Raw genomic sequence first — 203,528 nt, 5'->3', positions numbered from 1 at the left:
GTTATTACATGGGGCGACAGTGAATTTTTTTTGTTTTACTTACTGTGTCAACCTGCATTTGGATATAAAACTTCCATACACAAGTATTTACAGATTTAAGTACCCTTAAGTGGATTAATATACTGCTGACCCACTAGGTTTAGAAAATCACTATAAGGGAAGCATGTTTTGACGTTAGCAGATTGAATTGATTCCTTGTCATTAGAACTGCAGAGCTGGTAGGTCTAATCTCCAATTTGTATTTGTGTTGAGAAAGAAGTTCAACACCCCCTCCTCCCACTATCTTTCCAAGAATTTCTCTCCAGTAATTTGATTCCAAGTCTTCAGCAGCTCTTTTACCACTTAAGCGAAGCTATTTTTATTAAAGCTTTACTGTAGGCAATTTGACCTCAGATTCTCTTAAGCCAATCCATTTGCTGTGACGTCCACCAGAAACTATTGATGTGCATTAGGAAGTTAAGTGCGCTGGAAAGAATTACATTCCTCTGTTAATCCTGGAACTGTTCCTGGTTGAGCATACCTGAACAGTCCCAAGACTCAAATCTGTACCTACAGTAGGCAAACTCTGAACTAACACAAAGGCACAAAGTACCAAGCCAGCCTTATTTTCTACCTGATGCATTTTTTTAGTCTAATGTGTCCTCCAATCCAAACTTTTTCAGTACCGCAAAATTACCCCTCTGCTCTATCCCAGAGCAGACATGCTTATCTGAATATAAATGCCTTGTAGAAAGATCAAGTTAGGTATGCAAGAGGGTTGCTGTGTTTCCCAAAGATCCCCAGGAAAGACAGCAGTCAGGACTTGGCAGGCCAGAATTTGAGCCATTCTGTAACACAGTAAACACCTGTTCCCTCAGTCCACATAACCTTTTGAGCCCGGTTTCCTGGCAAACAGGCAAGAAAAATTTTTATTTGTTGTTTGGCAAAAACCACAAAATTCAGCACTCATTTAACTAAAGGGTAGTTTTTTATTCCCCATTCAGACCGCCTCAAGGACATAACTAAATGTTGGAAACCCCACAGAAGGGCACATACAGTGAATGTGGCGAAATACAATGTGAACAGCCCCAGGGGTTCAAATAAGGTAGGACCGTTAGCTAACCAGAGGAAAAAAACAAATTAAAACTCTGCTGAAGATGTTTTAACACTTTCTTCTCCATTTACACTGAAAAAACAAGTCAATTCCACCAAAATCCTTGCATCTCTAACAATACATTCAGTCTTGGCTAAAGAGTTTAACAAGATGGCAACAGGATGACTATAATACAAAACGTTCACTACTACACTCTGTACACACCTGTTGTCCAAGCCCTCCCCCTGACCCATGTAATGATGGTGCCCCCCTTATTTGCTTGCTTGCTGGGCCTGCCTGCGGAGGAGGACGTAGATCTTCTCCTTTATCCAGTCTTTATTGTATGGTTGGTATGTCTGAGTATCAGCACGGTAACTAGAGGAAAAAAAAATAAATTAATGTACTACCAGTCTGCCCTGGAGTATGTTTATCAGAAGAGCTTCGCAGTTAAGCATCCTCAAGTGTATAAGGCAGAAGGCTGGGTACAGAACACAATATCAGAAGTAGATGGGAATTGCCACTTATCAAACAGTTTTATCCTGTTCCCTAAAAACAAGTTATGCAGCAGATCAGTAAGAACTTGAACTAAAACTAGATGCTCTGAGGAGTACTGAATGCCTGGATCACAGTGTGTTCACATTTTACTTCATGAATATAATTACTTATGGGAGACAACAAATGGAGCATCTTAATATTCCAGAGCTCGGAACAGAGAATAATTCCACCAGGAAACAATCTAATTTGTCTTAATGAGCCAAATGCTTCTTCAACACTACTTCAAGCAAGTATTCATGTAAATTTTCAAGTGTTCTACTTCTGTTTGGAATTTTTAGAAAATTAATAAAAGCACAATTTTTCAGGAGCAAAGTAGACTCATGCTCTCCTTTCCCCCTTAGCCACTGAAGTTGAGTGTTTTTTTGATGAAGATGGTACTTTCAGCAAATGCTTCAAGAACTACTGAAGTCCCGGTCAGTTTTTAAATCTTAGTACACATATTTCTGAACAGATAAGAAGGGTGAGATGGTCATTGGTAAGAAAGTAAGTAAAAATCCAGAGTTAACTCAATCCAGAACAGTTCTTATCTAAGGAAAAAACCCTAAGCATACTCCTAAGAAAGCCTTGTCGTTTAACATGACTGGTTCAAGGCCACAGAAAGAGCTTCAGTACATGTTGATACAGTAGTAGTTAGTAGTAGTTGCAGTCCAGCATAAGAAATGTTAGTTTCTGGAAAAGTTACTGATTTCTACCCCTGCTTCAATCCATTCACAATGCTACACTGCAAAACCAGCAAGTAGTCTAGGAATCTCCACGAACACAAGACATGTCTGGTACGCTGTGTGTGCCATCTGGTGGAAAACTATAAGCTGAAGTAGAATTTGGCACAACACGGAGCTGTACAAGCCTAATTAAGAACGGCACAAGACCGTACTAGCAAACGGTTGCTACTTCCTAAGGCAGTAGCTAGCTTCAGTCTGTTAGACAAACTAAAACAAAGCATGTCTTTCAAAATGCAGAAACTGTTTCACTTACTCTACTGAAAACTTTACTAAGTGGCATTTGTAATAAGTCACTATCAGTAACACAGATCCTGTATGTACATCAGAATGCAAAGGAAAGCAATCTGATGCTCAGGTTTTTTTAAACAGCTTTTTATTTTAAACTGGAATTAACTGGCAAAGGCTGATCACTGTGCAGCCACACAAGTACTTGTGCTGGGATTTCAAACAGAACTGCAGGAATGTCCACACCAGATACTCACTGCCTTAAAAAGAGTATCTGGAATTCTGAGATTCAAAAGCCAGACACTATGTCTTTTGTTATTTGAAAATGACATTTGTATGTCCTACAGAATTTCTGCAAAGTTGATACCACTGTCACACTAAACCACTACCTGAAATTTACGGTATAGAAAGTACTCATGATCTGGACTGAGTGATTTAGTTACAATGTGAATAGTCAAATTTCACAGTGCAGTCAGAATGGAAGTACACCAGGCCACCTGTGCATGTCCGCAACTTTAATACGCAGATGAGAACTGGAGATAATGTATTCACAAGAACACTTAAAACAATTAGCTAGGGCTCCCTGGAGGATCGATCTGTTCCTCAGTGACTTCATCAGGATTTACAGAAACTTCCATATTGCTGTACTTTGATCAAAATAAACAGTTGGCTGCAATGCACTTCTGTAGACCTCTACCATACCACTAGCACAGGCCTCAGGAGAATAAAATTCTGTAATTTTTCTGCCTCCATAAGAATTGGACCAACTGCCCAAAGGTAGATACAGCCCCAGCTTAAACAGATTCTATCATTAATAAAATACACAGCTGTATTAAACTACTGGACTTTAGTATTTGAAATGCTGGAAGCTTCAAGGTGACTAAATTCCTAGTGGAACTGTCAGTTTCTAAGCCTTCTTTAGAGATGCTTTATTTCAATGCAGTTAATTGGACTGGGCAACACGGCGTGCCAGCTGCAATACTGCTGCCTTACAGTTATTGCAAAACCTACCCAGAACCTTACCAGATTTCACATAAAACATGTAAGAGTTTAGATGGAAGACTTCTCACTTCTCTAAGTCACTGAAATGGACTTGTACAACTGAACTTACACAAGACAGCTGAGGTCTGCCAAGTCATCGATGAAGTCAAACAACTGGCTGATATCATATGTAATGGATGGACTGTTGGGATTCATTCTCTTCAGATGCTCTTCATACATTTTACAGACTCCTACAGAGAAACAAGATTAACAACACGATATTAAAAAACCAACTGTATTTGCTGAAACTTCTTCGGCTATTGAACCACAGATATCAGCAAAGTTTAGAGATGACTACCATGAAAACAGAGACTTAAACTTCTCACTCAGATTTTGCAGAGTTGAAATGCTTTTGTTCTAGCTATGTGCATTGAAACATAATACTATAAAATCGGGTAAGACGCAAGAAAAGAAGCATTATCATCATCTAGAGGAAGAAGTTTTAGTTCTGTTGAAGATGTAGCTTTCCATGCAATAAACTCCAATGGAAACCTGAAATTCTCCAAATAATTTTAAGACAGCAATTGTAACATATATTCCTACTCTACAAACACCTGAGAAAGAGAACTAATGTCAAAACTACTCAAATCTAGTAAGAAAGATCATTCCTGATGAAAGAATCAGCTACTGAGGTAAGAGTTGACAGCACAAGCCTGCATTACGAATTTAAATCAGTTTTATTTAAGCTAGCCCATAAATAATTCAGATACATTTCAGAAGAATATAATATTAAAGTCAGCACAGAGGCTTTACATGGTCTTTAATATGCTTTTGTTTGCCTTGCAAAACTTCCTGAAATTAGAATTTTTAATGTTAAGTGAGCTTCCACATTTAAATCATACAGCTGTGGTATTTCAATCTTCTTTCCAAGCTCACTATGTGCTTCTTAAAGTCATGCAGGATTTTTTCTCTGGCACACATGCCATGAGGCTGCCAATTAAGTACCAGTTGCACCCATACTTTTATGTATTATTTCCACTAGCAATCTTTCCTTTACACGGCTTACACAAAAAATAGCGAGAGATAGGCAATATTGCCTACTCTCACGAATGGAATGTTGTTCAATCTAGTTAAATCAAAAAGAGACATTTAATATAAAAAGTTTTAGAAACAAAGAGTAACTATTTTTTAGTTTGCTAAAACATTAGTAAACTAAAAGCATGAGAAACTCTTGCATTTTTTTGTGAATTACCTTGGCAAAACATGAACAGCAACTTATTTTCTTACTGGGTAAGTTTGGGAATATGTCAAAAATGGGGTTTTGGTAAGTTTTTGACTACCATGTCTGCACCCACCTTCCATGCACTCATTCACCGATTCATAATCAGCGTATGTTCTGCCTTCTGGCCTCTTGGTCGGCTGGACAAGTAGAATTGTGTGAGACTGAAAAACAAAATAAATACCAAGAAAACAGGTTACCTGCAAAATCTGAATGTTTTGTTTGAATAATTTATCTGAATAAAGCACTAAAAAGAAGCATAATATTAAACCAATGAACTAGCAATCAAGGATACATTTTCCAAATAGTATTTATTGTTCATATAAGCTGTGTTAATGTTTTTTATTTTCAATCAGTCCTATCAATCCTTATGCAACTTTAAAATGTGTAAAGTCACCAGTAAAGCAGCTACCGTGTTGAAAAAAAAATACCACGGAAATAGTTTCTTTTTAAAGACAATAGCAAAGCAATAGAGTCAGTGTATGAGAGCTATGCCATTAGTGCATTTACTTATTTTATTCCAAGTCAAAGCTGTTAGTAAGATTTTAAATCCCCCAGTTAAAGAGCAAGGAGGGAGTCCAATTTAACTTCATTGTCAGTCTCACTGTAAAGATTGTTAACAGAAATAGATATTTTGAGTTACTCGCTTAACTTCAAAGGAACACAAATTATACAACAAATCCACAGTTAGTATTCAAGATTATTTCCTGCAAAACAGATGCACTGATTTTTCATACATCAGTGAGTCTACTGAAACACTAATTATGGCAGAGATAACTGTTCCAAATGTCAGAGCCCGTAAGCTTGTTCTTCTGCAGGGGGGACTTAGATGATTGTACGGTCTGTGGCTTGCATTATTTCTGCAATATTTTTCACTTGGCTACAGCAAGTAATTTGAACAAACAAGCAAGATTTTTGAAGTGTACACAATCTGTGATCTAATTAACAGGTTACGCAGCACAGGAAGTTTGCAAGCATGCTACAAAACACCATTTCCAGTGCTGCTAATTGGATCCAACATTTTCAATGCTAATATATGAGGTGAGCACACAACATGTAATATTCATGAAGGCAACTGCAGAGTAAGACACACTGGAAACAAATACCAAAGCATATTACTTGGGTTAAATTAACCAGCTGCTGATAGAAAAATCCTGACCCACACTTTGGACATATGAGTGAAGATATCAGTTCAGTGTTCATCAAATGCAGTGACAGAAAAGAAAAATGGCAAATATTAGGATTTATAAGGAACATGTAAGCAAACAGGACAATTTTTTATACCATAACTGATAGCGTTCCCATGCCTGGAATACAGTTTTTGTCTCAAATAACATGGTAGGAGATTCAGAGAAGCCCAGGAAAAGGTTACACAGAGCAACAGAAGCAGCAAGGCTTTTCCCAATCAGAAATGGAAAAAGAAGGGAATTCAGTGCTACACACTGTAACAAAAATCATACAAAGGAGACTAGACCATTTAAGTCCACTTCCGTGTATGCCAGAGGACACTATATTTGAAAGCAAATTCCCCAAGGGGGGCTGGTAACTGGCTATTCCTACGTGCGTTGTACTTACACAGGCGTGTCTTACCAGGGAGTCTGAACGACTGCCAAACTTTATTATAAAATACTTTTTCCAGCACTATCATTTTTATTTGCTGGTCACTGATGACAAGGCTTGGTTCCAGGACTTGCAACTCTGACTTCCTGGGAGCATTTGACTAGGGATCTCTTAATAACAACAATGGACGACATGTATCAGCCAGTTCAGCCAGCTTGTTCTAAAAAAGGCTGTGTTATTTCAGCATCAGAATGTCTTGCAAACTCTACTTGTGGTGTCTGATTACACATGCGTATTTATCTCTTTCAACTAAATTCAGTATTAAAAAAAAGATGTGTTTGACAAAACCTAAGAGAGCATAGATAAAACTGAAGAGACCAGGAGTTACAGAACTGTATCATAATTGAGTGAATTCTTTATTTGGTCTCTCAGTATCTTGCTGGGGAATCATGTTAGGCTTTCTGGCTATTCCTCCCATTCTTTGCATGTTAAATGAATGTATATATTCTGAAATTATCTCAATAATCAGATCATAGAAAAAAAAATAAAAATCAGTGAGCCAGACATGTAAGACAGTTCTTTCACAACTTTACAGTAGAAATTCTTTGGGCTTCTGACTTTAAACCATTTATCACTTCAGATACTTTACAATATCCATATCAGATACTGATCTGGCACTGGGACCATCCATATTGTAGAACTAACGTACTACATTTCAGACTTTGGGATTCTTCCCATTACTTTACCTTAAAGGAAAAAAGAAATAAAATTGCTCCTCCTCTCCTACCATGTAAGTACAAAAAACTGACAAGTTCAGAACCAGGAGAAAAGTTTCCTCTAACTATTACCTGCCCTACTGAGTATGTACCTTGGCAAGAGGGCAAAAATCAGTGTGATTAATAACTATTATGCTTTTCTATAGGTATAAATCTTGTTGTTAGAAAAAAGAAAATCAACACAAGGGAAGACCCATAAACCTTCATGCATTAGGACCAGGTCATCTGGAAGAGCCAACATGGACTCATTATTCTGATGTGCATGTTGGGTTTTCTTGCATTTTGTTTAAAAGCACAGTTGCACTGCCTGCTGTTAAGCAGGACACTGAAAGAGATACCACATAGTTTGTATTACACCAGTTCTTAATTTCTAGAGAGCACTTTCAAAAGCACTCCATTTACTGAAGACACAACCCCATAAAAATGGTTGAGGCAGTGCCGACAGCCAAACTAGCAGGACTTAAGAGCCAGGCTGCATCTGCCCAAAGAGGCTTCCACCAATTGTCTATTCAGCAACAAAATGGTAAAAAAAAAAAAAAAGTATTGTAAGAATAAAATGTGCAGTGATGCAAATACAAGTAGTATACTGCACACACCTAAATACCTTTCAGTTACTTCTGCTTGGCAGAAAAAGTGGTTTAAGTGTCACCTTTCATTTTGGAGAACAGGGACAGGGCTTGTAGCTGCTCATCCTCGCAGAGGCTAACTGGTTTTGAGCAAGTGCCAGACATATGTAGAACTTTGCTTCAAAAACAGAAGCAGTTGTCCTTCCACCGCAGGACAACAAGTTGCTTCAGCATATTCATATTTTTTAGATAAACGCAACAAGCTACTGTGACTGGTAGGCCTTTGTCCTTAGCATGCCGTTGGAACAGCCTACCAGCGCAAGCAGCCGCCTTTTCTCCCTCCAAGCCCTGGGGAGGAGCAGGGAAAGCAGCATAGGCAGAAACAGCTTCGATTAACTCGCATCAGCCGTTTACGGTCGGCACACTCGACGGATCCGCGAAGCCAGCGCTCGCAAGGAAGAGCGGCGCTTCCACAGGCGCCCGGGCAAGCCCGCTCTACGACACGGCCGGAAACCTCCCCCCACCTCCCTCCTCGAGCGCAACCGGCCTTTGTGCCGGGGAGGCTCTGGCGGGGCGGCCTTTTAGGAGGCCGCTACCCCACCAGCACGTGCTGCCGCCTCCCCGCCCGGAGCGGCGGCCGCGGCCTTCCCCCACTATCCGCCGCGCCTTCCCGCCCACGGCACCGGCGACCGCCCCTTGGCCCGGGGGAGTGAGAGGAGGGCAGCATGGGCGGCCTGCTGGCGCAGAGTGCGCGGGAGATCCGCCAGACCCGTCCCGCCGCCCGCCCCGCTCACCATCACGGCTCCCGCTCCTCAGCACCGCCGCGGATAAGAGGCGCGCGACTATCCCCCACAACCCCCCGCGCCCGCCGGAAACGCCGCGCTAACGGCCGACCATAGAGCTGGCAGCGCCAGAGCGCCCCTCGCGCACGCGCACGCCAGCCCAGGCCGGCGGGCGGGCGCGCGCGCGCCACACGGCGGGGCGCTGAGGATGCCGGGAGCGGCCGACGGCGCCAGGAGGGGCGGGGCGCGCGCGGAAGCGCTGGGCGGCCGCGCGGCCATCTTTGATGAGGGAGGCTCTCCTTCCCGCCGCGGGGCGCCGGGCGGCCGCGGCCTCGCCCGCCATCTTGAGGCCGGGAAGCGCGTGGGGGCGAGGCGTGGGGGGCGAGGCGTGGTGCGGTGCCCCGGAAGGGGAAGCGCTCTGTCGCGGAGGTGCCACTTGGCCTCCGGGGCGGCAGTGGGGGCGGGTTGTGCGAAGGGGGGTGCGTACAGGTGCTCAGGGGTTCCCCGCGCCTTCCTCCCGCGGACGCGGCCCGCTCAGGCCCTCAGACCGCCTCGGCGTCCGCTGTTTCCCCCTCGCCTCCCGCTGGGGGCAGTGGGGTACAGGGGGAGGTCCTGCCGCCTCAGGTGAGGGCCGGGCCTGCCTGCCCCGGGGCCGCGCCGCCCCCTCCCGCCAGCCGTGCCGGTGTCTCCCTGCCTGTCCCTCCCCAGGTGTTCTGGGCTCCCTGCCCGCCCCTGCGGCGGTGTCGGGCGGCCCCAGCGGGATAGCGGCTGCCGCACGCCGGGCCCGGAGGGGTCGCCGCTGGGGGCCGAGCCGGCCGGAGCTGCCGGGCAAGAGAGACATGGCTGAAAGCCTTTCCTGGGAGCTCGGTGTCTGCACGGGTTAAGGCGTGCGGGGCGAGGTGGAAAAGTTGCTGTTGAATTTCACTTTAAGGGACTGGACAGAAAGCAGCGAAATGGATGACTTCCACTCTATCTGCCTGCTGTCTCTGGCCATGCTGGTCGCCTGCTATGTGGCAGGAATTATCCCTTTGGCAGTTAATTTTTCCGAGGTAAGACAGCTTCGCCAAACTGTTCGTTGGTTGCTGTGGGAGAAACTAGACGGAGGAGTTCATGCTGTCCCCTTGCCAGTACGGCGGTGCTGTTAGGGGTGGTGTAGCAACTTTAAAAGTTTTTTGAGGAAGTTGTGAATGCGATATTAATTTTAATTCAAAATCACAGTGTAAAGTTATGCTTGTTCTACAGCGTGTATAAAAGTCAACTTTGAGCCAAGCGTCTTCGCTACAGATGAGGCGAAGTCTTAGCATGTAGTGGAAGGACATGATAGGAGCTGGACGTGGTTATTCTTAGAAGCTTATGTCAAAAACTACTGAAGTCAGATTAACTGTTAGTACGTGTCTGTGGGCTATCAAATTAGGGCTTTTAAAAGCAATTCCGAGAATGTTCTCAGAAAACTGGTTTGGTTCCCAATTTTGTTCACAGCCTGTGGTGCTGATAAGTTAAGCTTTAGCTCTTTGATTACAATTCAACTTCAAGCTACGTTACTGTCCCATATAACTCAAGGCGTTATTTTAGAAAAATATCTTGTATACATACTATATTGTTAAAGGAGAGAGAGGCTTTCACAGATTGAATTAATTTCCAAGCAGTACAGGAGTTTAGAAGTAAATGTATGTAGGTGCTTCTATGAAACGATTGTTGAGGTGAGGATGATAGTCACAGTCTCTGGAAGTCTCCTAATAACCTCTGATGCCCGACGGGTTTTTCTCTTTCCAAATGATTGTTGTATAGAGGTGTGGTGCGGTGAGACTTTAGTTGCTCTAACATAGTAAGAACTCTCTTATGAGGGGTTTCCCATTTCTGCTGGGAGCAGTGCTGCTTTTGGAAAGCAGAGTGCTGGAGGAGGTGTGACCTGTTCCTGCATCAGATCATAGAGCTGATTGCACCTGTCCTTTGGTCCTGTTGTTATCAGGAGGCTTTGGGATTAGTAGACCCTGAGCAACATGGAAGAAAAGACTGTTCTTGTTGGTAATAGTACAATTCAGTAAATGGATCGAAACATGGCAATGTATTCTGAAATCTTTACATAAACATTAGCATAGTCCTGTTTTGCCATGCTTTGTCTGATGCTTTGATGGACCTTCCTTTGTATGTCTTCAGTGCTGTCGCTTCCACTGTCTTGCCTTTCAAAACTCACTTTTGCTCTTAAGCTTATGAAGTATTTTATTGCAAATTTGCTGAGAACACTGCCTAGCACTCTAATATTGTATCTTTTTTTAAAATATAATCTTGCATTTCCTAATGTAGGTACGGATATTCACCTGTTGTCTCTGACTTTATATTCAGTGTTGTTTGAAGGTAGAGTTCTTGATCTGCGTTGATGTGGATTGTTTATATACAGTTGAATCAATGGGCTCCTAAAAGCTATGGGAATACAGATCTGTTGTAGATCCAAACCCAGCACTCTGCATAAGCAGTATTCACATACTTATTAGCCTTTTGTGTTCACAGTATTTTACCAACAGTACACACATGCAAAATCAAGTTTACTGTGGTATCTTAAACTCTCAAAAGTTCTTGACTCAGTTTTACAATTGATGTAAATTAGATATTTTAAGGATCCACATGCTATGCTGGTTTAAAAGAGGAGCAGAATCTCTCTGCAAATTATGTGCAAATACTAACTACTGGAATTGTTCTAGTTTGGAGTTAGAATTGGTTTGTTTTAAATGATTGCTTAGAGCTCTGCAACAGGGACAATTTCAAACTGAAATGACTGTTTGGACTGTGCATTCTAGTTTGCCAAAAGTTTTGCAGATGGCCTTAGTGAGGAAACATTTCTCCTCCCACTTAACCACTTATAATGGTTAAGACAAAAATGAATGCTGTACGTAATACACCCCAGATGCTGGAGAACAATAAAATTATTCATTAGTGTTAACACGTTCCTTCAGATGAGATTTCTGCCATGGAGCCTATCAGTTGTGTTCTGTTTTCATGCTAGTTTATATTTTTTTAAATTAGATTTGGATATTCTTGATAGTATAAAACTCCAGCGAAGCCAGACATGATTAAACATTGGTGGTAAAAAGGTACAGACTGAACAGAGCTTCACTTTATTTCTCTGTGCAGATGTACCCTCTTGGCTTAATCCTAATTTACAGTACTCCGTTGGGCTAACTTTGGGTTGGAAACAACACTATACCCGTTCTTGAAGCTATCTCTTAAGTTGTAGTCTAAATGTAAAAAATAAATTGAGTTCTAGCAGTTTGAGTGTTGTGCTGGTATGACAGGCAGTATTGACTGGAATGAGACTGCATGCTGCTGAAAGTGAGTTTTTGATAGGTCCGGGTAAGAGTGTCAGTGCCATGCGGATTTAAACCAAATACTGAGCAGTGGAACACCTTGCTAATTTGAGGAATTTAAGATTTTTTCCCGTGTGTTTTTTAGCACTATTTATTGTATTGCTTTTGTTTTTAACAAGAGAGATGCAAGTGTTTTTGAAACTGAAATGGTTTGATTTCTTGGATAAAACTAGATTGCTTTTGCTTCTCTGAGTAGGCTGCAGGTATTAGATTGCAGTGGTTTGTACTGAAAAGGAGATGTAGACTTCTCTTGAAATAGTAACTTGTTAGCATATATTATTTTCATGGATCTTTAAAATTCACAGACGCCCAAATGAAAGCATGCAGTACTCTGTGTTTGCAGTTGTAATAAAACAGTGTTACTTCTGAAGCTTTTTCTCTCTCTCTGTGTGTATGTATGTAAAAGAGATGATAGTGCTGCAGTGTAAGAATAAATCTTGTTTTTCCTTGTAAGATACTCTATTTTTGCAAAACAACTTCATGAACAGTGGGTGTTGAAGACTATCTGTTCGTTTAGATTGCCACTGTATAAAAAATTTACCAAGTAGAATTATTATATATGCCAGTATGCAGTGCATGTTTGTGGAAACTTTACAGGTGTTTTCATCTCTTCCATATTACTGTTTGAATTTCCCCCAGTAATGCTGTAATTGTTTCCTTATGGTCACATTTGGCTTGCTTTCATAAAAGTAGTTTTGCATCTCTCTAGGGCCTTCTATTTCTTCTATGCAAGTGTTGCCAATTTCAGTGGTTAAACGACTTGTCATTACAGGGCCTGAAGGAGAATGGATGGCATAATAAGGATAGGCAACAAGTGGTTACCTTTAGTCAAACACTGACCTCTGTTTCCAGGTCCTCAGTAGTTAATGTTAGTATTTTGGTAGCACCCAGACATCTCATTGTGCACAGAGGATGATGATGGTTCTGCCACAAAATGTATGCTACGTAGTTGTTACAAGGATCTAAACTCCCGTGGTTGCTACATGTGATAGAAGGCTCTTATGGAAACGATGAGAAGCAGCCTCTCTCTGCAAGTTGTCGTATTTTTAGAGTCTATTAGATGTTTATATAATAGTATTTTTATTACATGGCTTTGACTTTAGCCTGTCAATGTTGTAGTCACAAGGAAGCAAAAAGTAATAGGTAAGATGTTCTTATATTGGGAAAACAGAATTTAGTCAGTTTGTGAGGGGTGAGGGAGGAGCAATAAATATCCCTCTAAGCTTTTTGCCTAAAATGAGAATATAACTAGGAAGATAACTCTTACTAATAGTAGCAAGTACCTATAAACTCTTTATATCTGTGGGTTTTATCTTGTAGGAATTTTTCCTGAAAAATGAATGAAATTATTTTTCTTTAATACACTATAAAAAGCATAAGCTTTATGTATTTTTTGTTAAGGTTTAATTGCAGTTTTGCAATACTTAAATAACAAATTATTTTACAACCTGTTTTTGCAGAGGGGAAAGGAGATTGCCATGGTCTGTAATTACATGGAAAGTGGCATATTATTTTTATATTGCCCTAAATGCCTTTACAGTCTTTAACTCATTTTAAAATGCTACTACTGGAAGGCTTGGAAATGGTTGTAAAAACAGATAGCACTGTTCTGCATTTATGTGTCTCCTAATCAGATTAAAAAGAAAAAAAGATTGTAATGAAATATATATTAGCACCATTACAGTTTGGTGCAGTTGCCTCATTTAAACTCTCATTTGAGTAAGCCCTCTTAAATTATTTTTTATAATTTCGGTTTTGGACCTATTTTGGGGATTCAGTCCATTCTGCCATATTTTATAGCTACCTGACACTCTGGAAGTGCTGTGATACTGTAGTTCTAAAACTCTTTTTAAAATTTTGTTTTTTTAAAACATGGAACACATTATCAGATCTTTCAAGTACAAAAAAAGTATCTTTCTCTTAAAATTACTTTTTTATCCACAGTTTTATCTTTTTAAAGAAAGTCTGTTCTTCAGTGGTACCCTATTGAATAGAAGGCCATGAAAGCATGGCAGTATTAAGGACGAGCTTCTTCACAAGAGTGGCTGTTAGGTTTAAAGACTGTTTCGCTATCATATAACAGTTTAACTTCATTTCTGCTGTGTCTCTGAACCTGTAGGTGAAAGTAGAGCTCCTGCTGATTTTTCTCTGAGATCTTCCTTTTTTCTTTCTGTAGTCCTAAAATTTTTCTTAGACCTTTTCTGTTATATAAATATGGGTGACTTAGTCGTTTTCTCTATTGGTATCTGTAGATGCACTATCTGTAGATGCATTTATGTTATCGGTTCGCTCATCTTTCTGGTTTTGCTTTGGTAATTTAGTTTTTCTTTTGTTGTTTAGGTTGACTTTTGGGGGGAACAGGCAATTCATCCTGAGCTCTGTCATATCTAGCAGAGATTTTAGGGAACTTGCATGTTTAAGTATGATTTCTAGTGGGAAAGATATATTTGAAAACAAACCCAGAATTGAGGTAAAACATAGAGTTGCAAACATGCTTCAAAATTTAGGCATTTTCAATCTATCTTTGTCTTTGCAGGCTTTACAGTTTGAAGCCCTAGAGTATGAATTAGACCCCAATAATCATTAGTGCCAAATGTAGCGATTCTTGCTCTTTTCAAGTATGCTACATTTCATTTCTTGTCTGATGTTAGCAGTCAAATGGGTCATCCTTAACTTTCATTTCCTACTTCAGTTGATTGCATTGGACACTGGATATGTTCACTTTTCAAAAAGTTAATAATTTGAAATACAGGGCTTTTCAACTGGGGCTGTTGAATAGAAATCAGAAATAGGTTTTGTGGATCATTCTCTTCCCCACCCCTTCCCTCTACCCCAACCTCTGTTAATGAGGGAGAGTAAAGAAAGTGTTTTCATTCTTAAAGATGATACTTGTTTTGTATTTGCTTGCAGGAGAGGCTAAAGCTGGTGACTGTTCTGGGTGCTGGGCTGCTGTGTGGAACTGCCTTGGCTGTCATTGTGCCAGAAGGAGTACATGCACTTTATGAAGATATTTTGGAGGGTAAGAACCAAACCCAGATGGCATTGTTCAAGATAACTTAGGTCATGGTGATAAGATATACTGGGGCTTGTTTCTAGGGCTTTTAACATGAGACTGGTGGAAGGGTTTCACAGCAGCATGACCCAAAACTGGCATAGAACCACAAAACTGCCATAGGCATGTTGTTGCATGTTTATGGTGATTTGACAGAGGGATGTGATCATGCTGTGGATCGATGGCTCTTGTAGAGTGATCCAGGTACTGTAATGTTCATGGAACCACAGACTTTTATGCCAGTTAATGTGTAGTGTTCCTTATTCTGGGGAGAGTTAAAGTTTAACTTTCAAAGGAGGTGTAAGGATGCCTTTGGCAGAGAATGGAATTGTGGACTACTTGCAGTTGCTTTTTGCAGTTTAGATTGCTTCTTATTAAAGCAATGGCAGGAAGTGTTTTATAGGTTATACATACTTGCCCTTGTAAGAATTTCCTCCTTTGAAGCTGAAGCGTGTCTTGGAATTAAGTTACCTTAATATATTTGGCTGAAAATTGTGGCTCTATAGGGCTAATTCACAGGGTAGGAGGCATTTTTTTCTTGGGTGATGGCATCTGTTACATGCAGATATCTGCACGCAGTTCCAAGTTCAAGCATCCAGTTGTAGCCTGCTGTTGCTGGTGTTAAAAACCTCATAGCCTCTAATGAACAGCTCTAAGCTGACAGCAATTATGTGTCTTGTAGGCATGTGAGTGTGGAGCACATTTTATACCCAAAAGTCTTAGTAAACCTCAGTTTGAGGTTATGACATTACTTCAGTCAGGGCTCATTACCTCTGTTTGGAGCACACTTTAAATCTTGCTTTAGCTTGGGGTCTTGTGCTATTACATTACCATTGCATGTATGAGATTTTTCCCGTATGCTCAGAATCAGAAATTTGCCTGTAGGTAAATGGCAACAACTTAGTGGTCACAGGAGAAAGGACTATAAAGTTGAGCCTGTAGAGAACTTTGCAAGCGTCTGATGTACCGTTGTTGCTAATCTGGGATTGAGAGATAATTGTAATGCTCTGCTTTTCTTGTACTACTGTTTTTTTGTTGTTCCTACACCGTTTTAATTTCTCTTTAGTAACATGCTTTAATGTATCTTGTTTTAGTTTCTACTAAAATTATGTCGTTCTGTTTAAAGTAAACAGAAGATAATGTATAAAATGAAGGAACCTCTGATTATGCTTTTATACTGTACTGTAATTTGTGCACTGTAATGTAGGATATCTCTAATGAGCTGTAGTTCTGGATTTGCTCTCCATTCAATTTTCATTCCAAGTAGACTACATTTTTCTTGTAATGATATGGGTGGCAGTAAATACAATTGCTGTGAACGTTTGGAGTTTTTTTCCCACTAAATGGAGCATACTGTTCATGTATGAAATCTATAGCCTGCTGTTTAGAGCTGTATGCTCTATAACTTAAAGTACAGTATGTGGAGAAGAAAGGCACTTCTCATTATTGCAGTAGTAATACCAGAAGTCTTCACCCAGGGAAAAATAACTTGTTCTGTGAATTAATTCAGACTCAATACAGTATCATGTCTAAAGCCAGTCTGTCTGTAAAGACATTTTTTGTATTGCAAAGAGGCAAAATTCATGGGTATTATAGATATAACTACAAAAAAATTTTCTATATTTCTAAAACAAATTTCTATATTTTTATTACAAAGGTAGGATATTCAAAGCTAAGCTTAAGATTGTGAGAACTTAAAAGCTTTCAGGGCTTTTTTTAGTTTTTTGCAAATTCATCTATTTACATAATTAAACCTAGAAAGGTGCCTAAGGGAACATTGAGGTAAATTCATGTAACTGGGAGGAAAAAAAAAAAAGGAGGTCTTTGTTTTCCTAGTTCCAAGTGTAATTTAACTCTGAGACTGGTTGCTTGTTATCAAAACAGGTGGTTGTCATTGATACAGAAGTTATTTACTTCTGTATTTTCCCACAGGCCACAGAATAAATAACTAATTTTTGACCTTATAGGCTGAGGGCAAATAGTGTATGATGATTCAGATTATTATGTGATCATAAATTTATGCATGTGTGTAGTGAAATTTTGGCTTGACTATTACCAGCAAATAAAATTCCTTTGGTGACTTCAGTCCTTTGTTTTAACTGGTGAAACTGGATAATCACCGTCAGAAAGATTGCCCTGACCTACCCACTATGTTTTATGGCTTGAAATGATCTGAAGCAAAGTTAACTTTTTAATACAGATTGCAATAATCTTGTGTGGTCTAAAGTTATTTTCTTGATCAATCTTGTTCAGCAAAGATATGTTTGTGAAATCTTTCAAGGGCTCCCAAGCCTATTCTGATGTGCTTTGTCTGTAGTAGTGGCATTGTGCCAATGTTTTGTACAGTGAGATGGATGTACAATTGTGTTTCATCCAATATGATGTATGAATACTCCAGCAAGAAGATGACTTGCTAGAGTAAGTCAAGCTTTTGCTGTTAATGTCTAAAACTTCTGAAGAGGAGTTGCCAACCAAAAGACCTCCCCAAAATGACAGGAGTTTTACTTTTGTCACTTAAGACACAGATGTTGGGAAAGCCCTAATGTATGCTGTGCTTCGTGGCCTCCTCTGGACCTCCTCCAGCAGGTCCATGTCCTTTGTATGTTGGGGGCCCCAGAGCTGGACACAGCACTACAGGGGGGGTCTCAGGAGAGCAGAATAGAGGGGGAGAATCCCCTCCCTCAACCTGCTGGCCACACTTCTCTTGATGCAGCCCAGGACATGGTTGGCTTTCTGGTTTGTGAGCACACATTGCTGGCTCAGAGTTAGTTTTCCATCTGTTAATACCCCCAAGTCCTTCTCTTCAGGGCTGCTCTCAATCCACTCATCACCCAGCCGTATCTGTGCTTGGCATTGCCCCAACCCATGTGCAGGACCTTACACTTGGTCTGGCTGAACTTTATGAGGTTTGCATGGGCCCACCTCTCCAGCCTGTCCAGGTCCCTCTGGATGGCACAGCCCTTCCCTTATGTGTTGACCACACCACACAGCTTGGTGTTGTCAGCAAACCTGCTGAGGGTGCACTTGATCCCACCGTCCAGTGACACAAAGATGTTAAACAGCACTGTTCCCAGTACTGACCCCTGAGGAACACCACTTGTTGCTGCTCTCCACTCGGACATTGGGCTGTTGACTACAACTCTTGGAGTACGACCATCCAGCCAATTCCTTATCCACCAAGTGGTCCATTCATCAAACCTATGTCTATCCAATTTAGAGACAAGGATGTTGTGTAGGACAGTGTTGGAAGCTTTGCACAGGTCCAGGTAGATGATGTCAGTTGCTCTTCTCTTATCCACCAGTGTTGTAACCTGTTGTAGAAGGCCACCGAATTTGTCAGACACAGTTTACAGTTAGTGCAGCCACGTTACCAATTGCCTCCTTATTTTCCATCTCTGCTTTCTGAAAGTCATTGTAGTTAGACAATGTCACTGTTAGTAACCTATGAAATACTTGAAAATATTTTTAAATCATGAACTGTGCACCAAATAAAGCATTTTATACCATGTAAGCCTAATTTAAAAACTGTCCAGCCATCTTCTTTCCCCTTCTTAGGTTTTAGGAGTCATTTGGAGCTCACCTAATTTCAGTGTAGCTCAGTGAGACAAAGTAAATGTCTTTGGCAGGGCATGGAATTAAAGCTTTTGTAGGGAAAGGAAATAAACCACACAACATTCTACCCCAGAGCTTGGACTTTGGGTTTGTAGAATGGTACTGACATTTGTAGGACAGTGTGCTGACTTAACTGTTGTTCTAGTCCATATCAATGGAGTGTATCAATGCTAACTTGTTTAACTAGAGACTGATGTTACTTTGAGATATAAAGTTAATCATCTTAAAGATTATGTTAGATCTCTTAGTGGATGCAACCTATTTTATCTCCTCATCCTGTATTTTCTCACTTAAGATTATGACAACTGCTTGACAGTATCTCTGAATACTGACAGAACTGGCAACTTCATTTAAAAAAGGGATTTTCTGGCAGTTCTTATCAACAAATTTGTATTTAAAATTCAGCATTTGCAGTAGCCTGTCTTATCAAGGATTAATGCTATCTTTGCTTTTCCACACTGAAGTTGTATGAGGGGAGGCCAACCAGGCAAATGTGTGTTTTCCTAAGAAAATGGTTTAAAAAGTATGTTAAATGAGGACTTCTGTGTATTGTCCAAGAAAGCATGAGGAATACTTTTGGCAAAGGAGGAGAAAAGGGACCATGCCATGTTTAGTCCCGTCTCCTAATCCATTTGCTTGCCTCCCACAGGGAAGCATCACCCAGCGAGCGAGATGCAGCATGTGATTGAGTCTGAGAAAGTAGCGGAAATCCCGGTTGTACATGAATATGGCCATGACCATTCCAGGTTGCATGCCTACATTGGTGTATCCCTTGTCCTTGGCTTTGTCTTCATGCTGTTGGTGGATCAGATAGGCAGCTCTCATGTGCACTCTACAGATGGTAAGTAAAGATTCACTTCAATTGCACTCACTTGCAATTTTTTTGAATGCTATTGGGATTTAATTTGAGCACTCATGTCCAGAGTTTCAGTAGGCACTTTAGAAACATAAAGCAAGGTCTGTGTGCAATGTTTGTGCTGGAAATCTATCCTGGAATTCAGCATAACTTGAGAGCTTGCTTTGCTAACGTGAAATAACTGTGCAAGAATGAACAGTGTGGAGTGGAGGGTTACTTGACACTTGAGTTATTGTCTGTTTTACAGTATCACCCATAGGGGATTTCTTTGGCTTTCCAAAAAACTTCAGGTTAGTCTTATCTTCGTTTGTTTTTCCTACTTAATTGTCATACATGTAAGTAAAATTTGCAACGAACAAGAAGTTATCTTAAAGTACTAAATGAAAGCTCAGTTCCTTTACTGTAACTGCACAGCTGGGCTCACACACTAGTCTGGAGCCTCACTAGTGTGAGCTTCGTTCAAAGATTTCTCAACTTTATTGCAAGAGTCTAAAATGACTACAGCTACCTTTGTTTCCTGCCTGTGGCTTCATGCTCAGACTGTAGCTTGAAATACACTAAAGCTGTTTTGTCATCTGACAAGGTATTTTATTGCCTTTGGCTGCTCATTTTCTCTCACATAATCTCCCCTGATGGTGGAATTTGGTCCTCAGAAATTAAGGAATTGATCTTGAAGGAAAAGTAAAACACACACATACAAAGGAGAGGGGATATGTTTTGGTTGGATCCTTGGCAGGTCACAGTGCACCTGTGCAAGTGCTTGTATGGGGTTAGTGTGGTGGGACAGATGGGAGGCCAGTGCAGGGGCTGTGTCACCTTTGTGCTCCTGGAGAAGCATAAATGGAGCCACAGCCATGGCTAGCTGTTTTACAGAACTTTTCAAAGGAAACAATGGCAGTGAGGATGACAAGGGGAATGCAGGTGAGCAACTGCTAGGCGAATCCTTGGTTTGTACAGGTTATGACCCTTTCCTATGTCTGATCAGAGCAAGTACCAGGAGAAAATGGACTATGATCTGTGTTAGAGATATACACTATAAAAAAGAATACTAAGTAAAGTTTCATCTAATCTGTACCTCTGTCACAGGAAATGTAGTAGTATTTTTGTAATGTTTTTTGAAGCTACCAAAGAAAAACACTTTTTTCTCATTTGAACCAATGTCTGGTAGCTTTATTATCTCCCAAGTAGCTAGATTTTAGTTTGTCTAAACTAGACAGATTCTGTAGGCCAGAATGGAGGTATGAAATCAAATGTGACTCTCTCTTTGAGTATGTTTAGTTCTGGTCAATCCAAAACAAATTTAAAGGAGAAGTTCTTTGTTAATATCTCCTCCTATCTGACATGCAACTTATGCAATTAATTGCTAAATAAGGTCCCCTTGATTCAGAAGATCAGCCTGACTGAACAGAATACACTAGTTTTTGGCCAGCTCACTTCCCCGATCTGACTCACTGGGCAACTACATGGGTGCCTGGGCATGAAGAGAGAGACTGCAGGGTGGGAGGACAGGCAGGAGGAAAGGAACAGAACTGGACTTTCCATTTTGGTGCCTTTGCAGACTTATTAAAATAGTTGTGTAAGTGTGCTTGCAGTCAGTTTACTGACCACTAACGTATTAAAGTAAGGGTTGTTCAACTGTTTGGAGTTAAGCAGTTGAATAAGATGTTTTTATACTTGTGTAGGATTTATCTGCCCTGTTCGTTGCAGTCATTCTTTGTAACAGTTTTGTAGTGGTGGATATTGTCCTTTGTGCTGTGTAATGAGGTGACCTGCAAATGTCCTCAGAGTAGTTGTCAAACAGTTGCACTCAAAACACCTGATAGCAAGCAGCACTGGCTGCATTTCACCTCTGGTGTATAAGGTTGGAGGAAACTCTTTGCAACTGCTGACATGACAAGTAGAATTTATTACTTACTAGGAATTGCCAGAGAATCAGTGCAACAGAGACTGCTTCAGACTGTCACCGGAATGAAAATGCCAACATTGAGCCATGTGGGGAAAAATCATCCTGACTCTTGGAGCAGCTCTGGTTTCCGGGGATGCAAAACTAGCTTTCCTTCCCCTTAGTAGCATAGAACTTTTGGCTTCAGGATGTTAAAAACAACTACTTCTGCCTGTATCAGTGATCCTGTAAATTGCAAAGAATTGTCTGTGATTCTGTGCCTTGTTTGTTGGCAGAACTTCAGGTGATCTGAAGGTATCAGACTATTTTACAGCAAATCTAATGCAGAAATACAAAAATTGGTAGTTTTGAATATAACTGCTTAAGCAGCTGGCAGATACGTGTGCAGTGATACTTAAAATTTTTCTTCCAGCATAATATATGTATTTGCTCTTGTTATCCTAACTTTTCCTCGTGACTGTTTCAGATCCAGAAGCTGCAAGATCGGGCAACTCCAAAATCACCACAACACTGGGACTAGTAGTCCATGCTGCAGGTAATGTGGGACCGATTGTTAGCACTTGACAGGGGCTTCTTTTGCTCTGTGGCTCTTAGGTTTTGTTTTTGAAGGTGGCTTTTTATACAAAAAAACCCCAACAAACCAACAAAACCAAAAACCCAAGGTGGGGAGAACTAAGGATCTTCCCCAAAACTTACTGGGAAAACATACTTCAGTGCTCAGAATGTTCCATGGGGTTTTATTTGGAAAGAGTATTTCCACTTGTTTATTTTTCTTGTCTGAAAAGTTGTGGTATGTTCACTCTCGGCCTCTTCAATTCCTTTGCTGGCTGCTTTAGCTGCTAAATTTCAGTACATGCTAACATGTTTGATAAGTAGTTTGAAACACCTTTGGGTTTGCTTGTCAGTTGACCTGTGTTTTTAAAAATAATATTGTTTAAAAAAATATTGTGGAAAAAAGCACCTTTATAGGGTGGAGTGAAAAGATCTGACTGAAGCACATTTGGGCTGGATTTCAAGGACTGAGGAAGTTATGCATGTGTGGCAGTCATCCTGTGTTCATGGTGTAATTCTTCGCTATATACGTGTAGTATAAATATGATGCTTTTTAATCTCTCCTGCTGAAGGTTATTGTCTAGGTAGGTCATAAGATGTTGATCAAAAGATATTTTTTCACTAACTAAAATGTCTGTATCTTAAATATAGTATCCGTTTCCTATTTCATTTAGACATTATATGTTAAATGGTAAAAAAAATAGTATTTACAGTAGTATTTATATCTGAAAATTCATTTAAAGGGTAGCAATTAAAATTCTTGTAATGCTTAGAATCTGAAGCAGATTTTTAATATTTTGATAGGAAGCCATTTCTACTACAGAAGACTAAAATAACTAAACTTGTTACCTGGTTTTAATTTGTCACAATGTGTCAATGCTGAATAGATTCTCAGTATGGTTTTTGTAGTCTTGGGAAATACAAGACAGCTCCTGTTGAGGGTTGATTATCCTGAAATTGTGGCTTTACAAACAAAAGGAAGTGAATCATGTGTGGGGTTGGTGTTGTTAATGGCATTTTGAGTAACAGGACTTCTAAAATCAACATGTCAGCCATTGAGGGGTTGGGAAAGCTGAAACTGATGTGGAGCAATAATCTGTGAATTTGCACTCCTGTTTCAGCTGATGGTGTTGCATTGGGTGCAGCAGCTTCTACTTCTCAGACTAGTGTCCAGTTGATAGTGTTTGTTGCGATTATGTTGCACAAGGTAAGTCATCATCCAAAGAACCCCTTATTTAAAGTTCTTTAAAAGACTATTAAAGCATACAGAAATTACTAAAGTCCTTAAGTTTCTTTAGTGGTGTAATACAGAAATGTGTAATGCCGTTGAAATGACAGGTTAGTAGTACAGCTTCAAGGATGCTTAATTTATGGCTATTGCTAAGCAAAACTTGCTTTTATTATCTGTAATGTTCAAATTAACTGACTTGTGAAATGGTACAATTTTAGAAGAGGAGAATTTCTCCTATGAAAAATTATCAAGAAATATTTGGTATGGAAAGAGAAATGTTATTTCTACTCTGGTGTCTTTTTTTATTTTTCTAGGCTTCTGATCCTGATTGATGCTTTTGTCTTTCTCATCTTTTTTTCTTCACCCGTGGTTTCCTTCCAGGCTTAAAAAAAAATCTGTGTATAAAAATTGCTCAATATATTTTAGTTTGTCATGTCTCAAAAATGTCAGGGTGGACTGCTATTGTCTGTGAGCAAAAATATAGTAAATTCCATGAGTAGTAGGACAGCTATGCCTTGTGGATAAGAAATTGAATGCCAGCAGAGGGAGAAGGAAGTATTTGTTTACTTCCCAGTGGGAACAGAAATGAAACTGAATGATGAACTACTCAAAAGAGCTCTTAAGTCTTTGTTCATGTGAAAGCTGACAGTTATCTATCTTTGGGAATTTTTCCCCCTCTACATTAACTGTAGAATTTTTCTGCTGTAGATAAACTGTCCATCTAAAGATACGTAGTTATATCAGGATAGAAAAAGAAAGTACATGAATTAATGGAGACTTAGGGGTTATAGCAATGACTCAAGTCAGATTGAACGTCTTAATATTTATAGTGACTACAGAAATATGTGTACTCTGATAGCCAGAACAGGAGTTTTCATTAGGTACTGTTAATAAGGTAGGGAAGTTGACAGAATTCTATTGATTCGGATTAACTGCAACATGCTTGTGCTCTCCCTGAATTTCTTCCAATTCGGTGCATTTCAATGTACTAAGTTGTATTTCAACTTTATCTGAGATTTCAGGGGATTTTAGAAGGTATTGTATTACCAATGAATATTGGTTTTGCAGGCACCAGCTGCCTTTGGCCTGGTTTCCTTCCTGATGCACGCTGGGCTGGAACGGAATCGAATTAGAAAACACTTGCTGGTCTTTGCGTTAGCAGCACCTGTTATGTCAATGGTGACATACTTAGGGCTAAGCAAGGTAGGTCTGTGATTTGTTCTCCCCAAAATGTAGTTTAGTGGTGGAGTTTGGGGAAATGAATATTATATAAGTTTCATAGAACATAATTCCAAACTGCTTAAAATTTAGCAGAATGGAGAGAAAAAGATAGCAATGTGAAAGTGTGAAACAAAAAATAACCCATGCTTTCCATCAGAGCCAGTGATACTACTCCTCTATAGACTTTTGTATGTCTTTTTTTAGAAGTCTGATTTCTGTCTTCTCCTTTCTGCCGCTCCCTGCTGAGAACAATTTACTCATATACCAGGTTTTATCTGATGACTATAGAACTGAGTAATTTTCAGTGTTGCTGCATGTATTCTTATTTTAATATGCAGGTAGAAAATAATCTTTGCTGGTTTCTCCTGCCATTCCAGAATTGGCCCTGTATTTTCAGAGTCTTTTTCATTTTGTGTCAGAAGTTGAATCCTCAGCTAAAACAGCCTTGTTGCTTCTCATACTCCTTAAAGCATAGTCTTGTCTTGGCTCTGTATTACAAATGGCCCGTGAAATGGGCCACTGCACATGAGTGTATCATCTCTGTCCAAATTAAATGTTTCTGCTTCTCATAGCATTTCCTGCGGCACTCCTGTGTTTCCAACTGCCTTGGGCCATGCTGGCGACACACTATGGTGGTGTGTTGTAAAGAATCTGACACATGATCTCATGAAACTCAAGGCATGAGAGGAAAGATTAAGTAAATCATCAGGATTAATCCCTTTACTTGCTGGAAAAGAGTTATATTTGATATTGCAGTACAGGAGGTGGCAGAAAGGGTTGGGTTTGTAAATAGAAATAAGAATGCTGTCTGAGCATTCTTTTGGTGTAGGCTCACTGAGAGTTGGTTTTGCATTTTGCACTTCAGGACGAACAGAGAATTGATAAGGCATAAGGGCTGTCACAGTGGTTGCATAGTTCTAGAGCAGAAGGTGTATCCTCCACTCTTGGGACAAATAACCAGAGAACTAACATCACACTTGAGTTGGAAATTATTCAAGAAGCATTTTGAAACTGATACGTGTGGGTTTGCGTTTCATGACATTTAATGATGTGTAGATCTTGATCCTAGTGTGAATGTGAAGAGATGCTCAGTTTTGATCCAGAAGATACATTTCTTTATGAAGTTTGCATGAAGTTTTGGGTGTTTGCTCATTACATACAAATGTGATATTAAAGGAATGATGATTTGGGACTTAAATCTATCAGATCTTGCACTGACCAGCAGGGGACCAGATATTTAAAGCTAACTTGAACAATTTGTGTAGAAAAAGGAGGTCAATCTTGAGTGTCCTTCCTAAAAATTTGTGGCTTTTCACTCTGAACTTTTTCCAAAGCACACTCTGTCATTTTGACATTTTATATGTTGCTGTGAGATGTGCTTCTGCACAGGCAGTGACTTTCTTCTTCTGTAAAGCTTCCTAGAAGGCTGAAGTAAACTAACTACAATGAGAGGCGTCTTTTTGCCCCCCACATCAACTTTAGAATGCCAGTTGCTACACATAAGGTGCAAGACACAAACCAACACATTAAACCATTGTCATTGTGAGAGAACAAGAGTTGATAGAAGTTCTCCTGTGTCTGGAACTTAGAGAATTTTTTTTATTATTGATTGAAGAACTTCTGCTTATCCTTATTTTTTCTATTCTTTCTGTTTTTCCATTTCAGAGCAGCAAAGAAGCCCTTTCAGAAGTCAATGCCACCGGAGTTGCTATGCTGTTTTCTGCTGGGACTTTTCTTTATGTTGCTACAGTTCACGTTCTCCCGGAAGTAGGAGGAATTGCTCATAGCCACAAACCTGAATCAACTGGAGGAAAAGGACTCAGTCGTCTGGAGGTGGCAGCCCTCGTATTAGGATGCCTTATTCCTCTAGTTTTGTCCATTGGACACCATCACTAAACGCTCGAATTTCACCAGTCTCCTCCTCGATCTGACATGAGCAGTAAATGTTGGCTGCTCCCTTTATCATTGTCTCTTACCATCATCCATCCCATTCACTTTATGGAGTTCAGAGGGAACCTTGATTGCAAAATGAGGAATACTGGCAAAGTTTTTAGTGTAGCAAAATGTACTTTGGCAGCCGGACATAAATTCTATGTAACTTTCTTTTCTGAAGACATTTGCTATTTTAATTGTTACTTCTGGCCCTATTCTCAGGGAAGATGGAATTTGGAGTTTAAGAAAGGTGAGCAGGGAAGAACATAGCGACTCATCACAAAATTGCAATCACCAAAGTATCCTGCAATTCAGTTTTCACAGCTGAGAATAAAAACAAAGGATGGCTGCCTTCTGAGAGGTTGAAGTCTTACTAATGAAGAAGGGGGCTCTCCCCATTGGTTCTCTGTTGTCCTGACAACGTGACTGGTCCTTGTGATGTTTGTCACTAATTGTATTGCAGAAATGGGCTGCATTTGGAACTCTGGATAACACTGCTATTGTCACAGAAGTGTCACTGATAGGAAAGAAATTATGCAGACAGCATAGGATTAGAGTACAAAATGAGCCGGTTAAGAAAGCGCAGATGAATTTTGCAGTGTATTCCATTATTTACGACAAGGGATGGAAGCAAGGAGAATAGTGTTTTGATTATTCATGCAATTGTGAATAAATTTTTAAAAGGCAGTATTTCTTGGGAGATGGTCTTCTGCAAAGTCAGTAAAGTATAGGCAACAAAACTGTTACCAGGAATTAGGTATTGGGTACTGTGATTACACTACTGCTACTGTCGAGAGAGATACCCATAGTGTCCTTCGAAATTGAGCTGTTCTGGGCTCTGAGGAGTAGAAATCTAATGGAAACAGCTGTTGAGGGACTAGAAAACTTCACTAGCTCATTTTCAGAAGTCTGAACTGCTGAAATCTAGGGGTGTGTGGCTTTTTAAAAATTAAATAAAAGGTATTAAGGCTAATAAGACAAGAGGTTTAGTTAAATATTTATACTGCAGATAGACTTCAAAGTGTTTCTAAAGCAGTTCTGAACACAATAATCCAACAAACAAAAACCCAAACTGGTGGGTTCCCAGTGGACCTGTTGGACATTTTTGCTTTTCTCTTGGGAATTGTGCATTCACCTCTTACTGATAAACATTAGTTTTGGTGAATCTACTGGAGGATTTATTGTCAACTGCTGATACCTCTCACTGCAGAAGAGTGATAAAAGATCTCTCCCTTTCCAAGGCACAGCCTTCTCTTGTCAGGAACCATTTCTCTTATGCAAAATATATTATACTCTAATAACTGTAGTGCATTTGAAAAGTAATAAATGCTTGACATGCACAGACTCAACATAAAATTACTTCTTTAGGGGAGAACTTTTTAATACCATACCCTTTTTAAGCTATACTCCATCTGCACTTTTTAAAGATAACATTGCCAAATACATTTTTCCTTTGATTTTTTTTTTTTGTTCAAAATGTATTTTCAAGGCTTGAAATATCTTCTTAGCTGAAGTGCTTCTTGTTTCCATTTGAATGAGTGTGTCTGTTTTTCATGTGATTTATTACTTATACTACCCAGGCCATTGTGCTGCAATTCTTTACATTTTTGTCATTGTCCTATTTGTCTACTAGCTCAACAATGGGTATGGTCTGGTTCTTGGACTAGTGATTGCTTTGTCTGTTGGCTTGGCAACAATACAGGGGTATCACGGGATTTAACCTAGTAGTGATCCCCAGGAATGCTTGTTTATTTGTGTGTTTTACTATATAAAATCAATGCAAACTTGTTAGAAATCCTATATTTCCGCAAGACAGTATTTCCAGATAGCATTAATGTATCAGGCCTGAACAAGCATTTCTGACACTTGACCTTCAAAAGTGAATTCTATTCTGAAAAGCCACTGCAAAATTAGTGATGTGGATGAGATCATCTCCTGTACATTTTTAAACTTTTTTTTAAAACATGCATATGCAAACTAATAAGTTACCTGCTTAAAATGTTTGATGGTACAGGTTACTGACACGTGCAAATGATACACAGGGATGTTTACACCAGAGCTCCCAGTGTTCTTCCTGATTTCTACCTAATTATCTTCTTCTTTGATAATGCCACTATTTTACCTTGCTTAATCTTTCCACATAACTCTTTCCAAAAGCTGGAGAGTTTGCAAGATCTTCAGTGGAAGCAGGAGATAGCTTAATGCAGCACCAGATGCTTACATTTTGTAAAACAGTAAGGTTTTTTAAACTGTCATCTGGCACTTGCACGGCACCTCACCCGTTAAACTGACGTCCTGACTGTGTTCCACTTCAGCCTCATTTTGTGTGTAACAATAGCAAGGGTTTAGGGAGATACTGAGGTAAGGTCCCATTTCCAGCCTTTTGTTCCAGTGTTGGAGCGTGTGGGCAGTACCTTCTTACATGGATTGATGTGTACTGATGGGGATGTGGCAGCCAGCCTTTGCACTGCTGACATAACTTCTGGCATATTAGTCATAGGAGGTGCCACTGCTCAGAGGTCTTGTTGTCTTTCTTTTCTCCTGTCCGTCATACCAGGCTTCCAGTTTCTAGGGCAGCCACCAGAAATGTTAATACTTGGTTTAATGATTCATGAACTGTAGAAGCCAAGTTACAGCAGCAGGTGAGGGATTTTAAATGGAAACATTGGCAACTTAAAATTGGCACAAAATTTCTGTTAACACGTACTTTTCACTTTGGCACTTGGTTAAGTGATAGAAGACTTCTGTGGTTTTTTTGGTATTTTTTTTCCTACCCATTTCGAAGCAGCAACAGCATTTTCTTTTGTCTGTCTCTGTTATCTCTGTGTTGAACTATTATTTTTAATTCTGTAGCTGAATCTACAGTAACTAAGGAAGCTTTTGGTTATGTGATAAGGAGAATGTAAAATTTCAAGCGATCAAACCTTTCCAAATTGTTAGTTCCATGGGGAGGATTATTTTCTTGAAGCAGAGTATTTTAATGAGTTAAATAAAATGGACCATTTTATCATAGCCCTTTTTTTACCTATCTCCCCATCTGTCACAGTAAATCCAAGCACTGCATGTAGTCAGGGCCATCTGGCATCATTTTCTACTCCTCAGGGGACCGTGGTGCAAACAAATTCCTCTTATTCTCCCTGTAATAGCCATCTCTGCCTGTGTTTTCTACTGTGAGGTAGGTGGCATCAGGTCTAGCAGGTAACGCCAGTCATATCTCCCCTTTCCTTCTGTAAATCCCTCTAGGAAATCTATAATCTTTTTATCAGATGTTTTTTTGAGTTAATGATTTCTTAATTGGTGATAGGAATTGGACTAAAGCTATTTCCATTGATCCCAGTGTGTTCAGGTGCTTTACCTACCGTTCTCATTCTTTTGTTGTTCCTTATATAAAGAAGGGAAATATTTCTTTTTCAGCAGCTGATGACAGATGCAGAAGCTGCACTGACATTTAACTTAAGTGAGGATGGCAGAGCTGTCACACCAAGATGGGAATTTTTGATAGTTGTGGCATGTCAGATGGCCAGGTGTTAAACACAGAAACCTGCTGTTGACTTTCAAAGAACCATTTCCAGGTGAATTGTTTAAAAGGCTAATGTTACCCATGAGACCCAGGAAAACTACTATGTTTGTTCAGGAACTCTTTTTAGTTCAGAGCCTTTCAGGAGCTTTTGACAGTAGCAGATGTGTCCATGTGGTATCAGCTCTATGCAGAATAAGAGAGAGATGCTATGGAATAAATGTTGCTGCTGCTCCCTTCCCGTTCTGTGCTGGGACTTGGGAAGAAGAGGAGGGAAGTGTATTTGTATTATTCTGGGGGTGGAAGGAGGAGTAGTAGTTGCATTACGGTGAAAAAGTTTATGATGAATTTCAGACTCTTTGTGATTAATTTCAGATTCCTGTTCACCTCAAACTTATTTTAAAAATAAATCTTTTTTTTTTTTTTTCTTCTTACTGTCCTTTTATTACATCTCTTAGCAGCCTTGGCTTTCCAGGGAAAAACATTGCGTGGTCATTGCTGTTTACCTGACTCCATGTACGGAACTGTAATTTTAATGTCTCTTTTTCCAGACCATTTGTACACAAAAATCATTCCATGAATGGCTGCCTTATAATTTTTCCACTTTAATTGTGAATGGTTAAAATAATGTTGCTGTTTTCAATTTGTTTTATTATATTAAATTTTTACTAGGTGCAGTGCTTCAGAGTTGGCTTGTCATTTACTGCATGGGGTTTTGTGACAGCTCCGACAAAGATAAATGACAGTCTTAAAAATGGGATGCAAGCTGTGCAGACAGTACATTTTATTTTTGTATAAGTGTTTTTGCTGCTTTTCTTCATAATGTCTGAGCACCTCATGCAAACGTGAAGTGTGAAACTGCTTGTTGGGAGGCAGTCTAGCAGGTTGGTTTGGACATGCGTATGATTGGGTTTAGAGGTATAAATACAGAAATGATTTGACGTCTCTGCTTGAGAGGCATTTGACAACTGTCTCCCACTGTGTTTAGGAGTTGGCATTGCCCTGAAGCTATCTCTTCCCCCACCCCCAGGGGAATCTCTGAAGCTTACAAGGCAGAGACCTTTGGGGGCCATAAGGAGGTGATTGGCTCAAGATGGCTCCAGGCCACACTTAAAAGGCTGGAGGGCATGTTGGGGCTAAAGAAAACGGCACAGGATGGAATGAAAGCAATCTTGTCAGCCCCAAACCCAAAATGCAAACACTGAGTCCCTCCGTTCTTTTTGGAGACTTTGTGATAAAGTAGCCCTTCCCATATATATGTGCTTCTGTGTGATTTAGAATAAAAGTCAATTTTAAATATGCATGCAAATATGTGAAGAAAACTCTATCCTGTTTTTGTTCCTGTGTTAAGGGGAAAGCTGGTGGTGAAATCTTTCTTCTCTGTGTTCTGGGGGTTGTTTTTTTTTCCTCCCATCTTCTTGCTGTTTTCAGGCACTGAGTCACAGCTCAGCTTTCCTTGTGACTGCCCATGATACTACTGCTTACCTGTTCATAGCTCTTCAGTTTAGCTCTCGGGATTCACTATCAACAGGTTTCCTGGAAGGCAGTTTACCTTCTTCCTGCAGGGTACAATTAAATGAAAGCCTACATTAAGCCATAACTACACAAGGTTTTAATGCTAGTCATGGCAGTCCTTGTAACTGAGAATGGATTGTGTTCTTGCTGTGAAGAAAAATTATCTTTACAGGCTTCTGAACTTCTCTGGAAGGGTTTTATTTGCCTCTGACATGAGTTGCAAACAATAGTTGGAAATTAAATTTTAGCAGTGGTCTCTAAGAGATGCCCAGGCAGGGGATATGAGGAGAGCTTTGAAAATTAATTTTGTGTTGTTATCTGAACAAAACCTTCCAGGACAGTCTTTTAAAATATTTTCTTCCTATAGGAAACTTTATGCCATATTTTTAGGGTTTAAAGGTTTTATTAAAAGACTGTAAAAAAAATCCAATCAGTTGCTCATTGTATACTGTGATTGTAGAAGGGGCAAACTTTCCATGTAAAATATCAATTCTTTTTAAAGTTGCATCTTTAAAAAAAAAAAAAACAACAACCAAACAGCCACAATTAAACAACTCTGAAAACGTTACTTTACCAAATTTGGTTGGGACTGGATTTAACATTTTAAAACACGTGTAGGGCACAAGTAAATTGATAAATTGAAGGGGCAAATGTTGTGAAAAAACAGAAGGGTGCTTGTCTCTTGTGAAAGCATGTCCTGTTGTGTGTCTGCTGTTAGGGGTGTGTAAAAGGAAGTTAGTACCACCGCAGCATCTTATACCTACTGCCAGGATTTAGGGAAAGGATGAGAATGGGAGTTTGGATCCTTGAAAGAACTAGGAAGTTGACTGCCTATCACAAGGCAGTCCCTAAGGAAAGGCCTGTGTAGGCTTGTCAGATCTGTAGGTAGATCTGTGGCATTTGCAAGTAAGTGGTCTGAAACTGTCGACCTTACCTGATAAATCTATCAGCTGGAGCCATTCAGGAAATATTACTGGTTTAAAGAATTCTTGCAGAGGGGTGATTAAGAACTCACCTTCACCTCCCTGGTACAGGGATGGTACCTGGCAGTGTGCCAGTTTATTCAGCACACGGTGGGAAGGCACCAACAGCGTGCAGCCCAGAGCTCCAATTGTAGAGTGGTGGAGGCTGGGAGGGGACCTCTGGAACCATCTGATCCAACAACCCCCCTGCTCAGACTGCCTGGACACAGGCAGCTTTTGCAGATCTTTAGGGAGGGTGACTCCACAACTTCCCTGGGCAACCTGTGTCAGTGCTCAGTAACACAGTAAGAAAGTGCTCAGAGGGAATCTCTTGTGTTTGTGTGTGCCCATTGCCTCTTGTCCTGTCAGTGGGAGGCACTAAACAGAGCCTGCTCCAGCCTCTTTGCACCCTCTTTTCAGGTATTTGTATATATTGATGAGATCCCTCCTATAGCTGCCAACTTGACAGATTTCATATTCTTGCTCTTCATACTCTCCAGCTGCCCTGTAAACAGGATTGGGTTTCAGACATACATTTTCAGAAAAGAGAAAGGGGAATGATGCTGTTATAGGATGGGTGATGTGTGCATTTCCAAACCATGCATCCGTTTAAGAGGTACCGTTGATGGGCATTATAAGCAGTTCTTTTAAAAAAGGATTTATGTTTTTCTTCTGCAGTAGCTATCTGCAGACTTATCTAAGATCCTGTCATTTTAACAGTGAGTTTTTTAGCTATTTCACTTAAGCCATAAGCAGTCTTCTCAGGTATTTGCTTAATTTTGATTTTTCTGGTAGTTCATAGGACTTGTGTGGTTAGGGAAAAGTGTAATCTCTTTATAATGGCTTAATCAGGAGAATATGATTCATATAAAGTCAGTAGGAGAACTGAAACAAATGACATTGTTGCTATTATAGCTAGTACAGGCAGATGCAAGGCAGTAAGGAGTGGAAGCCAGATAGGCTCTTGTTTTTTCAGCAAGTAAAATTCAGTTTTATTAATGAAGCATTATGCATTACGAAAGATCTCAAACAAATGAATTCATGACAATCCTTGATTAGGACTAAACTGTGATATATGAAAGCTTTGCTTGTGTTTTGCTTCATTTCTATCTTTGTTCCCCAAGAATCCCTAACTGTTTCCTTAGGCCTCTTTGTTTAGGTAAGATTAAGACACTCATTAGGCTTCCTACGTAAATCACTGATAACTGAGACTCAAGACCTTCAATGGACACTTGGACAGTTCCTGGAATGTGCAAACTAAGATAGGAGGGACTCAAACAAAAGGATACAGAGACCCTGTAATGAGGAGGATGCTTTTTGCTGATTGAGGAGGAAGACACCTGGACTTTACTTCACAGCGCATGCTCTGGAAAGGTCAACTAGCAAACACTGTGAGGAAGACTGCTTACTTCTTCCCTCGACCACGGAAGACCCCCAACAGAACTTAGGACACATGCTCAAAGGGGTGTCAACTTACGTAAATAGATTCAGAGAACTCCTTATCATAAGACATCCCTTCCCAGGAAATCTATCGAATATGTGTGATTTTTATGGATGTAAACCGATGTCCCTTACTAACTCGGGGGAGCCCTTATGGTGGAGAATCCCCAGGGACCCCAGTGCTGCTAATAAAGAATACCTGCTTAACAGTAACAAACTTTACTGTTGAGTCAATTTCTTTGTTTCAGTTGGTGACCCAGATGGGACCCTCTCTGCCTGGCTACAGGACCCATTGAGATTGGACTCTCTTGGGGCTTTCTCCAGAGAGACTTCTCTCCTCAATTGGATTGCTGAGGGGACAGACAAGGGCCATGAATCAAAAGGTATTCTTTAAAATTTCTTTTGGAAAAGTAGCAGTTCGGAGGTATTGGTTGTACAGAAGCTTAACAGTTACTGAAATTTGGTTTTGGTTTTGGAAGTGGTTCCTTTGATAGCTGCCCATAAGTTGTTACTGTTTTAGTGTCTGAATACAGATAACATTTGGTAACTTTGTAATGTGAGTGCCTCTGTCTCCTCAGAATTTGTAGAGTGAATAGAAGTTTGGTAAAATACTTGTTTGCATTTGGTAACTTTATAAGCTATAAGATCACCTGAACAGTGAACAGATGCTTGTGAAAGAAACAGTTTAAGATTTCAAAGTTTAACAGCTATTGACTTGCTCTATATCTTGAATTTGCATGATTGTGTGTATGAGCGAGACGTACAAATAAGTACGAAGCAAGTGTGGAGTCTGGATCTGTGGTTCTGTTATCCCACGAGGGACACAGCCAGAGAAGGACAAAGTGATTGATAAAAAACTGTTGTGATCTTAATACGTAATTTGGAATGAATGTGGGAACCCGAGGAGTGTCTGTTACACCCAGAAAATGACTGTAAACCCTTGTATATTTTAGAATGTTAGTGGTGTACAAAAGCTGTGGGTCGAGTTTGAGCAGGATATTGACTGCCCCAAGTGTCAGCTCTGGACTCCCTGGGGAAACCGACAATGCTCTTCATATGTGGTAAAAGTGGTTTGTGGTTGGAGGAATAGAAATTAGACATAGGAGGTAAACAAAGTGGACTTTTTCTTTAAAATTCCTCCACTAGAATGCATTTTGAAACACTGGAAGGATATAGGAGGGTCCCCAGATTGTGTAACTAATAGAAAGATTCTAGTGAAGTATTGTAATCAATGGTGGCCATTGTATAAGTTAGAAGATGGTGAAAAATGGCCCAGAAATGGTACTTTAAAATATGATACTTTGCTGCAATTGATATTGTTCCTACGATGAGAGGAAAAGTGGGATGAGGTGATGTATGCAGATGGGTTTTTCACTTTCAGAAACCATCCTGAGCAGCAGGAGTGTGGCATTAACTTAGCCCCTCAGGATCCTCTTGTATTGACACTAGAGAAAGAACAGAAAAAGAAGCAGGGCAAGCTGAAGTGGTGATTTTCAGCATGTAGTATTGGAGAGAAGTGCTAAAAGTAAAAGACTGAGAGGAAAAGGCAGAAGAGAGAATAGAGGATTGTGTGTCCCCACCCCTTCTTAGAAGGATTCCCTGGAGAGGGGGAAGAACACAGGAGAGGGGTGGTGGGAGGTAGCACTCCAATCACTGCCTGGACTCGTAGTAAAACAGGTCCAGGTCCAGCTGTACAGGCACCAGTCAGACAAGTGATGGCACCAGGAGGAACCACCCGAATTACAGTCCCCTTTAATGTGAGTGGCTCGGACGCTTGGAAAGAGGTGGTGAGAACCTACCGGGATGACCCACCAGGGGTCGCAAAAAGATTTGAACTAATAGTTAAAAATCAGGACCCTGATTGGAAAGATAAAGACTTAATGCTAGATGCTATGACAGAAACAGAGAAACAATTGGTTTTGAGAACAGCTCGTACTCATATACAGGCACAAATTACTGCTAATGTCTTGACTGGGGTAGTTGATCAATATGTTCCCCTAGCTGACCCAAATTGGCATCCAAACGGTAACACCAACTATTGAATGCTAAAACAATACCAGTGTTGGGTAAAATTTGGATTTGAAAATGCAGTCCCCAAAGTCATAAATTGGTCAGAGTTATATGCTGTGAAATAAGGTCAAACTGAAACCCCTGCAGAGTTTTTAGATCAGCTGAGAGCTGCAATGCACAAATATACCACTTTAGACCCCTCGTCTGATGTGGGGCAGCAGCAATTGGTATTGTTTCTGGGACAATCGTCTGAGGATATTAGAAGCTTCAAAAATGTAAAGAACCAGAAATACAAGACTTAGGAAAGCTGACTGAGGAGGCTTGGACAGCATATAGAAATTGGGATAATAACGACAGGAAGAAATTGGGAAGGACAATAGCCACTGCCACTGTTGCCGCTCTAAATCAACAGTATAAAGGTGGATCCACAGGGAGGGGAAACCAAGGTGGAATGTGAGGTCGTGAAAGAGGGAGTTTTGGTTAGGGGACTAGAATAGAGTTGAAAAGCAATCAGTGTGCTTATTGTAGAGAGAATGGACACTGGAAGAATTAATGTCCCAAGTTGGAACAAGATTCTCCAGGGTTTGGAACAATAACAGACCTGGAATTATGGGGACCTGGGGAATCTACCCTAGTGAATCCACTGGTTAAAATAAAGCTAGGGAACAGGGATAAGGAAGTAGAATTTTTAGTAGATGCTGGAGCCTCTTAACGCTGTTTTGAACCAACATTTAATACCTATGGACAGAGATTTTCTAACTGCGGTTGGAGCAACTGCCCAAACTGAAAAGGCTTTCTTTATGCAACCTATAAAGTATGAATTAGGAAAACAAATAGGGGTACATAACTAACTTTATTTTCCTGGAGCCCCTAAACTGTTATTAGGGAGAGACCTGTAAGAACGGTTAGGAATGAAGATTGGGTTTGGTACTGAAGGAATTGAATTTAGAATGAAGGAAGACCAATTAATTGAAATATTAAGTTCATCTTTGTTACAGACTGAAAAGGAGAGCACAATACTGACAGAAATTTTGTACCAGGTATATCCAGGTGTGGGGGCTTCTGGAATGCCAGGTAAGGCTAAGAATGCCAAATTAAGAGAAATCAAGTTAAAATCAGGAGCTGCTCTGGTAAGGATTCAACAGCATCCTTTGCATATAGAAGACCAGATAGGGGTAAAAGAAATTAGTGATAAATTTTTGCAGTTCAGACTGTTAATTGAATGAGAATCAGAATATAATACTCCTGTCTTACCTGGGAAGAAACCTGATGGAAATAGCTATAGATTAGTTCAAGATTTAAGGGCAATAAACAAAATTGTAGAAGACCTGTATCCTATGGTGGCAAATCCTTATACTTGTTAAATAAATTAAAAGGAGATCAAGTATGGTTTACTGTATTGGCTCTAAAGGATTCCTTTTTCTGCCTTGTCTTAGCAAAAGAAAACCAGAAGCTATTTGCTTTTGAATGGGAAAACCCTGATACAGGGAGAAAAACCCAGTTAACCTGGACAGTGTTACCACAAGGTTTTAAAAATAGCCCCACTATTTTTGGGAATCAGTTGGCCTGGGAACTTGAGACCTGGACCCCTCACTCACCAGAACGAACTTTACTACAGCATGTAGATGACCTTTTAATAGCTACGAGGACAAAAGAATCATGTACAATGAACTGTCAGTTTGCTTAATTTTCTGGGGCTTAATGGATATCACGTCTCTCAACAAGAAGTTCAATTGGTCCAGCAGCAAGTGGCCTGTTTGGGATTCAAAATTTCAGGAGGACAACAAGAACTGGGATCAGGAAGGAAAGAAGCCATCTGTCACACACCCGAACCTAAGATGGTAAAAGAACTCCGAACTTTCCTCGGGATGAAGGTTGGTGACAACTGTGGGTATATAATTATGGACTTTTGGTAAAGCTGTTGTATACCTTGCTAAAGGAAAATTAATCAAGATTAATATGGACCAGAGAGACTACAAAGGCATTTGAACAATTAAAGAAAAAATTGATGAAAACTCTTGCCTTGGGTCTCCCTGATGTCTCCAAACCCTTTTGGTTGTTTTCACTGGGAGTGCTAGCCCAGCAGTTGGGACCCTATAAGCAGGCAGTTGCTTACTTTTCTAAACAATTGGATGAAGTGAACAGAGGATGGCCCGGATGTTTGAGAACAGTTGCAGCAGTTGTTCTCAACATTCAAGAAGCCTGAAAATTTACTATGGCCAAAAGATGATGCTATTGGTGTCCCATACTGTCTCGGCTGTCCTGGAACAAAAGGGAGGCTATTGGCTTTCTTCTTCTAAATTTCTGAAATACCAAGCCATTGTGGTGGAACAGGGTGATGTGACAACATTGTGTCAACTAACATTGTGAATCCAACATCTTTTCTCTGTGGAACCATATCAGAGCCTGTAACCCATGACTGAAGACCATAGAAGCTGTTTATTCTAGTAGACCTGACTTAAAAGAAGAGCTGCTTGAGGATGCTGAGGACCTGATTCGTGGATGGAAGCAGCTTCATAAAACAAGGAAGCTGTAAGGCAGGATACGCAAGGCTGTGACCACCACTTCTGAAGTAATTGAGGCTAAATGATTGCCAGTAGGAACTTCTGCTCAGAAGGCTGAAATAATTGCCTTGACTAGGGTCTTAGAGCTGATAAAAGGGAAAAAGATCAACATTTGGACAGGCTCAAAATAGGATTTTGGAGTTGTACATGCTCACGGTGCCATATGGAAAGAACAAGGGTTACTTGCAACTCAAAGAAAACAAAACATGCAGATGAAATTTTAAGGTTGCTGGAAGCCATTATGCATTGCCAGGGACACCAAAAAGGTAACACCGAACAGGAAACTGGAAATAATTTGACAGATTGGGAAGCCAAACAAGTGGCAGAAATGACTGAAACAATAGCATTAGTTTGGTCCCAGATGTTAAACTTTAAATTTTAAACTCAGATTTGAAACCTGACTATTCAAAGGAAGATGAAAGGTTAATTAATGATTTGAAGGATAATAAAGAAAAAGATAGATGGTTTTATGTTCTGGAAGGGCAAATAATAGTGCCTTCTAACATACTATGGAAATTAGTCTTAGACAAACATAAGAAAAACACCCTGGGGCACAGATGTTTTATACAAGCAGCTAAATCAAAAAATAGTAAGCCAAAATTTATACACTAGTATGAAACAACCCAGAGATATGAAATCTGTTTGAAAAACAACTCAAATATGACAAATAAAATTCAAGTTGAAGTTATAGGGAAAGGTAATAGTCCGGGACAGCACTGGCAAGTAGATTTTTCTGAACTCCCCGGAAAAGGGGGGGTCTTGATACTTATTGGTATGAACAGATACCTTCCTCTGACCAACCTGAGCATTCCCATGCAGAACTAGTAAGGCAAGAGAGGTTACCAAAGTGTTATTGAATTAAATCATGCCCCTATTTGGAGTACTGACAGTGATTTCATCAGACAGGGTACTCATTTTTGTTCACAAGTGATATAGCAAATCAGTAAAATATTGGGTATAGATTGGCAATTGCATACGCCGTATTGGCCTCAAGCCAGTGGACAGGTTGAGAAGATTAAACAACAAATAGCAAAATTTGTCAAGGAACCAATCTATATTAGTATCAAGCTCTTCTCCTAGCTCTATTAAGAATAAGAGCTAAGCCCAGATCTAAAGAAAATATCAGTCCTTTTGAAATTTTATATGGCAGACCTTATCAATTTAAATTTAAAGGGGAAGACTTGAGCCAGTTAGGAGAAAACCATTTATAGCAGTATGTGGTATCATCGAGGAGACAATTGAATAAAATTACTAAGGTAGTTTTGGGGACTCGAGTCCAGGGTCTAGATCAGTTGATTCATCCTTTTAGTCCTGGAGACTGGGTATATGTTAAGACTTTTTCAGTCAGCTACTACAAACCTCTCAGTGATTGGCCTTCCAGTTCTCTTCAATACCGCATAGAATGATCTCTGGAATAACCCTAAAATTCAGTTTAAAGAATGGAATGTAGATCCACAAGTTCTTTATGGGACATAAAGGCTCCTAAATTAAAAGAAAAAATTAAATGCCTAACAGATCAGAAAACTACCATTCTGGGTAACTTTTCAGTGGGAAATTATTCCCAGTGTGGCTGATACTTTCAACTTCAACTATGAAAGGAGTGTGAAAACTATAAGGGAAAATATTAGGAAGTTCTTAAAGGAAGGGGATGGTATTGGTTGTACAGAAATACTGCCAGAAAATTATTACCCTCTTGGTGAACTGGATCACGTACATTTGGGGTAGTTCTTCCGCAAATTAAAATAATGTCTCAATTACATGGAGCAGATTGGGTGAGACTGCCCATAGGGAGACAAAAGAGAAATATACCAAACTCGCTGGTAATACAGCCTACAGCCTTTCATTCCTTCGCAAGATGGTTCATTCCTTGGCTAGGAGTCAGTGAACTAGAAAAAGCTATAATAAATATCCCTAGTATGATGGAAAAAAATTGGAGGCGCTAATCAGATGCGATAGCCATGTTACAGAGGGAAATCACCAAAATTTCTAAAGTCACCCTTCAAAATAAAATTACTCTAGATATGATGTTGGCTTCACATGGGGGAGTGTGTGCAGTTATAAATTCTAGTTGTTATACCTACATAGATGAAACAGGAAAAATAAATGTAGATTTAGAAATAATAAAACAACAGTTAGGTATTTTACAAGAGATTAAAAAGGGTGATGCTTCCTTAGGCTTTGAAGAAATATGGAACAAACTTACTTCATGGTTGCTGAACTTCAGATGGTTAAAACAATTATTTGTATTGATTATAGGAATAACTGTGATGAGTGTAGTAACCTGTCTAATAATTCAATGTTGTAACTGCTATTCACAAAGGAAATACAACAAATTCATTTGAATGATGGATAGAGCTATAAGCACTATACTCTCAACAGAAAAGGGGGAAATGAAAGATCTCAAACAAATGAATTCATGACAATCCTTGATTAGGACTAAACTGTGATATATGAAAGCTTTGCTTGTGTTTTGCTTCATTTCTATCTTTGTTCCCCAAGACTCCTTAACTGTTTCCTTAGGCCTCTTTGTCTGTTTAGGTAAGACTAAGATGCTCGTTAGGCTTCCTACGTAAATCACTGATAACTGAGACTCAAGACCTTCAGTGGACACTTGGACAGTTCCTGGAATGTGCAAACTAAGATAGGAGGGACTCAAACAAAAGGATACAGAGACCCTGTAATGAGGAGGATGCTTTTTGCTGATTGAGGAGGAAGACACCTGGACTTTACTTCACAGCGCATGCTCTGGAAAGGTCAACTAGCAAACGCCATGAGGAAGACTGCTTACTTCTTCCCTCGACCACGGAAGACCCCCAACAGAACTTAGGACACATGCTCAAAGGGGTGTCAACTTATGTAAATGGATTCTGAGAACTCCTTATCATAAGACATCCCTTCCCAGGAAATCTATCGAATATGTGTGATTTTTATGGATGTAAACCGATGTCCCTTACTAACTCGGGGGAGCCCTTATGGTGGAGAATCCCCAGGGACCCCAGTGCTGCTAATAAAGAATACCTGCTTAACAGTAACAAACTTTACTGTTGAGTCTATCTCTTTGTTTCAAGTATATTAGCATTCTTTAGTGTGTTTTATAAAAATGTCGCCTTGGTAACTGGAGACTTAACCACTGCAGTCTGTTGTAAATTCTTCTGGAGATGTAAGGAAGTGCTTTGGGTGCATTTATGTTACAAGAGTTACCATTAAAAACTTAAATATTGAGGAGCTGTGGTGTTGCAGACTTCCTGATGATGGCTGTAGAGTGTTCCTTCATTTTTGGAGGAAAAACATTTTTCATCAGCATTTTTATCAGAGGCTCATTAGGGATGAGCACAGCAGCAGGAAGATGATGAGCTGTCATCTATTGTTCCAGCTTACAAATTAAGCCATTCTTCTACTGATACGTGCAAGCCTTATCCAAATATCCCTGCAGGAAGAATTACACAACATTCCACCCTCCTTATCACAGCACTTCTCTCTCTTGTCTGAGATGTCTAGAGAGTAACAAACCCTTACAATGGATGGGGGGGTTAAGAAAAATGCCTCATTCAGAAAACTTAGTGCTGATTAAAAATAAACTGTATCATGCTGACTGACACCAAAGCAATATAGTATTTAGAAAATTCTAAAAGCAGAGGTGAAATGGTTAGAAAGGGGAAAATGCTTGTTCTGTATCTGTATGCCCATCCAGTGTCTGAAGTGGTGATTACTTTATGATATATGATCGTAGTTATGTTGGGAGTCTGTGGAAATTAATGGGCTTCTGCTGTTTGAAGAAACACTTTAAATGAGATACTTGTGGTTATACTGGTCTGAAGAGGGCTGGTAAAAACCCTGCTTACAAGCCTTAGTCCTAATCTGAATGACTCTTACTGTAACACCTCTTTCTCAAGCTTTTCCTGCTTTCTTCCAGAGGGTGAAGCTGTAAAAAGAATGAGTCGTGTTTTAGGACTGCAATGGATTCCCCATGTTCTGTTTTCTCTTTTTGACAGACAAACTGAGGGACGACTGAACTTGCACAGAACTTTGTACTGGTGTCCACTTTGTGCAGGTACCTCACATGACCATGATTTGGTGCTTGTGAAGGGCTAAGCAATGGGTGTCTGTCTGGGAGTTTTATTGTCCTTTATCCCTGCAACCTGGGCGTCAGCAGTATGAAAGAGGCCTCATCTACAAAGGCTGTGCGGCAGCATGGCTCACAGGAGGGTAGCTGGAGATGGGGGAGGGAGGAGATGGCCCTCTTAGCCCCCTGTATTTTGTGGAGAGCGATGTTTTCTGCGTCATTCCTTGACAGGCAGATTATTTTTCGTCTGGCTGATGGCTCTCTTCAACGTACAGCGTTTGCAGTAGAGCTGTTATGATCTCCTGCTGTGATAGATGGCAACAGTAGGTCTTTGTGCCTCTCTATTTAGAAAACCACTTGAGAATGCGGCTAGAAAGGAGGCAAGAAGTATGTCTTGTTCCTGTGCTGTGTACCTGCACAGCCGGAGCCCTCACCTTGCAGTGACTGGCTGTGAGCAGGACCAGGAAAAAGGGAAACTTGGAGTGGAGGCTGCTGCAGATTAGAGCTGAGGGGTATAACAGAACGGGTAGGTGAAGGGTGTGAAGAACATCAGTGTTGTGGTCCCTGCGGTTTCCACTCCTGAATTAAGTCCTAACTGTAGTGTCATTAGCTTTTTAAGGCCTTGCCTTCAATGATCATGATAATGGTAAGGGTAAAGGGAACAACGAATGTGTATGCAAGAGCAATCATAGGCTCTGTGTGCATGTGCTGGACACTTTATGGACTTCAGATTAAATAAAACCATGGTTTAGCCAATCCTGTTTTCTGGATATGTATGTATTGTTTAAAAGTTGAGCCTATGACTTCTTGGCCTCTTGTGATGAGAGGGAACAAAGTGAGTAGAAATTAGTGGACTGCAATCAGTATCTAAACTTTTGCAGTTGAGAAGCAGCTTGTAAATGTTAGTCCTGCATCTAGCCCTGTTTTAGAAACTTGGAGTGAGAGTTCAGGTCTACTGACTGGTGACGCCTTAGGAGTGTGCTTCTCCAGAGTGGGCAGCCATCAGCCCTGGATCTCATTTACTTCTTGCTGGACTGTTTAGTCAAATCTTAAGTGTTCATGGTGCTCCAATTGTTTGCATTAATATGTAGAGGTATTACATTTTTCCCATGAGTTATTCTGGCAAGGAAATTCAAACAAATCATTCTCTTTTGCAACGTTTTTTTTGGCTGGCCATTGTACCCAAACTACTGCACGGGTATATACTCTTGTGATGTTCTGGATTTAGTACCAGTGTCATAGGTGAGGAACTTTGGCTGAGAGAAATCAAGTTATATGCTTAAATCAGGTTGGGACATTGTTAGTGCTGGAAACTAAGCCCCAGTGTATTGAACTCTGCTTCTATGCCATTGTTACAAAGGTAACACTTTTTCTGTCCTCAAAATTAACAGGACTGAGTAAGCAATTGCACCATGAAACTCTGTGCTGCCCCCCAGAATAACTGCTCTAAACCTTGTCTCTGATCTGTTTGCTAGATCTCTGACTGTCCTAGCACCACAGGGTGCAAAGGGAAAGAAAGTCTTCAAAAGTTGCTGAGCTGGCCTTTACATAGCCTGTGCTACTCACATGGCACGTGTATGTGTGTCACAGGTAGTCCTCGACTTGACTTTGATGTTTTCTGTGCAGAAAACTTCTAGCAGAGCTGGCTAAGCTGTTGCTGCTGAGCTGTGTCACCTGGTAAAGCCATGTCCTTGGTTACTCTCTACCGTTGCTGCTGTCACACTTGGGCTCAGGTTGGATGATGTTGATCACAAGCAGGTAAGAAGTAGGTAAAATGAAATGCTCTAGGAAAGGTTAATAGAAATGCAGGTGGTGTGCATGCTAAGCAGCAAGTTTGCCAGCTCTGAACACTGTTATAAAACCTTCTTGGGGAAAGGTTTTTTCTTCCCTGTCCCTGTGCGTGGAGGTTCAGCCGCCCTGGGTGAGGAGCAGCACTCCCATGGCCGCTGCACCCTCCCACAGCCTCTGAGGTGGGACTGGGATTTGGCTGGGGCCACCCCAGCAGTGCGGCCGGGTAGGCAGCAGCCCCCGCGGACACGCACACCGGCCTTCCCCAGCGAGGAAGGCAAGGGACCGTCTGCTGCTGGGTCCATCATCTCAGGAAAGCAAGGAAGTAGCGCTGTATTTACTGTACGATACAGCTGTACTGTACTGTGTTGTTGAACAAGCTGCTGGTTGGAAGCAGCATATTTAACTATTCCAGCACCAAGCAGTTTCTGTTCATGTAAGCCATGTGATTGCTTTGTGGTGTTTAGGCTTGATGGGGGAAAAACTAGTGTGTTGCAGGAAGCCTGTAGGCTGTCTTCTGGAGGAAGCTTCTTCAAATGTAGCTGACCATTCTGATGTATTCTAAAGTCCCTAGAAAATGCCTGTTTAGCAGAAACCTCTTTTATTAAAAAAAACCCAAACAAAACACCAGAGTAAATGAGTCTTCTTCCAGATGAGATCTAGTAGGATTTAAAAAAGATTTTTGTCCTTTTTTTTTTTAAAAAAATCTCAGTTATCTCCTTTAGATGCTGAGGGAAATAGGTCATTGACCGTGGGGTCAGTCTCTGAGCAAGCCAGCCCTCCAAAAGCCAGGCTGTGAGTGCTTACTGTCTACAGTGCTACTGGGCTGGCTGCTTGAAATCAAATCCCTTTGCTTCAGTGAACTGGCATCTTATTTTCTGTCTTCCTGGAAGTTTCCTGAAGTGGTGCTATATTCATAGTTAGTAGTTTGATTAATATGATTCACAGGCCATCCAACATGGATGCGGGTGGGTTTGAAAGGCTGACACTGGTGGAGGGCTTTGTCTGGAACAGGGCACTGAGACCATGTGATTCTCACTAAGGAATGATGTCAGATGGGGTTATAAATCTACAAAGACTTTTAACTTTAATGCCCAGTCGCTGAATAACTCTTTTCTTTGCGCTCCGCAGGAGAGTTCTGACTTCCCATCTGACACTAAAAATTTCATCACATGCGAAAGAAGCAATCTGTCAATGTACCGCGCTAGAGATGGATTGATGGCAGTTGCTTTTGTTCTATTTAAAATAGCTTCTGCACACATCTGGGAAGATTAAGCATCGTTTTGATAGGTACATGTGACATTTTATCTTTGCAAGAATGATATATCATAAATGAAACCTGAGCTGGACTTTCTTTTTATTTCTCCACATTGTTCTGGGTACCTGCTAATAGCTCCCATGATTGCTAATGGTTCTCTGGGTAGAAAATGGCTACAGAGCCTATCAGAAGCTGTAAGAGGAAAGGGAATCCATACTGGAAGGCAAGATCTGAATCTTTCCAACTCTACAGCAGCTCTGATCCAAATCTTGATTTCTTGGCCCCAGCCCAAGGAATCGTTTGTTCTTTTCTGAATAAAGTACTATTGTAAGGCTGCCTAGAACATAAAGGTATAACTTTTCATTAAAAAAAAAAATAAAAATACAAGCCTCCTCGTCGGCTGCAGTTTGCCAGTATGTGTATCCTTAAACTGAAAGGGAGCATCTTCCAACTGGAGGGTGGCCTGTGATGACAGAGTGTTAATTCTGTACTAGCTTGCACTACTGTCTGCTTCAAAGGGTTTTTTCTGAGCAAAATTTTATTGGTTTGATGTGTAGGAAAAACAGGGACAACATCTTAGCAAAATAATTCCTTTATCAGTACAATCTGTCCCTCTGCAAGAAGGTTTTCCACCTAAAGCTCCAGTGTTTTCCCTCCAGGATGTATAGCTGTGTTTCCCCCATGAGCCATTAAGAGTGAAACATCCATTTAAAAATCTTCAAATTATTATTCTGGAACAAAAATGTTTCAGGGAAAGCAGATGAGCCTAATCCGTATCCCTGGAAGGTATGGCCATCTCAGATTGCTGTGCACAGAATGTACCCAGCCAAGTAATGGCTTTTTGCCTCTGCTGCTGTCGTTGTGAGGCAATTCCACCACCCCCTTCCTTTGACGGTTACACACCTTCTCATTTATTTAGGTCATTTGGTTTCATTGCAAGCATCAACTTTTACCAATACATTAAGAGGGGAAAGAATGCCTGAAACTAAACAGCAATCAGATTTTCCCCTTCGTGCTCATTTGAAGAGATGAAGTCCTTTTAATGTCCTGTTATACTATAGGTTAGCTATACCTGTCATCATCCCTGAAGTCTTTTTCTGCATCTCTTCAAGGCAGGGGAATGTGGCCAGAATTGTCCAGAAGGTATCACATGTGGGTCTGATACAAGGGCTTATGTCTTCCTTCAGTTCTCATGCAGACCACAACTGCCTTTTTCTTTTTGCACTGGTGTCACATGATTATCCTGCTAAGGTCTTGTATACTTGGGTCTCCCTCCTCTCCTGTTATTAAATTATGATTTAATATAACAGATAAAATACACAATAATTATTTCTGTATAAATGTCTGTGTGCTTTTGGGCTGTTAGGTTTCACCAAGAGCTTACAGCAAAACCAAGTCTGCTTGTGCTTTCCTGAGGTTTTCTGTCCCCTGGCATTTGGAGAAGGCACTTCTGCAGGACCCAACTCTCTCTGCTCACCCTGTGATGGACCCTTTTCTCCTGGCTGGGTTTTATGACACTGTTCTCTTGATCCCAATGTTCCTGGCCAGTTGAAGTAAGTTTTGCATCTGTCAGAAGTAACACTGAAGAACATCTAAGCTGGTCTTTACAGCATTACCTTCTGTTTGCGAGAGGCAGGTTGTTTATACTTGTTGTGTTGCTCTCCCGCTCCTTCCTTTAGGCAGGGCCCCAATTTATTTAGATTAGTACACACATAAAGGAAATGTTAACATAACCAGTGTTATTACAAATTACTTTGTCCAGACACCAGCAGTTACAAAATCCACTCTGCTGCAATTTACTGCCCTAGTATTACTGGCTCCTGCCCATGTTTAACTCTTGGTCACTTGACAAAAGCAAGTCGTTCTTTCCCTCCCCTGGAGCTGCCCAATCTAAAGAATTTTCTGTGTCTACTCAGTCTTTCGCTTGTCCTAGAGGTCTCCAGAGGAAACAACAGCTTAGTATTTTGGTGTTCGAAGCTAGAGACCTCTTTTCTCTCTTGGTCTGTGCAAGTTAAAAATAAGTAAAGAAGCAAAGGATGAAAATCTGCTTTTCTTCACTGCAGGTCACTGCTATCAGATCTTTGCATCGCTGGTGTGGTACAATGGTAGGTACACTGGATCATCCTTATACAGAAGCTCTGTGGCTTTTCACTGCACATTTATAAATGAAGATGATGCTGTTTGGACCAGAATCCTTTTTACCCTTTGTGCAACATAATTCCAGGGAAACTTTTCCCTCTCCTAGTTATGAGTAGTATTTTCTTCTTAGTGCAGTGTGTGGAATGGTCACTACAGAATTAATACTTTTCTGCATTGCAGTGTTGTATTCAAGAGCAGGGGCTCAGGTGAGATGGAGGCAGTATCTTCTGCTCTCTCTTGTTCTCCACTCTCTCCCTTAATGTCACTCTGAGATGGGCTTTGATGCTGCTCAGGACACGTCCTGCCTGGGACTGAATTGCCAGTCAAAGCCAGGGTGAGAGAAAGTAATAAATGCTGAGTTTGACTCTCTCATCTAGCAATCAATAGCGACTTTTATCAGGGACCTGCATCTATAATTCCTCTACTACCAAATGCAGACTGTGAGCTTGAGGCAGACTGTCTGCATTTCCTCTGTTTAAGATGCTTTGCAAGTGCTCGTGACCGTATAAAGCTGAGTGAGCCTGTGTCCTGTGTTGTGATCTAGCCTATGGCAAGTCCCAGGTTTCTAATCTCCAGGAATGAGAAAGCACTGTGTGTCTGCAGTGGGTCACTTCTGAATAGCTGCAGTGGGAAGGGCTGACATTTAGCAATTGTAGCCTCAAAATTGATACACATAAGATGGCACAGGTTAAAACAGGAGCAGATGCCTCACAGCATGTATGTGTCTGCATTGGTTATACGATACCCCAGAACTTCAGATGCTTTACCAGGCACAATGCAGGCAGTTCTTCCCCAAATCCTAGTCCTGCAGGGAAGGCAGGATGCAGGAAGGAAAAATGTGATGCTGATGTGCTTTCCTGTGGGCATTACAGGGAACAGGTTATTTTGCAGGACTGTGTGTGTATTTCTGCAGGGAGAGAGGATTTCAAGAAAGGAACAAGGACTTAGGAAACCAGAATAAAAAACCTTGTTGTGGGAGTACTAAATAGGAGATGAATGTAGACTCACCTGAGCTGTGACACATTCCTATGTCTCTGTGCTGTGACAAGAAGGAGTTAGTACCTAAGAGGCAGGGCAGAGGCTGTGCTTGCCACATCTCCAAGATGCCACAAGGCATGGAGGCAGGCAGAATTTTGTGCTCTAACTTTGATCAGCAATGGCCCTTTAAGGCTGAGCAAGGCATGCAGCACAGACACTGCCCAGTCCAAACCCAGCAGCCACGTGAAGTGTACCCGGGTGGGCAGTGCCAGGCTGGCACAGCAAAAGCCTCCCCATGGCAGAGGGAATCTGATTGTACTTGATGGCACCCACCCACTCTGCTCCCCTTTTCCTTGGGTCAAGTGAGAAGAACCTGTCTCCAAGCACAAGATTTTGGAGGTATGTGTCAGAGTAAGAGATGCTTGACAGTAAAATGTCTGTCTTGCCCTAATTTCTGCCTGGAGTGCTGCAATGTCAAGTGAAATAACCTTCTAAGCTGTCTCTGGTGCAGAGGTATTTTGGCTTATGTTATTGCTGGGAGCTTTCTCTCTGATGAGCTCTCTCTGCCTCTCTGTGTTCCTGATCTCTGGCTCTCTTCACTCTTTTTTTTCCTTGGGCTGGGATGTGTACTGTCCATAATGCATCAGGAAGGAATACGCAATGAGGAAACTCTCATCGTCTCTGCATCAGGGAGAGTATTATTGACTGAGTGCTGAGCAGTCAAGTTATTGATTCAAACCATTGCCCAGTCTCTCCGTCTGCCGCTTGGAGTGGCCGGGTACATCCTTCTGGTTCGCTGCATTTAATCGGATTCCCTGAGCTGCTGCACAGAGGGAGAGAGTCAGAACCAGATCCATCTATAATGTTCGCTTCAAAATCTAGTTCTGTATCCCCTTCTCCGTCCATGGAGCCGGCAGATTCAGATGCTCTGGACATCAGCACCAAAGTGCAGCTGTACGGCGTGCTCTGGAAGAGACCCTTTGGAAGGCAGTCGGCCAAGTGGTCCAGGAGGTAAGCCACAGTCTCTGAGGGATGCTCAGGTGAAATACAGAGCCTAAAGGGGTTGGGGAAAGTTGAGAGCCCGAGTACTTGGCTCTTCAAGTGCAGCTAGCCAGGCAGAGACTAGGGGTGAAACTTTGGGCATGGCTTCCCTGATGTTCCAAGTCTGCTTTACACAATGGCACCCCATTGTGCTTTCTTCTTTATCTGCCCAGACCCTGTGCTACATGCACTTCAGGCTGGGAATAGGGACTAGCTGCCTCCTCTGGATAGTTATGTTATGATCGCTGCACGAAAGAGGAAGAATCGGCCCATATATTTTGCCCCCAAAGTGCTTGGCTTTGTTCATTGGCACTTGTTAAAGCTCTTTGAGTCCTTCAGGTGTGAGATGGCTCAACTGAACTAACTGTGCGTGTGGGACTGTATGCGTGTGTGCAGTCTGCGGGGGTTTGTGGACCAGCACCAGTACTGCTGTGCTGCACGACGGTGATGGCATGTTTGGGACAGCAAATGCAGACTCTTCCCTGGAGGGAAGGTGTCTCTGAATTCTCTCCCATCTGGTGCTAGGGAGTTGTAAGGTGTTGTGTGTTGCATATCAGCAATCAGGAAGTTAGGAGCTGGAAAGCATTTGCTATAACCTTCCACCAGGGACGGAAGCATATTCTATAATATTGAAGTGATGGGTCAGTCTGTGGTTTAAAGTTGGTGCAGTTTCTTTATGCAAATCACTGAATCTCACAGGAGAGTCTTCTGCTAGTTGTCAAATGATGAGGCATGACTCTTTATGGGTGGGTACTTGTATAGAAACATGGTACAGCTCCTTCTCATTGCTCATTGAGGGTACATCATCCAGTGGATCAAGTCTTCCAGCATCCTGGATGGCAGATTAATGTCACTGCTTATAGATGTCATTGGCAAATGATTTAGTTAGAAGACTAGCAGCTGAGAAATATTTTCATCCAACCACTGCCAAAGATATGTTTTGTGACCCAGGGTTTGGTGTTGTGATCTATTAAAGAAGAATAGTAGTACTTATCCGCCTTTAGTAGTTTGATATCTGCAGATGAAAAAGCCTGCTAGAAAAGCAAAGTTATGTTGTTTTCTTCCTCCCCTCCCCTTTCCACTGGGGAAAGGCACAAACGAGTCATTAACAAAAGGCAGCACAGGGAGCCTGAGCTACCTCTGGAGCTGAAAGGCAGTTTTGTAGCTTTTGTAGCATAGTGTGTCTCAAGGCTTTTTGGAAGAGTAAATTAACCTGTACGTGAACAATGACTGTCAACTACCTCTGGTACTTACCTGGGTACCTGTTTGCTGGAGTCTGCAATGTAGACACAGCACATCAAATCCACCTCTAAACCCAGCTTTCCAGTTTTACTCTGTGTAGTAACCACAGTTCTGTCCAGTTTAAGCCTGTGAGGATGGCATGGCCTGAAAAATAGTTAAATATTGCTTGGGATGCATTTTGTGTTTGTAGCTGTCTTTGACCTGCATGCAGGTTTTATTCTGTGTATCTCCCCCCCCCCCAATGGCTTTTTTTTATCCAGGAGAGAATTTGTGCTGATGCTCCCTACTCAGCTCCCAAACATGGATATTTGAATGAATTGTATCTGGAAACTAATGTGACTGTGTTACAGAAAAGAAGTGATCAGAATAGCGGTGGGGAAGGTAGTTTGCTATGGAGGAGGCTTTCTTAAAAGTCTTTCTTCTTCCTAATCAAAATTTCTTGGAGGCAAATGGCCTATCTCTGCTCTCTGTCATTATTTATTTAGTTCTGTTCTATTCCTAGAAGTCACTCCCATCTTCAGCAAGTGGTAAATATTTTAGTGATGGCAGGTGGGAAGAGATGGAGAGGTGAGCGTGGGGCAGGGATGATGTGGAAGGTTAGCTGCAAGCTACAAGCTGCAAGCTACAAGCAAGCTGCAAGCTGCAAGCAGCTGAGGGTCCTGAGAGACCAGACACAGGTCAGTGGGACAGGGAGTCTGTAGGGTTTGGAAGGAAGGGGTTTCCAGAGTAAAAAGACTGTAATAGGAGGAATAATAACATTTTTTATCACAGGAGAGATTTGCTTTAAAGAAAAAAATCTTACATGTTACTATAACTCAGTCATGGGGGGATAAGGATCAATTCATCCATTCCCCCCACTTACCCCCCATGCCCAGCAAGACACACAGCTGGTCAAGTACATTATTTTATGAAAAGGAGAAGAGATGTTTCCCACTCCAGCTAAATTAAGAAAACAATATTAACTACTGCTAGATACAGTTGAGCAATGTAGAATTTGCCCTGAAATCTTGGATTACTACTTTTTGTCTGCTTGGTATTTACAGGTAGTACCTTTGCTGTGAAGTAATTTTGCACTGGACAATAGTACTACTCCCTGTCCCAAGGAAAGTCTTTTCAAGCTATGGGAGATAAACCAGCATGTAACAGGAAAATCGATCACATCAGGGCATCTGGGTCTGTGTGGCTGTTAAGAAATGCATGATACTTATTGGCTTGACCCCTATGATTTGGCTGTAGCAAGTGCTGCTGGAGACACTGAGAACAAGTGTTTAAGGGAAGGATGGAGGCTGACTGCATAATGGATCAAGGAAAAAAGTCCAGTCACGGTGTCCAGTGCTTTGGAAATTGAAATCATGGGTTTGGGGATTTTGCAGCAGTAGAGGTTGAGCAGGGAGGGACAGCAGAGCCTTGTTCTAGTCAGGGCTGGCATCTGTGAGGACAGCAAGGCTTGAAATGAGGCAGTTGTTTGGAGTGCTTTCAGTGCTTTCCCTTGCCCACACAATGGTCTGTCCTGCAGCCTAAGCATTTGTGTGCTGCCTCCACTACTGACAGAGTGGGCTGGGTGCTTCTGGCACTGGACCAACGTGGCTGTGTTTATCTGCCAGGGCTGACGTCTGAGCATGCTGCCTTTCAGAGCTTTATTTTGAAATGCCATTAGCAGCATCCTAGCTCCTATCTCCCCAAGAGAAGTCCTATTCGTAATGTGAATTTTCTTTCCTTGTAAAGTAATAACCTTCCAAGAGAGTTGCAACCATCTTCTGAGTTTACTGGTGCTTTTGACCACTGAGTCATTGGAGTGGCTTTGGAAAGTCGTATTCTCAGCCCTTGATTTATGGTCTTCCTTTGCCCTCCAAATTGCACCCCGTTCTTCCTTCCAAATAACAACAAGCAATTTAGTCCCTTTACTACAAAAGTTACACTGGTAACAGCATCAGGCTGGCATGGAGTCTGGAATGAAATGCACAAGGTACGTACCTGCCCTGGACGTGGCATGAATGGGGCACTGTAGCTTTGCAGGTGGGAAGTGACACGATGTTCTCTACTGTGAATAATCCCAGCACTGTACAGAAATGTCAGGCTCTAAACTGACTGTCACCATTCAGGTGTGAGGTTCTGGGGCTAAGGACAACCATTCCAGATGGGCATCTGCTCAGTGGTCAACCAGAGTCAGAAAAGCAAGGTGGAACATGAGGAATTGCAAAGAGTAGAGAATAAAACACAAAATATGCTTATACCTCTGAGTAAATGCATTGGACGTGCCAGGCTGCTGCTGGAAGGAGAGGAACGCAGCACAGTTAAGAAAGAAATTTTATCTTCTCTTGGACCAATCCTGGCTGTGGCACTGCAAAGCATGCATGTAACCTTGTTTTCTAACACAGTGGCTGCCAACAGTCACTGGATGTGGTCACAGGACAGATGGAAGGGATAATTGTTTAGGACTCTCTGCTCTCTGAAAAATCTAGAAAGCACGCAGCTGCAGAGCGGCATGTACGTGTGTGGCACAGGGGCAGCCGGACTGCCGAGGCAGCGGGGCTGTGAGTCAAGCAGACTGTGTGCTTCCCTCTCATCCTTATAAACTTCCCCCTTGGCTGGTTGCTGTCAGGAAGCATCTGCCTCTTCCCGCTCCCTGCCTGGCTGGGCCCCACTCCAGCTGCCAGGCGCCGGGGCAGGAGGCAGGCAGGGAAGCCTGGAGCTCTCAGGAGAGGAAGAGTGAGGGACAAGTACTGCTGTCTCTGAGCTGACATGCTGATAAAGATCATTTGCCCATCGTTTTCTTGAGCTGTCCCCAGGGAGGGAGGACTTGTAACTGGGATTTGCTGCCTGTACTCCTGGACTGGTGCCCAGAAAACCACCATTGGAAGGAAGGAAGGACCAGTGAGAATGCTGCAGTTTTATATTATAAATATTTAACATGGGATATCGTCACTTTAAAAACTTTTACAGAGATTAGCTAATTAATCTCGTTAGCCCTCTGTGACACAATGAAAGCGCTTTATCCCCAGAGATCAGGTATCTTTACTTGTTCAGTGTATAGCTGTTGTCTCTAATCCTGGCAGATCATGTCTCTGGCTTTACATCCGAGTCACTCAGATTGTTACAGTTCCAGTTCCTTTGCTATTCCAGTTTAATTATGCTGCGGTTTCAGTGGTTTCTTAGTGCAGGATCTAGCAACAGGGGATGGGTGACCTAAGAGTTGACCATGTGTGAATGGCTCTTGTATTGTGCTGCACACGGAGTGTGCGTGGTTGTACCAGGTCTTCTCGCCTTCACTGCTGCTCTCCAGGCTTTCTGAATGCTGCTCTGTTTTATAAATCTCTTCTTTATTTGGTTTCCTGTTTGTACTCAGAATCTTCCCCTGTCTTTCCAGCACTCCCTTTCTTCTGCTGGCACATGTGTGCCTAATTCAGATATGTGTTCAGTCAGTCCCCCAGTCCTAAATGAGGGTCTCTCCCCATTCTCCCTTGACCATCTTTTTCCCTTTCTGCTCTTACTCACCTGGCTGCTGCTTCAGTCTTCAACTTGCTCTTGAGTCTTGTAACTCTTTCTCCTCTATTCATTCACTTCATCCCTCTTTTCATTGTGCTCCATCGATTATCCTTCTACTGTTTGGAGACTTTGTCCTGAAAGTCAAAATTAAAATGGTGATCTTGGTTGCTTAGGGTGTTGGCTTCTAGGTAAGGATAAAAGAGAGCATATGATCTGAGCACTAGATAAGATAATTATGTTCATCAGTTAACCAGATTTTAAATGTTTTTCCTTCTTTTTTTTTTTTTTCTTCTCTTCCTTTTTCCATTCATTTGGTTTGCTGTGGTTTTTTGTTGTTGTTGTTTTTTAAACTCTTGTTTTGTACATTTACATTCCAAATCCCACAGATTCTCTCCACATCTGTGAGGTCAGGGATCTAAAAGTTCATTAATCTGCCAGAGACACATCAATCCTTACAGGTCTGTGCTATGCTTTGTTCTTGTTTTTGTTTTGTTTTTCACTGGAGCATAATCTATAATATGGGGATTATCAGGAGCACTGAGCAGACAAAATGTGTGTAACAAACTAAAGCCTGGCTTTAACTGGGGGTAAAGCTTTATATTAAAAATCACACGTAGTTAAAGATCAGTATCCACCTATCTTGCAAATGTTTTCTTGAGGTTGTTCAGACTGAAAAGACTGTTGAAAGCAAAGAATAGACTTCCTCCTTTTCATGTGGTGTGTTGGTTTTTTTATTCCTCAGTTTTGTATTCGTGCCTGTGGTATCTGGTTCACTCTAACCCACTGGACCAAGCACAGGCCATTTTTCAGGCAGGATTATTCTTTAAAGATGTTATTTCTGTATTTGTTGTGCAGATGAGACAACATGTTCCTCTAAAAAATCAAGTCCTTGTTGAACTAAGCATTAGAGACATAAGTGAAGATGCAGCTACTCATAAGAAAACTTTTTTTAAAAGTTAATGGGAAGAGGTGGGTGGAAAAATGAAACAAAGGCACAAGACTGCTGCTTACAGAAGTGATGTGGACAGGAGGAACCAAACTCGAGCCCTGTCTGCTCTGTGGAAGTTTCTCTGATATGTGCCTTGGCCAGGGTCAGCTCCAAGCCTGCTGCAGGGTTTGTGGCTGCCTTTGCCATTAATGCAAATATATCTGAAAATACCAATCCTTGTTTCACTCAGAGGTGAGACCACAATAATGTGTCCCACAGAGATGTGCCTAATGCATCTGCTATAAATGGGCTGGTGTCTCAAAGCTGTGTGAGCAGTTCAGCCCCCCTGCTTCTCTGGGATGCTCCTTCCCATCCCTGCCTACTGTCATGAGGAAACCATCCTGGTCCCTGATCTGTGACACTGGCAAGAGATTTAGAGTGGAGATTTCCACAACAGGGAAAGCGAGTTGTGCCCCATGGGCAGTCCACCTCCCTGTGCATCTTAGGCATCTCTTACAGCCATACAGAGGGAATATGGACAGCCACCACAGTTTGGTCAGGCATTACTTTCCCAGCTGAGGGGACGTTAGATGCAGCTCCTCTGAGAGGTGCACTGGAACACGAGCTCAGGCTGGAAGTGAGGTGGTCCCCTGGGTGGAAGGTGAATAGTAATCGCTCCTACTCAGATGACTTGCTGGACAGGCTGCACTGTGAATGAGCATCTTTTTGGTCTTCTGTCAATCAAATGAACTCAGTGCAGGAGAGTGATTTTTGCACTGAGTTGTACTGTTCTGCCTAGAGAGATTTTGCCAGGCTGTGGTCAGGAACAAGAGGTGAGGTTAGGCAGTCAGCCACCATGTTCATGGAGTATCAAATGAGAAGGCAATAACCTGTTGAGGAAGCAAGCTGGCTTCTTCTCCCCACCTCTGATGTCAACACCAACAGGTATAGATGAGTGGGCAAGGAGAAGAAAAGATTTGGGGCTCAATAACTGCTGCTGGTGTTTGTACATTATGACGAGTTCTGGATGTAAATATGCACGTGTTTAATGACAGTCACTTTTAAATATTTTGGAGCCGGTGCACAGTAGCTCCAGAGCTTGAGCTTGCTGTGGGCAGTCAGAAGTTTAGCTTTGTTCTGCATTTTTCAGTCCCTCTGTGAACCCATCGTTTGTGTTTCCATGGCATGTGGCAATTTCATCTGTTTTGTCAGAGCCACGGCAGAAGAGCAAGAGATAGGAGCTGGTGGAAGTGATAAAGCTTCCCCCCAAGTATAATAACAATAAAAAAAGATATATATTATTTTATTATAATGATAATTATCTGCCAGCTTTGATTTCTTTCTTTAGCTTTAGGAACTAAGCTGGTATCAGATTGCTGTTACTGGAGACAGCACTCGGCTGCATCTGACGGGCCCTCTGCTTCAGGAGAGGACTGGGGTAGCTTGGGCACATGGAGGTATTACAGTTGCTCTTGTGGATCAGACCTCTTGGGCAGTAGCCCATCGCTAACAGCGGCTTCAGAGGAAGGTGCAGGAATCCCCAGGCTGCACAACTGGAGAGCGCTGCCTGGAGAAGTCTCTTCCTGATCCCTCTCAGTGAAGGCTTTCTGCCCAGAGGCAGGAGGGTTTTCTGGGGATGTTCTCGCTATTCACAGGAATGCCTTATCTTTTCCAGATTCCTCATGAGCTCTTGTCCTTGGGACCACATTAAAGTGATTTACACAGCAGTGTTTTGTGCAGTGTAAAAAGGCTTGCTTTATTTATTTTCAGCTATTGCCTTTCACTTTCTTCCCAAATCCCTCTTTTCTCCTACCAGAAAATATGTACAGAACAGTGCAACACATTTTCTTTGTCATTTATTCTTCTGAAACATCCCTATTAAACTTGTCCCCATTTTTTCAGCTGCTCTTCAGAATTTTTGAGTGCTGCAGAGATTTGGACTGAATTTAAGCTAAGTCAGATACCTCTCCTCTGTACCACTGCCTTCAGGGTAAATGCAACCTCAATTTTTGAAGAGGAGAGGGACTCTCCCAGGGGCATTTTGAACATCCAAATAAGCTAAAAGTGGCACTCCTTTAATCACAATTTTGAGGACACGCTCCAGTAAATTAGAGGCTTGGTTTACAGAAGCTGTGATATTTTGTGGCTACTATATAGTGTTCATCAGAGCATACCTAAGGCTAACTGAGAAGAAAAGGCACATTTTAATGTGACACATATGAGAAAAAATTTCCTTTGTATTTACAAAGGTCAATGACAGGAGATTTTGCCAGGAGCTCAACTTAAAAATATCTCTAAAATTAATTTTTGCTCCCGAGTAGTTTCATGGCCAATCTTTTGCCTCAAGAGTCACTTGGGGATGCTAGCCTGTGACTCTCCCTGCCATGTGACTCAGTGTTACAGTGGAAACACTTCCTTTTGGCTTATGCTGAGATGGAAAGAAAGAGGGTTGCAGGGAGTAGATTGAAAAAAAAAAAAAAAGCTTTTAGTTGCTCTTAGCTCATGTGAGAGAGACCCTTAGAAAAAGGAGCAGCTGTCTTCCAAGAGGTTGAATCCCATGCATGGACTAGATAGTGTGCACAGGTCAAGACGCCAAAGCGCTTTGGCTATTCTCCTGTCTTGGACACAGACTGCTGTCCAGTTCCCCTGTGAGTAAATGGTGCTACGGTTTGCCTTCAACACTCGTGTGTGGATGCTGTGATAAACTGAAAGCACTTGAACTTGGAACTTAGTGTTGAGCATTAGGTCTTGACTATGAGCAGAAGTGAGGCACCTGACCTTAGGCTTAGATGGGAATAGTAAACTCTTCTGCTCGGAAAGAAGCTTTAGGTGGAGATTTTCTTGTGCTGTGAACCATGACCTCTGTTCTAGCAGAATTTATTTCCTTTCTCTGTCTTAAAGGTTCTTCATAATTAAGGAAAGTTTCCTGCTCTACTATGCTGAGAGCGAGAAGAAGAGTTTTGAAAGCAATAAATACTTCAATATCCACCCCAAGGTGAGCAGTGTTTGCATGGGAGAGGGGATTATTCTGTGTCTAGCTTCTCTCTCCCTCCACAGGCCCCACAAGTGAAGAAGAGGTAAGTTAAACTTCTCACAGATCGAGGGAATACTCAAAAAAACCAAGAATCATGTCAGTACCTCTTCAGGCTCCTTAATGATTCAGCAGGTACATGACTAATATTTTTTTTAACCTGATAGTAGAAGTATTCCCTTGTTTTCATCATCTCCGAATCGACTAATCTTGTGGCTATGAGCATGCTGCTGGCAAAGGTGAGGCTAACAGCTTTGGTTACTGCTTGTTCCTAACCTGCAGCCGCAGCCAGCCCCTGCTAACCCACATACTCTGGGCCCCGAGAAGCAGCCTCCGTGGCTTTGCAGCCTGGAGCTCTCACAGGGGTATTCTGTGCTCTGAGTCTGCTTTGATCCTCTGTAGTCGCTTGAGGCTGATGAAGCACATGTGCTTCTAGAGGTGCTGACTTCACTCGGCCGGATTAGGGGCAGCAGGCCACTCATCCGTCCCCTCGCCGCACATGTGGGACGGTGACTGTAATGGATGCACCACCTCTCTCACGGTACCGCACTGTGAATTTGCAACATCTGCCTCTTTTAGGAAATCACCTCCTCCTTGATAAGAGTTCCTATTTCTGTATTCTAGCTAGCAGCTCTACCCTCCGAGCTGAATGCAGGAGAGCCATCTTTATCCCCTTTCAAATACCACTTGGAGGTCTCCTGGTTGCAGTGGGAGTCCCTCTGCTTTTCAGGAACTGTGTATTGCCCCTTCTGGGATAGCCAAGGCAGGGCAGTGGCCCATGGGTGACCAAGGATAAAAGTTTAGCTCTTGATTAGTTAATAGTTATACTTGATTTTGATGACTGATTGGAGCACTCTGGTTTATCCCCAGGGTGTCATACCCCTGGGAGGCTGCATCGTGGAGCCCAAAGAGGAGCCCAATATGCCTTATGCCATAAAGATCTCTCATGAAGACTTCCATGTAAGTAGACTTCTTTTCTTCTCAGAAAAATCCAAACACCACAAAACATTTTATTGCTGATGAGCAGAGCTGCATGGGCAGTTTTTCCCACCCCACCAAGGTGTGGCCACCCTCTCTGGGCAGATCATCCTGCGAGAGAGGGTGTTTTAGCATCCCAAGTCCCCTCAAGGCTTTGCTGCTGCTCCTGCTTTGACAACCAGGAAGGAAACTTGCTCTTTCTGACAGCAGGTCTTATAATACTAGCAGACCAGTGGACAGATATTCAGGAGCCCTAGAGCTCATGTTGCCCTATCACTTTATTTCCTACCACGACTGCTTGCTGTGTGCATCTCCTTCCAATGTGTGGTAGGCCTGGGTCATTTTTGCTCCCACATGATGCCTCCCGTGGAGGTGAAAGCTTGTGGTGGGCTCTCCTCTCACAGCTGTGCTAGCTGTGTCCAGTTCATGCCCTGAGTGCACAGAGGTGTAAAGCACCAGCCTCTCTAATCTGGGTTTTTTTCCCCTCCCCTCCCCTCTTCCAGGGTAACATTGTTCTAGCAGCTGAATCAGAGTTTGATCAGGCTCAGTGGCTGGAGATGCTACAGGAGTCTGGAAAAGTGTAAGCTTCTTTCTATTCCTTATTTTCTTTGATCCACTCTGTAGATGTATACAGGATAAAGAGGAAGAAGCCTGGCTAGAAGGACTATGGGGAGGCAGACAAGCTCCCCAAGACTAGTGAGACCTTCGCTTGTCTCCTGGATCCATCTTTTCTATAATATAAATGAGAATGCTCTAAAGCTGACACAAAGCTTCCCACCTTGGCGTGCAGTGTGGTATGCAGTATGACTCTGCTAACAACCCCAGGCTGTCATCTGTCAAATGCTGATACACCGAGGGGCATCTTTTGTCTTAGAGAAGTGGGACCTGGGACTGAACGGGAGTTCTCCTGGTCCGTTTTGCGTGGGAAGCAAAGGCCCATAGGCTTGACAAAGGTGCAGGTCAGAAAACCTCCCAGCACTGCCGATGTATGAATTTGGGGTAAGATAAGAGCAGAACAGGCAAGGCACAAAGTTAGTGAGCAGCCACCCATGTGGCTCCACAGCCTGCTGGTGAGAGGATCCTGAGCAGTTCTGGTGATGCCAAGATGTCAGCAGCAGCCCTGAGACAATTGTGTGACCGTGGGGTGTGCATCCCTTCTGCCCAGACCCTAGGGTGCTCAGGCCACACAGCAGCAGGATTTGGCCTCTGAAGACAGTTTAATTCGGAAATGAGGAGGCAGGCTAAATCCCAGGGGAGGAGGTGTTAGCAAAACTCTTCCTGCCCACCTGCAAGGGTGAGTGGGTTTGACTGCTGTATGCATACAATATCGAGTTCATAGTCTGCTGAGAATGCTGGAGCGACTTGCAGTCCGTTGGCCGTGAGCTCTGCAGTCCCTCAGCACCCAGGAGCCTGACAGTACAATGAGCAGCTGTCCTGCAAAGCCAGAGCGGGCTCTTTCTAAAGCTCCGTAGATGCAAGAAGAGGTAACACTTAAACAGGGATTTGACTCTCCTGAGCCAGGTAGAAACTTCCAGAGTGTGTAGAGCAGAGCCTACTATTCAGCTATGAAGCTTGAAGCACTTCACTCTGCTCTTTGTGGCTGCATTACATGTGTATGTGATCTTCTGTGACTGTACGGACAAAAGCTGCTCTTTCAGGCAAATTTAACGTGTAACACCAGCGTGTGCATGGCAACTCAGTATCTGAGTTAATTCCAATGATATGAGGCTGCAAATCTTCATTTGTAATTAATGGGAAACACAGAATTACAGTGGATCAGTATGAGCTGAACTCTGCTCTGCGGCGGTGAGCCTGGCTTTGGTGCTAGAGCAAGCTGCTACCTCCATGGTACTGCACAAACTGCAACACAAAGCTGCTGGTTAAAGCTTCAAGGGAGCATGAGCCCCATGGGACACAAGACCTGAGGCAGAGGTCTGTCACCCACTCAGTACAAGCAGGCTTGGTCACTGCAGAGGAAAAGAGACCTAGATTTAGCCTTGACTAATTCAGAGGTTTTTCTTCAGTAACACAGGTCTGCACTTGGTGCTACACCAGTGTTAAACTTAACTATTGCCAAGGGCAGTAATTCAGGGGCCAAATTAATCTTTCAGGTGTGTATGGGAGGGAAGGAGTGTGGCTGTGCACAGCTCAGGAGGGGTTCTCACAAGTAAGCCATGTGTGACTGCTTGTTTCAAAGAGTCAGCATTTTCTCTAGTCCTTGCTTCAGTATTCCAGCACTAGTTTTAAAACAGCAGCTAGACAGTGGCTGTTATCATACAGCAGACTACCTGCACCTAGCTGAAAATCTGCCTGAGACGCCCCCTTCCCTCCCCTCTGCTTCTGTTCTTGCATCAGAGGAGGAGAGCAATGCGGCTCCAGTGCTGATCTAATCAGTGGTGATGGTAGCCTGCATGTGAGGAAAAGCAGAGATTATGTGATTTATGTTAGCAGGGTCAGGTTGGAAGTTAAGCAGCAGCCAGAAAGGCACAGCATGGGCCAGTAAATTGATCTGCAATGAATAGGAAAGCTAAAAGGACACAGCTGAAATCTTCTAGTCAACCTGCCTTAGTGCCCCATTGTTCCTGGATGGAGATTGTACTCCAATGGCACTGCAGCATTTAGTTTATTGTGATCATCCTACAGTCTTCTTATTATTTAAAACCAACCAAAGGAAAAAACCCAAACCACACCACCCTCAAAACCCCCCAGCTCCATAGACTGAGATTTTGTTACGTAGGGGAAAGAGAAAAAAATGAACCCAGGATGGGAAGTGTCCTCTATCCTCTCTCCTTTGTTTCAAATTTATCTGCTGTCTCTTTACATCTGGGGCTGGGGGGTGTGTGTGTGTGTGTGTGTGCCTGCACGACTGCTTAAAACCTCCACCATCCCAATCTGCCCAGTGATGCCTTCAGGTCTCCACTCCTTTCCAAGCCTCCTGGTTCGATGGGAAAACAACTTATTCAATGCAGAGGGGAGCTGATGGTCTCTCCAGCCTTCTAATGTGTTGTGGCTTGGTCCTACCACACTTACTAGATCTTGAAAGCATTTTGGAAATGCACAAAGCCCTGACTCCCAGCTGGCCAGGCTCTCCTCCCACACAGAGAGGCTTTTGCTGCTGCTAGTAGGGTAGAGGGGCACAGGTACACTCTCTATATCCATAGCAGCATTCCCTACACTGGTTAAAAGTAGACTTGGTGGACAATGGGGTGAAAAACAGCTAATATAGTACTTATGTCCTGTGTCCAGTGTCTCCAAAAATTGGTTGTGGATGCTCCAAGAAAGGTGAAATGCTAGAGATGTTTCCAGTGCTGCAAAATGACTGGAATAAATGATGTATGGGCTGTATAGCAAATGGAGATACTGCACAGTTTGAGGGCTTTTTTTTTTTTTTTTCAGAAGTATATTACAAGGGTGCTTTCTACTTGCCCCAAGAGCTTTTCCTGACCCTGCACTTTAAGCAATGTGTTTTTTCTGATGAAAACTCACTTGGTAAGAAATACAAAATTTAAAAAGCATTTCCTTGCCCCTCAGCTGAAGTCATAGCCTGTACCTCCCCAATGCTGCAGTGGCACACCGGCACTGGTTCCAGCAGGTAAAAGGAATAAAAGCTTAAATGCTACACAGTGATATGGGTGCGTCTTCTAAGTTATACAGCAGTGGGTGTAGTACTCTTTGAGTTACAGATAGGTAAACATCTTTGTAGGCTAGGGAAGGGAGGGAGCACTGAAAAAGTGAATCTAATAAACACACACCTTAAAGGCTACAGCCATTTTGAAACTCTCCAAGTAATCATATGATAAACTCTGTCATCCTCCCAATGCCCCACCTTGAGATGTTTGCTCTTGGTTTCTTCGGGGTCAGATTCATCCTGTATCTGAGATTAGCGGAAAAGCACATTCACACCCACATGTTCTCACTCAAGATGAAGATGTCTACCTGTGGGAAAAACATCACCTTTTTAATTAGTGTTCTAATTTCCTCTGCACTTTAGAAATATCCTAGATGTTCATTAGCTGAAAAGAAACCCAGCTGTCTGCAAAGGGCACAGGCAGTGCTTGGGCTGTTGGAGCTGTCCCTGGGGCGATGTGTGTTTAATGTATTTGGATTTTGTAAGAGATGAAGTACAGGTTGCCTTGAAATTGTTTTGTAAGACATTGCCAGCTTATTGTAAAACATTGCCAGGTTTCCAAAAAGCTACGATTGCAAATGGCTCACAAAGAGGCCTGGTACGGGAAGGCTTACAGGTATTTAATATTAATAAGGTCCCTTAGGATTTAACAAAGATGGCAGAATTTCTGGGCAGCAATTGTTGTTCCTGTATGTGCCATCTATATAAATAGACTGGGATGAATTTTGCATATACATTTTTATGTATTTTATGTGTGTAGATTTTTTTTTTTTAATGGAACACAAATAGAAGTGAGCAACAAACTCCATTTCTGGTTCTGTTTTCGATTTGTGTGTCCTTGTCCTTGGTATTTAATATCTGTATTAAAGTCTGCCCTGTCCACCAACTCAATCAGTAATGGGCATCTGCTCCACAGGCCTTTTTTGCAGCTTAGTTTCATAATGTGCTCAAGTAGACCTTGAGATTCTCTGGCCAATGGTCCTACAATAACACAAGGTACTCTTTGAATATGCCTGCTTCCTTTAACTCTCCCTGCTTGCTAGCATCTTGTCTGGCCTTTACCTCTGGCTCTTCATTGTTTATACAGGGAGAGGCTACTCACAGTGTAGGGCCAGACACCAAATCCTAGTGGCTTACAAGTTTAACAGAAGAGGGATTGATTAGTTCCAGGATGGGTGATGGATACCCAAAAGGATGAAGATAGAAAGCTGTGGGAAGGAGTCAATAAACAGTTAATGTTTGAAGGGGAAGAGTGGCTATAGCAGCAAAATATTGGAAAAGCTGTAGAAGACAGTATCACTGACAGATGGGAAGTTAGTCGAAAGCTAAAATCTGGTTCTGAACCCATTTAATGGGTTCTAGGTACATCCTGTTGCAGTTGGAGGCCGTGTTGGTCTGGAGAGCCCTTAAGACTAAGCTCAGTGTAGAAATCTCCAGGATACTGGAAAAAAACATCTGAATAGCTGTGTGGTGTTGATGTACACCTCCTGTATTAAAACAAAAAATAAATTACTGAATGTCAGGGAAATGTCTCCAATTCATTTGTGGATTAAAATTTAGAGAATCACTGTCCCAGCTGATAAGAGTCTGTGTATTTGACAGCTAGGCTGAGTCCCCTGACTTGCTCTGTGGGACCCTCAGCTGTCTTACACTGTCAGGTTTGTGTCTGCTCTTCCTAGAACATGGAAGAATGCCCAGCTGGGAGAAGCCATGATCGAGAGCCTGGAAGCCCAAGGTCTGCAGCTGGCCAAGGAGAAACAGGAGTATTTAGGTAGGAAACTTTTACTTCCAAAAGCCATAAACCCCAAAATAGCCATTCTGCTTTTCTGGAGTTGTTGGTGTGGTCAGGCCAAGCAGCTTTTACTGTTGACTTTTGCTGGATGAAGCTTTTGAGTAGTTAGCAGCTGAAATTCAGGTTCTGAAGACAGTCAAAATGTGAAAATATTAAGGTAGGATCTGGACAGCTGTATGAAGTGTGAAAGAAAGAATGTACTTCGGCCAGCATGCTGCAGTCCTGCAGCTCCTGATGGCTGGACTGTACAAATGTTTGCTGCCCCTGAGAAGTTTGGATGTGCTGATTTCAGCTGCTCATCAGGCAAACAGCCAGGGCGTTTCTCTCCCTGAATCACAGAGGACTGGTATTTCTGAGGCTGATCACAGCTTTTCATGCATGAGTTTTCCAGCTGGTTTTTTTGGTCTTACTCTACTCGGTCTTTGTCTGCATTTGCTCACACTGTTCATACTGGAAGTGGGGAGCATTTACATGGGCTTGAGGTGTCTAATGGCAGTGGCTAATTTGTCATTGCTCTCTCTGTGGGCAATGGAGAGAGAGCAGTTGCTTCAGATGAACATAGAAGAATTTAGGTTGGAAGAGACTTCTGGAGGTTATCTAGTTCAATACCCTACTCAGAAACCAGCCTCTGGATGGCAGTCCCTTGGGTGCTCTGACTGTCGTGGGAGGTCCAGTGTTTCTTCTCCGTGTTGCCTATAGCAAGAGCCAAGGGAGCCTTTTTAACCCAAATGTCTCCTAAGTTAGAGCATTCCACAAGCCCTTCTGACCTGGGGGCTGCTGATCACATGTGACTTGTCAGGACAGTCATCTGCTTTAAATGAGATAGCAGCAACTTTGGGTGCTTCAGGGGCTTGTGGTATCTACTCCTAATCACCAAACCACTGGAGGAATCTTGAAGAGCCTTTTGCATTTCTGCATCCATGCTGATACGGGGTAATCTCAATATATGGTCTCACATGTAACAGGGATCGTAACTGAAGTATCAAGGCATGTTCATTCTGGCTATCTAAGCACCATTCGTACAAGTGAGCTGATGGATGGGCTCGTACGTGAGGCAGGCAGGGAGGAGTGGTTCCACACCTGACAAAGGGATAACAAGGAGTGCTGAGAGGAGGACCTGGAGAGACATGACAAAAATGAGAAACAGGAAAGTTTTGCAACCACCAAAGCAGACTAAAGAGCCTAAGAAACTAAAGAGGAACAGAGTACAATAAAAGACAAGGTGATAGAGGAATAGAGGAATACGTCTTCTGTGGCAAAAAGGTATTTGGAATATAAAATATATATTTCACTGGGTTCTTTGGTCCATGACAAGAACATTCAGAGCTGGTCAATTGTCACAGTTGGTTACTTTTTGACAGATTTTGTCTATTTATTCCTGTATAACTGCTGAGGATTCTGCCTCATTAGCCTCACCTTCAGTGATCTGTGTCCATCCTGTAGTTAAGCTCTGAAGTTAGGCACTGCTCCCGGCAGCAAGTCAAGGCTCTCTGGAGGAAGGAAACACTGTTCTGGAGATTTCCCTGAATACCCTCAGAGTTACCTTCCACCTGCCCCCCATCCAGACGGGGTTTCTCTCTCAGGCAGGGACTTTGCAGAAGCCCATCAAGCCCTGGGTCTGCCCCCTCCCAGGAGAGGGAGAGCTCTGTCCAGCATTACAGTGCAGTTGTGCTGGGTCCTGGCAAAGAGGAAGAGGAACAAGAGTGGGAAGGAAAGAGTAGTGGTGGTCAGCAGAGCTTTAGTGATGTAACACTAATGCTGTGGCACCAGCAGCCCTGCTGTGGGTGGGAGGTAGAGGTCTACATTCTTCCTAGCAGTAGTAAACCTGCCAGCAGTAGTAATCTCTTCAGGTCCCCAGTACAATGGAAACTGGTAGCATCTTCCTTGCCTGGTAAGGGGAAGACTTAAATCATAGAGTGCTACAGCGAATCTGCCCCTGCTCACACGGCAGCCAGGTGGCAGAGCTGAGAGCTAAACCCTAGCTTATTTAACTATGGGGAATGTGTTTCTGTCTAGTCTACTGTAAGCACGACTAAGAGCTGCCTAAAGCAGAGTCTCTGTTCAAGATCAGAGCGTAGCATTATGTAGGTACATCAGGTCACAGTGTAAGGATCAGAACAGAGTCTCTGGCGGGCATGTGTCCTTTTCAGTAGACAAAAGCAACTGATGTTGAGGGTAACAATTCTTAACAGCTAGAAGTTTTATGGCTCAGTTAGGGGTTCAGTTTCTGGGCTTGGCTGGGACATACCGAGATGACAACAGGGTGTTGGCAGTGATGCCCAGGCTGTTGGAGAGGGTGATGTACTAGGTGGGTAGGGATGGGGCACTGAGCTGCGGGAAGAAAACCGACTGCTGCTATGTGGTGTGTGACCCTGTGCACCCACTTAACCTGTCTGTGCCTTTGCTTCTTCATGTATGAACCAGGGATAAGAGTATTTTCTCAGCTCAGCTAGAGGATTGTGAAGGTTAGTTTGTTAATGATCTTTAAGAACATTGAGAGGAAACGTCAGAAGGAGTACACAGCAATATGGTTGTTTAGTTTATTAAGTTGTTTGGCAGGAGGGAAATTACAGAACATCCTGTTAGTGCCATCTCAGCTTTTGGAGCCTCCCAGACAGATACACACAGAGCAATAGAGAAAGCTGCATTTTCAAGCTTCAAACAGTGTTTCATGCTCATAAATATCCCCAGGATATAAACTTTTCTCTACATTTGGCCTCTGTGTGTGTGTGTCTGCAGATAAGCTAATGGAAGAAACAGAAGAGCTGTGTCTGCAGAGGGAGCAGAAAGAGGTGAGTGTTCATCACAACCCAATTTCCTTCAACTTCCCTATGGCAGGACTGGGAGGCTGGCAATTGTTGGTTTGAAGGTGTGTTAGGGTTCAGGGTGGGAGGCTGCAGAGCCAAAAGCATCTCCAGGCAGCCTCTGAGCCCTGTGGATGAGAGAGGAATAAGAGCTGTGCCAATAAACAGACCTGACATCGTTCTAGTGTAGAGATATCATTGTGAGAAACAAGGAGCAGCAAAAAATAATGTGGCTTGTTCTTTGAACACACCAGAAATGGGGAGAATAATAAACATTGCACTAGGGAAAACTCAAGAGAGCGCTCCCTTAGATATGACTATTATACCTTAATTTATCGAGTTTATTATTGTTTTCCAAATGAATCCTAACTTATATTTGCTTAATATAATAAAAGTAGCTTGTTCTTATATTTACAAACCTATTATTTGCAAATCTATACTGTTTTTTATAGCACCATCATAAAGTTACTGCAAGATAGCTTTGCAGACGGGTTGTCCTGTCAAGCATTAGGAAAGTCTATATGGATGTAGACCACCACATTGCAATCTTGCAAACAACTGTATAATCTCCTCTTCAGTTAATCCAAAATGACTGTTGCCTCTCTTTGGTAAAAATGGCAATGCTGTTCTAGACTTCTCTGGCCTAGCTTTTTCCTGTGTACATTTCTGGAGAGCTAAAGTCCAAACAAAGGTGGCTTGGACACTCCGTTAGGTCTAAGCTACTTCTGCCTTTGCAGTGAGAGGCCAGCTTCTGGTGAGGTAGCCTGCTGCACAACCCACAGCCACAGGGAGGGAAATGCCCTTGTCTAAACACCATGGAACAAATCTCTGCTTTTACAAAGCCAAGCGTGGTATCTCCGTTGTCCACAAAGAGCAGGAGGGGTCAGGTTAGTTTGAAGGAGTTTGGAACTGATGAAGAAATGAACATATAGCTCACTGAGCTGTGGCGGTCTGACCTGCTGTGAGCCTGAAGGCTTCAGAGCAATATGCTGGGAAAGCAGCTTGAACCATGTGTCTGCACCATGAGCAAGAGTCTTTTATCTGGTGTCAGTGCTGTTTTGTGACCTGCCTGGGCCTGCAGCAGGACTCCTGCCTAACAGCTAAGGCTGCAAGGGGACCTGACCAGGAGCGGGACCCTTGCTGTTCTTAATCCCTGTCTCCCTCCATCTGCACTAGGTCTCAATACAACTGATTCCTCTAGACTAAGGGAAGAGTCTTTCACTGCTTGAAGATAGGTAGTGGCATTCAGGGCTCTTTAAGCACGGTTTTATTAGCACAAAAATAGTGACGGGCTGATTAAACTGTGCAAAGCTGTAGCTATGCAGTTTGTGTTTGCCTGTGCCGGTGGGGATGGGAAGCAAGGCTGAGCTAGAGGAAATATTGCTCTTCAGGCACTGCAGTGCTGTGGCTGTCACATTCCTGTCTGGGCTTTCTGTACCTGCACATGGAAATATTAGGTGCATGTTGAGTCCAGCTTTCCCAGAGACTTTGCACCCTTCTGTATATGTGCAGCAGAGCTGATCTGTGCAGGGAGCATGTCTGGGATTTCCAGGTGCCTGGTAACCTGGCTGGGACTTCTGGATCTCTGGAAATCCTTAACCAACGTTCAGTCCCTTCTATTTGCCTGCTAGATGAAACTCTGGTGGAATCAGACACTATGTGGCTCTACATAGCTCGGGTTAAAAATCCCAGGCATTGTTAAGAGGAAAGCCTTGCCTAACTGTGAGTGTGTCAGCAGAGTACATTCCTGTCTTCTCTTTCCGTCCAGGAACTCGAGCGTCTGAACCAGGTCCTGGAAGCAGAGAAGCACCGTTTTGAAGAGGTTGTACGGGAGCTGCGGGTGGAGCAGGAGCAGATCAGACGGTAAGGCAGCAAACTACGTGGGGCAGGAAAAGGACACAAACACCCATGCTGGGCAGAAGTGCTGCTGCGGTGGTGAATCAAAACAGTTGGTAAAATACACATATTTTGTGCATGCAGGAAAGGAGATAAATTCTATATTGACAAAAACAGGAACAATTGAGATCTGTTTAACTGCATTTGCTGTCACTTCTGTGACCAATAGAATACAGCATAGTTTCAGGGCTCAGGCAACTTCATTTTCAAAGGGCTGGGACATGAGCAAACCCCAGATTAGTCGGGGTAGCATGGTAACAGTCAGGTGCTAGAGGACTTCAGAGAGGCAGTTAGTTTGAATGAGTGACCAGCCATGTAGGCTCTAGACATCTGAATCTGGTTTTTCATCATCAGCAGAATGACACTGGGTGGATGATGAAGTTGCCTCACCAAGGATAATTTTGTCATTTTAAGAGTCCCACTGTGCAAAATATGAATAGCAAATGAATTTAGAAAGGGAAGGATCCAAGAAGTGCTTTGCCCTGAGTGTTGAAGGGGCATGTTTTACCATTGCCCTCTTCTTTTTTTCCTTTTCTTTCCCCAAATAACATCTCAGAAAAGCCAGTGTGATTTTTGCAAATGATTTTTGTTTTCATAGACCTACATCTGCTTAGATATGACTGCCCTGTCTGAGCTTTTCCAGTTGCAGCTGTGGCCCTGCCCTTGCCAGAAGCACACTGTAACAGTTGGTTTTGGTTTGATGGTCAGGAGGCACAGTAAAGTTCTTGGATGCTCGTAGTGTGTTCAAGGTGTTATGTTTCCTGGCAATCTCCTGTCTCTCCAGGGCTGCCCACACCAGCTACCAGTCGCAGGTCCTGCACTGAGTTCCACAGCCTGCGCAGTCTGAGCGCAGTCTGTGGGGCTAGTGTTCCCCTGCAATAGCTATCACCCTTTTTGCTTCTTTAGGGAGCTAGAGCTCACAGCCCGCTCCCTTAAAGGAGTGGAGGAAGAAAAGAAAGAGTTGCGAAGCCTGACACAGTCCTTACAGAAAACCCTAGAGGTGAGTGACAACTTCTCTCCTCTGAATGACAGCATTTTGGGAACGATCTATGAGAACTGACCAGGGCTGAAAGCGATGCTGTCCTGTGGAATGAATCTAACATCCGCTACTGCCGGAGTTAAGTCCTGTGTGGGTGAACAGGTTCATTCGGTAGCTGATATGAAGGCCAAAACCCCGTGCAGAAAAGGACTAGAAGTGATACGGAGTCTGGGAGAACCAAGCTTTTCCCAGCAGTACCAGGTGATGTGATGTAGGACAATAACCATAAGTTGCAGTTTGGGAAGCTCAGGTCGAACACTAGGGAGAAACTTTTCACCAGACAGGTAGGTAGGCAGTGGGAGAGGCTGAGGAACTTCCATCTTGGGAAGTTTTCACAAACTGACTGTAGAAAGCCACAGCTGACTGTATCTTGCTGTGTTGACAGACCAGTTCTGAACAACAGGCTGGACTAGAGCCTACCAGAGGATCCCTTCCAGCCAACATGTTCATAAATCTGTGATAACTTTCTGGTTTGTTTGGTTTTTGTGTTGTTTTTTTTTTGTTTGTTTGTTTTTTTTTTTGTTTGTGTGTGTTTTGTTTTTTTTTTTTTTTTTTTTTAAACTGCAATTCCCTAAGTGCTGGTAGAAATTGGAGCAGTAGAGAGGCATCAGTTAGTAACAGAAGGGAGCATGGTTCCCAGGGAATCCTGTACCACATTGGAATTTAGGAAACAGAGTGTGGATGTATTAAACCCTTTACTTACTTGGTATCACTCTGGTGGATTAGTGGAAAGTGGCTTTTCTAAATGTATACTCTTTGTGAAACTTCCATACAGCTGGCCTTCTTGAAGCCTCAACATTGTCCTTAATGTTTGTGTCAGATCCTGCAAGTTTGTCCAAAAATCTGTTGCTGATGTTCCTTTAAGCTCTCCTCCTTGCCTGCAGTTATGGGTATGAAAAAAGAACTGGAAAGCTACGGAAGGACTATTCATGCCCTAGTTGCACACTGGACTGAGCACTTCAAAGGAAAACACTGTGATATGTCCTGTTGCCCTGCAGTTAGAAGTACCAGAGGGGATGCCTCTAGTTCATGCTGAGGAGCGAGGTGAGGAGGGAAGGCAGGAAAGCTGCTGGCACTGGTGATGCACTAGGGAAGCACAGGGCTCCAGTCCCTGAGCTGGGTCCTTACTAGCATATGATGTCAAAGGAGCCTGCAGGTTCTCACCCCCTTGCATAGCAAAGGCTATGGTGGAGGCTTGCTCCTCACAAAGGCAGGTATGAAATAAAAAACAGATTTTGTTATTCTTGGTTTTAATCTGAATGAGGCATGTGGATGTAAGGATGGAGGGATTCAGGAGGGAGGAGCCAGGCAGGAACAGGAGCAGCAATGTTAGACTTAGCTGGTACTCACAATCTCTGCCCTTCTTCAAGGAGCTCTCCCTGGAAAAGCAGCAAATGTTGGAGATGCTGGAAGAAAATGAGAGCCAGCTCCCACCTCCAGCCAGCCCCAGCAAGGAGCAGAGCCCCATCTGGGGACTGCACTGCAGCCTGCAACAGATTGAAGAGAAGATGCAGAAACTTTTGGAGGAGAAACTCCTGGCAGAGAAGAGGTAAAGTGGAGCAGGATAAAAAGAGGTAAAAAGGAGCAGGGGCTCTTATGGTGGTGCCAGAGACAGGGATGTGGGACAAGGTGTGATCCAGTGTGAAAAGGGTGGTGGGAAAAGAGATGGTTTTCCCCCTTGCAGGTGGGGGGCAATCAGAAAGGATATGGCTAAATATTTCAGGCTGAAAAATTAGGATCCCTTCAAAACTGTTCTCCTGTTTATTCTGAGACCTGCAGAGAGGCAAGATCCTTTATCGTTTCTGATCTTGGGTGTGGTAAAGGGAAGAGGACACTTCTGCTGTGCTCAGCCTTAGTGGTGCCAAATGATGTTGACTATCTGCTGACTTGCTTTTTGGTTGCCAACACAAGACAAGCCTGGAAGCTTGTCTGGTTCCCATGGCAAGAGTTCAGGTTATAAATGCTTCAGAGGGGTCAGAGTGAGGCAGGGCACCTGAACTTGCTGCTGCTTGGACCTGTTCCTTTCAAGTAAGGATTTAGGCATGTGAATCCATTTGGTGTTCATGGACTTGTCCGTAACAAGTGTTTGGTGGTCCTGGACCTTGTCTGGGGGTTGAGAATGTTCTATTCGGGAACTGTCCACCTGGATTTCTCCAGCAATGCCTGTGGTGTTGAAGTGAAACACAGAGAGCACTCCTGTTAGCGTCTCTGCTCAGGGCAGCCAGGTAGTTAAGCATGCGCCGTTGTGATACTAAGCCCCTTCTTCCTGTGTGTGTGGTGGGAATGGTTGTGTTCCTTTGCTGTGCCATGCACCAGGATGAAAGAGAATGAGGAGCGGTCCCGAGCACTGGAGGAGGAGCGGGAGTTTTACTCTTCCCAGTCACAAGCGCTGCAGAACTCACTCTTGGAGCTGACTGCGGAGAAGCAGCAGACGGAGAGAGACCTCAAGGTATCCCCTGTGTGTGTTGCATATTGCTGTCCCTGGCCCCAGAGTTATCTTGTTTTCCTTTTCAGTTCATCGCCTATCAAGTGGGAGACTTGGTTTTGTTTTGGTTTTGTTTTGTGGTCACAAATCTTCATTTGCTGTGCTTCATATCATGGTAACACATGAAGTTGCCATGTTGTGTCTATGTAGCACTGCTATTTACTTTCTCATACTGAGACCTGATTAACTCATTCAGTAAAAGTCTTTTTATTGTTACTGTGAATGCATCATCGAAAGATGGAAGGAGGAAAAAAATAAAAAAGAGGAAAATAGACAAAATCCAGAATAAAGATTATTTTAAAGAGATACTAATATGACATTGCAGAACTAAGGAGAAATCTTGCCTCCTCACTTGTGCTTGGAGAATTAATCTTAAGGTTTGTAAATCTTCAGGAACCTCTGCATGAAGTTGGGTTCAAAAACAGAGGAATGCAAGTGAGGTATCAGCTCTCCTTTGTTATCCTAGTAATGGAAGCTACCTTAATCTTTACACAGGTAATTGGAAAAATTACCTTTTTTCATCTAAATAATGTAAAGGTTATGCTTTATTGACTGTTTGACACTCAACTGCCTTCTACAAATATTGTCAAAAACCCCCCAATCCTTCTTTTTCCTGCAACTCCAAGATTTTCTTATCCTGTAACCTTTCACTTGGCCAGACTAAAGCTAAGTTGACCCAAGCTGTATTAGTTATTCTCATTTGCTAAGAAACTACTGATATTATCCTTTGTTTCTACCTTTTCTTCTGTTTTGTTTCTGAAACTAAGTACTGTAAACCCCTTTGTGGGAATTGATGGCCTTTATCTCAAGTACATCTCAGCTGAAAAGATGCAGCTGCAAGCACAAATTCATGTGTTGAAACACCATCTCTGAATCCACATGGTTCATACAATGAGAGGGAAGCTATGAAGATGAAAGTCAGAGTAAAGAATTACTAAAATAATATGGACTTCAATTTCAGATTCTGTCTAAAGATATGAGAAACAACTCTATGTTATCTTACAATATTTCTATTCGTTTTCCTTACTGTCACCTTTTCATTTTCATCTGCTTAGTGGGTCCCTCACAAATGCTGTGAGCTAGCAGAATAGTTATTGAGATGCAAGCTGGTTTTCAGCAATGTTTATTCTCTTCCTCAGGCTGAGGTGAAAGTGCGCATGGATCTGGAGAAGAAGCTGAGAGAAGCTGAGGAAGCATTGCAGAGCTTGGAGCAAGGCTTAAATTCTCTGGATTGCAACAAGGAGAAAGAGGAGAAGATGAAAGCAGATGTCAGTAACTTGAGAAGTAAGTCAGTCATCCATCCTCTCTACTGATGAGCAAGCTGTGAGTGAGAAAATGTTTCTACCCATCTTCCAAGACACAAAAAGAAGTTCCCAAATTAGCAAAGCTGCACATAATGTGCTCTCCTAACTCCTTGTACCTCAACCACACTTCCTTTTTGAGGAGCCAGAACATGCTATGCAGGCACTTAGTGTTTTGCCCTCAAAAGAGGACAAAATCCCAGACTTCCCTGTTGGCTGGAAGACAAACCTAGGGACAGAGATGCGTGAATGCTTTCTAAACCGTCAAACAGGGAAGCTTTGGCAGAGCTGTAAAGACTGACTAGGTCCGAGTATAAAGAGTCCTCTGATGCTCCTCAAGACAATCTTCTCACAGCCTTGGTTACAAGATCATCAGCAGTTTAAGGAGGGCCGTTGTTGCTGTAGCAGTGGGCTGGTAGGTGACCCAGCAGGTGAAGTTTGGATCCCTGCTCAGAGCCGAATCACTGCCTAAGTGCAGGACTGCTGTGCAGAGATGACTGGAGTTCACAGGTCAGGTGTAATACTCAGCTTTCACAGCTTATTCCTGTTTCTTTGCCTTTTTTTTTTCTTTTTCTTTTGGTAAGATAGGGCATTACCCTAGCATCTGGCTTGAGTCAGGTTTGGGAATTGACATTAGCAGCTTCAGTTGGGTGAAGTCTTGCTTGTTTTCCACCCTCAGGTATACGAGATATCATATATATCCTCCCCTCAGCAAGGGGAATCTGTTATGCAGATGCTGTATCTGTGCAGTTATGGCTTAATTTCAGTGAAAGGTGGATGTATTGGACAAATACAGAAAAGTCAAAAAGTCCTGTGGCATTCTGAACACTGTTAAGTATATCTATTTATGTAAGTATAAATACATGTATAAATAGTTTTATATACACACACATTTATAATTCATATATATAAATATATGTAAATAAAATAAGTATTATTCAGTAGATTCTGCATCAAATTTCTAAGCTGAGACAAAAGGGGATGATTCTGAACTTCATCCCACTGGCTCAGAACCATGGTAAGAAAACAGAGCTAAAGTGGATGTGTTGAGCTCAGCATTCAGCTAGAGCGGAGCTCCTCCACAGGCCATAAGTGAGTAGCCTCTGGCATTGAATGTCTCCTGACACTCATTTCCAGTCTTAGATTTTGGAGGATGTTTTCTTCAAAAGAGTGAAAATGTACTGATGAGCAAAACATTGTCAGAGTTTGGACATGGGGCTTTGCATGGAGGCTGTAACATATGTATGTGCTAGTAATAGCTATGCTGTTAGAAATCGCCAGCCATGTATGACCTGGGTGTGTATGCCTGTGCCAGCGTTGCCAACACTTCCCTTTCTGCTGTTAGACTGGACTGGTTTTAGAAGTCCTTCAAAGAAAGTGCAATGAGCAAAGCTTCGGACCCCTCCGTTGCAAGAGAGTTGAGAAGTTTTTATCATAATATCAGATGCTTTTGGCGCTGAAACATGAAGAGTTGTGGGAATGATTGATGGGGAATGGATGGTTGCAGCTTTTTCTGTAATTTGAGTATGCGTTTGTTGGGGACTGGAGGTTTTTGTCACTTTGAACTTGTTCCTTCTGATGATATTCTGGAGCTTCATGGATTGTTGTTTGTGAAGGTCTAGGGAGATGTAGAACATCATTACCTGGCTTAGCCCATTAGCGAGTGCAGCCCCTTGTGGCTAGTTCATTGCTTAAAGTGTATCTCCTGTCACTGCTCAGAGTGGTGTCTTCTTCTCAGAGTTCTTTGAAGAGTGCATCCGCAATGCTGAGCTGGAGGCCAAGATGCCCGTGATCATGAAGAACTCTGTGTACATCCACAAGGCTGCCACTCGTCGCATAAAGAGCTGCCGCTTCCACCGCCAGAGAGCCAGTGCTTCGTGGAATGACTGTAGGTATTGTGCAGCTGCTTCTTCTATAGCCTGCAGGAGCAGATAGGTACAGCTGAGGCTGACAGAGCAGTAAGGTCTGCAAATCTGGTTCATATTTCCTATTCCCCAGTAGTAGAATAGAGCTACAGAGAAGCTTGGAGCTTCCTTACCCAGAGAGCAGGCACCAGGTGTGCATACTGGTTGCCTGTCTCTTCGTCTATGTTGAAAAGTAACTGCTGTGATGGTCCTGGGCCCCTAAAAAAACATGCTCAAAGCTGAATTCATCTGAATTCTTAATCATAGACTGAGCTAGTTTGGGAAGGGACACCTGAACATTATCTAATACAAACCAGTGCTCAGAGTGGCTACCTGCAAGGTTAGAGTACATTCTATGTAGAATCAGACGCAGCTGTAAATAAGAAAAGTATGTCTCCATGCTGTCAGCATTTTTCTTCTGAGAACAGTAAGGTGAAGCTGTTAGAGTGCAATGGTTAGCTTTTACCCCTTGCCAGGCTCTCAGTCCTGTTGATCCATGGTTCATGTGCTCTAGTGAAGCTTTGTCTTCAGTTTGTGTCCCTGATGGATAGCACTGATCCTTCTGTGCTGCTCTCGTTTCAGTGAAGCAGTCCCAGTCCTTCATCTTCTCGCACGCAGAAGCTGAAAACATTGAAGAGCTGAAAGAAGCAGCCAAAAGACTGAGCCGGGACCAGCGCTTCAGGAAAACTCTCTATCAAATCATGAGGTCGCAAAAGGATTCTGCTTCAGGGGATGAAAAGTGACTCTTGTTGGGAGGGTGCTTCTGATAGCAACTTGCCATTCAGCTCCACAAAAGTTACGCCATTGGGCGCTAGGCAGATTTGCCTTTTGGTGGGGAAAGTGGGGGAAAGTTGTGTGTAAGCAATTCCCTCAGTTAGTGGCTTTGCTTTAGTTTGAATGCTCCCTGTAGCCTGGCAGACCTTCTCTGCTGATCACTCCAAATCTGCTTGCTTCAGCTGCTTACGTTAAGCCACATTTTGCTGAGATACCATGGTCAGTGTTAAAGTGAACCACAGACTGTAGCTTAGGAAGTGCCTCTTCTTTCCTTTCCTGTCTAGTCTGTCTGCCAAACACAAGTGCTTCTGAGAAAGCCTTTGATCAGGCTATGCTCCAGCTAGTGTAACCTCCCCAGCTGGACACAGCTTACCCTGTTCTGCCTGATCCCCTCGAGGAAATGGCTCGCTGCACGCCCCCGGCCAGTCAGCACTTCAGTGGGGCACGTTTCCTGAAGACTGCAGCAGTCCCAGCCTCCCAAGCACAGGCAGGAATATCAAACACAGGGCAACCTCTTGGTGTTACATCATTTCAAGCAAATGGTAGCAACACAAGGTGAAGACAACCCAAGGATGCTATGGATTTGACTCCAAGGAGGATCATGTGCAGAGAAGAGCTTATAGGTAACACAGTGGCATTGATGCAAGTTGGAGGGAGGGTTGCTTTGTGCTGACTGTGGGCAGAATATCCTGGGGCCACCTTTGCATTTGTTTTTGCATTGGGACATCTGGCTGTGTCATCGTCAGAAGGAGGAGCAAAGCTATATGCTGCAGAAGGTGTTATCTATAGGCTGATTCAGAGCCTTTGACTCTGCTCTGGTGGCTTCCTCATCACCTCTGTAAACAAGCCAGAGGACAGGTGGGTGAGGAGTGTCCAGCAACAAAACCCACTCCCACCTGGAGAATTAAACATTGTCAGCAGCAAGCCGTTGGGGCTGAGAAGGTGCGGAAAGTAATCTCTGTATGTGCTGCAGTGAATAGCCTGTGTTTAAGGCTTTGTACTGCTCTTTACCAGTTCTCTTAATTGCAGTCCAGGCTGTCTTGGTTAAACTGACACCTCTGGCAAGTCAAGGCTGGATTGGGAGAGGTGCTGTGGACAGCCTATTCAGAGGTGGGTTGGCCTCTGTCCCCTGCCAAGCACTCACCATGTGGTTACTGCAGGGAAGGATTTGCCCTGCATATGATCATCTTGTACATTATAGGAGAAGAAACACTTTGTTGTGGGAACCTTGCAGCTTCTCCCACTGTTTTTAAGCAGGCAACTGGCAAATAATTACCCATGTTATAGTAATAGCGCTGCCTGGTGCTTGCAGAGCTTGTCAGGCACACTGAGTGACGCTGTTATCCCTGTGGTATAAATTGGGAAATAAAGGAATAAACAATACAAAGGTGAATGAAGTTAGCAGCAGAGGTACAGTTAGGGCTCAGGGGGTCAAGTGCAGATTTATTGGGGCTTTCAGGGCTGTACCTCTCATGAGTACCCCTGGGTATTGCACATGTCCAGTGACACTGGGGAGCTGCTTCTCTGTCCCCTGTAGACTGTGACACTGTCCAGTCCCAGGCTTTGGCTTCTGACCACCTCAGTCATTCCCTACCAATTCAGTGCTTTTCTAGGGCGAAGCCAGGGATCAGGGTGGGAACGGAGCCCTGGCTTGCCAGCCACAGGAGAGGCGTTGATGCTGGGTGGAGGAGCATAGTGGGAGGGCGTGATGATCCTAGAGGGGAGTCACTCTGCTGTGACCAGAGGAAAAGCATTGAAGGCATAGCCTATACTTTCCATTTCAGGCAGTTACTCTCCAGTGTCCTTCTGCCAGGCAATGGGAGGTTTTATACAATCCAAGGGTCCAGCACTGAAGGCTGACATTTTTGTGATGACAGGTGATGCAATAGGAAAAGAGAATTTGCATCCCTCCTTAGCATACTTGATCCTTCTGTGTTTTTTCCACTTGTGCTTGCATGCTAGAAAGCCACAAATGAATTCTTGCTCCTACAAGGCTGTGAAGGGCTGTGAGAAAGCAATACAAGCTAGTTTTCCCCTTTACAATGTCCTCACATCACCTCTGGTTATTTTCCAGTTACAAGGTCTATATTGTGTGATGCTGGAAGGGACAGAAAAAAGGACAGCCAGAGAGCGTATCTGTAATTCAGGCAGTTAGGAAAATCACCCTGTGGCTTGTGAATGCAGCACCTTTGATCTAGTACCATCAAAAGCCACAATATCAGACTTTACAGAAGTATTGTGCTCAGGGGGTAGCCTTTACTGTGCATATTGACAGCAATAAATAAAGTTACGCTGACACTAGAGTGAATTCCTGTGTGTTCTTGAGATGCTGTCACTGAAATGATGTTAAATTGCCTCTGCACGAGTTGAGACAAATCATTGTGACATGCTCATTTACTGCCAGTGCGCTTCCTCTGCTTCTCTGACTTGTGTTACGTGCTTACCATCACCTCTCAAAAGGACTGGCTGGATGTAAAATGCTTTCACCTTTGCTACCCACTTCCACTTTTAAAATGTGTATGAAAAAGCTAGGATGTATCAAATCTAAAGAAGAAACCTCCCACTTGCCTACCTGAAGCCAGTGAGCACCTTTGTGTAAGCAGCAAGGCATGTCCTAAGCCACCTGTGGGAAGGTGCCTGCCACCAGTCGTTCCTTGCTGCAGATACTAGTTCTGGGGAGGAATCTACTACCCTGTAAGCTCCCTGGCCGAGTCAGCACAGAGCTGGGTCTATGCACCATAGCATCTTATCTAAGTGACTGTCTCCTTATTCTGTCTGAAAGGACACAGAATTACTAATTTCAATGTTACCTATGTATTTTTAATGCAACTCAGTAACAGGCAGATAGCTTAGGGAGCAACTCACCTCTGTTCAAATAACCTCCACTAGTAATCCTGGATCAGATCCCTTTCTCCTACTGGGAAACCTGGGAGTGAGATGAGAACTCCCTCCACTGAGGAGAGTTCCCTAAATTGTTCACTGATGTCTGAGGATAGGAGAAGATATGGGATGGTTTGCACCTCTAAGGTTTCTCTTCAGAATTTGCCGGACAGCAATAGTGGCTCTGAAAAGCCTGTGGCAATTCTTCCACCACCTCCACCTTCTGGCTATCATCTGAAAACTTCTCTTCCCTCTGAAGACTTTCCCTTTTGTGCCCTTCAGAGACATTTAAAAATACGGTTTCATTTGCAGACACTGCCAAACATGAAGCCTGCTGATTCTCCTCTGCAGTGTCTTGCCTACTTTTTGCAGCGTGAACAGTGGCTCCTGCTAAGGTCAATGATTAATTTCATCCCCCACATAAAATGCACGAAGCCTCCAGGCTGTTTCGGTCCCTGGTGCAGAAGAGTGGCTCCTGCTGAAGAAGAGGGCTCTGGCAGCTCCCCTGGTGCTCACTGCCCCAAGGCTTTGCTCTTGCACAGAAGTAAATGGCAGGGAAAGGCAGGCAGTGCCAGCCCCGCTGCCTCCAGTACGTGTTGCTTCTAAAGCAGAGAAAGTGGACAAGAAATGGAAACTGCCCTAGGGGTCAGAAGTCAATAATAAAGGATAAATGGTTGCTGGTGCGTGTTAGTATTGCTGTGCAGGGCACACAAGTGACACAGGCTGGGAGCAATTTTTAGCTACAAAGTATGGCTTTGTTTTCGCTCAAGATGGTAGGCAGGCTTTCCACTTAGGACATTAGTGTAACTTTGGTGTATCTCTTAGGAAATAAGATGATAGTTTTTCACAGAAATAATCTGTTTTGAATGCTTTTCAATGCAGTCACATTTTTGTGGTTGCTAGAGGGACAGAAGATGGCTGTGTCTAGTCAGGAGAAGTTTGCTCCCAGGAAGTTGGCCATGCTCTAAATGTTTTGTCTGAGGCTTACTTTCAGGCAGGTCCTGAGGCTTGCATGCTCCTTTGTGCTGGTGTGACTGTGAAGGATGCTATTATCATTAGCATCTTTCACCTGATACACTTGTCACAAGGACAATTATGCAGTTTTTCACCTAGTTCATGCACAATTTCTTATCCACCTAGTTTGACTGTGGCTATGAATGGGAGAAATGACCAAGCCAGAGGAATTGGCTGTAGTCAGTCACCTGAGAGCTGGGTCTGAGGTGGCTTGTCAGAGTGACAGTCACCATCAGCGGGGCCAGCTGGGACCATGACCTTGGCAACTATACATGGTTTGTTGAACAACCTGCAGTGCCCTTCTGCCCACTGAGATAACAGCCCTTCTTCTATATTAAGTAACGTTTACTTCTTACTGCAGGGTTAATTCTAAAGTCAAAATGGAGAAAGATCTAACTGACTACTTAATCAGGTCTGTGAGTCCTTTCTGCTCCTTTTTGCCACTGCTAGTAAGTGCTGGATATGCTGTAGTGCTGGAACCAACAGCACTTTTTTTTTTTTCCCCACGTTGGCAGATCTGGCACTTCACAGGAAGAAAAATTATAAAGGCCATTTTGTGGGGGTAGCAAAGGCACCTTTTGCTAACTCAGAGGTGTTGCAATAAATAACTTGGCAGAGTCATGTGTTCTTATTTTGCTCTATTATAAAAAGTGTAAACTTTGCATTGCTTAAAATAAGTAGTGAACTCTGCTTACCCTTGAGGAGTTCTTGACTGCACCCCTGCCTCAAACCTTTCTGTGGAAACCATCCAAGAACAGAGGAACCAGTCCTTTCCTAGAGCTGCTGCCCCCACCAGTTTCTTCATTAATTCTGGGGGCAGGAGAGAGCCTCTGTTTTCCTTCATACGTCAGCAGCTGCCTCCAGGAGATACCAGCCCCTGCTCCTGTGGCATGAGAAAAACAGGTTCCATATTTTGTTGCGTTTTTGTTGTTGTTCCAAGCTCTCCAAAGTAGGAGTAAATAGTTCTAACATCTCCATTTTAATAAGGGGGCCTTGAGGTGTTTATGAAGGGTGTGAGAAAACTGACTCACTGCAGTGGGATTAGGCCCTGCTCAAAAAAAGTGCTGATGCTCTCAGCCTTGATGGAAGTATGGCTGGAGGCTTGTGTTAGAGTCACTGCTGAAAGCACAGCCGCAAACAGGGCAGCAGCATGTATGGCAGAGCTCCGTCTTTGGGACGGTTCACAAGCACTCAAGGACCCTGGGTGACAGAGGTAGGCTATGCTCTTAGGTGCACTCAACTCAGCAGCATGCGAGGCTGTGAGAAGAATTAAAACGACATGGCAAGAAGGTGGGAATGCTGTGGCTTTTGTAGCAAGATAGAGGACTGGATTTACTGCAAAGACTGCCAGAGAGAATGGATTGTAACTCACTTGAGAATAGCCACTGTTTTAATTTCTCCTTTCCTTTCCTGTTTCTACTGGAGGCACAACACTTGTGCTCACTGTAGGTGAGAAGGTGAGGAAGCTTCACTGGGAGTGAGATTGAAAGGTAGGAGTGCAGCACATGTGACTAAAAACTAGAGCACTGCTGATAGTATGTTGGTGCGTTTAAAAAACAAATTGTGTGCTATGGCAAGTGCTTCTTAGTAAGAGAAAGATAGCTGTCCTATTTCTCATTAAGCAAGAACCACCTCAGGTCCCAGCTGGAGTCCAGTCCCAGGTGCTCAGAGGAAAGGGGTCTGCAGCTAAGGCCCTCTTTTCCTCTCCCCAGCTTACTGCTGCTGAGCAAGACACAGTGAGAAAACACAGCCGAGCTTGCACTGCTATGGCCCAGCTGAGTGATGTGGGGACGTGGCTTTTGGCTGTTCTCCTTTGTGGGTAGCTGTGTGCATGCAGTGGCTGCTCAGGGGGTCAGAAGTCAGTCTTGGTGCTGGAAGGGTTTTGGGTATCTAAATGTTGACTGGAAGAGGCTGGAAATTCCTGCAACTCTTGGTGGGTTTGGATGTTCAGAAACTTCTCTAGCCTGGAACAGCAGCCCTCCAGATCCCTCTGTGATCATGTGTGTGGTACTTCAGATAGATGCTCTGAGCAGTGAAGCCAGGCACTCTTTCTGCTCCTGCTTTTAAATTTCTCTTGTAGTTTCTCCCTGCACACAAATACAGAACAGGTATGGTTTAATGTGGAACTTGTATTTAGATTAAGAGAAACAACACGCAGGCAGAGTTAGCTTTCCTCCCTATGTAGGGGGAACATGGGCTCCAAAACAAGGACAGAATATTCCCAGGCTTTCAAAGATACCATAGGTGGGTAAAATAAGTGTGCTTATCACATGTGCCAAGCTTGGATGAGGAGGAATAGGAGGACACATTGTATTTGAAATCTGAAGCCAGCCTGAAGTAAGGGAGTTGTTTGGAGAAGATGTTTTAGCCCCTTGCTTTGGCTGATGCTGAAGGAGCTAGAAGAGAACATGTCTGCTAAGTTCATGCTCTCCTTTTGGCGGCTGCTCACTACACAGGAAATCCCTCCAGCTGTGACCAACTGCGGCTGAGTAAGAACCTTGCTCAGAAGCAGTGGTGGTGGCTGTGACTCCAAGGAACACCCTCAGACCTGTATGCAGCAAAGGACATGCATGGCACCACTCCCAGCTAAACTCACAGGGGCTCAGTGTCATGGGAGCCTTTGGCTTCCCCTTGCAAGTGGGCTCAGTTGGCATCTCTGTGCTGGCACCCAGGAGTGGAGAGCCCCATGCCCACTGCCTGAGCTGCTCCTGCATCCCAGCCTCCCCACTGCCAGCACACCAGGGCAGGCCTCTGCCAGCGAGCTTCCATCCTGCAGCATGGAAGGAGGGGATTTAATGAGCCAGCCTTAGGAAAGGCCATCGGGAGCAGGTGTGGGAGCTATCCCATCCACTTCCTGAAGGGAGAAGAGCATCTCCCTGTCCCTGCCCCTCTAGCGCTCTGCTATATGCACCCTGTTTTGCTCTGATGTGCAGTGCAGGGAGGATCCAGAGGCTGGCTCTCAGGAGCCCTGCATGTGGGCTCTGCTTCATTCCCAGACCAGGACAGGACAGGTAAGGGGGAACAGTTGTTTTCCAGGAGAATTGGAAGGAAAGAGCAGACCTAGCAGGGAAGCAAAGAACAACTATTGTGGGTAGCACCCTGCAAAGGACTAAAGCATCCTGATAATCTTCTTTTCCTTGTCCAGAGAGAAGGAAGCAGACTTGAAAGATGTTTCTGGGCCTTGGTTCTGCTGCATTCCCTGTCCAGGAGTTTTGGTCCTGTCTGTGCTTGAAGAGGATCACAAAGTTAGCAAACAAATACAGTTTTACATGAGGAACATCCTCTCCCTTTCCCTCCCTGCCCATCCAGTTTCCCTCAGCAACAAGGAGGTATGCAAAGGGCAAGCTGGCTTCTCCCCACCTTCCCCTCCAGCCTGCTCCCTCAGCTTTCTGTTTGTTCTTTTTTGGCTAATTGTGGCTGTCTTCCCGAGGTGGAAATTAGCATCACCCCAGCAGGCTCCACGGCCCAGGAGCGGTGGGAGGATGGTGCTGCCCCCGGCAGAGCGAAGTCCACCCTGCCGTGGTGGAGCTGGGGAGCCACTCCCCTTGGAGAGGGCAAAGGAGGTGAGACCTGGCTTGCAGGCGATTGTAGCTGCTCATGCCTTTTTCATAACACTGGCTTTCTGTCTAGAAAATATTATTCATGTGACTCACAAAGTCGTTCAGACTTGAGCGTTTCATGCAGAAAATGCACAGAGATGGGCAGTGAACACCGGGGGCTGTTAGCAGGCACCTCCCTTCCCTGCTCCACAGCCCACCCCACATTGGGCTTTGGGCCGAGCCCTGAGGGGGGCAAAGGTGGACAGGGAGGTGCCTGCGCCCCCCTTGCCTCCCACCCTCCAGCATGGGTTCGTTTAGGGTCTGAGCACCAGGTCCTGTCCAAGTGTGTTCTGCAGGGGCAAGGGGCAGGCTGAGGAACCAGTGCCTCCACCAAACCAGTCTGAGCCTTCACTGGTGTCATGGATCCCTTGCAAGCTGCTAACGAGCACTGAATCCGACTCACCTCTCCCCCACCATATATTCACACACGTATATATATATATGTATACACACACATAAAAAGATGATGTGTATTAAATGCATATCTCAAATATATGTCATCTATCAAAAGAAATATTTCATAATGAGATCTTTTAAAAAATTTTCTTGTTTTACCTGAAAATAATTTCTGATTTTCCCCCGGATTTTCTTTCCTCATAGGCAGAGAGCACACTGAAAAGTTTTACCTTTAGGGGGAAATGTGGTATGCATTATAACTGAAGGTCTCCTTGGAGGTTTGTGTCTGCTGTAGCTGCCATTCCCAGACCCACAGAGAAAGCTGCATGTGGGCAAACAGCCCTGGCAAGGACAACAGCCTGTCGGGACTTTCTGTTCCTCCACCCTGCAGCAACCAGGTCAACCGTGGCTTCAGTTTTTCTGAGTCTTTCAGTGACCAGCTCAAGACATGCAGCTGAGCACCTTTCCAGCTCCCCTGGATGAGGGTCAGTGGTGGCAGCTCCTGTGGGCAGAGCGGTGCCAGTGCAGAGGGCAAGTAGCCTGTCCCAGGCCTGGGGCTGGGCCATGAGGCTTGGGGCTAGCATGAGTTTTCCTTGCTGCTGCCTTTCTCTGGATAAATATTCTCAAATCGTGAGGGCTATAAAACTAACACATTTCCTAGTGCTAGTATCATGTCAATAAGCCAGGTCAGACAGCTGGTGTGCCAGAAATTTCCTCAATGTTTTCCTAGCCATGTGATTTAACAAAATACAACTATATCCTAAGAGCCCTGGAAACACATCCCTCTTAGATGCGTTGGTGATGTTTTAAGTGCCTCTGAATGTCACAGAAAAGAAAACAAGTAACTATTTCCTTGGAGGAGGTGGTGTGGTGTCCTAAACAGTAGGCTCGTGGGGGAGATGAAGGGAGGGAGGGAGCTGCTGAGTTCCTGTAGCTGCAGTGCATCAAGGAAGAGGTGATGTTATAAGGAAAGATTTCCTGCTTTAAGGCACTGAATAAATTTGAATTATTTACCAAATAATTGGCCTGCACTTATTACTGCTGTAATGGGATAGCCAGAGAAGCAGAAGCTGTGGCTGCTTCTGCAGCAGGAGACATCAATTATGGAAGAAGGAGGACATGTTGTATAAGGTCAGGAGACAGGATGGCAGACAGGACTATATTCTGCCTTTTCTCTGCCCGACCAGGTGATGTTTGCCATGATAGGGTGTGAGTTCCCAAGGCAACACAAAATGAATCTGGCCTTCCTTCTAAGGAGAAATGGGTCAGTATTTGCCATCCCTACAGACCCAATACCACAGCCTGCCACATTATGGATGCTAATTATAGTAGTAAGGTCATGACTTCAGCTCACTTTCTGGAGGTTGTGTGTGGAGAAATGTGAATTATACAGAAGCAGGATGCGGGTACTCATCTTTAGATGGACAGATGCACCAAAGACAAATCAGATTTTATGGAATCTCCTCTCTCCTTAATCTTCAGAGATTTATTGAAAAGCTTAAAGTTAGGAAAGACTGCTACAGCCTCTAATGTCTTATCCTGTCTGCCACAGATGAGTACACTTCACCTACTTACCACTGGGTGAATTCTGATGTTGTTCTAATCTATGGTGAGAAAGGCTTGGGAATAGGATCTGCAGCATGTCATCTCTGGCACTTACTGGGGATTTCCCCACCTGTGTTAAGGCTGCCTGGACTGACACACACCTAAACACACCCCAGCATGGACCCTCCAGGAGGTGTTCAGGAGCAGCAGCCAGCTGCAAAGCACATGGGCGGGCAGGTCTCTGCAGCTTGGCTGTGCATGGAGAGCTGGAAGGCAGAGGGGTCCCCAAGGGAAACCCGGCAAACCCAGCTGGCAGTGCTGGAGCAATGGGAAGGAGAGAAACTAAGGTGCTTGGTGAGGCAGACTGTCTCACACAGCAAGAAAGATCTTCAGGCCACACCATTTTTCATGGAGCTGGGACCACTAGTAACAAAAAGCAGGAAAACAGTGACTGGCCCAGGCTCCTCACACTCACTGCTGGAGGGGTTCTATTTAATTATGTACATTTGCCAAGGGTTGTTTGTATCTAAACATATATGGACCATTTTTTTCTGGAAGATGTACAGTTATCCAGCCTAGTTGCTGTAGCCTTTAGATGCTGGGGGCCAGTCAATCCTCTGGAAGAGATGATCCTGTTCTTGGTGACCATGCTGTCAGCTGGAGCATGGTGGAGATGCATAGAAGTCACGAGTAAAGTCTACCTGTAGGGAAGAGGTGAAGCTCAGTGAACTGGGAAAAATAGTCCAAGCAGAGGTGCCCGGCTGGAGTTTTGTGAGAGGAGAAGGCAGCTCATGCCATCTCCCAGCTGACCTGCTGAACTTACATAGCCACTGCCCTTCCTGGGGAGCAGCTTGTAACCTGGCCAGAACAAGCTCTGAGGTACATATCCAGCCACAGCCTGCAGCAGCATCCCTGTGGACAGAAGCACACAAAGGACAGGTAGAGCAGTGCTTGATTGCCATGTGGTTAAAAGGGTCCCTTGCACATCTGTGCTCTAGAATTGAGATGTGGTTTCAGGAAGGGGTTGTCCAGCTTTCTGCTATGGCCAAAGTGGCTTTGAGACTTGGGTTGTGGTAGCTCAGATCCTGGGGCTGCAGGACAGCGGCTATAGTAGGGATGCTGAGGAGACAGGGCCTCTGGCAGGCTGCAAGCCAGTCAACTCTCAAAACGCAAGATACCCCATCTCTGCTCTTGAGAGACACTTAGTGGATTGAGGGATATTTTTCCTAATTAAGAAAAATATAGAAATATATGTAATGTCAGATTTCCCCAAAAGTACAGTGAAATGCAGGTGGGAAAGGGAGATGAGATGAGGAGCAGCAGCCGAGTGGGAAACCCAAAGCTTTATTAGTGCTCCATTTTCCACATGAAGCTCTGTGGCGTTCTGTTGTCTTCTCCTGAGATGAGAGATGAGAAAAAGGACCATTATTTGCAGCTAGCTCATCCAGGCCCCTTGCAGGGCAGGCAGGTTACTTATTCCACCTGCCAGTCCTGCTTGTAGTTTGTTTAAATAGCTCTGTGTCTCTGCTGTGCTGTTGGAGCTGAGTGTGTGGAAAGGGCACTGACATCTGTGCCCTGCCCCAGGAGGATGAACAGCACACATGTAACCTCAGTGAGCCCCTCTGGGGAGGGCATGTGCTCTTTGGACACAATGCATTAAGCTCAGAAAGCTTCAGCTTATCAACCTGCCCATCTATCTTGCTTTCCTAAGAAAATGAAGTGTTGGCAGTTGCTCAGTCTCTCCCACCTCCCCACAGTCATGACCTCTGTTCACCAAGCTTAACAGAGATCTCAAAGATAATCTGGCCCTTCATGTTTCCGAGCTGAAAGTAATAAAAACATTTTTATTTTGATTTATAGCTGAAGAACGGTGGAATTTGCCAAGCAGGCTCTGGGCTAATCTTGTACCTTGAGGTGGGAGCTGCTTCTCTTGCATCCCACACCAGTGCTGCAGGAAGCATCTCTTTGTGGGAAGACGGAGGAGAGCAGTGCCTCTGGCTGCAGAGTGGCCCTAGCTGTTCACAGGTAAGGCACATGGATTTGGCAGGATGTGGGTATGTCACAGACAAATCATAATACCCATGGTCTTTAAGGAGCAACTGGACTGCAAAAGGCGAGTGTACTGAGGGAGGTGGGGAAAATGTTGCTTCTGAAAGGCACGACAAAGAAGATCTAGTGCATTTGTAATTTCAACCAGAGTCTTAGGGACCTGGCCTCTTGGCTAAAGTGGAGAGATGAGGGTTCCTCCTGTGCAATTACTGTCATATACATGACCTTGAAGGAGTCACCTGGGGAGCTGGGAGCTATTTGTATCACCCAGCTTTGCGTAAAGAGCCTCATCTTCTCAGCCTTTCTCTGTAATCTCAGTTTACGCCTTCCCCATCCATGAGAGGGGGCTGATCTTGGGCAGCCACCAGGGGACCGTGGCTCATCCTGCCTGGATGTGCACAGAAGGTCCCAAGGCATTCACATCAAAGCCGCATGAGCTGACTGCCGGTGTCAGTCTCTAGTCAGAACCCAGTTTTGTAGCTCTCTGTGTCAGGAGTTCTCCTCACCCTTTTACAGTGGCAGCAGACCTGGACTCCTTATATTTAAATCCTGAATGAAGAGTTTTTTCACTGATGCCTTCAGTTGTGCTCTCACAACCCAGAGGGGCTGCCCTTGTATGTGGTGAGCTGTGGGACTGGTAGGCCCTGCAGCTCTACCCCAGCAGGCTACCTTGCATGGGAATAGGACTTCCCACCTTCTGCTGAAACTATTGCATAGGACCTATGCCCTCTGAAACCATATTTCTAGATATATGTGTTTCCCCTGAGGTCAGTTCTTTCCTAGCCCAGACTTAGTGCTCAGTTAGTTCTTCACGGTCTATTAAAAGCTTTTCCTGCGTAAGGTTCTCTCTTTAGTACATGGTGCCAAATATATCCAACCATCAAAACCTTCTGCTCTCAGAGGGATAGGTTTGGCATAGGGGGTATTTATGGGAGGGAGACATGTGTGCACAAAGCTGAATAACATTTTTCCTGTGTTCATCTTCCCCTGCCACCAAGAGGCATCTTAGGGCAAGTGGGAAAAGTCACACTGCACTTTCATAGCATAGTAGTGTTACTCTCACACAAACAGCAATAAAGCTATGGCCTGTGGGCTTGCAATGACAGTTCAGCTCCTCATTTTCATGCCAATCTCTGGCTGTGTTATCTGTCAGGAAAATAATTCCTTGACCTTGTGGTCAGGGGCCGAGTGCTTTGCTTAGTGATTAAGCCACTGCAGTAGATAACACGCCATGTTTAATCCCTTTGGTAGCTGGTCCTGTGGAGAGGGGGTGGGCAGGAGGGGCTGCAAAAATACAGCAGCTGATGATAGGTCTAGAGACCTCCAGAAACGGTGGCAACAGTGCATAAACTGTGGGTGTATATGCCCATCCTCCTGAGTTAATTTGGTGGCAGACTGGAAATAAACCAGCATATTTAGGGCACTATTTTATCAAGTGATAGAGCCATATGGTGCAAAAACCCACAGTCGTCTGAGGGCTTAGGCATGTTAGAAATCAGGGAGTCCCTTTGCGTATTGATCCTGTCTGCTAGCTGGCATATATAAAAAGGTTTATGATTATTTTCCTCCATTCTGTTGATGGGGGAAGGGACTCCTGAATAACCAGCTAATCCTGCTGACTTGAGCTAGGGAAGGATGAGATACAACCTTTCCTGCTGCTTTAAAGTTGTGGCTGGGATATGGCTGTGAAGCATCCAGCTGGCATGCTGGAAAGCCCCACAAGTCTACCTTAACGTCCAACAAGTGCAGCAAATGCATCAGAGTGTGGATGCACGATCAGGTTTTGAGGCTGTACAAGTCATCAAGGGTTGAAGCCCAGTCCCCCTGGTGATATTTAGGGTCATCTCTGCAAGTGAAATTGGAGTGAGAGCTTTGACCGACAAGGTCTGACCTAGGAGGTGTCATCCTCCCAGCCAGCCTGCTATCCCCTCCTTTCTGCCAAGAGTCTGCTTCTTGCCCCTGCCAGAGTAGGAGAAGGATATCAGCCCAGATCCAGCCTGCCAGCAGTGAAACACTATTTTTCTTGAGGCAGAACCCATTTCTTTTTCAGCAACCCTCTCTTCCCATGCTGTCACTGCATAGCTGAGGATTATGATTCCCCTTTCATCTGTCTTTTCCCTTTCAGAAGGTCCCTGCCCTCCTTGGAAACAGTCCCAGCCTCAGGTTTCCTTTGGCTGTGGTGTCACCTCTGTTCGGACACAGGAATGTGCTAGTTGTCACCATGGGCTTGTCCTTGGGCAATTGACCTTACCAGGCATGAATCCAGCCCCAGCCCCGCAGTCTGGTGACTAAATCAAAACAGTTGCTCACAAATAAAGCTGTGCATCGATCTAGCCTTTCTGTGATATTGCCAGCCAGCTCTCTGGTTCCCTAACGAGAAATGGCCTATGGGCATGTCATGGGTCTCTACCAATCCCTGGCAGTTTGACATTAAATTCGGTCTTTAAGGAAAAAAAAAATCAAAAGCAGAATTAAAACAGTCATTAGCAGTGATGCACTTCCTCATCCTGTGCTCTTGAGATAGGCACCTCTTTTGCAGCTCATCCTCCTGATCCTAGCACTGACACACATTAAAATGCTTCTAGTGCCAGCTCCCATTCAAACATAGAAGAAATGCTCCTCATTACCCTCTCCTTCGCAGGAGCCCCCTGGGGCACATTTGGGTGCTGCTCCAGAGCCCAAAGGGTGGTGAGTTAGCTCCATCTCCCTCCTAACATCATGGGGTGCTGCCTGTCATTCCCCCAGAGCAGCACCCATGCAGGCCTGGGGTGGAGGAAACCACCAGGCTGGGGTGTTCCAGAAGGCATTCCTCTGCTACTGTAAGGGAGGAGCCTTCAACAGGAAGAAGACCTTAAAAAATTCAAAATTCATCATGACTCTCATGTAGGGTTCCAGTCCTATTTTCATTATGTTGTCTGTTCATTTAAGTCTTTCATACACTTATATTGAGCTCCATGGAGCTGGCTTCTCCAAGACATGTTTCTTTGCTGTAGTGGTGTGAGAGCCATCATTGCTGGAGATGGCTAGAACAGCTTTTCCATGTTTCTCCACTCAGCTTTCCAGGCAACTCTGTTGGAAAACATTGCTCCTTTCTTACCTGTGGTCCTAGGAGTACCTTCCACCATTCTTCATTCCCTGAGGGTATCCAAGACGTTGTGTGAAAGGAGCTGTTTGGCCATGCTCATCTGTTGCATGAGAGCTATAAACTGTGTCTCCTATGATTTGAAGGTTATTTAAATCTCCCATTTTGCCATTTCTTTCTTCTCTCTCATGTTCAACTATGCTTTCCTTTCCTCTGGGAAGACATTTTGTCCCTTTGCATTTGTGTCTCCAACTTCTCCATAGAAAAGACTTATCCTAAAATTATACGTCTGATACATTGACACTCTGGCCAGTCTTGCCCGCTTGCAGGATGCCTCCCTGTATGTGAGGACATTGCAGTGTGTTGTCATGGAGAAGATTCAGACAGTATTGCTAGGTCAGTGGATACTGTACAGCAGGGGAGTTTATACAGTGCTGGCATCAGGATGGACAGAAAGGACCTCTGTGGATGTCAGGAGACTCTGCAGAAATTCCCCTGGTAGCTTACAGTAAATTTTCTGTGCATCTGGGGACCTGCAGGCTGTGACTGCATCATGTGGCATCTGCATTATAGTACAGTGTCTTTGCAGGGAGGGATCTGCATGTTCCCAGAGACTTCAGGAGCTGCATGAAATCTACAGAGTAGCACAGTGTAGTCTGATCAGGGACACTTAGAGAGGCCAGTAGCTCTGGGTGTGAACATCACTGCCTTCAAGAATCCTGGCTTCTACATTTTTTTGATGGAACCATAAAAAAAATGCATTAAAATACCTGACTGTGCAAAGAGGTGTGTGAAGATTCTTTGAAATGTTGTAGGAATCACAGAAAGACAGAGTGCCTTCTGCCTGGAAAATATTAGGACTCATAGCACCAGAGATGTGAGTTGGAGTGACAGCTACCATGCAAAGCGGTATGGAATGTATCTACAACAAACCTAAGATGTCAGGTGCTTTAGTGTTGCATAAAGCCCTAAGGATCCCTTGGCTTGCCTACCTGCCTAGCATTTTCTGAGAGCTGGCAGGTCAGCTCTGGTTTACTGAAACAATCCTCCCTGGCCTTACTTTCTCCTGCACAGCAGTAGGTGAAACTGCTAGCAGAAAAAGCAGCGTCATGACTCAGAGCTGTTAAGGTATGTCTAAATTCCTGTTGTGACAGGTCATGCAGGCCTGTATAAGCTAATTATTAATTTACCAGTAGAACTCAGGATGGGTTGAAAAGCCCATAAGGAGAAACTGGAAAATACTGGACCCGTTAGCCCATCCTAGGCTCTGCACAGCTACAGTTAAACTGTTAGTGGGACTGAGCTGGTGTGTTTAACACTGGTCTGGTTGTATTCACACCTCACTGGCAGTCATCATGGTGGTGACATGGTGGATGTATCTTAAACAGGGTGCCAGCCTGTCCCCCAAGCACAGGCAATGCTGAGTGCGGAAAGGAAAGCTTCACCCTCATGCAAGGAGGGGCACCACTTCCCATGCCAAGCACGGGTCTGAGCATGGAGGGCAAACACCTAGTCACATCTTCTGGGCTGCTAGTGCTCGCCCAATTTGTGGTACGCTGTCTGGGAAAACAATGCCAAGGAAGCAAATTAGCAGTGGTGCTGCTATTTAAAAACCAAACAGTAACACCCCTTTGCTACGTGGCAACGTCCTAGTTCTTCTATAGGTTTTCAATCTACATCACCCAAAGCCCAGATTCAGACAGTTCCTGTAGTTGCTCGCGCACAGGCACACCTCAATTTAAGGAAAAGCAGGGCAAATTAGTTGGCTCGAAGCCTCTACCGACAAGTGGAGACTGGACTGCACCCTGTGGAGTCAAGGGGAGCAGGAGCCACAGGCCTAAACTGGCCAAGAAACAAGGACAGCTTGAATTTGGTGGGAGCTGAAAACGGTGCAGAGGCTCCTAGACAGCATCCAGGTGAGGGCTGCAGAAATCCCCTGATGAGAGCAAAGTGTCAATTCTCCATTGGGCTGCAATGTCAGATGTGGGCTGAATCTGCCCAGGAAGGCTGTGTAGTGGTCCCTCTACAGTGAAAATACTACCTTTCTTTTCATGGATCTCACCTTTTCCTTCATGTCTGAAGAAACAGCTGTTACTGGGAGGTAAACGTCAAGCCTGACTCATTCAGCATGCACATGAGACAGGTGTACAGGTAGCAAAGCTTGTGAACAGAGCGGCCTCCCCTCCTAGGGTCTGACAAAACGCATGCAACTTGGCAGTTAAAACTCTCAGCTGCTGGCATAATGGTCAGGACTTTTTCCAGGAGAGAAAGGAAAACTGTTTTACCTACACATCTGTGAGTGCTCTCTTTCTCATTTATTTTCCCACTTCTTATAAATCATTAAAAAATTGTCAAAAATAGCACAGTTTACTTTGGAGGTGATTAAAAAAGAGAAGAAATTTTCCCATCACTCTTTACAAAACAAAACATTCCCAGTAGCATCTGACAGCCACAGAGCCAAATCTCTTACTCCCCACTGTTTAGCTTGCTGTCTGACAGGGTGCCCCTGTGCCAGCCACTCCTCCTGTCAGTTTAAGCAGACGTTGCTTTGCAAACACCCAGGAACACGGTGTGCAGCATGGGGTATTGACAAATTCGTCATCCAGACTAAAAATAACAACGGATCTGTGACCCTCCCACCCCATTGCCCAGATGCAGTGCAGGGAGGAGGAAATTTTCAGCAAGCCCTTGGAAGCATAACCTATCCCAAGCCACTGTGATTTACATAAATAGTAAAAAGTTTAATATATGTAGGCTGTATTAATTCCTGCAGTAACTCTGCTGCTCTGCTGGCTGTAGGGAGGTAACTAATGGAATGAACTGGGTCCTCTAACTTTAATGTGCAGGAAGAAAGTGTTATTGTATGCTGTTGTACATAGAGATATAAGCGATACTAGCTAGCAAGAATGGTCTAAGGTTTCTCAGTCCATGCGTGCTCTTTCATTTAACGTTTCCCTCTGTAGCTCCTGCCCATTTCTGCTAATGCACCTTCCTGCCACCCTGCCTCTGTCCCAGGCTGGCAGCACAGCCTTATCTGTGTCACTCGTCTTCACACCACCCCCCACCCCCCCACACACCTGAAAGTGCTTCAAGGTTTGGGGCCTGGCAGCTTCAAACCTTCCTCCTCCATGAAGCACCAGCTGCTGAGCGAGAGCCAGAGGAGCTGCCACAGCAGAGGCAACAGAGATACCCTCCCCTTGCAATCAGGAGCGGTTAATTAGCAGGCTGCTTGGGGAACAGAGAGGACATGAGTGAGAGCTCCAGCTGGATCACAGAGGCCAGCATGGCCTGAGGCAAGTCACATTAGTTCTTTCTGCTTCAGTTTTCCGTACTGTACTTAGGCCGGGGGCAATAACTAGTTTACCTCACAGCCAGGTCCTGAGATTAGATGCGGGGAGCTGTGCAAAGCACAGAAGAACAAAATAGCACTGGCACTTTGGTTTTGTAACACAGGGTCTTTCTTACTGCCAGAGTGGTTTTGTAATGTGGGAGATTTCTTGCTGAAAGGTAGCGATGTAGGAGATGAGTGTAAAGTTGCCTGAGAATGGTTTGGGTCCTTTCAGACTACAATCTTACAATAACAAGGTCATGTTTCACAGCGCAGAGCTGTGCTCAAAGAATGGGCTAAGGACAAAGAAGTCAGACCTAGAGCTGAATTTTTATGCCCCAGTGTTAAGAGGCATGCGGGATGTGGGGCATTTCCCATTATGAAGGCTCTGAACACTGGCATTCCCCAGGGTGCTGGTTGCTCTGCATAAATGGAGAATGTGTTTCCAGGTATCTTGTATGGAAGAGTTTTGCATTTTTTTCTTTTCCTGGTGTTTTCTCTTCAAAACATCATCTAGTAACATCTCAGCAAAAAGAAGGGCAGAGCTGCCTCCTGCCTAGATGCAGAAGTATTATGATTTTCTTACCATGCCTCAGTACTGGCTCTTTACAGTGGATGCTACTTGCGTGTCAAGGGTTTGTGGGGCTGCACTCCCACAAGTTGTTAGGTGCTTCATTGACTCACATTAGAACATGCCTGTACTGCACTGCAAAGTAAATGTCATGAGGCTCATTTCCAGAGACACTGGGCTAAGCTGGTGTTTTCCTTTTTGCCTATGACAGACAGCTTTCTTCTACAACTATGACTGCTAAGTCAAATTCCAACAAACTTTATTCCCTGAGATCTTGACTCAGCAAAGCATTGAGTTTAAACTTGCACGCTTTGAAGGGAGCCTCTGTGATTTGAGAACAGGCAGATCCTTCCCAGAGCACCTCTGCTCTCCTTCAGGTGGCAGCTTCTCTACTAAACAACAGCACAGTCACAGGTCTGCAAAGAGAGCCACAGTCATCACCTACAGTGTGCTGCATCAGACCCGTTTTGTGCCTCGTCCTTATACCTCCCTGCATCTGCTTTAAGAAGAAAAACAACAGAAAAGAAAAAACCAAACCCAAACCCAAAACAACCCCAAGTCACAACCTTTCAAAATGGCATTCTAACTATTACATTTTTGTCTCTGTCACCAGAGGAAGAACACCCACAGCTGAAAGCAAATCTCTTTGTTTTGGTGTAACAACTGGTGGTGATGAAAAGCCGTCCTCAGGTAGTATGTGATCAGCCTGCCTCTCTCTGAGGTCAGTAAGGGAGCAGAAAATGTCACCTCCCTGAAGAAGTTGCTTTCCTGATGACAGCAGAGGTGGCTCTGGGGCTGGAACTTCTGGAACTCTAGTGGTTGATGGGCTTTGTATGCAAATGCTGTGTTTCTCACATCTCCATGTCCAGGTTTGGCTTAGTAAACACATGCACAAAAGTCCGCTCTCAGACCTGTGTGGACTGCATATTCAGCATTTGTTTAGTGAACAGAATTCCCCTGGCATCAGGAGAAATTTCAGCGCAGAATGAGCCTGGAGCTCTACAGGCATTAGAAGAGAAACACAGTATGTAACCAAGGTGAGAAATCTAATCCTCCCATCTCTCTTATCCATGTGGTGAAAGAATTTATTATAAACTGGTTTAAAAAATACCTTGTAAAATATTAACTAGTGGTGGTGCAGCTGCTCCTTTTAATAGCTTTTGAATGTGTCTGCCAAATTCAACCTTGACAGAGAGAGATCATGTTTTAGTGATGAATTCTGTGTGAAGAGGCAGCATGCAGAAGAGATTGCTGGCACCCTCACTGGCACTGAAGGGCTCCAGCTTTAGGCCAGATGCTGTTAAAAACTAGACAATCCACATAAACAGGATAGTCTGCAAACACTCAAAACATGCAGAAGATTCATTCAGAGCTCAGGCATAAGAAACTGCTCTTTAGTCAATGTTTCTTCCCCATGTGTGAGTTCTCTGATGTCTAATACAAGATGAACTCATCCTGCAGCCTTGGTTTGACTGAAGTGAGAATCACAGGGCAACCGCCCAAGGAAACCAGACTGCATGGTTCTGGGGCCTCTGAAATTACTTGTCTTACTCTGCCATAGCCAGCAGCGTGACAAACCCTTTCTGATATGGTCGGCTTTTTCATGTTGTCTCACTATGCAAAACATGAGTATATCATGATGGGAGTTTTACCTGAAAACGAATGCCAGGATTTGGTCCTGTAATTCTTTTTAGAACATTTAAATGATATTGGAGTCCTTCTCCCTAATGTTTCAATATTTCAACTTTGGAAACCCTGTAAACATTCAGAGTAGTTTCTAGCTGGTCAAATTCTAGCAGTAGTGCTAGTCAATGGGCAGTAGCAAGCAGTGCAGTGATTTTCAAGTTTGGTTAGAGGTGCATCCACACGTCAGTGCTTGGCTTTAGATTTGAATGTTTAGTGGCATTGGATCCAGATTTTTGGTTGCCCTGTTAAATCTACAGGATCCAACATAAAACCTGGAGCTAGACACCAAATATTTTGGAATTGAAACCTGGGAATTTGATGGTGGCTGGATCTAAGATGTGTTAACAGTCACAGAAGTTTCCTGGTAATTGTGCTTTTGTTTCTGTGGCTTTTGAAGTGCAGGTATTTCAAGGTCTAGTGGTCATTTTGCGGCATGCACGCAAATGGCCTAGAAGCAAAGTCTTTATTATAACCTTATGATTATAATACAGCAATAGCCTAAAATGTGTTTTCTAATCCCAGAGAGGACCAACCAAAGTTATCTTTCTGCAGGACCTAACCAAATCTCATCAGCTTCTCCTCTGCTCTAAATGAGCCGAGATCTATTTCTGAGGTGTGAGGTAGCATGTTGCTTGCTTTGATTTTTAGTTCTCCCTGGTCTGCAGCTCAGTATCAAAAACATCAAATAAGCCTCATCTAGAAGGGCCATACTTTTTACATATGTCCCAAGGTTTAATTTCTGTTCCCACAGAAATCCAGCAGTAAAACTCCTTCTCAAACAGATGCATAAGCAGACCCAAGAAATGTCTCCACCCAACTTGCTGACTCAATTTTCCATGCTGCAATTTTAAACAACTTAGAAACTCCACTGACTTTCAGACTGGAACCCCCACAGAAATAAAAAATCTCCATACACAGATTAATGTCTTTTGAAAAAAAATATTTTTTTCTTAGATTGCACATTCAAAATTTCAGCTGCACACTGCATGGTATAGGAACAGTAGTTTGCCAATCCAATTACAACGTAGGTGTGTTTTGATAAGTTCAGCTGTAGCCCCAAGGTGTCAAACTCAGTCAGCAGCAGGAGATGGACTCCAGGTATAATTACAATCAGTGGCCAAGACATGTCTCCTGGGCTGTAAAGTGTTCTCAGTCTACACCAGAAATGCCCTGTCAGAGAAAGTTTGGACAAAGCCTTCAGGTAGATTGCAGTAGACCTTTAGGGAAAAACTGCTGTTCCAGAGACAGCAGACTGTGTCTGCTCTTTTGCCCACCACATTTTTATTTCTTTTTGCTGTTTTCCAGCTCTCCCCATTTGCCCTCTGCTAAAGAGACCAAGCAGTGAACTTCAACCACAGTGCGATGATGCAGAGAGCAAGAACACTCACATTACATGCTGGCAGGCTTTTTCTGCAGCCCTGAAGGCTACAAACAAGATGAAATGCTGGCTGGGCTGGAGTGACTGCAAGTTTTATCCCAACTCTAAGTACTGCCAGGGAGCAACAGAAGTTTTGTGCAGGCTGGATTTAGGCCACTGGGCATCTCTTTTCCAGGTCTTTGCAGCTGCAAGGGCACATATGGACCACTGTGGTACAAACAACATGTGAAGAAAGCTGGTTTTTATCAAGGACCTTGTCCAGTGTTGCAGCAGGATTGGATTCACTGTTCAAACTGATTGTTGTTTTGAGGATGAGGGGGCAGACTCCTAGCTGGAAACAGTAATGCAGCTGTTCTTCCCACAGCTACCGGTATTTTTAGATTTTGGTGTTAATTAGTGCTTTTCACCAATGGATATGTCTCACTTTAATAACCACTCAAATAAATAAATAAATAAATAGTATTTTGTGCTTTGTTAGCATCATTTGTCCAAAGTCTTTGAAGCATTTTGCCCAGCCAAGTGATGCTATTTCCTGCAAGTCTCAGCAATCCCAAGAGTCTGACTCTGCTTCTGTTTATACCACTAGGAGCAAGCCCAGCCCCTGAGGACTTGCGTGGCGTTACACAGCGAGCCAATGACTGACAGAGCAAACATCGCTCAAGGTGCCCTAATTCCTACTTTCATGCTGCCTGCCCTCAGCAGCACCAATTGTACCGTGATTCAAAAAAGAGAAGTTCCATCAAAATTAAAAAATATCCCTGCTTGCTTCATTTTCAACACTGTTCAGATGATGTCTCCAGCCTTGCAGGGCACCAGGGTGTGCTTGGTCTACTGTTGTTGCTGTTCATTTAACACCTTCCTTAAAGCTTTCGAAGAGATTTTTGACCTGCTGTCACCTCCTGGGAAATACTGGTAAGCAATCTATGCATGCAGGACTGCATGTCTGTGCCATATGTCAACCTTCTTCTGGTTTTCCATTCTCTGTGTTGTATGTCAGAGACGTCCACAAGGAAATAAGATCGTGGCTGTTCTTACTGCTTCTCCCCCATGCTCCAGGTCCAATGCCTTCAGCACAGCAACCCAGCACGGTGACATGGATGATGGAGGAGAGAGCTGGCGCTGCCCAAAGCCAGAAAAAAACAGCAGAAAGTGCCTGTCTATGATGTGTGCTTGTAACTCCAACCCAACAGAGAGTAAACGTAGAAACCTGGAGCAGAACACTGTCTCACTTGAATGCTGTGCATGGGGCATAGGTAGGCTTTTCAGAGTTCCAGTGCATTAATGGCAAAAGGACTCAGTTCCCACCAAACGGTATTGAGTTAGAGTTATAAAAAAGCCATGATCCTCATCTAAGAGAATCTGTAATGTACCATATTGTGTGCATCTGCTCTTTCTTGTGCCCTATATAACAATACTGTTAGCACCAGTGGACAGATAAATGCTGCCCTGCTCAGTAGATGATGGTAAGAGCTGGGTGAACATTTCATTGTACGCAGCTCACAGAACTATGGAAAGGACCTCTGGAGGACACCTGGTCCAACCTCCTGCTCAAGGCGGGCCAAGTTGGATAAGGTTGCTGAGGGTCTCCTCGAGTTTTGAGAATTCCCGAGGATGACAATTTCTCTAAAGAAATCTGTTTGCAGATTTCCATTTACATGATCCACATGTGTCACAAAGGCCAGATTCTGCAGGTTCATTCATTTTTGTACCTTTAGGAACAAGTGGGTTGCATGGGTGCCTGTCATTTGTGGATTGCCCACAAATTTCTCTCCTTCTCCCCCTTCCTCCAAAAGAAAAGAAGAAATTGTACAGACGTTTGTAAGAGAAACTTTGAAAGAAGGAGGAGAGCTGAGGGTGCCTGGGAGGGGCAACAGCTGCAAAAAGCAAAAGTGAAATTGTGAGCGCTTCTAAGAGCTTCTGCCCAGTTCTGATCATAACGTCTACTTACATGGTGTTACGAAGCCTTGATCTGTGCCTTCTCTAGCTCAGTAGCAGCAGCTGGCGAGGGACGTATGGCATTCTGTACTCCAGCCCTCCTCACCTTCAGCATGGGAGTGCAGCAGCCTTGCAAATGCAGTCCCGTAACTTAAACCAAGCTGCCTGTCACTCAAGCCAGAATCAGCTGGGGTGGTTTTGGTTCTTAGTCAGTAGGCTCTAGTAGTCAGTAGTCTCTGTTGTCTACACTTCCAATCAAAAAGAGTGCAGCTGTGGTCAGCTCCGGTGTAGACAACTGACAAGTAATTCACAGGCTTCAAGCAGACTTCTGCAGCCCTCTCTGAGCAAATGCACGTGCTTGTGGGGTGGAGGACACAAAAACTCGCTTCCCCTCTGTAAAGATGACTGAAGTCAGTCCTTAAAACATGCCCAGAACAAAAACATATTTTAAACAGTATGTGAAATAGCTGCCACATTTTTGTGCGGTACCCTGCTCCCTCAAAATAAGAAATTAGGGTGGTTGTTGGTTGTTGCTGTTTTTCAAATATTAATGTGGAGGAGCTTTCTGATGCACTATGATGGACAACTGGTGATGTTTCCCCACTCATCCATGACGCGATCTTTCACTTCTTATTCAGGTGGGCATGCAGTTCTGCTTCCAAGGCCATTTTGTCAAAGGTGCGCGTGTTCGTCTCCTCCCGTACCTTTTCCCGGACGTGGAAGGATGCACGAGCAACAGATCTGGCATTTTCTAAGACTGTCTTTTTCTCCTTGAAGATTTGCTCACTCCTCTCCAGCTTCCTCTCTATAGAAAGGAGGATCTCCCTGCGCCGTAAGTCCTCGTACTGTTCCACCTTTTGCTTGTTCATCTTCTGCACTTTCTCCTTCTCCAGACGGCTCAAGACCACCTTGCGGGCTTTTTCTTGGACGACCTCTTCGGCCACCTGGGCAGCGTGCTGGAGCTTTCTCTCTGTCTCTCTAGCTAGGGCCTCCAAGTGCTCCTTCTGCTCTCTTTCCTTCTTTTCTGCTGCCAGTTTGGCTCTCTGGATCTGCATGTCTTCCCGCCTGGCCTTCTCCCGCAGCTCCTGGTTCCTTTTCTCCACTAGCTGCTCATAGTTCTCCTGAGCCTTTGTCAAACTCATCTCCAGGGAGGCCTTCAACATTTCCTTCTCTTCTGCCTCTTGCTTGGCCAGTTCCTTGAGCAAGGCTTCGTGCTTCAGCTTCTCTGCTTGGTTGAGCAGTTTCTTCTCCTTCTGCAGCTGCACCTCCTTCTTCAGCCTCTTCTGTGCGGCCGTGGTCAGCTTCTCTTGCAGGAGCTGCTCCTCTCGCTCCCGGTGCTCCTTCTTGCCCTCCTCCTTCACCTTCAGGTTGTGCTCTTGATGGAGCTTCTTCTGCTTGTCCTCCTGGACTGCCCTCTCCAGCCTCTCCCTCCGCAGCCGCTCCTGCTTCTCCGCTTGCTCCCGCCACCTCTCCTCGCACACCAGGCGCTGCCTCTGCTTCAGCAGGGCGGCTTCCTCCTGCTCCTGGCTCAGCCTCCCGCGACGCTTCTCCACCTGGCTCTCCCACATCCGCTGGCCCTGCAGAAGGGCCTTCTGCTTCTCCTTCTCCTCCTGCTCCTTCCGCCGCTCTGCCAGGCGCCGCTGGCTGTCCCACCGCAGGTGTGCCGCCTGCCGCTGCTCCCGCAGGAGGTTGGCCTCCTGGTGCTTGGCGATCATCAGCGCCGCGATCTTCTTGTCCCTCTCGGGCACCTCCGAGAGGCCCTTCTTCTTCTTCACCTCCCTGACGATCCTCTCCACCCTCTGGGCCGTCTGCGGCGAGTGGCTGAGGTCGCCCAGGCTGAAGCTGCGCCCCAGCAGGGCGCCGTTGGTGGCGGCGGCTGCCCCCCGGCCCCGGCCGCCCGCCTTGCCCCCGCGCTCCCGCAGGCTCTCCCCGCTGTAGGAGGACGAGGCCCCCGACTCGGAGGAGGTCTTGCCCCAGCTGCCCTCCCGGCGCTTCTGCAGCGAGTCCAGGGAGTGGCTCTTGGCCTTGGCACCGGCCGAGGCCGCGGCCTTGCCCCCGCCATAGCCGCGGGGCACGGCGGTGGCGGCGGCGGCAGCCCGGGGTGCGACGCGGGCGGCGGGCGAGGGCGGCAGGCTGCCGAGGGGGGCGAGGATCCGCCTCTTCTCCTCCCGGATGATCCTCTCCCGCTCCTCCCGGCACTGCTGCAGCTTGCGGCGGCGCTCCCGCTCGTAGGCCTCGTAGAGGCCGGCGGCCACCCGCATGGAGCGGCCGGGGGCCTCCCGCAGCAGCTCCCCCAGCGCCCGCGGCAGCAGCTCCACCGGCCGCACGGCGCAGCGGGCACAGGCCTCCAGCGACCGCGGGCTGGTCAGCACGTACCGGCTGCCCTCCGCCGCCGCGCAGTCGAAGTTGTAGAGGTCCAGGTGCAGCAGCGGCGACTGCTCCCCCGGGCGGGCCGGCTCTGCCCCTGCCCCTGCCCCTGCCCCCGCCGCCGCCGCCCCCCCGGGCGCCGGGCAGGGCTGCGGGGGAGGCTCAGCCGGCGGCTCCACCATGGCTCGGCCTGCAAGGGAGAGAGCGGCGGCAGGTGAGCTGGGCCGGGGGGCAACGGACACGACACCCCTTTTGTCTTCCCGGGAAGGCGCCAGGGCAGGGCGGGCAGGAGGAGACGGAGAGGGGTGGTGGGTCTGCACCGGGGTTGCAGCCGGGGCGTGTTTGTGGAGGGGGGGGGGGGGGGGGGGGGGGGCAGGTCGCGTGGGGTGTTTGGGGGGGGGGCAGGATCTGGTGGAGGGAGTGCCTGGGGCGGGGTTGTTTTGGGGCGGGGGGATTTGTTTGGGCGGTCGGGCGGGTGGGTGTGCCCGGGCAAGGGGCGGGGGTGCGATGGGGGAGTCGTCAGGGTGCGTGGGGACGTCTGGGGTGACGGGGGCGTTTGGGGTGACGGGGGGCGCCTTTGGGCAGCGGGCGCAGGCTCGTTTGGCAACGGACGGGGGTGCTGGGGGTGCACGGCATGTGTCTGGGGCAGCGGCGGGGGAGTTCGGGGGGCGGGGGGGGTGGTCGGGCTCCGATCGAGGATGCCGGCGGTGTACCGGGCTTGGCGGAGCGGCGGACGGGGGTGTCTGGGCTGGGAACGAGGATGGGGGTGTACGGGGGTGTCAGGCAGGGCTGGATGCGGGACGGGGAGCTCCCCCCCAGCCCCCCGCGGCACTCACCGGGCGGGCGCGGCGGGCAGCCCCGCGCTTTGTCTCAGTGCCGGCAGCCTCGGGGATCAGGCGGGCGGCGGCGGCGGCTCCTCCATGGCACCCCGGGCCCCGCGCGGCGCCCCCACCTCCGGGCCGGCGGCGGGCACGGCGGCCGCCCGCAGGCTGCGCTGCCCCGCGCGGGGGGCGGGCGGAGGCGGGCGCGGGGGGAACCCGCCCCGCAGCCCCGCGGCGGGGCCGGGCCGGGCCGGGGGCAGCGCTGCCAACTGGCGGGGGGACCCGCCCCCCGCCCCCCCCACCGAGAGGGGCCGGGCCGGGCGCTGCTGCGGCGGGAGCGGCGCCGGGGCGGGCTCGGGCGGTGGGCACCCGGCAGCCCTGTGCGCGCATCCCTGTGTCTGCAGCCCTGCAGCCCTGTATCCGCATCCCTGCATCCCTGTGTGCACGTCCCTGCATCCCTGTGTGCGCATCCCGCAATCCCTGTGTGCGCATCCCTGCAATTCCTGTGTGCACGTCCCTGTATCCACATCTCTCAGTCCCTGCGTGCCCATCCCCGTGTGCTCATCCTGAGTCTGCATCCCTGTGTGCTCAACCCCACATCCCTGTATCTGCACCCCTCCATCCCTGTGTGTGCATCCCTGTGTGTGCCTGTGTCTGCATCCCTCCATCCCTGTGTGCTGATCCCTCCATCCCTGTGTCCGCATCCCTCTATCACTGTGGGTGCATCCCTGCACTCCCGCGTGCCCATCCCTCCATACCTGTGTGCCCATCCCTTCACCCTTTTGTCTGCATCCCTGCGTGCCCATCCCTGCATCCCTGTGCCCTTCCATGCACTTGCCTCTCCGTGCACACATCCTTCCCTGCAGACTTTACCCACATGAGCAGCACTGCCAGGGTTGTGCCCCTTATTTTGCACTGTGCCTGCACACAAACAAGCCCGTCTGTATTTACAATTAATATAAGCAAGGATAAAAGGGGTATAAGAAGGAGGAGGGGATGCTAACCCAGTTTTACAGATGGCAAACTGAGCCACAGGGAGATGAAGGTGCCTGCCTTGGGCCACCTAGGGAATTCGTGCCAGAGCCGGAAAGGAAAGGCACAGCTCTCAAATTTCAGTTCAAAGCAGTTTCCATCTGTGAAACCCTATTCCCTTTACTGCTAATGCAAGCTATTGCTGCTGCAGGGATATGTCAGGGCTGACAAGTGGGGATCTAGAGGGATGTTGTAGGTACTACAGTACACCTTTTCAGGTACCCACTTTGAACATGCTGGTTGCAGTTCCCTTGATAGATCCCCCATTTCTACAGGGATCCTGGGCTCAGCAGCCTCAGTGGGGTTGAGGAATGCTCTGCTCTAGAAATACCGTTCAGCAAAAAGGGGATCATTGCTGGTTGTGGAGCTGCAGAGCATCTGTGCCACACAGTGGAGCAAATGATTTTGTCAGGCAGAGGACAGTAGTAGCAAATGCACCTTTAGCCACTGTGTTACAACTTCAGGGCTTTTCAGCAATTTCTCGTTTAACTTCTACAGGTTCAGCTTTATCTGCTTTTCTTTAATAAAGAAGGATATGGCACTCTTCAAAGGACTTCCAGGATGGCCCAGGACAAGGATACAGAGCAGCATAAGGACCCAGGAAAGGCCTAGCGAGTCCTTGGGGGAAAGCTGAAGAGCTGCAGGTTGGTTGTGGTTTCATCTTGTACAGACAGAGATTGAATCGTGCTCATGCCTGCACTGATGAATGCACACAGTAGTGATGCATCCACAGTGAGTGGGCAGACTCCACCAATAAACCATATTGACTAATCTGATCTCATTCATTCATCATCATCATAGTCTGCAGGGGACGGTTATAAAGCTTGGTAATTAGTTATGTGAAAAATCCTCAGGCCAGGGAACAGCGCCCTGCTCTCTGAAGAGCCCAGCTTACTGGCTGATGGGGCTAACCGTTAATACTAGCTGTAGCACCATAGCTGTCAAGCCATGGCTGTGTTCCCTCCTCATGATAAATATTAAGCTGGTAAGTGTATATGCCAGATAAGGTGTGGGCTTGTCAGGGCTTTTGGCAGGTTGCTGTTTCAGCCTCCAGTGGGGCTGTATTTGGGCCTTGATCTTTCAGGTTTCCTTGTGGATCTGTATGAGTCCCATAAGTGGTCTCTCAAATACTATTGGAAGGGAATTTATTGGGAGACTTTAGAAGCAGCTGGATATGAGTTTAGGAGACATTAACACACACTATCCAAACATGGAATCATAGCCCTACCTCATCAAGACAAAAGGAGATTTGGGATGGGGCAGGAGGAGATCTCTGGAGGAGTTGAAGAGTATCACTGCTAGTGAGTCATTTTTCCCGCACGCAATTATAAAACCTAATTCTCCGTTGGCTAGAAATATCTAGAAATCTATGCACTCAGGCAGAGCAGTACTATAAGGTTACGCTCCTGCTTTAATAAACATTTCCCTTCTTTGCATTGCAAGAGATGCAGGGTAGTGGAAAATTTGGACTACAGATTGTGGGGATGGAAATATTTGTATCACTTCAACAAGTTCTTCTGTATGCTCTTCATTGCGTATGTATTAATTGCTTTCTTCCCATCCAGCTTTAAAACTGCTCGTACCTGGCTTCTTCCCTGCTCTCCTCATGAGAGCTATTTCACAACCCGCTAGAGCTCATTGGTAAAATGTTATTAGTTACTTTCAGCTTCGTTTTTTCCGCTTTTTGTTTTATCTTCTGTAGTAATTAATCTGCCCTCCCTCCTGCTCTGGTTTATGCCTTACAAATGTTTGTAAACTGTTTCCATATCTCCTCAGAGCCAAGGAAAACATACTGTCATTGCAAATCAATCCCCTGTAGTTGCACAATGAGCTATCTCCTTTCTTCTGACCTCCCATTGTGTCAGGCTTTCCCAGTAGCTGCTGCCCTCAACTGAGCAGTGGGCTCCTGCCCAGCACTTACCTTTGTGCTGCCTGGCCCAGGGTAGCTGTGTGCACAGTCCTGGTGCCTGTGCATTGCCTTCCTCCTCTCTAATATCTCCTCATGGCCCTTTCTCTAATTTGCCAGCTCTCCTAAGGTTTGCTCAACACAGTTTGACTTTTCAGAACTTTTTCCATCTCTGCCCTGGGGAATGTTAGTTGGTGAATTATTTTCTCCTTGCTAAGTAGCTTTTGTTTTCCACGTTGAATGCTGTCTCCATCTAATTTGTGATTTCTACTCTCGTGCTGTGTTTACACTGTTGTTGGGAGGACCCTGACCTGGCTACTGTGTAGCTGCTCCAGCTGTCAGGCTACTCACTCCTGTTTAGACTCCTGGTTTTGTACCAGAATATTCCTGCTCCTTCCCGAGCCCTGGGGATAGGGAGAAGGTGACAGCCTTGGGGAGAGGAGAAAAAGGTGTCCTGTGACAGAGAATCACAGAATCACAGAATCAGTTAGGGTAGAAAAGACCTTGAAGATCACCTAGTCCAACCATTAACCTAACATTGACAGTTCCCAACTGCACGGTATCCCTAAGCGCTATGTCAACAGTTTTTAGGCTACAGGCTGCTGATATCTCCCAGACACAGCGTCCTCTTTCCGGCTGCAGATGGAGCACAGGCACCCAGTGCCTTCTCGAGGAGCAGGAGGATGAGCGTGTCCCTTCTTTTCCTGGAGGCAGCTCTTGCACCCCTCCCAGCCACAGCAGAGCCTCTCCAGCACAGTCTTCTGTCAGCTGGATGGTTTAAGTACTATTTTAAAACTTTAATGAGGCACTCAGTCTAAAGCCTTGCTGATCCCATCCCCATGATACCCTTGGTCCCTTCCCTCTAAAAAGCCCCTTGACAGATGCCACAGTCCTTTGTTTACAGTTAAGTAAGTTTGCAGCCCCTCCACCTGAGTTACTTCAGAGCCCACTCTGAGCTAATGCTGAACATAAAGTCCCATGAGACTTTACATGCTGAGCTTGCCTGGTAGCCAAGGACTGAAACACAGCATGCCATGACATCGGAATAACAACCTGATGAAAAACAAAGTCCTCCTCCTGCATTGGCTCCTTTTACACACTCCTGTGCTTTGCCTTTGACTTTTGTCATGCTCTGCTTCTGCTCTGCCTGCAGCCCTGGCACAGCCTGCCTTACCCTTCTTCTGTGGGCAGCAGGATGGGTGTTTGTTTTCCTTCTGCTGCTGCTACAAACTCCCTGCCTGGGAGATTCAGGAAGAGCCTCCCTCCTCCCCTGGATCACAGGCGCTTTTCTGCATCCCCTTGCCAGGCTGCTCCAGTGAGCACAAAGCGGCCTGAGAGACTTCAAAGTAATTGCCCAAAGCTAAGGCACTGTCCCCACTGTTCACAGCCCAGAGACTCTGCTTAATGTTGGGCATGGAAGTGGGCCTCAGCCACTTCACATGAGTCTTTAGAGAAATGGAGCTTATGGCTGGGGCAGATGCACAGAGCAGGGAAGCAGAGAAGAAGCACTGGGGTGTGAGGAGGTAGCTGGAGATGGCAACATATGGCAAGGGGCAATGCAGAGGGCTACTGCCAGAAGGAAAACATTTGGCAGTCACTGGAGACAGACTTGTACTACATCCTTCAGTCTAATTTAAAGTCGGAGTCTAAGGCCAGCATATGAACTGTGCTGACAGTGAGTTGTTATTAGTGTTCACCTTGCTGGGTGACACTATGGTGTGTACTGTTTGGTGTCTCACCAAAAACACCTGGTCCTCAGTAACAAAAGGGTTTCTTTGGTCCCTGGCTGACAGTATCTCCAGACAGTTGGTGCTCTCTGTATCAAGGACTGGCAGCAGTGTTGCTGCATGGATGTTTTCTTGGGGTCATGCTGAACAGCTTTGTGCAATTTTGGCACATCTGCAGTAGTCTTTGTATTTGGGTAAACCTATGCAGTTACCAGGTCTGTCTGAAAAGAATATGGTGGGCTGGCAGAGAAAATTTTGAAAGTGAAGGAGAAAACCTTGTCAGTGCATATTTCCATGGAAACAAGTATAGATGTGAGAGTAGGTTTTATTTCCTTTTGGGGATACTCTGTTGTCAGTGCTTATTTCTGGAGAAATCAGAATCCGAGATGCGGCTGCTGAACCTCATGAACTCGGTTCTCCTGGTCGGGCTTGGCTTCTTACAGAGAGCTCATGGGTTGTGAGGGAGTTATGGAGCCCTTGCACATGGTGAACCATGGAGGATAGATTTGGCCCCAGGGTCATAGAGCAAACTTAAGATGAGGTAAACAAATACATAAATCACTCAGAAATTGGGATGAGGACATCTTTTGTTATAGGAGAGGTCAGAGTACACTGTTGGAGTGATCTGTGCAGGACTACAGACTATGTTTCCGTGAGCTACTTATCCATATACAAATAGTGCAGTGACCCAGAATCATCTCTAATAAGCAAGTGCCTTTGAGTGTAAACTCAACAGGAAGATTACATGCTAATGCTGGTTACATTTTTCAGGCTGAAGCTGAAATGCAATTACATTACATTCATTTACTTGAAAACTGTTGGTTTTGAGCAAATGATCAGTCTTGCATGCCGCTTCAGTTTCCAAGCCGCGCTATTTATTCTAGCACAGCCTGGAAATCACAACGTGAAGCTATTGGAGAACAGTGGGAAATATGACATTGCTGGTGATGCTCTTCAGGGGGAGTAAAATGCAAACAGAATAAACTATTAGATTAAGACTGGAGATTTAAAATTATTTCAGTTTTAACTAATCTGAGTTGTTTATTAGCTGAATAGTAAGAGATTCTTTCTCTTCCTGTATGATTTCTACCTTGATCATGTCATGGATTTTATCAGTTCGTTATTTTTAGGAGAACTGAAAAAATCTCACATCACTCCTTCTTCCCCTATCAGAAACCACACCAAAACATAGTTTCCAGGGGATAGTGTTTAATGTTCCAGTCTAAATATAAGCTACTTTTGAATTCCTAGGTTGTACTTGCTCTTGCCTGATGGTGCTGTGCCAAGGAGCTTGTAGGCAGGAGGAAGAGATTCGCTGTTTGCTTCTGCTCTCATCAGGGAGTGAAGCGCAGCAGGGAGCATGAGAAAGGGGTCAGGAGTTGGGGAGCTGGACCCTTCTTCACTGCGTTAGCTGTACACCCATGTGCATGGAGTGTAAAAGGGGTATACTGGGGGCTTTGTACTCAGCCTGCATTGACGTACATTATGGCCTGAGTAGAAAGGCAAAGAAACGTTAAGGCTATGATGCCTGCCTCCCAAATTCAGGAGAACTGAAAGACAAATATCACAGTCGTGGAAGCAGAGCGATCACACATGAGCAGAGTCGCATCATGCACCCACATTATGCCAGCAACATGGTCGTCCAGGGCTGAGTTGTCCCTGCTGTTTTAACACTAACAATAACCTGAGCTACTGAGTCTGCCTTGACTACAGCCAAACCCCCTTATGAATAATTCTGCTTAATTACAGATGAATGTCTGCAGCTGAAGCCTCATAATGATACTCATATATGATAGGATACTCGTAATGATAGGATTACATTTAAATTCCTCAAAATTATACCTATATCTGTATGTTTAGACTTCGGAGAGGATAAACTCTATTATTCTTCTACAGCATGAGCTGGGTTTCCTAATTCCTTAGGCATCAGCAAGCATCTGTCCTAAAACCCAGAGGCCGTACCAGTTCCAGTGTAGTTCAATCCCATCATCTGAATCCCATGTCATCAAAACCTCCCTGGGAAGGGAAACTGTTCTACCTGAAGGGCAAGAGACTGCAACTGGAGTCAGTGCCAAACAGATTTTTCTTTCCCGTTGGGCTGATATCTGGGAATAAAGCCAGCTGGAAGGAAATCTTCCTAACGCCGATCATATTTGCAATCAGTTTTTATAGCAGATGTTGCCTCAGAAGATATGAAAGTCAGCAGACAGTAGTTTTAATATGCAGCTTTGCAGCTTGAAAAGGGCCAAGTTTTTATAGAAAGGAAAGAGTTGTGGTTAATGGAGTTAAATCCAGTTGGCAGCCAGTCACAAGTGGTGTCCCCCGGGGCTCAGTTTTGGGGCCACTCCTGTTTAACATCTTTATTGATCATCTAGACGAGGGGATCGAGTGCATCCTCAGTCAGTTTGCAGATGACACCAAGTTGGGTGGGAGTGTTGATGTGCTCGAGGGTAGGGAGGCTCTGCAGAGAGACCTGGACAGGCTGGAGCCATGGGCTGAGGCCAACTGGAGGAGTTTCCATAAGGCCAAATGCCGGGGGCTGCCCTTGGGCCACAACAACCCCCAGCAGCGCTACAGGCTTGGGGAGGAGTGGCTGGAGAGCTGCCAGTCAGAGAGGGACCTGGGGGTGCTGACTGACAGCCGGCTGAACAGGAGCCAGCAGTGTGCCCAGGGGGCCAAGAAGGCCAATGGCATCCTGGCTTGTGTCAGCAATAGCGTGGCCAGCAGGGACAGGGAAGGGATCTCACCTCTGTACTTGGCACTGGTGAGGCCGCCCCTCGATTCCTGTGTTCAGTTTTGGGCACCTCACTACAAAAAGGCCATTGAATGACTCGAGCGTGTCCAGAGAAGGGCAACGGAGCTGGTGCAGGGTCTGGAGCACAGGTCATGCGAGGAGCGGCTGAGGGAACTGGGGGTGTTTAGTCTGGAGAAGAGGAGGCTGAGGGGAGACCTCATCGCCCTCTACAGCTCCCTGAAAGGAGGGTGCAGAGAGCTGGGGATGAGTCTCTTGAACCAAGTAACAAGGGATAGGACAAGAGGGAATGGCCTCAAGTTGCACCAGGGAAGGTTTAGACTGGATATCAGGAAGTATTTATTTCCAGAAGGGGTTGTTGGGTGTTGGAATGGGCTGCCCAGGGAGGTGGTGGAGTCCCCATCCCTGGAGGTGTTTAAGAGTCGGGTCGACACAGCGCTGAGGGATATGGTGGAGTTGGGAACTGTCAATGTCAGGTTAATGGTTGGACTGGATGATCCTCAAGGTCTTTTCCAACATTGATGATTCTGTGGATTCTGTGAAAGAAAATGAAGATTTACTGTTTCCTTGAGGTATACAGAGTCACTGTATGTAGCCAAACAGTGCAAAATTGTGTGGAAGGAGCAGGCGGGAATGCAAGAAGTTAACAAATGTCCTCTAACAAAAACCTACTGTGTAATAAAAAGACTTTTATAGCTACTCTTGATTTTGAAGAATAAGTCAAGAGATGCCTGACTTTCTTAACTTAATTTTCAAAATTGGCAATAAAGGGAGAAGCTGAGAGTAAATTGGGCTGCTTTTCACAGAAGATCATGGAACATGGAGTTCTTGCTGGAAAGGAAGAGGATTGAGGACAATAGGTGTTAGGAACAAGTTCAGTTCTTTCCTTTGTCACTTTTTTACCTAAATAAATGCTATGACTGGGTATCTTTGGGATCTGGGCCTCCCTCTTCCATCCGTGAGGAATAATAGCACCTTCCCTAAGCGGTGCATAGCCAATGTGATAATGAAGCCATATATGTATTAGATAAATTTGGCAGCGGGAGGATGTCAAGATGCTTGGAAGGTAATTTAAATTAATCATAGGATTTTACAGTGAAGTAGATCTTGTCCTTCAGCCTCTTTGAAATACAGTCCCTCAGATAAGCAAGAGTGGGTCCCCTGTACCTCTTTATTGTAGCAGACAGGCAATGATACAGATATTATATCACTGAACAGATACTAAAGGGGGCAGGATGCATATTTTCATATAACAGTTTTGTAGAATTGGTCTTTCATATATATGTGTATGTAGGTCAGATTCTGCGGTTTCTCTGCTTACGTTAACAGTCTCACTGGACTCAGTCATTTGGGTTTTGTTGTACCTTTTTTTCCTCTAACTGTCATGCTCTTTAGCACAGTGTGGGGATGAGATTCATGAGGAGGTGCTGAACTAGCTGGTCCAGGTCCACGGCACTGCAGAGCACCACGGTGAGATACCATCACACTGCGGCACTGTGTCCAGGTGAAGTGTTCTGCTAGGATTTGGGTGCGATTCTCTTGGACGTGGGGTAGGTGCTGATTGCAGGGTGGCTCTGAGCTACCCACATGAAGTGAATGCTAAGAAGGCCAATGTGATCTTCTGGTTTATTGGGCAAAGTGTCTCTCGTAGAGATGAGGCAGTACACCACCAGTCTGTGAAGTACCGAGGAGACCCTGTCCAGAATGCCGCATGTCATTACAGCGTTAGGAAATCCTGCAGGCAGGACTCTGGGGTTAAGAAAGATTAAATGAAGTTCGAGACAGCAGGGCTGGTTAGGGTGATCACCAAATCAGTAAATTAGCCTTAGGACAGTACACTAAAAGCACTTCGATTGTTGAGCCTGTAAAATGAAATTTGAGGCAGGATGTGGCAGACCTTTAAAAATACGTAAGGGACCAGGCAACTTGCTCAGTCAGAGCCTTTCATATATCCTGCATTTTGCTGTACTAACCCAGGGGCATGTCACAGTCAACCTCAGAAAAGCAGGTTTAGAAGAAACCACTCCTCTGAAAACCAGGGTGGTTTGGTTGTTGACTTCAACATGAGCAAGACCTACAGGAAACTCCCATTTCCTTGCTCTGAACATTTAGCCCCTTAAGTGAAGTGGAATTAATACTATTGTGCTGTGTGGCTTGAATCTAGCACAACTGGAGCAGAAGTCAATTTGCTGTATTTGAAAGAAAATTAATTAAGGCCTCGTTTGTTTCCCTCAGAGAGAAAAGCTCTGGGTAGTTTCCAGGAGATTTTTTTTTTTTTTCAGAGCTTCTTTGGTATGGGCCTATATGTACAGAACAAATGTACAGCTTCAAGCCCCAAATCCGAATAAGCTCTAGGCTGTGAGCTGGGTCTTCTGGCTCCCATGACAGAGTGACAGCCCCAGTGGCTGCTCCACAACTGCGTGCTGCATTTCAAGTCACAGAAAGGAAAATCATCTCAGCGCAGTGAATATTGGCGGTACTCCAAGAAGGGAAATGTCATGGCAGGGATGATGCTTGTAGCCTTGTTTAGCCTCACCTGTCCTTCAGCAGCAGCCTATGAACTGCACAGAGGGAGGGCTAAAGGGATTTACTGTTGAGGGGCTCAGCATCATTCTCTCGGCCTCTGGAGTGCCCCAGCAAGGTAAGGAGGTGGCTAGTGTGCCAAGATTTCTGGTTTACTGTTGTTTTCCCCATGTTGCTTCAGTAGTCTTTTGGAGATGAGCTTCTCTATTTACATCTATTCTGAATATTAATAGATGAGTAATGCCCTGCTAAACATGAAGAATGTGCGTGGGTTCCAGCGTATGATCCTGGAAGTATAACTGAGGGCTGGCAGAACAGGAGATGTGTGCAGAAGGAATTGGCAGAAAACAAAGCAAAACAGGAAAGTTAAACTATACAGGAGGCTAGTGGGCTGTAGGGATTTCAGGAGCATTTAAACACTGATTTACTGCTGCACAAATCCCACTTCAAAGAAGTTGCCAATGAATAGGTCACGTAGGTGTTATCGACAAGAAGGCAAAGGAGCAAGAGCGTGTGTGGCTGTCGTGTATGCCCAAGTGAGAGATGCCATTTGCTAGAATCATGCCTGGCATGCTGCCGTCTCCGCGGAACAAAAGGCACTCCTGGTGTGATGCCAGCTACCTGCTTTCCCTCTGGAATCTGGACATGGGGGGGTTGATGGAAGCAGCCAAAGGTGAATAGCTCTCCTGCATCTTAATAGTAAGAGTTTCAGAGCTGGCTCACTAAGGGGAAAAGGGAGGGAGCCTGCTGAAGCCAAAACATCTTTGGTGACTGAGCTGGGTGCTGAAGGGTGTCTGTAGCAGCTTGTTCTTGGAGTGAAGCTGTCTGAGTCTCTCGGCTTGCTGGCTGGCCAGCTCTGCAGAGGAGGGAGCAAATGGCACAGAGCAGGTACAGCACTCCCTCCTTGTCTGCAGGAGCACACAGAGCTGGAGAGGAGGTCGTCACACAGGATGGTAACGTTACCGGGGCCCATGGGCCAGGATGGGTTGTGTCACAGCCTGAGGTAACGCTGTCTCTTAGGCTATTTTTTCTCCTGTGATAGTGCTTAGACTGTCGTGAGACCTTTTCCCGCTGAGCACTACCATCAGGAATCATATTTTATCTGTGGTTTCTCTCTCAGAAGTGAAATTAACTTGAAATTGGGGTCATGTTAGGTATGTGGTGCCCAGACAGACACTGGTAACCTGTGAAGTCCATCATGGCATGGAAGGGAGGGGCAGGTGTGTGTGTGAGAGTGAAAGGTACCATTTGTTTTCATGAGGATGTGAAGGGCTTTCAGCAGTTTGAAGGAGAGGATAAGAACTTCATGGCTGCAATCAAAAGATGTTTCTTTTATCTGAATAATCCAGTGTTAAGTCTGGATCTGGAGGGCAGCAGCTGTCCCTGTCCCCGGGGTCTGTCAAGGTTTGCAGAACAGCATGCATGCATTTGCTGCGCTAGGAGAGGTGCTTTGTATCACTGTAAAATGGGCTTCTCCAGCGTGGCCTCCCCCACCACCCCACTGCCACAGGTCTGCGAAAGGGACCGGGGCAAAACGCGGTGTGGGGTGCCCCACTGCCCCCACATATGGGCTGCCCTTTTCCCCTGGCCCCCTGCCAGAGAGTCGCAGCCTGACCAAATGTCCGTCGGCATCTCTGCCAGTTAGGAGCATAAGATTCGTGTGATAGTAATACTCCTGTGGAATAAAAGCAACATCCATGACCACTGGATGAGAAATTGTTTAATCAGATGGGGCTGCACAAAATAAGCGTGCTTTGAACTTTCAGTGAAGTTTGCCAGCTTTCATGCTTTAAAATTTTTGCTACCCAAAAAGAAATGTTTCAATTAATTATTTCTATTAAAGCAACCTGAAATCCTCTGAACATCAGGAAAATTGTGCCAAAATACCTGGGTTGAGACGGTAAGCTTTTCACCTGGGGGAGGAGGCACTCTGGTGGTTGCATCTACTGATCTTCCTTTACTGACACATGTAATAAAGGGAAAATACTTCACCTCCCTGTTCATAAGCTGGAGCCCCAAAAGAACAGAACCAGCAGGTCACAGGCACTGGGCTGTGAAGAGGGAAGTACCTGTTTGGGGGGCAGTTGGTGCCATTTACTTCCTCTGAAGCATTGGCTGTTGGCTAATGCTGGAAACAGGGTATTGGATTAGATCAGTGGTCTGATGCAGTATGGCAAATCCAGTGTAAAAGGCATTAGTTAATTATGTGCAATACTTTGGACATATAAGATAGTATGTAAATGCTGATTTCTGTGATTCCACGATAAACAAAAAACCAAGCACAGTCACATTAGTGTATGTGAGGCCCCAAAGGAGCAGCACAGTGTTTTTTATTATGGCTTGATGCAGTTATAAAGAGAAATATGTGTGAATGAGAATTAAGGAAACAATGTATAGAATCATAGAAATTAAAAAGAACGTCTGAATATTTAAAAACTTTAACTGGTTGAACCCAAGAATGTGAACCAGCCCCCGGTGAGAGGTCATTTTAGTGAGAGTTTGCCAGTTGCACCTTTCTGTGTGCATTAACGCCAGGAGCAGAGGGAGCAGCGCGGCAGCCTCCTCACAGCTCTTTTCTTTCAGAGGTGTGTTTCTGAACTTTTCTTCCAGGTCCGGGAGAGCTGCACCAACGGGTCAAACCCAGGCAAAATACAAAGGTGGCAGGGACAGAGTGAAAATATTGGCCTGCATCCAAGATTTCACAAAAAGAGCAGCTGTGTGAATCGGCAGGTTTGTGTGCAGCTCTAGCTCCCACTCTCTTCCTTCCTGCCTTCAGGCAGTTTGCTGGATGACCATGTAGTTTTTTCCTGCTTTTTGGTTTTGAAGTGCTTACAAGGGGAGTATTTATAGGGGATGTTTTGTCATGTACCGTATTCATCTCCCACATCTGATCAAGTGACAGTAAGCCATTCCGATAGCCTATTATGGGCTTTTATTCTGAATGATCACTGTGCTGTTGCAGAAAATAGGAAAAAGTTTACTCCACCTTTCCTGTAGAGCTACGTATTCTTCCCCTCATATATAAGAGGGAGAACAGCTCGCTGTCCATAGTGAAATGTGAATAACGTAGCAGATGTACAGAAGGTAAGTGTTAATTCGAGGAAGAGAAAGGAATGCAAAGAGATCCTTCTTGATTGCTTGTGTGCACTGCTGGATACTGAAGTGTCTTGGGAGAGGCGGTAAATCGCAGAGGAAGAGAGACGAGGCGGCGGGAGCGGTGCAGAACTTCCCCTACACCTGCGCGCCCCCGAGCCCGGTGAGCGCGCTCCGCTCCTCCAGCAACGGCTCAGCCTCGGACCCTCCAGCCGCAGGGCCGGGCTGGCGGACGGGCCTCTGCTGCAAGAGCAGCTGCTGAGGGGGCTCGGCACGGCCGCTCTGCTGAACTCACCCGACGTGCCGGTGGCCGGGCCTCTCCCTCCCCGCCGCCTCAGAGCCGAGGCCGCCGTGGCCCCCGGCCGCGCGGTGAGCCCTCGGCCTGCGAAGAGGGGGCTGAAGGCGCCAGGGAACCGCTTGGATTTTGCAGCGAGCGCCACGTGTCCGTGCGGAGGGGGGCTGCGCCGCTCCCGACAGCTCCCGCTTGCCGTGGGGCCGCCCCTGGTTTCGCTACGGCTCGTAAACCGAGAGGCGGCAGCGGCCGCCGAACCGGCCCGGGAACTCGGCCCGCGGCCCCCGCCCCGCCCGCCGCGGCGCCCTGCGGCGCCCCCCACCGGCCGCGCCGCGCCCCCCCCGCCCGCGGCGGCCGCGCGGCCCCTTTAAGGCTCGCCCCGCCCCGCCCCGCGTGCCCCGGCCGGCGGGGCGGGGCGGGGCCTGGCGGGCGGCGGCGGCCGGGGCGTTGGGCGGGCGAGACGCCGGGGCGGCCGGGGCGTGCGGCCGCCGACCTTCAGCCCCAGCGCTGCGGCACCGCCGCCCCGCCGCCCCTCCGCACCGCACGGCGCCGCGCCGCGCCGCCCGGCCAGGCGCCGGCCTCGCCCAGCCACCCGCCGCCGAGCCCGCCCGGTGAGCCGCCGCCCGGGGAGGGAGGGAGGGAGTGCAGCCCGCTCCGGGAGCTGTGCCGCTGAGGGGGCCGCCCGGGCCTGGCCGGGGGCAGCGGCTTGGCTCCGGCGGGGCCGGGAGCCGGGCCTGCCGCTGCCGGCGGGCGGAGGAGCTGCCGCCTACCTGCGCCGGAGCGCGGGTGTCGGCGGGGGCGGGCGGAGGCGGAAGGTCTCGGTGGCGCTTTCCCGGGCGTGGGGCGGAGCGGGCCCCGCGGGGAGGGACGGAGGGAGGAAGAGGGAGACCCGCCTGGCCGCCGGCCCCGCACGCCTGGCCGGGGGGGCTGCGGCGGGAGCCGCTTCCCAGGCCGGGGGGGGTCGGCGCGGGGCTTCCCGGCCGGGCCCGTTACGTAACGTCACCTGTGGTACCTGCGTGTCCCTCGCGTCACGGCAGCGGGCGGGCGGTGTCACGGCGGAGTTCGGCTTTCTCCGAGGTCTGCGAAGTGCGTGTTCAGGCTTGTGGATCCTTCTTGGTGTGCGATGAGCCTCTGGGATTTAAAAACCCCGAGAGTAACAGCCGAGAAGTGTTCGTTTCTCTCCTCCGGTTTCCCTCTGGCGTAGAGCTGGTGGGCGTGGGGAGACACACGGGGTGCAGCGCGGTGTCCGAGGTGAAGGTGTTGGTGAAGGCACTGCTGCAGGAGATTTAATGTGAGAAACTTGAGTCCGTCAGGGCTTCATCTTTGCTTTCTTATTTCTGGTGCCTTAACAGTGCGTAGAGGTCAGGGCTTCCCGAGCAGCTGCCTTTACGCGTGTGCAGTGCTGAGGCTGAGCCTGTCCTTGTGCTTAACAAACCGATCGTAAATCCCCGGGAGCACCTGGAACTCGATAGCCACGCTGGGCTCTCGAGGACTAAAAAGCAGTAACTGTTGTAAGTATCCCTAAAATGGAGTAAAAGATGAAAGATAAAAAAATACCATCGTAAATAGTTCTTTTTTCCAGTACGTTAATGTAAACAGTGATACTTTTTTTCATCTTTCTAGTGTTGTTTTAAACAGATTAATGCAAATACAGTCGCTTCAAGTGGGCTTATTCCCAAGGGGGTTACATTATTGTTGGGAATGGATTTGCTCTCAGCGTAGTTCCAGTAACACAGATTTTGTTGGGTGGAAGGAGGTGAGAGGAAGCAAACGTATAAATTAAAAATATCCTGAAGTCTTTTTTGGAACGGTTGAGAGCTAAACTGAGCTGATGGGCAGAGAGGGTTTTGCACTTGCCTGGTTGCGCTTCCTAGTGGCTTTTTGTGTGTGTGCCCATAAATGCTATTATGTAATGGTGCTTCTCTTGGCAGGAGTCTATTGTCACCGTAATTCCTGAGGTTTCTGGAGCAATGCAGCTTGTTCAGGAGAGTCGAAGTCAGAACAATGGGAAGAAAAGTTCTTAAGAGGAGGATTTAACCTCTTTAATTTTTCATGCAGTAGGACTAAACTCAAGACATCTGGATCTTTTCCAGAACATTTTTACTGTCCTCTGTTGTTCAGCTTGTCTTTCTCTTCTCCTAGGCTGCACTACAGATAACAGGCACCAGCTCGCTGCTTGCACCCTGTGTCAGAGCTGGGAAGATATGCTGCCTCTCTCCTTTAATGATAATAATTTTTATATTTCTCTTTTGTATGTTTTCCCTCTGAAGCAATATAGTTATTTTCAGAGAACTGTTGCTTAGAAAAAAAATACTTGAGATAATGGGGAAAGGGGATTCTCCCCAGTCTTCGTGTCTAGTTACAACTTGTCTGTATACATCAAAGGGAGGCAAAACGCCTAAGCAGAGAGAATTTGCGTATTGAATGCCAGCGTTCTAAGGATCAGTGCTTTTGTGTCTGCAGTTTATCGTGGATTTCATCCACTGCCTCCTCTTCAGGTGTCTGTCATAAATTTTGCAAGTCTGCCTCCTTTTCTTTTTGTGCCACACTTTTTGGGGATTATATTTCTGTGTAGAGAGAATAGTTCTTTCTAGTATTGTAATGTGCTGGCCAGTTGTGACACTGGCAGTTTTACTGATCATACTTCTATCTTTTTTATAGATTGCATGTTGTTTCTGGTAGTGATTCTGTGAGCAAAACTTGGAGAAGTTTTTTTTTCTTGTGTAGAGTTTTATCTGTGCTCTTAAACTGACTTGTCCTGTTACATAAATGAGTTTTATGGACCACTAGAGAAGAGACTACTGTCTGAATGTAGGAAGATATGTTTCCTTAAGGGGGCCACTGGGGTGAAGGATGTGCCTGGAAGACCTGCAACCTAATCTAACTAGCTTTTAGAGTCAAAGATGACTGTTTCCACTTTGTGGTGTTGCAGCTCATTGTAGAGCAGAGTAGCACATGACAAGGGAGCCATAACCTCTGCTTGGAGAAGTGGTTGTCAAAACCCAGGTGCCCTCATGTTCCTACTTTAAAGGGGTTTTTTTGCATATGCAGATGATTCAGTGAAGTCTGGGTCTGGGAAAGTACTGACCTTAGGCTGAAATTTCCCCACCACAGCATTTCCGTAGCAGACACCTTCTCTTGGCTTGTCATGCAGTTGACCACCTGTGGTCTTTGAGGAGGGCCTTGAGTTGCTTGGTGCACCATGTCTCTGCTGAAACAGTTCCCAGACAGTTATCAGCAGAGTTTATATTTAGTGCAGCACGTGAAGGTGGACTGAAATGGCTGTTTGAGCTCACAAGCTGCCTGGGGAGTCAGTGAGCAATGGTTACTGAAGTCACTAAATGTGTGTCCTGCCTGTAGCACCGTGATTTTGATGGGATTAGTTCTGTCCTGTGATCATGGTTGTTTTCAGCTGTTTTATTCCTGCCTGAGAATTGTTTTAGCTCTCAGTGAGAGCAGCCTGCAGTGGTCTTAACCTCAGCTCCTCAGCTGTGCAACGTCTTAGCTGCAGACCTAGGTTTCTGCGTCTGTGGCTGTTCCTGTTGCATCACTTCTGCTTTTTATCAGTTTACTTGCTCTCACCACAGCCATCTACTGCTGTACCACCCAAATATGTGTCTTGCTCTTCCTGCTTTCATGAGAAAACAGATGTGTTCTGATGGCTTGTGTCAGTGCAGGAAGGTTTGACGCTGCACCCAGCATCTGTATCAGGTCACTGCTCTCTTTTTTTTTTTAAGTTGCATCTCTTCTTGCTAACCTGAGTTCCTCCCAGAGCAGCCTGTTGCTTGCTGGTACTTGCATGAAAGGTCGGTAGCGTTTCCTGGTCTGGTTCTGTTGTGCACTCTGCCTGGTACCAGAGCTCCCCGTAGCTCCTTGTCGGCTGCTAGAACCAGCTGATCCCAGCTGATCAGGCTTAGGTGGGAGAGAGGTGATCTTTCACTGGCAAGGCTGGGCCTGCTTGCCTGAAAGATGGGGGAGAGGGGTGAGAGACAGCAGGGATTGAATTCTGCTTTAGGAGTATGTAAATGGAAACACTAAGGCGTTTCCTAGAACAGGAAAAGGGAAAACTTAACCCATATGTAGCGAAGATTCTTGCTCTTAATGTGGTATTGGTTATAGTAGATTCCTTTTGCCAGAAATACAGTAGTCTAATTATGTTTATCTTGTTGTCATGACAAGTGTCATGTCTTTAGAAATGCCATTCTATACCTTTCATCTCTGTTATGAAGCTATTCTGGGTGCAAAAGAAATTACTTCAGATGTAACAATTTAACCCCCAGCACACAGAGTAGTAGTTGGGGACAAGTAGATGACTTCTGTGAAGCCCTCTGTCTTTGCAAGGCCTTCTGGCTTTGCTGTTCTGTAGTTATGCAGACAGTATTTTCCTTGACTCTGACTCTGCTAGCAGGCTCCTTTGAGCAGCTGCAAAAATTGATTTTAAGTTTAGCCAGTGGAAATGCTTCCTATAAGTTTCAGGAAGGGGGCTTTTGTGTGTAGCAAGAAATATTTTCAGCTGCCACTTGTGTGCGGTTTGTTTTGTTACTGAGTAGTGGCAGCTAGTGTGCTCTTACAGGAAGCTTAGTATTCTGGCATGGTTTATTTTGTGATGTAGTCTGCAAACAGGGTGTTTTCAGACTGAGCCTAGCGATGCTAATAAGAGACCAGTGGAAGCTGGACTGTTGTTTACTTGCGTATTTATTAATTTTAAACTGGTGATATTTTTGTGTGATAATTCAAGACCGTTTATTGAGGAAGCTCACACTGTCAAAAGAGCTGCAGGACATGAAGTTAGAGGTTATAAACCGCCTACCTCTTTCCCACTGCTTCAGTTGTCCCCTTTCCCCAGCTCCTGGCTTTCTCTATCTGTGTGTTGAACGACAGGCAGGCTCCCAAAGCGACGTGTGAACTGAGAAACTTTTCCACAGCACAAAGGATTGATGTGTCTCATGTCGATCTGGTGATTCCTCGAGGGGAACTGCTATCCTGGCAACCAGCCCACCCAGCAGTAAATTTGCTTCCTGATATTAGTGAGTGTTAAGTGGAATGGGTTAGTCATCACCTCTGCATCAGTAACATTGCAGGCAAGGTGAAGTACAGCTTTTGGAGCTGGTAGAGGAGGATAAAGGGAAACGGGCTTCTGGAAGCACTTTTATGTGGAGAATGAAACACTTCATCGTATTTGTGCAGACTAGAATGGCTTTCAGTCCACTAGTGTAAACTCACTTGCCATACGAGTGACTTCCTTGCTAGGCTGAAATGTGCACCATTTTAATGTCATGCCTCAGAAGTGGACCAGTTTCAGTGCTCTGTGTCTCTGTCCCTTAGCTTACACTTTAAAAGTTCCAGAAGCATTTTGAAAACTTTAAAGCTCTTTGCATTTTCCCTCAACTCATTTTCTGCCTGGTTTGTAATTAAATGTTGCTGTGGTTTGCTGCTGTTCCTGTTTTTTTGGTTTTTTTGTTTTTTTTTTTTTCCCCCTGCGTTGGTTTAATACGGTTTTGTAGTAAAAGGGGTGGGAATTGAAAGAATATCTGATCAAAACCAATTTGCATCTTGTTTGGGAATGAAGATAGATCAGCTGTGTTTGGAGTACTGGATCTCTTTCTGCAGGACTCTTAAGGGAGCATAAGTTTTAAGAAGGAAATCCTGTTGCTACATCAGTATTGTTAAACCAAACAAAAACCCCTCAAACCCAACAACACCCTCCCAAACCCCCAATTTCTGTCAGAAAGCTTGAGAATGATGTTCTTATGCTGTATAAAAATACAGATCTTTCAATAGCTAAATTTGCAACTTGATTTTCAACAGTATAGTTGTTAAAAGCAGCTTGCTTTGAAAGGAGCTATAGTTGGTATGTGTAGTTTTAAATATATAGTTTAGTGAAATGCTTGAATGTCTCTGACCTATTTAAGATGTTTGGGTATTTTTTTCTTGGTAAATAACTTCTGGAAAGCCTTCAAGGAGTAGATATTGAAGCAGCTCACAGTAATGCAATTATATTGTGGGATGTGCCAGAATCTCCTTCGGGTATTGGTGCCCATTTGTGTCAATTGCTCTCATAGGGCATTTTATTTGTTAGACCTAGTAAGGTGCTCTAATGTTAATTAAAACCCCTTTAAATGAGGGCCAGGGTGGGGGGAAAAGACTCATACTGGGTTGCTCTATAATGAGCCAAAAGGCTAAAGAAAGCTGATGTGCGGTGAAGAAGACTTAACAGTAATTTATCATTCTCTGCTGTGTGGGGTTTCATTTAAACTAAGACGGAAGCTGCCCCCAAAATAGCCTGTATAGGTGTATATATATCCTTTGGTGTCTGTACACACCTGAGGAGAATCCTTCTGTGCCAAAACACCGACCTGGAAGGGTGATTGACATCTCTGCTTTTCAAGAGAAGTGTCAGAATTGCAGAGCATTGCTCAGAGGGTATGAAATCTTCACTTTTCCATCTGCCACCACATATGCCACTGGCGACCCAGTGGCCATGTGTTGGATCATTCTGAAAGCTTTAAACCCAGCTCCTCTCCCAGGGCCCCTCACTCCTTTTTAAAGTCTAAAAAGGGTATGCTGCTTGCTTCAGGAGGCAGGTTCCTGGTTTCCCCTTAGGAAAATCTAGTAGTACGTCTTTATAAAACTAAAGCATTATTGCAGAGCTGTGTGATCTTGAAATGCTGCAAACTAGTTCTGTGATGTGCAGCAAAAATATGCTGGAGACTCGTTGCAGGCTTTGCCTTGGCTTTGTGAGCAGAGACTATAAAACCATACAAGCCTACTAACAGAGATCCGTTAAAAAACACTTCATGGGTATAGAGAACCGGGTGGGTTATATGATCGGGGTTGTGACTTTTGGTAAGTGCATGATTATTTAAGTTGAGTGACAGAGATGAAGAGGAGTTTGCTGCGTTTACTTTTAATTTCATTAGCTGTGAGAACTGCCATCTCAAGTCTGTTTCTGGTTTGCTGTCTTGCAGGGCTTGCACACTTCTGAGACTCAAAAAGCTGACACTTAAATATGACAATGAAATGTTTAACAACAAAAGAGATCTTTAAGCAGACTAGACAAAAATTCCTTTCAGCTGCACGGCTTTTGCTTTCACTTTTGGATGACCAGCTTGCCCAGTTGTCATTTGGTTGCTGTGCTTTTTGAAGTGGAGAAGGTTACCTTATTAATAGACATCTTTCTAAATCTTGGAATTTTTAGTACTAATGCTGAATAAAAAGGGGGGGGGATAAGAGACAATAAAACATACCTGTGATTTTTGGCACCATAGGAATAAATATATTTTTTTCCTGTGCTTGTTTGGGAAGTTTGCAGTACTTGTTATCGCTGGATTTTTATTTGTAGAAATGCATATGTGTTTCTGATGGCTGGACTTGCAGTTATAATCTGTGTATTTCAGGTAACTTCTCAGAAGCTTCTGTCCCATTGAAAAAAAAAAAAAAACCAAACCAACCTAAAACCAAAGCTTGAGTGCTGCTGAAAAAAGTTTTCAGTAACACTCTGCTATGCTGGAAAGTGTGATCTGTTCTTATACTCAGAATGTGTGAGGGTAGTTTTGAATATTATTTATTTTTGAGTGACTTGTGCAGTAGATCTCAAACCCAGATCTGAATTTTGCAAGTAATGTCTGTACCTGAAGTGTAACTGTGTGCCTGCGTTCTAAATACATAATAGAGCTGCTTTTATGCCTCAGCCTTCTGGCTCTTTTATGTGACAGAGTGCCATTCTTATTCCCCATGTACTCACAGCTAATACTTACTTTTTTGTGCATTCCTAGGTGTGTGAATCAACCTATCGTCACTGCATCATCACTTTAATCATACTAACTTGACAACCATTGTATGCCAGCTTGTGTCAACACCAGGTAAGATGAAAGCTAATGCCATTACTTTATTTCTTCTGACTCTTCGCTTTTTAAATCTGTAGTTTGCCCACATGCCATGACTCTTCTGTAGACTAAAGTCAAAATGTGCTGCCTTCCATGTTCTCTTCCTGCAGTGAGACAGCCACTTACTGTTGGCATTACTTCCTGTTCCGAAAGCTAGCATTCTAAAATGTTCTTGGGTCTCACTCCTTTGTAGCCATGCCTTAGTCTTTTTCTTGACACCTCTGTTAACCTGTTTTTTGTGGTGTTCAGATACCACAAGCTGGTTTTCTTTCTTGTATTCTTCTCGCTTCCTTACCACTCCGTGGTTTTGCTGTAGAAGCTGTTGAACTGCCTTCCAGAGTTACGCATGCATTATAAGCCACCTATACTGTCTGACCTTTTCTCTTGAACAGAAAATTAGTTTTCATTTGATTTTTTTTTTCCATACTTGCTCCCAAATATTACCTTTGAAAACCTAAAGGATCTCACTTGTGTATTTTATGTTTTAATAGTAAGAAACTACCTGGATATGTCTTCCAGAGAACTAAACATAAAGCTGTTTTTTGGACCTCACCCTTTTATCCCCCTTCAGAGAGGGGATGTAGATTGGGCGGGGGGGAGAGGAAATCCCTCTAATGCTTTCAACAAGGTTATTATCCAGTGCTCTAGGGGAGTCCTAGTGCTGACAAACTAATGTGAGCCTTTGGTGGGATGGTAATCAGAATAGGGATAATTCCTTTGACTACGCCCTCTTCCCCTCAGATCCCTCTAGCAGTGATAAGGCATTAAGCTCCTTTGCTACCATTCTTCTTGCTGTGCTGGCCTGTTGTCCTTGTTTCCTGCAACTGCTAGTGCAGAGGTGTGAGTTCTGAGGGGGTCTCATTAGGAATGCTCCTTTAAATCTTTTGAGATTTTTGGGTGCTCCTCAGTTAAAAAGATATCTTGGTGGATGTGTGTTTATTTTTTTATCATTAAATAAAAAAACCTTTTTTGGGATGCAAGACATATTAGACTTGAATATAGTGGCATCTTTCACATGTTGGGACATGTAACTGAAAGAATGCAAGTCAGCATGTAGCTGAAACTTAGACGGTGTTTTTCTCTGTCTGTTCTCGTTCCTTGGCCAGAGCAAACAAGTATTGTTTCTCAAATGCTTTTAAGTAGTCTTAAAGAGTCGAATTTCTGATCACTAGTCCAAAGAGCTCTAAGTTTTCTAGGATGAATGTGTATGCAACCTATATATTTTTTGGTTTATGCCAATGGTCTGTTTCCAGTCTAAAGAGAAACAGCACAGCAGTAGAGAGGAGCTTGAAGCCTAGGTATATAGTGAAATATGACTTTGCTTGTAATATAACACAAAAAAAAATTGTTAAAACTGTGTCTCTTCACTAGATCTTATTTGTGACTGTGGGGAAGGGGCAGGGGGTGGTGGTGAAGATACTGGTTAGGTCTGTGAAATGATTGCATCAGACAAAGCTGTTAAAATGTCTTGCAGATCAAAAAGGGAATGGGAGAAATGTACTCAGTTAGCTTCTTAAGCTTTCCCTTGGCAGTATGAGGCTGAGAAGCTCATCCTTTTCTTCTAAAAGCAGGTCTCCCTAGTATAGCCATTAGGTTTGTGATAGCGGATTCTCTGAGGGTACATGGTGACAATCCTACGTGGGTAATCTGTCCTGAGTCTGGCTGAGCTGGCCTTCTGGTGAACTTGTAAGGGAGTTTGCTATCTTTCACTAGGAACTGTTCTCTCTGCAGGGTGTTTTGAGACCCTCTTCGGTGTAGAATAGAGGAATAGGAGGGATTTAGACAAGTTAAAGATCTTGCCTGGAAGACAGAGATTGACTGGGTGTGTCTGCACAGCTAGCATCTGCATATCAGCACAATGCTCTCACAGAGTTTCGTTTTGATGGAGAGTGTTTTTTTCCTAATGCAGAATTGGAAAAGGCCTACAGTGATGATGTAAAAATATGATCTCTTTGCAAGCTGCACAATTTTTGGCTGTGCAGACATAATATCTAGATAAGCTGAGCTCAAAAAAATGTGAAAAAAGGTATTGGGGTGGAAAGAGAAAGGCTTCATCAGAAGGTGCCTATCTTATTTAGAGTGGTTTTTGCTAGTGACTGTACACAGGTGGGGAGTGTGCATTACAGAGGTCATCCAGCGTGGTTCCCCGGTGCAAACCTGTGTGGAAGCATTAGCTGTGGGAAGGGGTTTATCAGCACTTCCAAACAGCAGTAGTTTTGTTTCTTTTTTCCTTGACAACATTCAAAGAGACATCACTAACAGATGCAGTGTGACACATTTTATGTGGGTAAAATTATGGGCTAGGCATAACTGCCTTTGCCTAGCACTATTAACTCAACAGTTGTTAAATCCCAGGAAATGCTCATTTTCAGGGTGGTGATTGTTTTTATGACCTGAAAATAAAAACTGGAAGGCGTATGCGTTGTTAGTTTTATCTTTTCTTTACTCTCGATTGGTGTGTGCAGGGCATTTCCTGTGAATGAGTGCCCTGTACTTAGTTATTAATATTCTAACACATTTCTACATCCTGCTCATCTTCTGTGCTTTGAAACAATTATTCTGAAATGGGGGGGTGTCAGAGAGACTGCAGACAAGTGGCAGTACAGAACACAGGATTCCACTCCTGCATTATTTTTATCCTGTGAAGTGAGAACAGAAGGAGGATGACAGAAGCATTCCTGAACAGCTCCTGTGCAAAGCTGTTGGCCTTGAATGCTCTCTAACCTGTGCTTTATTGTCTGTTTCCCCCTTGTCTGATTGAACCATTTGTGACCTGTAAAACCTAAAATCTGAGTGCTTGTAACAGTGGTGTCTGCTCTGGGGTCAGCCAGCATTCATCTGCATCCCTTCACACATATTGGGGTTTCTCCTTTGTGTAGATTTTGACTTAGGCTTTTTTTGGTCCAGGTTAGTATTTCCTTTTCAAGTGGTGTTCTGTAGCATGAAACTCCAGGGGCATACAACATTGTTGGTATTAAAAATTAAGGAAACAGTACAGAATATTCAAAATTGATCTTTTTCTCTCCCCAGATATTTTCTTTCTGCTCCACTGATAGGAGGCCAGAGGGAACTTCCTCTGCCTGTTTCTTTATGTATGAACTGAAGGTTTGTATTCTAGATGAGAGCGGGGTGGGTTTTTGGTGGGTTTTTGGTGTTTATTTGAAGGTAACTTGAAGACTAGCTTAACCCTTGTGACTCTCTGGTTTGATCTCTGGTAGAGTGGAAGAAAGATGGATTTTCCAGCAGCCACCGTATCCTGGAGACAGTATATTGTTTTATTTAAGCTGCGATGATCACATCTTCCCACCTCTCCACTTCCCCCCGACATTTTGTGGAACAGACATTTCTTAAGTTTAATTTTTCATCTGTATTTATCCCTATTTGTGAAGCTAGTTTTTAATTAACATAGCATAGTCATCAACAAACACATCACAAAACGGCTCTTTGACTTTTGATGCGACAAATAACTTGCTGTGTCTGAGACTGGGAAGAAGATTGCTCCCCCATAGGCTTGTGTTCCCTGGCCAATTCCACTTCTGCTCTGCTACCTAACAGCCAGTTGTGTTTATGGGTAGAGCTTAGCATCTCAGCTAGTGCTTTGGTCAAACTAGCTGGTGATCAAGGTATCTCGCCTAACCTTGGAGTGGCAGGTTGGAACCTAGCACTACCTGTAGGTGCTATTTCCCCTCTGTAGCAGAGGACCAGGCTCTGACCATATATTCCTTAAACAGGAGTTGCAGTGAGGCAAGCTGGGTTCATGTGGGATAGATAGATAGACAGACAGACAGACAGACTGACTTCTCTTTTACAAGGATGGGTCCTTCAGGTGAAAATGGAAGGCATGCCTGGGGTGATGGGTGTTGCCAGTGTCCTTACTGTGGCTGTTCAAGGAAATTGGCGGTATAGCTGGTCTATTGTCTCACTTGCTGAAATCCTCTTTTCTTTGCCTTTCCAGCAGGAAGGGCTCTGCAGTTCATGACAGAACAGAGTCATCTCTAGTGCAGCAAATCTGTTGTAGGAGTCCCAAGAAAAGACAGCTATTTGTAATGGGCATCAGAGCTATTGAAACTCACTTTTTGGGCAGGGGCTTACCTCTGGTGGTAGTGTGGCAGCGAGAGCCTGGGATGAACGTGTCAATATGAAATACTCATCTGAAAAACTCGCTAAAGGAAATCTCCTGTTTGAGAGGTATGTCACCTGAAGATAGACCTGTTGCAGGATAGGTTGAAATCTGTCAGTACCTCTGTTTTTTGTTTTAAATGATTCACAGGAAACACCTAGATTCTTCAGAACAGCTTGTTTTTGTTTTTTTTTTTTTAACTAAAACTAGGCTGCCCCGCATAAAGTGTGTGGCAGCACAGGGAGGTGGGAGAGGAGATGTGTATTGTACTTGAGACTTTTGAGGGGGCCTGAACACTGAAGTTGGAAGGAATTTAAGTGTTTGGGCCACTGAATGTTAACAGTTGGCACTAATACGCTTCTGACCTCTGGCAACATGGCTGAGAAAATAGTCCTGGTTGCCGTTTGTAAATCTGTCTCTGTTGCCTTGGTTGATCTGCGTACCTGTGCCCAGTCCCTTCCACTGTCTCCAGTGGTGTACTAGTGCGTGCGTTGGTGCTGACTAAAGAGGAGGGCTTGAGTCAGAAATACTGCTTCTTACGGAATGATGCATGTGCTGCAGCTCCTCCAAGCATTGTTCCAGACAAGCCTTGCTGAGTTTGAGATATGTGAAGATTTTTATTTCTTTTTTTCTGAGGTACTTGGTGGCAAGCAATCACATTTGCTAAAGCAAGCTGGTGTTTTATAGTCCTCCTGCACTGTGCATTTAATTGCTGCATATCTGATTCCTGCTCTCTCAAGCATACATTGATTTTTCTTTTTTTATGCCAACTGTTTAACAGGCTCCCAGTGCATATGGGAATTTTGCACCATCTTTCTTCTTAAAGTAGTACTTGGAGCTGTTGAAAGATATTCAGCTTAGACAATACAGTACTGTGTCTTAACAAGGGCATATGCATATCCTAAATTCTGTGAAGGTATAGCCGGGCACTGTCTAGCTGCTCAGAGAAGTTCAAGGCAACGTTTTCTTCCCTTTCAGCACCTCATGCTGGGTGCTCAACTTGTTTAATCCCCACAAGTGGTGAATTTTACAGGATGGATACAGTAAAGAGTGCAGAGGGCGTTTTTTGTCTTCCAAGCCATGAAGATCAATATTAAATGTAAAATCAGTAAATTATATATAGATTATTTTTTTTTCCTATAGGACTCACGATTATCTTAGCCTTTCTTGTCTTTGAGTTCTTTTATGTCTCTTTTGGTTATGGAGCCAAAGATGCTGCATGTGATGATGGTAGAATTTGCTGTAAGTGTAGAAGGTAGCCTGTTTTTTCAAGTTGAAGATAATTTTTGGAGGTAGGTAAGGTTAAGGAGGAGCCAATAAGATATTTCAAGCAGGCTTTTTGAAGCTGGCTTAACTCAGTAGTTGTACTGGGATGAGCACATGAATTCAGTAGAGTTATTTGAGACTTGCGCTGTGAGGTTGATTGCTGCTACACCCTCTGTACCTGATGATTGAAAGACTACTGTGGAGATCCTCTCCCCTTTTTGGGGAAGGAAAGGAAAATAAGAATATTACAAACAGAGCATGTGGAATCTTTTGGCAAGTGTAACACTGCCTGCTACCCAGGAATTGGATGCTGAGAAAGGTATTGGACCTACACTGCCTATGAGAACAGAGACTGACAGCTCTGGAGGCTGAAGCTTTATTAGCTTCTCAGAAAAAAAACAACAGGGTGTTGTTTTTCAGGGTGTAAGAAATGTGATTAGCATAGGAAGTGTTAACACAAGCTTTGTATACAGTGTCATGAATGTTGTGTAGTTGTTGCCTGGGTTTCTCTATGTGCTTCCTGCCTGTCAAAGCCTCTAGCATCTGCAGGAAACGGAGCAGTAAGCTAGATGAGTTTGTTTTGATCACATGTGAATTTTTACACACCAACGTGTGTGCAGTTTTTGAGGGTAGATCAGTTTCTTTATTATGTATCTGTCTGTAATCAAGATGTAATCTACAATGTCATAGGTGGTGCTCTCAGATGGGGCCACAAGTCACAGGTAAAGGCCAGTAATGTGATGGAGGAAGGTAGGGGGGAAAAAAAAGACACATAAAAATGTAACTCATCAAAACTGACCTAGCCTTTTTCTTTTATGTGAAGCTGCTCTTAAGAAGGTGATGATCTGAGTACATTTGGGAAGACAAACCTTGCAACAATCTACCAGTTTCTTGGTGTCCAGGAACTAGTTCTTAGAAGAGATGATGTCACTTAGCTTCCTGGTGAGAAAGAATAATATTGGTTGTGAAAAATCACAGTAGTAAAGGTCAGACATCTGGAGCTAAGATAGACCCAACCTTCTCAGAGCAGGCACTCAGGTTATGTAGATCTGGATACAAGGAATGGGTCTGGATGTCTTACATAACCATTTGGGCTATATGTAGTAGGTAAGTGTCCCTCAAGAAAAATGCTGAGCTTGGTTCCCCACTACTAACTAGAAAACAATGGGAGGCTCAGAAGTGTATTGGAAAGGCTTCTTTGTTCAAATCCACGTGTTGAGGTGATATTCATCTGGCTGCTGGGGTCTGAGCTTTGAGGCCCTTTATATCTGTCTTTAGAGAATCTAGATTCAGAAAGAAGTGGTAAGAGTCTGTAGGTGTCCTCTCAAGAGAAATTGTTGTTTAACACAGGGAGAGAAGATTTCTTGCCTTGAGTTCTTGTATTAAAGTAGAAACATCTTTGCCAGCCCAGTTGTGACAACCTCTTTCCCTCTCTTCCTATCCTTCTTCACCATCCAATGAAAATATGTATTCCAAGACATACGTGTCTTAGAATAGATAAAGCATTTCAAATACCACTGCAGTCTCTCATGCTGTCAGTGGTACGCCCTGGGGTTATGGGTGTTATTGACCATAGGTTTTTGCCTTTAGGCTATGTTTGGCAAAAATTTTAAGTAAATTTCAATCCAGTTTATTTTGGTATTGAAAGCTTAAAACTCCATTCTTTTTCCTTGGTATTTTGTGGAGAAGAAATTACTGGGGTGAGACTTGCACTTGGATAACGTGCCCTGTGTTTTATAGGTAACCCTCTGTAATACAAGATGAGCTTCTCTGCTGTGTTCTGGAACAAGAAGAGCTAAAATAGCTAAAGTACAGAAGCCAAACCTCATCGAGTAAAAATGATACATGGATTTTCTTCCACAGTTGATAGTTTCCTGTGTAATAGGGCATAATGCATGGCTGCCGCATGCTTTGTACTGTGGTGTGAGACTTCATTGTGTTGTGGTTCTCCCAATGTGTGGCTGTGAGGTTGCCATACTTTCAGCTGATGGTGTAGGGTTATGCCAGCCACGCCTGGCACATGGGAATGTGGTGACCTTGTATGTGTGTGGGACATGGGCAGCTGTGGGGAGGACAAGAGTGTGTCCTTCATGGGGTGGGGTGGCAGATGTTGGCATAATTTTATCGGGGCACGGGAGTCTTTATTCATTCAGTCCTTTGGTCTCAGGTAAGTGCCAAACTAGGCAAGTTTTGGGCCAAAGCGCTGCTACCTGGCCTGCAAAGAAAAACAAAGTCCTAATGTGGAAATGCTGTTCTCGGGTGGAAAATGTTAAGGTAGCAAGAAGTAGAGAGGGGTCTCTGCTGCCACCACTGAGCCAGTGATGGCCTCTGGAGTGCCTTGCTCCTGGTGGTCTTGCAGACTGTGGAGGTGAACATTTTACTGTAGTGGGCATTAAACCACTCAGTTTATCTAGGCTGCAAACATAACAGTGATAGCTATACCACAGAGGAAGATTTGTATGAATCTGTTGAACAAAAACCCAAGATACTTTGTCCTGTGTTTTGGCTTGAGGTACCAAATGTCTGAGCTTGAGGGTGTACTTGTCTTTGTTCTGGGGGTAGGTGAATTTGGGGATCTCTTTCTGCAGTAGCACTGAGCTAGACCTTATTTCCTTTTGTGTCAAATGGAAGCACTTCCTCCCCAGGCTTCATTGAGCAAGAGAGCTGAATACTTCGTGTTCAGAAAAAAAATAAATCCTGTTGCTCTGGGGTTTCTGAATGCCTAAGGAGCAGTGACTATTTAAAGGGACTTGGTCAACGGGGAAGTCCTACCTTTGTCTGAAAAATTTCTCTACATCTGTTCATGTAAGATTATGGAAAAGTTTTGAGGGTGAAATGTTACTTTCTCCTTTCAGATCATAGTATGCTCATTGACATAGGTATGGTCATTTTGATATCCCACAGAATAAATCTGGCCCTTCCAGGTTTGAAGGCTTGGCTGTACTTCTCTCTGCTGCATGAAGTAATGAGCAACAGAACTATCATGAGTCTAAAGTTCAGATGGCGGCAGAGCAGCTTGGGGGCATTTCTAATACCTGAAGCTCCTTTTAATTTATGGAGGAAAAAAAAATCCTTTAATTGCTGGATAGATGACAAGTAGGGGATCAAAGTGAGACTTCTGAGGCAAAGCTTAACTGCTTATAAGCCAGAAGTAATCATGGGTCTCTTTGCTAATGAAGTTTAGTGTTGGAACTACAGAGCTGAGAAGGCAGACTTGGGAAAATACAATGCAAAAGGCTTATTTTTTTTGTCTGCCCAGTGAAATATCAGCCTTTCCCCCTTAGCCTCCTTACCCTTGGCAGAGGACATGTGCCGTGTGCAGTCATTTTGGCCACTGCCCCTTTGTGCAGTTTTGTGTGCTTGTGTTGGGGTCACCCACACAACTGCTGGCTGGTCTGCTCTGATCTTTTCTTCTCAGGCTTCCACTACTTTGTGCCCCAGAGTGCAAAGGGGACAGCATGTCCAGCTCTGGATTCAGGTGATCTTAAAATGGACAGGCTGTCCCAAGTTCCACACAGGAAAAAAATGGAAATTGTCTTTACAAAATCTGCCTTTTCTGAAAACAGTAACAAGGTTGCTCTGGTTTCATCATTATTAGCCACAAGCAGAGTTAATGGTACTACACAAAAAAAGTCTAGAAATGTTTGTTAGGGAAGTCCATATTTAATCTCTCCCGGTGGCCTTTGGCTTGCTTAAAGCTGTGCTACAACCTTTCTGATTTCTAAGACTATTCATTGCCCCCTGTGTCCGAAAATGCATTTAATTCTGTGATGCTTTCACTGGCAATAAGTTTCATTTTCGCGTGGAAGAAATGTAGACTATAGATCTTGCTAGAAATTGATTGGGAGTAACTTCTGGTGGCATGGAAAATCTTAAATAAGAATAACATAAGCTGTGTGCAGAAGCCCGAGTTACAGAAGGCTTTAGTCAGAAGCCTGCATCCAGCTTTCAGCTTCCATAGGAGGTTGCTACTCCACACGAGTACACTGCTTGTGCTGCTCTCTTGTGTGAAATGTATCCTTTTATAGGAGGATTGTCAGTAAGTGAAATATATAAGGAGGGCAAAACATGGAAGATGACACTTTGTTCTTCAAAGTTGTTATCAAAAGCTGGCTTTTGTAAGCATAGAGATGAAGTTCATGGTCCTAAGCTGAGACTTCTAGCCACCTCTTTCAGTAAATACTTATCCTGGCAATAACTAGAATTCAGATATTACATCTATTTTTTTTCCCTCTGGCACTTTCTGGCTGTGAGGCTGTTAACCAGACAGTTGCTGTCTGTGTCTCTTCTGTGCTGCATTGCTGTTCCTTTACTGCTTGTGAGTAGGCTGACATATGTGAATACAAAGTGAGATGTGTGGGTCAGGGCAACAGTATACCTGGACTCAGATTGGAGTTTTTTAAAGAAATGGAGAGGGGAGACTGAGACATGTGACCTGGATGGATCTAGGAAATAATGCTGGCACTAGTTAATCTGGCATGTCATTTTTTCTATTTTATTTACTCATGGCACTTGATTGTCAGAGTAGGCTTCTATACTGCATTCTCTTTGTGGCTTAGGCTGCTCAACACTGCTGCAAAATCCCTCTAATCCTTTTTGCTATCTGACGCTTGTAACGAAAACTCAATTGACAAAATGAACACTTGAATTTCAGAGAGCAAGTGTGGATTCAGGTTGGGAAGAATGAACAGCTGTCAAATATGGCAAGACCTTGTTGGGACTCAGGGACTCTTACAATAGGTAAATTAACTTGTGTGCTGTATCTTGACAGCCGTTGAGGGTTTTTGCTAGTACCAGGGGTCTTATCTCCCTGCACAAGACTTACACAACTAAATGATACCCACCAGCAGGTGCTCAAATAGAAAAAGACCTTACTGATCTGTTTTTTAAGAGATAATGAGCATGCATTAAGATTGTCCCCATTGCCTTAGAACTTTGCTGTGTGGCAGACCCCGTACGTGGGGTAGCACTGCTGAAGTAGAAGCTTTCTCAGCTAGTGTGCCCATGTTTTCCAGGATATTAGAAAGCATTGCTGCCATGTCTCTGGCCTCACATTTGTTGAAGAAAGATGTGTTCTTGGGTTGTCTAATCTGACCAGCTGTGTTGGTTGCAATTCTGGGCAGTACTTTCAGGAATTGAAGATGGCTTCATGATAGTGGCTGAGATGTGCAAACCATGCTTACTGCTGCTGGATGTCTCACAGGTCCAGAGTGTTACTGTAATCTGCTAGTGACAGAACTGGTCTTTCAGTGTTGCAGCTCTGGCTGGGCTGTGGATAAACCAGGCTTGTGTTACGGCTAAGCAAAACTCCTACAGGAGTGTTCTCATCCTCATCATCATGGCATCCTGTCATGAAAAGTGCTCAGAGCTTGACTGCCTGGGCCAGAATACTGGCAGTACCGGTTCTTCAGAAAGCCAAATCTGGACTGAGGATGATGGGGCTGAAACAGGGGAAAGGGAACAGGCATTTTCCCTCTTATCTTGGAAAGAGTGACCTATTACTTTTGCTTTTAAATATGAATGAACTCATTCTCCGTACTTCAGATACTGACCATATGGTATTCCTGGTAAAAGTAACAGATGTTCCTCTCTTGCTGTGGCTTGCTTTGTTACGCAAATTCTCTGTTTTCTTTCTATCCTGCCTGCAATGGGCTGTAGTAGTGTTCAGCTCCTGTGTATCAGGTTATTGCCTTGAATTTTTAAATGTGCGTTTACAAAGAAGGCTGGGACTGCATAAAATGTTGCTTGGGTTGTGAATCTGATGCGTGTGTGTACATAGGTGGTAACTGAACCCTGCATTCTAGGTCAGTATGCTCAGCTGAATAGTTTCTCCTTCTGTTTTGCTGTTACTTGTGGCCTCTGCACTTTGTTCTTCAACATAAAACAGAATGTTCCACCCCACCTTCTTTGTGGTAGTTTGGTTTTGCTAGTGAATACAATTTCTGCAAATCTGCATCACTTTGTATCCCAGAGCAGCATTGGTTTAGTGAGAGAATGGGGATATTTTTGCACTTAAGTGCTTGTTTTCTATATTCTTCCTGCCAGTGTAGTTGTCATCCTGTGTACTCATGAGCTGTTGTTCCAGTTTAGTAAGGGAGAGTAGGCATGTGGTGTGGACTGCAGCAGACAAGGGTCTATGAGTGCCAGATAGACCATGGTATCCCACAGTCTGGGTGCAGGAATTGGAGGATTGCACCCACAAACAGTTGTTCTCTGTCGTGTCTTTGTTTGCATGGGGTATGAAGCACTTGAAACAGCCCTAAGAGAAAGTTTGATCCTTGCTGGTGGGAATGATTCAGCCCTTCATAAGTCTTATTTCATGTATTCCTGGGAATCCTCATGTGGGAGAGGGCATGTTGCTTTGCCACTGGAGATCTGTCACCCTAAGGCTGTGTCAGGGGCTGGCTGAGCCTGTGCTGCCACGCTGACCTGTGTGTACTCTATTGCACATGCAGCTGGAGCAGGCCGGGTTATGAACTGAGCCCTTCCATGGGCTTCTTGTCTGGGCGTAGATAAAGACAGTTCCTTCCCCTTTCCCTGTAAATCTAGGTGTGTCAAAATGGCTTGCTTTCCACAGTCCAGGGAACCTGCCTGCTAGTCTTTTGTGTAAGCATAAGCATGTGTCCGTATTGATTTATTTACTAAGAAGGGTGTCAAACAAAGAAGAATGTGGTGGTGGATTACTTTTTTTAAGTCTTCTGTAATGGGAAGGAGGATTTGCTGTTAATATCAAGGAAGCTGCCATGGTTTAACAAGAAAAAGTTTTCCATAGTTCAGTAAAGTATACAGTGATGGGATTAAGGTGAAACAAATATTAGTTTTGTCTTTTTGAGAGAAAGCAGTTACCAATTTTCTGCATGTATAAATGTCCATGGAGCAGTTCGAAGTGTGTGTGTGGTTGCTGGTTAATGCAATACTGGGAAGAGGCACTAGCACAGGTCTTGTGACCAGTCTGTTGATGTGTAGTCTCTTACTTTACTTGGAAGGCTTATGGCAGTGGCATGGGTCGATTTCCCTTTGGGGAAAACATGAGTCTTTAGGGGAGGGATTGTGTCTCTCTGGTGAAGAAAGCAGAGGTGGGGAGTGTTTATCTCAGGGCCTGAGGTCCTTAGACCATGCACTAAAGAAAGCTGTTGTACAGCTGTGCCCAGAAACCCCTAGTCCTTTCTGGGAAACTTATCTCTGTGCTCTTGGGCTGGCTGTTTTCTGTTTGGGCTGTAAGTCAACTGTGATGGTGTGCTTGCACAGTGCTGCTTAGCACATCAGGGCTTGTAGTTGCTACAGCCAGTGGGACAACGTGGTATTGCAAGCAGCTTTAACTTCAAAATACTTAACTTGCAGGTGGGTCCAAACTTAATGTGGTCCCTTGGCAGAGCGAGTCAGTGGAGCACGCTGTTTTAAGCATCTGATCTCGTGTAGAAGACTGAAACCTAGAGGACTGTTTGTGTGAGAGAGGAAGAGTGCCTTTGAGGATGTTGGGATTAATGGTAGATTTCTCTAAAATTTTAATGCTGCTCTTAGGAGAATACAAAACCACAGAAGTGAAACCCACTGATAGCTGTGTTTGGGAGCAGGCCCAGGTTCCCTGAGAATCCCACTGGGGCCAGTTACAAGGATGCAAGGAGGCAACAATTTCATCTTTGTCCTTAATCAGAAGACAAACAGCTGCAGTGGGGGTGGTAAAATGCAAGGAAAGGCCAGATAAATGCTAAGACATCAAGAAGATTAAGAAGAAACAAAAAAAACCCCGAAACTTAAACTCTGGACAGGATCAGTGTTCAAGATGACTGCAGATGCTGTGTGGTGAACCTGCTCTCAGTGGCTTACTCCTCATTGCCATTGGAGCACCCCCTTGTCTGTGCTGCAGGCATGCTTTAGGTTAGTATCAAGCTTTGAAAGGTGTGTTCAGCAACAGCTCTTGTTCTCAGCCAAGGAGGGGGGTCTACTCCTGTGCATAGGTTCTGCATCTTAAGGAGGCATGACTAAACTGGGAAACAGTTAGAAAAAACCCTAACCAAACAAAAAAAACCCCAAACCACCCCTACTCCCATCCCTGCCTCCCCCCCCCCCCCCCCCCCCCCCCCACCCCGGCCCCAACCCAAAATCCCCTCTAGAAAACACACATGCTTTCTGAAAGTACGTCTGGCACGGGAGAGGAGCCAGTTTGCTCCTTTTTCCCTGGAGCACGAGATTCCTGTGTTCCCAGTTGTGGTTGTTTAGGGAAGGCTGATGCAGGTATCTGTAGGGTGGGTGATAACCCCTTGCATGAAGGAATGTAGCCTCCATTACCAGTATGCAGCTCATCTCTGTACTGAGCTCCGAAGAGCTCGGCGCTTGGGAGGGTGGTGTGCCCGCTCAAGTCTCACTGGATTGCTAATGCTGCAGCCACACAAGACCTTTGCAAAATGCACAAAGTAACTGCCCTCAAAACCTTACAAACTCATTCCTATATGCCCAGGGGCAACTTTTTCAGTCATGGGAAGTCCTGGAGACATCGTTAATGAGTTCAGCTGAGGAAATAGCACAAGGAACTGTGGGAGAGGGAAGGCTCACTGTTGCGTGTGAAGCGTGAGCTGAAGTGTGTGCAGAGAGGGTAAGGAGGGGTGGTAGTAATCTTAAGAAGGAATGAAAGAGAAATGAAAGCAGACGTGAGGGTGTGTTAAGACTTGAAGACAAGGGAAAAGAGCTGGGAAGTGGAGAGGGAGAGCCAATGGCAAGGAAAGAGTCTTTACTCCTTTCATAAATCTGGTTTTATAAATTAATAAGTGTCAAGTTCATGTCAGTGACTGTAGCTACAAAAATAAAAAGGGAGTTAAATACTTACTGATAAGAATTTGCGGGAAGCCTGTTTCCAAGCAGTCTTGCTCTTTGATTCTTGCTTCTGAGCCAAATTATTGGCATGTTCTGGGACAGAAATAGCTCATGCATCTGAGTGACCTTTTAATTTCCTTTTCAATCTTCTGAATCCACTGTAATGAACAAAAAAAGCATTAAGAACAGGCATGGTGCCGGTTTTACTGCATGTTTGCAGTAGACCAAATAGCTCTGTATTTCTCTGGGTGTTGTATAGCAAGAACCTGCTGTGAGAATAAGATCACAGGGAGCCAGTTGTGGTTCAGAGTAAAAAGGTGGTTTCTACCCATGTGATGGTGGCTCATGATATCTTTGTAGCAGTGGTCTTTTTTTTTCTGTGTTTATACAGCACCTAGCACAGTGTGGTCTGATTCCTAGGCTTCAATTTCTGCCTCCTTTTGCCCTGCAAATGCTAATGAGGCAAGGAGTGCTTATGAAGGGATTTTTTTTTTTTGCCTAGTTGCATACCTGTCTGAAGCAAAAATTTATCCTTTGGCATGTATCCCAGGCTTTGTCTGCATCTCTTCCCTTGCAGTGGCTTCTGTAGTGAATCACAACAACTAGCTCTTATGTATGAAAAAGTATGTTAAAAAGCATGTGCTAAAGAGAAGGGGATAAAAAATGATGTTTCAGCCAAGAGATTTTCATTGGGTGAGGGGATGAGGGAGGTGCATGCAGCAGAGGAAGAAGCAGCATGAGGCTTTTTATTGCACAGCATGAAAAAATCCCACAACTAAAATCTGATCTAACCTTTTCGCCCTGTGCGTCTTGCAAGAAATGTTTTCCATGTATGGGCACAGGAGAGCCTGCTGTAAGGAAGCATGTGGCTGTCATTTATTTCGGAAAATGTGTCTCAGCATTCCAGCATAAGAAAACAGACCAGATAGACCTGTGGTATCTGCAGCTTTTATTGCCCACGTTTGTTATTTAAAGTCTTCTCCAACTTGATTCTAGTGAAATAACAGGCTTACCTACAGTCTGCTGGCTACTTGTAGGTGAGAATAAGCCAAGTGTTGCTAGGGATAGGCCTGACATTTCTCAAGTCAACATAATTGTATTATGCAGCTGATGGTAAGTTGAAATCCTTCCAGAAGATTTCTGGAGCTGTGGTTTGACTGTTAGTAAATGATTTATTATGCAAGTCACCTGTATAAAGCAGTCTGAAGTTCAGGTGTGGCTTTAAAAAGAAGTGTTGATTATATTAATCACTCCTCTGAGGTTCTTCAAGACTGGTTCGTTCCCCTGATACTCTTTTTCCCCTCATGCTTTTTTCATGGCATATAATAGTGGAGGAAAAAACCCTCTCTTTAGGAAATGGGGATTTAAGCATTTCTTGTGTAAAGGAGAGAATTCTTTTTTGCCTCTTGAACTTAAGGTGCTTGTAGGCCTTGAATTAATCTTCTTAATATCTAAAAAATAATTCCAACCCTTGACATTGGCTAATTACATATACCGGAACACTCCCAATATTGATGATATTAAGGCAGTAACATGCATGTCCCCTGTTCAGTCTCCCCCTCAGCTTTTTTTTAGGCTTCTGCAAAGTCTGAGAGTCTCATACATTGTGCATCTTTCTTTTGTTGCAGTGTCTTTCACCTTAATAGCATAGGTCTTAATTCGTCAGTCTCAAACCTTTTTACATATTGTGTGTATATGCATGAGTGAACGCTTGTAGAAGTGAACTGGGATTGCTCTGCATATCGTCATGTGTTGAAGATTGGTTTGTAGGGGAGCTCTATAGCCTGCTCTCAGTGGGTGTTGAGAATTACTGTGCTCTGAAGTGACACAGCCCTCACAAAGCTGGTTCTTCCCTTTCCACATTTCTTCACTCTCATCAGATCAGGAGTCCTTCTTGCAGTTAGGAAGTCTGACGGTCAAGCTTATTTCCCCCCAAAAGCAAGCAAGCAAACAAAAATTTGGGGTTGGGCATCTTGCAACTGCTGAGATTGCAGACCATGACCTGCTCTGCTTTCCTCTGCGTGGTGGAAGTACCTGCAGTGTTTGTGAGGGATAGTTTTGTGTTCCTTTGATGTTGAGGTGTACCTATCAATTCTCCAGAGGCCTCCCTCCTGAGAGCCTTAACCTCTTGAAGAGTAACTTTTTATGTCATGTGATGCAGAGTTCTGAGATTAAAACTCGCTATTGGTCTAGTGACAAAACGCAACAGCTTTTTTTGGTCAGAAATAAAGGTTTCTGAATGGGAATGCTTCAAAGAACTGCAGCTCCTGCCCTGTTACACCTGTTTCATAGCAAACATAGCCTAAATATAATTAGCTTATTCACATATGGTCTGTAGCAAGGAACTTGTGAACACTATCCATGCCTTTGATGTAAATAAAACATGGCTGTATTTGGCAGAGAAGATGAAACGTAACCTTGGTCTCTCAGAAGTAAGTTGTTGCACTCTGTCCTCACCAGCAGGTGGTCCTACCTTTCAGAAGGGCTGGTAGTAATGTTTCACCGGGATATCTTTCTATTGCAGGGGTGGCGTGAAGCAGATTTTGCAGTGATTCACAGCAGCTATACTCAAGCACTTCTGGGGAGTGCAATTTGGAGGTGGTGGGGAGGCTAGAGAGGGAGGTTGAGGCTGTGGGACTGTTGCTGGAGGTGAGGGAAGGGGATGTGGCTGTTGGAGAAGGGCTTCTGATAGCTACTGTGCTCTGAAGTATGCTGTAAGGAGGGCGGTTTCCTCAAAATGTGCCTTATAGCATCCTGTGGAGCCTTAATGGAGCTATTTATTTTCCACAATGAGGCCTTCTCTTTGTCTTCCTCCCACTTCCATCTGCATGTCAAACAGTGACTCTGCTTCATGAGGAGAGTGGATCCTGAAGTGCAAAGGGAGACAAAGAAGGTAACAGTTGGCTCTGACAACGAACTGCTTACTTCTGTTAAATGTCATGTTCAGCTCACCCAGAAAAGCAGTTTTAGGTGAGCTAGAATGTGTATAAAAGCAGGCAGAGGCTAGCCTTTCACGAAATGAAGGTTGTAAGTGGCCTTTTAGAAGATGCTGATGAAAGCCCAGACAGTTGCAAATGACAGGCCACCAACTCCTCTCCATACTGCTGCTTACATGACATTCACATTTCTCTGAACTTAAGTGGAGCTACAAATGACATCTGTTCTTTTTCAGCAGTTGTTTCTCTGTGCATTTAGTGAAGAGAATTGAGGTTAGTTTAAAAAAAAGTTTTTGTCAGTTCCTATGCAGGGACCCTTTGTGGAAACTGCCTATTTTTTTCTTGTGGATAAGAATGAGAAACTGAGTTAACCTGTGCATATGAGACAGTTGACAATCTGTTGATGTTTTAACCTTTCTGCAAGATACAGGTTTTCTCACTTGTAAAACATGTCTTAATTTATGTGGTTGCTCTGTTTCTTCTGTTACTTTACTCTCACTTCCTACTCTGTTCAAGAGATGCCAGAGAATTGTTGAGCAAGTTTCTGATATTGATGTCAGGCTATTTGCTTCCCTCCACACACATGTAATGTTTGTAGGAACTAACACTTAACCTCTTTCTGTATTGTTTTTATTTTAAATGTTTGGCCTTAGAGGAAGAGGAAATCGTTAACGCTGAAAGAGGGAGCAGATGAATTTAGCCTCTTATTTTGCAACAAAGTCTTAGACTGCAAAGGCAAAAGGAGAACAGCTTTGGTGAGGACGACTGCTGACTCTTAAAAGACTAAATTGCATGTCAGATTGACAAAATGGGGAAAACAAATTTAGTCTTAAGAGTACAGTAATAAAGGGATTGGGTGAATTCCCTTTGAGAAACCCACTTGAAAATAGATTAAACAAACATGAAAATCCTCTGCTGTTGAAAGTCATTTTAATTTTTGCATATTAATTTTGCTATCTTGTAAGCTCTTGTAGTCGATCACTTTATGCTGCTGCTTGGAGCACTATGTTACAGGTAAAAACTTGAAAAGGATGTCCTTTAAACTAACTTGCTTTATCCTAACTCTAATAACCTTTATTTAATCAATTCACTCAGAGGGAACCTTGTCTCCAGAGACAGGAAATTGCTTGAGGATTACTGGCTGTGGCAGGACCTTCATATTTATTTGCAAAATGTCTGGGGGGAAAAAAAAAAATCAGTCTTCCTTTAAAGGCAGTTGAAGCTGGAGTTTCAGTGCTTTTCCTGAATGGCTGAGTAGAGGTCACTGGAAATTCTGTGCTAGAATGTTTTTTCTTGACAGATAGTTTGATGGCTTGAGTGTACTTGTTCAGGATGCTTGGGGATGCATCAAAACCCCAAGTAAAGCAGAGTGGCCTGTTTCCCAAGTGGATGTACTATTCACTTGGTTGCTGGTGGCTTGATGGAGTTGTTTCCTACTGTTCAGATATCGGGGCTAAACGTGCTTGTTCTAAAGTGCCTTTCTAGGGGGAATGGGGAAGGATCTTCCACTTGTCAGCTCTGTGTGTGCAAGAGGAATGTGAGGAAGAGGGCTGTGTGGCAGTGTGTGTGGTAACCTTTATGTTTATGTGCTCAGCCTGTTGACGTTTGAATATAAGCATGTTGGAGAAGTAACAAAACTCAGAAATCCAATGAAGGCTCTATACTCATCCTCTTCTTGCTTGTTTCATGGATGCTTGTGTCGTAGCTGGTCCATTCAGAGGGTGGAGGACTAGGAGGGAGGCACCCTCCATTTGGAGGGTGGAGCCGTGAGGGAGGCAGCCCCTGGGAGAGGCACAGCAGACTGTATTCCTTTCAGGGAGGCAGCTGCCCCTGTCACTGGCAGGATGCTTCACCTCTAGCTTCTGCTCCCAGAGGTAAAGAGGCATTGCCTGTGGCTTTATCTGGCATTTGTCTTTGCCCATGTGAGTATCAGGAGGGAATCTGATGTTTAAGAGGGTTTTTCCCTGGAGTTTTGAGGCAGACTGGGCAAAGCCTAGCTGTGCTTTTGCAGTCCTGGGTGGTCCAGTGAAAAAAACAAGGTGTGAGGCAGAAGGTTAAATAACCACCCTGTATGCTGTAGCCTTTCTCACTGTTGCATGAAACTAAGATTTACTGCCAGAGTAAATTGCTGACTCTTGCTGTCCTGCTTTATACAACTTTTTCCCCTCTTTCAGCTTAGGTTTCATTTGACTTCCTCTAACTAGGCAAGCCTGTGTTGCCTTTGGCTATCATAGAGCACTCTCACCCAGCTCTCTGGCTTTTAATCTTCATGGAAACCAGGATGCTCAGAGCCCTGATTTAGGGGTAGGGCTAAAATCTATAGCATCTTTATGCATAGTAAATTATCTCTGCCACACTTTAATGTGGGTTGAAAATGGAGATGGTTTAAGGAGCAGGAAGCTTGTGTAATTACTTGGCCCAGCATGTTGCACAGGCTGCTTGCTTAAGTTGAGTGCTTCCACACACTACAGGCTTTGGCACTTCGGTGGGAGTTTCTTACCTCTCCTCAACTGCTGCTTCCAACTGGCCCCAGAGCTGAGCAGGTGCAAGCATTGTGGAAGGGATGATTAGCTGCAAAGTGAGTGTGGGAGCAGCAGCATGGGGCTGTTTAGTCATCAGGAGCAAGGAGTCATCCTTCAGCCAAGGTAGAGAGCACAAGCCTGTAAGTGCATGGACGGTGGAGGGCCAGACCTCAACCCCAGCCGGCTCTGCAGAGGGGCAGTGCTGATGTACAAGGTGCAGATGAAAAGGCTGAGGAGCCATTGCTGCTATATAAATAAGATGCTGAGAGCTGCTGAATGAACAGTTACTACAAGGCAGTGCTCTTCAGCTGCCTCAAGACCCTTTGCTTAACATTTTCTTTGAGCTTCTCTCTGGTAGCAGCTAGGCAGAGGCCTCTCCTTGGAGCTGAGGAATGGTGATCCCTGTGATGCTTGCAGGGTGGGTGCTGTGGGATGGGTGCAGAAGGCTGTAATTGTCCTCCCTCTCCTGCTGCAGGTCAGAGCATCCCAGGTTCCACCTCTGGGCTGTCCTAGTTCCAGCAAACGGTGTCCATATGGATTTTTTTTTAATATTTTTTTCACTAATAGCCATGTTTTGTAAAGTTGAATGTCACTAGGCCAAGTGAGGGAGAAGTTGAAGCTTCAAATCGACCTTCTGTTGAGATGCACTGTATAGGTTTTATTCTGTGGATCTTACTACTTTCTGGCATGCTTCTCTCCTACCCCTATTTAATGGTAAAAATCTTTGATGTGCAACCTTTGAATGGTGGTTTTGGGTCTCAGGAAGCCAGTTTGCCACCCCATTAGAAAGCAACCTGTCTAGAGGATTCTGCTTGGAGCATTTGGCCTTCTCATGGTGCATGTGTCTGTCCCCTCCTGACACATAATGAGCAGTGATCCTTCTTGGAGTGTCTTTCTAGCTTGATGCTTCTAGCTTGTGCTGCTCAAACCGGAATATATTTACAACTGATCCCTTGTTAGAACATCAAATTAAGCATAGCCTGTTGAGGGAAACCAGTTAGAGAGAAAATGCTGTGGGGGTCTTCTGCACAGTGATGTGTGCTCTCTGTGAGATGGTAATTGTGTGATTGATTTAAAAGAAGGGAAGCTGTTAGGACTCTTATTTCCCACCCCCTCTTCTCTCAGCCCTTGAGTATTGACTTTTGAGATTAATCTGTGGCACCTTGCCTAGAGTCTGAAAGCCCCTGGGTGAGTTCCCGGGGTGAGCACTGATGCTCCTGCTGCCAGTGAGGCTGCCCAGCTGGAGAGCCTGCCTGGGCCACCTCCTGCAGCCACCCTTGACTGCAGCCTCACGGGAGAGGGTGTGTGTGCAGGTGGTGTGATAGTTGTCCTACAGTTTAAGTTGCAAGGAGTTTGAATGGCGATGCAAAACTGGAATTTTCCTTTTTCAGCTGTGTGCTGGCAAGACTGATGTGGCTGGGTTCTGTAGAGTGAAATGTGCCCAATGCCACTGTGATCAGTCTCTGCCACAGTGAGGGTTTGTGGCAAGATGTGTGCATTTGTGATGTTATCACAGTGCACCCTAAATAGGAAAAGCAATAGGAAACATCTACCAACTTTGCTGCTACGAAGAAAGAAAAGGGAAATAGTGAGCTAATAGATACAAAACTGAGCCATAGTGCTGAGACCTTTTGAAGGCCTGTTTTTTTTCCCCTACCTTACTGAGAGCTGTTGAAGCTGTTCTCTGTTGTGTTAGAATCCCAAATGCAGTCTTAAAGTCAGAACCAGAATTTGAAACTGTGCTTTTTAACTTTATCCATTTGGCTGATGATACTAGGTGTGAAGTTTCAGAGGACTTAAGGGGCGGTCTTATTTCTCAGAGGCTTTTTTTGTGTGTGTATGTGTGATTATCTTTTAAAAGACCTTTGTGCTGACAGACATCCAAACATCAAGGATTTGTTAGCCTGGAAGGTTCTGATATTACACCATGTCTATTGTGGAAAACTTCCTGTATAAACTGTGATACAAATAATAATCACTGCAGAGCAGTTATCCCTTGGAAGTGAGTGGATGTTTTCATATCTGGGAAACTTGATCATTCTAAACTTGAGTTGTGTCTCACAGCTGTACTTTTAGGAATAAATGTAAGAGTGCCTCCATCTTCTAGTATAGTTCCTTATTTAAATGTGAGACTGGTTCACTGAAGTTTAGAGTTATAGAGGGCTTTGACAGGAAAAAGATTTCCCAAATGGATGTCCTCTTCAAATGGCTGTGCTGCCTGGTGATAATGCAGCTGCTTGTATAGCAGACTGATGCTTCTAGCCACATCAGTTGAAATGAAAGCACAACAATTGGTAAGGATGGGGAGAAGCATGTTCTAGTAGTGAAGGATTATAAAATAAGCCTTTATTATACATGGGCCTTGTGGTTTGTTCCCTGAAACAGGTTAACGCAGCTGCATAAATGAGAAAAGCATCCTGGATATACAAGTCATCTTACCAATCCAGTGCTGCTTTGAGAACCCCGTTCTTACTGAAAGTAACATATTAAGCTTGTATGTGGTTTCAAGAGGTTTTGCTTTTGCACAGCTTTTCTTTATTCTCCTTCCCTGAAGCCATTTCAGTTTACTGTGAGTTTTCTTTTTTAGGACTTATTATTTTTGGAAAGCGTTCTGGAACATTTTGTGCATATGGTCCTCTGTAAATGTGCTGTTGTACTGATTAAAGTTGAAAGTATGAAACCTAGCCTTTCTGATGCAGTGCGGCAGGGGAAAAATGCTGAAACAATAGTTTCCAAAGGGAATACTTTTCCAAATAAAGGCATATTAAAAAAAAAGGGAAAAACTGTGAGATGTATTCTCCACTATCCCCCCCAGTCTCTGCTTTTCCCATAGATTGCATAGATGTCAGTATGCTTAAAAAAAAAACCCCAAAACAATAAACCAAACCTTAAAGCAGACCTAGCACATTTTTTTTTTAATAATTAATTTCTCTTCCTTCACTGGTGATGTGACCCCATTGCTATAAGCATTTTTGTAATAGGGTAGAAATCTGCTGTGCATTGGGGTTGGGTGCATTAATCTAACTCTCCCCCTTGCCCCTCCACAGCTCTGCTTTTTCTTCCTGCTGGTGCCTGGAAGTTCACAGCCTGCCTGTAACTAGTTTCTCCTTACTTATTTAGAAGGACAATTGGATTTTGTTCTCTTATCTTCCTCTTCGCAAGTAAACCGGAAAGTTTTCAGTGAAATTCTATGACTTTCAAAGGAATGTCTTAGAATTTGGGGAGCTAATAATATCTAGGAATTTCTCTCAGACTTACCAAGGCAAGGAAAATTGGATGGTCTTGGGGTATTTTTAGTCATAAATTTCAAATCTTCTGTGACTGTTAGACCTGGCGTGGCAACCACAGTACTTAGAAATGGGGAAGGATCTTCACAAGTCTGAAACTCTTTCTAACAATTTGTCTCTAAATTTGTCACTTGTCTGTTTCTAAAAGTATGAGTGTCATATTTGCAAGAATGAAAACAGGGTCCTAGAGCAAGCTCTAGTGTGGTATCCCCTTTACTGTGTCATAGGATGGGAAAGCAAGTCAGTTGAACAGGAAACATTTTATGGCTTAAAGGCTATGATGTGAACCAACTTTACTACATGTTGATGTATCAGAGTACCTTGCTAACAGTTTGTCCTCTGCAGTTGGGTGTCTGATGCAATTGGGCCTGAAGTGGAGTACATTTTTTGGAGGCCTACTCTGATGTCTTAGGAAGATGAAATTTACTGCTGCAGTGCACAGAATTTGCTTAGAAGACCAGTGCAGCAGGTTGATTGGTTCTGAAATATTTAATATACCATCCAACAGGATGGGGCAGTTTAGACTGTAAGAGATGCAAATCTGTGAACTGTGACTGATAATGGCGTAGCAATGGACTTTTAAAGTGTGCAGTGAAAATATGCTTGATCTGGTATTCCTTGAGGGATCCAGGAGCCCCTCACTTTGGCTGACTTTGCAAACGCTGTGGCACAGTTGTGGAATGAGGAAGGAAACCCAACAATTCAGGTTCCACTACAGGTTGCAATGAGATCTTGGTTTGCAGGAGGATGTGTGCTGATTGCAGTGTCCAGAATAAGCAGCTAAGTCTGCCCTAGTGATTGGTCTCTGTAGCAGCAAGGGATATGTGCAGTTCAGGCCCCTGCTTTATGCTGTACCTGTGCTATGCAGAAATCTTGTTTTATAATTCAAAGATGAATGTGTAAAATGAAGCTAGCAAACACACATGTTCTAAATAATCTGGTTACACTGTGTGCCTGGTGGGGGGGAGTGTTACATGAGTTGTTTGTTTTTTCTTATTTCCTCTCTCACTCTTCCACCTTTTCCAGTTGTCATGGATAATTGAGAGCTGGCTGTGCTGAAAAGTCAGATGATTAAGCTTTATCTAAACTGCCTGCAGGTAAATTTGAATGCTTTTTTTTCTTTGTGTCTAGTTTAACTGAAGAGTTTAATTAAACTGTGAAGTTATCCCAAAATGTTAAAAATAAAATTCTGTTTCTAAAATATTTCAGTTAAACTGCTTTAGCTACAGAAAGTAAGTAGAAGTAGGGATTTTGTTCCTCTGCTGCCACTTGGACTTGATTTTTCTGTAATTTTTCTTACTAAGCAGCCAAGAGGATGACTTCTCTTTCAAAGCTTGACTGCTCAGTGAAAGCACACAAAATAAGGATACAACAAAACAGGCAACTAAGGATGGAGGTTAAATCCTCTGAACCACACTGCTCGCATTTGTTTCCACCTGCAGCTGAGCTGTGGGGCAAGAGCAATCCTTGTGCCTAGCCTTTCAAAAGGTGTGCTGTGCATGCTGATCACTCATCCTGCTGCCAAGATTTTGGTTGTGTGCATTGAAGAGATAGCAAACAATTTCTGAGTATTATTCTGTGAGGGGGAAACTATGTGGATAAAATAGAGATTTCTGATGTGCATGAGGATAACTAATTTTCTTTTGGCAAGTTTCATGTATGGTATTTACAAGCAAGCCAGTAGCATTCCAAACATACTGAACACTTGCCTAAAACTGAAGAATCCAGATTGAAGACCTGGTTTTCAGTAACAGTGGCACAAGACATAGCTGTGTCAGGCATCTGGAGCAGCTGGAGAGCCTCAGACTGTCCCATTCACCCCCCTGACATACTGTGTCCTTCATGTACCACAACTACCCAAATCTGGTTTTCTTTCATGTCCTGAGATATGATATTCCAAAGAAAACTTTTCCATGGGGACCTAGGAATCCTGCTGTGACGAAATGGGGACAAATCAGAAAATTAGTCATAATCCTGGGAAAATATACGCACACTTATGAGGGGATCTTGGATCAAGGGATATGAGTTGGCAGCTTCTGAAGGTCTTGTAGATAAATGGCAGAGGTCCCCAAACAGCTTAGCTTCGAAGAGGCTCCTGCCATATGTGAGTGCGTCATCTTTGGAAACAGCTGACTGTGGTTTAAGAGTGAGCAAGAATTCTGGCCCGTGTGGTTTCAGTGGCAGCAGATGCCTGCTTCAGGGAGTTCATGTGGAAGCGAACTACTGCTCATTGTGTGAGCAGGGCTGGCCATGCAGCAGAGGGGGACTGATGCTGAAGCATCACTGGGAAGTTTCTTGATGTCAAGGCTTCAAGAAAAGAAAGGGCCAAGGATGGCTATAACCCAGGAGCAATGAGTACTTTTTCCCTTGTTCATAGCATTCCCTGGGAGGGTGTGTGGCTATTGACTTTGTGGCCATAAAGGATGGTTTATTTTCTTACCTGTATTTAGTAGATGTTTTTCAAAGTACACATTAAAAAGAAAGCAAAAAAAACCCCTCTACTGGCTGACATACTGTAGTTAACAGAAGAATCTCCTCTCCCCTCCTTACTGTATTTATGGGCGCTGCTGGCTACACAAAATATTACCTTTGAAAACATCTGTTTAAACTTAATCCTCCCAGAACCATTCAGCTTAGGCTGTAGCGTATGAAATGGGTCTGAAGTGTCCTCGTTCCTTGTACTGCTACTACTGTTGGTTTCTGCCTCATTGTTTCTGGGATCTATTAAAGAAACCAGCCTATTCCTTAATGCTGTGTGTAAATAGGGAATCACTTTGATTCATGTAAACCCATGAATCGTTAAGCTATCTCCTTGATAGTCTGACAAATGTGTGTGCTCTACAATGCACTCCAGTTAACTTCTGGAGGTGGAGGCCTGAAGAGTTGTTATGAAAGCTGCTTCCCCCTGAGCTGTAGGTATAAGGAATGTGCTAAAACAACAGTCAACTTCGAGAGAATTGAATGTCTGTCTAAATAGCTTCCGAACCACCAGCTCCCCTTTGGGAAGAAAAGATACCTTTTTATCTAGCTAGAATCTCTTTCATCTTCTACTTTTGCCAGGGAAAAGTCAAGGCTGGGAACAAGTTTTGTAACTTGACTGAAGCCTGAGGCAGGATCCTCGCAGGCAGTACCTGTGCCCATTGTCTCCTTACAATTCCGAGGGGTTTATCGATGCTATCTTTTGCTAAATGGTTTTGCTGCCTTTGTGTCTCCTTCAAATCCCACGCTAAACTAAATCATCTTAGTGGGATGTTACTGTAGGCATAGCAGCAGCAATTTAGAGCATCCTTGTGGGGCAGCCCTGTGCCTCTGACAGCCAGGATGCCTGATAACCTGGAACTTAAGTGATTTGGTAGCTGAAAAGACACAGGGAAACCGTGCCTGACTTTAGAATAAAGGAGAGAATCAGTGCTTGTGCTTTGGAGCAATCTATTAGTGGATCAAGAATAAGCAATAATTGATTCTCCCAGAAGATGTTCTTGGTTTAGATATCTCTAACTTGATTGTTGTTGTGAGACCAGAATTGGACTGCTGGCTTCAATGTGCAATCTTTGGGAAAGGAAGACACCTCTGGGGCAAGGCGGCTCAGCAGATTCTGTGATAAATACATGCTCTCTTCCCTACCCCTCCTGGCTGCTGCTATGTCACCTGGCAAGCACTGTTCCAAGGGTGGGGAGGCCACCTTTAAAAGATACTTTGGCAAGACTTGCAGAGTTTGTTATAGTAATGAGGCTTCATTAAATTGGAATGGGGAGGACAGACCTGTCTTGATCTAATCAGAAGGGCCATTTGTTGAAGGTGGTGCATTGCTTTGCCAGAGCTGGAATTCAGTGTGGAGCAGTGACTTAAAAGCAGCCAGCTGTTGGCCCGGAGTATAGGCCAGATGCTGGCCTCTTCCACTTGAATATTGACTTAAAATCCACCCGGGAGATCTGACTTGAGAGGAGGGTGCAGATGTACAGACTAGCTGGCTTGGCTTTCTCCACAGAGGAGTATTTTTTTGTTCCATGGTCTTAATTATTGCTGAAGGATTTCTAGCAGGTGAGTGATGACATCCTTATTGCTTTTTGTATGGTTGAAATTTGGTGAATAAAGCATTGGCTCCTCATGTGTGGAAGACATGAGAAATCTATAGGATGTGCTACAGGCGTAGAATGGTATAGCTTCACTTTTCTCCCTCCTCCTTTAAATGAAGCAGGAAACAAAAGGGGCAGACACAGAGTTTATTGTAGCATCAGCTCCAGACTTGCCACATGGCAGTTTAAATGTCATCTTGAAATGACATTTCAAGGCGGGGGTGTATGCAGACAAAGAATTCTTCTTTGGTAGAGACTAATTAACTTGATTCTAATTTTAAAGATAGCCCTTTTGTGAAATAAATACGAGCAAAGTAGTGACATGGAACTAAGGAAATCCTCTTTTTGCTAGGATGACTTCTAGGATTAATGACAAGTCTACGTGTTCCCTCCCATAATGCAGCTTCTTTTTTGCCTGAGTAATTGGAAATGTGAGTTGTGGCTGTTTGGGTCATGTGTTTCTCTGGTCAGTGCAGGCATGTTGACTTCATCTCAGAAGTACTTAAGGATCTGAAAGTCATACTGCCTTCCCTAGCAGAAGGAACACTAACTGAGGTCTCCCATCTGTTCTCACAGGGTACAGAAGAGTATGATACCTGCCTATGCACCTCTCAAATTTGTTTGGAGTTATCCAGCAGTTTTGAATTTGTATGGGAAACTTGTCCAAAAAAAAAAAAAATTACCCCCTTCAGTATGACTATCCATTCAGCCACAGCTTCTTCAGTTAAATGGGGATTCCCTCAAAATGAAAAATATTCCTGTTATCAAGTGTAAAGAAACATTAATTCCTGAAAAAATGTTTTTCCCTGAAAGCTTTAGATGTTTGTGTAAGGAATAGCATGACAGAAGTATTGAAATGTGTCTTGGTGTCGTTTTTTATTTTATTTTTTAGGAGGGGGTGTGAGTGTTGGTTGGTTTGTTAGTGTTTTTTTTTTTTTTAACTCGCTCACCCAGTTGTATTTTATCCCAGTTTTCTTCTTCCTCCTTTGTAAATCCAGTACAAACAGGTTTTCAGTCCTAACATTCTTTCATGAGCACTGGAGTTACACATGGCAATGTTACTCATCCAGGTTCAGAGTTACCATTGGAGGTCTTACAGGCTAAAAACCATACTAGGTTGGTGGGATATGTATTCTGCTGGGTCTTTTTCCTTCATTAAAAATAAGGGTTCAGGTTTGTGCTTTGTTGGTTTCCCTGCTGCACTTTGTGTGTTTGTGTACAAGTCTGTTTTTGCTGTGACAGTGCCTGATAGGCTATGGCTGAATCCCTCAGTCCTCAGCTATGAGCAGTGTCACATCCTGCAGTTTTAATTGCTGTGCTCTGTACTGTCAGAACATTATACCTGAGGTTTGCAAGCTGTTTTACATTCCTCCTCATAAGTGTGTGTTTGCCTGCCTGCTGGCTGATTGTCAGGTTTGCTTTTCCTCTCTGGGTGGCTGAAGAAGCATTTGATTTATTTACCCTAGCTGTCTAGTACAGTCTGTTGTGTCTTGGAGACCTTCTGAAAGGTGGTGAGGGTGTAGGAAGGAAGGCTGGCTCTCCTGAAGTTATTTTGAAACAAGTGTTCCAGACGCTATATCCTCTGGGGTTGTCTTGAAAGGAAGAGCTAAAATTAATTGTAAGCTAGGTAGTCTTCACACCTGAAATACTAGAGGGTTAGTGAAAAGTTGTGGTCTCTCTGTAATGCAGCTCCTTTTAGTATTGCCTGTGTGGAAGATTGCCTTTTCTGTTCCTGTTACTTTTTGAACTGTGAATACTTGGTAAGATTCCTAAATGCTAGAAGCAAAAAGTTGGCTCTTGTTTGTTTCTGATTTCTCCTTTTCTTCCTCTCCCCAGATGTTGTTGGAGGTGTTTGGCTCAACACTTAACTGTTTCTTTCCTTGTCTTTGTTTTTGTAGACTGAGGTGCTCCTGATCAACCAGATCTTTCAGGAATTTTTTAAAAAGAAACTTTGGTGGGTAAAAGATGTGCCATGGAATGGTAGCACCAAAGAGCAACACAGGATCGTCTCTTGCCTTGACTAGCCATGGGTTATTTCTTCTGCTAGTTATCTTTGGTACCTTTATTTTGGAAGCACAGGCAGCAGGTAAGTGAAACCTTTGCATACACTGCAGGGAGGGGGAGATGTGTAAGTGTGGAGGTGGCCATATATTTTTATGGGGAAGCTGGTGATGGTTGATGCATTTGCACACATCTTTCAGTACTCACAGGAAAAATTCTATAATTATTTGTCAAGCAGCAGGCAGCGTCTGAATTGAATTAATCTTGCATTAGTAAACAAATTTTTGTCCTTTACCCTGTCAATTTTGATTCCCCCACCCTTTTTCCCCTTCATTCTCATCCCTTCACTGCAGTTGGGGGTTCCTGGACTGTCTCAAGAGCATGGACCACAGTCTTAGTTCAGTGCGATTCTCATGTAGACACTCTCATCTTATGCCCTGTAGCAACTGCTCATGTGAAGTACTTTTGGAAGCACAGACTGTCTTCAGCTCTTGCACAGCTGATGAATCTGTTCAGTGTATCCTTCTGTGCTATCTTCTGACAGCTCAGCACCTGCTAACAGCACCCCTCTATTAGATCCTCTTTGCAGCTTGAGTTTTTCCCCCCTCCCCTTTCTAACGTCTTGACGTTTATTTGATGGACAAGTGTTGTGAATAATGTAAATAGCAGTGCAGTGGGATGATATGTAAAATGTCAGCAGAGATGAGGGGATCTGCCTTTTAGAAATGAGTGAAAGAAGAAAATATACCAGATACTCACAAGGCAGTAGTACATGGCGTGAAGTATACTTGTTTACCCAGTATACCTTGAAATATATTTTTTCTCTCAGACCAACCATGCTGTAGTTTTTGACTGTAGAGGAGATGCCTGATCCTAAGTGGCATGTAATGGAACTTGTGTGCTCTTGCACAAAACTTTGAAGGAGGTTAGTCCCAAAAAGGCACATAGATTTGATTTCAACAGCTGTTGCAATGTACAACAATGACTTGCCTTTGAAAACAAAACCTTGGTTCTTGACATAACTCTAAAAAGTCCTGTTTATTTGACATATCATGGCACTTGAAAATGTCCCATGACCAACACTCCTCAGCATCAGTGAAGCTTCAATTGGCCTCTATGTGATAGAGCAGAATAAGTGATAGCTGCCAGATGCACTCAAAGCTGATGTGATCCTGTATGGAAAAGTCTTCCCGTGCTGGAAACTGCTGTAGGAGGAGCTGATCTCCTTTTAGTATTTCTGGCTCTTCGTGTTGGAAGGGAGAGGCTGCTGAAATCAGATAATCCCAGACTTTTTGTCTTCCTGGCCTGATTTTGGCTCTGTAGGTAGTGAGGGGTAGGGGGACACAAGTGAGAGACTGACAAACTGGCAAGTACAGATAGTGAGAGTAGAAAAAGGACAAAGTCATCTTGGATCTGGTCTGTCCTTGTTTTTTTCCAGTCTTGCTGTTATTGGTGATGTCACTGCCTCATTTCAGATGTAAGCTTGTCAGATAAGCCTCCTAGCCTGGGGCTGGAGCACACCATCCCCATCTGAAACTCCCATTACACACTGCAGCACCTTCAGTTGAGTCTATAATCAGTATGCAAATACCTTGTGCTGCACGGGGCTGCTGGATGGGCAAAGGCAGCCACAACGCTGGCAAACCTTTTAGTATCATTTTTTGAGGCATCCAGTCATATTAACAAAAGCACTAATTAAGCAAGTCAGAAGACCTGAGAGTGGTTCTGCACTGTTTTCCTTTCTGTGTTCCTTTTGCTTCAGGACCTGAAACCAGCTGTGGTATAAACTGATCAAGGCAAATCATCAGCTAAATAGGATTATAGTGGCCAGGCATGAACCATTTCCTGCAGGGGGAAGTGAGAAAGTGAGTGTGTGTAGGGGGAAGCCCAAGATCATAGCAGAGGGCAAGACATGCAGGGGAAAAAGTCCTGGGAGAGGGGAAGGTCTTGCAGAGAACCACTTCTGTGTACAGGTTTTCTGTGGCTGGGAGGTAGCAACCTAACAGTTGCTGGGAGGGATGGGGGTGCTCTGTGATGTGTCATGGGCCCGGAGAGCTGCACCTGCAGCAGCATGCCAGCCATGAGCAACATTAATGAGCAAGTCAGCCGAGGAGCGGAGAGCCAGATGGAGAAACAAAGAATGCTGGCGAGGCGCTTGGAAAATCATCTTTCCTTTATCTTTGTCCCCCAACCACCCCACCATCCTCACTTTATTACTTTACATAGCAAAATCATTCAGAGCAGGTGGAGCAAAGCGATGTTAACATGAAGCAAGAGATTGTATTGAATCTCTTGGTGGTAATGCTTATCTTGTGTGGGGCCAATGTGACATGCTCACAATTGTTACGAAAGCTGAAGAATGTTCTCATAAAAAGACAGGCAAGCATGGAGACAATGGCTGGCTCAGCTCTGAGTGAGAAAGCAGAGCTTGCGATTGGTATGTTTAAAACCATATGAAATATATTGTATTGCAATAATTTTGCTGTTTAGAAATTCTATTGCTTGAGTTCCAGGAGGCTTAGAGATATATTAATGTTCTGGGCAGGAATGTGTTCTTTTTGCCACGTGGTTAATGCAGAATGCAGACTCATTTCCAGTCAGCAAGCATCTCGTCTGTCCTCTTGTAACAAATTGATTTTATTTATGCATGGATTTTTAAGAAAAATCTTTAGCACTTTGTCTCAAGCAATCTATCCAAATATCCTGGAGTGCCATGAGATGAGCATGTTAAGTTGCTTAGTCACTAAGCACACTGAAGAATTCGGGGAAAACTGCTCCCTTTTCACCAGAAAATGTCCATGAATATAAAAATAACCACTACACATACTTTAACACAAAACAAATGCAGCATTTGATGATGGGCAAGCAATGAAGCATGTCAGAAGAGGAGGACTTACGAAAACCTCAGTGCTGTTCAGAAATACTGAGTTTTATCACTGTTGTGCCTTTTTTTTTTCTCTGTCTGGCAAGTTCTCCAACATTAATAGGGGGAAATAATGAAGGAATGAGTGGGTGAGGAGACTTGGAAAGCAAGGACCTGGAATGCTGAGACTTAGTTCTTTGTCACTTCAGTTTTCTTTTAAGGTTCATCTGGAACATAGCTAAGAGCTGGGGTGCCTAGTATATAGAGATGGGGAACTTTTGAAGTGTTGTAGAGGAGCAATAACAACCATTTTGCCTGCTTTTCTACACTTAATGCTTCTCCATTTTTTTCTTTCTTGCTGTGGCTTCTGGCCTTGTGTTTATATCTCATTCACAATGGTCCTCCTGTCTGGCTAGGTTATTTTTGGAGGCATGATGGTGGATCAGAATAAGTTGTTCATTAAAGTTTAACATGTAGTCTCTAAAATACTCTGAAAGCTTCCTATTGTTTATGTTCTAAATGGTGTCATCTCTCTTGGATTCATAATCAGCTTTGTCAGAAACCTATCAAAACAGGTTAGGCATTTCATTATTGATAATAGCATCACCTGGTCCTGGAAATGCAAGCAAAGGTGTTGGTAAAAGTATTAAACATCCTGAATATGTAAATATCAATACCCATAAAGGAGAGAGTTTAAATATTAACCTTTTAAAATTAATAATAATGCAGACTCTGTGAATCTAAGTCCATTTAGATTTAGATGCAGCCTAATTTTTGATGACTGATCATATGTGAAATGATATAAAGCTAATCTAATTTTTAGGATTGCCATTAAAGTGATAAATTGAGCTTGAATAAACTGAAACGACTTCATTCCTGTGTGTTTTTTCTGACGCAAATGCAGCCAATCTGCTGCTTGCTGGTCTAAGGTCTTTTCAGTGCCAAGGTTATTCTGCACAGAAGCTCTTGGATACCACTGGTATTTGTTTGCATTGCATAGAACAGCTTGTTAGAGCGCACTCCAGTCACTGAGCAGATTCAGACTTGTTCCTATTCTTTGGAAATCTGTGCAAAGCAGAGGTTTCCTTTGTCTCTGATTATGCAGCTGAAAGGAGGGAGTTTATACAGCTAGGGATGAATTCAATGGTCACGAAAACAAGGACACTGTAACATTGGATGGCCAGACAGAAGTGTGGGAAGGTGTCATCCACGAACAGGGATCCTGACCTGCATGCTTCGTGTCACTGTGGGTTTGGAGAAATTGCAGGGTCAGCCGAAAGAAGTTTGTAGTTCTCCATGGAGAGAAGGGGAAGCAGTTTCAGGTGCAATTCATCTTTCCAGTCCCTTTGGAGAGCTTAGTAAGAGCAGAGTACGAAAGAGCATGGTGTAGAGCTGCAGAATAATGACCAAGCTGCAAAACTGGCTAGGAAGCAGATATAGATGGGCCCAGACTGAAGACTATTCAGATAATAGTATTCACACTGTTATTACACTGATCCAGACAGTGCTATTTAAGCAGCTGGCTTAAAGGGAGTAATAGAGATTTCAAGAAGCCACACAACTTGTTTAATTTTAACCATTTCTAATGATTGAAGAATGAACTAAAGCAAGCATAATAGTAATTCTGAATTTTCCTTTTGTCTGTCGTAGGTTGGCTCAGCAAATCCAAAGGACCTGCATGTGAGTAGACTTTCATTCTTTCTGTACTATGAGAAATGAGTGTGATGTTTTACTGGTTACTGTAAGTGTCTGTGAGCTAGGATTCCCATTATACTTCTGTTGTGTTGGATAGGCTGAGATCCATCTCTATGCCCTATTTCCATTCTTGTCCCTTATATTTCGGAAAGATGACTGCTCTCAGTTTGAGAGAGGGAGATCAGTTTCTTATGTTTCACTGTGCTTGAAGGGATCCCTGTGCCTTCTAGAGCATTTAACTTCAAATGACTCAAGAAAAACAAATAGAATAAATAATTCATTAAAACATAGAGAAAGATGCTGCTTGTGAGAGTGTCGAGAGGCTGCCAGAGACAATTGAGAGAACAGGGAGGTCAAAACCCCTTTTGTTTCTTTTAATCAAGGAAGGTGAACATCTCATCACAGAGCATGACTCTGAATATATTCCACTGGATACTCCTGCTTTTCATTTCCTGTGCTCAGAAGTCTAAAATCTTTGTGTGCATGTTACGGATGTATATAACTTTGGGAGGAACCAGGAAGCATATTTGTCTTCTGTATCTGTTCTAAATATATAAAATTTTGTGTAAATATTTGTTGAAACCTGAAATTTAATCTCTTTAGTCTGAACTTTCCCCTCTTCTCAAAAAACAACAGAAAGAAATACAGGAACAGAGTCTGAGGGGAATGGATTCACAATGAAGTATTTAAAGGTGTGGGAGGGGAATTTTACCACCTACCAAATTTTGGTCTTCACAAAGTGGGAGGTGGGAGAAGAGCTGATGGAATCCTCGCAAGACTGGTATCTCACACACCCAGTATTAAGGGGCTTTCAATTCTTAGAAGTGGTTACTGGCAGGAAAATAAGCTGCTTTAGGAAATAACTCAAGTTGTTTGGTCCGTCTCAGCTTCTTGGGCTAGAATGAGATTGGAAACTGGTAGGAGTTTCATTGTAGAGGAGAGCAGGAGGAGTGCTGAATGGCATGGTTTGTTCTTCAGGAGAGAGTATTTGTGAACCTCAGTCCAGGTTCTGACTCATCACCATCCTGGTGTCCCTTGATGATTGCTGCCCGCTAGGTTGAAGATACAGGCTTGTCTGTCATTTTATGCAGCTTCCTTCTATCGCCGAGTCTTTCCTCTTAATCTACTTGAGCCAATCATTTGGACAGAGTTTGGGTTTGTTCCTACTCTCATGGGAAAAGTCCTGACAGTGGGACAGAAGCAAGCTTGCTTGCTGTCACTTTGTGCCCTTTGTCAGTTGCTTTGCTGCTTCTGTCCCTTTTGGTTACTGCTGCAGCTGAGGCATTATGTTTTTAGGATATGTTTGAACATTTTTCATCTCTGCAACCCACATCTGCCACTGCTTCTCCACCCTATGTTTAACTGTAGCAGCACAAGCAGTTTATACGGCCAGCTATTACTGACTGCAGTGGGAATGACAGAACAAGAAGTAAATCTGCTCTGGAACTGTGGCAAACTTCAGCCTGGGCTGTTACTGCAAATACTGCTGAAATAACTGGTGTGTGGTATGTAAAGCTGTGCAGTAGATATGTCCTCGGCATGCTTACATGGGCAATGGGGAAACAAGTGGTAGGGCCGTTGGGTAGCTGTAGACTGTCAAGTCTTCAGCTTTTGTGGCTGAATCTGTCAAGGTCCTGTGTTAAATCTAGCTATCTGTCTAGATGAGGTTTGCTAAAACACTGCTGGTAACAAGCTGCTGATAGTCGAAGAGTGAAGTTAGGGTGCTGAAGGCACTTGAACTGCAAGCTCAAAAATGCTTGTACCTTCCTGAGAATAATTGGAACCCAGTGACAAGATTATGGCATTGTCTCAAAAGGTTGTACCTGCTTATCTGTGTGCACTGATTTGCATCTAAAAAACATATTTCTTTTAATGAACTGAAACCTCTGGGGAGTGTTCATCTTCCTCTGCAAGCAGGAATTCCCCGGAGGCTCTGCTGCTGCAGTGTTGTACTGGAGTTGGAGGACTGGCGAATTGCTTGCTTCCAGATGTTGAAGGGATTTGAAGTAACCCCTTAGGTATGGGGCTGCTTAGATAAGTTGTAGGATGTGCTAGGTGGATTGGGCTAGAGGGGGCTTGTTGCTAAACTGTTAAAAGAATAAAATGAGCTTTTTGGCCTAGCCTAGTACAGTGATCCTTTTATTATGGAAGGCAGAGCGGAACTTTTGGAGTTCCTGTGCTGAGAAGACTGTCTAATTGCAAGAGGTTGTGAGGATGCTGCCACACTGCTTCTGTACCCTGGCCTCGATGGTGCTGGACGGAGATGCCTCCGCTGTTCACTCTCTATAGAGCCAATGCCATGAATGCAAGGCTAAGTGCATTTATCAGCTTGGTGTGATAAAAAGCATTTCAGGTCAAGTAGAAGCCAAAGAATTGAACAGTAGGGTAACAAAAGAGCATCTTTAAATCCTGTGGTCTCAGCTTTTTTATGTCTAGCCAGTCGCCTTAATTCAGTGAGTAAAATCTCACTTGTTCAAGAGCAGAAAGAAACATTGCTGCTGCTTTTGAGATACATCTTTTACTTTGTCAGTAAAGGGAGAAGCATGTCTGATTTGGAAAATATTGCCTTGCTATAGAGTGAGATAAGCACCTCTGGTGGATGTTGTCTTTGAGTTTTCAACTCGCAGACAGGGAAGAGACATGGTAGGCCTGACACATGCAGTCATAACTAGAAAGCCAGAGGCGGCCGCTGCTTTTCTGTCTTGAAGGAACACTTTCTGTGTCCTGAGAAAAAGACCGATGTGGTGTGTAACAAGTTTTGTGTCAGTCATACCCCCAGGCACCCATAAAACTATCCATCCGAAAGAGAATAGAACTGTTTTGTGATCTTACCAATCTTGTTGTTTAGGCAACTTTGCATTTTTTTTCTGCTTCCTTTTCAGCAGAGATGTCAGCTGCTGAGACAACTGATTAAATTTTTCTGATTTAGATAAAACTAGAATATTTTGAAGGAAACAGAGCTTTCTGGAGACACTTAAGGCATATAGAGAAGGATGAGAAGCAAATGGAGATTTGTAGGAAGGTGGTAGAATAGATTGAAGGTGAGCAAGGATCAGGGGAGAGCAAGATTCAAGGAAGGAGAGGGGCGGGACAGAGGAGTGCAGCAAAACAGGAAGGTGAAGGTTTCCACAGGTGGAGTTGTGAAAAATATCCTGGTGGTTTAAAAAGCCAATTAGGGCTTGGTGGTTAAGTAGTGTAAATCCTGAAAGAAGGTAGTGTTTTAGTTATGCAAGCAGATTAGAATGGTTGAGAATAGTATGGCATCGGGAGGGAGGACTCTAGTACAAATATTTATGTATATGTGTGTTTATTTTTTTTCATGGTTAGGTAAGAGTGTTGTAATGCAGGAGGATGCAGGATACCTTTACAACATCAGGCTTTTGAGGCTTTAATAACTTGAGGGTTACAAAGTGTGTGCGCCCTCCAGGGACTGAAGCCTCAAGGCAGGAGCAGAGCAGGGTGAAGATGCCAGTTACTGGAGCACTGGGTGCGCCTGCTCTAACATCATGGCTAAGGATCGGGTGGGGGAGAGAGCCTGCGAAAGACTATAGCTCTATAGCAGCAGTCTGTAAAACAAGATACAGGGAGGGATTTCAAGTGGAAGTTGCTGCCATATTTAGATAAATATCCATGACTTTCTCAAAGTTCTGCTTTTATTAGTTTTTGTTCAGCTTTATAGTTAAAAGCTGCTTTGCTTTTCTCCCCCATTCTGCATTTGTTTGGCTGCTACACCCACTGTAGAGGAACCCTTCCTGTCAACAAGATAAACCTATTAAAACTGCTAGACCCTGGATCCTTGTCAGCACCAAGGTATCACTGCTGATGGTGATGCTTTCCCTGTGGGGTCTGTGTGTCACTGTGTGTGTGAAATGAAGCTATATCAGAGTGGGCTAGGGAATTCTGGTGCTGCCTCTGTTCTGGACCACCAGCATCCTGGAGAGTTATCTCCAGGAGACTTATCTGATGCTACAGAGGCTTTTAGGAATGTGCCTCTGGTGTGCCATACAAAACCTATAGCTATTGATTTATCCCTGGCTAGGAGGGAGAAGTGTGGGTTTTTACTGTTGTTCCCTCTGGCCCATTCCCCTCCTACCTTCAGAGCAGCTAACTTTGAAACTTAGAGTCCTGGGGGTGCAGCTGCCGTGTAACCAGTCTCCAGTAGTTTTAGGCCTGCAAATGTGCTTCTTGAAAAGGACCAGTACTGTCAGAGTTGCGCTCTGCCTACTGACAGCATTATGCTTCAGCACATCTTTCCTTCTCTTTAGCACAGGCAAAGGACCATAACTGTAATGCTCTGTATTATCCTAAAGCTAGTACTTCTTCCATTCTGTCACTGGTTTTGCTTTCCCTAACAAAAGTAATCTTTGAATGCTCATGGAGAACAACATTCAGGTTTCATTGTAAACATTTTTGTGGGTGTAATTGACTTAAATTATAAGATTCTAGGAAAAGATAAAGGCTTTATCGTTTCAGTGTTTAGGTTCAACTGTCACTTTTTTCTCAACTGAGGAAATTACTCATTTTTGATATGTAAACTGAAAAATCTGAACATAGTCACAAGCTGTGATGAGCTCTCCTTAGAGTGTAAGCCTTAGTAAAATCTGTGAAGATGACAAGTTTGTTTTTCCAATTGTATTCTTTCGGTCCTCCACTTCTTTGTCTTTCGTAACAAGCTAGTCTTGTTGCAAACGTTAGTGTCAGTAGCCTAAAGCAGAAATTAGTCTTGCTGTGACACAGAAATGTGACATCCTTGAGCTAGCATAATTTTAACCTTCAGGCCTTCCCGTTTTGAATCTTTTATTTACATTTACTTCTCAAATATTTAAATTTTATTTTTAAATTCACAGTTCATGCTTTGATGGTGGCTGTTTCCTCCATGGAATTTAGTAGGCTGTACTCTACTTCTGGAATAGTTGGGGAAGAGGTACAGTCCTGGGAGAGCTGAGCTCTCCATTGATACAGGATTCTTGTTCAATTTTGTGTCACTGAAGCAGTAGTGAAACAAATAGTCTGCAAGTTTAGTATGAGGAAGATCACAGACTGGCAGTGAGGCACTGTTAGCCCACTTTTCAGAGCACTTTTTTGTTTGGGGTGTTGATTTTGGTTTTTTTTTTCCCTTTTTATTTTTCCTATCAGTGTTTTCCTGGTCATGTTTGGTCTGACTTTAACTAGTCTTTCCAGTCACAAGCTGATCCCATGTTAGAGCGGAGTCCTTAGATGGGCAGTGGTATGACTGCATGGGGGAAAGGGGACATTGGAGCCTGTCATCCAGTACACAAGTAGGGCTGATTTTATCATCCTTGATTCTTGCTGTCAGTAAAACCAAGAGAGACTGGTGGAAGCTGCTAATTAGGGGTGTTGTGAGGAGATTAATTCTGACTTCAGGGTGAGCAAAGACATAACTATTTTACTGCATACCTCTGGCCACCTGTCACTTGTCTAAGGCAGGTCAGGAGTATTTCACACTTGGCTGTGTCGGGTGCTGTGGAGAGATTTGAGAGGTTGAAAATTAATGTCTGTTCTGCATCCTCTGCCACCAGGGAATTATCTATCACTAAGTCTGTTTCCATCCGCTGAACTCTTAACTTAATTAGTTGGTTTAAATGGAGGAAATTTTTGTCCTGACATTGGTTGATTAGTAGCACTAAGGGAGGATGCCTGCAGAACTGAAGCTTTTGTGTTTTTCACTTAAAAATTATTTGGGTTTGGTGGCAGCATTTCAAAGCTGCTTGCCACTGTGCACCCTGCACAAATGAAACCAAACACATCTCCCTTTCCAGATTGGTCTGTCACCTCTCTTCTTTCTGTGGCAATAGAGGCTGACCACCTCATTAAATGCAGATACTTCCCTATAGGTAGGAGGCCAGACACCTAAGCAGCAGTGAGATGAGTGAACTTTCAAGGTGAAATAGTTCTTGTTTCTTTTCAGGTAGAAGGATTTGGAGCTCTCGTATTACTTCTGTGGTGTTAGTGTAGCTTCACCTGCTATCACAGTGAAGTGGGAATCACTGTAAATGCAGTAGTGTCTGTGAATGGCAAATGTAGTTTCAGCCTGTAGCTTGCTCTTCCAGTTAACCTGTATTTCACCTGGTGTAAAACTTAGCTTGATTTACTTCTCAGCCACTGTGGTGGTGGTCTCCCTTTTTCCCTGTAGTGGGAGGCTCTTCAGGAGATGGTAGGAAATGGTAGGTTGTAGGAAACCCTTTTTTTGATGGCAAATCCTGTAGTATTTAAAATGGAATCATTACTTGAAGTTGGTTGTCCCTGGTGATTTCCTGACTGGTATCAGAGGCAATGAAAACTGAATACTAAATTAAAAACAAAACTAGGGAGCCCTCTGGTAACAATCTGTCAGTTGTTACGTATCACATGGTGGCAGGATGAAACTTGTGGTGCCCAGTCTGGTCTCCCATCTCCCCACAGCAAACTAGTTCCAGTTGCTTTTGCAAGGAAGTTGACTGTTCTCCGACCCTTTGGAGTAGCTTTCTCCATGGGAGCGATTCTTCCTCGAGGCTGAACTGGTTCCTAGGGTTGTGAGGATAGATGTATTTATGTTGATTAGTTTCTTTGAGCTGTGCTTTCCTATACCAGTATCTGTTGTGCCCAGCTTAATGACCAGCTGTGATGATTTTTGCTGTCATGCAATTGTTTAGCTGAAGGAAAGAGAACAGTTGGGGACCTTTTGCTTTGCCTTTTTTTCAAGTCTTCCCTGAGCCCATCTTTGTCCTCACGTGTGTTTGGAGGACACAAGGCCACGGCGTACGGCTGCTGCGCCCCGGGCCCCTGCGCCGCACGCATGAATTCATCAGCTTGATCTTTCCACCCCTGCTCCTCGGGAGGGTCGGATGGCAGCTGCAGCTCCTGTCAAGCATGATGCCGGGCAGGGAGCTTTGTGGAGGAGAGTTACAAAAGGCCCAGATTAAATCATCTGTGTAAGGGCACAGCAGAGGCTCTGTCACCCAGGCCTCACCGCTTGTCTTCTGGTGCTATGGTTGTAATGACATTAGCATTTCAAAAAGAGGATTACCACAGCCCCCATTTACTGAGCTGAGGATATTTTGGCTGTTGCTTGGAAAGCTGCTTTCTGGCTATCTGCTTTTTTTTTAACCTGCGTGTAGATCCTGAAGAGTTGGTGAAGGTGGCCACACCATGTTAAAAGTGAGTTGTTGTTGTTGTGAGGAAGCAGGTTGTTTATTGGCCTAAATGTGGGCTGATAGATGTGAAGTTGTCACTGATAGCATGCATTCTTGCTGATTTGGAGGAACTGAGAATTTCATAATAGAAAATTTAAATTAAAGGGTCTGTGTTAGGATCATACCTGTATGCTCAAGAAGTACCTTGATGTCATGCTTACAGGAAGAAGTTAAGGTAATTATGTTAGCTTGTCTTGTGTATTTCAACCAAAGGAAATGAGCAGCACACAAATCCTATTCATTGTCTGCCTTCCACACCTCTTGTGGTACCAGAAAACACTTCCTGTGCCCAGGAACAGGATTTCAGGGCAGTTCCTTGGGAAAATGATTGTATTTTTATAAGGTCTTGTTTAAAAACAAGAGTTCCTCTAGTGACACTTAACTCCTGACTCTTGCAACTCTGTTGTGCTACTTTCACCTTGGATCAATATTGAATTGATCTTTGTTTTTCATTGTTTGCTTTCCCTTTCTAGTGTTGCTTGCTCTGGGAGCTTGGGTTAAGGCCCTACCTGTGCTGGGCTCTAGTGGAAAATCTCTGTGGTTGCTGTCTCCTCTCCGGTTCCATTAGCTGTAGAAATGATGGGTCAGGCCAGGCCGGTTGGTCATCTGGCCCCTGGGGCAAGATGGGAATTGTCTTGTTTGTCTGCCAGAGAGAGGCAAGAGTACTTTGTGCAATCTCTTCAACCAAATTCATAGCTGACCCACAGTGTCCAAAATAGGAGCCTGTATTGTCCAAAATAGGAGCCCCCGTGTGAGCATGATTGGAAGGCATGTATCAGAAAATGCTGGTGGTTGGTTGCCTGGAGCCTTGTCCAGAGCAGTTTTGCTAGTGCTGTGTGTATTGAATTGTTGAATAAGAAGGCAAAGGTGTGTTTTGAAAAGATGTTATTATATGTGTAGGTTGAAGTGTTGGCAGGTATGTGCCCTTCTCTTACGTGTCATGTAGGCCATAGTTCACCAAGTGGTTTTGCAAAGCAATGCTGGCTGGAGTCACGGCTGTCCCTTGCTGTGGGCACTGTCAGGAGCCACCATGAGCCAGGCTGCCTGCGGTGTCACAGCTACTGCACAGGGACAAACAGACAGTGACCGGCTGGAAGAACTGTGTAGCTCTTCCTGAGAGAGATGGCAGGCCTGGGCCATAGATAAACTGTCCCTTACAGCATCAAGGAGGACCAGAGTAGTTTCCTCTGTAAACACAGTGCAGGGTACTTGGTGTACTGAGGAAGGGAGGCATTTAACTTATCTGTGTGAATAGAGAAGCTGTGGAAGGCCTTCCAGGAATGTGATGGCTGCTGACAAGGTGTATGCACTTATTCAGCATATTCCTAACTCTGCTAATCTCTAGGCCTGTTTAATCTCCTTATTTCTGTAGAGCACACATCTGTCTGTAAACTTCAACAAGGATGGAGTGAGTGTCTTGAACCTAAGATGTTCAATTGAACCTGCACTGAGTGAAGAGCGAGCTTTTGGGTACCCCATGCTTCAGATGAGCTGAAGAGAAAACACAGGGTGGCAGAGCCACAAGTCGCTATGGTCGCTCTGTCTTGTCATATTTTTCTGTTTCTGCAAAAGCACCAGCAGACACAGCTATGCAAATCTGCCAGCTGTCTCCTTGTGAAGTTAGTCACTGAGGCACTCAGTGTGCAACCACCTCTAGTAGCACAGGCTTTTGAATTTGCTGTTAAACTTAGCTACCGTGTATCTTTGCATGGCTGAGTTTGGGGTGTGTGAGTTTCTGCGTCCTCTTCTTGAAACACCTTTTTTGGTAGTGATGATAGAAATGAAATATTCAATATTAGGGTGGAAGCAGGCTGGAGAAAAAGTAAAACTGTAAATCTGAATGCTGTGAACTAAAAACTTAGGAACTTAAAGAATGCAGGAAACAGCAACAGCCTGGTTTCTGAGGGGCTGGTCAAATTTTGAGTTTACATGGTGGAGCTCTGTCATTCTTTACAATTTCAGGGCAATTACTGTTTTAAGGCTTGCAAGAGAAAGATAAGGACAGCAAAAATTAGAATGTGTAAGTGCTGGTCATAATATTTAGTGGGCTAAGAGCATTTATAATTATACTAAAGTAAGAGGAGGGGAAAAAGCATGAAGAAGAAAGTAGTTTTATTTCCCTTGCTCCGTTTGGATTAATGAATTTAATTACTTAGAAATAGCTGGTAGCAAACTTGTAGATTTTTTTTCAAATGTACTTTTAACAAGACTGCAAATTTTAAAGAAGGAGGAGGCAATTCAGTAAAAATAATTGAAGATGTAATAATTTAACTGCCATATTCCCTGTTGCAAGATCTTTGTGTCTGTAGACGTTAAGAGGACTGAATTAATATGCCTCTGATGTACTGGGAGGGGAGAAACCAGGGCAAGTAGATGCAATTCTGAGTGCAGGGAAGCAAGTGAGATACTGGCTTTCAAATAGATACTTAGAATTAAGTTGTTCATTCTTTTGTTCCTGTCAGCATAAAATAGAGCCAAATATTGAAAGGAAATGGCTGAACAGAATAATGGGATTTTGTGTAACAAGCAGCAAGAGTGCATGAGGTGGGAGAAGGGAGATGGGGCAGAATGCCAGAAAAGGATCTTTGTATAATAAAGCTTGTGTCAGAAATTTCTCCCTTCTTGATGTTATAGTTTAGTTTCCACTAAATTGTTTGCTCTTTTGTCGTCTTAAACTGGTCCTTATAAAGTGATTTGACAGCCAAGTAACTAAATAGCAAAGAAAAATAGCATTGCATCTTTAAATTAGGGAAGGTATCTGGTGGAATGGCTCTGATGTCAGATGCATTTACCATCAAATGAAATTTTCCGAAGTGCTTGTGTCTCACTGGTAATCAGTTGGGAGAGGATGTCTCAGGTCATGCAAGCACTGCTGAAAATTTTGCCCAGTGTGTTTAACAATATGAAAGATAAATTTAGTATCCTGCTGCTTAAATTTGCAGGCAATACAGTACTGAAGGAGAGCTGCAAAATTCCCATGATGATGGCATAACAGGAGATTACTCTTAGTAACAGAGCAACTTAGTAATGTTGGGAAATCCACGAAGAAAGGCTGAAGCTAGTTTTCTCCAAAGGGTACTTGACTAGTAAGGAGATTGAGGCAGTATTTGGAAGAAGGCACGAACCCATTGCCTTAAACAGTTTGCAGTGGTGGCAGCCCATTCTGAGTTGTTTCAGGAAGACAGGGTAGAGCCATATGCCTGTTCATTTCCTCTTGGTGGGCATGTATTTCCAGACAATACTAATCACCTCTACTAAAATTCTACCAACAGTACAAGAGAGCTTCGTATTTCCAGCTTATCCAATTCTGTGGTGAGAACAGACACATTGCCAGAGCTGGGTGGGCCCTGAATACCGATGGAGGGAAGTTTAATTCTCTAGCCGCAATTTTACCTGGACAGATGCTTCTGTTTGGCCAGTAGCAACAGGGTCTTCTATTATTTTCAGCATTAGCATGAGCCCCAGTGTGAGGGCTACCCCAGGGCATTACTTAGTAGAAAATAGTATGCTGAATAAAGCAGTTTTATACAGCAATGGTGAAGCAGTTTCTTGTGGTTTTCTTAGTGATCCTTTTTGTCAAGTCATCAAGGGACTGTTTGAAAGCAACATGCCATATTTTAATAAGTCTCATCAGGTGCTCAACCATGAAATAAGCATGTCCCCTGACTGGAGCCAATAGAGATGCTGGCTGTAGGACAAAAGTAGCTGTTCATTCTTGTCCTAGGAGCACCTCTTGCTAAACCATCCTTCCTGTTCCTGTGGGCTACTGCAGCCCTGGAGATCTCCTTGACTACAACATAGTTCTGTCTGTGCAGGTACTTTGCACTTTAGCCAGGAACTCAATTCAGTCTAGTAGTCTGTGGTTGCTTAAGTGGATTTCCACGTTGCATTCCCATTGCTGTGAACCTTGTCTTTGAATGTTTTTACCCACTTTTACTGAGGAGTGCCAAGTCCTACTTTTGTACCTGCAGTTACATGACCTGTCAGAGGGGAGCATTCTGGAAAAACGACTTTTCTGGGAGTTTTTTGCAGAGTCTAGACTGGAAAACTGTTGCCAGTAAATGTGCTAGACTGGGATTAGGATTTTCTACGCAGTGGTCTTCAGAACATGTAATAATAGTCCATGTAGTTCTGCCTGCCATGTGATGACAGCTTCTTACTTTCAAACTGCTTTGTTTATGTTAAAATGGAGCTTTAAATGTGTTTTTGCTATCCAGTGTGAGCAGTTTCTGTAACTGGCAGAGGTATGGGCCCCTGAATAAGAAGGTGTATGATCACAAACCACCTTTGTTGTGGAGGAATGCTCTTGTAGGAATGTGTTCTACACTGGGGTGATTTTCCATTGCTGATGAGGAGTTTAAGCGGAGCAGAAAGGGATAACTTCAAAAAGCACAGCAGGAAAAAAAGTACAGTGCTTCAGAAAGCACAGAGGAAAACACAGGTGCAGTTGGGTCGCTCGCCCTTCCCTGTGATGTTAACTGCAGAAGGGATACTAAGGCCTGGCAGTGTGGCTGTTGCAGGATAGTGTGGGATTAGTGTTCTTCCAGAGAAGTAGAGGAGATGTTGTGACTTGGTTTCTGTTTACCCTGCGAGCTAAAGAGTAAATGTCAGGTGTCTGTCTCCACCCTAAGAATAAGAGTGACAGTGGCAGCTTTGATGTACAATAACTAGGTTGCTGTGATTTGCATTCATGGCTTTAAGTTTTGATGCTTGTGGGGGCAGGGCTATGAAAGTAGATCATGGTGTTTAAGACAGACACCTCCGTGCACCTTATTAATGAAGCCATGCCGACTGGGAAGAAAAATGGAGAGAAAATGTGCTGTGTCATGGTCCAGGTGACTTTTTCCAGTGCCTGAGAGGCCTTTGCCTTCTTTGTCCTCAGGCGAGATACCAAGAAAAAGAGAATGGAGAAGACCAGTGGGTGTGTTTTTTGAGGAACATCCTAGTTTTCCAGACATTAAATTCTATTTCTACTTCTTGGGAAGTCACCTTTATTTCTGGTGGGAATTGACACAGTATGATGCTGTTTAGCCTTTTGCACAATTGTAGCATCAGTTTAAGAACTGAGAACCTATTTTATAGTTTGTCACTGGGTAACCCTTGGAGGAATTAAAATCTGTTTCTTGGCAGTGCTAGGTCTCGAACATGTGTCTTAGTAACTTTGAAATCCCTGGGTACTTGGTGAAAAGATTTAATCCAGAGGTTTGGGAAAAGGGCTTTTTGTACTTGTGATCCTAACATAACATCCTCTTGTGAGGTTTTAGAAGGCTCTTGCATGCATGCACAGAGGGAATGCGGTGTTAGCTGGAAGATGTGGTCAGACTCCAGTTGAGTGCTCTGACCAGTGAACAGTGATCTGGGAGGAGGGGACACAGAGGAACTCTCAGTTTAGATTGGGCTGTTCAGTATTTCATTAATATGATGATGAAATATACAAATTATTATGAAGTAGGCCAGTTGGGAAGTAAATACTTTCAATGCTTCTCCCTTCTTTATCAAACTTGTGCTACTTTCCACTGAGGCTGAGCTGTCCCCTAGGAGTACTGTCTTCTGCTCTTCATGTCAGCTGCCAGAATATAGCTGTTCTTATGAGTGGCACCCTAGATCCTAAGTGTGTCTAAAGTAGCCTTTTCTAAAAATTGAATAGAAAAGGCAGGGGTGGACAAGGGGCAGAATAAAGGATGGCACTGCAGGCTGTCTAACATGATCAGCACTGTGAAATTGAATAGAACAGCCTTTCGACAGTCTTTGACTGTAATTATGTTGGCAACAGGAAGAAAGTTCTGACAGTGTCAGTGCTTGATGGGATGTATCTTGTGAGAGGGAGTAACTCCTGCGTGCTAATCAAATTATATGGGGGTGGAGGATATTGGAAGAAAGGAAAAATATCAGAAGTTTGAAAGAAGGGGCTGTGGAATCATGCTGCCTGCTAAATGTTCTTTGCAGTGCCTGTTGCCTTACTACTGAGACAGTGGGTTTTCTGTTATTTCCTTCTGAAATCCCATTTTCCCCAATCACATGGGGATGGGGAAATAAATGAACAAGACCAGGAAAGCTCTGGGTAAAGGAGATGCTGTTTCTTTCTTTAATATCAGAATGACTTTGTAATACTTACTGTTTGATCTGTAGGCTTCCTAGATGGTGTATGTTTAGGACACCATGAGTTTCTAGCAAACTTGACCCAAGTTTTGAGTTTGGAGCTCTTCAATTTCTGTTTACATTGTTACTCCTGTAATGCTTATTTTTTCTGATTAAATGCATGTGCTATTCTCTGAAATTCTCTGTTGGTGTGAAAAAGAGATCCGTTACAGAACAGTAACTGATAGGTTTAGTAAATGAACTTCTGGTTTTATCTCTGGAACTCTGTTTTACGGTCTGGACGCTAATTTATCGGCATCAAAATAACCTCCCCCCTTGCTGTTTTTTCCCACTAGTTCTCAGGCATAAGACATCCGTATTTGTTGTTTAAGTGTTCTCAAGGAGTCTGCATACACAGTTGGGAGAGTTTCCAAGTGTGTCTCTCTGGGGGGCAGCATTTCTGCTATTTTTAGCATGATTTCTTTGGGTCTTCCATTTCCTTTGTGTGAGAAACTTCGCAACTGGCAAGAGGTTGAACATACAGTAAACGAATCTGAAAGTTACATGGGAGACTTTTACTCCAGTACCAAGAAACCTATAAGCACTGGGCTTATAAACTAAGTCTGGGCATTTTCACCAAACCCTCTGGTAGACTGAGGCCCCCTGAGCAGCTGAAGAGACATTATGGTGTAGCCTGGCATAGAATTGCTACATCTTGGAAATGGTTGATGTAGGGACACTGTCTGTGTGCTGTTTACTTTTGCTGTGTCTGGGGTCTTCATTTGTGTCAACTGGTAAACTCCATCTGACCGTAACACTTGGTGGTTTATTGCTTCTTTACTGAACTACCATCCAGAGAGTGTGATGGGAGAAATTTGAATGTCTGCTGTATGGAGAAAGGAAAAAAAGATGCATTAACTTGTGAATCACCTATTTAAATGAGGAGGAGAGACTCTGCGGTTCAGGGAATTCATGGAGCATAGAGAGACCCTGAATTCTATAGGGGACATGGAGTTAAGGCTGGGTGATGGTCTAGAAATGGCAGTAGGGATGTTGAATTAGTTAGTGTGGGAAGTGTTCGGATGTAGACAGGGTGATAGAGTGGGCTGGAGTCAGTGGCCTGCATATCTGGCCTGCCCTTCAGCTGCCTTCCTGGAAGGGCACAGGTCTCCTGAAGGCCCAGGGCCATATCTGCCAGCCTTGTGTGGATGTCTGGCGCCTCAGAACTGAGCCTGAATTGAACCCTCTGTTTGGGAAGCCCCACGCAAAAGGTGTTTTCTTCAGCTGCGTGAAAAAGTGACTTGGGAACGTGCATGAGGTCAGCTTTTAGGATATGGGGAGCCCTATGTGTTGAGGGATATCTAGATCTTAAGTTTTTCTTGAAAGTGTCAGGTGGTCTGCTTGCGAGCTGCCTCTTCACAGAAATGGCGCTTGCTGAGTCAGTGCCCAGGGCTTGTAGATGTCTGGCTGGAGCCAGGCCTGATGGGCAGAAGCCTAGTGAAGCTGTGTAAGGCCGGTTCAGCAGTTGGTTCTTTAGAGGGAGGGCAATCTAGCTGCAGAATATTAACCCTGGCAGTGGTAGCAACACTGAGGCCTCTGGTGAGAGAACACAGAGAAAAATAGCATAACCTCTTGCCCTCCCCTGGTTTAAGCTTTTGATAGTATAAGCACTCTTACCGGAAAAAAACATATGTGTTTTTTGTTTGGGTTGTTTTTTTGCGAGGTTGAGAGTGCTATTAGATGGGAGTGCTGATACTGGGGAAGAGCTGGGATTTAGATACTTGCTTCCTACCATGTGTCCATGTGATGAGGTGGGAGGCAGATCTGGGTCCAGCTGTGTGAGTTGTGAGAGCTCCCCAGGGTGTTCTCAGCATTCCTCCCAGCTCTGGCCCCAGCTCTGCAGAAGCTGGGAACACTCATGAATTTTCCCCCATCTGCGCTCAGCGGAGCACTTCCTGTGGCATTCAGGCATGCTGCAACAGCTTCCCCCACTGCATTCTTCCCTGGGGAGCATCTGAAATGCTCTTTTTCTGTGTAAGGAACTTCTTGAAACTGCTTTGTTCTTGCATGTTTTGGGAAAGATTATGTTGGTTTTAGCTGACGGGCTATAACTTCTCCTACTGTCTTGGTTGCTCTTGCTTAATGTTTCCCTTCCAAAGCCTGAGTCAGTCAGTAGAAGGTGATTGTGAAATCTGTCTTCTAGATCAGTGTCTATATGTATGTTTTCTGTCTTGACCAGAGTAGTGGAAGGAATTTTTATCTTCTGGGGAATTATGAACCTAAAAATAAATAAATGTTTTCTTTAAACAATTATTTGTCTTTCAGAATAATCTGGCCCTCCTACCTCATCCTGTTTCTCAGAATATCATAGAATTGAACTATTATAAAGACATTTTATAATGTAAAGTTAGTATTTCATTCTGATAAGTCTTCTGTCTCTCCCAGTGAAGATAAGATGGTTCTGTAGCTCCTGAGACCAAATTTGAAACGTTGTCCTGCTGCATTGACAATTTAGACAAAAAGGAGCAAGTACCACTGTAGTGGATATTGTTATCCCCTAACATTTTTACTTAAATATCACTGAAATGTACAAAAACTGGCCTTGCAGGTAAATGCTTAAAAAATAAAAGCAAACCCAGAACATGAAATGACAAAACCAAAAAACAAAACAGCACACCCCCCCCAAACTCCAGCTAACCACACTATCTCTTATGGAGCCAGATAGTTGAAACAAAAGTTGAAATTATTGTCTGATGTCAGGGAATGCTGAAGCTGAGCAGGAATTTTCTCATGCATGTTTGATGGAAGGTGGCTATGAAGAGGAACAGTAGGACTTCAGAAAGGAGGTGGCAAAACTGTAAGAAGCTGAAGAGGGACTTGAAATTTCTCCAACTTGATGCTGTAAATGCTGGCTGCAAAGTGCATAGGACAACAAGCAATGAAAATGGTTTCATGTTGTTTTGATTCACATGGCATTCAAGGAAACGAGTTTGTAACAGCATCTGCAAATCAACTGAGTTGTCTGGAAGAACCTGGCCTGTGACAGTCTCTTCTCTTCGATAAGGCAATGTCCTAGACACCAAGGTCTGGCTGGCAGGAAATGATAATAGTATCCTTCAGGTTTGACCTGTCAAAGTCAGGAGTGATCCAGGTAGATTTGTCATCGAGGTGTGATTCTGGGTATTTTATACAGCCAAAACTCAGTCAAACATTTTCATGCTGTTGTTTTCCTGTTAAATGTATGTTGTCCTGAGAAATACTCTTGCTTGTTTAGCAAGAACTGCTCAGACATGACTGATGATGCTGTATATATAAGAGGTAGCTGAAGGAAGCCACTTGAGAGAGCTGAGCAAATAAGGGCCTCAAAACAATAAATGAAACTTAATGAAATGTCACAAATAATGTAAAAAAAACAGCTGGCACAAAAGAAGCCTCATTGAGTTAAAATCAGACTGTAACACTGCAAGATGGTAATTGCAGCATTTGTGTCCCTAGCTGTGTGTTAGTCTTGTTTATGGCAATAAAGGTTGAAGTAAATTCCTGGAAGAACTCTGAAATCCTGCATCTGGGTTGGTTTTCTTCGTATAGAAACAGAAGACACAAATATTAAAGCAGTCAAATTAATCTGTAAATCTTTGCTGTTGAAATTAATTACAATGGTGACAAGAACCCTCAAATCATCACACTGGTCTCTCCAGACTACCTGCAGCCCTATACTCAAAGGCACGCAGGAAAGCTCGCTGAAGAGGGAAGCTGAAGCAGGGAGGCAAAACCTCAGGTTAGCTCTCAGTGGAACATGTCTCTAGGCCTAGGTCCCTTGTGCCTTGGCCTTGGTTCCAGCCACTAAGCTGCAGTGTCTCCCGCTTCGAAATTTCAGCCTCTGCTGTAAGGATCCATAACCTCTAAGTCAGTGATGAGATGTGTTTTGGCTGGCTCTGTGGCACTAGGTAGGAGCTGGAGTTGTGTGTCTCCAAGGCTCTTGAACATCTGTTAGGCCAGCTGTGCTCCAAGAAAACATGAAAAAGAGCTAAAGCAACACCATAATAAAGCATTATGAGACGGTTTGTTTTCTTTTTTTTAAGCTTTAACTTGGTATTTTAATGGTTACAGAACAAAGAACCTGTCTAGTTACCAGGGAATATAAATAAGAAGCAGGAATATGTACAGTCTTGTATTTCTTGTTGCTTGAAAGCAGTGAAGTGCAGAGAAGCAGGACTTGAAGTTTAGCAGTCTTTGAGGAGATCTGGGCTCTTTTATGAAGATTTTGTTTTCAAAGTAGTTACACTGTGGGGTTTTGGGTTGTATGTTTTATAATCTCATTTTATGTCAAATGGAAGGAATGGTATTTCGTATCTTTCTATGTTTTTGTCAGGCCTCTAGGGCTACAAATGGGTCCCATCTCAGCAGTTGCTGCCTCTAACCTTTTTTTATTATGTGCTTCTTCAGGTGGATATTTTGACTTGTCTGTGCTTTGATTCCAGTGGCTATAGTGAAAGTGTCAAAGGGCAAGTATTATTTCAAAGGTTGAGAACTCCTTCTACACATCTGTTCTGAACACTCTTCCTGACAGCTGTGGAAGGAGCTTGGTGTTTGAGCAGTTTGCCAATCCTGGCTTGTTTCAGTTTGGCTTTGTTTACCCTGTGGGTGTTTAGGATGAGGAGGTAGAAAGACAGAAAGGAAGATTTCATGTTTGCTGCTAGGTATGCTTTTGACAATTTGCTAATGCATCTTGTTAGGCAATTTGCTAATTCATATCCATTGAGTTGCTGTTGGTAGGCACTGGGATAATGGAGGTATAAAAACAAACACTTTGAAGCTGTTATGTCTGTATAATGAGACAGTCTTCTCAAAGGAGGTGGCTGCAAATCTGAATTCTTTTATGCGCTGCATTTGTAGGGATTATATGAAGTTGCCATTTACTTTCCATGCACCATTTGATCCCCAGCAGAATCTGAGTGGGTGTAATGTGTGGGATTCTGATGGCAGATGTTTTCTGTGACTGGTAAATCAAAGTAGCAGCAGCATCCCACCAGACCTTGATGCCTCTTGCTAGTCATGCTCCAGCCACAAAACAAGATTACTGATAGCTTCACTGGATTGCCTCCCTCCCTTCCAAAAAACACACTCTAGTTACTGACATCACCAGTAAATAGAGAAGACCCACATACTGAGGAGCTGTTAAATTTCGGTGCAGGTTCTACAGGGTCTGACACCATCTTTCCTACTGTTGCCTTGCTAGCTCTTAAATTGTCCAACACTATTAAAGTGTTAGGCAATTCAGAAAGATGTATCCTAACTAGTTCTTCTCAGTAGAAGAAACTTATTTGCTTTGAAACTTAGTTCTTCAACTTCACTCTGTGTCTCTTAAAGCTTCTGAATTCTTAGTCTGAATTGAGTCTATCAGCTAATCAGTTCAAGAAGCTGTAGCTGAGAATGGTTGAACTTGCAGCATAACTGAGAGTCTCTTGGACTTTTTGGTCTCTGGGAAAGCTAGGTTTGCCATATGGAGTACTTCTGTCGCTCTGTAGTCTGAGGTGCCTCCTACTTCAAACAGGATGACTTGAGGAGTGTTCAAGTGGGGCTGCTCTTGTTTTCCTCACAGACTCTGCAGAGAAGTTGCTTGTGATGCTGGGGTCCTGAAAAGCTGGTAAAAAAGATTACTTAATATTTACAGCTAATCTAACCACATCTAGAATAAAAATATAAATTGTGCTTAAGAGAGGTTTTCCAGTGAGACAGGACTAATGTTCTGCCCAGCCAGTGGTAAATGATTGGAGTGCTTGTTCTGACAAGTCCCATGACAGAGATGAGTCATTCTTAAAAGACAAACAAATCTACCCAGATATTGGATTCTGATATGTTCAATGGTCCTCAACAGAGCCAAAGGTCAGAAGAGAAATGGCATGGCAGGATGAAAAAGTATTGTCCAGTGTGTGTAATGTATCAGGTTGAAGTTTGAGGATCGCTGTCCTCACCCACCTCTCCCTAGCAAAGCTGTCTGTAGGCATGCTGCCGAGGGAAACATCAGTAACCCAGGGCTTCAAGCTTCACAGTTCGGTTTCCACATAGATGCTAGTGGAACAATGTTTAACATAAGGAGATCTTCTGTGTGCATGCCATTACTAGATCAGCTTTAGCCAAACTTCCAAATTAGTACTTTTTGGATGGGCTGAGTCAGAGGGAACAGCTGCTGCTGCTGAAAGGATGAAAAATGAATCAGCTGCAAAAGGCTCATTAGTGAATGAAGGAGGCCTACCAGGGCAGAGCTTTAAAGGGACTTGGCTAGTGTAGGCATCTTTCCATGCACACGTAAGAAGACAAGGCTCCTTTCTAAATGCTAGAATTCTTACTTCAGAGATTCCCATGTCCTCTCAGAGTTTAGGACTGCCTCTTGAGCAGATTAACAACTGTGCAATGGTCTGTGTCAAGTCTCAGTAAACCATAGCAGAACTGGGGTTAGAAGGTAGGCACGAGCTGGCCTCTTAGGTAAGGGGGAGCTGGTAGTTATGTATGTTGGTGGTGTCTGCCTGAGTTCTACCTCACAGTGGAAGGAGAGCCATGGACCCCTGCTGCTAGTGTTAGCAGCCAGGAGATGTGTCATCCAGAGCTTGAGTGGCCGTGCTGGAGCCCACAACAGGGATGTATTTTGGGAAACTACCATAGCAAGAACTCTTAAGGCCTTATTGGAAAAAGAAACCTGATTACTGTACTAGGCTGAAGTTTAGGGAGCTGTAGTCAAGTGGAAATCCACAAGCAAGTTAAGCCTCCTGAAACACTGCTGAAATGCAGGCCTCTTGTCCCTTGCTGGTAAGGATGAGTTTTCTTCTGCTGTACCCTGAAGGTATGTTTCCCCTGTGTTCTCACCTAGCATCAATAGGACTGTATTTCAGTCAGGATTTACAGACCAGTCAGCACAAGTCAGTCATCTCTGTCTGATCAAAACCTGGTGTCCAAAATCAGCATGAACATCTGATAGTTATTCTTTTTCCTGTCATGTCTCATTGTTTTTGCTGAAGAGCCAGATGGTTTTCCTGAGACCAGAGCCTATAGTATGTGTCAGGCTTCTATCCTAAAAAGTCAGCCTTAGGGTAGTACTGTATTGAAATTGAAAACCCACCTAGGAACAGCCAAGGAAACATCAGGATAAATGTGCAGGTTACCTCTGAATTGAGACCATTTTTTAGTTTTGTAGGTTTCTGGAAAGAGGCAATCAGGGACAAGATGAGAAATCAAAGATGTGTGAGAGTGAAGTTAAAGTTTAAAATTAGCACCAGTAATCGAGGACAGTGAATGTTACTTGAGTTCAAATGCCATGCTAATATAATTTGTACTAATCTGCCTCTACACAGTAGGGACTGTAAATTCCTGTGCAGCTGCCTGTTTCTTTCTCATGTGAATGTAAAATTGTTTTGACAATTGCTTGTTATCTTTTAAAATAATCTCCTCCTTGTTGCAGTGTAAAGTAAGATTTAGAATTGGATGAACTGCAAGTGAGAGGAAGAGAGGACACTGATGAGGGTTAGCTACCTCTGCCCAGTGCAGCAAACAACTTTTGGACTTCTTACATTTCTTAATAATCAGAATTCCAAACTAAAACCCATGTGCAACTTTCTTGGGGGGGACCCTCTTAAACTTCAAAATGGAGGGAAACCCACAAAACTAGCTGGGTGCTACTTGCAACAGTGGGTTTGGGACCCTGCCCATTACAGAAAGCGGTGTTACAGCACTTGCTTAATTTCCTTTCCCGAACACGTGGAAGTCATTATGGTGTGGTTGGAAGAAGGCACGGGGGACGCCGGAAGCTGCCTTGGAAAACAAAAGCAAATGAAACATGTGCCACTTAGAAAGCTGTGCTGTGCCCGTGGGGGAGAGCAGGTTTCTGTATTAAACTGGCTGTTCTGAAGCCACTGTACTGCTGGCTCCAACTGCAGCCCAGATGCAAATTGTTCATACTGTCCTGGCGGTACAGAATGCTTTAAAGTACCAGTCAGCTGGTCTTTGTTCATGCTGGACCTAAGCAAGCCTCGTGAGCTTCCACATACACCACCAACAGCAATTTTTTTTGTCTTTATTTACTCGTGTGTGAGTGTGTGTGCAACAATAAGATTGCTTTATCAGAAGATCTTAAAAGCACTTCTGCAGTTGTTCCCGGTTTGCTTCCCCCTCCTTGTTAATGTTTCCGGAATTAATTTATCAGTCCTGGCTTTGTTTAAATGCACCAGGCTTTTGTCTTACAATTTGGTGTTATCCTGATGTCCAGAATGCCCGGTGCGGATGAGAGCCTCGCTGCAGCCGGCCCTGTGCAAACATAACACAGAGCCAAGTCTGAAAAACTTGGCGGTGTTCCCCTCGGAGCCTGTCAGGCTGAATCATTTGGGAATGTATCTGAGGGGAGCGCATTACAGGTGGGCCTATTACAGGGAAAATAATACAGTTGTCATAGTGAGTAACACTCTTCTAAGAAGGCAAATCTGCTGCTGGAGTGCAGTTGTGTTTGGTTGCTGCTTTCTGTCACAGAAGTCTTCCTTTCACAGATGTGTTTTTTGTTAGACCTGGGATTTGTGTCTTGGTTTTCCCTGCCCAGCACAGAGCAGACTGTGCTCCTGTCTTGGAGAGGGAAAGGAAAACTTGAAAGACCTAAAACTTACTTTTCTGCTAAAATTTCAGTGAGAGGAGTTGTCTAACTGAAACAAAGCTTTCTAAGGGGCAGAGAAGTACACTTTATATCAAGACAGTCTGTAGTACTCTAGAAGCACCAGTGGCAGCTTCAGATAGCCTAAACATTTTGGCTCTTGTAGAATGTAAATAGAATTTACATTTTAGAGCAAGCTTTGATGCTAATGGGTTTTTTTAGGAGAGAGATAAGCCACTGGAAAAAAAAAAATCATATTTCTAATAGAAAGACAGACAAGACCCATAATTAATGTTGCACTAGCAGGCTTCCTCCATGGTTGGCTAATCACAGCTGAGTGTTAATAAGCATAGAGTTTTTTTTAAATACTGTTGTAACATGTTAATTAAGATAATTCAGCTCCATGTGTCTCTTGAGTTACCAGATGGCGACTGCATTGGTGGAAGGCTGCAATTAGAGTCTGTCTTTCTTGCTTTTTCTTCCCCTGCCCTGGGAAAAAAAAAAAAAAAAAAAAAAAAAAAAAAAAAGAAAAAGACAGCTTTGGTGTGTATGGGATGGCTGTGTGAGGGGTGCCTGTTACTGTACACAGTGTTAAGTGCTTGTGTCTAATTATATAAATGCACAGCTATATGATTATATATACAAATATCTTTACTTTGGTTTCTGCTCATTTACCCACATTATGACATAAAGAAAAAATAAGCCTCTTCAGAGTATGCCCTTGCTAGGGAAACTGTAATTTTCTGCTAAGGGCCTCAGTCCTGCTCAGTTTGCTCTTCTGCCATTGACTTCAGAGTAAGCAGCATCTGGAGCCAGTAAAGACAGAGAGCTTATTTTTCGGTGGACTTTGGCCTCTGCTTAATACACAGAGCCCAAAAGAGGGTTATGTTTTGCAATGTGTTTTTAGGAAGGCTTAAAATATTTTAGGGGCAGGGTCGACAAGAAGTGTGTATGCTCACAATGGAGGCCTTTTATTGACTTCTGCCTCCTATAAGTAAAATATAAAGAGGTCCTTTAGCCTCAGCTGTTGTGACTGGGCCCCAGTAGCAGCTGCTGTCTCGGGTTTGTCCCTCTGGGAAATGACCCATCTGCTCGTATGCTAGAGAAAGCCAGTGTGCTGAAAAGGAGAAGGTTCAAAATCTGTTCTCATGGTTCCAGTCCCCATCTCCACCCCAGAAATTACAGAGCAGTGGAAAACCTGGGCATCTGGTAATCTGCCTTTTATGGTGTGAATGCTGTCTCTGGCTAGAACTACACTAAGTTCTCAACTGTTTCCAGCTGGCAGAGGATAGCTTCAGTCTACCCAGACCCTTTTTAGACGTTGTATCTGCAACTACTGTATTTGTAGAGTTAAACCATGCAGGTTAGCACACTTGTGGGCAATACACAAAAAAAACCCACTAACACCTCAATCTACCTGAAAGGGGAGCAGAGCATGCTTCCCCTCCACTGGGAAGGACCTGCCTGTCCTCTAGGGAGAAGACTTTCTAATGACTGCAGGAGACATTTGTGTTGTAATTTAATTATGTGAACTAAAAAATGTCCCTCCAAATGTCCTCAAAATGATGGATAATGGGAGAGGATAGAATCTCAAGTATGATTCCCAGAGCAGGTTGTTGCTGTGCTTCTTGAAGCCAGCCTGCCAAGAGAAACCCCAGTCTAAAGCATGTGGCTCTTCATGTTCAGCACAGACCTGCTGTTACCAGCAGTGACATTTATCCGTGGAATACTTGCTGAGCCATTTCCTAGCCTAGTATTGGTGCGAATCCAAACGCTTGCACTGGGGAGGACAATGCAGGAGCAGAGGGTGCATAGTGGGAAGCTGCTGTGCTCTGAAAGCTTTTGAGTGCATCCAGGCAGACATCACTGGTTGGAAACCTGAAGGTATTTAGCACTCAGAAATGGAGCTGGCACTCTGACTAACTGGAGCATGTGGGTGGAGGTGACTGCTTTTCTATCTACCACTTGTGCATCTACCGTTTTAGTGCATCCCCTTGCCACTGCTTTCTCAACAGGAAGGAAGGTGTGGGTGGGGAAGAGGCAGTAGTTGATCAAAGCCTGTCTAGGTGCTTTTTCTCTGCAGACCAGCTGCCTGAGAAGTGGTTTTTGCTTTGGTAAAAGATGGTATTTAGTTGACGTAGCTAGTCTAAAAAAGGTATAAATGATAACAGACTTGCCTTTTACTAAGCCCAAACTGCTGCTGAGGGAGGGGCTTCCAAAAGTGGCTTCTGCTGTTTATAGGCTGGTTTATGTGCACAAGGGAGGAGAGGAAAAACAAGCATGTTACTTGTCTGAATTTCACAATGAAAACAAAGCTGGCTTTGGTCCCCCTGCCCCCCTCCCCCGCCATCATCCCCCAGTCTGCAGAAGATACCCGGAGCCAAACACCAGTCCTGCCTCAGGCAGAAGGAAATATTATGTGTGACTGAAGGCCCTGATTTAAGAGGAAAAAATCCTGACCCAAAGAGGAGCCTGTGGAATTTTTTTGTTCTGCAGTCATTGTGTCACTACAGCCATGCTGGTCTTCCCCTGCTCCTCCAGAGTGATGCAGCGGTTAGAGGGGCCTGATAAGTGGCTGTATGCTGTCTGAACCAATGAGTGTGTGTGTGTGTGTATTTTTTTCTCTCTCTTTTTTTTTTTTTCTTCTTCTTGAGGCAGCAAACTACATTTAGGCCTGACTCTTCAGGGCTTAGGAGGTGAAGTTCTTGTGAGTAAAGGAGCTAATTTGGACAGTGAATTTTCCTGTCTGCTCGTTGGGAAGGGTTTATAAAATAAGTGCTTGCTGTTGAAAGCAGTGTGTGTATTCCAGTTCTGCGTGTGCCTTTAATTTTGGTGCCTTTTATCTAGTGGTTTGGGGTTTTTTTCTTGGTAGGTATATTGTGGAGTTTGACTTCATCATATGCTAGTTGGGGATCTGTCCTACCCTAGCAAATGTGGGAGGGTTTGAGACAACCACTTCTGTAAGAGGAAGCTAAGTTTAAAAACCAGAAGAAATTTTATTTGCATGCAGACTTGGACTTTAACTGTAAGCTGACTCACTGTAGTCTCTCTGCAGTACTGGGAGGCTGATGTTGTCTTCGCTGTTGCTCAAGAAGCTGCTAAGTGAGCTTAGCAACTCCAGCTGGTTACCATGCTGCTGTGGCTAAGGACAATAGTGACACTCATGCTTCTTGGGAGTACCGGTGACAGAGGTTGGGAGTATATCCAATAAATAGAAGAGATCCAAGAACTGGGCTAAGGGAGGTGTAAATTGTTTCCTTATTGGCTTATTGAACAACCAGGAGATTAGTGGAGAGGTTGGGTAGTGCCTTGCTGGCAAGAACTGAAACTCTGCAAAGAGAGAAGACAATATCTCTTCTCCTATTAGCAAATATGGCCAGAGCTCTTGCTGGCAAATTCATTCAGTTGCTTCCTAAGTGAAACTAATGTTCAGTGTCACCCTTGAGTGGGATCCATGGGCAGCACTCTGATAGAATTGCCAGACCCTCTAGAAGCCAAAGTGAGCATTATTGCTGGTCTCTGACTTGTACTTCTAGCCCTTTGCCTGGCTGGCTGTATCAGGCTGTCACATTTTTCTTGTGAAAAAGCATTGTGTAAAGAAAAAGGAAAAAAGCAAACTGTATATGAATTTACAAACAAATAGCAACTGGAAAAAAAAACAAACAACCTATTGCTTCAAGCCTGTTCAGGGCACTAATTGGAGAGAAATGGTTGACCTGGCTCTCTTTTCAGTATGGTGTTAATTAAACCTGAACCTCAGGTCTGAGATGCTGAAAATGCATTGTCTCTGTAGAAGGCCTCGGATGCAGCTGGTGTTTCAGACCACCCATTTAGCTGTGACAGGACCCAGGTTGAAGAGGGGAGTAGAGAGGGAGGATTACTCTCAAGGGTGCCTTAGAGAGTTTGGGGCTTTTTGAAGGTCCTTGCCAGAAGTTAGTAATAGCTTTTGCAGTTCTCTCTGTTCTACTGAAGTGATGCACGCACACAAATTATCCACCTTGAAAATCATAGCAGGGATAAGTAACTGGAAGATGGCGATATCGTGTGTTTATTTTGGATGCTTTTCTAGATGTGCTGTTTCTATGGCCTGTGACAAGTCCTGGCTGAGAGAATAAAGGTGATGGTGTTCTGGGGAAACAGATCTGGACAGAGGAGTGCTCCTTGCCCCACCATGAAACATGCTGGAGCACAACTTGGAAGAGAGTAGATAGGCAAAGGCAGTGTCTGTGACCAGGAGGGAACCTTCCTGTGTGACAGGAGATAAGAATAGAGAGAAGATGATATGTTTTAAGGCAAGACAACCTTTATTAAGCTCCACAAAAATCCTACTATAGGGGAGCCAAGGTAGCACAGGAAAGTTAGGATGAGGCTTCAGAGGGAACAGCATGAAGGAAATAGTATGCCCTCTAGTACTGGGACAATTTACCTGTGTGCTTCTGTGTTCTGCTTCACAAAGGTATTTGCTCACCAAGCAGGACATGCTGGCATGAGACAATCATGACAGGTTTAACCAGACTAGCCAGGGGAATGTTCGTCTTGTTAGATCAGGAGGGTGGGTTTTGTTTGTAGGATGTTTTTCCTCTGTGAGTGTTGATAATACCAGTTAAATGGAGTAAATCTCTCAAATGAGGTAACGGAAGTGTATTGAGTTTAGGATCTTCCATTTCCAGTCTTCACATGGCACAAAAGTTGCAGTATGTCTGAAAGACCAGCAGGTGTTAACATACTGGAAAAGAGCATGTGTTGGGGGGATCCAGCTGAGGAGCCGTTATTGTCTACCCAAATTGCTTCCAAAATGCTTCAGCACTGACATGTAAAATTCCCCTGACACTGCTCTGAGGATGGTCAAACGTGCTAGAGCACTTGTGTAGTCAGTGAGGAATTTACCTGAGGCTCAGTTCAGCTTCCTCTTGCAGTTGTTGGGATTTGGACCTGACTCATACAAGCAGCAACTTTAATTTGTCAAAACTGTGTCCATCCTAGCTTTAGTGACCTTTATGCCTTGCTGTGGAGAAGCAGAAGAAATGTTAGCGGATATTCAGTGCAAAACATCCCTTTGTCAAGAAAGGTGAGCGATGCAATGGTTTGTTCTCCCTCAGTTAAAAATCCACAGTTACATACTCCAGCAGATGATGATTAGTAGTTGTCTTGTTCTGTTTTAGTTTTTTTTTCTTATAAAAATGCATTCAGTTAAGGAGGATTTGGTTTTTATCTCTGTGGTCTGACTGCCCAGCAGAAGAGATGACTGACAGTACAGTTCAGGTGCTTGGTGCAGAAAAAAATGTAAGACCCCTGCTAGGATCTGGGAGTCTGCACTAGTTGAAAAAAGAAACAGGCAGTGCCAAGCAAATGAGACTGTGGAGAGGTGCCTCTCAGTACCTCTTGTAAGGTGTGCCTGTGCAAAGAAGGTCAGTACTGGGGAGCTTTTATAATTCTGTGGCATTTATCCAGTCAGACAGAATTATGTTTTAATCATACGTTGTATGTGTAAGCAGAGTGTATTGAACTTGGTCCTTGCCACAACAGGGTCATCCTGCTTGGGCTTTGGAAATCTTCTGCTTATCCTTGAATTTCACTTAGAGATCAAGGCTCAACTGTGCTCCTGTGGTTCATGTTCTGAGTACGTAAACCCTTCACTTCTGTGTCAGCACACAAAATACTGCATAATTCTATCTGTGATATTATCTATGACCATGGCTTGGTTTTGTGTAGTTTTTACATTATGTTAGAAATGCTTTGTAGCTCTGCCTCAGGCCAGTGCTCAGGACCACAGTTCCAATGTTCCATGTTCCAACCCCTCACAGCTGTGAATTTGGTAGAAGAGAAAGCCAGTGGAGCTTGCTACTACTAGGGGGGCCGTGGGAAAGGGAGCAGGTACAATGTGATGATAACTCTGTTTGCAATAAAAAAGAGGTTCCTTAGTGTTGTGCTCCTTGTCCTCAAGTTGGTAACAGCTATTTAAAGAACATAAGAGCAATTAACCCTTGTTGAAGGAGGACAGCATTTTCTCATGTGACCTAGACACAGAGAAATATGCTGCTTACAGATGATTTGATGGGAAGCTGAGTGGAGGTGCATACTGGCTTAGTATTTCATAGTTTGTATATAAAAAATTGTCTATATATTAAACACCTAGTATTTTGGAATGCCATTTGCAGAAGCTCCAGTGCATAACTATTGCTGCCTGTCAATCTGGAAATGACAGTTTCTTTACCTCTGAACAGAGTTCAGTGATGTTCAAAACGTTTGCATTTCTGGTTAGTTATCTGCTTCCTGTTTTCCAGCAGTATGTGCTGGCAGAGAATCAGCTCTCTCAGGAGATGTCATAAACTTCAGTACCTCTTTGAAGCGGGACCTTTGGGAGTAGAACTCTGCTGCTTCGCACACAGTGCTGCTGCATTGTTCAAAACCACTGTTTCTGTGCATCCTCACAGCCTGATGAATCAAGATGCTGGGAATAGCTTTGCAAGCCAAGGATGTCAGTAACCCCTAGGAAGTTGATAACTTCTGTAACTTGGCTTTCTTTCTCTTCCCTGCTTGGCGTTAACATTTGTTTTAAGATGTTTCAAACTCTGGGATACTTCCAAGAACATGTGTTTCAGCGAGGGAGTTGATGAAAATTCTTGCATGTTTCTTTGTATTTCAAATATAACCCAGAGCCATTGTGAGTCTAGGCTAATGCTGTTGGGAAGGAGGTCAATTGTTACAATATGTGTACTTAGTGTCCCTCAAATTTAAAGGCATTTTTGTAACTTTTGGGGAAGCTTTAATGTATCCACACATATGTCATGCACCTTTGAAACTTGGAAGGAGCAAATCTGGGAGTCATGGTTTTGCTGTGTCCCTTGAAATCTGCCAGGCTTTAATTGGGGCTAAAGTACCGAAAACCCCTCCTCCGTGGTTCAGTTCACGTGTCTCAAAAAGCATCAGTGTGCCAAAGTAATATCCAAACAGTAACACACTAGCCTGGGGCTGGGCCACACAGCAGCATGCAGACACTGCTGAGGGTTAAATGCGAGCAGCCCACTGGGGAAGCATGAGCTGTTAGGAGAGCTGCGTCAGGCCGTTCCCTGTTCCCAAACCCTGTACCGAACCCTCACGACACAGCCACTCTCTAGCTGCCTGTGTGCACTGTTTGTTAGCGCTCCAGTCTTGCCTGTCTGCACTTTCTGGCTACAAAGCCTAACCAGGAGCAGGCTGCTCTGGACACGCATTCTGGCAGCAGTTTGCACCCAGCTCTCATTACCCTTCATGTGTCAGTGGTTTATTCTGTCAAAAGTGGTAAATGGGCTTCTCTGCCTTGGTTCTGTATGCCTGTGGGTGTACCAGTGCTGATAACTGGGGGTGTGTAAGCTTTGCTTCTCTTGTGAGAGAAAGGGTTGTGCAGAATCAGACTCTACCTTTTCTTCTGTTAGCCCCAGATTAGAGCCACACATATGGAGGCAATTGAAGAAATCCATTATGGAGTGTGTGAAAGCTGAGGGTGCTGGAAGCTTAGGGACGGGTAGCTTGTAGTGGAAGGCTGCGTTGTCTGTCCCAAGCTTTCTGGGTGCCGGTGTTACACTGGGCTGGGCCCTGGTTTGCAGGGATGCTGAGGTCTGTTAGAGACACAGGTGAAGGGAGCTGGTCCAGCAGGGAGCAGAGGTGTTTGACGTCCTCGTTTTTTCAGGCACCACCAGTCCATCATCTTACACACCCAACCCTTGCCTGGGCCACCTCCAGCAATCTAAAGCCATCAGCACTGTCTAGTAGCCCTCTCAAGTTGCAGGCTCTGAGGGGAACAGACAACTGCAAAGAACAGTTCAGGCAGTCTTCCAGGCAAGTCAGTTGCTCAGAGATGTTCAGGTTGAGGGTGCAGGGTGTTGATGTTTTGGCTGCCTGTTCCAGATCTTTTTTTATTTATTTTGCCAGCACATAAACGGTGGTGTTCTATCACAGTGAAGGTGACATTTTAAAATACTTGTGACACTTTTGGATGCTGTGATGACAAATGACCTAAGGAGGTGGGGAAAAAAAAAGGGGGAAGATGACTAATTCTGCAATCTCTTCCCTGTGTGAAAAGGACAAGTCAGGGACAACTGACCGAACACACTTATCAGCTGCTTCTCTCCTTTTGTGTGCTGGATGGCCTGTGGAGGTGAAGAGGAAAGCAATCTGTGGTTGGGTAGCTGCACATCTACTCCTCAAGCCCTTGCAAGAGGAGGCCAATCCAGGGTTCTGTAGGTGACCGATGCAGTGGTACTTCCAAGCCTTTGAGAGCACTACTGAGATGTCAGTGAGTGCTTGTTTCTTCCTGGCTGGCCAATTTTTATATGTAACTCAAACCTCATCAGTGTAGGTGACACTTTACGATAGAACAGTGAGCTGCTGCCTGGTCCAAAAAGGCTTCTGGCACAATGGCCACACATGGGTACAGCTCAGGATAAGGGAGAACACAGGGAATGAGCTGTTTTGCTGCCATCAGTTAGCAGAAAGATTCTGTGCATGGCTTCCGAGGTACCTCCTGTGGCATAAAAAGGCGTAGGGAAGTTGTCATCCCTGCTCATGAGTTTTGGCAGCTGCTGTGGCAACAGTAGCTTTTCCCCACAGCTCTGTACCAGTGCCTAGAAAGGTACATGTTAAACTGCTGAGAATATTTCTGGCGCTCAAATGGTCCTTGCAATTTAGCAAGAAACCCCTCTTCTGGGCTGCAGATGAAGCAGGGCATTTGTGTGCCTGAATGTGAAATGTGCCATGAATCTGTCACTTCAGCTGATCCCAGCTGACCCTAAGTGTTGGACAGGCTTAAAGTGAAAGCAGGTTTTAGCTTCATAAGGCAAAGGGTTAAAACACACATTACAAGATGGGAAGTTATTGCAAAAAGGAAAAAAAAAAAGAAACATAGAAGAGGCAACAGTTAATACTTATGAGGCATGGGACAGTGGCTTCTTTGGAGCTTATTTAAGAATAAATCTCCTCAAGAACAAGGTCTTCTTGCAAAGCAGCTGCTTAGACCCTTGTTAACCTTTTTCTCTCAAGAAGTAAATTGAATTGCAGTTATAAAACTGGCAGAATTCATACTGAAGGCTTTTGGCTTTGCTCAGCACTTCATGTCTGGGTTTACTGGCATTTACAAGGCACTACCTATGATGCATTCACACACATGATTAGGTTCAAGGGTCACTTGCACTGCAGCAATGTAGCAAATTTTTCCACAGTGGAATGAACCTCTATAAAGTTCTCTTTTGCTTCTTAAATCTTGCCTTAAGTCCAGTTACTTGAATTCTGCCCGGCTGTTTCTCGCTCTTTGTGGGACACTTGGAGGCACAACATGGGAATGCGTGCTGCAGGGTTTAAGGGCAGGCTTCTGTCACCATGCTGTGATGGAATAGGGTGGATGGGTTGGCTGGTTTTCCATGCCCCAAAATATCTCAAGAGGGATCTTTGATGTGTTTCCTTTTGTGAAGTTTGAGAAGCCTATGTGGATTAAAAGGGAAAAATCTGGATTTCTTCATCTTTCAGCCAGGCAGATACATGACGTCAGCAACAGGTTTTGAGGCTCTTCTGCCTGGTCACTGTGACCTGCTAGAGGAGAGGAAATTCTAAACAATATATATGTCCTGTTGTCAATACAGTTTTCTCCATCATGGTTTGTTTTTATTTGAATGGTTATTGAAAATTATACAAGAAAATTTGACATGTGCTATGTCTATACCCATTAGTCAGGACAGGGGAGATGAGATGCAAGGGGAAACGTAAAGTGCCTTCAGCACTCCAGGCTTCACGTAGGTAAAGAGGGTTTTTTAGAAATGCCTTTGAAGTATAACTAATTTTAGGCTAGAATATTTGGTCCTACTGCAGCAAAGCTCTGTTCCCCATAGTGTTGATGGTGTATCTGTGTAAAACAGCCAAAATCAGTGTGCTCTTACTGGCTCCCAGGGTGCCTTATGGGGCAGCTTTGTACCTTGACGTTGTACCCCTAGTACAGTGGGGTGTTTGCATTCTTCATTCGTTTCAGTAGGAGGTCTTGTGCTTTTTCCATATCAGGCTAATAGGAAAGTCTGGTTGTTAGGTTACCCCCAGTCTCTAGTGAAACAGCTGTGGGGAAAAGATAGCACCAAGGATTTTCTGGGCCTCTCTCTTGGGGAATCTCTGTTGTGTCACTGTTCAAAAATATCACCAGTTTGATGTCTGCCAGCTAGATTGTACTACTGGGATAACAAGCAGTATTTAGCAATCGCAGAAGACATATCAGAGGTGAAACTGAGCAGTGTTCTCTGCCATTGTGTAACAGTCTTTCTTCTTGGTTTTGGTAGTTTCTTAATTCAGTGGGTGTTCGTAGGTGGAAGTCTGCCTATGTGCCTTACCTATTGTGCAACAGATGTCTTCCTCTGACATATCCTTCATGATGTTTTCTCTTTTTTCCAGATTGTCCCCAGCCACCGCAGCCTGAGAATGGAGGCTATAAATGTCACCCTAGTCCCTGCAACAACCCTCTGACTTCAGGCAGTGTCATAGAGTATCTGTGCGTTGAAGGCTACATGCTGAAAGGAGATTATAAATACTTGACCTGCAAGAATGGAGAGTGGAACCCAGCCATGGAAGTCAGCTGCAGGCTCAGCCCGGGTGAGTGCTCCTAGACTACAGTGGGACAGTCAAAACAGCCCTTGCGTTGGCTTTTCAGATTACCCTTAAACACTGAGTCAGTGTGATGCTGAGGAGTCCATACAGCTGCCTCTCACTGCTCCAGCAATTTTGTAAATGCAGCTCACAATCACAGCTCTTTATTAAAAACGTCTCTCTGTAACAACTCATCAGATACAGGCTTGGGGTCTCTCACGCAAGGAGACAACCCATGGAAAGGAGTATAAAGGAGGCAACTTGTTACTTACGTGGAGCCTCTTATTTTGACAGCTGTCATCCCAGAGGTGGGGGAGGCCCTAACTGGAGCATTTTCCATGCTGTCTGGTTTTGTTCCTGATGGGTTTGACAGTACCTCTCCCTCAGTGGTGTACCCGCCTGTCCGCATGAGCACCTGTGTGTGTCAGTACGTAGAGCACATCTTCCTTGCCAACAGGTTAAGTAACTGTTGGCCTCCTGTGGCATAGAGCTTGATGGTGCTGCTTTTCACTGTACTGGCAGGAAAGGACATTGCTGACAAATGATTTCTGATTCTCTCCAAATGGAAGTGGACAGTTTTTGTTTTGTGGGTCTCTCCCAGCTGAACAGGAATTCCTCCATCAAAGCGGGAAAGTAAAAAAGGGTTGCTGGAAAATGTTTGTCATACAGCTCTTACTTTGCCTACAGCTCTTCTGGTTTTAAAGCATGTGTACTAGATAAAGGGAGAACTCCCTCCCCTCTTTGAGTTTGGCTTGTTGATAGTGTCTTACTGCTCAGTCATCCTGAGTCGGCAAGATGCACACTCTGAAATTAAGTCTCGTAATCCGTTAAGCAAAATGTTACGCTTAACAGAGCTCATCGCATGCCTGTGATCTCTGGAACATCCTGTCCTGTCCCAAAGACACTGTCTTCTCAGTGTCTGTCACAGCCACTCCAGCAGCTCTTTCCTGTGATGTATAAGGAAGGGATCTGGGTGTTTACCTGGCAGCAGCTAGGTCCAGAAGAGGCTTTTTAAATTCAGCATAAGCTTCCATTCCACAGTCGTCCCCCTTCTTCTTGCTGCACCCAGGCTGGAGAACAAAGCTGTGCTATTGCAGATAGTGCTCCCTGGGTGGCATTCTGGCATGGTGGCCCTGTCCTACATCAGAACTGAAGAGATCATGTTGTGATGAGCAGAAATTCCTTAGATTTCGCTAGCATCCTGAAGGATCAGTGGCCTTATCAAAAACATGGGGCCTTAAAAGCCACACTGGCTCCTGTACAGTCACATGGCACAGCTGAGGAAGGCGTAATGTGAACAGGGCACGTGTATCTAACACTGAAAACTCAGCATCCTGAAGGAACAACCCTTCTGTTCCCTGGCAGATGTTTGTGTGAGAGAGATACTGAATATTTGCTGTGTCTTAAATATACCCAGCCAGGTGACTTACACCCCTTTCTTTGGGAGGCTGTTCCATTAGCCAAGAAAACCCATTATTTGGAACTTTTCCTATTGTTCGGCCTAAAATATCCTGCTTATTTTGCTAGACAATAATTGTCCTTGCTAGTGACATCAGCACATTTTTTTAGTTTTTGCTCAGCCAGATCTATATATAGCATAACCCTTACCACCATCTATCAGTTCCCGTGGCTTGCTGGTGCTGCTTCTCTGTTTGCCTTGTGTTTTCCAAATGACCCTTGTATGTGCATGTTTTATTTTAGGTTCCCTTTACAGCTGGTGGAGAGGTGTCAGCTTGAGCTCTGAACTGTTCCCTGTAAGAGATAGCGGGTGTGCCTTGGCTGTATGGGAAAACTGGGGCTCCCCACGTGTGCACCCAAGCATAAGTCCTGAGGGCAGGCAATATGGATGTCTTTCCTTCCTTATGACAGTGATTTAAGGGAGTGGATCATTTTACCTTGTGTTCCTCTTGGTTTTGTAGAAAAGGACTCTCCTCCAACAATTGGAGTACCCACGCTGTCCATAGTAGCCTCCACAGCAAGCTCTGTCGCCCTGATTCTGCTCTTAGTTGTGCTGTTTGTTTTGCTGCAGCCAAAGCTGAAGTCGTTCCATCATAGCAGGTAAGCATAGCTGGGATTTGCAGGGGCTTAGGAGCATCTTAGTTTCTTTGTGGTACTTGGTTTAGGCCTTCATTTTGGAGCAACTTACCTCCTCTCTTCTCTGCTCCTGTTTTAACCACATCAGTGGCACCTCTGCCCCATGGCCCAGCAGGACTCTGAAATGGTGCTCTGCCATACCCAGCTGCAGTCTCCATTCTAATGTGCTACCTGATGAGTGGTTTCCTTGCTCTTTTGACTTGTCTTTGAATGTGAAAAGTTATGTTCCCTACTAGCCTGGCTACAGATCAGTCTCCTGCCTCTTCTAGCCTTGGATAGCTGCTGAAGTATGTGTCTGGGTATATAGATGCATCTCTCCCAGTCTGAGATCCTATGGACGTGAATTCAGGCAGTGCAGCTGATCAGATACACATGCATATCTGCTGTTGTTCCTTGCTGTGGCAGAAGAACCTCCCTGTCACATGTTTGTGGGTGAGAGGAGGGACCCAGCTGTAACACTGCTGCCAGCTGAGGTCAACAAAGAGACTGTGGACTCTCTTCCACACCAGCTACTGGTACTGCTTAAGTAAGAGCGGAGACATGGCTGTCCAGCAGTGGGGGGTTGAGATGTGGGGTCCTGGAATCTGCTCTTTTCAGAAGAAGTCCAAACCACTGGAAAAGGAAAATTCAATCTCATGACTCATGAACCTAGGTGATTCAAATCACGCTGTGCCAATTAGAGCTGTCTGCCCCACCCCAACAGAGGTTATCTTACCAGCAGCAAAGGTGGCAGAACAGGCAGTACTGGGTGTTGCAGAATATAGCAATGGAACAAGCTGAAATGAGGGGTGGTCAGAGCTCTTTTTTTACCTGCCAGCTGTGACAGCGGAGAGCTCCGAGTCATGATCTTTGTCAGATTTAGCTATGGAGGCAGGTGAGGTGGGAAGCACTGTAACCTTTTCAGCTCTTGCTGCTAAATCCATCGGGCAGTGTGAATTATAGCCCCTGCTCATGTTTATGGCAGTTCACAGTAGGGCTGCAAGGCTGTGGTTGCTTGACCTTGTTAAGCCACCATTCATGTTTCTGTCTGTTCTCTCCTGAATAAGTCAATGGTGAGCATTACAGTTCTGCTCTGGGAGGTTACTGGAGTTCTTGGTAACATATATATGAAAATATAAATGCTCAACTTGATTTTTTTTTTCTTTTTTTCCTCCCTTTTCCTTTCTTTTTTTGAGGCGAGACCAAGGTGTGTCTGGAGATCAGGTCTCTATCGTGGTGGATGGTGTCCAAGTGGCCTTGCCATCCTATGAAGAAGCGGTGTATGGCAGCACAGGGAACTGCATTCCACCCTCGGACTCCCGAGTGCAGATCGTGCTCTCGGAGGGAGCTGGGCAGAATGGAGCCAGAGAGATGCAGCAGCAGGATCAAGGGGCTTGCAATAGCTTTGACAGAGAAGATGAAGCTCCCGGACGTTCTGGACTGTGTGAAGCCAGTGGCTCTCAGCGCTCTGAAACTGTTCTTGTGCATCAGGCTGCTACCTCTTCCTGGGTAGCTGGCATGGCTAGCAGTAGGCCTGTACACAAAGAGGTCCAAGATTCAGAAAGCAGTGACATACAGAGCCTTTTATCACTCACTTCCTCCGAGGAATACACAGATGGTACGTGACCTGGGCAAGGAGTACTGAACAAAACCCCCGTAACAGTAGGTTCTGCAGTTGACTGCCTAGGATGAAGATGACAAGGAGTGCCCCTATGTATGTCAGGCACTGAGGGGCTTTTGAGAAGAGGTGTCCCAGTCTCCATGGCATGTTTCTCAACTTAGATGTGCAAGCAGAATTGAATACCTTCTTCTGTAGTATGCGGCGCACTCAGACTGGGAGTCTAAGCCAGTCTGGAAAGGGTGTTGGGTTCTGCTGCTCACTGTTGTTGTCCTAGCAAAGGCTTTGCGGTGAAATGCCAGCCTCCAGCATCATAGTGCAAATGCAGTAAAATAGCTGTGTTTGTGGGAAACAAGTTGGTGTGAGCGGGAGGATATGCTTGGAATGCAAACCCTTTGTGATATTTGGGCTTCTTCATTTTTAGACTGTTTCAGTAAGCAGCTTACTGCCACAGTGCCTACAGTGCTGCAGCCTTGGCGTGTGAGGAGACCCAAAAGGGGTGTGCTTCACCTCACTGTACAGGGCACGAAGGGCAGGTCTGTTAAACACTCAGTGCAGCTTGTGTTCTTCACTTCTGCCCTGAAGGAGTGGCTTTACAAAGCCAGAGTGGATGTGAAGCTGCAGCTTAAGGTTGCTTCTGCAGAGGCTGCTTTGTCTTAGGCAAGAAGCATAACTGCCTTGTAATAGCTGAGGGCAGAACTTCTCCTTTCCATGGTGTCAAGCTCTACAGCCGTAGTAATGCCACCCAGAACCCCTGCAGTAAAAAGTTAAGGGGCATTTCTGCTAAAGGGTGAAATGGCAACATGTCCTGAGATGGGCATTAAATCCCAAGTGTGTAAACAGCAGAAATCCAAAAGTGAACCTTAAAAAGATATCTGCAGTGTAGAAATTTGAGGTTGTTGCCTCTGCACTGTGTCATTTTTATCACTGCCTGGAAACACGTATTACCTTAGAGGTAATAGAGGCTTGTTGTACAGTAGCACATTGCCCCTGGCAGGAGACCATAAAGCTTGTGCTTATGGCTCAAAGGTGGGGAAACTGCAGCTGCGGGAGGAGGCTGCATTTCTTTAAGTTAGATAAGGACAAGTGGGATCCTTGTATTTGCAACCAGCACTGTCACAGTAAGAAACATGTCTTCGACATTTTGAGGAACTAAAAGATTGGTGAGGTCAAGGGAAAGGAGGAAACTGTCTTTCTTAAGGGGAGTTATTACCTTCCCCTAAACAGCATTGGTGAGGCTTTACTGGGAATGCTGTACCTTCTTGTGGGACCCCCCCAGTTCAAGAGAGAGGTGGAGAAACTGGATGGGCCCTGTTGGAGGCCTGCCAGGATAGCCAGGGGCTTGTGGGGAGCGACTGAGGGAGCTGGGCTGCTTTAATCTGGTGAAAGAGCAGCTGAGGGCCAAGCCAACAATTGACTACACTTACTTTACAGAGAGTTGAAAAGTCTTTGGCTCCAAACTCTTCTCAGCCAGTTGACATAACATGGGGTAATGGCCACAAGCTGCAACTTGGCAGATTCACATTGGGCATTAGGAAAATATTTTGTGCTAGGAGATTAGTGCAGGACCAGATGGGCAGGCAGAGAGGTTGATGGAGTCTCTGTCCTTGGAGATTTTCAAGGCTAGAGTTGGCAGTGGTTCCACTCGCAGGGGCAGGTGGGAGCAGAGTCCTCCAGAGGTCTCTTCTGCTGTGTTGTGATGACAGGAACACCACTGCGTTATCACGTTATGGAAGCAGGAGCTTGTCTTGCTTTCAACAGTAGCTTTTCGGGTGTGTGTTGAACTGCAAAATTTTCATTACTTTTTCTTTATTTTTTTTTTCCTCTTCCCACCATTCAGATATTCCTTTACTGAAGGAAGCATGAGGCCTGCTGTGTTTGTCTAGCCTTCTCCCTCTTGGATTTCTTCCTCCGCCCCTCCCCCTGCCTTCGGGACAGAAGCACTCTGTGCAGCCTTCCCCGTCCTTGCAAGCTGTGCCCTGGATACCTCCAAGCAGAGACGCCCTCAGCTGAAGATCCAAAGGATGTTGCCAGGTTGCCTCCTGGATGCACCAGTGGAGTTGGTGCAGCGCTGGCTTCCCCATTCCATCAGCATCAGGGGCTCAAGGAACAGAGTGGATTTGAGCTCTCCTCTCCTCTTCCCCAGCCAGATGTTTGACAGCAGTCTCTGAAGAGCTGCTCTTTTCTTGTGCCTTTCTCCTCCTCACACCGGCTTGTTGCAGCTTATCAGCCTCTCTAGCCCTGCTGCTGCCCAGAGAGCAGGGGCTGAAACCGCTTGCTCACTGGGTGCAGACACAGTTTATATATACGTATATATGTTATATAGGCTCTTCTTCCAGCATCCTCTTTGTGATAGGGCAGGACAAAACGCCTCGCTGGGACTGAAGCTGGTCTTGGGAGGGATCCCAGTTCAGGGGCAGCTGCTAGGGTGCTGAAAGCTAAGTCCAACGTGTAGGAATGCCCTCTGCCGCCTTCTCAAAAAACATCTCTGCAGGAGTCCGTTTCTGAAAATCACTTTTGTCTCCTCCAGCCTTCTCTACCCATGCAGCCCACTTGATTATGCTGTGTTTCCAGGAGCTGGGACTGGGACTGTACTGCCAATAAAACAACCCTTTCAGCTTTGGTTTGGCGCCAGAGCAGCTCCTGGTGTTAGGTTGTAGAAGATCCTTGGAGAATGGCTAGTGGTTAGCAGAGTTCAGAAAGCTTGGAGGATGTGATTTTTCAGTTAACCAACCCTGCATTAACTATGAGTTAGCCCCATTCACTGAGGCATCAGGACTGGAACCAAATTTGTGGCCCTGCTCTTCTGAAGGAGCTGTGTGTCTCAAAGATTTTTCAGTTGAGGTGCTTCTGTACTAAAGCTTGGGTTCCTTTGGTCAGATCTTCAGGCAGAGGTAATGCTTTTGAGATGTAATCTGGAAGTGGTCCAGTGTCTGGAAATATCAAGAGAAAAAAATGCGCATAGGTGGTGAATGCCTAGTGCCATTGGTGCAATCCAAAACTGCCCCTCCGGCCACAGTAGGTACCTTGGTACTTGAATCCTGGGTAGCTGCCATCTCAGAGGCTAGTGTGTCTTCCTAGCTTCATTCAGCAAGAGTGCTGTTTTATCCTCATGGGCTTCGGTGGGCCCACAGAGAAAGGCTGCTGCCTTGGGTGGGGGGGCCAGCAGCATTTCTAAAGTCTCTCTAAATACAGTGCAGTTGCCTGTTGCTGTGAGGGAAGGTTGACTACAGTGACAGCAGTGCCAGAGGATACCCTGGCTTATTCCTGAACCTATGTTTTGAAGATTGCTTCAAGTTCTGATAGCAGGGAGAAGAAAATCCAAAAATATGTATACCTCTGCCCCCACCCCGTTATCTACAGCAGGTCAGAATATCCTGGTTGCTGTTAACAGGTTGCTCTTTTTGCAGGAAGCCACATTTGTCTGGGGTAGGTGATCCAATCACAAAAGCATTGTGCTGGTTGTAAGGTTTTTCACCAGGGAGGTCTGGACACTGTTCCATGGGATTGGTTTCAGCAAGAAGAGTTGGCTGCTTAGATTGCATGTACCTTGTCATAACTGTCTTGAAGTAACCAGGGAAGTGTTTGCCCTGTGAGAAGCTGCTAAATTTTTGAGTTGAAGGAGCAAAATGTCATGGCCTTACACATTGTGTGGTAATGTACAGGTAAATAGGGATGCTGTCTTCAGTGCTTTGCTTTTGGTTTATGATCCTTGCCATCCTCATCCTTGTTGCTCCAGGAACGTACTGTCACAGCATGTGGTAGAAGAGACACAACACCTTTATGTATAACATCACTGTGGCTTAGCTCTGGTTCCTGGAAATGGGGCTTGGCCAGATTATCCAGCCATGTACCTGCTGCTTCTGTTCCTGATGAGCTCTTGAATCCCAGGACACCTGGGACAGCGTGTGCCTGTGGATGGAGGAATCCTATTTTCCCTATCCTTGTTTTAGAGGGATGTTATTAATTTAAAAATACAGTATTTTAAAATTCCTTCCTATTGCTCATGTGACCTTGCATTAACACCAGGATTTGATAAATCCTGTCCTGGTTTAGGTATTTTTTTGTTCAGTTTGGATGGTGAAAATCCCATGTTGTTTTACAGTGGGCTGTGGCATCTCAGCTTCAAGCACTGGAGAGGGCAAATGTTGTTTACACATCTGCTATTGGAATCTTAGAACATAAGTGTGGGAATGTTTGTATTTAGTTTTTAACTCTTACCTTGAAAATGGTCTAAGCTTGAGCAAATTGTCTCATTCACTGGTTTATCAGGGCAGATAGAGGGATCGAGCGAGTATAGTGGTAAGGGAGTGTGGAGGGAAGAATATGTGACTTCCTTCCTGCTGCCTAACCAGCTCTGAGAAGGAGGAGTTGCTCTTTATGCATTTCAGGTCCTGTCTACTCAAACTGACCCTCAGCAGTCACGGTGTAGCAGTCAGGTACATGCTGCCTTCCTGCAAGGGACAGTCCTTTGACTCAGTGTTAGCACCAGGTTGATGGGAGAATCCCATAGTGAAGCTGGAAGCTGATCCCAAGGCCTGACCTTGCCCTGGATGAGCGCCTGCTCTGCCAGCAGAAAGCACATACTGTGTGGCCCTGCCTCCTCTCTCTGCTATTGTAAAGCAAGCCAGTTTGGGAGAGAAAATTCAGTTTGGGTGTGGAAGAGAAGGAAGCAGGCTACACAGAAGAGGGAGTGTTCTAATTTTGTTTCATTTATAGAAATTGTGGGAAATAGCTTTGCAGAGGAGTAGGGGGAAATGTGGAGGTGGAGGGAAATATGCAAGTGTAGATCTTGTGATCAGGCATAAACAGGCAGCTTCTGTTGGCTTGCTGAGGGTAAACCAGCAGCTCACAGGCCAGTCTCTGCTGTGCTAGCTGGTAACCCCAGCTGGTGCGTGCAGCGCTTGTAGAAGAGCCTGTCCCCTGCAGCAGCACTTGTGGGAACGGGCCCCAAGGACCTATGCAAGCCAGAACATGGGAAACCGTTTGGGGGCATCACACTCCTCTTGCCCATGTCCTCAGCTCTAGAGTATGTTTTCATACAAAATGAAGTAGAATGGCTGTGGAGGAACCTGAAAGATGGTCTGCTTGACAAATTTTTTCAAGTGGGAGGGGGAGCGAGGTCTCACTCTACTGATTATCATATCAGGTGATTGTTAATCATTTGTGTTTGGTTTAATTCTACAGAGGCTGAAGGATTGGGAAGTATTTTGGGCAGGGATTCAGGAAAAACTAAATTGCACAGTCCTGTTTTTACTTACGGGAGCAAGGGCTGAAGCTTAAAGATCCCTCAGTTGTGAGCTCTGCTCTGTCTTGGGAGCATTCATTACCTCTGAGCAAAGTGTGTCCTCTTTGGCTGTTGCCATAGGTCGATGCAGCCTGGATCTCAGCGTGGTGGATGGGGGAGCACAGCAGTTCAGCCTTCCAAGATGTAACACAGTAAATTTTTTTCTTTTTTTTTTTTTTCCTGATTGGGGCCACAGCCTCCTTACCTTTGTTCCTGCCTATGTCAGGCAAAAGAATTCAAAGGGAAGCATTTTTTCTTATTTAACACTCCTGACATAATCATCTAATGCTCTGTCATACATGTTGGCTCCTGTGATATTCAAGAAAATTAAAATGATTTAATTACATTGGAAAAATAAAAATAGCATTTATCTTAAAGATTTCTGTATTTTTGGAGTCTGATAGGTTAAAAAAAGGGCATTTCAGTAACTCAGAATATTATGTGCAATAGAAAAGCCTCCTTGCTCCCTTTTGGTTGCATAATTTAAAAAAAAAAAAAGTGCAGCCTACTGCAGTGTTTACAGCCAAAGTGTTGCAGAACTTGACCAGCCTGAGAGAACCAGAAAGCGAAGCTGACAATATCTGAAGGGGAAGCAGGGCAGTCTCCTGTCAGAAGCTCAGCTCAAACGATGAGCCAGCTTGGATTGTGTCAGAGTCTCCTGCCACCTTGAAGGGGGTCGGCAGCATTGGCGAGAGAGATGGTTTTGTGTGTTCTGGTTTTAAATAGCTTGCATGTCCCCATCATGAACTGCAGAAGATGTAAATAAGTCAGGAGGAAAGACGTGCTGCAGCGTGTGAGCCTGTGGAGTTGTTGCTGAGTTAAAACTTCATGAGTTTGGGAGAGATAAGAGCTTAATGCATTTTTATCCTTTTTCTTAACCACCAGGGAACTTGCTGTGTAGAAGGATGCTTACTCAGGCAAGCATGCTGCTTGTTCTCCCCTTGGACATCTCCCCTTGAATTTCTCCTCCAAATCAGGTGTGATGAATCGTTAACACATCTGGAGGGTTTATTTTACCTTTCAGCACATGGAGAGGTCAGGTGTGTGAGGAAGAAACTTGTTCATGTGTGTTGGGAGGAAGCTTCCTAAGATGCTCCCAGAAGCGGATGTCTTGGGTCAATACTGAGGAGTGGGGCTAAGGGAGCAGCAGGCTCAGCTGTTGGAAATAATCTGGGATGGTTAATTCATTTGCAGCACAGAAAAGGGAACACCAGGAAAGGGGGTAAGGAAGAGCTGTGACTGAAAACGGGTATGCTGCAGGCTAATGAGCTAATGCATTTGTGACTGGTTTTAAGGAAGCTTGTGCTTTGTTTAGATGATTTAGCAGACACCAGCAGGCTTGCTGTGTAAAAAAAAAAAAAAAAAAAAAAAAAAAAATTTAACATAAAACTGGTTGGAGATTTCCTTGCTGACCTTTTTAAAACATACTTGCAAAACCTGGTTTTACTGTTCTGATAGCAGTTGTTTAAAAAAAACCCAAAACCTTGCCTTATTACTCTATCCAGATAACGAGAGCAAATCAATTTCACTTTCTGGTTTCTGTATATAAATGCAATAAATCCCATCTGTTTTGCACATCCTGCCCCACCCCATCCTCACCCTTCAGTCCTTACCCGGGAACTGCAGATTGAACTTGCTCTTTGCGAAAACCTTTTTTTTTTTTTTCAGAAGAACTTCATTAGAAAACATTATTCTCTATGATACGCTTTGAAAGTGCGGAGAGGTTTCCTAGAGCAGGCTTCATTTTAAGGCGTATTTTTATACGGGAAATAAGCCTTTTTCCAATCCTTCATCCTGCCTCCTGCCCTTCCACACCAGGACAGAGCACGTCACTTCCCACAGTTCTCTTCAGGGCCGTGTGTTCAGCACTGCTTCCAAACTCAACCTTCTGCAGATGATTTATGGATATATGTACCCACCAGAATGGTTCCAATGATGCTCTGCATACACTTTCTGTAAGCTCTGCTTTTGCTTCTGTCCTCAAGTGAGCAAGGACAGAGGCAACAGAGTTGTGCTGGAAAGTGGTTTAGATCCAATTCTCAAATCTGTGTCCTTCCAAAGGAAAAGAAGGTGAAGTTGTCTGTGAAGCAGAAGTCCTGTGATGCGGTGGGTAGACTGCTGGTAGTCGCTGATGCAAACGCAAGGGGAGCTTGATTGCCTTTGTGCATTAATCTTTTCTTCTTTCCTTTGTGTTTTCTTTTTATCTGAATTGCACCACTATGGAATTATTTGCAGAATGGTACTCCATATATATGTGGGATTTAAAAACACAACCATAATCAATGCTGTGCAGGATGTCACTCAACTGGTTTTATTTTGCTTTATTTTATATATATTTTCTGGTATCCTGTACATTGCAGTGGGTGTGAAGATAGTATTTTAATATTTGTACAAAGTTTAATTTAATTGTTCTATGTATATAACTGCATTTCTAAATTAAAAAAAATTTCTTTTGAAGTGAAGCTATAATCTCTTGTGTATTTTTTTTTCTTTAACTGCTTGGGCCTTGTAGACTGGAAATCGAGCAGATCGTTAGTGCAGTGCCTTCCATGTGAAGATCAGGACGAAGCTAGAGCTGGGGATGTTCAGGTGGCTTGGGGAGGGAGGTACAGGGTTGGTGCAGCCTTAGAAGGATCATCTGTTTCAAAAAATACCCTCCACTCTCAGAAGCAAAGGCCACCCTCGGTGTGCCTGCATATAACTGCGTGCGAAGTTGGGCCAGGTTGGTGCAAGGCTGCTCTGGGAGGGCTCTGAGCACTCAAGTGCCACCAGGATCTCTTGTCTTGTCTTGCCTGATGCTCGCAGCAGTTGTTTTGAGCAGATGCCCAGGAGTCTCCTGGTCTAATGCGCAGGCTTGATGCATGAGGCTGGGCAAGGGATTTTCAATAGCACTGTGTGTGCATGTGTAGCAATTTACTGGTTGTGGTGCAGAAAGACCCCCACAAGTGCTCTCACCCTTCTGCTCCCCCAGATAAAATGTAGTCTCTGCAAGTCTGAGTTACTTAGGAGCACGCAGCAACGATCTGCAGCGATGGAGAAAGGATGTGAGCCGGGAGGAGGACGTGGCAGTTCCTTGGCTCTCCCACAGCAGCACTAGCAAGCGTGTGCCTGCTGGGCCAGGGCCTGAGGAAAGGCAACAGCGATAAGGCAGGAGGGGCTGATGTGTCCGGAGATGTGGGCTTCGAGAAAGCTGGGGTGGGCCCTCAAAGAGGGAACAAAGTTGCATCGGGATTTGATGTAAGGAAAGAAGAGGCATTTTGAGGAGCGTTTGCAGCGCCATCTGCATGGTTTTCTTACAGTCCGCTGCTTGCTGGGCTTGGAGCCTGCACTGGCCACGACGGCACCAAAGCTGACAGCTGCCGCGGTGTCTCCATCGGCGGGGCCCTCAGGAGCTGTAAGTCAGGGGAGACTGGCCAAGTTGTTAACCCTGGGAGAGGGGAGGGGAGGAAGAGATGATGTCTGGCAGGAGAGGACTTCAGAAAGGAGGAAGAGGTGAAGGTAATGGATGGCTAATTGGTCTGAATGCAGAGGTGAGGCTGGGTGCAGGCTCTGCTCTTCCCTCTTCTGATGGTTGTGCTGCACTGGGAGGATGGTGGCAGCAGCAGAAACTGGAGGAATGGACACCGTTGTTCTGTTAGTGCTACATACAGTCCTTTTTTATTATTGCTGTTTGCTTTGCTTCAAAGACCTAAGGTAACGTTGCCCTTGAGGCAAGTGAACAAATGAACATTCCTTTCTTTTAAGGAAATCTATTGGTAGTGTAATAGGAACGGGAAGGAGAGAGAAGATCCTTTGGCAACTTGTTCA

The 203,528-nt window shown here is 44.4% G+C and overlaps 5 protein-coding genes across 22 annotated transcripts; 3 read left to right on the top strand and 2 right to left on the bottom strand.

Moving 5' to 3' along the window:
• Nucleotides 1-948: 948 nt before the first annotated feature.
• ERH (ERH mRNA splicing and mitosis factor) lies at nt 949-8,641 on the bottom strand. The gene is made up of 4 exons (XM_074909110.1): nt 8,531-8,641; nt 4,911-4,998; nt 3,686-3,806; nt 949-1,447 (listed from the first exon to the last, which is right to left on the bottom strand). The coding sequence occupies exons 1-4, from the start codon at nt 8,531-8,533 to the stop codon at nt 1,345-1,347; spliced, it is 315 nt and encodes a 104-aa protein (XP_074765211.1). The 5' UTR covers nt 8,534-8,641; the 3' UTR covers nt 949-1,344.
• Nucleotides 8,642-9,034: 393 nt separating this feature from the next.
• On the top strand, nt 9,035-44,007 carry SLC39A9 (solute carrier family 39 member 9). Of its 6 annotated transcripts, XR_012633864.1 has the most exons (10): nt 9,035-9,567; nt 14,791-14,899; nt 19,194-19,385; nt 21,770-21,838; nt 22,977-23,062; nt 24,155-24,289; nt 25,973-29,414; nt 33,922-34,056; nt 42,240-42,298; nt 43,937-44,007. XR_012633864.1 is itself a non-coding variant. In XM_074909694.1 (8 exons), the coding sequence occupies exons 2-8, from the start codon at nt 9,472-9,474 to the stop codon at nt 26,201-26,203; spliced, it is 918 nt and encodes a 305-aa protein (XP_074765795.1). In that variant the 5' UTR covers nt 9,036-9,142; nt 9,450-9,471; the 3' UTR covers nt 26,204-30,441. The 6 variants fall into 6 exon arrangements, 3 of the variants coding, with proteins under 3 accessions (XP_074765797.1, XP_074765796.1, XP_074765795.1); XR_012633863.1 differs by lacking the exons at nt 42,240-42,298; nt 43,937-44,007 and adding an exon at nt 36,682-41,222; XR_012633865.1 differs by lacking the exons at nt 33,922-34,056; nt 42,240-42,298; nt 43,937-44,007 and adding an exon at nt 33,379-33,870.
• A 4,727-nt stretch (nt 44,008-48,734) lies between these two features.
• PLEKHD1 (pleckstrin homology and coiled-coil domain containing D1) lies at nt 48,735-98,792 on the top strand. 6 transcript variants are annotated; one of them, XR_012633861.1, is made up of 17 exons: nt 48,735-48,872; nt 49,121-49,484; nt 58,072-58,165; nt 59,072-59,161; nt 59,683-59,759; nt 64,487-64,578; nt 67,339-67,391; nt 69,172-69,266; nt 70,206-70,299; nt 71,709-71,887; nt 72,655-72,787; nt 73,963-74,107; nt 75,863-76,012; nt 76,611-77,425; nt 88,097-88,261; nt 96,136-96,303; nt 98,258-98,792. XR_012633861.1 is itself a non-coding variant. In XM_074909684.1 (14 exons), exons 2-14 carry the CDS (start codon nt 49,336-49,338, stop codon nt 76,769-76,771), a joined length of 1,512 nt encoding a protein of 503 aa, XP_074765785.1. In that variant the 5' UTR covers nt 48,735-48,872; nt 49,121-49,335; the 3' UTR covers nt 76,772-79,094. The 6 variants fall into 6 exon arrangements, 2 of the variants coding, with proteins under 2 accessions (XP_074765785.1, XP_074765786.1); XR_012633859.1 differs by having other exon boundaries at nt 95,880-96,303; XR_012633860.1 differs by lacking the exon at nt 48,735-48,872 and having other exon boundaries at nt 48,885-49,484; nt 95,880-96,303.
• A 148-nt stretch (nt 98,793-98,940) lies between these two features.
• On the bottom strand, nt 98,941-103,583 carry CCDC177 (coiled-coil domain containing 177). 2 transcript variants are annotated; one of them, XR_012633858.1, is made up of 3 exons: nt 103,469-103,583; nt 100,279-102,822; nt 98,941-99,449 (listed from the first exon to the last, which is right to left on the bottom strand). XR_012633858.1 is itself a non-coding variant. In XM_074909681.1 (2 exons), exon 2 carries the CDS (start codon nt 102,812-102,814, stop codon nt 100,889-100,891), a length of 1,926 nt encoding a protein of 641 aa, XP_074765782.1. In that variant the 5' UTR covers nt 102,815-102,822; nt 103,469-103,583; the 3' UTR covers nt 98,941-100,888. The 2 variants fall into 2 exon arrangements, 1 of the variants encoding a protein (XP_074765782.1); XM_074909681.1 differs by having other exon boundaries at nt 98,941-102,822.
• On the top strand, nt 102,735-202,183 carry SUSD6 (sushi domain containing 6). 7 transcript variants are annotated; one of them, XM_074909687.1, is made up of 10 exons: nt 102,735-102,846; nt 104,984-105,129; nt 124,554-124,640; nt 148,633-148,703; nt 153,581-153,768; nt 158,197-158,226; nt 190,552-190,749; nt 192,663-192,801; nt 194,013-194,434; nt 196,275-202,183. In XM_074909687.1, the coding sequence occupies exons 5-10, from the start codon at nt 153,648-153,650 to the stop codon at nt 196,298-196,300; spliced, it is 936 nt and encodes a 311-aa protein (XP_074765788.1). In that variant the 5' UTR covers nt 102,735-102,846; nt 104,984-105,129; nt 124,554-124,640; nt 148,633-148,703; nt 153,581-153,647; the 3' UTR covers nt 196,301-202,183. The 7 variants fall into 7 exon arrangements, with proteins under 7 accessions (XP_074765788.1, XP_074765787.1, XP_074765794.1 ...); XM_074909686.1 differs by lacking the exon at nt 148,633-148,703; XM_074909691.1 differs by lacking the exons at nt 102,735-102,846; nt 104,984-105,129 and adding an exon at nt 117,421-117,864.
• The last annotated feature ends 1,345 nt before the right edge of the window (nt 202,184-203,528 follow it).

The sequence above is a fragment of the Athene noctua genome, chromosome 6, assembly GCF_965140245.1.
Source record: "Athene noctua chromosome 6, bAthNoc1.hap1.1, whole genome shotgun sequence".
NCBI classification, from domain to species: domain Eukaryota; kingdom Metazoa; phylum Chordata; class Aves; order Strigiformes; family Strigidae; genus Athene; species Athene noctua.
Note: the sequence above shows the minus strand (reverse complement) of the source record. Positions and strands in the feature narration are given on the sequence as shown.

Coding starts and splice junctions, on each gene's coding strand:
- ERH (XM_074909110.1), bottom strand. Junction 3,807..4,910: donor GGTGAATGAGTGCATGGAAG/GTGGGTGCAGAC, acceptor GTTTCTCTGTAG/GAGTCTGTAAAATGTATGAA. Junction 1,448..3,685: donor GCAGACCTCAGCTGTCTTGT/GTAAGTTCAGTT, acceptor TTTTTCCTCTAG/TTACCGTGCTGATACTCAGA.
- SLC39A9 (XM_074909694.1), top strand. CDS start 9,472: ATGGATGACTTCCACTCTATCTGCCTGCTGTCTCTGGCCATGCTGGTC. Junction 19,386..21,769: donor TCATGTGCACTCTACAGATG/GTAAGTAAAGAT, acceptor TGACTGTTTCAG/ATCCAGAAGCTGCAAGATCG. Junction 21,839..22,976: donor ACTAGTAGTCCATGCTGCAG/GTAATGTGGGAC, acceptor CTCCTGTTTCAG/CTGATGGTGTTGCATTGGGT.
- PLEKHD1 (XM_074909684.1), top strand. CDS start 49,336: ATGTTCGCTTCAAAATCTAGTTCTGTATCCCCTTCTCCGTCCATGGAG. Junction 58,166..59,071: donor ACTTCAATATCCACCCCAAG/GTGAGCAGTGTT, acceptor GTTTATCCCCAG/GGTGTCATACCCCTGGGAGG. Junction 70,300..71,708: donor CCTTACAGAAAACCCTAGAG/GTGAGTGACAAC, acceptor CCCTTCTTCAAG/GAGCTCTCCCTGGAAAAGCA.
- CCDC177 (XM_074909681.1), bottom strand. CDS start 102,814: ATGGTGGAGCCGCCGGCTGAGCCTCCCCCGCAGCCCTGCCCGGCGCCC.
- SUSD6 (XM_074909686.1), top strand. CDS start 153,648: ATGTGCCATGGAATGGTAGCACCAAAGAGCAACACAGGATCGTCTCTT. Junction 190,750..192,662: donor CAGCTGCAGGCTCAGCCCGG/GTGAGTGCTCCT, acceptor TTGGTTTTGTAG/AAAAGGACTCTCCTCCAACA. Junction 194,435..196,274: donor CTCCGAGGAATACACAGATG/GTACGTGACCTG, acceptor CCCACCATTCAG/ATATTCCTTTACTGAAGGAA.